Consider the following 260,454-nt stretch of genomic DNA (forward strand, 5'->3'; position numbering starts at 1 on the left):
CAGTCTTATTTAAAATATCTGGCATTTGTTGAATATTGTCTTCTTTTTATGCATTGAATTTCTTAATTGTAGAAAACAACTAATACTGAATGTATGCTTTCAGTCCAAGTCTGTAATCCATTCCATCTATTCATTTATATATACCCATGATCATTCTACATTATTTTAATTTAATATCTTCATAATAAGTCTTGGCATAATGGAATGTGACTCCTTCCATTTGCTGTACAATCATATTGTCCATTTATGCTAAAATGCCTTCGTGTTTTGATCAGGATTGTATTTGAACTACAGGTCAGTTTGGGAAGAACTGATATACTACTGACAAAATACCTACTGATCTATGAACATTTTATGTATGAATCTGTTAGAGTAAAAAAAATTATTTCAGTAATGTTTCTAGTTTTTAGTATAGAGTTCTTATGTATCTTTTATTAAATTTATTCAAAATTATTTTATATATTTTTGTTATGATTTAAAATTGTTTTCCAAAATGTATACATTACCTAAATTGTGGAAAAGTAACCCATCTGTACAACACCTTGTCTCAACCACGCACTACTTGTATTTGGAGCCATTCTTGAGAAGACTATTTTAATAGCCTCCCTCACCTGCTGCAAACTATTGAGAGTAGCATAAGCCTTCCTCCCAGAGTCATGAAAAATAAGTGGCTCCAGCCATTGCAAGTATCTCCTTCAGAGTAAATTATCCTACTATGAATCACTCTCCATTTGCATGCCCTGTGCCTCCAGTAACATCTTGGGTAGAAGCAATAAACATGGTTATCCTTACCTCTCTCCTGGTCTTAGGAAGAAAACATTTAGACTTCTGCCACTAGATATTATGTGAGCTGTTGGGTTTCCTGCAGATGGCCTTTATAGGATTGAGAGCATGTAATTATCTCCTTGCTTTGGTTATTTTTTTTACAGTTATATGAAAGGAGATGACATATGACTTTTCTCCTGTAACCTAATAACAGAAGTTAGTATGGTCAATTTCATTGATTGATTTTTGAATTTTAGGCCCACCTTGCATTTCTCTTGGTCAGGTTAAAGAATGCTTTTTAGCTATTGCTGGTTTTAAGGTGAAAAATTTTTATTTAGGATTCTTGCGTCCATTTCTTGAGAACTAATTAAGTGGGATTACTGGTAAGTATTCTGATAAGTTTAAGACTCAAGATATTGTATGAATTTTTGCAAAATGTCTCCATTTTATGAGAGAATTTGGATAAAATTGGTATTGTTATTTTTTTAAAGGTATAAGAGAACTCAGCAGTGAATCTATTTGAAGCATGATTCTTTTGTGTGGAAGAAGTTCCATTATGAAATTCAATTTCTTAAATAAATACAAGGTTATTAAGATTTTTCTACTGTGTTGGTTTTGGCAGCTGCTTTTCTATTTCTTGATTTCATTGGAATTGATTAGTTATTAAGTTGGTTCTTTATTACATCCATCTCAAAAATAACTTCGGCACAGGGGAATCTATCATATGAGTACTTCCATACATATCTAAAATACATGGAGATGTCAAACTTAATTAGATCATGCTAGAAAATTAGCCCTGGTTTTCTATCACTTACAAGAATGGTCAGTAAGTAGTCTAAACAAGGAAGCTAAGTTCTGTCTAGATTATTCTGGTTAATAATCTGTATCTATAGAGATAAGATATATAGCATGAAGAATCCAAGATGTGATTCAAGGGAATGTAATATTAGCTTCGGATGAAAGTACCAAGACAAAGTATAACTACTTTAAGATAAGGGAAGCTGTGAAGTCTTCAGGAGGCAGAAAGAATGAGACCGATACACACAGAGAACAGAGAAGAAAATAGCAGGAGCTTGGGAGGCTGAAGGAGAGACAGAGGCAATCATATGCCAGCAGTGCTCAGGACCCAGTAGCAGGGCCAGTGTGAAGGAATGGCCAATGGCTGTGGTTACATAACAACAGCCGTGTGGTTCTATAAAAAGACCAGAGTCTTGGAGGAGTTTCCAGAGGTCCAGAAATGCCTAAATTAGAAAGTTTAGATTTTCTTCCTTAGGCTTTTCCTATGTGTTCCTCCTGCAATACTTTTCTTTCTTATATTTTTCCCTAGCAAGCAGAGGTTGTTCTTCCAACTAAATAGTGCATGGCTGAGTAGAATTAATTGAAAAGAGAGGAAATCAAAGGCCCTTCATCAAAATGTGCCCTGCGAAGAAGAACTCTGGAAGCTGTCATACAAGCCTTCCCTCCCCTTAAGCTGGCTACTGGGAGATACCAGCGTAGGTTTCTATGAAATCTACACTAAAAACACAACTTGCGGAATTGGACGGGTTTTTTTTTTTGTTGTTATTAGTAGTAAGTAGTAGTAGTAGTAATATCATTCCCTTACATAAGAGGTCTTCCTCTGTGGCACAGGCTGGTCTGGAACTTCTGGCTCAAGTGCTTCTCTTCCCTCAGCCTTCTGTGTAGCTGGGCTTACAGATGAACAGCATTCTATAGGGCGAGTCAGTGGATTTTTAAGCTGGGAATGTAAGACTTTTGAACTTTGGGAGCCCGAACTTTGTTAGCCTCTCCAGAGCTCACTTTGTCCTTTGTAATATATGGATAATAATATCTTCCAGAGAGGTTTAATAATTTGAAACAAGCTGGCTCATGTTTATAATCCTAGCTACTCAAGAGGCAGAGATGTGAGGATCAAGATTCCAAGATAGGCCAGACAGGAAGGTCAATGAGACTCTTTCTGTTAATTAACCACCAAAAAAATAGAAGTAGATGTGGCTCAAGTGGGAGATGGCCAGTCTTGAGGATCAAAATTAAGGAACTGTGCTCAGATCTTGACTTCAAGTGCCAACACCAGCACAAGAAGAAAAGAAGGAAGGAAAGAAGGAGAAAGAAAAAGAAAAAAGGAAGGAAGAGAGAGAAGAGAGACAGAAAGGAAGAAGGTAAGGAAAGAAGAAATAAAAAAGGAAGGAAAGAAAGATGAAAGAAATAAAGATAGAAAGAAAGAAGACAGGAAGAAAGAGAAAGAGAGAGAAAGAAAGGGAGAAAGAAAGAAAGAAAGAAAGAAAGAAAGAGAAGGAAGGAAGGAAGGAAAGAAGGAAGGAAAGAAGGAAGGAAAGAAGGAAGGAAGGAGAGAAAAACAAAGCACTAGGCAAAGCACTAGGCATAGTTTCTGGTCTATAGATGTTCAAGTAAATGTAATCACAAAGTTAATGCACATGGTCATAATAATGGAAATCAAGTTGTCAGGCAGCAAATGCTAAATCACTAAATCACTCTGGGGAAAGTATCTAGTTATATTCTTTCCCCAGAGACTCCTCATATGTGGTTTTGTAGGTGAAATACATCAGAATGACATCCTTGCTATGAATGTTTCTGGCAAATAGTCACTTTTGCTGGAAAGGTGAATTTGTCACTCACCTGTTTATTGTTGCAACAAATAAGTGGACAGCCAAGTGTGTGCCCAGTACTGGGTTAGGGAGACTCAGAAAATACATTGCTCGCTCAGCATGCAAGCTGAGCATCATGGGAATGCTAGCAATGTGTATTTTTGTGTTTGTGCACATACATGTATGTGTCATGCACACACACACACACAGAGACACACACACACACATACACCGAAAGGGCATTTAACATGGAAAGTCAAAGTCAACTTCTAAATGTGTTTGTGTCTTTCCAGGCTGATTGTGTGGCATTGCCAAAGCCATCTGCTCTGCTCCTAATTAATAGGCAAGGGCAGCTGCCAGCCTGGGCCTCAATGTACTCTTTTAGTTCCCTCCAGGGTGACCTGGTGTGACCATCCTTTCTAGGTAAAGAGGATTTTATCTTCTTTGACAGTAAATCCTCAACCTGAGGAGAGAAGCGGTCATGTCAATCTGACTGGCTTAAATCACAGGAAGGGGGAATTTTATGACTTAGTATTCAAGACCAAGCAAAGCCAGGGTGCTGATCACCCAGGGGTGAATTCAGGCTAGTTTGGCTTGAGACCTGATTGTAATCTATGTTTCAAGTACCACAGATGGCACAATGTTTCTGTTTTGAGATGTAATAAAATAAAGTGGCTGATCTAATGGTTAAACTTTCAGGGAAGAAGGCAGACAAGGATTGGCAAAAAACAGAAAGAAGAAAAAAAATGAAATTATTGAGTTCAAGGTTTCCACTCTTGCAACACAAGGACTTGAAACCAAAAAGGACTCCACTATAGGATATACATTATAAATCCGTTTCTGGCGTACTTTCTGTGGTAGGATGAGAATTGTTATTGCCTTAATTTGGAACATTTCATCCAGATTGAGAGCAATCAGTCCAATGTTAACTGGTCTACCAGGCAACGTTAGCAAGTTTTTTCTTTCTTTCTTTTTTTTTTTTGGCAAGTTTTTTCTTAATGACAGAAAATACAAGGAAAGGTCATGGTAAGAAATCTGGAAAAGTACAAAATGCCTACAGGCTTCTTTCTCTTCTTCCTTCCTTTCTTCCTTTCTTCTTTCCTCCTTTCCTTTTTCTTTTTCTACCTATCTATCTATCTATCTATCTATCTATCTATCTATCTATCTATCTATCTATCTATCTTTGCTTCTTTCTTCTTTCTTTCTTTCTTTTTCTTTCCTTCCTGCCTTCTTTCTTTCTTTCGATTTTTCTTTCTTTCTTCTTTCTCCTTCCCTCCCTACCTTTCTTTCTTTCTTCCTTCCTTCCTTCCCTCCCTCCGTCCCTTCCCCCCCCCCTCTCTCTTTCTTTCTTTCTTCCTTCCTTCCTTCCTTCCTTCCTTTCTTTCTTTCTTTCTTTTTTCTTTCTGTCCTCCCTCCCTCCCTCCCTCCCTTCCCTCTCTCTCTCCCTTCCTTCCTTCCTTCCTTCCTTCCTTTTTTGTGTGCTGGTACTGGAGCAGTACCATGTGCACTCGATGTTGCACTCTGCTTGGCTCTTCCACCTAACGATGGCTCTCTACCTCTTGAGCCACATCTCCACTTCCAGCTTTTTGTTAGTTAATTGGAGATAAAAGTCTCACAAACTGGCTGGGAAGGTGGCTCAGTGGTAGAGTGCTTGCCTTGCATGCATGAGGCCCTGGGTTCGATTCCTCAGCAACACATAAGCAGAAAAAGCTGGAAGTGATGCTGTGGCTCCAGTGGTAGAGCTGAAGAGCTGAGGGGCAGTGACCAGGCCCAGAGTTCAGGTCCCATGGCTGGCAAAAAAACAAAAACAAAAACAAAAGTCTCACAAACTTTTCTGCTTGGGTTAGCTTTAAACCCCAATCCTCAAATCTCAGCCTTCTGAATGGCTACAGTTACAGGCATGAGCCCCCAGTGCCTGGTACAAACAATCGCTTCTAATATTTGTCTCATTTCCCATTCTCTCTTTGTCTAAAAAGCAATGAAAACAATCTGTCTATAAAATTAGTCTCCTGCATTTTTACAATAATCATTGCATAAATAAGACTTTATTGTGCACATTGTATTTCACTATAACATTCCATAATGAATATCTTATTGTACTATTAACACTTTAATGACATTAATTGTATTTTAAATTATTTTAAAATGCTTTTTCTTACAAAATTAACTCTTTTTTGGGGGGAGGTTTGGGTTCAGGTCGTGGGGCCTGAACTCTGGGCCTGGGCGCTGTCCCTCAGCTCTTCAGCTCAAGGCTAGTGCTCTACCACTTGAGCCGTTGCTCCACTTCCGGCTTTTTTCTTTTTTGCTTATGTGGTGCTGAGGAATCGAACCCAGGGCCTCAGGCATGCGAGGCAAGCACTCTACCACTGAGCCACCTTCCCAGCCCACAAAATTAACTCTTAATTATTGTAGAAGTCTAGAAAATAAAGTTTACAAAAGAGAATTTTTTCTTTAAAACGTTAACCTTAACTATCTAGAGTTAACCAATATGAATAGAGTAAGCCCTACCATGGAAAAATGTTTTTTTTTTTTTTATCATTCTAGCAGGGTACTAAGGCTATCCTGTGTTTTCCATACCTGTCCTGATTCAGGCAGTGGGCTATGTTCTTGAGAATTAGGGCCCAATTTGAAAGATGTTACTAGAAATCTTATTCTCATATCATCTTTTACTTGTCTTGTTGGTTTCCTAAATTTCACAATTGCTTTATGAAATTGACTCAACAATCTTTTCTGGCTGCCTGTCAGGTGATCTGCATGTGTCCAGCCTCTGGAAGTCCAGCATAGCATCTGACATGGTTCCCATAGCGTCTGGCCATGGGTACAGGTATTAGTCTACCTACTTCTCCCAATAGCCCAGTAATTGAAGGATCAATACTTCATCCTGCACATGAGTAATCTGTGGGATGGAAGGCTAAGACATGCCCAAGTCACATGGTCAGCATGTAATGGACCCTGTGTTCTAACCCAGGCACATGGTACAGCTTCAGTGCCAATGACCTTCTCTTGGAACTTCCTAATTCCCTCCTTGTGGGTAGAAGCTGGGTCGCATGACTCTATCCCCTCTAGCACTGCTCACTTGTCTCCTTTAATTTGAGAAACTCCATCCGGCTTACTCTCAGCATCCCTCCTCTCTCCAACTCAGCAAGCACAGTCCTGGATGAGGGGAAGAAAATCAATCAAGGAAATAACAAACCTCACGATGGCTTGACACCCTCTACCGCAGAAAAGACCGGCTTCCCCCACTTTCCTGACACCTTTGCTAGAGTGCTATACATTGCAGGAATCAGTTAGGGCTCGTGACGATGTTGGGGGACATTTTCTGGCATTGCTCAAGTTCTATCAAACGAGTTCTCATTCAGCCTGGAAGTTAATCATAAGTTCTACAGAAAGGGAAAATCTTATCATGGGCCGCCCTATTTCTACTTGTAGAGTAATTTCTAACCCTCAAATAATATGCCCTTCCCCAACCCTCAGATCTATTTTTACCTCTTGGACTGTCACCAATATTCAAAAGACAAAATAAAACAAAAAAAACCCTTCTATACTCTTATATTATCCTAAACTGTGAGTTAGCTAGCTAAATAAACTATGGCAAATACATAGAATTATATGTTATGGTACAATTTGAAAAATAAGTATAGGAATGGAGGGAGAAGGGATGAAGAAATTCAGTTATTGTATTCAAAATATACTGTATAAAAATGAACTATGTAACTTGTAGGTAGGGATGGGAGGGGGAGAGCAGAGGAGAACACAAAGAAGGGGTAACATTGACCAAGAATTCTTGCACTCATAATTTTTTAATTTATTTTTTGTACTCATAATTTTATTCATGGATTTGTAACCCTTTGTATAACTACATAATAATAATAATAATAAAGTACAGGAGAGTGATGTCAGCAATATGGTAGAATAGAGTTTCCTATGCTCATCCATTCATAGAAACATCACATAATCATTCTTGCAAAGATAATATACTCGTAAGAGCTGAAGAATCCAGGTGAGGGCTGACCATGCCAGGATGTAGCACTGAAATGAGAAAAGACATACTAAAGAGGATAGGAAGTACAGTTTGCAATTACCTGTGTCACTCCTTCTCAAAGTGGGAAGCACAGGGAGGAAGGAGTAATTTCCATTTAGGCAAAGGAGAAAACAATGAGCACCTGACTTCTTCACTAACCACAGTTTCAAGGATGCAATGGTACAGCCCAGCAATAAGCCCACCCCTACAGATGCAGGCAAAGGCCCACCTGAAGGTCAGATTGCACCAGTGGACACATGCTCAAGTCTTGTCTAGGCTTGTTCTTGCATACAGACTGTTGAGGCCTATGCTCATATGACCAGGCACACCCATCCCCAGGACCCGGGATCTAAGCTTGTCTCTGTGGATCAAAACACAACAGTATCAAGCCTCCCATTGCAGGAGGAGTTTGCCTGCTGGAGGCAGTTTATAAAGATTCTTAAGAGATGTCTTTAAATACACAGAAGCCAATGCAAAGCTACAAGGATCATGAACAACCAGGGAAACATAGCACCAAGAAAGGAACAACTGCAACAATTAATGGAGTCTATGGATATGAAGATTAAAAAGAATTGCCTTTGGGGCTGGGGGTTTAGCCCAGCGGAAGGGCGCCCACCCGGCGTGTGCAAGGCCCTGGGTTCGGTCCTCAGCCCTGGAAAAAAAAAAAAGAGCTACAAAAGACCAAAAAAGAATTGTCTTAAGAAGCTCAGGTGTTTGTAAGAAAACAAAGATAGACAATAAAGTCAAGTCAGGAAATGTTTTCTTTATTTTCAAGCTCAATGAGCTAAAAATATAAAACAAAACAAACTAAGAGAACCAAATAGAAAGTACGGAACGGAAGAACATAATGACTGAACTAAAAAAATTCCACAGAGCATTCCAACAGCAGCTTCAATCAAACAGAAGAAATAATCAATGAGCTAAAAAAAACACAAACAGGTTACTTGAACTTATCTAGTGAGAGAAACAAAAAGGAATAAGATGGAAGAAGATAGTGAAGGGGATTTATGTGACAAAATCAAACAAATCAATATGTGCATTATACTAATTTTGGAACAAGCACAGGAAGCAGTGGGGGTGGTATCCTATTTAAAGAAATGATGACAGAGAACTTACCAAATCTGGAGAGGGGAATACACATCCTGATCCATTAACCTTGACGATCACGAGAGAAATAAAGAGATCTTCACGGAGGTACATTATACTCTAATTCTGAAAAGGCAAACATGAAAGGAGAATTTCGAACGCAGCAAGAGAAAAATGACTGTTCGCATGCAAGGGCACCTGCATAGCACATCAGTGGATTTTCTTCCACAGAATTTTCATGGGCCAGAAATCCTCAGATGTTTTACTCAAAGTGTTGGTGACGAACATCTTCCAACTAAGAACATCATGCTCAGTACAGCTCTCCTTCAGAAATGAGGGTGAAAAGTCCTCTCCCAGACAAGCCCAAGGTGATGAAGTTCATTACCCTTAAACTAGCTTTACAACAATTGCTTCAGTGTGTATGTGAGGAGAGATGCTACTCCAAAATCTTGGTGCTATATGTCCAGCCTGTAGCCATAGCTGTCTATAAATGAGCGGTGATCCAGCGTGGCGAGATTAGAGAACCACTTCAGTGGTCAGTCAATGCCAGTTCAAGGATGGCAGGCCATGAGGAGGTAAAGTAGGGTAGGGCAGGCATGGTGACATGCTCAGCTATGAGTTCGACATCTGATTTACCTCCATGTAGAAAAAAGGTGACCTAGATCCTCTGGCCAGTACCATTGACCAGATGTGGCTGCCAGCGAGAAGCATATAGGGCTCAGACTGGCTTCAATAAGACAGAATCTTCTTGAAAATGTGGTTAGGCCCACGTAAAGACCCAAAAGTGCTCCTTCGATGTCCCATGTCCTCCAGTGTAGCAAATCATTCCTTCTACGGCAACATCAAAAAGGATCATAAGTATGAAGAACAGCTGGGCACAGTGGCTCACACCAATCCTAGCTACTCAGAAGGCTGAGATCTGAGGAGCATGGTTAGAAGCCAGCCTGGGCAGAAAACTCCCTGTGAGCCTCTTATCTCCAAGTAACCACCAAAAAATGGAAGTGGTACTGTGGCTCAAAGTGGTAGAGTGCTAGCCTTGAGCAAAAGAGCTCAGGGACAGTGCCCAGGTCCAGAGATCCAAACCTTATGACAAACAACAACAACAACAAAAGAAGTGTGAAGACTTGCTGACAACCAGCTCCCCTCCTTGGAAAGTCTGAAGACACACTGTGTGAGCTTTGTACTAATGAAGAATGAAGACATACTCTTCTTGATCAAGAATTGGAAATGGGCACTGATTGAAGCCATGGTGACAGCCTTGAAGACAATGTCAACCATCCAAAAGGTCTCTGCGAAGAGAACTGAACCAGCTATGTAGGATCCCCATTGTCTCTGAATTTGAAATTCTTCATTTGTTGTACTTTAATTCCAAGTCACAGATCCTTCTATCAAAATTAACGTATTAATCTTTCATGAAGTGTTTTATATACCAGGGACCTATAAACGATTTTCTGAATCTATCTTCTACCAAAGAACATAGCATATCTTCTACTCCACTGATGTGTTTCACTTGTTTAGCTGATGCCTGAGTAGTTGGTGTATCTCTACTGACCTCCAGCTATGCCAAGTTTGCTGTAAGCAGTAACAGCTATCTCTGAGAAAGATGGTATACAGGTGGGTTGGTGTCCTGACACTACCCAACAACAACAACAACAACAGCGAAAACAAGGTAGTGCATTCAGTGCGTGGTCTCAGAGAAAGCAGACTCAGTGTGTGTTTGTCACGTTGGCTTTGCCAAGCTGAGCGCTCTGGCCTTGCCAATGTCCTGGCCAGAGAGAGAGGATCCAGATCACAGATCACACCATTCACTCCACACCCCGGCTATCTTTCTTCTCTTCCATGACCATACTGCAGTCTCGGCTGAAATTTAAGAAAGACTTCAAATCGGGAGCACCTGTTGTAGTTGGAACCGACAGCATGGCTGTGTGATTGTAGCCATCAAGTCCAACAGCTGCACACATGTAAGGCCAGGCAAGGTTCACGTCTTCTCTGCCTGGGTAAAAATGCTCACAGAACCCGAGGACCGGGACTGCTGCGTGGGGGTCTATTTGTTTTTGTGGAAAGAATATTTTCTCAGCTGTTTCTCTCTCTCTCTCTCTCTCCACACACACACACACACACACACACACACACACACAACACACAAGAGATGAGTAGTAACTGAAAAAAATCAAAGTGGAAAAATCATAAAAATAATGTGTATAGACTAAAATATTCTATTTATTTATAAAACAGGCTTCTATTCTAATGCTTGGTGTCGACACTGTATAAGTGACATTTTTAATATAACGTACAGCTTCTCTATAGGATTTCTCTCCTTCCCCCCCCCCCCCCCCCCCCCCCCCGCCCGGCCCTCTCCTATGGCTCTTTCTTTTTTTAGTCCTGGCAATGGAACTACTCAGGGCTTTGCACTTGTTAAGCACGCACCCTATCTCTTAAGCCAGCATGCTAGGGCTCCTCTTTGCTTGGGTTATTTTTCAGATAGGCTCTTGCAATTTTTTTTTTTTTGCTAGGGCTGACTTCAAAATTTGATATCTTCTCTCTTCCTCCCACATACTTGGACAGGTGCCGCTGCACCTAGCTACCGGATTGAATTTTGTCGAGGTGAAATGAGAATGGTCATAAAACAATTGAGGAGAAGCTTACATGTATCTTTTTATCAAGTAAATTCACCCATACATAATTCTATAGCAGTATTTTAAGAACTTCTTTTCTACTACCAAGGCTTATTATTATTATTTATTGCCTCTCCATAACTGTACAAAATAATGGTTTCAAAATGATATTTTCTTCCCTATATAAAGTATTTCGATCATGTAGTACTCCTTAGTATTCATAGAAAGAGAACTCTCGTCACTGTATTTCACTGGCCTACATAATACATAATTAAATGAACGTTAAGACACACAGGAACAACTGTCATTGACTGGCATGGGGGGAGGGGCAAACATCACCTGATATCTGGACAGAAGAAGACACCTGGAGAAACACAGAGCAGGTGTATGAGAGAATAATGCCCTGACAGCTCTTGAGCAGATCTGTCAACAGGTCTTCTTTACCTCTGGGGGAAAAGTGTTGCTGGGCCAGTTCCTGGGCTGTTGTCTGTTTATTCCTATGCCTTAGGGCTTTTCATCCATTTTCAGTAGCATAGCGCTTGCTTCAGATGAAAGCACAGGACTTCCAGGAAGGTGGAAGTATTCTGCAGAACCTGTATGCATCCCCAATATTCCTCTGAAATGGTCTTTGAGAAACACCCAGGCCTCCAAAAACCACATAGAGCACAGAAGACAACCATGATAGAATCTAGTGCCTTCACATTCAAATAACGAACCAAAAAATCTACAGATATGATATACAGAACTGAGTGCTTCTGATTCCTGAGCTTAATTTTTTTTTCTGCTACATTTTATGTCTTGTCTTTCCTGTATACAAGTGCTTCTTGTGGGTCTTGTTGTCCTCTGATTATCCCTGGGTAATACCCAGAAGCATCCTCCTGACATCTGGCTAGCAGTTAAGAAGAAAGAAGCTGTATAAAGCAAGGCTCAACATCATCCTCACTAACTGATGTTGCCATAGAAGGAATCAGCGAGCCACACAGGAAGATGTCGGACATAAAGGAGCACCCACTCTCCACTGGGACCAACACGTGTGAATCGAGGATCTGCTGGGCCAGCTCTGACTTTCTTTCTAACCCTTTAAGACATGACTCTTTAATACTTTGTGGGCTTAAGAAATTTTTTCATTGCTTAATCCTTATGTCTTGATTTTGCTTTTAAATTGCTTCTAAAGGAGACAATGTCCAAGCTGGGCTTGATAAGGAAGCAGGCATTTAGGATAGAGGTAATAGTGCCTTGAGCAAACAAAAGCTAAGAACAGGGCTAATATCGGAAGGGTCTCCCATCCAAGTAGAGTAGTTGGGATTTTGTCCTGAAAGTGGAAGAATATCACTAATGGATTGAAAGCAGAGGGATGATAGGCTGAGGTTTAGAAGCTCACTAACTACATCAACACTGAAAAGATACCCAGGGACATGGAAGGAGACTGAAAGTGAAGAGACTAGATAGGACGTAGTGACCACAATTCAAGGAAAGATGATGGAGCCCTGAACTGAGAAACTGGGGAAAAGGGAAGGAGGAATTCAACATGTCTGTGCTAGACAGAAAACACTTTTCAATGTGTAGTGACTACAAAGTTAGATTAACATAGCTATAACAACTTGGGTAATTAGAAAGAGACTGTAGCTTTCACACATGATCAAGTTAGAGATTTGATATCAAGTTATATTCCAGAGTATCAAGTTTTCCCATTAGGACTGCACTATAAGAACACTGCAAAACTCTTGTATATGTTATGAATACATACTAGAAGGTGTTTGAGGTGCTTTTCAGTTAAGTAATCATCTAACCTTTCTCCCTATGGTTGGCCAAACAAAACTCTCTAGAGATAATCTATGTGGCTTCTTGAGAAATGGTATGTAAGGCTCATAAGGCCTAAGCTCTAATGTAAGACATATAGTTCTTACCCCACACATGTGCTGCGAGGGACCAGAGAAGATATGATTGGCAATGGGCTCTCAGGCAGCTGGGACCCTGCAAGAAGGACATGCAAAGTCCTCAGCACCAAAACAGATGGAGACAGAACCTCCATCTATGTAAGGTTGCTTAAGGATGCCAGAAACCAGCCCCAGTGGGGAGAGCCTGGAAAGGCACTCAATACAGGGGTTCAGTATATGGCCTGCAAGGGAATATGGATGTTCTCTCCAATGGCAAAGCCCTCAGTAGCATCGGCACTCACAGTCCAGGAGATAGTTGGCTTCCACTCTCTTTGGAAAGGCTGAGATGCATGGGGTACTTGCTTTTTCTTCATGTATTAAATAGTACATAGTAAGGGGCATCATTGCGACATTTCCATACATACATCTGATGTACTTTGATCATGTCCCCCCATCTTCTTTATCCCCTATTCTTTTTCTCCTCCACCACTCCAATAGTCAGCTTTGTTCATTTTTCTTCTTTCCCTTCCTTCTTCTCTCCCTCCCTCCCTTTCTCCATTCCTTCCTTCCTTCTTTCCCTCCTTCCCTCCCTCCCTCCCTCCCTCCCTTCCTTCCTTCCTTCCTTCCTTCTTCCCTTCCTTCTTTCCTTCCTTCCTTTCCCCCCCTCACTCTCTTTCTTTGTTTTTGTCAGTCATAAGGCTTGAACTCTTGAGTTCTTTTGCTCAAAGCTAGTGCTCTACCACTTTAAGCCACAGTACCACTTCTATTTGTGTGTGTGTGTGTGTGTGTTTTCTGGTGGTTAATGGAAGAATCTCACAGACTTTCTTGCCTGGGCTGGCTTCAAGCTGTGATCCTCAGATCTCAGCCTCCTGTGTAGCTAGGATTATAGGCATGAGCTACCAGACCTGTCTTTCTTTTCTTTCTTCCCCCCTCCCTTCCCCTCTTCTCCTCTTCTTTCCTCTCCTCTCCTCTGCTTTCCTTTTGTGGTTTATTAGAAGTGAGAGTCTCAGAGACTTTCCTACCTAGGCTGGCTTCAAATCGAGTTGTCAGATCTCAGCTTCCTGAGTAGCTGGGATTACAGGTGTGAGCCACCAGCACCTGGCTCCTCTCTTTTGTTCTCCTGTGAGTTCTATTTGTTATGACGGCCTCATTTTTAATTAGCATCCTATCATACCTGTTTATCTGTTCTATCTGCAGAAATAATTTTTTTCCTAAAGTTGTTACTAATTTGCTGGATCGATCTGATAAGCAAATAAAATAGAAATTGGGAAGGAACAAATAACCTCTCCAAATAACTTACTCATCAAATAGTACCTAGAGGGGAGTCTGAGGCTCCTGCCCGGTGGCTCAGAGCTCTTTTAGGGTGGGAAGCTGGGTCTGGGCCGCGCAGAACCACGCACTGACGCTGCGCACGGGCACTTGCTCTGCTGGCCAGCTGGGATTCAATCCAGCTTCAGTCATCACATCCTACCTCGGTGATCCCCAGCTCCTGCTGGAGATCATGTTCCTGGGGTCCAGTCCTGGATGGATGCTGAGTTGGTACACCTTCTCCCCTGATCTTTTTTTTGCGGGGGAGGGAGAGAGGGCCAGCAGAAGTCCTCTTTTCCTCTTCAGGAAAGTCAGACTTAAAGGTGAACATAAAGCAAAAGTAAGACCAGCAGACAGTCACCACCAGGGTGCTTTTAGATGGTAAAGCAGGCCACATCTTCCGAGTCCCCCAGGCACTGTTGGGGGACGTGGATCAAGCCAGGCACTGGCTTAGGTGGCTTGACCTAGGCCTTATTTGAGGTAAAAGGTGCACATCATGTGTACAAACCCGTCGATCTCAGCTGCCTGGTGTCAGGTGGCATTCTGCAAGAACCTTACTTTCATTCATTCAGCCTGCCTGGGTTGGATGTGTGTTTTTTTTTTTTTTTTCTCTTCAAATTAATTTCACAAAAGCACTGAGTGGAAACCGGCTGTCATTTTTTTTCCTTTAAATGAGAAGTGAGTTCGGCTTCAGTTGATTAAAAGAAAGCCCGCCAACCCATCAACCTAGGCATGCTTGCATAGAATCTTCGTGGAGGGGCCAGTGCACTTTCCAGCGAGCAAAGTTCAAGTTCACCACGGTGTTTACTGAAGTGCACTATATTTAGAAAAGACGAGTCTAATGGAGCCTGGCTTCCAGAGCTGGCTGAGACCCGTTTGATCCTCTCTTTCATCGCTCCGAGGTGGAGAGGTCTCTGACAAGCCCTCCCTATTAGGACTTCCACTGCACTCCACCTCCATGCGTGTAACCAAACATAGCCTTGCTGCAGGAAGGTCTGCATGGAAGGGATTGGTTTTCATGTGAGTTACCAAGGGACTTACAGAGCTAGCCTGGCGGAGAGGAAGAGAGGAAGTTGGTGGGGAAAGGGTACAATTCTCAGAGGGTCCTAGCCGGTTTCCAAATGCTTCAGTCCCACACTGCACAACTGCTCTAATCTACCTTTTGAGACCTGAAAACACACTGAAGTTTCAAGGCCATAGAGACTCTGGATTGAAATTTTCAATCTTTATCTGGGAAAAACAATCCCCCCCCCCCAAAAAAAAGGTACTGTGCTTGAATTTTTTTTGCACTGAAAAAAAATTAAATCATAAAAGTGATAATGCTTCATCTTTATGCAAAAATCATTTAAAAATTACAAAAGTAGCCTGGCGTCTGTGGCTCATGCCTGTAATCCTAGCTACTCAGGAGGCTGAGATAAGAGGATTGTGGTTCAAAGCCAGCCCAGATAGGAAAGTCTGTGAGACTCTTATCAGAAGTGGTGCTGTGGCTCAAGTGGTAGAGTGCTTGCCTTGAGCTGAAGAGCCCAGGGACAGTGTCCGGGCTCAGAGTTCAAGCCCCACTACAAAAAGAGAAGAAAAAAAGAAAAAGAAAAAAGTGCATTATTCCTTTAAGAAAGCATTATCTTCCATCTATTGTTATCATATGATTAAATTAAAATGGCTTATGACACAAACATATCCCTGTTTTGAAATGAAATTAGTTGAACCTGATATAAAATGACTGTATTTGGTGACCATTCATCATGGACAGGAATTAATTTCAGTTTAGATATTAAAAATGAAGATTAATAGCACATTGATTGAACCTAGAGGTCTCACAATCTAGCAGGAGTAACATAAATTCATTTCTATGTAGAGATCAGCATTCTAATTTCTGACACCACAGTGAACATTATATAAAACATGATCAAGATATTGTAAAACTAGGGAGTAGCAAAATGTAGCTTAAGATACATTTGAAATTAAGGATTTATAGAGAGATTAATTTTGTGTGTGTATGTGTGCTGGCACTGGGCCTTGAACTCAGTGCTGTGCACTCTGGCTTGACTTTCTTACTTGTACTTGGGCTTCTACCACCTGAGCCATGCCTCCAGCCCAGCTTTTTGCTGTTTAATTAGAATCTCTTAGACTTTTCTGCCTGGGCTGGCTTCAAATCAGGATTCTCCAGGTTTTAGCCTTCTATGTAGTTAGTAATACAAACATGAGCCACCAGTACCCAGTACAAATCATTCATTTCTTAACACATATTTATAGAGCACTTACTACATGTTTGATCCTCTGTGAGACATAGAATACATGAATAAACTAAAGACACAGAAACCCCTGTCCCTGTTGAGCTGACTCTCTAGCAGTAGGAGATAGTCTCAACATAAAACACAACAGTAAACAAGGCACTGGTGGCTCATATCTGTAATCCTAGCTACTCAGGAGGCTAAGATCTAAGTATCATGGATCGAAGCCAAGCAGGGTAGCAAACTCCCTGTGACATTCATGTTTCCAATTAACCACCAGAAAATCAGAAGTGGGGTTGTTGCTCAAAGTGGTAGAGCATTAGCCTTGAGTGCAAAAGCTTATGGACAGTGCTCAGGCTCTGAGTTCAAGCGTTATGACCATCAAAAAATAAAATTAAATTAAAAATTAAAAACACAATATAATAATAAATAACTAAACTTACAATATTAGAAAACAGAAAGTGCTATTGTAAAATTGAGCCTTCTTGAATTCAAGTGCATTTAGCTACTGTAAATTTAATCATTGGATTAAAAGACTAGAGACCAAAACATTGTAAAATATTATTTGCAAATGTGCTCTTTGCTGAATACTCTTGTGCATTTGTGCATTCAGTTATATTACCCGGGGTATATATTCAAAACTCTGAAACCAGACCTATGGGAAAGTGAAATTGTTTCCAAGAGTAATTTTGATCCTATTTCCTTTCATTGTTTATTAGTGCCTGTTCTGTGGCTTGAACTCAGGGCCTGGGCAAGCTGTCTGTAAGCTTTTTTGCTCAGTCTAGCACTTGAACCACACTTCCATTTCTGACTTTTTTGGTGATTACTTGGAGATAAGAGTCTCATGAACTTTCCTGCTTGAACTGAGAACCTCAGATCTCAGTCTCCTCAGTAGCTAGGATCTTAATTTCACTTCAAGCTATGTCACTGAAGCCCAACTATTGAGCAGCCTGTGACTCTGAAGGAATTAGTGAGTGAGAAGGCCTATTGAACCAGCCACCTCCTACCCCATGTCTGATTGTTAGTAAGGTGAGGTTTAACTCTTATGAGACAGGGAAAATCACCAGGAGAAGGGGAGGAAATAAGGAAGTGGGACCAGGAGTGTTTCAATCAGTCTGTTAGGTTTCATCCAGGGTCTGGCAGAGGGTGCTTTATAAAGTCACACAAAGATCTGGGAGAAACGCAGGCGAGAAGACCTTCTGAGTAGGAGAACATTTTCTACAGTCAGTACGGTGTATTTTTTGAGCTATCCTATTAAAAATGTGTTGGTAGGTTAACACAAGGAAAAAATAATGTCTTTCTTATCCATAAGTTTGTTTCCTTAGTAGCTAAGGCCATACAGAAATAACTAGAAAAATCTCCTGTACCTATTTCTATTCTTAGGGGCTGTGTGGATGGGAAATATACAGAGAGCCGCTCTAGCCTTATGGAAGGGAGCATATGTTTACAAGGACTAAAATAGGAGCACATTAAAAATCAGGCAGGTGTTTGGGGAATGTGAAACCCTCTTCTCAAAAGAGTCTCTGGAGGTTTTTATTTGAATGTTTTCAGCAAAATAAACTGTTACTAGGAAAACATGTTGTCATAAATATAAGAAGGGTCCGCTGGCCTGTGCTACCTCTGGCTGATTTCTCCTTCCTTTGTAATCTCACTAAGCCTAGATGCTCAACAGTGAAAGTCACATCTCCCTGAGCCCTTCATCACCCACGGCTGCTGGCAGAAAATGGCCAGTGATCTGAGCTTAAAGTCAACAGTCTTCCTTGATTAATGAACCTTATCCTTTCAAAGACGGTCTTCAGTGATCTCATTTGACCTGGGAAGCTCTTCCAGGATATATGGGTTGATCTACAGATGGCAAAGAAAATCTTATGGCAGGTAGTAGCTGGGTTCATGAGAAGTTAGAACATCCTTCAAAAAGGCCTGCTCTGAATTGGACTCATCAATTGTTGTATTGAAGTAAAAAATATTAGTGAGGATTATTAATTCTAAATTTAAATGAGTTGATGCAATGTTGTCAATATAGTTGGAATTCCATCTTTGCTTTATTTTTTCCAGTTTTTTTTTTAATTTTTAAAAAATATTATTTTTAAGTAGTTGTACAAAGGAGTGGCCACTCAACAAAGCAGTTCATGAAAAAAAAACATCCCTTCCAAAATCCTTTTCCTACCCTCCCCACACATCCCCTCTCTCATTTTTCTTAATTCTGTAGGATATGTGTTGAATTTTTTGGCCATTTAACAAAGCAGTTTATGTGTACAATGCATCTTGATCAGTGTCTTTGCTTTATTTAAAAAGTTTTTTTTATTTTTTACTATGTCAAATTAGAAGGTAAGCGAGATAATGGATACCCTATTGAGGATTAAGTGTTTCTAAGGACTTTGAATGTGGCTATTTATAAACCATGTATTAATACCACTCATAGATCATAAGGCTTTGAGGCCTTGTTTATAAATCATTCTTGGCTATTTAATTAACAAGGATTCTCCCTAAACATTTTTTCCAGCTTCTCTCCAGTTATCTAGAAGTTATAACTAAGCTACTTACTTACTGATTCAATTAGGGGGAGGGGGAACCTAGAATTTGCAGAGTCCCAATTGCCTAGTCATTTGAAGTTAACAACAAGTTGTTTTGTGCTTACTGTGTCCCTGGCCATTCTTTAGGTACTGTGGGCAATCTCAATGAATAAGAGAGGGGAAAAGTGAAGAAGAGAAAATGGAACGAAGCAAATCCCTGACTTTGCATGCTTGTAGCATCCTAGATGTTGGAATGACGGCAGTAGAGAAGCAAACAAGACTCTTTCCTGAAGGAAGTTCAAGTTCTGATGTGATTGGATAATAATATACCGAACAACGTGATGGGATATGATGGGAACATTTTGTTCCCATTTTAGATACAGTGGAGAGGAAAGAGCCTATGAGAAATGGACAATCAGATCAAAACATGAAGGATAAGGAGCTGGATATTACTGAGCACATACTTATGTCAGCATAGGAAATATTATGGAAGTATAGACAGACACCAACTAAACTCCTGCTAATTCTGAGTATGTGATAAGATTGAATAAAGGGAGATATTCTATTATTTTTTCCTTTAATAACTCAGTATTGTTTGCATTATTCCAAAAAATATTTTTTCTTTTCTTTTTTTTTCAGGTAAAGGGTAGGTTTATTCATCGTTTCTGGCTGGCACCAGGCCATGTATTTTTTCTTTTATAATAGAAACCAGAATCTTATTTTAGAAAAAAAAACCTTTTTTTTCTATAAACTTTCCATAAATTAGGCCCATTTAGCTTAAAGTTGAAGCAAAGACAACTAGTAATGAAGTTAACAGAAAGGCTTTTAGCTCAGCCTCCTTATGGATCAATATGGAAACTGGAAAGTTGGAAATTAAAAGACTTACTCAAAATGATACTGCTATGAGTAGTAAGGAGAGCTACAATCATTTTTCCTGACACCAAAGCAGTGTTTGTCCCCATATTGCTCAAAGTTTGCCATCTAAGTGACCAGAGAACAAAGGAGACAAATATGAATCCTTAAAAAAAAATCAGAGGTTACCTTGTCCCTGGTGGCGTCTACCTATAATCCTAGCCACTCAAGAGGCTGAAGATCGCTGTTCAAAGCCATCCAAAGCAGGAAAATCTTCCAGACTCTTATCTCCAATTAACCATCAAAAGGCTGGAAGTGGGTCTGTGGCAGAAGGCGTAGAACACTAGCCTTGAGCAAAAAAAGCTCAGAGACAGTGCCCCAGGCCCTGATTCCAAGCCCAGGACCTGTATTTTTTTTTAAAAAAATGGGCATCTGTTTCCTTAAAAAAGCAAAGAATTCATTGTGGCATTATACTTACCTTAAAAAACGACAAATAAAAAGGTGCTTTGTTCCACTTCTGGTCTCTGTATGCAGACTGCAGTGTTTATTAGTAAGGTTTTTATTTCGAGTGGGGAATTGATTTTCCTATCCTTGTAAGTTCTAAGGGCATACCTAAAAGGTTGCACCTACAGTGTGTGTGGCAGGATTTTTATCACAATGTAGTCTTCTTTGCTCAGGAAGATAGCTCTGCTTATTCATTCCTCATGGATGAATAAGTTTTCTATTCACATGGATAGTTTATACTGATCCTGTCACTTTGTTTCTTTGTATACTATGGTGACAGCTGGGTAGTGTAGGCAGCTGGTTGTGGCTGAAGAAGAATTTAATTGGCCAGCTGTGAGCCTGACCCTATGACCTCCACTCATAGACCATCAGTATTCGATTAGCAACTGGTCGTGGGCTGGACTCACTCAGAGCTTGGCTTATTCACACAACCTCAGCCAGTTCTTAGTAGTTGCAAGAAATCCTATATGGGACACATTTTCATGCTGCTTCAATTCTGAATCACTAAAATGGGAATAATAATTGCTTCTATGCGACATGATTGAAAAGATTGATGAACAGAACTTTATAATTTGCCTCAATTAAATCAGTAGACCCTCTTTGACACTCTCAGCAAAGAAAATAATGTGTACCTTCAGAACTTCAGGTATTAAAGGGAGAAGCTGTTCATAGGCTTATATGTTATGCGATGTCTAGCAGAAATAATTCCATTCCATCAGGGTGCAAGAACAGCTGTGCAAATTTTTGTAAAAACAAAACAAAACAAAGCAAATCTCATACAAGTTTAAGACAATCAGAGAAATCACCATTCCCTTGTGTCCTAGAGGAAGAGAGAATGAGCTGAGTGAAATCCTTTGACCGCCCCCCCCCCCCACTTGGAGTCTGAGTTTAATTAATCTTTTCATGTCAAGTGGCTTACCTTCAGTCTTTTCTTTCAAATAACATATTTGTTTTTCATATTATGTTACTGTCCAAGACCCCAAATATAATCAAATCCTGTTTCCCACTGGTAGATGATTTGGACTTCATTCTTAGTTTCCTTAATCATGTTAAAGTTTTCTCTACGATGATCCATCTCCAAAGACTTTCAGAGGATGTTAAGAAAGTTTCTCTACAGTGATAAAAATAATAATGCTGAGTCATTTCTTTTGTTCCTCTTTGAATTTCCATATAAAGTTATTAACTGAGTATACTTTGCCTGATCTACCAAGTGGGCCTGCTTACCATAGGTTCAGGCTGGTGACATTAGTCATTGTTAATTGCTCAAGAGTTGACATCAGGTAGGCAATTACTGAGTTCATCCATTTAAAAAAATGACTGTAGTCATATAAAGATATAAAATGTTCCATGGCCCCCACTGACTGAAAGCAGAATCGAGAGCCTCCATTTGCACAGCCACATAAACTGATTCAGAACACTGAAATGATAGAAGGCAAGTTGGGAGTTCTTAATTGTTTTCTTTGTCAAGATTAGCCAAAAGTCCATTCATGGTTTTCCATTTATGGTTTTTTTTCTTTTAACAGATATAGTCTGTCCTGCTCCAAATTTTCTACTTATTAGATTTTTCAGAGGACTTGTGATTTGAGTTAAACCCAACTGTTAGGATCGAACTTTGAGAACATTTTCCCTTTAAGTTCTTGCCTATCCTGACATTTATGTAGATAGAAGAAAAGGAACCACCCAGATTTTGGAGGTAAGTACCTGTTTGCTTCTTGGGGAGCTTAAAAGAGGACTGTTCTTGCTATGGGAAGCAGATTCTGGAGAAAAATTTCCACAACTTTATTTAAGTAGTTATGATTTAACCTAAATCCAGGGCATCTGACCTTCCAATTTCTTAATTTTCCAAGCTCAAGAAGAAACAATGTTGAACTCTATTGTGTTCTCACAACAGACAGGGCCATATGGAAAGGGCTGGAAAAAATTCCTCTTTCAATTCTAATTGTCTCCAGGGGTAGAAGCTCATTCAGCTCCAGAGCATCAGTACCTCACAGTACTTAACACTGTCTTCAAGGATTACCAGCCAAGGCACGACCAGACTCTCAGAAGTTAAAATGGGAAGCTGAAAATACTCAGCTTTCCTGAAGGAGCCATTATATTTTGTTTCATTTTGTTTGTAGGATCATGTTTCTTAATCTCTATGTACATGATATGTATACTGGCTGATTATGTGAAGAAAAAAAACAATCCCTCAGTTATATGCTTTATTTGTGGTCATTTGCCTAATGGTTGTTTTTTTCCAGTTGCTCATCTGGAGGCCCTGTGGGTTAAGCCTGATGGTTAAGATCTGAGCTCTGGAGCTAGACTCCTTGGGTTTGAATTCTGACCCATAATTTCTTAATCACTCTGTGCCTTCCCATCTGTAAAACCAACCTGATAATTATGCCTAGCTCATCAGGGTTTTGGCAGGATTAACGAAACAAATATATGCACATTTTAAAGTGCTTCAGGTAGTTCCTGGCACCATACTATAAATATCTTAGATATTATTATTATTGTAATTAAGAAATGAATATCTGATTATTTCTTTGTCTTTTCACCCTCTTCATTGGCTTCATGTGACATCCATGTTGTCACTGTCAATAGTTCGTGTCTCTCCATGGGTGTCCTATTTTTCTTTCCTTCTTTTTTTGTTGTGCCAGTCCTGGGGCTTCAACTTATTTGCCTGGGTGCTATCCCTGAGCTTTTTGTTTTTGCTCAATGCTAGCATTCTACCACTTGAGCCATAACCCTACTTCTAGCTTTTTGGTGGTTAATGGAGAGAAAAGTCTCGTGGTCTTTCCTGTCCAGGTTGGCTTTGAACTGAGATCCTCAGATCTCAGCCTCCTGAGTAGCTAGGATTATAGGGGCAAGCCACCAGTGCCTGACTTATGTAGTGTTTTTAATGGTAGGGCAGTAGACAGGGAGAGTTGCCCTAGGGAGAATGGCAGGGTTGGGCTGTTTGTGTCCCAATCAAGAGAAGGTAGAGCTTGGTTGTTAGGGGCTCCCACTTCTTACCTACCCACATGCCTATTCAGAGGAAGGAAGTTTTGTTTTTTGGTTTTTTTTTGTTTTGTCTTTTAGTGTGGGGGAGGCATTCACGTTGGAAGAGGATGGTTGATGCTGTTATTTTTGTCCCCCACAAATGTGAATGTTTAAAATAGGGCTTTATTCAATCGGCATAAATGACACATAGACTATGTATAGTGGGAGAATTGAGCTTGGCAGGTGACAAGGTCCAGATCTCACCAAAATCATGTCATGGTTTCCCACCAGTAGTGCCCAGGGCACTGCTCTGATGATGGCCAGCAAAGACCCCCCCCTCATTTGGGGTAGCCTGGCAAACTTGTCACACAGCCCTTGACTTGTGTGGAATGGCGGGATCTCAGAGCCAGTGAGCTGGGGTTTGGCTGTGTTTCCCTGGGGTGTGCCAGCAGGTCAGATTTCCTCTCTGAACCTCCCTCCAAGCCGCACTGTACTCGGGTAAGCATATTCGTTGTTCTTTTCTGCTTTTTGATTTGGTGCCCTGCAGGCCTGGACTGCAGCCAGCATAATCACATCGTGAGACTAGGGCTCAGGCTATATTTAATTGGGGGCTTATTGCCTTGCTGTGGGTTTTTATAGTTAGGGATTTTTTTTTTTTTGAAACTGGTAAGATATTGTCAGGATTTGAAGTTGTGTCAATGTTGGCCTGAAGTCCTCCCCTTTTCTTAGCGATTATGATTGCACATTTATTTTGAAAGTTAACTATTTTAGGTCCTTGAAAATCGCCCTTTTATGCTTTGAGTTAACACCATAAGGACCCTAGAAGGGAGTCTCCCTATTTTGAGACACACAGATTATGTTTCACAAGGTCTTACTCTGGGGAAAGAAGGATGAAACATTCTTTTTTTTTTTCTTACGAAAACTTTGGTGACCAGAATTGTGAGGCAAATATAAAGCTGCCATATGTACAAGGGAGATTCTGAAGTATTTCTAGAGTCTCTTTAATTGTGTTGGAAGTACAGTGCAAAAATTGAGTTTGGTTTAAGAACAAGGGGTGCCAAAAAATACCCATTTAATCCCAGACTTGGGAAAGAAGAATAACAGGGAGTTAAGGAATCCACTTGCTAGACGACTCTGTAACAGATTACATGGAACATTTGGCTGAGTTGAATTAGAGCCCACCTGCCCCCGCCACCCCCAACCTCTTCTCTCTAGAGCTTCTACCCTGTGATTTCAATACGACCAGCAAAGGGACACTAAAAATATTTCCGGAATGACGTGACCCTCTCTTGCCCCATCCAGAAAAGGGACAAGGCTTCACAAGAAATAGCACATGCTTTCCTTTCATTTCGGGGAGACTCGGGGTCGACCAACAGATGCTTCTTCCTATGTGGTCCATGGCATTCAGAACCTCAGCTACCGGCGGCGCCAGGCGAACAACTGGACAGGACAGCTCAGCTTCTCTGCACTGGCCACAGTCCCGGCCAGAGCAGCAGCCCCCCAGCCACCAACCACCTCTGCTGCCCCCTCCCCTGCCAGCCCCCTCAGGCTTGCCACGACCCCGCCACTGGGGCTGAAGCACCTGAAAGTGGTGTCAGTACTGAGAGACTTGGTACCTAGAGCCTTGGGGCCAGCCCAGGCACGTGGGATCTTCCTTCGGGCAGCTTGGTGGCCCCTCCAGGACCCGAGAGGGACCCAGACCAGCTCTAGCACTCACCATCGCCTCTTGCTGTCTCTGAAACCGGGGCAAAGGCTCAGGATGGAAGTCACCACTCCTGATCGGACCTCGCAGGCCGCGCTGGTGGAAGTGGAGGACGAGGAGAGCCGGGCTCAGGACCGCCAGGAGTGCCCGCAGCAGCAGCAGCTGCAGCCCAGCCCCAAGCCTTTAGCCTCCACCCAGCCTGAAGCGAAATACGTGCAGATGTCTGCTTTGGGACCCGTCAGGAGGGAGAGCCCCCCAGCCAAGAAACTCACACTGGAGTCCCGTCTAGGGGATCAGAAGAGCCCGAAGAAAAACACCCCGGATGAGGCCAGCCGTGGGGAGGGAGACTGTGGTGCTCTGAAGAACTCTGCCTCCTCTGGAGGCAACAGCTCCCAGCTCTCCCTCCCCAAGGAGGCCACCGTCGGCTCCTCTTCCTCCTCCTCCCCGGTGGGCAAAGCAGAGGATGAAGGTGTTCCCAAAATGGATGATTCCACCCCATCCTCCGAGACTCTGGCCACCTCATCATCGTCCTTAGGCTTTGAGAGTGAGCCCGAAGCCAGCTGCCTGCCCAGGGGAGAAGAAGGAGGGGCAGGAGCAGAAGGAGAGGGAGAAGGGAGAGATGATGAAACAGCGTGCAGGGCCATGATTGTCAAATCTCAGGGCCACCGGGTCCCCCCGAAGAATGAAGAGGCGCACTACATCACCACGCACGAGATCCAGCTGAGTGAGGTGGAGCAGGACATGGATTTCGACGTGGGGCTGGCCTCCCGGTGGGACTTCGAGGATGACAACGTGATCTACTCGTTCGTGGACTATGCTTCCTTTGTTGGCAGTGACGAGACCCCAGGAGATGTCACCACCCCCACGGAAGAGGACGATGACAACAGCTGCTACCTTAGCACCAGTCCAAGCCCCACTATCACCCGGACACCCAGCCTAACTAGCAGTGACCTGGCTCGTCCCGACGCAGGCAGCAGTGACCGCGACACCGGCAGCACGGAGGTGGGCGGTGGCCCCTCTGACAGTGACCCCACTCCCCCGCTCACGGGGCCTGGCTCTGAGCCCTTGCTGGAGCTCCGAGAGATAGGATCAGTGGCAGCCGCCACCACCGCCACCATCGTCACCACCACCACCACCACTACCACCACCACCACCACCACGGCAGCCACTGCTGCCACCACCACTAGGAGCTGTGGGAGTGCAGCAAGCCAGATCCTCCTATCAATCAAACCAACTTCCCGGACTATAAATGAGCCTAGCAACGTGCATGCAAAGCAACACATTCTCTACGCTGCCAAGCATGAAGGCGACATGAGCCTCCGCGTCTCTGCAGCTGCTGAACCCAATTCAAGTTCTCTGAAGCACACCTCGGCTGCAGCTGTGGCTCAGGACCATGCAAAGAAATTCATTGCTGTCCCTGCGCGCCTGCAAACCAGGTGCGGGGCCATCCGGGCAAAGGAGCTGGTGGACTACTCCAGCGGGGCCTCCAGTGTGGTGAGCGAGCTGGACGATGCAGACAAAGAGGTGCGGAACCTGACCTCCAGGGCTTTCCGGAGCCTCGCGTATCCCTACTTCGAAGCCCTAAACATCAGCTCTCGAGAGTCCTCCACCACCCTCTCCGAAGTGGGCTTTGGACGCTGGTCCACCTTCCTGGACTTAAAATGTGGAGGTGTGGGAGCTAGGGTGGAGCAGAGCCTCCTGCGGAGCAGCGCGGCCTCGGTGGCCGCAGGCCTGAGGAAGGGTGGCCCGGCCAGGGGCACGGCAGATCAGCTGTACATCCAGTCCAAGAAGTCCCAGACCAAGGCCTTGGAGTTCGTGGTCAGCAAAGTCGAAGGGGAAATCAAACATGTGGAGACACCCTTGTGTTTCCAGAAACAGATTCAGACGGGCTCCCGCGTTGTCACCCTCCTGGAGCCCCTGAATTTACGCAGCGACAGCAAAGCCAGCTCGGCGACTGGACCTTGCAAGGCCACCAAAGGCCCCTCCAAGGGTCCGGGCTCGGTGTGCACGGATGACAGCTCAGAGGCCTCCGAGAGCACCAAGCCCGCCTCCCGGGCCGCCGATGGTTCCCAGAAGAAGTCCAAGTTTGCATCCAGCCTGCTCAAAAATGTCATTTCCAAGAAGATGCAGCGGGAACACGAGTTCAAAATGGAGAGGGGAGAAGTCACAGACACCTCCCACCATCACCCCCCATCGGCTGCCTCCCGGGACGCCGAGGGTCCTGCAGGGGCTGAGAAGCAGCGGGACCGGGGTCTGCAGAGGCAGAATTCCCACCTCTCCGAAGCCGGCTCTGAGTACACGGTGGTCAGCGTGTCTGATGCAGGAGGAGAGGGATCTGTGGCCGGCTCTGTGGCTGGCTCTAAATCCCCCATTTTCAAAGCCAGCACTCCTCGGGAGAGCAATGCAGCTTCTGGCCGGAATCTCCCAGATGGCCACATAGAAGTATGTGAAATTAAAAAGAGTGCATCGGAGACCGTGAAGGGTATCTTCCTTCGTAGCCAAAACAGTGCTTTCCGCTCTTGGAAGGAGAAAGAGGCTGAAAAACAGGAAGAGCAGGTACCCCTCGGGAAGCTGAAGCTCCTTAAAGGGGGAGACTGGAAGGCTGATCTCGGGGAGATCTCTGCCAGCAAGGCCACCATCATGTCTCGCCTGTTTGTCCCCAACATCCAGCAGATTCCCAAAGACAATCAGCCAGGAAAGCAAGCCACCAAGTATTGTGCGGCCCAGGCCACCTCCACGGCGGTGATCAGGCCCAAGGCTCCCGAAATCAAGATCCGTCTGGGAAGTGTACAACAGCCCAGCTCTGACTTCAACATTGCCAAACTGCTCACACCCAAACTGGCCGCTGGCACCGCCTCTAATCTCTTTAAGACCATTGAGGACAACAGCAGAGCACAGCAGAAACTCTTCCGCGGGGACAGTCTGGAGAAAGTGCCCCAGTTCCAGGTGAGAGATGTCAGAGAGAAATCTAAGCCTCAAGGGCCACTCCACCAGGTGAGAGATGTCAGGAAACTAATCAAAGGGTCAGGGGACAGCAGTGACAAGGGCAGCGTGACCCCAGAGCAGGGGCTGATGGGACCTAAACCCAGGCAACTGGCTACTTCAGCCAGCGGGTCCAGATCTTTATCCCCTATGGTGATTACATGCCAGGCAGTGGTGAACCAAAGAGAAGACAGCATGGATCGGGAGTCCAGGGAAAACGTGGGCAAAGGGGGTGGCGGCAGCAGGGTTCTGAATTCCTCTTCCCCTGAAGGGACAGTGTTGGTTCACAGGGCATCTGGAAGATTGCCCGTGGCCACGATCGCCCCCAATAAACCCGAGCAGGGCTCATATCTGCCTGTGCTCAAGATTGTCTCCAAGGCTTCTGCTCAGAAGACCCCGGAAAAACCCAAGGATGAGGATGTCAAGGAGGAAGGGAAAACCCCAAAGCCTGCGCGGAATGCTCTGGAAAAGCTGACTGCTGCCGTGAGGTCCATGGAGGAGCTGTACAGCTTCAACAGGAATGAGTGGAAACGCAAAAGTGACCCTTTGCCTGTGATGGTAGACAGCCACGTCCTGTCGCTCATTGCCAGTGAGGAGAGAGAGGGTGGTGCAGGGCCCGAGGGAGACCCGGAGAAGCTGGCCAAACGCTTGGCTGATGTGGAAGAACGGCCCCCGGGCAGCAAAGGAGGTGTGGTTCTGCGAGCAGCCCCCCTAGAACGTCTCCAGAGGAGGAACTCCAACCCCAGCACCGAGAGCGTGTCTGCCCGGGCAGCTGCCTTCGAGAACATGGCCAGGGAAAGACCTCGATCCCTCTATATTCCCCCTGTCCGCAAGGACTCAGACAGAGCCCCACCCTTCCAGCCGCTCCCACCCCTCCCTGGCAACAGGAACGTGTTCACGGTCAGTGCCAGCAGCACCCAGAAGACTGGGGGTGTGGCAGGCAAGTTCCCACAGGGGCTTTCTCCGGAGAGCCCTCCAGCTGCTAAGGGCATCAAATCGCAGGGACTGCGCTCCCTAAAGATTTCTCCTGCCACCAGGGCACCCCCCGACGAGGCCACCCCCAGGAAAAGTGGCCTCGGTTTGGAGAAGAGCAACAGTGACTGTGAGAATTACCTTACCATCCCTCTTAAAGGAAGCTCTGCTGTGGGAGAACTGCAGGGCAGGCCTGGGGTTGCAAGAGAAGGGCCCCCCATCTCCTCGGCTGCCACTCTGTGCAGCTTACCCCCCCTGAGTGCCCGCAGTCAGGTCCCCAACACCCCCAAAGGGTCTCAGGTCAGTGGAACCAGCAGGCCAGCTTGGCGTACCAAACCCGACACCGCCCGGGAGGCAGTAGCTGCTCCCACGGGGCCCCAAAGCCCCGAGCATCCCCCCACTGCTATCTACCACCAGCAGCAGCTCCCCTTTACCCTCCAGGGGGCCCAGCCACAGGTCCTTTGCTTCTCTCCACCTGGCATGCCTGCCCCAGCACCTACAGGCCCCGCTGCAGTCCCCGCCGACCCCTTCCAGCAGCCACAGCCACCACAGACTCAGCGTAAGATGCTGCTGGATGTCACCACTGGCCAGTACTATCTGGTGGACACCCCCATTCAGCCCATGACCCGGAGGTTGTTCGACCCTGAGACAGGCCAGTATGTGGATGTCCCCATGACGTCACAGCAGCAGGCTGTGGCCCCCATGTCCCTCCCCGTGCCCCCTCTGGCCCTGAGCCCTGGGGCCTACGGACCCACCTATATGATCTACCCTGGCTTTCTGCCCACGGTGCTGCCCACCAACGCCATGCAGCCCACTCCGATTGCTCACACTCCAGGGAGCGGGGAGCTCTCCATGGCCACGGAGCACCCCAACAAAGAGGCAGCTGCGACGTTCTCCGAGGCCCCCTATTTCATGGCCTCTGGTCAGTCTCCGGCCTCCTCTTCCTCCTCAACCCCAGCAGCTACATCCCAGCTCGTGGGGGCCAAGGGCTTTGCCCAGCTGCACGGCAAACCTGTCATCAGCATCACTTCGCAGCCCCTGGGGCCACGGATCATCGCGCCCCCTTCCTTCGATGGCACCACCATGAGCTTTGTGGTAGAGCACAGATGACCCGGAGCAGTCACCCGAAAGCAGAACGAAGCAGCCGCCACTGGTGAGTGAACTGCATGTGGCTAATCAGATTAAGAGCGTGAGAGCAAGGCTGTTTCGGGGCGTTGGAAGTGGGAGAGCTTTACGGCAGAAAGGGGGTGCCTCTAGAAGCAGGCATGTTCCTGGAATAGAATTTGAGAAGGAGCGCATTTTCTTTCCTCTGCTTTCCTCCCCTCCCCGCTCCTCACTCCCTACAGGCTTTCTATTCCGACCTTTGCAAATTGCCAGACTTCCCTCTCCCAGCAGAGAATCCCACGGGATCGGGAGTCTTCTTTTATCCTGCTTTTCAGCCTTCAGGAAAGAGGATGGCAGTCAGGAGAAAGAGACAAAAGAGCTCCTCTTTGTACCTGACTGCCCTGCCCACACAGGCACCTGCATCGTCCATCACCAGGAACACCTTTCACTGTTTGCTCCCCAAGAATCAAAGATCGGTGTATACTTGTTAAGGGAGGTTTCTTAAATCAACAGAAATACTCCTTTTCTTTCTCCCTTCATGCCTCCCTCTTGAAATTCCCTCTGTAAAGAACTGTATTTTTTAAGGTTCTTATTTTTTAGCTTTCAAATGAGCAGAACAGTTTTTCTCTCATTTTGTATTAGTGTATATCTACTGTACAAAATAATGTTTTATTGTGACATTTGAATACTCAAAATGTGCCTTTCCTTAGCACCAGTCTAAGGTCTTCAATGTAAATTTTACACATACACACACACATGCACACACACGCATGCACACATTCTTTCTCTTTTTCCCTTCCTTCCTTCTTTCCTTCCCCCCCCTCTCATACATACTCAGATATGTACACACACATATACATTCTCTCTCCCTCCCTCCCTTTTCTCCCTCCTTCCCTTCCCTCCCTTCCTTTCTTTCCTCCCTTCCTTCCTTCCTCCCTTCCTTCCTTCCTTTCTTGCTTCCTCCCTTCCTTCCTTCCTTCCTTCCTTCCTTGCTTCCTTCCTTGCTTCCTTCCTTCCTTCCTTGCTTCCTTTCTTGCTTCCTTGCTTCCTTGCTTTCCTTTCCTTCTTTGTTTTCCTCCTCCCTCCCTCCCTCACCCACTGTCTCTCACACTCACACAGTTTGGCCTCCAGAGACTGCATGGGAGGGTGAGATTCTGGAGTTGCTCCCTGGATGGAGTTGCAGTGTTTGGTCTGATTGGCTCAGACTGAACTCTCATCATCCTCACAAAGTGCATTTCCGCGTGTTCCTCCTCTCCTTTCAGCAAAGAATCAGCTTCCGTGTTTACCACAAAGGAAAACAGAGGAAATAGACTCCTGATACCTAGGTTAATCCAGGCATAGAAACAGACATAGACATAGACTCATAGACAGGCATCCTTGCTGGAAATACACTCATGGAACTTGATAGAAAGAATGAGGTCGGCTGGTCTAAACTATGACACTAAAGGTCCCAAACAGGAGGCAGGTCAAAAACACCTAAGAGCCGGGTGCTGGTGGCTCATGCCTATAATCCTAGCTACTCAGGAGGCTGTATTCTGAGGATCACAGTTCAAAACCAGCTTGGACAGGAAAGTCTATGAGACTTTTATCTCCAATAAACCACTAGAAAACCGGAAGTGGTGCTGTGGCTCAAGTGGTAGAGCGCTCACCTTGAGCTGAAGAGCGCAGGGACAGCTCCCAGGCCCAGAGTTCAAGCCCCATGACGGACAAACAAACAAATAAACAAGAAACCTCAGAGCAGCACAAAGGTGTCAGAGTTGTGGCACAAACTTGTCCCCTGTGCCTGGGCAGTCTTCAGAGTGGAAAAGGTTAAGATTATGTATGCATTTGTACCTTCACTCTTTGGTAAAAATCACACTGCATGAAAAAAAGGGAGATGGAGATAAGGAAAAACTTTTTGTTTAGTCTGTCGTTGGGCTTGAACTCAGGGCCTGAGCATTGTCCCTGAGCTTTTGTACTCAAGGCTAGTGCTCTACCATGTTAAGCCACAGCTTCACTTTTGGTTTTTCAGTGGTTAATTGGAGATAAAAGTCTCATGGGGACTTTTCTTCCTGGGCTGGCTTTGAACCACGATCCTCAGATCTTAGCCTCCTGAGTAGCTAGGATTAGAGGTGTGAGCCATCAGTGCCTGGCTTATTTATGTTTTTATAATAGAAACAGACCATTGTTACATTTCTTCACTTACTGAAAAGTAAAAGAGGAATGTTCTTCCTTGGTTCCATCAAAAAAAGCTTTGAATTAAGGAACTAAGATCATTAGATTTGAGTCACAGAGCTTTTCATCAGCTGTGTGATCTTGAGCACGGCAAATTCTCTAGCATGTCTGTGTCATCCTGAATGGGGACAATAATATCTGTCTCTCAACATGTATTGGAATGTCAAATGCTAGACTAGTGTGTTGCAGACTGTAAAACCTTCTCCAGATTACGGAGCTGTCATTCAGCATTATCACATATATGAGCCTATAAGACACTAGACACTGTTCAACATTCCTTGGGATTTCTAGGAATTCTGGTAAAAGCACAGGACTTGTTATCATTGCCCTTCAGACCTAGACGATTTGAATGGTGCCTCATCTGCACCAGGCATTGTGTAATGACCACAAACAGGAAGGGAAGGAATCAGAGATAGAGACCTCATTGTTAGTTTGATGAAGAAAATAAAGAAAAGCATTCAGTATGTACGTGAAGGAGATTCAGAATTAGTTTTTGTAGAAGGAAAAGACTGGCCTATAGGCAAATGTGTTTCAATCTGCTGGACAGAGGTGTGTTTACTTAGGGCTATTTTGAAGCAGTTAATCCTGCAGGGCATTTATAAAGCAGTGGAGGTACAGCAGCAAGACAAGGGGAGGAACACAAGCCATCGCGTGCTAATTAGCATGCGCGCGCACGCGCACACACACACACACACACACACACAAACACACACACACACACACACACACACACCCCATGACTTTGTAGCAGCTGCTTTTGGCCTTTGTCCTGCTGAATCTGGAGAGATTAAGTTCGAGATTGTTTCCATTGGACACAGATATAAATCAGAATTTTGCTGATTTGAAGTGGAAACAGCAAGTTCTGAACACTTTTCCTCTCAAGTACGACCTTGATTTTAGTAAATAGCAAAGGCTATTTTTAGATAAAAAGGCAAATAGTGGCTTCTTAATTTAAATGGACCTGTCTAAAAGTAAGGTTTAGGTTTTTTGTTTATTTGTTTTTTGTAAATAGGCAAAAAAATCTTGGTTGGCGAAACTCAGATATGAATTGAAATCCTTTGGAACATTGTCCTGAAAGTTCTATACTGCTTTCCAAAGAAAAGTCAGCTAGATTTTTTTTAAAATGAAGTGTATTGTTGCTTTTCTGTGTGCAACAATTTTTCAAACATTGTTCAAGTATTTCAAAACACAACCCCATGCTCATAGGATGGCGGTATGAAAGACCTTAAGAGGTTTTAGTTCACTATTTACTTCGAAAACCAGACTGTTATCAGAGATTTCCCCTTCCCCCCACCCCAGGACAAAGTTTTATGTCCACCTTTCAGCTAAGAAGCCACCTAAATTATTTGATCCAATCGTAGAATTTCACAAAGGAGCCAGAGGTGGTTTGGTTTAGCTCCTGGGAGCGTGAGAGACGCACAGCCATGGAGCCTGCTCTCCGCTCTCAGGCCATGCCATGCTTCCCAGGCGAGACTCCTGGGTAGCAAATCACAGAGTGAAGGAAAATTGGCAGAAGATAGCCCTGACCTGCCAGCAAGGACATCTGGGATCTATTCCCTAGTGACATTTAGACATTGACCATCTGTTTCCATTTGCCTTCTGGACACTTGTAACGTGGATTTGAAGGAAATGCACCAATATTCTCATTCAGTCAAGGAATATGAATTTTATGCCTTTATTCTGCCAGTCACACAGACTCTGCAGTGGGGCTGTGGTCCACATGTGACCCTCTAGGGTGCCACAGATCAGAAGGTGAGTCTTCGGCAGGAGGAAGCAGACTGCACAACACACAAAACTGCAAACTGGTATGCGAGAGCTGACCTAACCTTTAAGACTCCTTCCCTGTTCAGAGAATAAGCATTTTGTCATCTATTTTTAACACTACACTGTAATAGGGAGCTTTCTCTTTTTCCTTTTTGTATATATTTGGGTCTAACCAGCTGCTGCTAGTTCTTTCTGACTTATGAATTTGCCTTTAGCTTTCTGGTTGCAGTGGAGTTTTCTCACTTGGTTCTGTAGTTAACATTCAGCCCTTTCCCAGTCTTAACTCTGCCTTGACACTGACAAAGATAATGAGTAATATTGCAGGACACCAGTGGCTCATGCTTGTACTCCTGATTATTCAGGAGGTTGAGTTCTGAGCGTCATTATTCAAAGCCCCTGAAGGAAAGTCTGTGTGACTTATTCCCAGGTAATCAACAAAAAGCTAGAAGTGGGGTGTGGATCAAGTAGTAGAAAACATCCTTGAGTGAAAATCTCAGAGGCAGTACCTAAAGATCTGAGTTCAAGCCTTGGTACCTGCACACACACACACACACACACACACACACACACCAGATAACTTGCAATACCTGTTTTATTATTGTTTAGCAATGCCGCTAACATCTGTGGCCCCAAAGCCAGATATCCAGGCAACTAATTTGCAGGATACCAGTTGACAAAGTTCTCCACTTTTTGTTCTGGTTAGGCCTTTAATGTTTGTGTGTTTGGGCTTTGAAAGTCCCTTTGCTTCTGGATCTTTGATGACCTTCTGTGGAGACTGGTTCTATTCTGATTTTCTGTCCTATGTAGTATGTAGCTGTGTTTTTTCCTTCCTTGACATATCTACTTTCATACCTTCTCCTGCTCTCCTACTTTGATTTTGTATTTTGGGTTAAAATGTTAAATTATGATGCTACAAAATTCCACTAGCATAGGGGCATACTGAATAAATAAAGATATAACACTAATAAAAGAAACACCACCAGCACTGTGCAGGTTAATGGAACCCACAGAAGAGAACTGCAGTCATTTTGTGTATTTGAGTGTTTCTTGGCTTTTTGTTTGTTGTTTTGTTTAATGTTGTGCCTACATTCCTGATCTTTCTTTTCTTCTTATTCCTTGAGTTATTTCTACCTGGTCAATAGAGCCCTACAGGTCAGCAAGCAATGGAAGTGGTGGAGAAAGCTGGAGTCAGGGAAAGCTGTTTTTTCTAGGGTTCTGAGGGGCCTTAGACAAGTCTTTAGATGTCAAACCCAGTCTCTTTGTGTTAAATTTGCAGGAAGAAATTGAGTTTCAAAGAAGTTAAGTTATCCTTCTTTATAGTGTCCCTTTACAGGTAGAACTGGGACTCAAATCGGAATATTCCAAACCAGGGGTTCGGTGTGTTTCTTTCTGCTTCTCATTCTAAGGCCGCTCTTCTTTGAGGGTCTTCCTTCTTATTTCTGTCCCATTAGTGTCCCTTCCTGATTTTTCCTTCAAACTAATTGAGAAATTAGTTTTAGCTTTCTGATGGACGGATCTGCATTATCTCTCTTATTATCTCCCTTTCTTCAACTTGACTAGCTTCCATGTTATACCTTGGATTTTCCTTTTCCTCACTTTTTATAGTTGGTCTCTGTTACTGGGCAGGGCGGAATAGGCCATGCCGTTCCCTCATCTGGACACCTTTTGAAGCTATGAGCTGTCCTGATGGGTCATCAGAGGGACAGAAATCTGGCCTCTCTTTCTGGCCTGCCGGGCAGGGATGAGATAGCTGAGCTGCAGGCTGCAAAAGCCACTTTTCCATCCATTTCATTTCAGGAAAAGGCACATTTCATTTTCAGTTCAACCCAGAATTGCACTCGAGAATCAATAGCTTATTTCTATCTTCCCCTCTAACTTGACGATGGCTTCCTCTCTTTGCTTTTATATGTAGCTGCTATTATATTTTTAATGTCCTTGTTTTGGCCTTTTCTTTCTGTCCTTGTTTTGGCCTTTTCTTTCTTTCCTCCCCCTTTTATTAGGAGGTTGACTCTGCCTCCTAGCTTATCTGGTGTGCCTTTCTCCACCATACTACGGCCTTTATACTTTCTTCTTTATCTTAAGATAAATCAAAATGAAAAGTATAGATAATATGTATTATTGATTGCATACTAAGGCACAATGTCATTCCCTTGGATGCTTTAAACAAGTAAGTACTACTTTTAGTTCCTATTAGACAAATGAAGAAAACTCATCTTCATCAACAGTTGTTGCAGTCCAGGCCCTTAGAACCCTTGGTCCAGGACCTTTAAGTACTTCCAGTTCATTTCTCTTACTCTCTGTTTTCCTTTCTCCTTGCTGTAAATTGTCCTTGCTCCTCTATCTCTCCTTTTTTGTAGCCAGTCTAACTCTCTGAAGGTTTCAGCCATTGCCTCTTGGCCAATCAGCCTGATAAAGGAGTAAAACTAATTATATGATATATTTAAGTCTTGTGGGATTGGCTGCTGCTAGTTTCCTAACTTTAGTTTTATTCAAGGGAGAATAAAAGTTCTACCCAAGAGGAAATAATCTCTTAGTCCCTGCTGGTTGTGTGTGTGTGTGTGTGTGTGTAGTCTCTTAGTCCCTGCTGGTTGTGTGTGTGATGTGTGAGTATGTGTGTGTGTGAGTGTGTGTGTGTGTGTGAGTGTGTGTGTGTGTGTGTGTGTGTGTGTGTGTGTGACACTTGGGAGAAGAAGCAGGAAAGGAGGGGAAGGGAATACATTTGTAAAGAATCTGGCTCGGAATTGGACAATGTCCAGTATATACTATGCTTCTATATGTATTTTCCTTTTGATTAAAAAATGGGCCATTCTTTAGTCAGAACATTGTGAGACCCAAAGAGAAATTAGAGGCAGTTTCAGAATTCCTAGAGCCGGCATGGCCTAGTGATGCAGTAATTCCATGCACATGTGCGGAAAAGAAGTACTAGAATGCACAGGTGGGAGTAGGAGGTCCCTGGAGGCCAATGAGGTGAAGCTTTTTAGGAGATGGGCCTGTGTGCCTTTTCCTGACGTGCTAGTCCATGTGCCTTGAAGTCAGCCAGCCCTGACTCAGTCTCTGTGACTCACTAGCCTCGGAAAAGAATTTGCACTTTCCTGTGAAGTGAGGATTCCGTTCAGGAGCGTTGTGAAAATTCAGTTACAAAAGCACAGCACAGTGCATGGCGTGCAGTAAGTGTTCAGTCTCACTTAAAGACTAGAACCTCATGAACACCAAAAAGTACCTCCAGCATCTTAAGGCTCACCCTCAGAGTTGACAATCAGCCCTACTTTTGCAGATTCACAGGACAGTGGCAGGGGTCCATGCCCAGAATTGCTCTGCATTTCCTCAAACTAGAGACAGTGCCCATGGCTCCACAGTCCCCTTGGTGTTGGCTGTCCTCTGGGAAGGCCAATTGGCCAAGAGTCAAGGTACGCTACTATCTCTCGTGGCTTTCCTGAATGTTATACAACTCTTGACCTCGCTTGCCAGCTGCGGGTAGTGATTTTCCTCTCTGACTGGACACAGGACTATGTGAAGCAAGGGAAACGCTGACCCAGCATGCCCGCTGAACCCTGTCAATGCCCTGGTTCTAAAAGTCACCCAGTCACACTCGCTGGAAACCAAATGTACTCATCCTTCATCGCTACTGACTTCTTCATGATATATGATATCACAGAGCGGGTTCACTAGGCCCCTGCTAAGCTTTACTGGCAATTGTTATTATTTGATATTTAATAGGAATTGGAGGGACTTTTATTACTTTCAAGATTTCAAACAAAATTCTTTGAAGTTAATGGACACAGAAACAATACCTCACAAACATTCAAAGAGGGAAAGTCTGCACTGTTGATTCCTAAATATGAGTGTAGTTGATTGTATAAACAAATATGGCTTTCCTGGCTCAGATAGCGATCACCATCCAGTAGGTGCACTGTCTGTCTGTCTGTCTGTCTGTCTCTCTCCCTCTCTCTCTCTGGTGTGTTTTTATTCTGTTTATTTGGATGTCTTTGCTAGCTTTGCCTTGTGATAGGACCCAGCTAGAGTTATCATCAAATCTCTGACTCATGTAGACATTAGTTTTTCTCAGCCTCATCGTTTCTTCTCCCTCATAATTATATTTTCTTTCCCTTCTGCCATCCTCCATATCCTAAGATGGAAAGAGAAGTTAAGCAAGTGAAAAAGCAGCCAGCTGCAAGAGCTGCTGAGCCAGGGTGTTGCATGCTCCAAATAAGCATTGGTTTCTTTCATCCTGAAGACAATCTCTCAAATACGAGCTAAATGAAGTACGTTCATTTCAGCTCTCAGGCTATTGTTATTCTTCTAGACTTTGTTTTTCTGAGATGTGTGTTTGTACAGTTCTTTTTCTGGATGTCAGGACTGAAATATCCGTTGCCTTGCTTCTCTGATTGCATATAACTGGTTAGACAGCTGTTATTTAATACTGCTAGGAGGTTATTTTTCACACCATGAAGTCTTCTTAATCTCTAGAATGTATTACCTGTAGTCCACTCTATTTCTGTCTTGATAATATTGTGATCGAATATCAACTTGCTAGTGTTAACAAACATTCCCTAGGGAAAATTCTAGAAGATATACTAAAACATGGCAATAAAAGAAAGGGCTAATTTTCAATACATTTTTGATTACGTCAGTTTTGTCTTAGAATGAATTTAATGAAGTTATAGATTCTAGGCAATGTATCTCATTTAAAGGAAAACACACTGTGAAATTCCACAAAGTCTACTTAATGAATCTTTACTAAGACTCTTTACTGTTGAGTTTATTCCTTCACCTAATTAGATTATTGACCCATGGTAGGTTTCAAATGTCATTTAGTTCAAATATCAGTTTGGGGGAGCAAAGTAGATGAATGAAGAGAGGAAGGAAGGAAATGCCATTATAAAAAAACCAATGCATGGGCTGGGAAGGTGGCTCAGTGGTAGAGCGCTTGCCTTGCATGCCTGAGGCCCTGGGTTCGATTCCTCAGCACCACATAAGCAAAAAGAAAAAAGCCGGAAGTGGCGCTGTGGCTCAAGTGGTAGAGTGCTAGCCTTGAGCTGAAGAGCTGAGGGACAGCGCCCAGGCCCAGAGTTCAGGCCCCACAACCGGACCCAAAAAAAAAACAAACAATGCAGGGCTGGAAAGGTAGTTCAGTGGTTGAGTGCTTGCCTTTCATACATGAGGCCCTGGGTTCGATTCCTTAACACCACATAAGCAGAAAAACCTGGAAGTGGCATGTGGTTCAAGTGGTAGAGCACTAGTCTTGAGCTGAGCTGAGAGACAGCGCACAGGCCCAGAGTTCAAGCCCCATGACTGACACCCCCACCCCAAATAAAACAAACCGATGCATAGTCTACAAAATTTTAAAAATTAAAGGAAGGAGTGAGGTTAAGAGGGATGGGGAAAAATGATGAAATGGCATGATTTAGATTAATTGAATTTATATACTACTTTGTGGAATAGCAACTCCTTTGCATGACTACTTACAGAGAAAAATAAAATTAAGAAAACATTAAAAATACTTGCAACACAAAAAAGTAAACAAATATGAATTCTGCATGCCAACTTTAAGAGCACATATATTGTTTTCCCTTGCTTTCAATAATTTCAATATTTAAACCATTTCTGAATAATTTCCTGCAGCCCATAAAATCTCTTGTAGGTTCACAAACACATTCACAGAAGACATTTTTAAATTATGAACTTCAAATTAGTCTTAATGAAATTAGCCAGCTAGCTAAATAGTATGTTTTTTTGTTAATTTTTCTTTTGCTTCTCTAAAAAATGAATGTGCCTTCAAGTAAAGGTTGTTACCTTTACTTTGACTATTATTTTCCTTCTTTTTCTTTTGCAGGAGCAAGACAGAAATATGGACTGTACTTCTTCAATCTGAAAGTTGCATTCTAGTGCTAAAAGTTCATCTGAAAAGCCTTTCCACATGTGTTCCTATTCAGTTTTGCTTTTTATAAGCCACGTGTGCAAGTTTCTATATTTTCCTGAACAACTCTTTCAAGGCAGTTTTGTTATTTCAGTTTTACTAAGATGATTGAATGGTTGCATTTCCCCCCCACCCCTTGAAAAACAAAACAATTGTTTATACTTAATACAGGATATATGTTTTCTATTCACCTCCTACCCTCTTGCACTTGTGACCAGGCAAACAATCCATCAAGCTCGGCATGGTTCATTCAAAACATACAATAGAATGGGATTGGTGTTGTGTAAATCAAGTCAACAAGTCAATAATTTGAACAACACATTACTTTATAGGTTCTCATATTCTATCCAAGGTAGCTAGCAGAGCAGTAGTGTGTATTTAGGTTTTCAATAGATGTGTCTGCGTTTTGAGTTCTAGATAAGCTAAACCTCATCATTCTTTGGGTTGGGTTCTCTAGGTTCTTTTATTGGGTCTGGCATAATATCAAATGGGATTGTGAAAAAAAAAGTGTTTATGTCTTTTGTTTTAGTACTTTTGTTTGCCATTTGTGCAAGGCCATGACACTTTGTTGCCTTAAAACAGAAGAGCTGGAAATAGAGTGGGTGCATTTAACATGAGTTCTAAGTCTCTGAGGGGTATACAATATCCACTTCTCTTGAAGCAATCAACTTCTGCTAGGAACAGGCAGCATTTGCTTCTTCAGTGATCCCTTACAGCTGTGTCTTCCTGCTCACAAACATTGTTTAGAGTCCGAGGAGCTCTCTGTCACCGGAAGAAGATGAACTCTGATTCATCTATCCCTAATCATCCCCAGAGCCATAACCTTGAACAGCAGCTTTTTCTCCTGAAGTGGGTTTGAAGAGATGTACTTGCATTCATATTCCAGGCAGTCTGGATAGTAACCCACTGGGAAGGCTGTTGGAGTGTGTGTTCACAGTGAGTCTGGAAGGGTTGACAGATCAGATACATATTCAACTTGCCGTAGCTAAAACTGTGTCAGGAGACACTCAGCAAGTATTACAGTGAAATAGTCATTATTTTCTAAAGCAATGTCCCTGTAAAAGCTTGAACATTCTCTCAGACTTTAAGGAATCTCCTTCCATTTCCTTCTCTATATAAATCTAAAACATTCTGCTAATTTTGCTTGTGTGTGTGTGCTGGATCTGAAGCTTGAGATCAGGGCTTGGGCATTGTCCCTGGGCTTTTTTGCTCAAGGCTAGTGCTCTACCACTTGAGCCACAGCTCTACTTCTATACCCTTCCTTTCTCAACCAAAATAAAGTAAGGATCTATGAAGTCTTCCAACCCTTAGAACTATTACCAGATAGCTTATGAGCCCCAATTTATTACCCTAACCAATGTCTTTCACTACTGAACTACTCTTTTATGCTTTATGTTCATATAGTCATTAGCTATGTATTTCCCAAATAGACCTCTAATCTTGACTCTAATCAGAATTGTGGAGTCTGGCTTTTGCAATTTCTTCCCAGTGTTATACATGTAGCTTAGCTTTCCAGGTGAACCACAAAAAAATTGTGGAGAGACTGTGACCCATTTTCATTTTTTTTTTCTCTCTTGGTAAAAAGGGCATATTGAACAAGGTCACCTTTGACTTGTTTCTGGAAAAATGAACATATTTGTAAACAGCGTGAGTTGTTTTCAAATTGAATTTTCAATTTGCAAGGCTTTCTGAGAACAATCACTAAAATTCGTTCTCAGGATTAAACAAATCCTAGGATTAAAACAACTTCGTATATAAGCTCACTGTATGTCTATCATTGAATAAATAATCTAACACAAAGTCCGTTTAGACAACTTTATGATAAATCTCAAGTATTATTATGCATTTCAATTTTATTTCAATATCACTAGGTTATGGCTAGAGAGATAAAGCTACTTTTTCTTAATTTCAGATTTGATTTTATCATCCTTGCTTCTCTAAAAGGTTGAATGCCTTTTATTGTCTTCCTCCTTTGTAGAAATGAAAGTCTGTGTCTGCTACCTATTGGACTGCTCATATTACCTGAAATAATGCTTTGAACTGCAGGACAGTATTGATTCCTATAGATTGACTATGATCTCACGATACATATGTTGATGTATATGGGAAGCCAACATTCAATAATAGTCTTTGTATTTAAAACTATCATGGTATACATTTTCCTATGTGGTGCTTGAGGAGTTTTATTCTACAGTTTACAAGGTGTAGGTTTGCACCCTAAATTCTCAGGGTATGTTATTTTACCCAAATACTTGAAAGAAAAAAGGTGCCCTGTATTTTATCTGTACTGTTGAGGGGAAAAATTGTGTGAGTTTGTTTGATAAAACTGCTTATAAAAATTAAATCCATAAACTATGTTGAGGTTTTTACATAATTTCTAAGGAGATATATACATGAATAAGATTTTTTTCAAGAGACTGCTTATATATTCTTTAAATTCTAGGTCCTAAGTAGACCTCACAGGTGCATAAAATCATTAACAAAACATGTAACATTTGCTGAATGGTGCCTTGCATTTGAATCTAATCACAACTACAGACTTTGGTCCTCTGGAAAGAAACCATGTCTGTCTATGACATGTGTGGACACTTAGTCCAGAGGAGAATTCTGGCAGTTGGACTCTTTTGTATATGCTGTGTCTCAGAACAGAACTGAATGTTAAAAGTATCATTTATAAGCTATTAACAACCAGTGTCTCATATCACAACTGGAGTTTATTGTAGATTTATTCCTGTCTAATTCATAATGGTGCAGAATCAAACACACTCATCTCCAGTTTGATTATTTTTTTAAGTTTCAGAATTTTTTTTTTTTAGGGTTGATGGCATAAAGTCCTTCCTAGGGTATCCTGAGTTATACATCAGATCTGTAACCATTTTCAAGCAGATGTGACTCTTTCTCTCCTTATAATGAAGATGTGTGTTTCTCTATTTGCATATAAGTCATATTCTTGTCTAGTACGGACAGTGGTGGTTGAAAAGAATGTGAAGGCTGTAGAAGTTATGTATGAATTGAAAAAAATTCACGGGTAATAAAGAAGAAAGGACGTTGATAATGTAGGATTGTACTCCTGATATTGGACAAAGCCAGTGGTTTGTGGAAAGAATGTGAAATTTCAAACTTCAATCAAATCTAAAGATCTTGATGGAAAACTTCCTACCAGAGGCTTGATGTGATTGGATGGTAGAATGTTGTGAGCCTGGCGAAGGAGACTTTGAATCCAGCCCAAGTATGACAAGAATGACCTTTTCAGTACATTGCATATGGAGAAGATGACTTGGGCTTGGACTCTGTGAGAAAAGCCTGCTAAATTGCCAGCATTTGTAAATGATTGTGCAATCGTGTGTGTGTGTGTGTGTGTGTGTGTGTGTGTGTGTGTGTTCAAATTTTGACTGTTTTGGAAAAATGGGATTTATTTTCCAGTAAAAGCACTATAAAATATATTGTTGTTCTTTATTTTAACTCACAAAATATGCTTTGGACATTGTCATTTTCTCCTGGTTTCTGGCTAAAATCATTCACTGAACTTAATCTATTAACATTACATATCCAGATTTTTTTTTTTTGCTGTGAGAATAAATGTCTAAAAATTTATTGATTTAGTTTAACACTTAATTCTCATCTTACAGTTCTGGAGGTTGGAAGGCTCATATTGATTTTTTTTCCCCAGTGACCCAGCTGGTCAATCTAAGTGTGGCTTACATGTCTCCTATGAAGTAACACTGTAAAGAGCACTTACCTAGGTGTGTGAGATGTCTTATTCACACCAAAGAGCTACCAAGACAACAAGAGTCTACCCAGAAGCCCAAGAAAGTAGTGGTACCTATACCTCTCAAAAACTACAAATCAGAAGAGTATGCAAATCACTTCAGACACCTGCTGCCCAGCATGGCTGAATAGGGAAACATTTTCCTTAAATCACCCCACTGGTCAACTGAAACCCAGACAATTGGTGCCATAAGAAGAACATTCAGGGTGCCTCACTTATACCCAGGGGCTGGAGAGTGAAGAGCACTTAAGAAAACTGAGAGTACTTCCAGTCCTCTTTTCTAGTCATCCTTGATTTTCAGTTCTTGTTTCCGGTGCATTTCCAACCATGTTGTCTCACTGTTTTTCTCAGCATCGCATTACCTTGCTAACCTTCCTTGCAGAACAACACCCAACACTAAGTGCTCCAGAATCAAGGGCTATATATATGGCAGGATTTTCCTGAAAGTTTAGACAAACTGGATGGAGATGAGCAAATAGCCTATCCCATGACAACAGCTGTATCGCGGACACCTCAGGCACTGCATTCCTATGCTTAAACACCTCAGGCCATCAGTGGCAGGAGGTAAGTTCACTGGTTGTTGAGTTCGTTTGTGTTCTAGCCACTGTCCTTATTACGAGAGCCTTCTCTCTCATTTTACCCTCTGATACCTCTGACCCCCAGCTTGTTGCTCTTCACCCTCCAACTCTTTGCCATTTTCTCTTCACCCTCCAATTCTTTGCCATTTCTTCGCAAGAACAATTTAGCCACCTAAATGAAGCTCTACTACTGCAAAGCCACTGCCCTACGTAGGTGGGTCATGCTGTGACCTAAATGTTCATGCAGCTATCTTGATTCATGCATCCAACAAGAGAAGATTACAGGGAAATGGAGTAAAAATCTAGTTGATTGTTATTAGGTTAGAAGTAAGTGTGAGGGGTTAGGAATGTGGCTTAGTGGTAGAGTGCTTGCCTAGCATGCGTGAAGCCCTGGGTTTGACTCTATTACAACATAAACAGAAAAATCTAGAAGTAGTACTATGGCTCAACTAGTAGAGCACTAGCCTTGAGTACAGAAAGGCTCAGGGACAAGGACAGGCACTGAGTTCAAGTACAGGACCAGCAAAAAAAAAAAAGTATATTTGAATCATCTTACAGAGGTAGATAACAACCATTACATTCTCCCTGGTACAGACTTTTGTTGAGGTTTTAGGGTCCTGCAGCATCAAGTCCTGCCCCCAAACCTGTCCACATGGAGTGACTGACATAAAAGTTGTGAGAGAATTCTAAGATGTCTCAGGAATCACTATGCAGAGGGCAAATAGAGCAAGGGTGATTGCAATAATAATATGCAATAATATGCATAATAATATGTAATAATAATATGCAAAAATGGAACCAGAGAAATTGAGGGATGGGTAGAATTGGAAAAAATGTGGGAGAATGATAAAAAGGGTAACACTGATCAAGATATGTTGTACTCACAAATTGATACATGGAACTGAAACCCCTTTGTATGATGACTTAGTGGTAGTATACATAAATAAACAGCTCACACACACAGAAGAAAAGTTTAGATTGAAATGTGTAAGAAAATAAGCTGGGAAGGGTATGTGGGGGAGGACATGTCACTGAAGGAATCTCCATATTTCTCCATTTTATCATTCCATTTGCATATCCCCATCACTTGTATTTAAATGCTTCCCATCAATACCTTATGTCCAGAAGATTTACCTTCAGAACCAAGCACACCCACTGTTCTAGTTATATTTTGCTGAGCAACTGTCTACCTAAAACGGTAGTGGCTTAAAAACAACAACAAAAAATCATTTGTTTGATTCACACATCTGCAGTTGAAATTGGGCTGGACATGGGAGGTTAGTTTCTGCTTCACCCAAAGGCAGACAAGGAAAAGGAGAGTGCACTTCCATCACAGATCAGTGACATGTCAGCCGAGTTGATGTCAGCTGTCACCAGCTAAGCTGAGCCTGAAGAGTCAGTGGTTAACATCTCTTCATTTGAGCCCCTTGCTGCTTGGGCTTCCTGAAAACATGGCTTCCTGAAAAACATATTCCAACTTTGAGCATCCCAAGAAGCAAGAAACAGATGCTGCCAGTTGCTTAAGGCCTATCCTAGAAATGAATATAGCATTCCCTTCATTATCTCTGATGAGCAATCAGAGAGCCAAGATTTAATATTCTGGGACATAAATTCCATTTCTTAGTGGGGAGAGAGCCAAAGAATTTTGGTAAAATATTTTAGAGCCACAATTTTCACTCTAGGGTATTTTAAAAAACATATGTATAAAAAGAGTTCTAGATTCTGTTCTGAAGTCTGTGTAGGCTCAAAACACTCTAGGGGAAAAAGCTAGAACCAAGAGCAGTCTAGAAAAGGTTTTGTGGGCATGTGTTTCTTTGTGTGTGTTGGAATATGCTAGAATCTGGAAGGGCAGACACCAGCTTTCTTTGATTTAAAAAAATAAATGTTACTACATACCAAATGCTCTGATTCATGAAGAGGTTAGGATTTCAGGAAGTCTTTAAATATGGAGAGAATGCTTGATATGTTGATAAAGCTTCTAGTCTAAGCCTGGTCAAAGAGTTTGAAAGAGGAAGCTGGCCAACAGCTACAGAGAGAGAGACCATGTCAATGACCAATGATGGAGCATGGGGCAGGCAAGGGGAAAAGACAGCACTCTACTTGATCAGGACCAGGAAAAACAGATCAAGGCAAGAGACCAAAGGCAAAGAGGTTATTCAGTTGTTCAGGGGTGAAGTAGCTACTGAAGGACAGTAAGAGAGCAGGGTGTGAAAAAGTAGCATGTTCAAGGCCTTAGACAGCACTCTATCCAACAGAAGAGGTGTGAAGAGATAGTCACAGCAGATAGGCATAGCAGAAACTAATATTTTTTTCTCTAATCCTTGAATCTACAACCTAATCAACAGGCCAGTCCCTGAGTATAGGCTTTCTTGCAGATGTGTATGCTTTTAGTTCAGCTGGAGAGAGGGTAAAAACAGGCTTCTTCAAATCAGAAATGCCTTCAAAATTTAATTTTACTGCTTACCATCAAGTTACTTTGATTCCTAAGCTTCTAGCATATTCCTACGATACTAGCATAATCATAGAAATTGCAAGATAACATCTATGCATACACAGCAAAGTACTGCATATTTATTGTGTGTAATATGTGACATATTAGAAATAATTATTATGCAAATTAAGAGAGCATGCATATTGCCTTCACTCTGTACTTATCATTAAGGGAATATTAACAACTGTGACTAACTGCTCTGATTTTGCACTCCTGCCTGTGAAAAATTCCAATCTGCTATTACACAGACAATTCAAAACACTTGAAACTTTTGGGTGGCTTCTTCTATTTACAAAAGCTATATGAATTTATTGAAGGAAATATGGAAAATATCATCTAAAAGGTGAAAAATAGGGAGAAATATTTTGAGACAGAAATGTTTTTGAGACTATGATCTTCCTGACTCAGTCTGGAATTATAGTAGTACATAAGCATATTTAGGCTGGGGAAAAATTTGTAATCTAGAGAGACTCATAATTAGCTTCTAGAAAATATATATTGTAAGTATAGTTGATACTTTTATGTTCTTTTTTTCTACTCTCCCTATATATATAAGTATACACACACACATTACACACACACACACACACACACACACACACACACACACACACACACACACGGTTTTGTAACTTTGAAAACCTGTCTCTTAGGGCTAAGCTGCCTAGCAAGTGTAAGGCTCTGAATTCAGACCCCAATATTCTAAGGGAAACAAAATAAAAATAAATCTACCTCTATTTTTCGGTACTCTTGGAGGAATGACTTTTAATGGTGATATCTTTTTTCTTGGTATGGCTATATCCTGGTATGATTAAGCTCTCATTTGAAGTGTTTCATTTGTATAATTTGAGGCTATGAAAATAAGCTTCAACAAATATCTTTAAACATCTTTAAATATCTTTGCATACATCTCTTTCCCCTCATTTCCATGCAACAAACCCCCTAATTAGAATTACTGAGTAAAAAATACCAGCTTTTTTTTTTTTTTGTCAGTTGTGGGGCTTGAACTCTTGGCCTGGGCACTTGCTGTTCCTGAGCTCTTCAGCTCAAGGCTAGTACTCTGCCACTTGAGCCGCAGCGCCACTTCTGGCTTTCTGGTGGTTAATTGGAGATAAGAGCTTCCTGCCCGGGCTGGCTTTGAACCACGTTCCTCAGATCTCAGCCTCCTGCATAGCTAGAATTCCAGACGTGAGCCACTGGTGCCTGGCACATTTTTAAAACTTTCAACACACAAGACTTTGAGACCTCTCTCTCTCTCTTTCCATGTCCTAATACCACTAACCTCAACATACCTAAACTATCAGTTCTTAGTTGTTATTTGAGACAGGCAGGGGTTTGCTGCCATTAAACTCAAAGTCCTCCTACTTCAGCTTCCCCAGTGCTGGGATTATAGCCATGCACCACTACACCAGGCATCTTATTCTTTAGAAACATTCTATTTGAATGAAGAGCTGTCCTGAAAATATCCCAGTTAAAAACATCTCCCTTAACATTTCAGTTGTCCTGGAAATGAGGTCTCCTTGCACAATGCACGTTGCAAAAGCTCATCACAAAAGCTACAAGCGCTTACTTTCATATGGTTTCTCTTCTTGGCCTTTTAGTTGTTTCTTTTGTAGGACACGAACAAACAATTCCTTCTGATGTGAGGGCAGAGTACGTCCCTTAACCTTGGAGGTAGGTATGTCAGAAATTTGCCCTCCTCACATAGCATCTTGGCCATCCTGAAGGGTAAAGCAAGTTAGAATGCCCAGGCAGCCTTAGGGAGTAAGCTTAGTATCTACTGAACGTGCGCGCCATGTTGCCAGAGGACACTACAGGCTATATGCATGGTCCTAGCTTGAGAAGCTGACCGTGTACTTAGGAAGATCTTTACATTATTTTTTTTAAGAAAAAGGACAATGACAGGAGACAATAGAGTAGGCCAGGCATCCAAGTTGGTGTGGTTAATTGCCAAGTGAAAACCAGCGGGACTAAGTGAGGAAATGTGGTAGGAATTAGGCATGTAAAATCCACAGGGGCATGGGACAAGGGCAGGAGGAGGTGTTATTCAGAAGAATTGTGCTTATGCAGTGGAGACAAGAGACCTATCAAGTGCCCAGCATAGTACACAGCACTGTTTGCTAAGTAACAGAGGTGGAGGTAGAAGGAAGTTTTTGTTAAGCATAGGTCATTTTCATGTCTGAGACTTGTCTGATTATCCAAGTGCTTTGTATTTAGCATGCTTAGAGCACCCATTTTCTTTTCTAGTTAGAGAATATATGAGAACATGTCTGGCTTTGAGCGTATCTGTATACCTCAATACTTCTCACACTGACCTCTTGCTCAGAAACTCTGTTGACGCGGTTAATCTCCAGACAAACACAGTGGGAGATGGTAAGAAAAAAAGTGGGGAGAAGTACCCCAAAGCAGAATGGAGCTTACTGACTTCCACTAACAAAAGGAATCAGGTAATTTAAAACATAAGCGTGCTCTGGAAAGAGAACATCCACACTTTTCCATGTAATCCTAGAAGATTATGGCAGGAATCTTTCTAGTAAAAATAGAAGGGTGAAAATAGTTTATAGGTGTAGGTGATGTTCCAAGTCAACTGTGAATAAATTACATTTTTATTAATAGGAGGGTAGCAAAGGATTAGTGCTGTCATTCTAGACTAACTCTAATCCCCGTGATGGAAGGTCAATATTAGCCAATGTAGGCTTCTCTGAACATACAAGTTGGTTGTCCATTCAAGGCTGAGGACAGGGCATCTGACCCCACTCTGGGGGTCTCAAACTCACAGACAGCAAAGGAGGCTGATAAATGTCCAAAACAAGAAGGCAATTCTAGGTGCTAATGGGAATTGGTATAAAAACCAGAGTTAGTCTTGCTTTGGAACTCCCAGGTCGTGAGGAGGTTTGGCTGTGATGGTTTTCAGTGGCTTATTTTCCCAAAGACTGAACTCCCATCTAGATACCAAGACTGATGTGTTTTGCTTTGAAGGTTCTGCTCTGTGAATGATGCTCAGGAAGAAAGGAAGCATGGACGTCAGAGCAATGAAAGACAAAATAACTCAAGGAGATGTCCACATATTTATTTCATCATGTTTCATTTTTAGTTGACAGCTATTAGAGGGCTAGCAGAACTTTCACCTGTGTGTGTGTGTGTGTGTGTGTGTGTGTGTGTGTGTGTGTGTGTGTGTGTGTGTGTGTGTGTGTGTGTGTGTGTGTGTGTGTGTGTTTCATGGATAAATGACCCTAAAGTTCTGGGGAGAGTTTATTGCAATAAAACTTATCTATTTTGCTAATAAATATTTAAAATGATCTGACATGACTTGTATAATGCATACAAATAAAGACTTTATTTGATCTCATCATGTTGAAATTCAAATCCATCAGTTTCTTGAAGTAATGTTCTCTCTGTCATTGTGGCTACTGTGTACCTCGCAGTTGTATAGACTGTACTGTGTCACACCACACAAGAGAGGAAGAGGTTAAGAGATGGCTATACCAGTCTGTCTTACAAAGAATAGAATTCTACATGACAGCCTCAGAAAAACACACATAGGGTTATTCATTTTTGTTTTTGTTTTTTGTATGTGCAGATCCTGGGGCTTTGAACTCAGGGCCTGGGCACTGTACCTGAGTTTGTTTGTTTGTTTTTTAACTAAGACTAGCACTCTACCACTTGAGCCACAGCTCCCTTTCTGGCTTTTTGGTAGTTTATTGGAGATAAGAGTCCCATGGGCTTTCCTGCCTTGTCTGGCTTTGAGCCTCAAATCTTAGCCTCTTGAGTTCAAATGGTATTTCTGAAACAATTTTATTTCTTATTCTTAAATGCTCATTCTAGATATTTGAGGGCTGAAGGCAGAGGTCTGATGGATATCAGCTAGCTCACTGGATGGTCAACAAAAATGGTTTGCTTGAATTCTATGGGTCTTCAACCCTAATGCTTAGCACCCTAGAAGGCATAAACAGTCATTCTTATAGTTGACTAACAAAATTCCTTTAAAAGTCTTGTACCTACTCTCTCATTGAAACCTGTACCCCACCAAGAGATAAAAGAAAAAGAACATAGCCTGTCCTCATTTTCTGATTAGGCAGTGTGGTTCACAGAAAGTGAGCCTGGCTTAGAGCTTTCCCTTCAGATACCCTGGGTGAAAACTGTTGAAACAAAATTGGATTTCCTTGAATATTTGGAGATTTTATTTTTAACAAATAGTCATTTCTTCTTAGAGCAGAAACTAGTCCTACTCTGTGTGCAACATGAGACTTGAGAGAAGTACAGAAAAGTACAAATGTTGTTGAAAGTGTCACATGATGACTTAATGGGACACTATGGGTAGGTGTACTGAGTAGGCCTAAATTTAATCAACTGAAGTTTTCCCATTGCTTTTTACAAAAATCTTAAATATATGTAAATATGTAAACACTGCTCTCAGAGAGCAAGCACTTCATCCGGCAGCCCACGTCTCATTGTATCCCTTCCCGGAAGACAAATTCACGTGAAATATCACCGATTAGTTCTTAAAACCATCCACTGGAAGAACTCTCTGCTGGAGGGGCGAATACCACCTTACACATCTCAGAGTTCTCTTGATGGAGTGGGAATTCACATCCTGCTAGGAGCCTTTCTTTGCTTCTCCGAGAGACGTAGCCTCTGCCTGTGGACAGCCTTTCATATTTTGTCTCAGATTGCCTGTAGAACAAAGGGAGCAACCGCAGAATTACACACCTCAACGTCACACCTGTCCACATCCAATTGCATATGCAACCACATTCTGGTTGCACTGGGAGTTTCTCAACCCTAAGCAGTGTGAGAAAGGAGTTGAGTAACTGTACTCTCCTAAGTACAGAGGATATGTCTTCCCCTTCAGACGCACTGAAAATGCCCCGGATATAGGAATCCTGCCATCTATTGTTCTGTAATGAAGGACTGAATTCTTTTCATAGTTTGGAGGATGTGAAGTTTCCCAGATCTAGCTATGTCTCCCACCCTTCATTCCAGAGCCCCAACCTGGGGGCCTCTCCCCTTAAGAATAAACTGTAAGATGAGAACACAGACTTAAAAACTTTCCCCCAGCTCTGGTCCAAGTGAAATGTCAAGCCAAACATCCATGTGGCTGACTGAGTGGGTGGTCATTACCTTCTTACCACTAGAAGGCTGATTTAAAAAAAAAATTTTAGTGCACTTATGGAGGACTATTCTAGACATAAGTTAATGTAAGCAGCGACAGCTTGATAGTCTGAGTGTAAGTCACTATCATGTATGCTATGAAAATGTAATCTATTCATATTTGCACTTAAATTATTGATGGATTCCTTATATGGGTTGGGAAATGTCAGAAAATAAGGGGCTCTATTTTTATTTGGTTATCAAAGAAGATAATGGAAATGATGACTTGATATATATAGCCAGTCATGGGGCCTGTACTCTGGGCCTGGGCGCTGTCCCTCAGCTCTTCAGCTCAAGGCTAGCACTCTACCACTTGAGCTACAGTGCCACTTCCAGCTTTTTCTGCTTCTGTAGTGCTGAGGAAACAAACCCAGGGTCTTATGCATGCAAGGCAAACACTCTACCACTGAACCACCTTCCCAGCCCGTGACTTGATATTTTTTTTTTTTTTTTGTGACTTGATATTTTGAGTGTACAAATTGCCTTATGGTCAGAGAATATGTCAAGGAGACCTTGAAAACAACTACAGAAGAGTCGGTGCTATCTAAGCTCAAAGGACTCCAGCTTGACCACAGGGGACTACTATAGAGCACCATGGCTATAAGATGTAAGGACACGGTGTTAATGGAAGAAATACTAGGCAGTTCATGGACAACTATATATTTGATTTGAAGGGCAGTAGGCATTCTACTAATAGATTTTTTTTCAAACATGCAGGATCCTGACTCTCAAATTTAAGTCCAAATTTAACGCCACATTGCTGCTGTATAGAGTTACTTGTGCACTTATTTGGGCCCTTAACTCATGGGAAGTGAATTTCCCTATTTTGAACTCTCTACCTGGGAGACAAGTAGGAAGACATCTGGTATTTCTGTTGAAATTCTGAGACAACTCCTGTGACAAATTAAATGCCAGGGTAGTTTCCTTGAAAAGTTGTTGCTGGATCAAATATGATTTGACTTAATGTCAGAAAAAGTAATCATTAGAATTGCTCAGCCTCCTCCGAGCTGTGTTTTCTTAGTTTTATTAATTGTTCTTTAAGTCCTTGAAAGAAAACTAACCTTTTTTTGGTCAGTCATGGGGCTTGAACTCTGGGCTTGGGTGCTGTCCTTGAGCTCTTCAGCTCAAGGTGAGTGCTCTGCCGCTTGAGCCACAGTGCCACTTCTAGTTTTCTAGTGTTTTATTGGAGATAAGAGTCTCACGGACTTTCCTGCCTGGGCTGGCTTTGAACCACGATCCTCAGATCTCAGCCTCCTGAGTAGCTGGGATTACAGGCGTGAGCCACCTGGCCCAGTGAAAACTAACTTTTTACTTGGTTTCTAATGCTTTTTTTTTTTTCATCCTGGAGCTGTATGCTAAAACACTGAATGCAAGTTTCTGGTGAACTGGAGGTGGTTCTAGAACATTCCAGGAATACTCATCTTACCTAAAGGGAGCTTCAGACTTGTCCATCTGCATGCAGATTAAGAATGGGTACTGAGAAAACTGCACTGTGGAGATGAACTCCAGGCCTGCCTCTGTCTCAGCCCTGGTTTCCAAGCCGGCTTTCACAAAAGAGGAGTCCACGGTAAGCTCACCAGTCAGGACCACAGCCACCCTAAAATGGAGAAAAGAGAAAAAGAACTTGTTCGCATCACATTGAACTAAGAATTTCACAGGGTCTGAACTCATGGCATGGAAAACTAGAAGAAAACACTTAGAAATTAAGAAATGGACCCCAATACACTTAGAACCCCGTTGGAATAAGGGCCTGTTTGGTGCCGGAGATTGGCTATGGAAGGTTTGCTCTACATCTCAACTTCCTTGGCTTCTCATTCTAGACATGGGAACTAAGAGTGATCAGGTATGATACTGCTGGTACACCAAGGACCAAGATAAAAGAATGCCGGAATCCAGTCTTCTCAGAAGGACATAATTACCTAAGTTATCTTAGAAAGAACTATAAGCTTACCAAGAGGACAGCTGGTGGTTTGTAGTGGTTTTCTTTCTACCATCTCTGTTGTCTCTGAGACAGCTACTTCAATTCCATTTCATTACTCTTTCTCAAAAGACATAGGTCTACGGTTACCAAGATATTTAAAAGAATGTTCTGTTCCAAACAGCCATTCTTAGCCAGGCATCGGTGGCTCCACCTTTAATCCTAGCTACTCAGGAGGCTGAAATCTGAAGATTTTGGTTTGAAGCCCACCCAAGCAAGAAAATCTGTGAGACTCTTATCTCCAATTAATCACCAGAAAACTATAAGTGGTGTTGTGGCTCAAAGTGGTAGAGCCCTAGCCTTGATGAAGAGCTCAAGGACAGTGTCAGGCCCTGAGTTCAAGCCCCATGACTGACAAGAAGGGAGGAGGAAGAAAAGGAGGAGGAGGAGGAGGGGGAGGAGGAGAAGGAGGAGGAGGAGGAGGAGGAGGAGGGGGAGGGGGAGGAAGAACTATTCCTACAGTGTAGTATGTGGAGGGACTAGGTAGGGTAGGTACAACAGTCATCAGTGATGGACGGTTGGACAGGTTAAGGTTACTATAAATTACAATAGTCCTCAATCAAACTTAGGAAATTACTTCCATAATTAAATCAGAGTCACAAATCCACACTTAAAAAAAAGTACTAATTTTTGGGTAGGCAAATGAAAACTCCTGCTTCTGTTGTCAGTATAAAAGTAGGTCAGAGGTGGTTTTAATGCTTGAATCCTTTGAAGGACTTTCTAATGTCTTATACTGAGCAAAGGATTAAGAGATTTTTTTTAATGGATGAATGAATTAGCAGATGAAAGAAGAAAGATTAGTTACAATGTGGATACTGGCACTACTTAAGGATATTGCATCCTATTAAAAAAAATCTAGATTTTTTTTGTGGTGGTTGATTTCTCTCTGCAAGGAATCTAATTCAGTTTAATCTGGAGAAATGTCTATCTTAAAAAATACTTTAATATGTATATGACAGCATTAGTCACCATAGCTAAGATATGGAACCAACCCAGATGCCCCTCAGTAGATGAATGGATCAAGAAAATGTGGTATATATACACAATGGAATACTACACCTCCATCAGAAAGAATGACATTGCCCCATTTGTTAGGAAATGGAAAGACTTGGAAAAAATTATATTAAGTGAAGTAAGCCAGGCCCAAAGAAACATAGGTCCCATGGTTTCCCTTATTTGCAATAATTAGTACACGTCTAGGATAACCTTATCAGATGAACAGAAAAGCTCAAAAGCTATGTACATATGACCATATAAGATGATGCTGAATAAAATGAACCCCAAGATATGGACACAAGAGGTGGTTTTTCTTTGTCAAAGTTGTTGTCAATGTACTATGTGATTTTTCTTTTGTTTCTTTTGTATGTTCTTCCCCCATGGTCTATCCCCTGTTGTCACTCTATTTGATTTTGGTACTCTGCATCTTGTATATATATTTATCTAATTTGGGGAGGGGAAAGGAAATAACAAAATGCTGAAACAAGAACACAGGATGACCCATTGCAACAATGATTCTCACAAGACACTATGTTGGAAACGAACTTCACAACTTCTGGTTGGGGGAGTAGTAAGGGAGGTGGAGGAAGGAAGGAATAGTAGGAGAAACACAAAGGAAGAGGTAACAATGTCTGACAAGAAATCCAGTCATTACCTTACTCAAGTAACTGTAAGCCCTCTGTACAGCATTTTCACAATAAAATAAATTTTTAAAAAATACTTTGAAAAAGCCAGGTGCCAGTGGCTCATGCCTGTAATCCTACCTACTCAGGAAGCTGTGATCTGGAATCATGGTTCAAAGCCAGCCTGGGCAGGAAATTCTGTGAGACTCTTATCTGCAATAAACCACTAGAAAACCGGAAGTGATGCTGTGGCTCAAGTGGTAGAGCGTTAGCCTTGAACTGAAGAGCTCAGCAACAGTGTCCAGGCCCAATGTTCAAGCCCCACAACGGACAAAAAAACTACTTTGAAAGGAAAAAGGAGATGAATGATGCAGTTGGGAGCCTCAGATTGGATCGCTGGACTCTGATATGCCACCTGTCAGATTTCCTCGGGTGCATCACCCACAGTTAGTTCAAAATGAATGAAAAACCTAATCATCACTTCTGTTACCACAACTTACCCTATTTTTAAATATCCAAAAGAGTAAAATCAAATCCTATTTCTATTTTATTTTCTGCAATTTGATAGCAAACAAAAGAATAATTATGTTGGCTATTATCACTCTTTTCGGAGACATTTTCATGGGAGCTCACAGATTGATTAGAACAACAAATATTGCTGAGCAAACTAAGGAATGACAGTGCTTAAGACTTTTTGTTGTTGTTGTTGGTTGTGGGGCTTGAACTCTGGGGTTGGGCGCTGTCCTTGCGCTCTTCAGCTCAAGGTGAGCACTCTACCTACCGCTTGAGCCACAGCACCACTTCCGATTTTCTAGTGGTTTAATGGAGGTGAGAGTCTCATGGACTTTCCTGCCTGGGCTGGTTTTGAACCAAGATCCTCAGATCTAAGCCTCCTGAGTAGCTAGGATTACAGGCAGGAGCCACCAGCACCCGGCTATTATTTAAGACTTTGAGTCTTAAATATTGGGTGTAGTAGTTCATGTTTGTCACCTCTCGGCTACATGGTGAGATCCTGTCTCAACCTGCACCAATAGATCCTGTGTAGAAGGGAACAACTTCTTACTACAATCCACAGATGACAGAGGAAGAGAGAGATGTTTAAACATTCATCTTTACTTTGAACAACTGTTCCAAGTAAAATTTCCTAACAGTATCATTAACTATTAAAATGAAATAATAAGAAAAGACAATGCCCTTTATCTATGAGGGCACTGCTGTAGTAAGTACTAACCAGCTTCTAAAATGCTACAGACAGAGTAACTTCCCATAATCCCTTCCAAATCTATGATTTAACAATTAATTGTAAGCGGGAAGCACAGCTTTTGAAAAGTCTGAGGGCTACCAATTCACAAAGATATGTGTAGTCCTTTGCATAAAGCATTAAATATATTATGCTTACCTATTTGTCACTCGGGTTTTAGACTCGCGATACCACAGACTAAACTCCATGGCACCTGAAATATCGATAGCAAGACCACCCTGCACCTCCATGTTGGCCTTTAGTCCAGATTGCAACTGAAGCTCCTAGTGAGGAAAAAGAAAAGAAAGGGACATAATAATAAGCAAAATGTAGTTAACCCCTTCCAAGGTAGATAGTGCTGTTTGACTTGTCTTTGTGGAAGAGTCTTTCTCATCAAGGCCTTCTGATTATCTGGCTCAGTGCTGAGGATGTATGCTGGGCAAGCGCTCTGCCACTGAGAGGAGGTAGGCCCCAGTGGAGGAGTGTTTCTCTAGGCCTGGAAGCCTATTGCTCACACAAAGGTTACTGGGTGATTTACAAAATTAAGTAGTCAGTTAAAATACAGGAGAAGTGGTATACCAATGAGGAGGGTGTTGGCTTTCACTCACTGACCTACTGAGTGGCAAATGATTCTCAGCGTGGAGCTCTCAGGAACAGCTCCAGCAACACCTCTGAATTTGTTCAAAAAAATGCAGGTTCTCAGGTCCCCAACTTTCTAAATTAGAACTCTGAAGGTAGGCTCCAGCAATCTATGTGTAATAAGCCCCACGTGATTCTGATACACTAAAATCTGCACATCAGCTGGGTGGTGGCCCATAATCCTTACCAGTCAAGAGGCTGAGATCTGAGGACCACAGTTTGAAGCCAGCCCAGACACGAAAGTCTGTGAGATTCTTATTTCCCATTAACCACCCCCAAACCAGAAGTGGAGCTGTGGCTCAAAGTAGTAGAGCACTGGCCTTGAGCCAAAAAAACTCAAGGGAGAGCTCCTAGGCCCTGAGTTCTAGCCCCACTACAGACCTAAAAAATTTGTTTTGAGAACCACTGAAGAATGGGCAAATGGAGGAACTTGCATCAGATATCCAGAGGAAGCTTTTAGGGAGATGGGAAAGGTAAACAAGATGACTTCTTGGGGTCTTTTAAGCAATTCTCTGGGGACATGCTGTATTAAATAAAGGCAAAGGCATACTTCTGACAAATGAAAAAAATAGGATTAAAAATTCCTAGTGCATCATTCAAGTGCTAGGAATTACCTGAATCACTTAAAAAAAGAAAAAAAAACACTCAAAAATGAAGAAGGAAGACAAGGTGATTTAAATAAGCCTTATCCCGAACTCATAGGTAAGTCCAACATGAACTCAAGGGTATTTTTCAGAGACATGGTAATTATTTACAAACAGTCCATCCTGAGTAATTGTATTGTTGTGTCAAACCTGTTTTGTGCTGTTTACCTGTATGTAGGCTTTAAGTTTTTCATTTCCCATGTACATTATATGGAGTGATACTGTGAGAATGGTTTCACTAGATAGGGATCAAATCTCCTGAAGAAGGGTTAAACGTAATAATGATTTTGAGAAGAAAAGAACTTGATTTAAAGATCTTAAGTACTTAGCAAGCAGCAATATGACTGAACTCTTTATGCAACTGCTCTACTCAGACCAAACAAGCCAGCATTGGCCAACTCTAAATGCAATGCTTTCACTTTCTAGCAAGGATCACGTTGAGCTCCTTGAATTACAAAAATCGTGGCAGGGAGGCTCAAAGTATTGGTTGATGACCAGCTCTACTATGAATGTATGGTCATGACAGGAAAATAACTTTCATTCTGAAGGCTGCTCCTTATGAAAGCATGGGATGCCAGAGTGATTAGAAGACATGTCTAGAGATACACAAAGCTATATTCAGTCTAGAACAAAAATTTGGTTATCATAGGGGGGCCATATAACACATTGTAACTAGTGAGAAGGAAGACAATTTCCATGTTTGCTACAGGCACTATAATTGTCACTGTTGTCAAACAAACCCTATTACATCCCCTGCTATAGACGTAGTCTTTTCCTTCTATCTTCTTCTCCATTCCCAATGGGAAATTCATGTTCTTGTTAATCCATTCAGTCAACAGAGGCTTGTGATATGGGCCTTGACCTTCTCAATAACTATATGGTAAGCAGATGGATGCAAGCTACATCAGACAAGTGTTTCATGGTGTATTTCAAACAACCCATCATTAGTGAGAAGAGAACAACTGTATCCTGTATCACAAGGGAGACTTTCTCTCTCTCTCTCTCTTAACACGTACTAGTTATATAAAGGGATTATATTGTAACATTTTCACACAAGCAAGGTAGCTTATTTGCCTTTGCTGTTCTTTTGTTTCATGCTAGGGGACCAGGGAAGAACTCTTCCATGAAGTTACAAAGACTTTTTGTGGACCCCCTTATGAAGACAGACCACTTACCACCACAGAAAAAGAGCATTCTGTGAAAGGGACTAAGCACATGGTGTAGTGATTCTAATTACTGAGGGGTCTGGAGTAAATGGCATATCAGTCTGTGAGCACTCACAGTGTACCCAGAGTTCTATATTTGGTAACTCACTCAATCCTGAGACCCATCTGCCACAAACATAGGTTTATGTCCTTGATTGGCCCCCAATGCACATTTCTGTATTTGTCTGTGAATTAGAGGAACAAGAAACAGGAGAACAGATTTTTGCATTTGTAGTTCATGTGACTCTTGTTCTCTCTGGTCCCAAAGGAGTTTCTTATAGCTCACATACCGACACTTTGACAACTTGCCCCAAGGAACTATATTCTTTCCTGGCTTAAGAAAATTCCCTCATTAAACTGACTTTATCAGAAATCCTTTTCTGAAGTGCCCAGTTAGAGAGTGAGAGAGAGAGAGAGAGAGAAAGAAAGAGAGGAAGGAGAGAAAGCATGGTACTGAGTAATTCCATCGGTCCCTGTGGCTAGGAGAGGCCACTCTGCCAAAATTTCCTTCAATGTCAGCACTTGACCTAGAGCGGTACGTGCTCTGAAGCTAGGATGATGTTACTGGAGTGCTTTACAGAGCCAGAGGGCCTCAGACAGCTTATTTGGATAACCCCAGATCTGCCAAACACTCTAGCGTGACACACACAGACACAGACATGCACAAAGACACACAGACACAGACAAACACACACACACACACACACACACACACACACACACACACACTCACACAAAGTTATGCTTAATAGCTAGGGGACTATATTTTGCCTAAGTTACCCTGGCCTAATGTATAGAAAAATCATACAAGACCATGCAATCCAACCTTGGCAACGTGTATGACCTGTAGGCAGGTCTCCACCACTAGCTGTTCTCATAAATAAAATTTTATTGGAACAGAGCCCTTCTCATTTGTTACTATATTGCTCATGGCTGTTTTCACACTACAACAACAGAGCCAAGAAGCTGTGCCCTACGCTGTCTGGCCCTCCAGGCACAAACTATTCACTTCCTGTTCTTCACTAGACAAGTTGGCCAACCTAGATCTAGACTGCTTCTTATATTGACATCAAGTTTGTCCTTCTGATTCATATGATCAGACATTGTTAGTGGCTAATTGAGCACATGAAACTGTGTTAGGATGTGGTCCTGTGTCTTTTTTTTTTTTTTGATCCTGTGTCTTGAAAAGGTGTGTGTTGTTCTGTATCCTTGATTTTCTGATCTGCATTTTGAAGTTTCTTCCACTAAAAGCATGATGGAATTGTGCAATGTACAACTTTGATACGGTTTAATAAGTGTTTTCCATGTGTGACGAAGTTTTGTTGTAGTTAAGATATAGCATAGCCATAGTTTCTATCGACAGCATTTTAGACAACTTTTTTTAAAAGGTCGAGTCTATAGCCTAGGTCTCATACTTTTGTTTGTCTTGCCTGAGCCTCCTTCATGCTGAGATTATAGATATGCATCACCACTCTTACTACCAAGAAAACTCTTTAAAAGAAAGCTGGGAACTGGTAGCTCACACTTGTATTCCTAACTACTCTGGAGGTTGAGATCTGAGGGCCTAAGCAAAGCCTGTGAGACTTTTATCTCCAAATAATTACCCAAAAGGCTGGAAGTAGAACTGTGGCTCAAGTGGTAGAGTGCTAGCCTTGAGCAAAAGAAGCTCAAGGAATGTACCAGGGCCCTGAGTTAAAGTCTCAAGACTCTCTCTCTCTCTCTCCTCTCTCTCTCTCTCTCTCTCTCTCTCTCTCTCTCTCTCACACACACACACACACACACACACACACCAGGATTCTCTCCTTCCTGGAACGAAGAGGTAGAGCTGGAAATGTAGTGGCCAACTGGTAATCACGCAAACTGGTGACATGCAAAAGCCATAAATAAACAGGGGGCTGATGACTCATACCTGTAATCCTAGCTAATTAGGAGCCTAAGGTCTAGAGGTTCAAGGTTCAAAGCTAGCCAGAGCAGAATCTGTCTCCAAAGTAATCAGCAAAAAGCTTGGCTGGAGGTGTATATCAACTGACCAGGCAAGCCAAGCAAGCTCAAAGCCCTGAGCTTCAAACCCCAGTATTAGTGGGGAAAAAAATCACCCTACAAATAAGGATGGCTAAACTGAAGAATAGTTTGTATTCTAACGCTATAAGGTTTCCATGATAACCCTAGACTACCTACTTTCAAGTGTATTACGTAGTTTTAACAAAAATCTAAATTTTTCCTTTGTTTTTATTACAATATGACCATCATAGGGCATGATAAATCTAAAAAATTAATATTTAGTTCTAGCTATTGATGCTTTGGAAGAGGTTTTGTTGTTGCATACCAGTGCTGAGACTTGAATTTAGAGTTTGGGCGCTATCCCTTAGTTTTTTGTTTTTGTTTGTGGGATTTTTTGCTCAAGGTTAGTTCTCTACCACTTGAGAGATAGGTCTACTTCTGGCTTTCTGGTATTTAATTGGGGATAGGAGCCTCACAGACTTTCCTGCCAGAGCTAATTTGAACAGTGATCCTCAGATCTCAGCCATAGTCACTAATGCCTGGCTTTGTAAGAGTTTTATAGAATCTGATACCTAAAGACACTCCAGCTCTTAAAACCTATTACTGAGTAACCAAAACTTCACAGAGCTGCATTCCAAAATTATTTGATCTAAAGATCAATAAAGCTGAGCAGCTGTCCAAATGTTTCCATTGGTTATCGGGAAATCATGGTTTCAAGTTATCAAGTCAGTTCCCAACCAGGAAGTTATGGAGACAATACTTAAATTTAGGCTGCGACCTGTGAATTTACTAAAGCAAACTTTGGGTAAATCCTACAGTCTGTAAACTTTAAATTCTTATGTATCTCCAATAGAATAAGTCTTAGAGTACATAATGATCCCCCTATAGGATCCTTGTTTAGGGAACACTTTCCTTTTAAAATAGTACCTTATTTCCTGAAACTGGACATGAATCAGGCCATTAAAAACAATTTTAAATACCAAACATTCAAACTCAAAAATGAATTAAGATGCATATTAATCCTCTTCTGTTTCTCAGGAAATGTAATTGGGCACACATCTTGGTAAGCTGGCCCCATGAGTCTTACTGTATGGAAGATATTACTATCAGACTTTGGTATGGTATGATAAGGTTTGTGGTCAAGGAAAACTGGACAACATTCTGAAGACTGAGGTTCAAGTGAATGAAAGTTGAGCTTCTGTTCCTAAGGAGTGAGCAAACTTTTCTAAGATGCTACCAACATGCTAGTTGAGGACAGAGTACCTATGAACATGTGGTTGGTGTCAGTGGTGAAAATGACACGTTAATTGGATTTTCATCATCTCTGTCAATGCAAATGTAACCAGTAACTCAGCACTCCATGAAGGGGAGCTCCTGCATCTTGGATAAGCATCATCTAAGCCCCTGTGTTTAAGAAAACAAGTGAGAAGGCAATGAAGGCCTGGCCCCTTTGTATCCTAGCTGGGCCTCAAACAGTAGTTTCTCTGTGTTTGTTAGTAGCTTTTGCTTCTCTTTCTTTCTTTCTTTCTTTCTTTCTTTCTTTCTTTCTTTCTTTCTTTCTTTCTTTCTTTCTTTCTTTCTTTCTTCCCTTCCTTCCTTCCTTCCTTCCTTCCTTCCTTCCTTCCTTCCTTCCTTCCTTCCTTCCTTCCTTCCTTCCTTCCTTCCTTTCTATCTGTCATAGGGCTTGAACTCAAGGCCTGGGAGCAGTCTCTCAGCTTTGTAGCTCAAGGTGAGCACTCTACCACTTGAGCCACAACACCACTTCCCATTTTCTGGTGGCTTTTTGGAGATAAGAGTTTCACAGCCTTTCATGTCCGAGCAGGCTTTGAACCGAGATCCTCAGATCTCAGCCTCCTGAGTAGCTAGGATTACAGGTGTGAGCCACCTGGTGCCTGGCTTTTTTTTTTTTTTTTTTTTGCCTCACTGTCTATTTGCTTCAAAGTAAGGAGAATCTTTAAGCAGCCAATAAATGCAAAAGAAAATGCTACTTATCTACAGCAAAGGAGAAACAGCAACAATATCTACAGGACCAAATGCTTAGCAGGTGAACACCAAGATGAGCAAAACTTTGTCTTGGATGTATCAGGCACAGAAAGCAGTTAAACTATGTCAGGCAAGTTTAGAGACTTGCTGGATACTTGCAGATTGAAGGAATTACCTGGGAATGGTCTATTAGCAGAATAAGTCCTTTTACCACACTGACAGGGTCGCTAGATGCTGACAGCATCTTGGACATCAGGTCACTGTATCCATTGAAAAAGGTGACAGGCCTGAGCTGAACATCGAAGAGGATGGGTGACATGCCAGCATAGGAGTCCAGGTTCTCCTCTCCCTCATCAGGAGTGGCTGCAATTAAGCCTTCCATCCCTTGGGCTTCAAGGACCACCTAGAGAAAAAAAACAAAACAAATACACCTTTTGTGGCAGAATTCGCTCCTGCTCTGGAAGGCGTCTGAGATTCACCTTAAAATTATGATAGGAAAAAAAAAAAAAAAAAAAAAAAAAAATTATGATAGGGGTCAAAGCCTCAACTGCAAATGGTAACTAGGGAAAGAAAAACCCAAGAACACTCAACACACACAAAACATTGTGCCTGGACATAAAGTGAATTAATTCTCTCCATGTAATGGATGATTTTTATCCATTTTGTAGATAAGGCCAAAACAAAAAAGGTTCAAGTTCACCAGCTGGTACAGGATAGGGGAAGGATTTGAACCCACCCTGGATGACTACAAAGGCCATGAACTTTCCACTTCATGATCTCATCCTAAAGAATGTGCTTCTCCCAGGCTATCACATTGAACGGATCCGCCATCTTGGATAAACTATGAAAGGAAAGGGAGCCATGCTGGCACAATTGTCCCTAGGTTCCTACTGTGACAGGGCATAGAACTCTCTCAGCCAGACTCATATTTTTCCATATCAAACATTGCTCCCTCACCAGAAAAGATGAGGAAAGCCATGTCCTGATTTCTAGCACACACAGGAATTCTAGGTATTTTCTCTCCCACATTCCCAGCCCCTTCGCCATTTGGCATTTGGCATTTCAGACTGTACAGCAGGAAACAGATGGCAATGCCTCGGGACCAGGCACAGTACTGTGACCGTGGCACTGTCCCAGGGTGTGGCAATGTCATATTGACCAGAGCTCATGTTTCTGTAGCACTAGATCACTTTTTAGTGCTTAAATGACTTCAGTTTGAAGATTATAGTTTGTTATTCATAACAACTAAAATGAAGTATATTTTATAACGAGGAAGCCTTTATGGATCGTCACCTAATTTGGGTAACAGTAACAGAGAAAAAACCAACCTGTGGTCAAATGCCCATACTTTATACTTTTATTGCCCACTAAGATTGGAGAAATGTAGGTTGAGTCCTTAAAGAATCATATTCTATTATAGGGAATCCACCCCTATGTAGTGATACTATAATGAGATAATTATAAATTTTAAAACTTAGGAGGAGATCCTAAGGAATATATATTTTTTTCTTTTTTTATTGTGAAGATACTGTACAGAGGGTTTACAATTACATGGGCAAGATAATGAAAGGAATATATTTTTAAGTTTTTTTTTTTTTTTTTTTAAGTGGAGGGGCTAGGAAGGTGGCTCAGTGGTAGCGTGCTTGTCTCGCATGCATGAGGCCCTGGGTTCAATTCCTCAGCGCCACATAAGAAGAAAAAAGTTGGAAGTGGCACTATGGCTCATGTGATAGAGTGCTAGCCTTGAGCTGAAGAGCTGAGGGACAGTGCCCAGCCCAGAGTCCAGGCCCCATGACCAACACCCCCCCCAAAAAAAGATTTAAGTGGAAAATGCAGGCACAATTTTAATTTTGTGACTATCCATCTTTGAAACTCAAAGATTATTCAGATTAACCCTCTTCTGTTTCTCAGAATATCCAAAAGACGCATGGATACTTGATGAATCAAGCAAATCAGATTCTATCAGTTTTGAGCTCCATTTACACTTACTTTTCAATTTATACCATGTGGCCTCTTGCAGGTGAGGGAGTCTCAGGCAGCATACAGCAGAGAACACCACTGGCTTACACACTGTGTGATGGACCAGTTTCTTATATACTGTGTTAAGCAAAAATGACTGGGAAATAAGTTACCTGACTACCATGCAGATGAGCCTTCCCAACATACTGGAAGATGTTCAGGTTACTTCTCCTCAGAATGCCAGAGCCCGAGTAAAGAATGTCAAGACTGTAAGTGGACGACGCATGCGGACTACCTAATGACAAAACACCACGCAACTTAGGAATATTTCCAGCAATGCAGTTGGGGTGGGGTGTGGAGGAGAAGCCCGTGTGGGGGTTACCTACGTTCTATGTAGCCAGTGTATGCAGAAGAGGAGCCAGTCTTGGAGAAACGATCGTAATTGTGAGCTACCATTTCCTTGAGAACTTGGCGGACCACTTTGCTACAACATAAAAAAAGGAAATACTGCAAATCACTTTTTTCCCCCGAAGAAAATTAGGAAACGAAATCCTCAGTGGAGAAAGAAGGGGCCAAGTTTTTCTCATGCCACTCCAAGACTGAAGGAGGTATCAGCTAAATGCCAGCATAGAGATGAAGGCTCCCCCTCCATTCCTCAGATAATTGAAATTAAATTTGATATCAAAATGATAGCAAGGCAAGGATGCCCAGCTTGGAAATAGCATCAGCTGACTGATGCGACACAACTCTGGAGCAGAAAAGCACCCAGTCTTGGGATCATTATCGTGCCCCTGTTGAATTCCGTGCATGCTTAAGGGAAGCTATATTCAACTGAGGAGATGGAACCATTTTTCTTTAAACATTTCTTTCTAACACCTCTTCTGCTAATCATCGGCAAATGATATATAACAATACATTTCCAAGATTTCTTCTATATCCATGTAGGTTCGAATTAAAGAAACATAATTAAAGAAACAACCCTATAAAACCCGTAAACAATTATCTCCTCTAAAGTTGGTTTGAATTCTTACTCCATGCCTGTGACTTGTAATTAGCATTGAGAGATTTGTGTTTCTTGGTATGTAATCCTATAGATCATAATAAAATTACTACAACACAGCAAATTATCACAACAATCAATCATAGTAAACTGGACCTACATGAGGTATAAAATTTGTGAGAGGAGTGCCATCCAATACCACTAAGTTGTAAGACTTAGAGAAGAAGAGAGTATCTCCTAGAGACAGGTCATGACAGATCTCCTCAAATATTTAAAGGATGTTCATGCGTATGAGTAATTAGTCACTTTTTTGCACCCTAGATAAGACTAGGGTCAATAAGATTTCAGTTTATATGAAGATATAACGGTGAAACAATAGTTTGTGTTTCCTCAGATGGCAGTGCCATCAGAAAGGAGCAAATGAAGCCTAGATACCATCCACAAACAGGCAAGTCCCTTCTAGTGGAAAGGGACAAGCAAGTTGGCCTTTATTGTTTCTGCCAACTCTAAAGTAGTTGGATATGAGAATCTGGCCCTGTAATATTGGTGCTGACTTCCTCTCATGTCCTAGGCTGGTCTTTCCAAAGCCCCAGTTTCACAAGGCAAAGGTAGGAAATGCAGCCAGGGCCTCCTCAGGGAGCTTCATGAAAGCAATGAAGAACTGGAAGGTGTGAGCTCACCTGGAGTCACTGGGAGCAAAGATGTCTACTGTTACCACTATTTAATCTTGACTTGTCCTAAAATGGGGGCCATGCCTAAGGTTTGTAAACTTAGATGGTAAACTCACTAACTTTAGCCGTGATAAATCAGGCTTTAACTATTCCTAACATTTGGAAAATTAAAATAAAAGACTGTTTGGTAAGAATGTACATCCTCGTGTTGTGCCATTTCTAAAAACAGTGCTATTGAAAGTACAATTTGATTTTTAAAACATTCAACGATATGCATATTTACCAGACAGGGCAAGCATTCCAAATTGTAAATGGCCACATTGCAACTGACTTACCAGCCTCACTAAACAGCCCTCTTTGGGAAAACTGAGTTTGTATTACATAGCCCAAGGTAGTGGCCATACCATTGTTACTAGCTGCATGTATAATGTATCAATATAGAAATAAGTTTGAATGCATAGACACAAGAGAAGGATCATACCTGGACGGCATTTCAAAACGTAGAATGTCTTGAACAACGGAGAGCATGTATTTATTCATTTCTTTGGGAAGTTCCCCAATAGACAGCAGGATGTTTTTCACCTCCATGTAGGATGGGTTGCTATTTAAAATGACAGCAGCAGCAGCAGTGCGCACCGTCTTCTCATGAACTTTACGATTCTGGTGGTATATCCTGTTCAAGGTCTTCTTTACCTGTACAAAAGATACTCAAACTTAGCACACAGCTCGATTTAAAAAAATGATATTATAATATGCAGAAGCTAGATCCAATATACACTGGAACCTCCTGGTGAATTATACAGGACTCTGGCCATTCACACAGTGAGACCAAAGGAGGATACGCTTGGAAGCCAAAGGCATCGCGATGCCTATGCACCTCTGACCATATAAAATAATATTTATTGACATGAACTCCAGGAAATGGAAACAAGAGGCTTTTCCTTTGTTGCTGTTTTTGTTTTCTTTTTGTCTTGTCTGTTTATCTGTCTTTAGGAGGGTAAGGAAGGGCACAGAAATGGGGAGACAGAGAATGAACAAATGTAGCAGTGGTACTCACTAGACACTATGTTGAAAATGAACTATACTCCGATTAACCACCAAAAAGTTAGAGGTGGAGCTGTGGTTCAAGTGGCAGAATGCTAGCCTTGAGTAAAAAAGCTTAGGGAGGACTGGGAATGTGGCTTAGTAGTGGAGTCCTTGCCTAGCATACATGAAGCCCCGGGTTCAATTTCTCAGAACCACATGAACAGAAAAAGCCAGTGGCTTAAGTGATAGAGTGCTAGCCTTGAGCAAAAGAAGCTCAGTGACCATGCCCAGGCCCTGAGTTCAAGCTCCAGGATTCGCAAAACACACACACACACACACACACACACACACACACACACACACACACAGAGACACACACACACACACACAAGCTCAGGGACAGTGTGCCCAGGCCCTGAGTTCAGGCCCTAGGACTGGCACACTTTTTTTTTTAATGGCCTGCATGAAATCCTTTTGGGAGCATGGAACCTCTTTGAAGCCGTATGAATCACTGACCATTTTTGAACGTACTTCTGCACATCTGCACATCTGCTCTCTCTCAAGGAAGCTGGTAAATTTCAGAGTCATGCTCTTGGACCTTCAAAACTGTGAACTAAAAACTTCTTTAGTAAGTCTTCAGCCTTGGATATTTTGTTATGGCAACTGCAAACTGACTTACAAAATTGGTATTTTTGATGAACCTACGGTACATTGTGATCTTTTATCCTAAACGGCACATTTAAATCAACACTATTTTGCCATAATAATGGCACCCTGTGCCAGGAACTAGTTTTCTGGTAACAAATGTTGCTTGACAAGGTATAATATGTGGGTTCTATCCCAGACCTCTTTTCTCAGTTCTACTTTCCCCTGACTTTTTCTATTTCCTTCAGATCTTCACGGTGCTCTCAGATATGGAGGAGTTCAATAACTCACTCCCAAACAAACAAGCAGGAAAAGATGAAGGCAAAGTTTATACCTCTTTCTGTCTAAGGCACATACTGCTAACTATCATGCTAGTCAGCTTTCATACAAAACTGTTTGGAAGGCACTTGCCTGCAATCTCCAAATACAATGTTTGGTGTTAAATATCTCTCACAGGAAGTTTATATTGAAGTTTCTAAACCATTGCCACCTAACAAAATTTTAATTTAGATAGCTTCTTGAAAATGTAATTATAACTACATAACTTACACCAGGATATTTCAGTGTAGAAAGATTGAAGAGCATTTAAAAGCATGCAAGAGTAAAGACATTTCTGAAGAGTCTGTTTCTTAAATAAGAAAATGTATTTGACTCTATTGTGCTCTCTTAAATGAAACTTAAGGAGTTGTTCCTAAGCAGAAGAAAGAGACCATTTGGAAAAACAGAGATGCTTTAAGAGAAGTTTGCATTTGATTTATATTGAGACGTGGAATATTTTTTCTTCTTCTGTCACGTTGTGAGTATTCTCAAGTCTTTACCTCCTGGGTGATGAGGGGGACATCGTATCTCTGCAGAGTGGTAATGGCGAGGTGGCTGATAGGTCCTTCTCCTGACTCTGCAAACTTCAGCAGGAGCGGAATGGCTTCTGGAAGAAGGGCGTTCTTCAGGGCCAGCAGGTACATCATTGTGTCCTCTTTCTTCTCTGGCTTCTCAAGTCCTCCCAGGATTAACTTCTTGGCTTCTACTACTGCCTAAAAACAGCAAAAACAAAAGCAAACACACACACACTCAGACATATGCCCGAAACGTGGCCAATTAAACAATCAAAACTTTTAGAAATATTCACATTGGCTGCCTGACTGAGACACTCAAGGGATGCAAACAAGGAAAGCTTGAGAAAAGTTTCTTTCGAAAAAAAATCTATATAGACCTCTAATAAGCAGTGAAGTATGATATAAATATGGGTATATGTAGTTCTGGAGGCATAAAGCCATTTTTAATTCCCTTGTGATTTTTTAAAAAATCTATTTATTGAATTCATAAAACCACAATGAGATGGAGCCCACATTATCACCACGCTCCTAATGTCACTTTTCTGAAGAGCTGATTTTAGTAAAAAGTGCTTAGAGCTTGATCTCTAGAGCTTGCTTTGGAATGTCTTCTTTTACTTGACCCTGAGTTCAGTTAGTGCTGCTTATAATCCTAGCTACATAGGAGGCAGAGATCTGAGGATCATAGTTCGAAGCCAGCCTGGGCAGAAGAGTCCATGAGTCTCTTATCTCCAATAAACTACTCAGAAAAAGCTGGAAGTGGCATTGTGGTTCAAGTGGTAGAGCGCTAGCCTTGAGCAAAAGAAGCTCAGGGACAGTGCCCAAGCCCAGAGTTCAAGCCCAGGACTGGCAAAAAATAAATAAATAAAATAAAGATTCTTGATCTAGCTTCAGGATTTGTGAACTCTGCACTTAAATTCTATGTACACACACACACACACACACACACACGCACGCACGCACGCACGCGCACACACACACACACACACACACACACACACACACACACACCCTACAAGGGGAAGAGTGGGAGTGGGGAAGAAAACAGGAAAAGTCCAAATAAAAGAAATGATCCTGAATTTCACACAGACTCCAAGAAGTGACATTTGTCCACTAGATTTGTAAAAATTTCTAGCTTGATGGAATAATTTGTTGACCAGGCTATAGGGAAATAAGTATGCTTATATTTTGCTAATATTAGTATAAAATAGTACACTATTGTGGAAGATATGTTGACCAAAGCTAATAAAACTCCATTTTGACCCTGTAGTCCTAGTCCTGAAATTATATATCCAAGAAGAAAAACAAGTGTCTAGGACCATTAAATAGTGGAACCACTGACATGATGGTATTTAGTAGATATGGGATAAACTGTAGCTTGTTGACTCCGTGGAGTACTAAGCAATTGTACAAGGGAATGAAGAAGATCTCTCTTTAGTAATATGGAATATTTCTGAAACATATCAAACAGAAAAGATAACCTTTGAAAGAGTTTACATGGAAGAGGCTATATTTTACAATACAATACAATAACGTAAATAAATATGGTAGAAATTTTCTTAATGTTGAAAAAAGAAATATAGGAAGAAGATGAGAGGTGGAAAGAGGTTGGTTTAAAACCAGCTCAGGTAAAAGTTAATAAGGCTTTTTCTAAAAAATAAACTGGGCATAGTAGCACACATCTGTAATCTCAGTACACAGGAGATCACTGTCCAATGCTGGCTGAACAAAAGCCCAGCAAATACATTAAATTTGTACTTAAAAAAACCTCATTTACCTTCTTTCATATATTTGATTTGGAGAAGAGGTAAATGAGTGTTTCACAGAAGACAGAAAATTTGAACCCTGGTAGCCAAAGCTCATTATTTTTTTTAAAAGATTCTTTAAAATTAAGATTGTCCAAAAACATTAACAAAACTGAATGAGAATGACATAATAGATGTTTTTCACTACTTAAAAGACACCTTTAAAGGTGTGATAAGAACTAAGCTGTCCTGTCATCAGAAGAACTTTAATTGGATCATCACTCAGCATCCCTTTTATGGGACAAGCCTTGGAAAGGCAAGGAAGAAGGAACCATAATAAACAATAATAAACAGTAGGTCGGGGACTGGGAGAGCCAGCAGAGGGCAGTGCGTCGAGGATTAAGGAGATGGGCTGGAAATGTAGCCAGCCGAGATTTGATCTGACTTACCTTGAGTTTACAGCCTTCATTTTCACACAGCTTCCTGACTAGGGCTCCGATGATGATCATAACAGTCTCTCTGATGTCGTTGCTTCCAAAGGAACCTTTGAACTTACCCTATCAACCATACAGGGATAAAATAGGTTACCAAGACATAATTCCCAAGGGACAATTTTAATTATGGGAAACAAGTAACCAATATCTGATGGAACTGTTTTTATGGTCCTAGCAAACAAACTCAATATTTTGCTTTGAGATACTCAGAAATTCGCTGTCTGGTTTTGAATGGAGAGCTAAGGGAAGACCTTCCTAATCATGGTCTATGAACTCTTTAAAGATTTAAGGGATTGGGTTCTTTGGGCTTTCAGAAAGCCACAAAGGAAAATGTTTGTTAACTTTTATATGCGAAAGCCGAGGCAGACATTGCTTTGATTAGATTCTCAAATATGCTTTTTTTCCAAAAAGATTATCAATTATTCCAATAGATCATAAGCAGGTATGCATACTCGGAAAAAATCTTGGAGTCAAAACAGTCTAGATTTGTTTCCAATATATATTTTTATAATGCAATGATTGTGTCTGTTCAATGTATATATATACCATAGTTTTGATGTCAAAACATTTTTTCAAAAATTGCTTTTTGCAGTATAATCTAGATGACCTCTCCCTCTTGACATCTATCCGATGCCACGAGGTATGATGGACAAACTCAAGCTTTAAGTTTCCGCAAAGTCTTGTTTAGGCTAATTAGCGGGACTGTGAGGGCAAACACTAAATGGAGGTTTTACTATATGGTTAGTAATTAATGGACATAACATAATCCAATAGACTTTGAATGTGAAAGTTAAGAAGCTCTTTTGTAGCTTTTGTTCTACATACAGGTGTTCTATATATTGTTTAATTACTGCTTATATTCTTCATAGGTTTTTATTTTTGTCTTTTAGCCCCTGAGGGTTATTTTCCCAGTGTCCTTTCGGCTTACCACAAGGGTTCTCAGGAGATCTTCATCTGGGTGAGAGGCAAATCCACAGGCATACAGAAACCTCTCCTGAAGGATAATGCTACTGTCACTTTTGAAGTCCAGAAAGTCCAGGATGGCTTCCAATGAGTCTGAGGTCTGAGCAGAAGTGACAGCATCGACCAGCTGTGGTCTGTAAAAAAAAAAAAGACATCAGTGTGAGCAAGCTGTTATTGAACACTTCTGTCACTCCCAGACTCTTCATCCATTTCAGTTTCCTACAGAAGTGATCTTTTTAAAGCAAAGGCAACAAATATATAACTTTCTTTTAAAAAAATCCTTTCTCCGGAGGAGGCAACAATGCTTGATAAGAAATGGACTCATTACCTTGCTCATGTAACTGTAACCCTTCTGTACAGTATTTTCACAATAAAAAAAACTTATAAAAATAAATAAAATCCTTTCTTCATTTTATCTAAACCTCTCGCTTTACTTTTCTCTTTCTCTCATAAGAAACTTTTATTCAGAATATACCAACTAACTCTCCAATACTAACATATACAGTGTACCAGATTATCACCGAGTCGTAAGGACGAATCACTTATCATTGTATTTCTGGACAGGTGTCCCTTGAGTTACTGCATTGTGGCATAATGGTTAGATATAAATATGGAAATGCAGAACAATTGATTCGAAAGTGGGGCAGTTGGTTTAATAAGAAATAACCTGAAAAAGATTTGGGGGACAGACAACCCCACCCAAAGTCTGGGGAACTTACAGGACTTCCTTCTTCTCTGCCTTGAGGATCTGGAGGATCTCTTCTCTCTTGGCGGTCCTGAGGTGCTGAATGAAGGCCAGGAAGCTTCGGACGGAATCGGCGCTGGAGAGGTTGTCGGGCTCCAGCTGCTTCCTGATGGACTGCCAATGCTCGGAGAGCTGCAAGACACGGCCACAGGCTCATGAGCATCCCCACTGACCAAGGCTCAAAGCTGCGGGCGTATCTGCCAATTAGAAGCCCTTCTGTCTCTTATTCAATAGACCACCTATCTCCCTGCCTCTCTCATAACCCACCGGAAATCCAGAAGCAAATAGAGGCGTGATGACCCTGCGTGCCAGTCCTCAGTGGAAGGTCCATGGTGGTCTATTACTATTGACCTTGAAGGCCCTTGGGCAACAATTTACTGCCATCTAGGCATATAGATCATTCCATGACTACCCCAAGGAAATCATATCTGAGGCCGGCCAAGTTTAACTACCCTGCAGAAACTGTGCAGAATTTTAATTAACAGCAGGGAATCTGAGAGGACTAAAAATCAGAACTACTAGAAAACTGCATCCCATTTCCAGATTACCACAATGTACTGAAAATCAATTTTTATGACAGTCTGAGCTTCTTAGCTTCTCTTTACCATTTTGCATGAAATTCAATGCTTTACTATTATTGAGGTAGGACTTGTTTATTGCTCCTATCTACGTCAAATAGAGCCGTAGTTAGATATAGCAGTGTGGTTATTGAACTATGGTTTTAAAAATAGCTAATCTAATTGATGATATCACTTGGCTTTGAAACAACCAAATGATTTATTTTTTATTCTTTACTACTTTCCCCCTAGTTATACAGAATATGTTAAAATCTCATGGTGGCCTCCAGTTTTCTCACACTAACTAGTGGCAACATGCTGCAGCTTTTAAATTATTGACTCCTTCTAAGCAATAGACCCTGTTTTTCTCTTTTGAAAATCTCTTTTATTGAAGGCTAGGAATGGGGCTTAGTGGTGGAGTGCTTGCCTAGCATGCATGAAGCTCTGGGTTCAATTCCTCAGTACCACATAAGCAGAAAAAGCTGGAAGTAATGCTGTGGCTCAAGTGGTAAAGTGCTAGCTCTGAGTAGAAACTAAGCTCAGGGACAGTGCCCAGGCCCTGAGTTCAACCCCTAGGACTGGAAAAAAAAAAAACCCAAACCCTCTTTTTATCTATCCAATCTTAAGAATATAAAATCTCAGATTTATTTAGCTCACTATTTTCTAGGTCATTTCTGAGGGAAGAGTGTATCAATATTAATTCAGACTATCTGTCATTAAAAGAGTTCCCATCATGAAAATATAGTGACACTGGGAAAGCCACAATGACATAAACATTCAATAATTAAGAAAAAATTATTTAAAAAATCACAGGGGCCGAGCATGGAATGAGTTATAAAAGGCTTCGTGTAAGTCACAGTGTTATTTATTTACTTATTTATTTATATGTGTGTGTGTATGTGTGTGTGTGTGTGTGTGTGTGAATATATGTGTGTGTGCTAGTCCTGGGCCTTGAACTCAGGGCCCGAGTGCTGTCCCTGAACTTTTGTGCTCAAGGCTTGCACTCTACCACTTGAGTTATAGTTCTCTATACAGGTTTTTGGTGGTTAATTGGGGTTGAATCATACAGGCTGACTTTGAAGCACAATCCTCAGATCTTAGCCTGAGTAGTTGGGACTATAGGCATGAGCCACTGGCACCTGGCTAGCATCTTGTTTTCTCTTTATAAGACATGAAAGCAATATGTTTTCTTAACTACTTTTGTTTTATGCTTTCATCTTGAGTATGGATTGCTAGGCTTAGTCACCCTAACTGTATGGTGGCTGGTAATCCTTTAGTAACTCTCTGTAGTTGACGCTTTCACTGGAGACAGAAAAACAGCACGTATGCCACTGCTGGCCCCACCTTTGCTCACACTTACAGAAAGGCATCCTTTGCATGCGCTCTGGAAGACCTGCCCCACGATGGGGATGGCTGTGTACTTTGCATCAACGGCTTTAATTACAGAGGCCAGCTGCTTTCCAGGTATCAGTCTTGGGCCTGCTTCTGTTGTCTTCAGCTCCAGTTTCTGCCTGCACAACATCACAGAGGAATATCACGTTCTAAACAGTGCTCTGAGTGAACAAGATATTAATTGCTATTCTTTAGCAAAGATGTATACCCATGTGTTCAAGTCAAAGAAGTTCAGCCGTTGCTATCTTCAAAGCTGTAGAAACCTCAAGATAGTTATACAGTCATTCAGGAGGGGGGTGAGGACAACTTTATTCCAAGAGTTGACATCTTAAGTCTTTTAAATATGATGATAAGAAAATACAAGAAAGAAAATTTTTCTAGATATGGGATGTCAACTCTTTTGACCTAAGCCCAGTTTTCTTAAAATGAGATTTGAATACAATCACACCAGTTATTAACCAAAACAGTTTAGAATGCTTATCTTCCAGAAATGGTCTCAACAATCTATTTGGAAAAACAATTTTAAAAAGAAAGAAAGAAGCAATCCTTTCGGGTTGGAAGCATAGCTCAGTGGGTAGAGCACTAGCCAATGAGTGAAAGTGTCAAGGGCCAGGTTCGAATCCCAGTATTGGCTCTAAAAGACTTTGCAGAGCTAGTTATTAATTTAAGTACCTGTTTTCTTTGAGAATATGTGAAAATAATATATACAAAGAAAAATGCAATATTCTACTTCAGATGGGACGTCAATAAACTTTCAAGGTTTTATGATGCAAGACATCCATTTCTCCAATCGTTTCATCTGCTGGTTCTAACATGAGGGCAACTTCAGAGGAAATTTTTTGAGACGTAAGGACATAAGGTACAATTGATTTATTGCTGGAAATATGTTCGTTTTGAAATAAAATCTGATAATAAATTAGATTTGAAATCTAGTTCTTCATCCCGATACAACTACTCTGACCAGATAGAATGGTCTCAATTCACGTAATAGGTTAAATGCTAAAATGTAAGTCTCCTGAAAAACCTTTTCATGTCTCTTTACTATGGAACTTTGTATTTAAACAATGATAATTTAAAAAAAAACTGGAAGAGAAAATCTGAATGCAACCACTTTTTAATTTTCCTATTAAAAAATTTGACCAAAGGGCTGGGAAGATGGCTCAGGGTAGAGCGTTTGCCTTGCATGCCTGAGTCCCTGGTTCTATTCCTCAGCACCACATAAGCAAAAAGAAAAAAGCCGGAAGTGGCGCTGTGGCTCAAGTGGTAGAGCACTAGCTTTGAGCTGAAGGGCTGAGGGACAGTGCCCAGGCCCAGAGTTCAGGCCCCATGACTAGACGCAAAAAAAAAAAAATTAATTGACCAAGGAATTAGAAAAACAACTAGAATAAAAACAAATCAAGTAGATTGTCAATTATGTTTTAAATTCTGCTCAAGTAACAATTGATAATAGTTAAATTTCATTCAAATAGGATTTGTCTATTATTATGGATAATGTGGAAAATAAAGAACAAGATGTTGTTGATGCTTTCAAGGGGAAAGCAGTATACACACACTGAACACTACTACACACATTGTTCACATGCACACATCCCCTACACACATGTATATACACACATACACACACTACACACAAACACCACAAACATATACACACCACACAGATAACACATACACACTATACATATACTACACATACATATACACCTCTACTAACAGATCAACTACAATAATAAATCAGAGAAACACAATGAATGTAAAGTTTCAACATTGTCTTACTTTGAGGTTATTTTCCCCGTAATTGTTTGTAAGAAATTCAGCCTGAAAGCATGACTCTCTTCTGCTTGCACCGCTGTGACAAAACTGTCTTCTATCTTATAGGTAGTGACAGATGTGGCTTTCACTCTGACACCCAAGACCTAAGTAAATAAGTAAATGAATCAATCCATCAGCCCATTAATATCTGGTAACTCACAAGTAATCAGCTTTCGAACTAAGTCAAACAACAGACTCTCTTTTAACTTTATAAAGATGTCCATCCTTTACTTGCCACACTCACAATGACAACACTTGTTAAAAAAAATTCAGTGGAGCTATGGCTCAAGTGGCAGAGCGCTTGCTTTGAGCTGAAATGCTCAGAGACAGCACCCAGGCCCAGAGTTCAAGCCCCAGGACCAACAAAAATAAATTAAAAATTTTTTTTAAAAGTCTACTCATTTGACACGTGTACAACTGTTACCTAATTATAAATACTTCCAAATTATATTGTTTCCTTATGTTCTATTTTGATATATTTCTACAAAATGAAGTTCTCAAAGAAAAAAATTAATATTGATTATACCTGATTTGCAGTTGTAAAACCAGACCTCTCTATTTTGCATGAATCCAAGGCTTTAATTTTGACCACTTTGTCTTGCTGAGCCTGGTAGGTCACTTGACAATTTCCAGAGATATCTTCCTGGATAGAAAAGCAAGAACATAATGGCTTTTAATTTGCTGTGGACCCATTGAATTTTAATGGAAAGTGCCATGAAAATTAAGGTCTCTAATCATGCCATTAAGAATTGCTCCCCCTCAACTCCCACCACCCACCTCCAAGAATAACAAGAGAAAAAGATTGAAAGAACTCTGAGTCTCCAATAGTCTCTCTCTTCTATGGGTTTAGTCTTGCAGCTCCTTCTCAATTGCTCAGCAGTGACACAAGATATCCTACTTCTCTTTGATCCCAATAAGCATTGGAAAAACTAGTACATATGTACCAAATTTTCTTTCTCCATTAACTGGTTGTTTGGTACTTGGGCTGATGGCACAGCTTGGGTATTGTTAACAAAACTGCAAATAAAAATGACTATGTGGGTGTAGCTCTTGTATATTTATTTGGACTCCTTTGGATATATGTCTAGGAATGGTATGCTGGGGTCATACGGTAGATCTACTTTTAGTTTATTGAGGGACCTCCATACTTATATTCATAGTGATTACATTAGTGTATATTTCCACCAATATTGTGAGGGTTCCTTTTTCCTCACTAGCATTTATTGTTTTCTTGGAGTAGGATAGACTCTGTAGTTTTGATTAGCATTTTGCTTATGGCTAAAGGCACTGAATGTTATTTCTTCATGTATCTATTAGCCATTTATATTTCTTCTGTGAATTGTAGTATACTCACATGTGAATTGTCCTGGTGAAAACCCTTTGTACAATAAAGATTGGTAGGAGGGATCGGGGGCTGTGGCTCATACCTAGCTCATATCCTATGTGGCTCATATCCTGGCTACTCAGGAGGCTGAGATCTGAGGATTGCAGTTCAAAGCCAGACCAGGCAGGAAAGTCCATGAGATTTTTATCTCCAAAAAACCACCAGAAAACAAGAAGTGGTGCTGTGGCTCAAGTGGTAGAGCACTCACCTTGAGCTGAAGCGCTCAGGGACAGTGCCCAGGCCCAGAGTTCAAACCCCAAGACCAACAACAACAACAACAAAAAGAGGGTAGATGAAGCTGGACACCGGCTACTTAGGAGGGTGAGATCTGAGGATGACAGCTAACCCAGCCAGAAAGTCTGAGACTCTTATCTCCAATAAACTACCCCCTAAAAGCTGGAAGTGGAGTTATGGGTCATGTGGTAGAGTGCTAACCTTGAGCAAAAGAAACTCAAGGGACAGCACCCAGGTCCTGGAGTTCAAGCCCCAGGAACAGCACAACAATAACAAAAAAAGAGTAGATGAGGGTGAATATGATCAAAGTGCTTTTTATGCATGTATGAAAACAGAGATTGTTTTAAGAAATAAGGAGAGAGGCTGAGGGAAAGAGCTAAAGGGAGTGAATTTGATCAGGGTGCATTGTATATATACGTATAGGAATGTCACAGTGAAACTATCCTTATATATCACATATATGCTAATAAGTTTTTTAAAATCTAGCTGAATAGATTAAGCCTCAGCTAATTGATTGTCTGGACAGAAGTGATTTCTAAAGCTGTATCTGGACTGTGTGTATATGTGTATGAGAAAAATATTGGTTTAACTAATTATTAGTCACATTAGTGATTTTTGTTTTCAAAACCTGTATATCTATATAGACTTTATTTGACTTCTCTGAGCTTTTCTGCAGGCCTCTGCCAGCATTGTATATTTGCTTCTATTCTACCTTTCCTTAAAACCCGGTCATGATATGACATTTTACACTCATTCATTTGTTCACTCATAGTCTGGCTGAGTTCAGATTAGGAAAGTTGGACTTCAGCCATCACTCCACATGTGATCCTGGAAAATACACTTCATTTTTCTCATTAAACTTGCTTTCATCATTTGTAAGGAGTTGGAGCAGTGATTCCCATACTTACAATGCATCCCAATTACCATGGTTGTTAAAATATTAACCTTCTGGCCTCTTTTATCTACAAAATCAGAATTTGTAGGGATAAATACAGATAGTCTATATTTTTAATGAACTACCCATTGGATAGTGGATGGCAGAGGCATCTGGGATGTTAATCCCCAATGCTTTCTCCATATCTAACCATCACCCTAACTCTCCTTAGTATAATGGATTCTAATTTCCTTATTAAGTAATAAATGCTGGATTTCTGGCAATTGTGTCATATATAAAGGAGATGTGACCAACTCACCTTTTCTGAATATTATCATAGTAGTAACTTTCTTCTACAAGTGCAAGCTCTTATCTTATTACCTTATTGTCAAATAAGATGCTGAATCCTTAGTACTGTTAGTAAGTACCTCATTGACGGTTCCAGAGCTTAACTGCATCTGAAACAAACTAGCCAAGCCTCTCTTGAGATTCTCAATGGCCTCTGGCTCATTTGGATATGAGTAGAACTCTTTGACCTGTGGAGAGAATAAGGGCAATACAAATGAAGCAAAGATGCACCATTAATCAGATTTGGTTAAATAAATGGCCGAACAGCTCAGATTCTCACCCATACTAATCCTCACTCATGTTAACAGAAATCAATCTGTTATGAAGCTTCAACTTCTTTGTTTCCTAAAGAAGCTATTTACATTTCTATGAAACCAGATCATTTGGGTACAAAATTTAGAGTGGCTGATCATGAAGATTCTGAACATGTTGGGCATTACATAAAGAAGGAAACAAAGGAAAGAACATCAGTGTACATACACTAAAATTTCTGTGATGGAAACTTATCCAAGGAAGAAAACTTAGGAACATTCTGAACAAATCGCTATGACCTTAACCTATAAATCTGACTGAAACAAAAACTAACCAGGGCTTAAAATAAAATCAGCGAATGATGAGGTTGTTGAGGAGAATGATCATTACCACATCCAATATACCTAAGCCTGGCACAGCCTTGGATGACAGGGATTCAAGTGTGGCCATAATGATCACAGACAAAATCCATAGTGATGATTTTCAGGGCATTCATGTTGATCATGGTAAAAGCAATGTAGATGGTTGGAAGATTTGAAGTTAAGACTGTACATTTGTACAACTTGCCTTCTGCTTTGGGGTTTCCTTTAGAAGATAGGGAAGGGGCTGAAATGGGAAAGGTTCATGTGATTGGCAGTAGTAGTAAGTAATTTTTTTACTACTTATACCCTTGACCCTTACATTTATGGGCCTGGTGTCTTTCATCATTCTGCTAAATTGACTCATTCAAAAGAAACAGGGTTAGCCAGGTGCCAGGGCTCACACCTGTAATCCTACCTACTCAGGAGGCTGACATCTGAGGATCATGGGTTCAAAGCCAGCCTACGCAGAAAAGTCCCCCTGAGACTCTTATCCCCAATTAATCAAAAGAAAATCAAGAGTGGTGCTGTGGCTCAAAATGGTAGAGCACTAGATTAAGCCCCATGACCAACAAAAAACAAAAACAAAAAAGGAAAAGAAAAGAAACAGGGTAATTATCTGGAGAGAAACCTGTGTTGTTTTCATCCTGATTTTACTCCAAAAGCCTCACATGGTTTGGAATTCAAGGACAGATATGTCTTCTCTATACATTTCCACAGGGTTTATGATAATTATAGCTCAGTATTTATGTCAAAAATATGCTGAGTATCTTCTATTTCTTTTTAGAAACAAGCATAGTTTTTCAAATAAAATAAAATAGAAAATTCAATAGTTATGTAATGATTCAGTTAATGTCCCACCTGAATAATTCAGCACAAATCGAAAACTCTCATGATAAGAAAGGAATATTGTACTTGAAATATCCACACAAGTGTTTCAAATCTATATGTTTACTTCTTACACATACTATTCCTAGAAATAGATTTACTAGATACTTTATCTGAAAATCAATTTCAGTCATTGTACAGTACAATCCTATAAACGTTAAAAAAGAGTTTGTCCCCATGAAGGTCAGAATAGAGTTGTTTGTCCCAGTTAAAAAGGAACCGGAATAATGACCTCAGTGTCTGAAAATCCATGCTATCATATTCTCAAACAAATCACTGGCAATTTCTCAGCCCCAAGCTGAGTTTCTGACATTCTGTGGTATAAGCTGGGTCTTGTTTCCTTTAGTAGTGATAGCATACTTGGCTTTGTGAATACATTGGGATGTGGTACTTTCAGATGCCATCTTCTTAGAGGCTTATAACCGCATAGCTTGGGCCCAAGGCAGTCAGAAGTGCTGATCTAGTGGCCAAGTGCATGAGACTGTGGCTGGTAACGCTGAAATACTTTAGAAAGCAAAGGGATCCATTAAGTGGGGGAAAATCCTACACTATCATCATTTTTGATATGCTTCCAGGATACAAAGTGTGTCTATTTATAGAATTATTTAGAAAGTTTTATCTACCAATTCAAGACTTAATCTTTGGTCTATGCATAAGGTCAAGTGCTCTTTGATTACTGATGCACTTCTATGGATCAAGTTTTGGTTTTGGTGTCTAGACCCCTAAGAAAATAAATTTATAGAGTTCTTTTTTCTTCTCAGGCTGAAGAACATAAACTAGCAAACATGAAGAAAAAATTGGAAATTCCTTCTATTACTTTTGATTGTTTCCATAGAACTAGCGGAGAAAAAGTTGAGAAAGTTATTTTTTTTCTTTTGTGTGACTACTATCTCTGAAGCCAAAACTTTATTCCTTTAGAGCAAACCAGTGAGATACAAACAGAAGATAGTTATCTATATTAGCCAAATGTCAAAATTATTTACGAATCATCACAATAACTCAGATGCTTACAGGGCAATCCATGTGCTGCCACAGCAATAATTTAAAATTCATTATTTCACAACACTAACTGAATAAGTTTTATTATATTCAAGCCATAAAGCTGATTACTTCAGCACGGAAATGAATTCTGAACATGCTAGAACATAGGCTCTTATCTAAATTCATAGGCGCCAGATATTCCAGTGAGCATTAGCAGGCACAGTGTCTTTACAAACGAATCTTTAACTCAAGAAAACTAAATCTAGAGTGCAACTGAACAGGTTGTTAAGCAAGAAAGGCAGAATCTCTCCTGGTTAAATTCTGGGTGGGAGGGAGGGAGAAGTCCATTGGAATCAGTAGTCATTCATCATATTTTTTTCCTTAGGAAGGAGATAACTCTTTGAATATAGTCACTTACATAGTCTTCACTTACATAGTCTTCAAGAATAAGAAAAGATAAAACACTAAAAATAAACTGGAAAGATCCTGGCACACAGAGATGAGTCATATTATCTTTGTTGTCTATGACAGAGCATAGCTGGGAAATGGCAAACTAGAAAACAAATTAATGAAGAAATAAATGGCCAATTTGAAAAGCTTTCAAGGTGAATTTGAAAGGAATTACAGCTCTTCTGGGAGGTTGGCATGTGTCACCATGGTACCAGATTCAGAAAGAAGATCTGTGCCTAGAAACAGCACAAAATAATAGGCCAACTCAGCAACCCTGTGGTTGATTTAATCAAGATGAATGGCCAAAACCAGAAACAGAAATCTAGAAATTATCTACCTAATTACATTAACATATCAGGCCAAGGAAGAATTTGTGCTTTAACTGGAGACACTTTTTGATTGCCAGTATTAATTAACCTTAGCCAGATAACTGTGTCATTTCCATGCTAGTTTATGATTTGTAAACAAAACTAGAGTCATGCTCAAATATTTATGTAAGGAAAAGGATGGTCATGGAAAAGAGAAAATGTGCCAAGAATATATATTTAAGTATTGGTTCTCTTTTATCATGTAAACATGGAAGTTTCAAATAGGGGAGGGGAGAAAAGGGGTTCTCAGGAAAGACAAAAATACATGCCTATGAGTATCTTTGAAATCACAGACATTTCTAGTAAAACTGAATATCAAACTGGGGTAGAAAAACACACTCCCTGGAAAATTTCTCCTCAGCAGTTTCCCCTGTTTTTGCATAAGTTCTTTTATAATAATCTGCAATGACAGTGAATGATCTCACAGTAATGTGAGCAAATCTTCCACTTGACAGCTTGGTCTCTAGGGACAAGTTACTTCCCTTCCCCTCCCAGTGAGTACTTTATCATATAGCTGAGAGATATGATAATGTACTTTACCCTGTGGCTGCACAAATCATAGCTCTTCTAGAAATGGCCTGTGAGTGTCATCGAAATAATGATGTGGCAGCTCCAGGTCAGCCTTTGAACAGTGAGAGCACCGAGTGCACTCCTGTGTGTAACAAAAGACTTTGCACTCAGGTGCCAGTGAAGGAGTTATAAAATGATTGACTGACATTAAGATTATAAGAGCAATTAATATGTTATGAACTCAAGTGTCTTGCCACACTGGAGGTTCTGAGAAGAAAAGACTAGTATATCCTACCTATCACAAAAATGAGCCAGGTTCAAATTATTCCTCACACAGATGGTAAAGAATGGAATACAGAATATGACACACCAGCCAAAAAGGGGGCCATCGCCCCTGAGTACTTCAATGACAAGGCATAGAGTATGAGAACGTGATCACAGACCCTGTCTCAAATTCCAACTCCACGACTTTCCAGTCATAGACTCTTAGGGCAAGTCTCTTTAACTCCTCTTAACTTGGACTTGCATGTCACAAGAGGATTGATACGACAGCACCTGCTTCCTGGGCTGTCACTGGGCTAAGAGACAATAAATGTAATGTCTTAAAACACAGCCTTCAAACACATTAACTGTAAGTACCTTTTATCAATTAACTAAACAATTTGCCAGACATGTGATTCCTTCCTTCTTCCTTCCTTCCTTCTTTCCTCCCTTACTTGCTTGCCAGCACTGGGGCTTGGCACTGTCGCTTCACTTTTTTTCTACCACTCAAGTCACAGCTCCACTCCTAGCTTTTTGGATGATTGAAGATAAGAATCTCTTGGACTTTCCTGCCTGATCCTTAGAACTCAGCCTCCTGAGTAGCTAGGATTACAGCCAGCACTGGGCTAAGACATTGCTCAAAGTATGACTTACTTGGCTCCACATAACCTTATAGATAATTCCTTTATTTTGTAAGTACCTACAGAGTTCCTACATTGAGTAAGGTGCTGAATACACAGAGATAAAGTACGTACCCGCAAGAAGCTGTACTCAGAATAAGGATAAGAAGAAAGGATTGCAACACACTGTACGAAGTGCTTGGATAGAAATCTCTTTGAGTCGTCATACATTTTGGGAGGCTATTGAGAAAAACTTGATGGAATACCAAGTCAATGAGTACAAGACAATTTGGGGAGGGAGGGAGCAAAAGGGTCGTGGAGACTGGAAGCCACAATCTAGTAATGAATATACAAAGCCAAAAGGAAAGTGATAAGGGGCATAAACGGAGTCCAAAGTGCCAAGAGCTTTCTAAATGGAATGGCTATCCTCAGTGAGCTAGAAGGGTATGAACTTAAGAGGATCTGTAAGCAAACATGAATTATGTAAAGTATTTTGACAAGAAGGAAAAGAAAATATTGCTAAAGACAATGATCCATGTTTGGTTGCATGAGAGAGTGATGATTTAAAACAGGCACTGTTGGCTCACACCTATAATCCTAGTTATTCAGGAGGCTGAGATTTAAGGAACATGGTTCCAAGCCAGCCAGGGTAGGAAAGTCCATGAGACTCTTATCTCCATTCAACCACCAAAAGACTGGAAGTGGAACTGTCAGTCAAATGGTAGAGTGCTAGCCTTGAGCAAAATGAAGCTCAGGGACAATGCCCAGGTGCTGAGTTCAAGCTCCATGACTGAGAGAGAGAGAGAAAGAGAGAGAGAGATTCCTTCTCATAACTCCCTTTTTAATACACATATTGGTTAAAAAATAGATGGGTGAAATTTCTTTTTTTTTGGGGGGGGGGGGGTGGTCCAGTCATGGGGCCTGAACTCTGGGCCTGGGCGCTGTCCCTCAGCTCTTGAGCTACAGCGCCACTTCCAGCTTTTTTCTTTTTGCTTACGTGGTGCTGAGGAATTGAACCCAGGGCCTCATGCATGCAAGGCAAGCGCTCTACCACTGAGCCACCTTCCCAGCCCAGATGTGTGAAATTTCTATGATAAAGCATTTGTTTTTATCTTTATTTTGAATCTAAAATTATTAACTTTAAAGTTGTGTAAAGTTAAAAGTATGGCATTTCCTTTATGTCTTTCTTTAGTGACTGAGGTTAATCTCTCATCTTCACTAATATATTTTTCCTATATCAGTAAAATATCTGTAATTTTCATAAACTCCCACAGGCAATGCCTACTAATTCATTAGTCACAATTGCTTTCTATTCCAAATATAGTAAGACCATTTTAAATAGGTTAAATTCAAACCATACAGAATGCACACATGGAATTTCTAAATACTTAGCATTCATCATTGTAATATATTTAATGCTTTTCCAAGTCACAGTTTTTCAATATTGTCTAAACATTTTTCATAAACAAACTGTACCTTAGACATGTCATGTCTTTTCAATACTTCAGCTTTATGATTTGGGCCAGATATTGATATCTTTGTAACAACTTAATACCACTTATCTAAGCTTTTCAGTCTAATTTGTTTAATTTTCTGACTTTTATACAAGCATGCTCTGATGACTTGCAATGCTAGTAATGTAATAAGGAATGCATTTTTAAAATGTACACCTCTCATAAAAAAAAACAAATACTTATTCTACTATAAAGAGTTCCATAGAAACTGAATAAACTGATCAGAAAATATGCAAATTTGGGGTATTGACTTATTCTGGAAATATTTAATTTGCAACTTCTGTTTAGTTCTTTATTTCTTGAAACAATTGCACTCACCATAAAAATATTGACAACACAATTACCTCAAAATGCTCCCTATTTAAGGTAAGAAAAAAAAAGGGAAGTTGGGGGGGGCCAAAGATGTGGAACCACCTAGCCCCCTTACCTTTCCATGGATTAGATGAAGGAGCATCGGTCTTTTCAGAGCTTCCAAGTTTTCCTTTCCTATGATTTTGGGTTGGCTTTTTCCTTTGAAGATGCTCTTCTCTCCTCTCTGTGGATTCACATTCTGCACATTTACATCCGTTATCTAGAGTCAAATAAAGACACTACTAGAACAACTTTCTCTGTCTGTCTTCACCAGTTTCTTAGAAAGTAAAAAGGTAAAGGAATCAACCATTTTCCAGTCTATGTATATACATATATTTTACATATATATGCATGCATGTATGTATGTATGTATGCATATATATATATATATATCTTTGTCACTCATTTGAAATGAATAAAGTACTGAAATAATAAATCGTTTGAATTAGGAAAAAATATCAATACCTCAAGAACACCATACTTTAGGTTATAGTAACTGACATGCAACTTGTGGGTGGGGATGGGAGGGAAAAACTGGGGAAGAGAGAAGGAAGGGGTGACGCACACACACTCATTACTGTGAAATGGTAACCCCTCTGTACACCTTTATAATACAATAAAAAGATACACAAAAAACTGACATGCATCTGGTTCTTCCATGCCACCATCAATCACTTCTCTTGCTGTCTGCCTCATCACTTCACTTTCTGTAGTATTTATCCGACAGGGCTCCTCCACTTTGCCTCATCTGAATAGATAAAATTAAAGATAAACAGCCTAACTGCTGGACACAGATCTATATAATATTTTGTGCCGAATGGTGTGTCATTCTACTGAAAAATAACTCAAGGATGTGGATTAGGATGCTTTGCTCCAATCTGGAAAATCTAACAACCATTTCATCCAATATATTATATATACTATATAGTACATATAGTATATATGATATACATATATGATATACATATACATGAATATATACATATATTATATATGTATATATAACATATTATAAAGTATTATACATAGATATATATTATATTATATATTGGATATAATGGTTGTTAGATATATACAGATATATCCAACAAACAATATAACCAAAGAAACAGATCACTTGGTAAATGCACTGCAATGAGCTTTATTATAAGTCTCCTTAAACTATTGTTCCCAGTATTTGATTCTGTGTCCCTATTTCACGCTAACATGGAAGAGAAGGACTGTAAATAGAACACATTGCCTCTAAGTTCTTGAAAAACAAATACAGAATCACCACATGTTAAAACTGGAAACAGACATCTGGGTCATTTAATTTGGCCTCTGTTTTCATTGCATGGATCTATATCATCATAACTGTACAAACATTGCCATTCGTGGGAGTCCTTGATTTATTCAAAGTTGGGTTTACCCTCTCATTGGTAGTCTACCCATTAAATTAGGCACTCAGGCACCTTGTAACTTATCTCCCTTTCCAGTTATTTTCAGTTGCTTTTCACAAGACATGGACTGCAGATCCTTCATTCTTAGGACATTTTGAACGAATTCCAGTTTAAGTTCCCATTAATACGACATGTGGAATTATATTAATACGATATGATATGATTTATAGAATTATCATATTAATAGGGACATTAATAGGGGCATCAGACTACAGCTACTTATCATCATAAATCTTGCAGTTGCCTGCTTCAACAATGTGACAAAACTAAATCGTTTTTGACCAATGAAAAACTGTGGAGTACTTATTTTAGTGAAAGATAACCAACAACTTATAGAACCAAGAGCACAGAACATGTATTGTCGAATGGCTTATTTCTCAAAGACTTCAGAGTCATCTAATCTCCTTGTGTTGTGGGGCGGGGCTTGTGTGTGTCTGGTAGAAAATGCCCACCGTAATTTGGATCAGTTGATCGTCATCACCGTCAGGATTCCTCCACAGTAAGACAACATCCACACTGGATGAAATCCGGTAGCCCACGCTGTCTTGAAGTTTTCCTTTGCCTCCATCAACCAACACTTCGGTGGTGTATGTCAGCTTGTAAAGCCGGTCGTTATTTAATGAGAGACCAGTTGTGTGACCTGCAGGAAAGGGTGGCAAAAGTTCGGTTTTAATCATAAGACACCTGCCAGGCCAGGACATATGCTGTCTGCCCACTAGACCAGCCTTAGCTGGTGGGGACTTAGCAAGTGTCCACTGAAAGAGAAGGGTTTGTACCCTTCACCTGTGGCTGAAAAACGTACATTAACCAAGCAGGTAACCATTAAACAAATAAGATTTCATTTCAGAAAACTTCAGTTTTGTATTTCTAATTAATAATAATCTCTAATTAATAAAATTCAGCAATATGGCATTTTTAAAGTAATTCCATTGTATTGCTTTTAATTGTGTGAATATGAGTTAAGTACAGGTCTTCATAAGAATTGCCTTATGAGCAACCATGTAATTAACAATAAACCACTTATACAATTAACAAGAATCATTTATAATGAGCATATTTTAATTGCAGCAGTTGAATGCAAAAATAGTAGAAGAGCAGTTCCTTTGTTTGATTTTTTATATTTAAGAAACATCCCTCCAATGTTATTATACTAATTTAATTAGTAAATGTTTAGTACGAAAGAACATTTCAGCCGGGCACTGGTGGTTCACATCTGCAATCTTAGCTACTCAGGAGGCTGAGATCTGAGGATCATGATTCAAAGCTAGCCCAGGCAAGAAAGTCCATAAGTCTCTTATCTCCAGTTAACTACCAGAAAACCAGAAGTGGGGTAGTGGTCAAGTGGTAGAGTTTTACTTTGAGCAAAAGAAGCTCAGTGAATAAAATTATGTGTTAAATACATAAAATATTAACATAGGTTACACTTGGCCAGGGTTAGTTTAACAGTAAATATTATTCAACTCAATATTGTGCACTAAGAAAATTCACACAATTTCCAATTCAACTTAGCATATTTTCCCTCAACATAAACAGGTAGGATCAAGACTTTCATAGTGAGAACTTGGTATTTTTGATTACATAAAGTCTTTTTATAGATGTTCTATGAATGGCTCTCAGGAGATACTCAAGAAAAATTCATTGTGTATGTTTTTCCTCAGATATAATGCCACTAACTGCCTCGTTCACTGCAATAGGCAATCATAACATTATTCCATCAAGAAGTGTGTTCTTGGAGAGACACAGGAAAGGGAGAGCCTATACCAGAAGTCGAGCAACTGAAACAGGAAACAGAACTACCTTTACAAAACAACCTCCTGCCTCAGCGCTAGTAGCTCACACCTGTAATCCTAGTTACTCAGGAGGCTAAGATCTGAGCATTGAGGTTCAAAACCAGCCTGGGTAGGAAAGTCACATGAGACTCTTATCTGCAATTAACCACCAGAAAACTGAAAGTAGAGCTGTGGCTCAAAGTAGTAGAGCGCTAGCCTTGAGCAAGAAAGCTCAGAGACAGCACCCAGGCCCTGAGTTCAAATCCCATGACTGGCAAAACAAACAAACAAACAAACAAAAAATCTCCCCCCAAAAAACTTTAGTAAACCTTTGAAAAATTGTTACTATCTCCTCAGTAACAAACTGTTCCACTGGCTGTGTCAACCTTAACATCTGCTTTCCAAAGGAAACAAGTGTCAAAATATATTACATTAGTTCATGTGTGCTGTTATTCACAAAAATCTATTATGGGTGTGATATTTTGTTTCCCTGGTCTTCCCTGGTCTTCACCGGTCTTTCCATGGTCTTTCTATGTAGCTAAGGCTAGCCTAACGTGACTCAAGGCCAGCCTGAAAAATGATCCTCCTACCTCAGCCTCCTGAGTGCTGAGATTACAAGCATGCACCACCACATTCAGCCCTGAGGTAGACACACCTATTTAAAGTTGATAAAGAAAGGGAGAGACATAGAGAGTGTACAATTTACCCAAGGGCATTCAGGTAATTAGTGTTGGAGCTATACTTTGAACCCAGATCCTGTAGTCCTAGGGACCATATACTTCCTTATGCTATATACCTTAAAATGTTAAATTCTTTAATATTCCCAGGGAGTGATCTAGGAATTGATTTATTTGTTCGACAAGGATATACTGAACTACTATTGTGTGGTCGGCACTCTTCAGACACTGATGCTCTGTCCAAATGGAGTTTATATTTAACTGAGGGTAGATGAGTAATAGAAATAAAAACATACACGCAAATCATGTAACATGGTAGAACTGCTAAGGGAAAACAAACAAACACTGGGCACTGGTGGCTCACACCTATAAGCCTGGCTACCCAGGAGGCTGAGATCTAAGGATTATGGCTCAAAGCCAACCCAGACAGGAAAGTCCATGAGATTCCTACCTCCAATTAACCACCAAAAAGCCAGAAATGGAGCTGTGGCTCAAGTGGTAGAGTGTTAACCTTGTGCAAAAAAAGCTCAGGGGCAGTGGCTAGGCCCTCAGTTCAATCTCAGGGCCCAGCCAACCCCGCCCCCCCCCCAAAAAAAAAAGGAAAGAAAGGAAAATGAAAACAAGAAAGGAAACAGGGACACAGAGGGAAAGACCCCTGAGAAAATGTGAAGGCTTTACGCAAGCCAGGTAGAATTGGTACTCTCCTACACCCACGGTCCCTACTCCCCTTACTCCTCATAGATGATGTAGTAAGTAGAAAGGCCCTGTGAAGGGCTCATGCACGTATAAGTAGGGAGGCCAAAGGGATTGAAACAGTAAGTAAAAGACATGTCAGAAAGAGTAAATCTAATGTATGCCTCTGAGGGTCTAGGTGTTTGGGGTGACACTTAGAGACTTTGGAGTTTGACTCAAAGACAGATAGATGCTGCTAGAGAGCTCAGGGTGTGACCTAGTTTTAGGTGTGTAGCTGTTCCATGCTCTAACAAGCTTCAAATGGAAAGGAAAGGAATTTACTTAGGAATGGAGAAGAGGCAATTGAAGGAAGAGCCAGGATCAGGTTCTTAGTGCAAGTGACTGTCCAGACATGAAGTTAGGTAGAGCTGGGCGGGGTGTAAGGCGCAGGAGGTGGAATCCAGAGAGCCCTAGGTAGAGATGAAGGCCCTGGCTCTCTCCAGCCTCCTCCATACCCAGGCATCCTTTGTTCTGATGGGGCATTCTGCCAGGAAAAGTATTTTGTTCAGGAAGGCCTTTTTTACGGCCTCTATTCAATTCCACATAGGTCCCCAAAGAGATCCATGTTGTCTTATTTAATCCTCACAGCAATTCTGAAAGATAAGCATGATAGGAGAGCTGACATAAGCCAACTCCAGGTTCAACTCAACAGAATTGGTACAATACAGAATTTGATATTTAAGTCGATTGAAAATCCAAGTTTGTGGACTACATGAAGTCTTGGGCTTGAACTCTGGGCCTGGTCGCTGTCCCTGAGCTCATCAGCTCAAGGCGAGCACTCTAGTCCTTGAGCCCCACTGCCATTTTTCTGGTGGTTAATTGGAGATTAACCCCCTGCCTGGGGCAGGCTTTGAACCTGGATTCTCAGATCTCAGCCTCCTGAGTAGCTAAGATTACAGGTGTGAGCCACCAGTGCCCAGCTGGGATGCACAATTTGATTGTTGTTTGTTTTTGCCTTTTCAGAACACAGTCTCACTTTGTAGCTCTATTTTCCTGAATGCTGGGATTACAGTTGTTTACTATGATACCCAGCTAAAGATGTATTCTGATTAAAATAGCTATGATGATTTTGTAGGCAGGTATCCTATTTTTTAATGTCCAAAGTTATCAATATTACCAAGCTGTTACTTTTCCTTTGATCTTACTTTTACTTTATTGGCAAAGAGAACGTGAAAAAGAAATATCATAGATGAGTTCTTGACGATAACTTAGAGGGAATGAAGATCAGGAAAGAAAGGGTTTTGTTCTCCTAAAGCTTTCCTATCTTGCTCAATAGACCTAAAATAGCTGCTCTTTTAACTAATGTTATAAGAGTCTAAAATGGTTCAAATAAATAGACTATCCTACATTTACTACTATGCTACTTACTACCCTTTTTCCTGTTCAATAAGCATGTTTCTATTTGTTATCCAGAGATCTGGCAAACACAGTGCCTGGGCAACAGGAGTCACATTTATATTCCTCACTTTATTTCTATTTTAGGCTATTGCTCTTCAAAGTGTACATAATGGTATTTATGTTTTGGGATAGATATTTACACATATTAAGAAATAAGAAAGAAAAATTAACTTTAGCGGGAAAAAAAGAGTCATCTGGGTACCAGTGGCTCACACCTGTAATCCTAGCTACTCAGAAGGCTGAGATCTGAGGATCACAGGTCAAAGCCAGCCCAGGAAGGGAAGTCCATAAGACTCTTATCTCCAATTAACCACCAGAAGGCCAGAAATTGAGTTGTGGCTCAAGTGAGAGCACTAGATGTGAGCATAAAAGCTCAGGGACAGCACCTAGGCCCTGATTTCAAACCCCAGGACCAGCATAAACACACACACACACACACACACACACACACACACACACACACACACTACTTCATTTTCTTCCTTCAAGTATATCTAGAATGTTTAAGTAACTGAAATTATTTAAGTTTTAAATACTGTACTCATTTACAAAATATCAGATGAGCATAGTGAACCTGCTAAATGTCAGGGAGACAAGCCAGAGGGAAGTCAAAGTAAAGCCTGAAAATGTACAGTAATGATAAGGGAGTGTAAGAATCCAAGAGAGAGCTACATAGTTAGCAGGTACAGCGAAAGAGAGAGAGGAGGAAGGAAGGAAGGATGGAAGGAAGGAAGGAAGGAAGGAAGGAAGGAAGGAAGGAAGGAAGGAAGGAAGGAAGGAAGGAAGGAAGGAAGGAAGGAAGGAAAGAAGGAAGGAAGGAAGGAAGGAAAGAGATAGGAGGGGAGGGGAAGGAAGGACAGGAGAGGGGTGGAGAGGAGAGGGAAGGGAAGGAAGAGGAGGGAAGGAATCAAAAGGAAGAGAAGAGAACAGAAGAGAATGATAATTAAGAAGATTAGAAGTGAAGAGACCATTAGAGTTGACAAATTAGAGAGCAAAAGCACTATATAAAGAAAACTCTTCAGCGCTAAAAGTAGCCCCACTATTATATCAAAGCTAAGAAAAAGTTGGGAAATTTGTGACTTCAGAAAGCTTACACTCAGAAAATCAGAGACCCTATTCTGTCTTAATCTTACTCCCATCCAATTTTCCCTTCTCTAGCTATCCAGCAGTTCTTAGAATTCACTGCACCGTTTCATCAGTAATTTAAATTAGAGCTGAGTTTGAGATGATGTATGGGTCCCAAGATTTAGAAACGACTGACACTGGATAGTTCCTACATGCAGCTTTTGATGTTTTAATGTTAATCATTAGGAGGGCAAAGAATCTATCACCCAATCCTTGTGCTTAATACTGAAGGCTATCCCCTCTGGAGGGGGAAAGCTAAGTCTTTTATTTATAATATTTGGCAGAAGAAATTAATCCTGTGAAGCTAAAGAAGTTTCAGCTTCAAGCTGTCTTACTTGACTGGGTTCCTTCTAAGACCTTGGAAGGGGCTCATAGCAATGTGTACACATACCTTATCTTTTCCCAGTAACTTTGTAAGTGTAAGATATTTCTGTAATCTTTTCTCAAAGACAGTCTCTAAATTGCATAAGCTTCAGGTTCTAAAATCTGAATTTGCCACTGACCTTGTACACAGCCCTGTCATGTTCTCAGCCACATTTCTCCTACGTGCAATTGCTTGTATTAGTGCCCAAGTGGGTGTGTGCACTGAAATACTTCATAAGTACATTGGTAATTTTCTGATTGATCAAATGCGGGGGGGGGGGGGAGAATCCCACAGTGACTTCTGTGTCTCAGCTATTTTTGGAAAAATAATCATGGTATTAGATTTGATATTATAGTATGTACATCGCCAAGATTTCAAATATTCCACAATCTATTTGACAGTTACAAAATAGTATATCATAGTATAACAATTCTCCGGTAGACATGAGTTATATAAATCTGGACTTCTTTCTCATTCTTTGTTTTCCAACTAACTAATGTCTATATCCTTAAATACTAACCATTTTAAAAAACTAGTGAAATAATGATCCTTAATTCAAGAACCTAAAGTGTGATTGGCTTAGGTGAAATAATTTAAGTTTAGCCCTCTACTTATTGCTCTGATTTTTTAAAAGTTTGCCCTTTTTCTTTATGTGGGAATTTTCAATGCAAAAAATCTTGAAAATTTTCTACTTTATGATAAAAAATCATGTTTATCCCAAATAGGTCTTGAAAGTTTATGAATGAGTCATCATATATTAAGAAAAGTATATAGTTCTAAAGATCAACCCCAATCAGGTGAAGTTGTTTATTAGATCTACAGTCTTACAAATCTGGATTTTATGAAACACAGGGAGTTCATATCTAGCTAATTTAAAATTAGATTCTATATTGATACATTACATATAGCCCATACTATTCTTTATGGAACACATTTTTCTTCTGTCTTTTTCTGAAGATATCAATTTGTATGTTTGTTAAAAAAAATCTATTTTCTCTTAAAAATAGAAACTACCAAGGCTATTTTTAAATTTTTAAAATTATTTTTAAGTGGTTGTATCAATGCTAGTGTATCGATGCTAGTTTTCCAATGATAATAAATTCTTATTTTTAATCTACATCATTTTTATATTTTCTTTAATTTAGCATAGATTCTACCACTTTTGAGTGGCAATAGAATAATGTATGTACTTTACCATTTCACTCCTAATTCTATGGCAAATCATATGCCTTTTTTCATTGGGTGTAATTCTTCTTGATGTCACATTGCTAGCAACTAGAAAGAAATTGAAGAACTGGAATTTCTCATTTTGTTTCATTTTTTTACAATGCAAGGGAAGGAGTTGCATTCAGCATGGTCAACAGCAGCAGGTAACACTAGCTGCACCTTCTTTCCCTTTGAAAATCCACCCTGAATGAGAAATTGAAGCAAAAAAAAACCCACATTGATCTGAAGGGCTGAACTAAAGAGGGTTTTCTATTTTCATGAGATAGAGATTAAAATTTAGGTTTTCATTTCCACCTACTGATACTTTCACAAACATTCCAAAGTTGCACAGTTTCGAAGATGGTTTAGTTAAGAGCTTCTCCATTTCTCTCTCTGTCACTCAGAAAGGACAACACTTACCTCTAACAGAAGCAGAATACGAGGAAATGAAACAGAGAAAAAGCACAGCAAGAAGAATCATCCTGACTAGCTGCCCTCTGCTGCATCCAGCTCCGAGGCTCTGAGATGTGGACTCTTCTGATGGCAGCCAGCTAGGAAGTGACCCTCCTCAGAACCTGCGACAATAATGTTTATCTCTGGGGAAGAGGTCAGATTCCAAACTCCAAAATCAGGACCTAAGTTCACCAAAGGGCTCATTATTAATGATTAAACATCGGTGGGCTGTAGTTTTCAGTTTCCTATTCTTTTTAATATTTCTTCACTCTATAAGAAAGAAAAATCAAGAAAGTTTCACTTTGGACAGCTAAACCAAATCCGTCTTGCCTTCCTTTCTTTCAATATAGGTGAATGGAGGAAGATTCTAAGGAAGTTGGAAGTGATCCTTCTCTGTTCAATATGTAATACTCACCATGCCCATAGTTTTCGCCATGCCAATGTTTCTTTGCATTGCACCACTTTACATGACAGGTGGGCAGGCCTGTCAAATTCTGCTAAATCTGGTTGGATTTTATGTCTTCTATAATCTTTTTTTTGCATTTTCATATGGAATTGCAACAATAACTCTGCATTTCAGAATATACATCTCAATCCCTACCACTAACTTACTACTTCACAATAATATTTCTTAGAACTTCCATTCCTGAAATGTGGATGATTCTTTCTGTGTGTGAAACTATAGTGAGCTGAAGTAAACCAGCCTGGTCCATCATTAATGTGCTAGTAGTGTAGAGAAGGCCAATTGAGCAGATCAAAGTAGAGCTGCATTTGTGTCTGTGACAGGAAGCAGTCTGAGTTCTCAGATGGGCTAGCTGGAGTCCTGTGCTTTCTGAGTTCCATTTCTAGGAAGAGTCAGAGAGTCTATCTCAGTTCTCACCACTTTTGGTACAGAATATTAATTAGGAAACTTCTCTAGACATAAGGGAACAACTTAGTATAGCTAATACCATGCTGAATGAACCCTTGTCCAAGAAACTTGGAAAAAAGCCTACACAAATGGGGTGGCCTGGGGTGGGCGGGTGGGGAGGTGAATGGCAGAAAAGTTTTGTCAAGAAGAGGAAAAGTGCTGGTGAGGATTTATTGGAATGTACTTGAAATAGACCATACTTCAGTACAAAATGTGTATTTAAATTTGCCCTGGTTCCTCTCAAAACGTGTTTACATCCCTAACATTGAGCTTTTATCTTGTAGACAACTCAAGTAAAAAGGTAACAGACTAAGGTCACAAAATGAAATACAACATGGAAAAAAAATCTCCAGTATCAAGTTTGTTTTCTCTTGAAGTATATATATATATATATATATCTTTTTTGGGGGGGGGTTCCGGTCGTGGGGCCTGAACTCTGGGCCTGGGCGCTGTCCCTCAGCTCTTAAGCTCAAGGCTAGCGCTCTACCACTTGAGCCACAGCACCACTTCCGGCTTTTTTCTTTTTGCTTATGTGGTGCTGGGGAATCGAACCCAGGGCCTCATGCATGCAAGGCAAGCGCTCTACCACTGAGCCACCTTCCCAGCCCCTTGAAGTATATTTTTATATCAACAATTGAAAGATGAAAATGGTTTCCTTTTTCTTTTTTGTCCTTTTCATTATCTTTAAGTAGTTGTACAGTTGTCTTGATCAATATTGTTCCTTTCATCATTCTCCATCTTCCCTCCTAATCACACCCATCCCCTCAATTTTCCCAGTTTCACAGGATATGCATTCTTATTCAAAGTAGAACTTCATTAGTTTTTCTAGAGTTAAACAAAAAAGACCACTCTTAGGAAAATTAACTTTAAATTTTTTGAAGATTTATGAGTAAAACAAGGTCACATGAAAGTGCTCTTTCCTTTCCATTTGAATGAGTTTCTATTCCATTCAATACCACATACCTAGGGTTAAGAGGCCATTGGAGTCACTTGAACTTTACATAGATTCTTACTTAAGGGAACTGGTTTACATCTTATTTGAATGTATAAGAACTGCCTTTTGCATTTTCATTTGAGACTCACAGTTCCATAGATTTTCAAGTTTGTGGTGTAGGCTATGTGGTACATGATACGTGTCTCTTTGGGTAAAGTACTGTTCGTTGTCAGGTGTTTTCCAGAGTCCAACCAATAAAAGGCATATCACTATTGCCTAATAAAGTGCTGTTTTATTTGAACATTTGATTTCCCCTAGAAAGCTCTTATGAGTCACTGTACTACGTAGTCATTTCAACATAGAATGTTCAAGGAAGGCTGTTTGGAGTAGTTATGAATAACATTCTTTTATATTTTGCACTTGACGTTTTCTTTTAGCATTTGAGGAAAGACTTCTTAGGATTGTTTCACTGAGATGAAGTAAGAATGACATTCTACATATTCAGAGAACTCCATGTAGTACCGAAGTATTTGCCTTTGTTGCTCTTTTGACCAAACACAGCAAAGACTACATGTGTGGGAGATTCCTCCTAAACTCACCAGATGCTTCACATGGCATAAGCAACATATGTCAAGGGCTCCCACAGATGAAATATTATGCGCAGCGTTCTGCGTCAAGTGACTAACATTTTTTGAAGTATATCATCACAATGATCATTTTATATATTAGAAAAACCAGGTTCAGATTAACTTTGCAAACTGCTTTAAGGTATGTATAAAGCTTATATTCATTATGCCTCTCTGTTTAAGAATATTAAAGGTGAGAAATGGGAAAAAATAGATTCTTATGCATGACACAAAACTGTTATTAGTTGGGAGTGTCTATTTTTAGTAATGGCATTCCAATTGGATATGGAAGCTAGTAGAGCGTTTGGTTTTTATAGTAGATATTCGAGGATGAAAATACAGAGGGGAAATTGATTTGTGCTATAATCAGGACAAAATTGAATGGTACATTTCCAAACAATACTATATGGCCAGGGTGCCCTTTTAGTGGGCACGATAATGAAATATTATTTTTTACTATCACTTTGTCTTAAGACACTCTGAAACAAGGGTAGATGACTAATTCCAAAGTACTTTGTGTTTCTGTTGAGTATCATAGGTTGTTAGGAGTTAACTTATTTTCTGAGATTAGAAGATAAATGAACTTTACCCCACTAAAGGTCGAAAGGAAATGTATTACCCTCTTAGATATAGATACAATAAGTGAGATGTATGATAGCTATATGAGAAGAAAAAAGTCAATTTGTAACATCAAAGACTTTTGTCTGTTTTTACAAAGAAGTGTGAAATTGTTTTTTTAAAAAATTCTAGCACATTTCAAGTTATCCCTGAAAGATCAGTCTAATGATATTTTCAATTTAATAATGGGCTTCACATTTTGAAGGAACTCTGAAAAACATTTTTTGTTTGGTTAATAAACCTTATAACTTTGGGCTGGGAAGGTGGCTCAGTGGTAGAGTGCTTGCCTTGCATGCATGAGGCCCTGGGTTCGATTCCTTAGCACCACATAAGCAGGAAAAAAAAAGCCGGAAGTGGCGCTGTGGCTCAAGTGGTAGAGTGCTAGCCTTGAGCTGAAGAGCTGAGGGACAGCGCCCAGGCCAAGAGTTCAGGCCCCACGACCGGACCAAAAAAAAATAAACCTTATAACTTGATGACCTTTAAACAGGCATTAAGAATTTCTCTGAGAAAGTAACGATACTCTAAAATCCTTCTCTTAACAAAAGTAAATTTGAGACTTAGGTCTGAGACATTTAGAATCAAAGACAGCCACTTTTTCAAAATAGAATTAGGAAAACTTTACCCCCTCACAGAAACAACCAAAACATCCTTAAACATCTAGTCAACCTAAGAGGATTCTAACCTAATATTATCTTTGGCCACTCAAAACTGAGTAGTATTTAAACAAGAGAATTGCTAGACCAGTCAGTTGATTACTCCAAAGGAAATAAAGTAAAATGTTTATAAAAATAATTTTGAGGTTATTAAAATCAGAGCTTAATGTAAAATACTCAGTATTAAAATTTTATTTTAAATGTAACCTAATTACACTTGCAGACTAATCATTGAGATATAGGTTCAGTTATGAACATAGAGTTCAAATATGAACTCCTTTGAAATAGAATCATAAGCCAAATAAGAAAACATAAAATATTTAAGAGATATCAAAAGATTTGATGGTTAGGGTATAAGTGAGGAAAAGGTAATATTTGGGGAGACTCTGAAGAATTTCTCCAAAAGCAGAGACCAGTGGCTCACATTTGAAATGGGAGACTGAGCTTGTAACCAAGGTGAGGAGAATCATGTTGGAGGCTAGCTCAAGTAAAAAGCTAGCAAGACCCTATCTTTAAAAAAGGTAGACATGATGCTTTGAGCCTGTCATTCCGTATGAAGTAGGTCTAAGTAGGAGGGTAGTAGTCCAGGCCCACTGAGGAAAAACAGTGCAGGCCTTACCTGAAAAATCATCAAAGCAAAAGATTAGAGGTGTGGCTCCAGGGGTACTCTGCAGTTGTCATAACAACTTACTAAAAACATTACTTGCTTTAAAAGAAGTAAGTGATTTATGAAATGGTAGCCCATCTAAACAATAGCTTAATAATAACAATTAAATTATTTAGGAAAGAAGTCAGGGCACTCAGAAGTCAATTGTCTCACAAATTGGCAGGGTACATACTTTAAAAAAAACACACATTGAGAATTCTTTCAGTGTGGCTCTTGTGTTCCTTTGACATATCCCATTATCAGTGAGTTTGTAGTAGTTTGGGTTTAGATTTTTATTTCTTTTTTTCCCCTTAGTATTCCTATACTACCAATATTTCTTGTGTACTCCAATCCTAAATTCAGTCATTCCTCCGCGGATTTTGGAGTCCTTTAGTAAAAATGGCATTAGAAACCAAGGTCTGGGTACTATTTGTGCTCTAGGTATGTATCCATGCTGTTCTCATCACATTTTTAATCCATGAACAAAGAGTACCACTTAATTTACTTAGGTCTTGCCGATTTAAGATTTTCCTCAGGTTTCCTTAAATATAGCAATTCTTTTAATCTTTCATTTTAAATGTTACTTTTCAAGTCCTACTTGAACACGGATGGTATTAAGAAACAAATTGACTGTTGCATGTTAATTTGTATCTATTAAATTTGCAATACTTGCTTTCTAGTTTCATGAAGATTTGGGGGATTACCTAGATTGTCATGCGCTCTGCCAAGTGTTGTTACTTTTTTTCTTTCCTTTATTCATGTTCTACAAAATAGGACTTTCAGTATTATCAATGTGTGTGTGTGTGTGTATGTTTGTTATACCTTTAAATTTTTTTCTTTTCTTGAATCATGCTATTTCTGAGTGTTATTTTCATATTTTCTATCATTAAAAAATGTTTCCAAATTTGTGTTGAAATAGTAGGTGATAGTTTAACCTATTTTTTCCAGCTTCAACCTTTTCTAGCAAGCTTAAATGAATTTCAATCATCCAATAATCCTTTCCTGAAGTGCATTTTTATTAAGAATATATTAATTGTACCAAATGAGGGGCTCAGTGATACTTCCATGCATACATTTTATATTCTTTGACCATATTCTGTGGTGTAGTTCTAACTAAGTTATTCTGTGCTTTTAAGAAGGAGTGAGTTGAATAGCTTTTCTAGCCTTCTGACTAGGGTACTTTTTCTGATGTTTTCATAAAATGACACATGTATTTCCTGTTCTCTATCTTCACTCTCCTCTTTCACCTTTCTCTGGACATACTTTTTGATCTGCCTCTGCTGTTCCTTTCCTGTTAAATTTGGACTCTAATCCTCGTGATTTCTCCTTAATGTGGTCTTTGCAGCAGATTAGAGTTACAGTTTGATGTTTTTGTTTTCCTAGAATTCACATCACTCTGGCAAGTTTAGAACTTCCTGCTGGTTCCTTTATACCAACCTTGAACTTGCTGGATCCCTGCCAGTTGTGTTACTAATCCCTTTGGGTTTTTAGTAATTATTTGAGAGTTTGAAGTAACCCGCCCCCCTTTCTCAGAATGTTCAGATGTGTCCTTATATATTTCAAAATATGAGCTGGTAGAAACAATCCAACTCCAGTATGTTTCGTGTCTTAAAATTCTGGTTCTGTCTGTAGCCTCCTATCACTCTGCAATATGCAGTCTTGGCTACTGGGATTAGTACTACAATGCCCATAGATGCTGCTGTCTGTATGAATAATGATTTCATGTCTTACACATATATATCCAGAAGAGGGAATGCTGCAGATTTCTCCGCCTCCATCTATTGAAAGCCAAAGTTACTATTATTTTCTGACACTTGGCTTCTCTTGTTCCATAAATGACCTAGTGCATAGGATTACATTGTATAGCAGTCCAAATTAGAAAAATTCTTAGAATTATCCCTTTGCCTTCTTCCTCATTCTACCCACAGCTTTTCAGTCATATTCAAAACCATGACACACACACATACTTGCTTTCACGGTCACCACTATTTCAAGTTCCTTTCTTTCCTGACATTTGGACAATTTACTTTCCAAGATGGTGCAAAATTACTAAATCTTTGAAACTATGACCTTGGCCTCAAGAAACACTGAGCTGTTCCTTCCCATCATCAGCATCTCCAGTGCAGTATACATGGTATTCACTTCCTTCTGGATCTCCTAGTACACTGGGATTGCAGGAGGACACAGATGATACTTTAATCACTACTGTATCACCAGTGTTAAGACAAAATACACAGAACTCTTTTTTTTTTTTTTTTTTGGTCAGTTATGGGGCTAGAACTCTAGGCCTGGGCACTGTCCCTGAGCTCTTCAGCTCAAGGCAAGCGCTCTACCACTTGAGCCACAGCACTACTTCAGGCCTTTTCTGTTTATGTGATGCTGAGGAATCGAACCCATGGCCTTATGCATGTGAGGCAAGCACTCTACCACTGAGCCACTTTTCCAGCCCCAAAACACAGAACTCTTAAATGTAATAAACATGAATTTTATAAATCAATGATTATTTCATATCACACAACTTCACCTAAAACGTTTTATATACTTCAGTCTTTAAACTGAACTTTCTTGTTGAACTTTGTTGGCATTTTCTTTGGATTTTGACCATATGACTACAAAGTTAAATGTTTGAGTTTAAATATTTATGACATAATTAAAGTGAGAATTTTTTGGCAATGTAAAAAACTGTTTTAAATCTCTAAGGACATCATGTATTACCTCTAAAAATGTATAATTATTTATAAGACAGATCCCATAGGAGCAACTGAACAGCTGTTGAGAGATTTGGCAAATCACTATGCCAGCCTGAATTTAATGACCTACATGTGAAGAGCTACATATCCAATTACTAATCCTCCCTCAGCTACTTTCTGCCCTGATATGGAGGTGGCTGAAAAAAGATGCCCTACTAACAGATCAGAAATGGATCCAGACTTCATTGCCAGTGCTCACTCAAGAGAGATCTTCTTTTAAATTTATTTTTATTTTTTTATTGTGAAAATACTGTACAGAGGAGTTACAATTACATGGGCAAAATATCGAGTACATTTCTTATCAAACACTGTTGCCTCCTCTTTGTTTCCCCTTCCCAACCCTTCCCATACTCCCCCACGCCCAAAGATGTAAAGTTCGTTTTTCAACATAATGACTTGTACATCTCATTGTTGTAATGGGTCCACCTGTATCCCTAGTTAAACGATTTGTTTGTGCCCTTTCCCTCCACAAATTATACCAACATCAAATATAGTGAAAGTAGGGGTTATACCGTGGGGGAGGGACATGCAAAGCAACATAGAAATCATCTTATAAATATGTTTGAAACAATTGCATGAAAGAAAAAAAAAACATTTGAATACTTATCTTAGGGTTCATTCCCCTAACATCAACTTATCTGACCTACTCAAAAGAGATCTCTTAATCAGAGTTCAGTTAAGAAAGAAGCAGAGAGGGACTCACAAGTGTCAGCATAGTTTTCAAATAAAATTTGGGAGTTTAAAGCAAGAGTGACTTTGATTTTGTGATTAAATTCAGAGAAATTTCCAGTCTTTTGAAGAATCTCAAGTCATAAATTGAATTTTCTATTCACTGAAACCTTTTAGCATGTCCAAATGTCTTCAGGCACCAAGAAAAATTCATTTTAGGGCTGGGATGTGGTTCAGAGAAAAAGCTTTTGCCTAGCAAAATTCAACGTTCTGGGATCGATCTCTAGTACAAAAAAAAAGTTAAAAGAGAAGGAAAAATAATTCACTCCAGGGTTCTTTCCAAACAAAGGTGGACTTTCATTCAAAGATTCAACGCTAGTTTTTAATCTTCAAATTCTATAATAATCACCTATTGAAAGTAGGGCCAAATAAAAACGCCGAAGACAAAAACGACAAAATATATTACTGTTGCATTTCTTCTTCATGTATTACAATGAAATGTCACCTGGTGTTTTTGCAAAACAGCCTAGGCATATCTCAGGAATATCTCAGCACAGGGTTTAAGCACGTGTGTTAAAGCCATATAAAGTGAGGAATTCTCAAATTCATTTTCTTTGCGGACTTCACTCGCATTTCTAATTCTCCATTTGAACTGTAAAGCCTTGATGTCCAGGCAACCCTTTCCCAAATTGGAAATACACTAGGCAGGATTTTCCTCCGGTCCTCAACACTGAGGACATTAGGAGGCTTTGTCAGGTTTCGCATGTTCATTCTGGGGAGTGGAACTCTGAATCTCCTAATATACAAGCGAATTAAATGCATGCAGGTGCATAGCTTTTATTCTTTCAAGTTTTGGCAAGGATTTATTTTAGTATAAGAGGATTAAAGTAGGAAGAAATAGCAAAGGAGAAACGCTCCCAGCTCCCTAGCAGGGAGTTAACGATTCCCATCTCCAGGTCCTGGGAGGAAAGAGCCCAGGACACAAACAGTCCTTCCCGCTCCCTAACCCCCCAGCCGTAAGCCCCGCCCCGCTTAAGCCCCACCTCTTTCCGCCCCGCAGAGGGTTAGGAATTGGCTCTGTTTGATGACGCAAAAGCGTAAGCGACGGAGACGCCACCGTGCAACTACCGCCTCTGACTCTGGGAGTTGAAGTTTCCGAAGGAGACCGCGCACGCGGTAACGCGACTACTCCAGAAAGGCTTTCTGAGAGATCGCTCACATCCCCACCTGCTCCTGGGCTCGGTAAGTCTGGCACTATGGCTGGCGCTTGCTTGTGGATGGGTATCTTTTCGGATCAAAAAGGGTGCGTTGCCATGCCGCCCGGCACTGGCAACAAGGGCTTCCGGAGGAAGAGAGGAGCAGGCCCGCGTAACTACCTGCGGCCTTGCAGTTCCTAAAGGAAATGACGTCAGACAGGGCGCGTACCCGCTTGCCGACTCACCCCTCTAATTCGTCGGCTGCAGCTTAGTCCCGCCTCCGGGCCCCGATGGCAGCGAATAGCGTGAAGGGAGAGTGGGCGCGGTTCTCGCGGCCGGGGTGGGGTGTTTTCTTGCTGGTGTTCTTTGTCGGGTGGATTCCCGGTTTACAAAGAGGCTGAAGAGGGCTCTGAGCTTTGAAAGATCGGAAGACTATTAGCGGCAGTGCCACTTGGTGGCTAAAAACTGGCCCAGGCGCTTTACCCCGCCTTGGCCTGATTTGCCCTGGGAGGGAATGACCTGTCAGCCCTGGGATGTGGAGAACCCGAGGGGAGGTTGGGGCAGAAGCTGCCAGGCCTCGTGGCGGTCAGCCCGCCCTGGACGGTTTTCAGAAGATCTAAGTGTTGCTTGATTTCACTGGAATGCTTTTTAAGCCCTTCAGGTTTGGGGATTTCTCCGGAGATGTTAAGAGGATAAGGACAGCTTTTTTTTTACTTTGAAAACTTAATTCTCTCTCGTTCCATGCTGGCCTTCCCCGCCACAGCTTTGATAGCTAAGCAGAGCTAGGGACTTCTGCTCCTGCAGATTTGGTCAACATTCTAAAGCCTCTGTCAGTTTGGTTCTTTGTGATTTTTGTTTTTATTTTCGTGCAAGTGCTGGGACCTGAGCAATCAGGGCCTGGACACAGCTCTTAGCATTTTCACTCAAGGCTGGCCCTTGACCACTTGAGCCACACTTCTGTTTTCCTGGTTTGGCACTTTCCGAAATGAATAAGTGCCATAAATGATAAGAACTTTTTTATTTTAGTCAGTTTGATAATACTCTCGAAAATTGTTTTAGTTGTTCTTATTGACCACGGATTAATGTGTGTTCTTCCCACACCAAGAGGTCCCGTCGTCTTCATCCAGTTCTTAGTTTTATAAGCCCGCCAATCTCTGTGAATAAACTCAAATTTTTTAAAAAGCCAAAATAAAATTTCACACAAATATTTATATAATTACTTAAAATATCGTTCTTACATATTTTCTGTGCTTGCGAAATGTCTTGTGAGCATTCCTGCATGTTAAGAACCCATAACTATTGAGATTTTATGTCATGACCCAAATTGAAATAATTAGAAAACAAGTTAGTAGTCATGTTTTACATAATGGGTAATTGGAACAAGCTAACACATAGCGAAATGTTTACACATAAGAGTTGGAAGTTATCTTTGTACAGTTCATCTTGAGGATAGTTTTTTTTTTTTAATTATGTTCACTCAGTTGTGACCTTTGCTTGTATTTGATAGGCTGATTTAAAACCTTAGTAGGTTATGATAGGTTGAGTTCAATTTAACTTGAGACTTCTCCCATATGCAAGGCAAACACTCCCCCTGGTGTACATCAGTTAGAACATTGCTTTCAGCCGCTTTTAAATTCTCACTGTATAGCAATCACTTGGAATTTTTGATCATTATAGAAAACTAGCCAAATATTTTGCCACTAATGAACTGAAATGCATTGCCTTGGTAAAGTATTATTTCATAAAACACATTCCTTTAAACTTTAATTATGCTTTCAGGTTTGCTTTGAATACATGCATTGCTTGATTTAATGTGCTGAATGTCGAAAGAAATTAAAAGTAATCACAATACATATATTTTAAATTTTTCCTTCTAATTTTTTTAGAATTTGCCTCCAGTTTCTGATTACAGAATCAAATTTGATGTTTTGGTTTTTAACCATGACTGAAACATAATATTTACATGAAAGTACATTGGACAGGGCAGCCAAACCTGTTGCTAAAACTGGCTGAAGTTTTAAATGTTGAAAACACACGTTTCTACATATGCTTTTTAAAATAATTCAATATAATTGATCTATTGGGAGAGGGTTGATTTTTTTTTTTTTTTTACCTTAAAATATAGCCATAAAATATAGCTGGGGGGTGGGGGCTCATGCCTGTAAGCCTAGCTACTCAGGAGGCTGAGATCTTAGGATTGCAGTTTGAAGCTAGCCCAGGTAGGAAAGTTCATGGGGGTCTCATCTTCAATAAACTACTAAAAAGCTGGATGTTGTGCTATGGCTCAATTGGTAGAGCACTAACCTTAAGCAGAAGAAGCTCAGGGACAACACCCAGGTTCTGAGTTCAAGCTCTAGGACTGGCAAAAAATAACATTATTAAATAATGTTATAAATATTTTTACTGATATTCAAGTAGTTTCTAACAGTGCTTATGCTCTAAGGCAACTTTTTGTGTACATTTATTGTAAGAAAATGTGTTACTAGATCAATAGCTCTTGGTGTATTAAAACATTATTTAAGACTATGACGCCTTCTAAAATTTTGTATGATACATCCAGTGAATGATATACTGAAATGATACTGAAATGATCCTTGCTAGTAAATGACATTTAACTACCTAAATTTTTTTCCTTTTTATTTATTCCTGACATAGTTTAACATTAATCATATGTTTTGGTAAATTACTGCATTGTACTTTTTTGTGGGTTTGTAAATTATTCATATCGAGTTGCTTTTCAGTTTTTCCAAGGCATCAAACAATGTCCTCAGAAATATTGTCAGCATTTACTGACACATCTAATGTGGAAAGAAAGCAAGATGTAAGTGAAAGTCAAGAGGAGAAGCAGAAGCCATGCTCCAATGAAGTGACTGAGCCAGTGTCTAAACGGCAAATGAAGAAGTTAATGAAACAGAAGCAATGGGAGGAGCAGCGGGAACTCCGCAAGTAGGTGTTTCAGTATGGGATTACTTCTATGCAGAAGAACCAAGAGTTAGACCTGCTTAGTCCTTGCACATAGGAAAAGGAATTATGATGGCCTGACCTGCTTCCTGCTTGCTAATACCACCACTTGGAGTAAAACTGAATGCACTTTGAATTGAGGTTACTGGTTTTCATTAGTAGTGGTGAATTTGCATGCGATCCTTGTCCTCACCCAGAACCTACTGTAGAGAGCAGCACCATTTCAGAAACACTTAACTTCAGTAGGGGATATAGTTAGTTTCTGTGTCCTAGATAGGGAAGAAAAGTAACTCAGATCAGTTTGACCTAACATGAATTTGGCTAGAATAGGTTCTTCTGAGAGCAGTTCTACTGTAGCGGGTATGGTTCAATGCCAAAATTTACAAGAGGAAATAAACTATAGCTAATACAGGTTAGAGAAAAAGTATGAATATTCCTTGAAAACCACACTGGGGAATGACTAATGAAAGTAACATTCATCAAGATTCCAATTTAGTAGGTTTTCCTAGTGAACATGCAATGCTACTAAGGAGACTATTGATCAGAATCGTTAGGAATTAAATAGGTAGCTTTAGATTGTTTTGAAAAGTGATTTTCTACTTGTATAAAGCTGCTAGATGAACTAAAACTTCATATAGTTTACCTTGATTGTAAACTATATTTTGAAGAGTCTGGGGAATATCTAGATACACAAATAATAATAAAACATAATTTCAATTACTAATTTTAGACAAAAGCGGAAAGAAAAACGCAAGAGGAAGAAATTAGAGCGCCAGGGTCAGCTGGACTCCAACTCTGATGGAAATGAGCGAAAACGTGTGCGAAGACATACTGCACAGAGCAATCTCCGCCTTATCATTGACTGTAGCTTTGATGATTTGATGGCATTAAAGGTATCATGAATGATTGTTAGAAAACTATAGGGTTGCCTTGTTGGTGGGAATGCAAACTTGTTCAACCAATTTAAAAAACAGTATGGAGGTTCCTCAAAAGACTACACATAGAGCTCCCCTATGACCCAGCAATCCCACTTTTAGGTATTTACCCAAACAATCACAAGGCTATACAAAAGCTACCAGCACAACTATGTTTATTGCAGCATTATTCACCATAGCTAAGATATAGAACCAACCCAGATGCCCCTAGGTAGATGAATGGATCAAGAAAATGAGTTGTGTGTTTATATACCCACAGACACACACACACACACACACACACACACACACACACACAATGGAATTCTATGCCTCCATCAGAAAGAATGACACCACCTCTATTTGTTAGGAAATGGAAAGACTTGGAAAAAATTATAGTAAGTGAAGTAAGCCACACTCAAAGAAACATAGGTCCCATGGTTTCCCTTATCTACAACTAGTATATGTCTAGGACAAGCAGAAGAGGTCAAAAGCTATGTACATATGACCATATAACCTGATGCTAAGCGAAATGAACCCCAGGACAGGGACACAAGAGATTTTATATTTCTTGTTGCTTTTTTAAAATGTACTTACAGTGTACTATGTGGTTTTTGTTTGTTTGTTTCTTTGTATGTTCTTCACCCATGGTACAACCCTATTGTCACTGTATGTGATTCTGGTGTCTTGCATCTTGTATATACATTTTTCTAATTTGAGGGGAAGGGAAATAACAAAATGCTGAAATAAGTATGTAAGATGACCCATTCTAACAATGAGATGTACAAGACAGTATGTTAAAAAAGAACTTTACAATGTTGTGGGGGTGGAAGGAAAGGAGAAGGAGGAGTTGGGGAGGAAAGGGATAGTAGGGGAAAAATAAGGGAGAGGGTAACAGTGCTCAATAGGAAGTGGACTCATTACCTTGCTTATGTAACTGTAACCCCTCTATACAGTATCTTTACAATAAAAAATATATATTTAGAACAAAAAAAAACCTGTAGGTAAACTAAGTCCAAGTTATTTTAATTTTAATATGTATAATGTTGCTAATAAATTTATGTATTAAAGTACATCTTAAGGGACCAGATGTAGTGGCATATGCTTGCAATCCCAGTTATGAGAGAGAGGCAGAGATGAGAGGATCATGGTTTAAGTCCAGCTGGATAAAAAAGTTACTGAGACCCTGTCTTGAAAAACAAGCTACGTATGGTGGGCACAGTTGTAATCCAGCTACGAGAGGCAGTGGTAGGAGGATTAAAGGCTGAGGCTGGTCCATGACAAAAACAAGAGACTCTATCTGAAAACCAAACCAATAAAAGGCTGGGAGTATGGCTCAAGTTATAGAGCACTTGCCTACCAAATGTCACACCTTGAGTTCAAACCCCCAAATTGCCAAAAAAAAAAAAAAAAAACCAGAAGAAGTAGTACATTTTGACTGAAGATTTTCAAAATTTCTGCCCCATAAGTTAGTTAATAAATCACTTTGATATCTGTATTTATGTATAGACAAAGACATATCCTCCATAATTTAAAGAGAAATTTTAGTACCCTGCATATTAGCCATAAAGCCATTGAGAAAACATGAAAATAGTAATAGTATGGCTTTAAAGGAATTTTTTGCTGCCTCTTAAGAGTAGCTATTTCTCGAGAACTCAAATTTTAAGTGGATATGAAAATATGAAAGGATGGGACATTTACTGAACTACTGGCTTTCCTTACAGTAATGTTATTACTGTGGAAGGAAATCAGTCACAATGATGAGACCTTTGCCTATCCAGCCGTCCCTTGTGCTAATTCTGTTCCCTTAACATCTTGGAATGGCCATAGGTTGTTTTGATAACTTTTAAAAATGACACTCTCTTTATAGGACATTAAGAAACTTCATAAGCAGATTCAGCGCTGCTACGCAGAAAACAGGCGAGCACTTCATCCTGTGCAGGTATGTTGAAAGGACCGAAGAAATAGATGATTCTAGTTGCTTGTGCATGAGTCTTAAGGCATCCTATTTTTTGTTTTCTTTTTTTGTTGTTACAAAAGTAAAATATTATGTTTTTAATATCTTAAGAGGTTTCAATTCAACATGCCAGTTATGAGTACAATGCTTCTTGATTAGTGTCATTCCCCTTTCATCATTCACATAAAGTATTTTAAATATAGTTTCTCACATGTGGTTCTCACATGTGGCCGGATATCATTGTAAGGTGGGTACTTTGTCACACTACCTCTCAGCCTTCACTTGCAGCCAGATCTGGGAGATGGGAAGGGGGGATGGGGGAGGCTGCCCAGGACCCACATAAGCGGTAGTACCTGTTAGCCAGGTCTTGACTACGTAAGTGTTATAAATATGCTCTCCAAGAAACATTGGAATGACGATAAACCTGATAATAAAGAATTACCTCACCAAGGCAAAATTTACTTCTGCAAAGGGTGTGCCATCAGCCAAAAATCTGGTAAGCAAACACACAGCAGGCAGGCTGTCCCACTATTTATCCCTAATACAGCAGATCCTGCTCCTCTGCTCTGATTGGTTGAGCTTAGGTTCACAATATGCTTGCATATTGTGAATGTATTTATATAGGGTGATTTTGAAATAAGATTAATAGTTCACAAGTAATTTCAAAATGTATCCATACTCTACTATTTCTTGAACTGTCTGGGATCTGGGATGTGTTGTAATTCCATCTTGAAACCAGTTTAACACAAACACCTTGTGTTTTACAAATACTTTTTTTTTTTGGTCAGTCATAGTGCTTGAACTCTGGGCCTGGGCACTGTCCCTCAGCTCTTCAGCTCAAGGCTAGCACTCTACCATTTGAGCCACAGCACCATTTCCGGCTTCTTCTGCTTATGTGGTGCTGAGGAATTGAACCCAGGGCCTCATGCATGCAAGGCAAGCACTCTACCACTGAGCCACCTTCCCAGCCCTACAAATACTTTATGCCAAGGCAGTTCATCCTTTCCTTAACAAGAGCCAAGCCATCAAGCCAAAGCAGGAACTTTTAAGCAATTCACTTTGATAGAAAAGACAGTCTTCCTCAGGTTAAAGGATATTCCTTTCTTTTTTAGTAACTGATAGGATTGAAGAAGAATTTCATAAGTTTGGATTAAGATATTGTTAAGAGTACTTCTAGTTACATATTTTGATTTTTACCAAGTAATCGTAGCTTTAGGTTTTCATAATTTTATATTTTATGATTTTATGATGTCTCACTTCCATGATTCTCCTTCATTCCTCTTCTTTGTCCACAATGAGCTCTCGTCACCCATGATTCTGATGTTACATAGGTATTCAGATTTGGAATCAAAGAAAATTGGGAGGACTTTCAAGTGGCAAAAAATAACAAAAGTGGTGAAAGGAACAGGAGATGGTAAGCTCCCAATGATCCAGGCAGTCTGCAGAGGTCGATTTTCATGGAGAGCAGAGTGCTTGTGCTATAAAGAAAATGGGGTGGGGCTGGGAAGGTGGCTCAGTGGTAGAGCGCTTGCCTTGCATGCATGAGGCCCTAGGTTCGATTCCTCAGTACCACATAAGCAGAAAAAGCCAGAAGGGCGCTGTGGCTCAAGTGGTAGAATGCTAGCCTTGAGCTGAAATGCTTAGGGACAGGGCTCAGGCCCAGAGTTCAGGCCTCACGACTGACAACAACAACAAAAATAGAAAACAGGATGGAAGTATGGAAGGAACACTGAAGCTAGTGGGTTCTGATGTCCCTCTTCACACATGTCATTTCTACCAGGAATTCTTTGTACGTGCAGTGTTCATCACAAATCACTTTTTCCTGGTCACTGGGAATATATTTTGTATCTGCTTGATGATTAGATGAGTATATGAGAGAAATAAATACTAAGCTTAAATGATCATTTTCCTTCTCTTCCGGTGCCTGCCAATCCATCAACAGTTTTACTTGACCAGCCATGGTGGCCAGCTGAAAAAGAACATGGATGAGAATGACAGAGGCTGGGTCAACTGGAAGGTAATCAAGAAAGATCCACTCGCATAATCACACGTGTTTGTGCTTTGAACCTTCTACACTTTTGGCCTAAATCCCCTAAAATGCTGCTCTTCAAACCTGCATGCCACAGGGTGAAGTCACTGTAAAATTGACAAGTATGCCTGTATGCCATTTCTTCTAAATCTACGCTTTCCAGAGTGGGCCACTGGCCACATGTGACTGTGGAACTGTGAACTGTGGTGTGAACTGTGAATGGGAAATAGAGTTGATTTCTAAAACTTAGTGACAGTTTAGTAATTGGGACCAGGGAGGAGAGAGTAAAAGAGAAAGGGAGAGAGTAAAAGAAAAAGATCTGTGTGTGTGTGTGTGTGTGTGTGTGTGTGTGTGTGTGTGTGTGTGTGTGTTGGTCCTAGGGCTTGAACTCAGAGCCTGAATGCTATCCCTGAGCTTTTTTACTCAAGGTTAAGGTTAATTGCTACCACTTGAGCCATACCTCCATTTCCAGCTTTGTGCTGGTTGATTGGAGACAAGAGTGCCTAGGCTGGCTTCAAACTGTGATCCTTCATCTCCTGAGTAGCTAAGATTACATGTGTGAGCCACTGGCACCTGGCAAGATCCATGTAATTTTTAAGTACTTATTATATATTATAATGACAGCATGCCTTATATTAGTAAACGATAATGTTAAAATCAATTGTTTAGTTTACCTATTCACTTCTTTTTTTTTTAAATTTAATTTAATTTTATTTGTGAACATACTGTACAGAGGAGTTACAGTTACATGGGCAGGATAATACGTACATTTCTTACCAAGCATTGCAGCCTCCTCCTTTGTTTACCCTTCACATCCCTTCCCAGCCTCCCCCCTCCCCCCCTAATCCCAATCCTTCTCCTTCACCCCCCCGCACCAACGTTGTAAAGCTCGTTTTGGACATGACAACTTGTACTTCTCATTGTTGCAACAGGTCCACCTGTATCCTTAAACAACTGGTTTTTCCCCATCTCCTCCACAAGTTATACTGACATCAAATATAGTGAAAGCAGGGGTTATACTGTGGGGGAGGGACATACAAAGCAACAAAGAGATAATCTTATAAATGTGTTAGAAACACATGCATGAAAGAAAAAAACATTAAAATACACATCTAAGGGTTCATTTTCCTGACATCACATTATCTGACCTTTTCCGCTTGACTCATACATATACTAGATATTACAAATAAGGGAAACCATGGGACCTATGTTTCTTTGGGCCTGGCTTACTTCACTTAATATAATTTTTTCCAAGTTTTTCCATTTCCTAACAAATGGGGCAATGTCATTCTTTCTGATGGAGGCATAGAATTCCATTGTGTATATATACCACATTTTCTTGATCCATTCATCTACTGAGGGGCATCTGGGTTGGTTCCATATCTTAGCTATGGTAAATAATGCTGCAATAAACATAGTTGTGCTGGTAGCTTTAGTGTGGTCTTGTTTGTAAACATTTGGGTAAATGCCCAAAAGTGGGATTGCTGGGTCATAGGGGAGCTCTATGTGAAGTCTTTTGAGGAACCTCCATACTGCTTTCCAAAGTGGTTGAACAAGTTTACATTCCCACCAACAATGAAGTAAGGTTCCTTTCTGTCCACATCCCCTCCAGCATCTGTTGTTGTTAGAGTTCTTGATTTTTGCCGTTCTAACTGGAGTGAGGTGATATCTCAATGTTGTTTTGATTTGCATTTCTTTTATGGCTAGGGATGTTGAACATTTCTTCATGTGTCTATTGGCCGTCCTTCTACCTATTCACTTCTTAAAATATGACAGGAGATTTAAAGTTTTATGTGTGTGTGTGTGTGTGTGTGTGTGTGTGTGTGTGTGTGTATGTATGTGTGTGTGTGTGTGTGTATATATGAGGCTCATAGTTTTCTCTATTGTGCCAACTGACTGTTGAGTCCCAGATATCAATAGGCTTCAGACCCGGTCCCTGTGGAGTACATCTCAGAGAAACACTGGGTAATTTGTATACTTTATTGTTTATTTTTCACAATGACCAGTTTTCCTTCTCTCACTAATAATCCTGTAATAGCTACATTTATTACCAGCTTATAATGTGAACACTTGCAAACACAGTGTATTTATTACATCTTTGTATCTACTTTCCTCTCATGCTGTTTTAGAATGGACATACTTCTAATTATTTTGTGTCTTGCTGGATTTTGTATATCATCAGTTTTCCAGAGGGATAGGAGACTCACTGGTCTTTAATTAGGTCCATTTTGTGGCTTTTGGGGGATTGATCTCAGGGCCCCATGCTTGCTGGGCAGTTTTTTTCCTCTACCTTTTGCCATACCTCAGGCCCTTGAGGCCCTTGTAATTATGTATAGGACAAATTTATGATGTATGATTTCCCAGAAAAGTGACTCTGTATTGATATATAATTTAGGTGTCTGCTTCATTTTTGGTTTTCTTTTCTTTTTTTTTTCTTCTTTTTTTGGTTGGTCATGGGGCTTGAATTCTGGGCCTGGGCACTGTCTCTCAGCTCAAGGCTAGTGCTTTACCACTTGAGCCACAGCGCCACTTCCGGCTTTTTCTGCTTATGTGGTGCTGAGGGCCACATGCATGCAAGGCAAGCACTCTACCACTAAGCCACCTGTCCAGCCCCATTCTTGGTTTTCTTAAAATTATCAGACAATGATATCTGAGCCTTATGACTTATTTTCTTTTTTAAAAATTATCTTTAGGTAGTAGTAGAAAGGAGCAGCCATTTAACAGGCAGTTTTTGAGTACGATATATCTTGATCAATGTCACCCCTCCCAACATTCTCACCCATCGCTCCCCTGCTCACTCTTCTCACTTTTCTTAATTTCATAAAACATACATTGAATTCTTGTCTGCATTCTCCCCACTTCTTCATTCGTTTGTTTCTTTCCCCTCTACCCCACCTCACCCCTTTGAGTACCTGCTTCCTGGTGTTTCATTTTGCTGAACTTTTTTTTATTACTTATTTATTTATTTATTTTTAATTTAATTTTATTTTATTTGAGAACATACTGTATAGAGGGGTTACAATTACATGGGCAGGAAAATGCATACATTTCTTACCAAGCATTGCAGCCTCCTCCTTTGTTTACCCTTCACCTCCCTTCCCAGCCTCCCCCCTCCTCCCCACCCAATCATACCCCCCTCCCCCCCCACACCGACATTGTAGAGCTGGTTTTTGACATGACATTTTGTACTTCTCATTGTTGCAACAGGTCCACCTGAATCCTTAAACGACTTGTTTGTCCCCATCTCCTCCACATGTTATACTGACATCAAATATAGTGAAAGCGGGGGTTACACTGTGGGGGAGGGACATACAAAGCAACAAAGAAATAATCTTATAAATGCGTTAGAAACACATGCATGAAAGAAACAAAAACATTAAAATACATATTTGAGGGCTTGTTTTCCTAACATCACATTCTCTGACTTTTTCTGCTTGACTCATACCTATACTAGATATTTATTTTGCTGAACATTGATTTTTGACTTTCTAAGGTATTATTCTACTTGAGATCTTCCTTTCCTCTACCATATTTCAGTTAATACATTTGTATACACTAGCACACCACCCAGCACATTTACTTAGGAGTTTGTAAGCTACATCTAACTTCCACAGAGAAGGGAAAACATGGGATTTTTGCCTCTCTGGGCCTGACCTGCTTTATTTAACATATGTCCCATTATGCACCTAAGGAGGTTTCCAGAATCCTGGCTGCCAAATGTTCTTTCTTGTACTTTTCATCTGATAATTTTGGTCAAGCTTTCAAATTTGTATCTTTGTAGAAAAAAAAACATATAAAATTATATTAATGGGCAATTTTATTGGATCATTTATGTAAATGGAGAGAAAGTATCTGGAGAAGACATTTCTTAGCTGGACAACTGATTAAGAGCACAATAAAAAAATTATTTGTTTTTACTGAAAAAGCGGTGGAGAAGTTGGTTAGTGCCATAGTTAGGAAGGAGTTCATGGATTAAAAAGTTTGGACTTTGCCAGGAGTCAGTGGCTCACACTGGTAATCCTAGCTACTCAGGAGGCTGAGATCTGAGAATCATGGTTCAAAGCCAGCCCAGGCAGGAATGTCCATGAGACTCTTATCTCCAATAAACTACCAGAAAACCAGAAGTGATGCTGTGGCTTAAGGGGTAGAGTGCTAGCCTTGAGCTGAAGAGCTGAGGGACAGTGCCCTGGCCCAGAGTTCAGGCCCCACCACAGACACACACAAAAAAGTTTGGATTTTATCCTTCCAGAAAAGGTAGAGCATAGAAAGTAATGCTATTAGAAAATTAACTCCCTATCAGTGTGTGAACTAGAACCGAAGGGCCTAAGGGACAATAAAATTAGAAGGCTATTTATATAATTAAGGCATGTGATAAGGAATTAAAGAAGAGATTTTCAATGATTGTATTGGTAGTCTTTCAAACTTCATGCAGATGCTTTTATATGAGTTTGTTCAACTTTCACAACCTTCCACCTTTTGCTTTTGAAGGATATCCACATCAAACCAGAGCACTACAGTGAATTCATAAAAAAAGAAGACCTGGTTTATCTTACATCAGATTCACCTAATGTTCTGAAGGAGTTAGATGAATCAAAGGCCTATGTGATTGGAGGCTTAGTGGATCACAACCATCACAAGGTACTATTACACGTGTTTGGGGATTTACTCATACTTAAAATCCTATCTCAGAGTCTGTAGAATGCTGTGATGTATTAGACCTGTCCAGCTAAGCAAAGGCTTCCCCCCCATGGAGTTCACTTCACTTGGAGAGGTCAGCACAGTTACCATCTGTATCTCACCCAAGAGGAGTCTGAGGCACTAAGAAATTAAATCTAAAACCAGTAGTACTCGGTGGGCAAAGCCAATGCCTAGAAATGAGCCCACAGACTTAGGTGCTATGCTGTTCTGATAAGGAGAGGCTGCTATTAACCAAGTAGTCAAGCTTCCTTCAGTTTTACATAGACAATTTTCATGAGATTTTTTTTTTTCCTATTCTATTTATACTTTGCTATTTTACTCCATACCCGCACTTAGATGAAAAGTGATAGAATTGCACTTTCTAAAAGAAAATAGCATTTTGTACTTGACAGCAGGCTAAACCCAAACCAGCTTTCTGAGGAAAATGATGCTTATTCCCTGTCTGAGGAAATACTGTTAGCAGAATGTATGAAGTGATTCTTTCTTCACAAGCAGAGTTGTACAGGTTGAAGGTCATTTGTGCTTTGTTTGAAAGTAAGTACTGTACCACTTGAATCATGCCCCCATGTCTCCAGTCCCTTTTGCATTTATTTTTCTGATGGGATCTCACATTTTTACCTGGGATGGCTTCGACTGTGATCCTCTTAATTGGGCTTCCCTTATAACTGGGATAACAAACATTAACTACCACACCCTACTTATTGGTTGCTAGGGTCTTGCTAACTTTTTGCTCTACCTGGCCTTGAACTTCAATCCTCCTGATCTTTGCTTCCCAAGTAGGTGGGATTACAGGTTTGTTCCACCAAACTTTGTGGGGGTTTTGGTTGTTTTTTTGTTTTGTTTTGTTTTTAACATTCACTGTAAAAGTGTTTGCATTTCTCTCAGAATTTGGCTTGAATATTTTTAACTGAGAGAAAAGCTATAGGGCATGGTGAGAAGATACCTTAGTCAGAAGACAAGTGTAACTGCATATCCTTGGAGGAGCTTTGTAAATGGGCTGGGATGATCATTTCTTTTGTGTCCTGTTAGTAAATTGAAGTTAAAACAAATGCTATGAATTAACATTCTAGTTAATTGTCAAGAAAATGTTCCCACATTAAGAGTAACTAACACACACACACACATACTACCCTCTTCAGATAATCATTCCTAAACTAACTCTTCTTTAAAAATTATCTTCTACTGTCATAGACATTAAAAATAATTTGGTGCTGTACTCTAAGTCTGAGTGCATTTGTTTTAGGGATTCACATACAAACAAGCATCAGATTATGGGATTGACCATGCACAGCTCCCCCTTGGACATTTTGTGAAGATGAACAGTCGGAAGGTTTTGGCAGTCAATCATGGTAAGCTAGACAGATGCTCCAAAAATCCCGAACCTCGGGAAACATGGTGGGAAAGAACATCAAGTTTATCACTTGAACAAATAGAAAATATTATACCTTCCTGGAGAAACAGATTTATATAAAAAGTAATCATTTATATTCTGTTTAAACACTAGAAATAATAATGCATACTTTAAAACACTTTGAAAATGTTTAGAAGAATAAAAACAATTAATCTCACGACTCCTAGATACTTTGCATTAACTCTTTGGTGTGCTTCCTTCCATTTCTTTCTTGTGCTAATATATTTGTATTCTCAGTTTTGACCACTATTATTAATCTAGTATATTGCCCCACTTCCCTGCTTATATTTTTCCATATCATTGAATACTTTTTAGTTGCTTTGTAATATTCCATTATATGAATGTATAATAATTTAACCACTCTTCTATTGCTGAATTTATTTTTCTTTTTGCTGTCATGAATAACCTTATGATCACTTTGTTTTTGTTTACCAGGAGTTTTAAGGCGAATTTAGTCAATTCACAGCTACTTATTGAAACCTAAATACTTCCTATTGCAAATTTTAGGGAATTCTAGAAATGATAATTTTTTATTATTAAGTAGTTATACACAGAGGTTACAATTCCATAAGTCAGGTTATGAGTCCAGTGCTCTTGAAGAACTTATAAAACTTTTGATATATAATGAAAATTACTTTGCTATGAAGTAATCCAAAATCTCTTTCAGTAGTGTGTTAAGTGACAGAACAGCATTGATCATCTTTGCTCCTAATGTATAAAGAACCAAAAATAAGCAGGAGGAAGCTTTGGAGCAAGAAGCTCCGAAGAGTGAGTGGAAAGCAGGAAATTTAGATGGATGCTATTTATTCTGTAGTTATCTATCAGTACTTAAAGAAATGGAAGGGATAAAATAGGAAGGAAAGTAAAGCAGTCCCCTGTTTATTGGTTGTATTTGATAAAGGATGCAGGTAAGTTTCTGTGTGTTTCAGAGGGGATGGAGGAGAAGCTGGGGAGGAGGGGACCTGCTTCAGAACCTTGGGACACATTGCCCTGGTAGCCAATGGGAGGGAGGGAGGGCATATAGCTACCATGACAGACTTATACTCTTAGTACAAAGAATGTATTATAAGAGTATGTGACATTGAGATGAACTTGAAGTTTGTCTTTGACGCAGTATTTGAAATTATTCTGGAATACCTGGAAACAAGAGACTGGCAAGAAGCCTTTTTCACCATCTTACCTCAACGAAAAGGAGCTGTTCCCACAGATCAAGCCTGTGAACATTCTTCCCATGGCAAGCAGTCTCCTGGGGCCGAAGGCGGAGCCAACAGTGATTCCAATGAGGGGGTCAATAGCAGACTTGAGCCCAGCTCTGAGCACCCGGAAGCAAAGCAGGACAAGGAGAAGAGCACGGAGTCTTGAGTGGCCGCGGCGCACACTAATATTCCAGGTTCTCTCCTGACCTACGGGAAAGCTAGGAAGTAAAATACTCAGATTGAAAGAAAGCTTTGTTTTCTCTCATTTCCTTTGTTAAGTTAAAAAGAAAACAATTCAAGGTAAACGGCAACATAAATTTTTGCTTTTGCATAACATTTTGAAGGTGATTTTTTAAATTGAATTTTAAGCTTTCAGTAAGAGTGTGAGTTTATTTTATTAATATACCCTCAAATCTTTCATTTGCTGGAATTAATCTTCAAGATGTGCCTTCTGACTTTTTGGGTTTTATTGTTTTATGTTCATGTCAGTGTCTTTCTGATCTGTCACCTAGTTATTGGTGGAGGCAGACATCTGTGTTGTCAGTCCACTAGCATGTTAATATGGGAGGTCATCTACCCTGTATTTTCAGCTTTGCTATTCATTTGAGTTACTTCAAAGGTATATAGTAGTTCTAGAAGAAATAATAGTTCATTAGAGTCTGTTGTTTACCTCTTTGGACTATAGAGCCCAACCCTGTTCCCCTTTGAGATGGCATATTCATGGATCTGCAGCAATCATGAAAGCATGGAAAACCTTTTATCTGTTTTCCTCATTTTCATAATAGTAATTCATGGCCAGGCACACTTGGCTCATACCTATAATCCTAACTATTCAAGAGGCTGAGATCTAAGGATTGAAGTTTGAAGCCAGCTCAGGCAAGAAAACTCCATGAGACTTTTATCTCCAATTAACCACCAATGGAACTATGGCTTAAGTGGTAGAGTACTAGCTTTGAGCAGAAATGCTCAGGAACTGTCAGGCCCTGAATCCAAACCCCATGACAAAAAAAAGGAAATTAAAAATACACACACACACATACACACACACACACACACACACACACACACGCACAAACATATTCACTTTTCAGTTACAAAATTAAATTTTTGCAGGCTAAATTATTTCAGAAGCTGGCTACTTTTGAAGAGTCAATTTTTCCTTTACCTTAATTTAAACAGAACATTTCTAACAGTATTTATTTCCATGTTTTTTAAATAAAACATGTATTGGTTTTAAGATGAATATTGTACATCTGCCTCCTTTAATAACATTAAGCTAAAGTATATGTTCCGTTAAGGATTAATATGCATGCATGAAAATGGTACATGTAACTATTTACATCTATCTGTCCACATCATGTGTGGTTCTCGGTTGTTAATGTATGGGAATAGAAATGATCACCCTTTTTTGTGTAATGGTTATATTGAATCCAGTGAGAGCAATTTGATTTTTATTAAGTAAAAAATCTATAACCAAACTGTTCTTTGGCATGTTGGTGAAGGAGAATGGGGTGAAAGGGACCAGGTGGTCTTTTCTAAATAGCAATCATAGAAAAGTGACGTGTATGTGGTATGATTGTTCTTTGGCTAAAGTTCAGGGGCCTTTGCTGAGTTTTCACAGCATAAGTTTCTGTTCTTTTCTGTTCATTTTTTAATATGTGAAAATTCTATGTAAGCAATTATGTAACATGCATTATATATATTGTATAGGAACTCATTTATGTGTGGTTGAATTTCATGTGGACTCTCAAGATCTCTTTTGTTGCTTTATTCTTAATAATTATGTGGTCCTCCATATTAAAGCCTATACACAAGGCATGTAAATAAAGAAAAGCCTTACAACTGGGAAAAAAAAAACAGTTATCCGGAAGTCATAATTTTCAAGGTTCAGCTGTTTCAAATTAATCTGGTTTACTGTATGAAATAACCTTTTACTTAAATGATCTGCCATAGCATAGCACAGTTTTAATTATGAAAGGTAAACAAAAATTACAGGTACAAACCATGTCGTTTAGCTTTCCTTAATTATAAAAGCCCTATGTTAGTTTTGTCGGTGTGCTGTAAAGCCCACCACAAAGTGGGTGGATTAAAGCAACAAACTCATTCTCCCAGTCCTAGTTGAAGGTCCAGAACTGAGGGTTGGTAAGGCCTTGCCCCCTCCCAGTGCTGGGGAAGGGCCCCTCCCACCTTTTAGTACTAGGCATTACCAGCAATCCTGGCATGCCTTGGCTTTCTATTGGATCACCCAAATCTCTGTTGTCACATTTCTCCTGTGTTGTGCCCCCCAAATTTCCCTTCATTAGGAAAGCAGCATCGAGCTAGGTTTACCATAATTCAGTGTGATCTATGCTTGACTACATCCACAAAGCCTCTATTCTCAAAGAATGTCAAGTTTCATGGCTACCAGATGCTAGGACTCCATGTATCTTTCATGGAAGAACCCAACTCTATATCCACTACCAGCCCATACCTTATCTAGGATACTGGCGGTAATTACCACTTTGTTTGAAAATAACTTATTTTCTGAAGTATTTAATAATTGTTTTTTTAAAAACAATATGCTTTTTTCTTATTTTAATGTTATTTTTCACAACTTGTTTATTTAACATTATTAAAACAAGTTAATATTAACTCACTTGTATTAGAATATAATAAAGCTAAGGAATACTTTCCATGCAGCAAAAGATTATCTGTATGCCAGGTACTAGTGCCTCACACCTGTAATCTTAGCTCCTTAAGAGACTGACATCCAGCCTAGGCAGGAAAGTCCATGAGACTTATCTCCAATTGACTTATCTCCAATTAACCACCATAAAGCCAAAGTGAAGCCATGGTTCAAGTAATAGAATGGTAGCCTTGAGCAAAAAGCTTGGAGGCAGTGCCCAGGACTGATAAAATAAAGAATATGCATTTTCTGAAATACTAGGACTCCTTTCATCATTTAATTTATTCCTTCTTTCTCTCACTTCTCTTTATCTTTCTACCCATCCTTCCTTCCCTTATTTCTTCTTTCCACCTTCCTCCCCTCCCTCCCTCCCTTCCTTTCCATTAAGGTTTGAACTCCGGGTTTTTTTTGCTTTCTAGGCATATGCTCTACCACTGATGGAGGCACACTTCCAGCCCTTTTTCCTTTGGTTGTTTTTGAGATTGGGTCTCACTTTTTGCTCAGGGCCAGCCTGGACTATGGTTCTCCTATTTACATTTCTCTCTGTAGCCAAGATGACAAGCATTGCCACCATGACCAACTTTTTCTTTTGAGAGAGATTCTTATGAACATTTTTGCCTGGGCAGGCATGCAGCCATGATCCTCGCAATCTCAGCCTCACAAGTAGCTAGAGTTATAAATGTTTCTTATGGGTGCCCAGCTTCCCCGTTTAATTTCTTTAACAGCTCTCACTGGCCTTTATAAACCAAGCTTATTCCTGAGAAGCAAGTTTCATTCTGATTCCCTAGAGATCAGTGAAAACATTCATAATGAACAAAAAGGCCGGGGAGGGCAATTCTACAGAATTAAGAGGCAAAGGCAGGGGATAGGTGAGAACTTTTCTACAATAGCTCAGCAAAACACTGAGTTGCAAAAATCAGCTCAAAGCAACATATTCCAATAATGGGTTATCTGTCCAGTATCAAAGCTTGGTGTGTTTGTGTTAATACTCACTGTTCCAGATAGACAACAGTATTTGAACAAACCTACTTCTCTTACACATAGTATTAAAATTGATGACAAATAGAAATATTGTCTCCATTAACATTTATTTGTAGCATTGTATTCAGGTGTTTTGAGATTTACATGCGCCACTATTAAGAAGACCAGACCATTTGAATCTTTCAGAAATTAACCTGAAGTTGCAAACATTGTGAAAAGGTTAGCCTGGTGTACAACAACTTCTACCTCTGGCTTACAAAAGGATAAAAACCTCTCTGAGAACAGAAAGTGTTATCTTGCTGTGTACCCCTTGCTTTTCCTGTTTGGCTTTCCTGAGTATTGGACCTGAGAGGAGAATTTGACTGGTTGAAATATTCTGTCACGGGGATTTTCGTCGTGTTTCTTCTTAAAAATAATGGCTGCTTGTGCTCAGCTCCTAAAACAAAAATAAGTCTGAATAAGACCATAATTGGACATTAAATAAATTTGCCTTATTTTAGTAACAAATGATACCGAAAAGGCTATGTGAAATTTAGGTAATCAGAAACACTCAAAATTCGTAAAATAATTATTCTTGTCTTTATTTCTTACTATGGGCTCGTCTTTAATGCATTTTTTGTTCGCTAACATGCAGGTTCTTTCACTTAGAAGCAGACTTGATTTTGGTAAAGGCGATTTACACTTGATGACAAGTACAAGTATAGTGGTTGGGCAAAGAGTTGATCAGTAAGAGAAAGGAGAGAGATGCCGTCAGTTCTGACTGATAAAACCAGCACATAGGCAAAAAGGCTAAAACAAATTATTGTCCTAAAAGACGTTTTCTGAAGCCTGCATAGGTGCTCTCAAATAGAAATATTGGAATAGGATTGCAGAAGATGCTGAAGATCAACAGTGGGGAGAAAAGGAATGTGATTTGGAGGAATACTATACAATTTCCAGGTATGCAGTCAGAGAACAATATATATGGAGCCTACAGGTAAAATCTAAAATTGAATAGAAACTATCACTATCATAGTGTTATAGTCCTGAGATAAGGAGTATGGCAGAGGAGGCAATAAACTATCCTTGAAGTCAGAGAAAAGCTGTGCTTTCAAACTTCTCTACTGCACTTACTAATGGCTGTTAGCTGCTTTTTGTTTAGTTTTAGTTTGATATCCTGCAGTGGAAACTGCTCAGGCCCAGAGTGAGCCCACGGAGCTCTGATGACCATATAATAGCTAGTGTAAAGGCAACCTGGAGAAACAGGACTGAGCTTTATTTGAGGCTTGTAGACACACTTGTTGCCCTTTCATCATTATTGCTGTGTTTGTTTTAAAACTAGACGCTAGGATTCTTCACTTATGCCATTTGGAACCAATGGAGTACCTTCCACCTCTGTTGACTCTGATCTAAACTGTAGGCCTTTCGTGGGGGGGCACACAAGGCAGTTTTCTATTTCAGCTGTCTCCCAGGGCACCTGCTTATAGCAGACTGCCATTTTACTCTTCTCTCAGATCAATTTTGTTTCCAGGGAAATCATGCAACTCGGGACCATTAAGCTGTGAAGGACCAAATTTCTTCAACCATTCCCCTTTGGAAGGCCAGTGCAGAGGTTTCCTTTCCATTGACTTTGTGTATCTATCCTGTAGTTCCCACTGTCCTCCTGTCTTGCTTCTCCAAGAGTCTTTTGTCTGTGTTGAGGTACCTTACCATTCCAAAGAATAGTAAAGTATGTTACATTCATCTCTATGAGAAATTTGTCCATTTCCATCCTTGATTAGCTGAGCGATGAATTGCTATCACATTTTACTGTTTTTCTTCTAAAACCTCAGTTCTTTGCCCTTAAAGAGTTACTTACTGGATTCCTTATACTGACTCAGTAATTATCACAAACTGTACTTAACCTTTCATAACTTCCTTATTTTCTTCAGATCCTTGACTTGACACTCTAAACCAATTGGAGAAAGGAAAATATGAATTTCACAGATAGAAATTAGATTACAAGCTCAGTGTATGTTTATCATAAATATGCTGATTCAACTGTTTCTTAATGCAGTCAGTATTAAGTTTACTTCCTAGTGAGAAGTTCCTTTCTATACTTATCCTTTGAAAAAAATATCTACTAGTTGTATCATATATTGGTCACAGAGATAGAAAAACTAACCCTTACTATCCTACTTTTTGGCTTTATGGAAACACAAATTACAACATGAAATCCTTCTTTGTCTTAATTATTTTTGAAGAGGCATGGTTTTTTAATATTCATTTTCTCTGACATATTTTATCCAACTTTTAATTTTAGATGATACATTTTCTCCCCCAGCTTACAACACATTGTCTTAATGTGATCTTACATGTAAATATACATGCTGCTTCTAGAATTACAATGACATGATTTAAAACATTTTCATTCTGAAATAATTTTCATGTCCCTAATAGTTACGTTCTCTGCTAGAAGCTCTCCCCAAATTAAAGCAATTTACTTTTATCTCTGTTGTTCCAAGGGGGAAAAAAGTCATAGTGTTGTGATATGCACTTAACAAAATATACTTCATGACAACAATGTAGATTCCATTTCCTATATGGTTTCTATTCTAAGTTAAACTAAAACAATGCCTGTATACATTTTTTTTTTCAAATTTCTAGGCATTTACTCTTACTTTGCCCTTAGTGGAAAGAGAACTTTCCTCAAAGGAAGTTATTGAATTTTAAAAAAATTGCTCCTGACAACATGTTCTGAACAGTAGAACTGAGAACAGTGATTATATTTAGGAAAAAGAAAACATATGCATAATAGAATCATTGACTGAGTAGAGTTCAGACTTAAAACCTAGTGTTTTAGGTTTTGTTGTTTTTTTTTTCAATTCCAGTCTTTGTGTACTAGTGGGCTCTAGATGGCAGGTGCATGCAATTACCTAGGTGTTTGATGGCTTTCCTCAACTCCCATGGGTGTTGTAGATTTTGCAGGTGAATTCTGCAGTGATTTGACACTGGCGGTTGCTTTAGCAACTGCAGGTGACTTCTCCCGATCTGCTACTGGTTCTGCTGAGGCACTTCTTCTGTGACCATCAGTCAAGAAGTTTATCTCAGCCAGCTCAGAGTGAACCAAAGCAGACACCCACTCTTTTTCTGATTAGAAAAGAAAAGAAGAGTTGGTGGTTACAATGACCATGTGGGCTGGAACACACAGGATTCGTTTTTTTATCTGGTATGGTTAATATGAAAGGCTGGCAGTCTGGTTTCTGGGTAAGCATTTCTGTGTGAGTACATATTTCTGTAGAAAAGTTGTTTCATTCCAGCCTGCTTTCTGTGAACCTGTGGCACAGCAGTGTTCAGGTCAGGTGAATCACTGAAATACTTGACCTTGAATGCCAGTGAGATCATTTAAAAGTACTGAGTACAAAAGCCAAATATAAAGCTAGTTATACCACATACGGGTATGTGTATAAACTATCCCATTAAAATTGACTTCATTGTTAAATAAATACAGGGAGAAGAGAGGGGGGTCTAAAAAAAGTAGTAGAGGGGATAAATTTGATCAAAGTGCATTTCATATGAGCAAGCATAGAAATACTAATGCAAACCCTTTGTACAATAAATTTATACTAAGATATTAAAAAGAACCCACAGTGACAAATATGTCTAGAAATATCTAGAAATCCCAGCTACTCAGGAGCTTGAGATCTAGAGGATTACAGATAAAAGGTAGCATGAGCAGAAAAGTCTATGAGACTCCATTTTTAATTGACCAGCCAAAAGGCAAATGGCTCAAGTGGTAGAGCACCAGCTGTGAGCAAGCAGGCTGAACTGGAGTCAGCCACCCTGTGTTCAAGCCCTAACAACAAGAGAGAAGGAAGGAGGAAAGAAGGAAGGAGGGAAAGAAGGAAGGAAAGAAAGAAGGAAGGAAGGAAAGAAGGGAGAGAGGGAGGGAGGGTGGGGGGGAGGACCAATGAACTGAAATGGTGTCTATAGTAGTTTGGTGATTATTCCTATTTTTTCTTGTCATTTATTGTTTCCGGTTCACCTGTCCTTTTCTCCCAATAAACTGTGTGTGTGTGTGTGTGTGCGCGCGCGCGCACGCACGTGCACACGTGCACAAACATACACACACGTAATGGGATTTAACTCAGAGCCACACTTACTGACTTGCTCATGGCTGGTGCTCTACTACTGAGCTACACCCCTAATCTGGCTTTCTTCTGGTTACTGTGGAGATGGAATCTTGTCATCTCTTTTTGGGGGTGGGGGGCCTGGGATTTAAACTATAGTCTTCCTAGTATCAGCCTCTTGAGTAGCTAAGATTACAAGGCATGAGCCACAGTGCCTAGGTCCAACAATAAGCATTTCTTTCTTGTGTGGTTTATTGAATGTAATATTCTTACAAAAAGAAAAATATTAAGAAGATTATTTATATATAATATATAGTATAATATTAAAAAGATTAAAGAGATCCTGGGATAAGGTACTATTTCAAAATTCTCCCTATTTTAAAACATTAACCTATTCCTAACACACTGGTACTTATGCTGATTACTGCAAAGATTCTCAGACCAGCATTAATCATCAACAGCATCTGGGAGCCCATTAGGAATGTAAGTTCTCAGAGGGGTTCCCTCAGTGTGATGATCAGTTAGACTGGCGTAAGTTCCACTTATAGTTGCCCTGCTTTAGAATAGTAGTCATTTTTATGGGACCAACAGGGACCCAAAGGAAGCTATGGAATGACTGAGGTGATTTAGTTAAAATTGTAGAGCTGCCAAGATCTGAAACTTGCTGAGTGTTGATGGCTCATTGCCTGTGATCCTAGCTACTCAAAAGGCTGAGAGCTGAGGATCACGGTTGGAAAACATGGGCAGGCAAGTCTATGAGACTCATTTCCAATTAACACTCCCCCTCCCCAAAAAAAAAAAACGCCCGAAGTGGAGTTGCTGTTCAAGTGGTAGAGCACTAGCTTTGAGCACAAAAGCTCAGGGTCAGCACCCAGGCCCTGAGCCCGAGCCCCAGGCCTGGCCCAAAAGGATTCAGGGTTCACAGCAGGCCAGAGGACCTACACAGTGAGACCTCTTGAGTGTGTGCATCGTGAAGTAGATGCACAGACCAGCCGAGTTCAGTTTGAGGCATGTTCTGTTTTGTGTCCTCTGCATGAGGAGCATTTACGTAGATGGATATATACAAGGCTGCAATGATTCTGGTACTGACAGGCAAACTTCCAGTATGGGACTATTCCCATATGGGGACAATAACTTGAGCACAGGACTTGCAAAGGCATATTGTAACTCACCTTTTGTACTTGCATGAAGCAGCCACTCCAGAACTTCTCCTAGAGAGTCAGTATGTAAAATTTCACAGAGCTTTGCCAGGATCTGACAGAGAGCACATGAGGGTTCCATAGTGAGAAAACAATGTTAGAAGATTTCCTTTGTCTTCATCCAGGACCTCACCTCCCCCAAATGGCATTCTAGTCCATCCTCAATGCTCCATTATGTCCACTGGGATTTCACTTTGTGAGCCAGATTTCTAACAGTACACAGTGAAGAGGCAGAAGTATAGTGCAGGTTAGGCAATGCTGTGCTTCTTCTGTGTCTATTAAATCTCAGAATCTTCTGGAACAAATGATTCACTTGTTTTAGGGAAATGGATCTTTTATGGCTGCACTGTGGAGTTGTAATGGGAATCTGCTAATCACAGAACTGGCCCAGAGAACTGGGTATTTTCATTGTACGTTTGTAATGGTTAAATCTCTTTAGTCCTCAGGGTTTTTTTTTAAAAATCTGGAGCTGTGGGCTAAAGTGTGACAGAAGAGCTAAGAATACAATAGAGTTATTCCTTAAAAAAAAAAAAAAAAAGACTGTGAAATAGATGTGGTGGTGCATGCCTGTAATTCTAGCACCTAGAAGAACGGGATAAGAGAATAGTGAGTTCAAGGCCAGTCTGGCCTACAGAAAGAGACTCTGTCTCCAAAAGCATCAACAGTACCCAAGCTATTAAATAAGCACAGGTAAAGAAGTTTCTGGTTTGAGCTCTCATTGTGTCTGTTGTTTGAATGCATAGCTACCCTTTATATCTAGCTACATACTTCTACTTAATTATATTATGCATACTTTGACCTTGAACTAAAACTGAAAAAATAATATTTGTTTTGGATTCCCCATATCATCATAGTTAGCAAAAATTCATAGCAGTCTACCAAGGAGACTTGTAGAACTGAACCTGTTTTCAATCTCAAACAAAGGGTTATCAGCAAAGATTTTGAGGATGCTACCTTTGGTACCTACCATAAACTTTATCCTCCTGTCATTTTTCTCTTGGTAGGACTTTTCTGTGTATACCCAAATCCCTCAGAATAGTTACTGAACATGAATTCTGAGTGGTTTTCCTGAAGTTAGTTAATAAGGGGTCAGAATAAGGGGTCACTGTCAATCTCTAGTTTTATTGGTATAATTCTATAATGACAAGCGAGTGTGCTCTAGGGACAATGCCAATTTTAACAGATACGAGAACTGAGGTTCCAATGACACACGTATTAGAATGCCAGTATATTTTCACAGATCATTAAGGGTTTTAAAAATAGTGTGGTCTATTTACCTTGCATAGTTTTTATCGCTCTGCCTTTTAATTTACTCACTAGCATTTCTGCAGGGTGAAATTTGCTGCTGAGCACTATTATAACTATTCTGTGAATGTTCTGTTTTTCAAATCTAGTATTTCCTTTAGGTCCTCTTTTTTTAACAATTTTATTTGTCTTACGAGATTTCCCATCTGTTTACTCATGCTCATTTTTTAAAGTATTTTTCAGCAGGCTTTCCTGCTAATTTCAACCTGCATGTCATGTCAATGTCTGTTAATGTTAATTCATTTGTTTTCTCCTCTTCTTGGTTAGAGAGTCCTATTTCTTACATGTCTAGTGACTTTTAGGAATGTGCTTTGTTTATGCACATTGTAGAGTGTATGTTTTCCTTTTTTCCTTTATACAGTGTTAAATTCTGGAAAGTGGTTAATATGTTAGCAAGTGAGTTTTATTTGTTTAAAGTTTACCTTAAGTTTTAGGAGCCTGAATTTAGAATAGTACCAACAATAGGGTTTACTAACACTGTTTTTGAGTTGAGTCTTTTCTAGTTTCCTGTTGTGTTAAGCAGGTCTCTTTCCTGGCATGTATGAATTCCAGCACCCCTGAGCTTTGTTGTCATTGTCTTCCACTAACTTTCTCTTGTCAGGTATCAGAATCTCACCTTGTTGACATAAATCTTAATCCTGGGCCTGAGTCTCAATGGGCTCCTACTCAGATCCCTTGAGCTCATTATCCACATCAGTTACTCTTCTTTAGTATCCTTGCAAATTTCAGTCACTTCAGCACCCTCAAACTCTAAACTCTTGACTCTGCATCTAGGAAAGTTACTGTTGTGTGTTTGGGCTCCATTTCCCTGCAATATGATTAGAAGCGCACCCCAGACCTGCATGTGAGTTGAATATGAAAATTACCCCAATTGTTCCTCAGCTCCCAATGATCATGAGTCTCTGTTATCTGCTGCACAATAAAAGTTAATATCTGTTTCCCATTTATATAATCTATTATTTTGTGACGAGAATCACTCATCATTCTTTCTTCCCCCCACCCCCAAATATACCTAGTGATATGCTTATTTATTGTTGCATTCTATGGGGTTTTGTTGGTGTGTTTGTGCTGTCCCCAAGTTATAGCTTTAGTAAACCTTGCCTCTTACTTTTATCTCCTGATCCAGATAGTTTGGTATGCAAACAGTGTTCTCCTTGACGTGAGCTTTGGTTCTCGGAACCTCTGAAAAGCAAGATCCAGCAGTAGAGGATGCCTTTGAAGGTGTCTTTTTGGCCTTAATTTCTGCCTGAATCAAAGATATAATATAATCAGTATGTAGTTTTCAATGTAGCCATTTAATAAGGGAGATCATATAAGCCCATGACCTTGCCACCCTAAATGTACCGGATCTCATCTGATCTCATCCTGGTTATTACCAGGATGAAGAGATCCAGAGAAGAAAAAAAGAAATCATGTAAAGCCCTTGCATTAAACATCAAGATAATAATTTTGAAATATGTAACGTGCAACATTTATTTATATTACAGTTCTAGTCAACAACCAACTCCTAAAATGTAAGATTTGCTGTTGCGTGGGGAAGATTTCTTTCAGATGGCCAGTAAAAGACAATGGAGAGATTTTGTGCTTTTTTTTCTGTAAAGAGAACTGCTGCTTCCTTGCTCCGTGGCAGCTAAGAAAGTTAGGAAGACAAACTAAACTCCCTTAATTAGCTTAGAGAAGGAACTAGAAAAGCTATGTTCTTGTTCTGATGGTAAATGTACTGTTTGCAATTTAAACAACAACAGCAAAGCAGACTGTGGGATCTTTGAATCCAGGAAGAATTATAAAAGCCTTATATCTGTGTCTGTTCCAGACAAGGCTCTTTAATAACCTTTAAATGTGACTGATAAAGACACACATAAGCTAGTGATTTAAGCAGTCAACAGCTTGGGACTATGGTGGCTAGAGTTGATAGAATGTTTGACTGTTGATATTTCTTAAAAATAGAGTAGGATTGTATTAAGAAGCATTCTGATTTTTAAAGGTTATTATGCTGATTTATGCAAATGATAGTAGTATATGATTTTTAAAGTTTATTATGCTGATTTTTGCAAGGGACAGTAATGTATATTCAGCCTTCTGAGTAGCTCGGATTGCAGGCATGAGTCTTCAGTACCCAGTGGCATGAACTGTTGATACTCAGGGATATGTTTTTAAATAATCCTGCTAAATTGAAGAAATAAACATTTAAAAGGAAACTCACTATACAATTTCGTTTGGATAAATTTTGTTTTTGTCTTTGTTTTTTGCCAGTCCTGGAGCTTGAACTCAGGGACTGGACATTATTCCTGAGCTTCTTTTGCTCAAGGCTAGCACTCTACCAAACTCAGGGCCTGGACATTATTCCTGAGCTTCATTTGCTCAAGGCTAGCACTCTACCATTTGAGCCACGGTACCACCTCTGGCTTTTTTTGTTTATGTGGTACTGCAGAATCAAACCCAGGGCTTCATACATGCTGGGCAAACACTCTACCACTAAGCCACATTCCTAGCTAATCATTAAAGCTATAAAGAAGGGGAACATTTGCCTTTGAGAGGACCAGAGCCAAGAGGAAACTTTTGAAGCTGATTAATGTGTGCTTTTTCTGGCTTTGAGTGTCAGGGTGAGTATGTATTTATCAAAACCCCTTAAATCATGTATTTTGTATCATTTTAATTAATTGTAATAAAGCCATAAAATATTGTGAGATATGGTGACTTTTCAGAAACATATGCAAAAGAGGGGAAACGATAGATGTTGAACTAAATATGTACATGCCATATCTTTACCTTTTTAATTACTAATGGATTCATACTGGAAGTCATGAAGCACTCATTGGTTTTTCTACAAGGCTCTGAAATGAAATTGGAGAGAAAGATGCTTACATTGAACTGAAAAAGAATTTCGATCATGTGATATATGTTCCAGTTGCTGAAACAGTTTAAACTAAGGTCAACTTGGGGATGTGCTTTATTAACAGCACATTTAATTCATTTAATTAAATTTTAAGTACTTATTTTAATCCACCTTCTTTTTTGTTAAACTGATCGAGTGTCAACCTTGAGTGAAAAATCTAAGCAAGAATGTGACTGATGCAAGAAAATGATGCAAATAATAAAAAAGAAAACGCAAAAACAAGAGTCTCATGGGGAATATGTAAACATTCATTTTCCTCTCTGTCAGATGTAGTTCAATTTTAGCTAAACTTTAATCTGATATCTCTTAATTCGTTTTTACATGAATTAGAAACTACTATCATAGCCAATATATCTTGGACACAACAATGACGGTAATAATATTTATTGATATTTAATATATTTAAGGATATTAAATATGTTAAGTATAAATTAATAAATTAAAATTTAATGATATTACCCTACTGAATTATGAGTAGAAGAGTGAAACTTTTCTGTGGAGGATAACATATTACATGCTGAGAAAAATGTCACAGCTATTTAACGATTGCTGCCACTATTTTAGCAATCACATCCATTTTGACCCCTTAGGAACAGAGGAAGTCTAAGGAAATGGACCATCCAGAGAGAAGCACTCACCAGAATGAGGCCGGGGGGGCAGTTTGACACTGTGTGGGGTTGGTGTCATTCTTCGGACAAAACTCTGGGCACTCCTGTTGCTGGAACACTCCCCTGTGGGGCTGGGTGGGTAAATGCATTTGGAGGTCGGTATCTCGTTTTTCTCTAAGTTGTTATTCTGGCCAGTATAGCACAGTGTTCTGAACATGCTCTCGTCATCATTCACAGTACAGATTGGAATGTTATTCAAACCTAGATGGGTTAGGATGAAAAGGATCAAATAGCTAGCTTGTTTTTAGTAGGCTTTCTTGGAATGATCAACAATTTCCCAACCAAATATTGTTAAGTGGCATAAAATGTTGAACTTCAAATTGTGTGAATCAGGACTAAAGTTGGACATTCTTTGGAAAGCAGTGTAGCAGTATATGGACCCTTAAAGTCTTGAGCTGTTTTGTCAGCCTTGAAATCCAGACCCACAGCTTTGATCCTGGTCTGCAAGTCAAACCAAGTAGATGCTCCTGAATCCCAGGTAGACATCTCACTGCTCAAGTCTTGATAGTGACAAATGGACTCCAGGTTTAGATTTTTGAAAACATTTAAAATGCTACCATGTTATAAGATCTTATAAGAGAGGTACCCTGAATCTTTGTTTTTGTGAACAGACAATAAAAGGCTATTTGAGGTAGGATTGGAAAGAAGAAAAACGAAAGAGAAGGAGGAAGGGAGGGAAGGAGACTAGGGAGGAATAGGGGAAGGGAAAGGGATGAAAGGGAAGAGAGGGAGGAAGGGAAGAGAAGAAGGAAGGAAGGAAGGAAGGGCCACTTCCAGTTAATTGAAGATTAAGAGTTTCATGGCCTTTTGTGCTCAGGCAGGATTTGAACCACAATCTTCATGAGCTACCCAGCACCTGGCTACTTTTTTCATTCTTCTTGTTTTCTGTATGTACTTCAGAGCCTTCAGAAATCTACTTTTGAAAACATCACTCTCTATTTCCCTCTAGAACCCAATATAGATAGACATATGCATACTTTTAAATTCTGATCTAAAAGGAGATATTGTCACTTCATGATGCACAAAGTGAAGGAAGGGAAGGAAGCAGAGAGAAGAAGAAAGAAGGAAGATGAGGAGGATAAAATATATGCTCCTTCAGAGGAATTTTATACAGCCATTAGAAAGAATATTATGTCATCTGCAGGGAAATGAATGGACCTAGAACAAATCATTGTTAAATGAGGAAAGTCAAACTCAGAGACACAAACGACTCATGTTTTCTCATATGCAGAAGAAGTTAGATCTAAAATACACCAGGACATGATCAATTATACAGGACTCTAGGCATTCACTCACAGTGAGACCAAAGGAGGATGCTCTGAGGAGAGGAGCACAAAGGTGCAATGCCTATGTGCATCTGATCATACAAAGTAATATTTATAGGAATGAACTCCAGGAAATGGAAACAAAGGTCCTTTCTTTGTTTGTTTGTTTTTTTTTTTTTTTGTCTTTTTTGTTGGTTTATCTGTCCTTGGAAGGGTAAGCCGGGAGGCGCAGAGAAAGGAGAGACAAATAGTGAACAAATACAGCTGTGACACTAGACACCATGTTGAAAATGAACAATGTAACTTGTGGGTGGGGATGGGAGGGGAAAATGGGAGAGAGCAAAGGGAAGGGGCGACATGGTCCCCCCCCCCCAAATATGTACTCATTACCTGAGTTTTGTGACTATAACCCCTCTGTACCATTATAATACCAAAGTTTTAAAAAAAAAAGTTTTTCTGCGGTTGCTACTTGGTCTGAAGCTGCTGGTGTGGCTATGCAGACAGTTCAAACACTGATACACTTAAACCCAGTGGGTCCGTTCTGCCCCCATGGCTCTACCTACTTTGACCCCTCCCCAGGCCCCTGTCCTAATAAGACCTCCATGGGCTAAGGTCTGCAAAGAAAGGGCCTGCAGATCTCCTCTTTAGCTCCTGCTCTGGCTTATGGTCCCAGCAGTAAGGGCTATGCCTTACCAATGATTAAACACTTTGAGGACACTAGTGTGTAACCATCTGGTAGCTCACTGGGGTGGGGGAGAATCGGGGGCCAGGAAGAGGATGAGACACATCCTAGGACCTGAAGCTCCTTACCTTTGATGTGACATACTCTTCTGGGATGGGGAGTGTGCCTGACCAGAAAGCAGTTTTCACTTCTAGGCGAACTGCGGCTGCCTCTGTACTCGAACTGAGGAGCAGACGTGGAGGACTTGAGGTTTGAAGTCATGGCGCGATGGTTCTCCCCCCTCCACTGCTGCCAAGGACGCTCTCAGGATCTAACTGGGCTAACCTCGCTTTCAGATGGGCTCAGGACCTGAAAGCACAACATGGCAAGTGTTCTCAGCTTCTTCTATGGCACTGAGTTGTTTCTCTTGTCAAAGCCACAGGAGGCTATTTTGCTTTCAGACTAAAATTGTGTAAACAGTATAAAAAAACATTCTCCTGTAAAACAAGGTATTTGTAGTCAGGTGACAGTGGCTCATTCACGCCTATAATCCTGACTACGAAAGAGGCTGAGATCTGTGGATCACGGTTCAAAGCCAGCCCATGCAGAAAAAAAGCCATGAAACTCTTTTCTCCAATGAACCAGCAGAAAGTCACAAGTATAGCTCAAATGAGAGAGCACTAGCCTTGAGCAAAAAGTGCAGAAACTGTGCTCAGGCCCTGAGTTCAGGCCCCAGGATTGGCGCATGCACGTGCGCGCGCGCACACACACACACACACACACACACACACACACACACACACACGATACCATAACTTTTATTTTTAATTGCACTTATGGTATTTTGGTGCCTTTTATCAACCAAAAATAAATTTATTATTTTCAATTTTGATATGACAAGTTAACATTATTGCTTTAAAATATAATAACTACAAACATGCTTTACATGAACTTAACTTTCAATGAGGATCTTTCGCATTGTATGTGAAGAAAACCAGCACCAATGCAACACAGTTGTTGACTTGCGTGTTCTTAGGGCCCACAGCACAACCTGCCCCATAATCAGTACTCAAAAGTTACTTACTATTTTCTACAGTATAAATACCTTTCACAAATAGCATCTTTTATTTATAAGATCACCTCCAAATTAGGCTGCTTACTTTTAAAGATAACCCATTTGAAAAACACGGTATTTAGCCAAGCACCAGTTGATCACGTCTTTCATGCTAGCTACTCAGGAGGCTGAGCTCAGAGATTTGCAGCTGGAAGCCATCCCAAGCAGCAATGCCCATGAGACTCTACTCTTCAATTAACTACCCAAAACTCCAGAAGTGGAGTTGTAGTCAAGTGGTAGAGAGCACTAGCCTTAAGCAAAAAACAAAAACAAAAATTAAAAAAACAACCATCAGGGACAACACCCAGGCCCTGAGTTCAAGCTCCAGCACACACACACACACACACACACACACACACACACACACACACACACACACACACACACACACCCCACACACACATACACACTTAGACTTCGACAGAAGAGGAGGAAATTGAATTTACCATACCTAAAGTGTTGGGAAGTTATTTAATGATGAATTTAAACTTGTACCTGAGGACAGTTTGAAAAGCAGATGATTTGGCTGCCAGGAACTCAAATCTGTTGATACTCTTCCAGCCTCATCATGGGGCTAGACTGAGATTTTTGTTCATTAACAATTTGCTGAGAATTTTCAGTTGGCAAAACTAGACTGATGCCGCCACCAAAAGAAACCAGTTAGCTCCCTCCAGATCCTCTGACTCTCCAAGGAGCCTCTATGTCTCCCTGGTTGTTAAGATACACTCACAGCTTAGCAATGCACTAACATTCCTTGGGAAGGTCTGAGTTCTAGAACTTCTGTACCCTCTCTCCTCACAGACCTCTGGTTATTCACAGCTTGACACAATGATGTAGCAGCAAGTGGCCTTGCTCAGTGTGGAACATGTAATGAATAGTAAAGAAAGAAAAGAAAGCGATACAAATCGTATTGACAATTCTTCCCCACTTCTGCTTAACAAACATGTGACTTAAACCAATGTTGCTCAAGGGGAAACTTGTGGGGGAAATGTTGCAAATTACTTTGATGAGCTGATCTTTATGGTTTTTTCTATTTGTTTGTTTTTTTAAGATTGACTCTCATTTCCTGCTCAGAATTGTGCCTAGACCGCAATCCACCTATTTGGGGCTTGCTGTGTTGATAGGTATGCATCACCATATCTGTTTTTCCTCCGTTAAGGACTTTTCTGCCCAGGCTGGTCTAAAACAATAATCCTCCTCATCTTAAGCCTCCCATACCACTGAACCCAGTTATAGGCAGAGAAAGGGGTCTGGTAGACGTGTCTGCCCAGACGGGCCTCAAACTGCAATCCTCCCAACCTCAGCTTCCCAAATAGGATTGCAAGCACAAATCACAAGGGTACGTGGCTCATCATTTTTTCTTTTCAGAATAAACATGCTTCTGAACTTCTAGAAGCACTGTAGGTCATTTTTGTTTTCTTCATACTGCTGGAGGTTGAACACATATAAGGTGTGAGGTGCTGTACTGATACATTGTATAAAATAATTAATATGAAATTATCCCATCTTATCCGGGTAAGCCCTAAATCCAAGGATGAGAATCTTAATAATACACACAGTAGCTCAAGTGGTAGAACACCTGCTTAACAAGTGCAAGGCCCTGAGTTCAAACCTTAGAACCACCAAGAAAAAGGGAGAGAGATACACAGAGAAACAGAGACAAAGCCCAAGCTCTCAGAACTCCAACCTCCCAAAACTTCACATAATCCATTTCAGTTGGCTTAAGCCACTGCATTAAGTTAATTTGTTATAACAGCCATGAGAGACAAAGACATGCCTCTTCTTGAATTTCCCTAAGCTGCTTCGGCATTGGGTTAAAATATTTAAATTTGTGAATGTTTTTACTCCTGAGAGGTGATGGTTTAAGTGCCACATCTGTCACTAGATGGAAGCAGCGTGCTGTAAGACACCTTGGTCCCAGGCTGGGACAGAAGAGGCAGACACTGATGTAGTTGGCCACTTGGTGCTGTCAACTAAGACATTTCAGAAGATAAAAATCCATGAAAGCATATGCCCGGCCCTTTCAGTTAGAGACAGCTGATGACCTGCAACCCTGCCCTGGATTGTGCCACTAGGGGAAGAGATCTTTGAATACAATTTACATGGAGGATCTTCGGTTTTCTCTTTATTTAAGCTTAGCTATAAATACATATATAGTGTGTCTTAGGGTGTCAGAGTGAACGTTTTATATCTACAAAAATGCCTTACAGACTTAGAAGTGCTCCCTTCCATTCTTATAACAGGATAGCAATGTTTAAAAGAGCAATTATCATCCTGGTTCTCCCAAAGGATTACTTAGGGACTTGCTTTCTAGATGACATTCAGGATTTATGGGTAGCTTTGCCCTCGGTGTTAGCTTCATACATCTTTGTGGAGTGAGTGAATGAGTGATCGAGTGGATGAATAAATCAATGAAGCAATACCCTGAACCGGGGTGGGACTGATAAAATGAGGGTAACTTGCCTGAGAGTTAGACTCTTCTAATTGGATAGTGAGGGAGGCGGCCAAGAGCTCAGGCTGTGATTCTGAAGGGGGGTGGGAGCCCCAAAGTCGCAAGTAGGCAGGTCACGATGAGACCTTGGCTCCACTCAGACCTCCCAGCCGACTCTGAGACTAGACCTCAGGCCTTGCCAGTCTATTAGCCTTCTCAGGGTGCAGAGGATCAAGGAGAGGGGAACCTTGTAGTCCCAATGTTACTAGCAGTTGCACAGATGACAATCTCAGATTCCTGGTGTCTCCAGTGAAGAACTGAATGAAAACACATACATGCCTTGGGCAAAGCCAGGAGTTTAACAGTGAGAGCAAAAGAAAGTGCACAGTGAAGAGAAACAAAGGACTCAACTAGGTGACTCAAGAGCAGACACAATGGCTAAACATTTCAGTTTGTACGAGTGTGGGCAGTGGTCATGAGGACAGTGGGCTGATCTTAGGGAAAAGGGGAACTCATGAGATTCCTCTTGAGTTCTGGGAGGGACCACGTAGGTTCAAGGTTGCTATCCCAAGCTAAAGATGGCCTGAAGCACTGTCTCCCCAGGGTGCTACATGATTAATCTCTTTTCTCTGCCCTTCACCTTGTCTCTTACTTGGCATATGAGGGGAAATGACCAGATCTAATATGTGGAACTTCGAGAGTTTGAGCCTGCAGTCTAAAAACTCTGATTTCCTAACAGCATACTGAATCCTTTCGTCGCAGAGATCTTATTCTCAAGAGTTTGGGTCTGACAGTGACTGTTGGGTTGAAGAAGATATCCTGATGGACTGGCAAGTACATGTAAGCAGACATCATGGTACACAGTGTCCGGTGTAAGTCACTAATGATTAGAAGTGTTGGTCTGAAGGCAGGTCTGGGTTCAAGTTCCACTTGTGCCAACCTGTGTAATATTGCAGTAGTTCTTTATCAATGCCTTGATTGAGGCATCTATAACATGAGGATAATAAAAAACACTTTCTAAAGTTATTTAGCTAGCATAAAATTACGTAAGGCATGTAAAGCACTTAGCACTGAATCTGGCACATGATAAAACATTTAGCACACATTAACTAGCATTCATGTAATGATATCTATTAACAGCTTGGATAGGTTTTTTATTTACTTTATTTATTTTGTCTGTCATGGGGCTTGAACTCAGAACCTGGTTGCTCTACCTGAACCTTTTTACTCAAGGCTAGTGTTCTACCACTTTCAGCCACAGCGTCACTTCTGGTTTTCTGAGTGGTTTATTGGAGATAAGAGTCTCACGGACTTTCCTGCCCAGGAAACAACTTCAACTGACCCACGATCCTCAGATCTCAGCCTGCTGAATAGCTAGGATTACAGACATGCACCACTGGCACCCAGCTTTATACTTCTTTTTTAAAATGTTGGGCAGCAGCAGAAATTACCTTGTAATCATTCAGGCCTTAAGTCCACCACCAACATCTTAACACCTTTGCCCACAGTGGATACACCTCGAGGAATAAGTGACTAGTTAACTGACTGGGGAAATACATGGTCATTTACACTTAACAGGTTTGTGACTTTTAGGAAATCCAGTTACACTGATTTTCTCAGGCTATGGTTTGGCTCAGTTCTTTGCTTTCTGGTGACCCAGACAACCTTCTCCAAGCCAGGTGACCCTCCACACTGGACGGCCAGTCTGCAGATGCTGGAGGAAAATCACACTCTCACTGTGACTTGACAGTTTAGCTCTTTTAATTGTTTAATGCTGTTTGTTGATCTATCCACTGGAGTTTGGCAAGAAACAGGGCTGAAAAGAAATGTTGACAATGATTCACCTAGATATTTAAAGCCAAAATCCACATCACAGAGGGAAGAGAAGGGCTGGGCAGGGCAGGGCAGGACAAAAACATGCATAATGGGATATCCTTTGATTAAAATTATAAGCAGTTGATGTTTGTTTTGTGCCAGAGTTCACCGGGCCTGAACTCTGGGCCTGGGTATTGTCCCTCAGCTCTTCAGCTCAAGGCTAGCACTCTACCACTTGAGCCACAGCGCCACTTCCAGCTTTTTCTGCTTATGTGACATTGAGGAATCTACTGAGCCATTTCCCAGCCCTCTCCACTTTTTTTAAAAAATAAACAGTTGATTTTTAAACTGGCTGTTCCAACTCTCATTTACTACACTAGCTTCAATGCCAGTATTACTGTTGTCTTTGAAATAGAAGGTAGTCAGCTTTTGCTATAGAAGTTAATGTTTCCTGGGATACCTAGCCCCTGAATCTGATTGGTGAGTTGCTCTTAAAGTACTTGGGAGCCCAGTTTCTAAATATTTGGTCCTTTTCAATGCAATTATTCTCTTTCCCTTTCATTCCAGGTCATCGGCTCCTAACATTTCTCATAAAGTGTCTCTTGGAGCCCATTTTCCTGAGGTCTTGTGTTTGTCTGGTACATTCAATACCCTTGCATGCATATTTCTTCCCCCTTCCCTTGCCCACGCTTCCTGGAGAGGAGAAAGGGGGGTGGGATTTGTCATACTTCCTTTTGGCTGGACATCTCTCATCTACTTGCTCTCAGAGTGCCCGGACAAGGTACACAAACTTGGCAGTTTAATATGACAGATACTTATTCTCTTATATTTCTAGAAGCCAGAAATCCAAACTCAGTGTGAGCAGGGTCAGTTCCTCTGGACCCTCAGAGGCAGCGACTAGCCCATGATTCTCCAGCTTTGGGTGGTGGACAATGATCCTTGACTGCCACCGTTTATCTGTCTATAAGTCCTTGGCTTATACTCACCACAGTCTAATCCATTTCCAGTCATCAAGGGATTGTGGTAGCTTTCTGAGAAATAACCTCCCAAAACAGTTATACATTTCTATATTAACATGCAGTCCTAATATTACTCAAATATTAAATTTCACTCCTATATCCAACAGGAATGGCATTTACCCAATGTGAGCCAGCTGGTGTTTATTATGCTGGGCTATGGATCCATTCTGATTGATAGTTGCCCAGACCTTTAAGGTTACTAAATGTTTTCAATAGTTTAAAGCAGCCCATCATGCAGACTCTGTTTGAAAGGTATAGTGCAGCCGAGTGCCGGTGGCTCACACCTGTAATCCTAGCGACTCAGGAGGCTGAGATGTGAGGATTATTGTTCAGAGCCTGCATAAGCAAAAATGTCTGTGAGACCCTTATCTCCACACTTTTAGCCACTCAAAAACTGGAAGTGGTGCTGTGGCTCAAATGATAGAACATTAGCCTTGAGCACAAAGAAGCTCAGGGACAGCGCCCAGGCCCTGAGTTCAAGCTCCATAAACGGGGAAAAAAGGGATAATGCTAGGATTTCCATGACAAAAATTCTAAATAAATTGGTACTTGCGTATCACAGTCCAAACTCTAATCACAACAGGAAACACCAGGAGTGCCGGGGCGGAGCCACAGAGCAGAAAGAGCTAGTCAGCATGCAGCTGTGCTCCTGCTATCCTGGGAAGACACAGCTGGTAATCATTCACCTTGGGTCAGTGACGGAAGAAAACAGTCACGACGTGAGTGACACTTCATGAAATTGTATCAAATTGTCGTTGGTTGTCTCTTCATCCTCTCTGCCACCCTTGCAAACACTCCTACAATTCACCATTCATAAGATGGTCTGGTGATTTTAGACGATTCCAATCGTCTAAGTTGATCCAAGTTTGGCATTTGGGGCGTCTCAAGGCAGTCAGAAGAGGTTGCACCCTACAGTGCATGAAGTAAGTCATGGAGACTGTAGGATCAAGCCCAGAGGGAAAGGGTCGTTGCTGCCTCTCACATTTCCAGCCATCCACTTTCTTGTTTCACAGGTAGAAAACTCTCTAATAGTTAAGAGTTCCGTCTATGTGGCTAGTTGTCATTTTCTATATGGCCATTTAAGTTGAGGAGCAGCTCAGAGCGCTCATACTTGGCCGCTTAAATTAAATTTTGATCCATTCCTGGATCAAGGTGATATACAGCTGTAATCCTAGCACTTGGAAGGCAAAATCAGGAGAATCAAGAGCTGAAGGCCAGCTGGCCTACAACACAAAAACAAGCTCTTCTCAGGGCTGGAGACGACAGCTCGGTGGTAGAGTGCTACCTAGAATGGTCAAGGCGCTAGGTTCAATTCTTCAGCATTGTGAAAAATAAGAAAATCTCTTTCTTATACACGGGCCAAATTGATCTTCAGAGTTTCATTTCTAGGTCCATGCTTCCGGAAACACCATACGTTCAAGTTTCTTTTCTAAATCAACTCAGAAGACCCTCTTTGAAAGCAAAGGTTGGTCCATGTAAAACAGATGAAAGCAGAAGTGTGGTGCTGTGCAGAGACAGAAGAGGGGGTGAGGGCTTTGCTCCTCCTCCCGGCTGGGAACAAGCTCTTTGAGAGTCCCACCCTCTCCCCCGGGAATATGATGTGGCCTCTGTAACACAGCGGGGTCTACAGTCACATCTGGAATCCTACTCCATGTTTCCACAGAGAGGAACCCCCCAGGAGAGCTCTGGAAATTGGTATCAAGAGCTGATCCCTTCTGGACTTGACTGAATAACAGAAAGAGTTCCTTTTAGAGCCACATCAGCCTTCAGAGGCTAAGTCCCCTGCCTTCCAGTATGTACACACACACACACACACACACTCCCAGCTGCTCTGTGCTGTTCACCTGCCCTCTGTTCTCTGCATGGTGAAGCTTCCAGGCTCAATCCCAGCACAGAGTAACTGTTGGGTCGTGGTGTCTTGAAGTCTTGATCAGCTTGTCCTCAGCCAGACAAAAGGAAAACATTGATTTTTGTTTCTGTTTTTGCTTTGGCTTTTTTTTTTTTAAAGGAATATGCATGGGGATAAATCAACTTTGGAACCAGGTGCTGCTGGCTCACACCTGTAATCCTGACTACTCAGGAAGCTGAGATCTGAGGATTAAGGTTCAAAGCCTGGCAGGAAAGCTCGTGAGACACTTATCTCCAATAAACCACAAAATCAGAAATGGCGCTGTGGTTCAAGTGGTAGAGCGCTAGCCTTGAGCTGAAGAGCTCAGGGACAGCTCCCAGGCCCAGAGTTCAAGCCCCGCAACCGACAAAAAAAAAAAAATCAACCTTGGCTTATTTTGTTTTTCACACTTCTTAACCTCCTTGAGTTGCAATTCTCATCCACCAGCACAGTCAAGTTGGTAAGATGTGGTAAGAGGTAGATGTGAACGCTTCCCTGATTATGAAAACTCTGCTTAGGTTCTTTTCTTCAGCAAGCTTTGCATGCCAAAGATTTGCTGAAAGCGCCAGGCACAATCTCACATGAAAATCCCTAAGGGTTGGCCTAGTGCACGAAGAAAAGGATTAGCAGGAGCCTCTCCCACCCGGGCAACACTGCAGACCCGACTCTGCCCGGCCGTGCCCTGCCCCAGCCCCTGCACTGCTTGGCGCCGCTGAAGAAAGCAAAGGATGCGTTTCAGCTTGAATCGGGATGGGTAGATTTCCACCTGAGTTTTCAGGGTTGGAAAGAAGACAGTTTAAAAACAAAGGCTGGAATAAAGTCTCCCCCTCTAGGCTTTGGTGTTTGCTAGGCAGAATGAAATTTTCCACATTCATTGTGATTCTGGGTGACTAGCAGCTGTGTGCCATGTAGTGACTAAAGTTGCATAACTCTATCTGCTATGCAGAATCATTCAGCAGTAAATCGAGTTCCATTCCCATTATAGGTATGGGCACTTTTCTTCCCCTCTTGATCTTAGGAATATTACCCTAATCATTTCTACTTTTCTTTTTGTCAGTCATGGGGTCTGAACTCTGGGCCTGGGCGCTGTCCCTCAGCTCTTCAGTTCAAGGCTAGGGCTCTACTACTTGAGCCACAGCGCCACTTCTGGCTTTTTCTGCTTATGTGGTGCTGAGGAATTGAACCCAGAGTCTCATGCATGCAAGGCAAGCACTCTACCACTGAGCCACCTTCCCAGCCCCATTTCCACTTTTTTAAACCAGGTATGATGATGTCAGCCTCTAATCCTAGCTATGCAGGAAGCACAAGTAGGAAGATCTCAGTCCCTGAACTCCTTGTGCAAAAGGGAAAGCCCCTACCCAGAAATATAACTAGACCCAGGGGATGTGTCTCAAGTAGCAGAGCACCTGCATAGCAAGAGTAAGGCTCTGCATTCAGAATCCAATACTACCAAATAATAATTTCCCTGGACTGAGTTCGACAATTTAATAAGTACTTTCATACACATCCATACACTTTGCCTCCCTTAGTGATTCATAATAAGCCACAAAATGGGAATCAATAATAATAATAATAATAATAATAATAATTTAATTGGTACTAATCTCAAACCAAGCAGTTTGGTGTGTGCTTGAGGGTCCTCAACCACTGGTCTTCAGGACACCCATGCAATGCACCTAATATAGGTCCTGTTTTATAGATGTGGTGACTAAAGTCCACACAATAAGCTTCAAGCAAGAAGTCAGATCCAGAATCAAGTGGATCAATTCCCAAGTCTGCTTTCCCATAGCGTACTTCCCAAGCTTCTCCTAGAATCTCCTGAACTCTGATCCCAGCAAACTGGAATTGCACACTTACTTTGAGATAAGCCCTTCACCTCAGATGCCCTTTTGTGGTATAAACAGGCTCACCATAATTAGGAGATTGCTACTCTTGGCCTTACTATTTTATAGAAATACGATATTAGGGAAAGTTCATCTGATAAGTTCCTCAACTTAAATTTATAATCTACATGCTATAATAGCCAACATGACTATGAGTTTAAACTCTTTTTATTTTTTTTCCTGATGGTATTATGGATTGAACTCAGGGCTTTGTACTTGCTGGGCAAGTACTCTACTCCTGGACTTAAATTTCCAGCACTATTTTGCATTGATTATGTTTAAGATAGAGTCGTACTTTATACCCAGCCTGTGATCTGGACTGTGATCTTCCTGTTTGTGTTTACCCTTGTTTCAAGGGACCGCAGGCCCATGCCGCTGTTCCTAGCCACTGCTCTGTCCCCATAGCTCCAATAGCAGGAGTAGCACATCACCCAGCCATTGGTTGAGATGGAGTCTTTCAACTTCTTTTTGCCTGGGCTGGCCTTAAATGACATTCTTTGGATCTCTGCCCTCCACCCCCATCCCAAGTAACTAGGATCACTGTTTTGAGATACCACACCTTGCTTTAGCTCAGTTTTTCCTTGGCTGCTTTTCAAGTTTCAGCTTTTTTTTTTTTTTATCATCCAATCAGTTTTCACAGAGATGGATTAAGATCATAATGACTTAACTCTCACTTCCTTCACAGGGAGCTGGAAATGCTGCTCTCTCTTTTCCAGGTCTCTCTACCTTAATCCTTTCATACTAAGAATAAGTCCTTGCAAAAACTTCTAACAAAAGATTTATTCAGATACATTAATTTTGGAAAAAACTACATTTTCTTTGTTGATATCCTCTAAGGCATTGCCAATCCCTTAAGAGGGATTTTTATCAACCAAGTGACTGCCGATGCGCTGGCATGCGGCCATATGGCTGGGTTTTCACATCAATTCACAAGCAAACAAAGTTTATGTTGCTGATGAACTTTGGTTTATTTGATTTGAAGGCTGAGCGTATACCTTGTCTAAACCTGTTTAATTCTATGACAAAGACTGCAAGGAGTGCTAGGTCTTCAGCACCTAATGCTAAACCAATGGCATTTATGTACTGCCTTGATCAATTAGCAATGCTTTTACCAGGTACCTTTCATTTGACTATTAGAATTCTTAATTATAAAGATGAATTCTGAATTTGATGTGGATGTATTTTTAATCAGATCTACAGCACTTACTACATTCCTTGTCAAGGAAAATTTTATTTATATATAACGGTAAACCTTACTAAATCTTCCCCTGTGGGTTGGAAAGACTTTATTTTCTGGATTTTCCGGTCTGAACAGCTCTGTCCAAAGACTTGACTGGATCACTCCACAGGGTGACATTTCCTTTACTGGAGATGGAGTGTGATGATGTAAACATGACTGCTGCCCAGGGTAAGAGCCAGCTTGGATCATCGCTTACTAAAAGAAAGACTAGATTCAAGAGATCCTAGGATCGTGTCCTATATGAGGAGACAGTGGTAAGAAATGGCTGGACAGTTGATTCTGAGGAGCTAAGAACTTGCCAAATAAATGAAAGCCCTTTAGAATTCGAGTGTTTATGTGTAATTCCTTTGAAGCCCTTACTCTGGGAACCTGTGTGTGTGTAAACTGCATAGCCTGTTGATATTATGCCCTTGTTCCATGGATAATGTAATCTGGGGTCAGATGATAATTTCTCTAGGCATAAGTTTTCCTTAACTTTCTAGCTCTCACATACCTAGAAACCACAGCAGTTCATTTCTATGTCCTGTATACTCCCAATCTCTTTTTTCCCCCTCAACTTTGACCTTCTATTCCAATACTTTTTACATCTCATTGGCTCTGTCTTTCTTGATATTTATTTGCACATTTTCTATAAACTACATCAAGTCTTTGAAGACTGAAGTCGTGTCTACACACACGTCTCTAAAATGAGTTGCCTCACAGCACACGCAAGGAACACATAAACAAAGGTGTTTTTAAATATATATTATTAATATTATTAATAAAATGACTAAGGATGCTTTCTTTCCTTTCAATGGGTTTGGTTATTTCCTGCTCTTGGATTAATCATCATAGCTAGTAGAATTCTCTTCACTACTCATTTGTAAAGAGGCAGGGCTTCTGGGGAAAGCTATGAATCAGATTGTTGGAGGCGGAACTTAGGAACTGACTATTTATTGGGAAGCAGAAGGTACTGTTATGCACAGCAGAGTGATAACTTTTCAATCAGAAAAATCCCCCTTTCCTGAAGTTCAGAATCAAGAGGAAGCTAGGATGAGCACGGCTGGAAAAGTAAGCAGAGTGGGTGTGGTTATTGTTATGCTCTAGTAATGTAGGGTTGGCATTTAAAACTTTGAATCTAGTCAAATAATTAAAGCTTTGAGGATATCCCTTGAGGAATGGAATGCCCTTTGAGCAGGCATACAGTACAGGCAAAGTTAAATTAATGAAAACTACACATGGAAGAGTTTTCTGTAACCTACTAGAGAACAATAGAGAATTATGGTTGACAGTATACTGGTGTTATTCACAATTTTCTTTCAGGAAAGATGAGTATTTGCTCTGATGAGCAGAGTATTTCCAGAAGGAGATTTTTATATTTTTTTTATCAATATTCTCAGTAGTATGCACTGTATTCATTTTTCAGTAGGTTTGGGAGTCTAAGAAATGCTAATTCTGAAAGGCAGGTGGACAACAAGTATGCTTTGAAGGTTTCTCAGATGCATTAAAAAAATTAAAACATAAGTTTTAAACTTCCATAAAAATAAGGCTATGTTGTAGATAATTAGGTTTGCTCCTGTTTTTTAAAAATGTCAGAATTAATTTTAACTTTAGAAATCACTGAGTTTTTCTCACTTTCAAGAAGATGAGTACAAGCACTTGCTTTAGATGGGCACACAATTGCAAAATGTTTTTTTTTAATTTAATTTAATTTTATTTGTGAACATACTGTACAGAGGGGTTACAATTACATGGGCAGGATAATGCATACATTTCTTACCAAGCATTGCAGCCTCCTCCTTTGGTTTACCCTTCACATCCCTTCCCAGCCTGCAAAATGTTTTTGATGCTTCTTGTTAGTTTGCTGTGTTCTTAGCATATGCTGTACTTACACTGTCTCAAGTTTTGGGGAAGAACAGAAATGGCATTTGAAGTCTTAGGTTGAGTGATGAGAGAGCGAATACTCTCATGTTAGAATTTGAAACTCCGCCCACCCCCCCCCCCCGAATTAAGTACAACTGGAATAAAAATACCTGCATCTGGGTCAGAAATCCAAGAAGACTAGCTGATCTGGATGATCCATTTTTTTCACTGAGAAGCCAGTGACTCTAGCCATTGAAATGAACGAACCACAGATTTACAGGGGGTCTTAAACATGGCCAGCCAACCAGGGGCTCAGACACCAATGCTGCTCTCTTCAAGAGGCAATCCAGACACTGCCAGCACACATCCAGTAATGGAGACATTCGGTGGCCCCAGACATTACACTGTCATGATCGGATGTATACTACAGCTGGAGTAGTTGCTATATCAGTTCATTTGGAGATAACTGCACAGTGCTGTGGTTTGCAGAAGAGATATGTAGTTCCTAAGTTGTTCTAACTTTTCAGTGTGGCTCAGGAAAGAAGAGGTGCCCTTTCCATAATGGATTGCTTTTTCCCTTCCTTGTATTTTTTTTCATTTTCATTAAAAACTAAAAGATAAATGAATTGGTTTGCTTAAGGTTATCATAACCAAGTGCCATGCACGAAATGACTTAAAGAGTGAGACTTTACTTAGTCTAGAGCCATCGTGTTTGATTCTAGAACCTAAGCAGGGTCATATATGATTATTACTTGAATGGGAGACATTTATCTTCTCTTACGTCTAAAATCTGGAATTCTAAGAACAAGCCACTGACACCATTGGTTTCTTCTGAGATCTTTCTCTTTAGCTTGAATGTCCTTGTTCTCCATTTTCATTACCTTTGTGTGTGTGTGTGTGTGTGTCTGTGTCTGTGTCTTAGTCTCTTTTTCTTATAAAATGACTAGCTCTACAAGTTAAGACTAACTTTAATGATATCACTTTAGCTCAATTGCCTCTTCAAACACCCTACCTCCAAATACTATCATCATATTCTGGGAAATTGAAGGTTAGGACTCAATTTTGAGAATTTTGAATTTTGGAAAAACATAATTCAATTATAATGGTCATTCCAGACAATTTGAATCACCAGTAACTATAAGGGGAAAAATACAGCAGAAGCTTACATCCTCACATTGCATGATTCCAGTTTCGTTCCGTTCCCTCATCATTTTTGTACCCATATTTTATATAGCCATACCAACACAGCACTCGAACGTTTTTATTCTATCTTTCCAACTTTTTAGTAACATTTTCCCAGTTTACTACAACTTATAAATAAATAGTCTTAAGTGCCTGAGATAGGTTTCTAGATTTACTACAATTTATTTCCCCATTCCTTGGTTTTTATTTGCATTTTTCTTTTTATAAAGTCCTATTATGTTCTCTAGCCTATATTAAGATTTTCCAAATGGGATTGCATGAAATTGCAGAGCTTCTGCATGGCAAAGGACATAGCTAGCAATATCAATAGAAAGCCCACGGATTGGGAGATGATCTTCACTAGCCATACAACAGACAAGGGTCTCATATCTAAAATATACCTGGAACTCAAAAAATTAAATCCCCAACAACAAATCTTCAAAGAAACAACTGCCCAATAAATCAGTGGACTAAAGACTTAAAGAGAAACTTCTCTGAAGAGGAAAGAAGGATGGCCAATAGACACATGAAGAAATAAATGCTCAATCTCCCTAGCCATAAAAGAAATGCAAATCAAAACAACATTGAGATACCACCTCACCCCAGTTAGAATGGCTAGAATCAAGAACTCTAATAACAACAGATGCTGGAGGGGATGTGGACAGAAGGGAACCTTACTGCATTGTTGGTGGGAGTATAAACTTGTTCAACCACTTTGGAAAGCAGTATGGAGTTTCCTCAAAAGACTCTACATAGAGCTCCCCTATGGCCCAGCAATCCCACTTTTGGGCATTTACCCAAATGATCACAAACAAGACCATACTAAAGCTACCAGCACAACTGTATTTATTGCAGCATTATTTCCCATAGCTAAGATATGGACCAACCCAGATGCCCCTCAGTAGATGAATGGATCAAGAAAATGTGGTATATATACACAATGGAATTCTCTGCCTCCATCAGAAAGAATGACATTGCCCCATTTGTTAGGAAATGGAAAGACTTGGAAAAAATTATATTAAGTGAAGTAAGCCAGGCTCAAAGAAACATAGGTCCCATGGTTTCCCTTATTTGCAATACCTAGTATATGTCTGAGTCAAGCAGAAAAGGTCAGATAAGTTGATGTTAGGGAAATGAACCCTAAGATATGTATTCAAATGTTTTTTTTCTTTCATGCGATTGTTCCTAACTTATTTATAAGATGATTTCTTTGCTGCTTTGTATGTCCCTCCCCCACAGTATAAGCTCTGCTTTCACTGTATTTGATGTTGGTATAATTTGTGGAGGGGAAGGGCAAAAACAAATCATTTAAATAAGGATACAGGTGGACCCATTGCAACAATGAGATGTACAAGTCGTTATGTCGAAAAACGAACTTTACAACTTTGGCAGGGGGTGGGATGGGGGATAAGGGGGATGGGGGGGAGATGGGAAGGGATGGGAAGGGGAAACAAAGGAGGAGGCAACAATGCTTGATAAGAAATGCACTCATTATCTTGCCCATGTAATTGTAACCCCTCTGTACAGTATTTTTGTAATAAAAAACAATTTTCCAGCAGGGCTTCAGTGGTTCACACCTGTAATCCTAGCTACTCAGCAGGTTACTCAAAGCCAGCCCAGGCAGGAAAGTCTGTGAGACTCTTATCTCCAACTAACCACCAGAAAACCAGAAGTGGTGCTGTGGCTCAAGTGGTAGAAAGCTCGCCTTGAACTGAAGAGCTCAGGGACAGCTCCCAGGCCCAGAGTTCAAACCCCATGACTGACAAAACAACAACAAAAAGATTTCCTGCAGTTAACATTTCCCTAAGGCGTAGTTTTAAGTTTTTTTATTGTTACTCTAAAGGTGATGTGCAGAGGGTTACAGTTACATGTCCAGTAAAGTGTACATTGCTTTGCTTTACATTTCTTTTTCCTCTTCGCTCACACTCTCTCAGTTTTTCCCTCCATCCCACCCACCAGTTGTATAGTTCATTTCCAACATAGTGTCTAATCAGTGGTATTGCTGCATTTGTTCACCCTTTGTCCCTCCGTTTCTGTCCCTCTCCCTTGCCCTCCCCAAAAAACAGACAAACAAACAAGACAAAAAGACAACAAAAACAGCAACAAAGAAAAAAACTCATTTCCATTTCCAGAAATTTATTTTGATAAATATTATTTTGTATGATCAAATGTACATAGTCCTTGTGCCTTTGTGTTCAAAGTTTCCTCCTTTGGTCTCACTGGGTGTGAATGCCTAGAACCCTGTAAAATTTGTCCTGTCCCCGTGTATTTTAGATCTAGCTTCCACAGATGAGAGAAAACAGGCACCATTTGTCACTCTGAGTTTGGCTAAGGCAGATTTTGTAACGGAATTAAGAGAGGAAAATGTGTCTTGATGTACACTGTGGATTACCTTCCAAAGAGGTTAATCTGAGCAACAAAGTCCATTTTCTTTCCTTCAGGCAATATGTATGTTCCCACTAAGTGAAAAGTAATCGGCTTGACAATCTGAGAATTACATTTCATTGTTTTTTCTTAAAAATACTTCTTATGATGGCTTTTTAAATATTCAGCCATTTCAAAGAATAAAATTATGTTTGCTGGAAAAAATACTTCTTATGATTGCATGGAACAATATTTTACAGGCTAGCTTGTTATATTTGCCTTGGAAGTTGTCACCCCTGGGGTATAAGAATATCTGGAAATACAGGGTAATCTTGTCTGAATGCTTTTCTTATGAATGCTTTCTTCAACTAGTTAAGCCTATGTACGTCCAACAAGGCAACTTAGATCACTTTAGCTTTCAATATTTTATCAGAGGCCTACTTGTTTGATCATTTCTCAAAAATAAAATAAAAGAACTAGGGAAGTGGCTCAAATGGTAGAGCACTTGACTAGAAAGTACAAGGCCTGGGTTCTACCCCCAGCATCACAAACAAATAAAAACAGCTAACTGGATGGAACTAGAACAAACCATGTTAAGTGAACTAAGTCAAGCTCAGAGTGACAAATGGTGATGTTTTCTCTCATATGTGGAAACTAGATCTAATATACACCAGATCTAATATACACCATCTAATATATACTAATATACACATGATAAAGTATACAGAACTCTAGACATTCACACACAGTAAGACCAAAGGATACTCTTAGAAGAATTCATCTGATCATATAAAATAATATTTATCAAAATGAAGCCCAGAATGCTTTGTTGCTGTTGTTGTTATCTTTCTGTCTTGTTTATCTATCTTTGGGAGGGTACTGGCAAGCAAATGCAGCAATGGTACGCACTAGATGCTACATTGGAAGTGAATTATACACCTTGTGGGTGGGGATGGGAGAAAGAAACTGGGAGAGAAAGAGGAAAAGAGCAACATTGTCCAGAAAGTGTACTCTCTACCTGACATATGTACCTGTAACCCCTCTGTACATCACCTTTATAAGAGCAATAAAAAACAAAATGAAAACAGCTAACGGACTGAAAGCTAGCCACAGACGATCCCTCAGTGTGAGAATCTTTAACTTGCCTAACTCAGTTGTGCTAAGTGGCAAAAAAGGAGGTACATTGGCAAAGACACAGATTCATCCTTCTCAGGAAATCTAGTCTCAGGCAGTGTAGTTCTTCCACATTTCCTCCATGCTCTAGTTTCTTCATATCGCTACATGGTTATAGGCATCAAAGGAATAGAGTCTTCTGCTCTTGCAAGCACATTAGCAGCATGTTATGTCTGCCAGATTTGTCTTTTGTGAATAATCAATGCCCAGGTAATGGCTCAGTTCATCCCTTGCTTTTGAAATTGTAACAAAAGAAGCTCATTTGCTGGAATATTATGTGAACACGGGGTTTTCTAAAGCAATGGGTGGCAGACAGGAGAGCTCACATTTAATACAGCTTACATGTCATGTGCTATGTGGTCCTAGACTGAGTATTTTGTCCTTCTGGATGGCATTTCCAAACATCAGATGATGTGGAAGACACCAGTATTGGGTGAAAATCATTCCAGAAAATATACAGTATTACATCTATCATCTGTTTACATTGGTCATTTCTAGTATCTATAAAGGCGATGGGGGCCCATTACAACACTTGTCCATTTCTTAGGTTATTAAGTGTAAAGCTGCGGTACTGTGGGAACCAAATACTCCCTTCTCCATTGAGGAAATAGAAGTCTCTCCACCGAAGGCTAAAGAAGTTCGCATTAAGGTAATGAAAGGGCCTTTCATTTGATGAAAAAATGGTGAATAGGCATGCCTAATGACTGCTTTGAAAATCTTCCTGAAGTCCGGGTATACTGAGATTACCTTTCACAGGAAAGAGGAAGTCATTTGTGCCTGAGAAATGGCATGACAACTTCTGGATCATTCCCTTCCCCCTCCCATTCCAGTGGACAGAGTCTGACCATTGGTTTGGGGACCAGTTGCTGAGAGGTCACTGCTGCCAGCCTTCTTTCGATCCTCTCCTTTGGTCACAGTGAGATACAGCTCCTTCCTTACCACCTTGGCCACCATTCCCTCCACCCTTTATTAAGACAGTCTTTGAAGAACCTGACTGCAAAAATCTACACATTGCCTTGGTAACATCTGCATCCAGTTCCTTCAAGTTCCCCACAGAAAGGCCCCAGCAATATTTAAAATATTATAGTTCCTTTGAAAAGAAAGAATTCATCTGGTTATTGATTTTAGGTTTCAGAGTCTTGTCAGAGTCTCATATCAGAAAATGATGGAGAAGAAACAATGATAATCTCTTCAAGACCTAACTCAATGTTCTCTCAATTGGTAAATGACCGGTTTGCTGTTGGGTTCACAAGGGTTTTGTTTGCTTGCTTTTGAGCCCAGATTTTGGCTTCAGGAATCTGTCGCACAGACGACCATGTGATAAAAAAAGCAATGGCGTCGAAATTCCCAGTGATCGTTGGACACGAAGCAACTGGAGTGGTAGAGAGCATTGGAGAAGGTGTTCGGACGGTAAAACCAGGTCTGCACACATGTCAGTATGTAGATGTTCACTATTCCAGAAAAAAAATAATAATAGTACCTGCCAGGAGTCATTTGAGCCTTAACCCAACTCAGAAAGATGCAGTAAGCAATTGTACCAAGTTGTACTTACCATGGCAAAATCTCCATCATTAGCTAGTAACATTTACAGTGCATGTAACCTTTGAATCTTTTCAATGAACTTTCCTGTGTAGTTATGGGTTCAGCTTGTATTCATTTATCTCATTGTTAACACACAGTAGCTTATATCATGATGTTTTTCTTTTAGGTGACAAAGTCATCCCCCTCTTTTTGCCACAGTGTGGAGAGTGTGCTGCCTGCCGTAACCCACAGGGCAATGTTTGCATCAGGAGTGAGTAGGTGTCAGGCATTGTGTCACTCCAATGACAGTTGAGTTTCTTGTGCTTTTTGAATTGAATAATAACTATCGGCCTCTGATGTTTCATATAGTTTAACTGGTCTTGGGGTCCTGGCTGATGGCACTACCAGGTTTACATGCAAGGGTAAAACTGTCTACCACTTCATGAACACCAGTACGTTCACTGAGTACACAGTAGTGGAGGAAATTTGTGTAGCCAAGATTGATGACGCTGCTCCTCCTGAGAAAGTCTGCTTAATCGGGTGTGGATTTTCCACTGGATATGGGGCTGCTATGAAAACTGGCAAGGTAAGAAACAGGGTAGGGTAGACTAACATCTCCCTCCTTCCTTCCCTCCCTCCCTCCTTTTCCTTCTCCTCCTCCTCCTCTAGCTCTCCCTCTCTCTCTCTCCCTCTCTTCCTCCTCCACCTCCTCCTCCTCTTCCTCCTCCTTCTTCTTTTTCTCTTCCTCTTCCTCTTTTTTCTTCTTCCTACCTCCCTGCCTCCCTCCCTCCCTTCCTTCTTTTATCTTCCTTTATCTTTCTTTTTTTCCTTCATTCCTCTCTCCCTTCTTTTCTTTCTTTTTTCTTCCTCTCTCCCTCCCTCCCTTCCTTCTTCTTTATTTCTTCCTTCCTCTTTCCCTTCCTTTCTTCTCTTTCTTTCTTTCTTTCTTCCTTCCTTCCTTCCTTCTTTCTTTCTTTCTTTTCTCCTTCTTCTTCCTTCCTCCCTTTCTCCCTGCCTTCCTCCCTCCCTGCCTCCCTCCCTCCCTTCCTTCCTTCTTTTTCTGCTTCCTTCCTTTTCTCCTTCCTTCCTTCTTTCCTTCCTTCCTTCCTTCCTTCTTTGCTTCCTTCCTTCCTTCCATCCTTCTTTCCCTCTTTTCCTTTCTTATATTCTTTTCTTAGCATCCCAAAGACACTTGCAAATGAACAAACAAAATGTTTTAAAAACATTTACTTCTCAGCTTAATGCCCAATCAACTGGGAAAAAAACAGAAAAATTGAGGATAGAAATTTTATTAAATTTTGGGTATTTACTCTTGATTTCCTCCCATCTCCTTCAGGTTCGATTTCTAAAATTCTAATTCACTTCTAAAATTCATCATTCTTCATAGCATGCAGATATATTAGCCTGCTAGAGCTGCTTTCATAGAATACTATACACTGGGTGACTTTCGCAACTAAAATTTATCTCATGGTTCTGGGGACCAGAATCTAAAATCCAAGTGTTGGCGTGGTTGGTTCTTTCTTGGGGTTTGAGGCCAAGGATCTGCTCTAGGCCATTCCTCTTGGCTTAGAGATGGCCTTCTTCTCCCAGTGTGTCTTTTCGTCATCATCCCTAGATATATGTCTTTATAGCCAACTTCCCTTTTTATTTGGGTGAGGTTAGTTTTGTGTTGCTGTAACAAAACACAAAGCACCTGAGGATTTATAAAGAAGTTTACTCAACTTCCAGTTTAGGGGTTGAAAACCTGATGGCCCTATCTTTCCAGCCTCTGATGAGAGCATCCTTGAATGTGCCACCCCATCGCATGACTATGAGCAGGCAAGCAGCAGTCTGTAAAAGCCAACAGTGCAGAAGTACAGGGGCGGCCTCATCTCCATCTTTCTTGGCAGATTTAACTGAGATTCTCAGAGCAAGGATTAATCCTAAATCCTTCTAGGTGATTACCCCAGTGACCCATTTCCTACTAGACGTCAACTCTTGAAGTTCCAAGCCTCCAGTCCATGAATTCCCAGGGGACAGAGCAAACATATCCAAACAAGTCCAAGCCATAGAAGGGTCTACCTGAATGACATCACTGTAGCTTGACTGCTTGTGCAAAGACCGTCTCTCCAAATGAGGTTCTGGAGATGAGGATTTCAGCATATGAGTGGGAGAAGATCATACACTCCCTAACAGCTGGCATATAACTTATGAAAGTATTCATAAGTTTTCAAAACTCATGAATGAGTTTTTATTTGTACCTAGTTATCCTTATTAAGTCAAAGAAGTTAAGTAGAATTATGTACAATTCAGAAACAGGAAAAACCATTCTAACAAGCTAGTCAAGAATCACCACATAGCGGTGATCTCATCCAACTCGAAAGCCTTAAAACCTCGGAAGCAAAATCAACATGAGTTGATTCCAAACTGTATTTGGAGGACTCACTCTGAGTCCTGAATTTCTTTTATGTAACTCCGATATGCTTGATGCCTCCATTTAGATGAGCCACAGATATCTCGCATTTATGTACAAAGCTAAATTATGAATTTTGTCTTCCTCTTGCTCCTCAAATATGTTTGCTCCTACTTCTTTGCTAGCCATCCCCTTACAGCCAATCCAAACAGCATGTTCTGTTCACTGTATCTATATGATATGATTTAAATCTCACCGTTTTCTGCAACTCATCACCAACATTAGAGCTTCACTAGCTTGATGTGCTGGACTTCATACTGTTTCCCCCATTGCTCTTCTTGACTGTCCTCAATAATTCTTCACTTACAAGGCAGAGTAATGGTCATAAAATACTCTGATGGTCTAGCACAGTCGCTCAGCATATGTCTGAGTAACATCACTCTCTGTCTTTAAACAGAGAAGTGCCTAAGCAGAGAAGTTCTCATTTTTCTTGGCCTATTTCAACTAAGTAGCAGTCCATCTCAATTATTTAAGAAAACTATGATCGCTTCTTCAATAAAATGTATACTAAGTCTTAACTCATTATATTTTAATCTTCTCCATTAGAATAAAAGTTTGAGAGACATGGACCAAGTTTTTACTTACTGCATTTTTTAAGCAAATAGCCTGGCAATAGTAATCACTTAAATATTAGTAGGAACTGGATACTGATGGCTTATATCTATAATCCTAGCTACTCTGGTGGCTGAGATCTGAGAATTGCAGTTTGAAGCCAGCAAAAGCAAACAAATCGGAGAGAGTCTTATCTTCAGTTAACCAGCAAAAAACTGAAAGGAATGGCTCAGATGGTAGAAATCCAGCCATAAATGAAGAACCTGAGCAAGAGTATGAGGCCCTGAATTCAAGCCCCAGTAACAGCACAAAAAATTGCAAACATTAACAGGAAAGAGATGAGTGAATAAAAGAGGAGACTATACAAAATGTGCAGAAAAATGAAAATGATTAAGCAACTTAAAAGAAACACACACACACATACATATGGACGTTGAGAATGGAATATTTGTTCTAGCGATAGTTCAAATAGGCTTGAGTTCTATGAATATAGAGCATTAGCATTCGTGCCCATACAATAGCTCATGTTAATGATCATTTGTGTTTAGCCAAACCTTGGGAATGTTCATTTCCATGGGTCTCCTAGAAATCATACACCAAGAATTCTCTGCCAATATAGATATAAAAGAAAGGACACTGAATATAGCTTTACATTATTCTTTGTAATAATTTTTTTACTGTACTTGGTGTACTGGTACCATATTAGCACTTGCTAAATATATTATTTATCGAGACACTTGATACTTTGAAATAAAATAATTTTTCCTGGTAGCTGTATCTTAAGACAAATCACTTAAAGAAACATGCAGGCTTGTGTTTGCCTGTGTGAAAATTGGCCAAACTGTCAATGTTGGGGTATACCAGAAGTCCTTCCCCGGCTTCTAAGCTATGATCAAGAAATCAGAGAAGTTGTTAGGCTCATGGTCATGATTTATTAGGGTGAAAGAATCAGCAAAAGAAATAGAACTGCAGCATTTGGAGCAGAGGGGATCTGGTGTTCTCTCCAAGCGTAGCACTTACTTCTTTCAACAGTGATGGGAGAGAATTCCTGTGAAGCGTGGCCAGGGAGGCAAGTACACCAGGCCCTGAGTTTTCCTAGGAGCCAGACATGAAAGCATCAACAACTACATTAACCTCACCTGCTCAGCCCATTCCCAGAGACTAACTTAATGGCCCAAAGCCCCAGATGCACAAAAATAGACACCATCAACCTTATTGTTACGATAAGCTAAGACTCTAAGGTTTGTACCTAAATCTAGAACCTGAAATTCAACTATCAACAAGATTTCCTCTGAAGTCTCAACAATTCAAGTGGCAGAACAGACAGTGAGAAAAGGCAAGGAATTTCCAGTTGGGTCTGAAATGAGTGAATGGATGAATCAACAATGACTGAATCTGGATGATCCTTGAGAGAATAGCTACTTTGACTCAAAAGCTCCAACCTCAAGACTGAATGAAGAATTCGGATGCCATAGCCCATCACTAAAATTAAATGACAATGAGACAGACAGACAGACCGTAGGGGGCGCCCAAACCTGCAGCTTACAGGTACAGGTGCTTCGAAACACATGCTGCCATATGCACCCAGACTAGTTCTTGGATGCAGTTATTGCAAGGGAGGCAGAGCCAGAAAGCCAAGAGATCTGCAAAAAGCCCCAGTTTGTCCTTAGACCTTTGTATTTAACGGAGGGGGGGGGGGAGGGGGGGGAAGGGGGGGAGGAAAGAAACAACCACAACAAAGCTTATTGCCCATGGGTTTACCCATATTAGGTTCTCTGCTTGATGTAAAACTAGGGTAGAGTTCTTCGGGCAGGAAAATGACCTCGTGAATGCAGCATAGTACTGTGCAAAACTCCCCGAAGTGATTTAACTGCATTCCCTTCCCAGAGCTATACAGGAATCATCTAATTGCTCCAGGAGATGGGATTCTGTTGGGGAAAAAAAAGAAATCTATTTCTTTACAAATGACTCAGAATCATGATTAGTCAGAAAATGTTATTCAGAACAAACATAAAAGAGATCTTGGATGGCTTTGTGGAGGAGAGTCAATGGAGGTCTTCTTGTTGTCGAATCCTGCCGGGAGGGTGAGGGTCTGAATGCTAGCCAAGTAGACTAAAATAACCTCCTGGGCAAAGTGTAGCCATTCAGGATGGGTTTTCATTTATCTGGCAAATTCTGTTTTTGTTTTGTTACATAATCCCTTTCTCAAACATTCTACCTCTTCTAATCCTCTGTGTGGCTTTCTCACGGGAGTCATCCAGTCCTAGCAGACATACTAAAGATGTTTTACCCACTGGTAACGTGTAGGGCAACTTTTCTCTCCACAGGTCACCCCTGGGTCTACGTGTGCTGTCTTCGGCCTGGGAGGGGTTGGCCTGTCCGTCATCATGGGCTGCAAGTCAGCCGGTGCCTCCAGAATCATTGGCATTGACCTCAACAAAGACAAGTTTGAAAAGGCCTTGATAGTAGGAGCTACTGAGTGCATCAGTCCCAAGGACTCTGCCAAGCCCATCAGCGAGGTGCTGGCGGAGATGACGGGCAACTCTGTGGACTACACTTTTGAGGTCGTTGGACGTCATGAGACTATGGTAAGAGCTAAGATTCCAAAGCCACAAAGTGTCCAAGCTGTTCGATATTCACAAGGCAAAGTTCATTTTCTGTTATCAGCTATTAAAAAAGGCTCTCATTCAAGCACACAAACAATGGCTGATAATCAGATATTTTGCCTTAAAAATCACATGATAATCACCTAGTATTTTTTTTTTTTTGGCTGAACTAGTCACACTCTTAAGAGCAGTTCTACCTGACCAGATTTAAGCATCCTGCCATACCCCTGTCCTGCGACTAGAGGACAAGGAGACGAACCTTCTAGATAAAATTGTAGGCACTATCTTTCTTGCATAAGTGGAATTCTTCAAAAGGTGATTGCGTCTCTTGAATTTTATTTTGCAATCCAAGCACCACAAACACCACAAACAAACATCAGAAGGTGACTCCCAAGGGGAGATGGGGAGATACAGGGAATAGGAGATCTATTCTGCTTTTTAAAATGGTTTACATTTACGTAGTTGAATGAAGTTATTTTAATTCAGTATGTCAATTATTGGCACAGTACATCTTGATCAGTATTACCCGTTCTATCATTCTTCCTCCCCACATCTACATTAATCCTTTCTGTCCTTCAAGTTATATGGCTCCATTTTCACAAATGGGCCTTCAGTACTCTTCTGCTACCGACTTTAGGGCAGGGCAGCTGGCAATGCCAGACCCTTGTGTAGATCTGTGAAACTCAAGAACTCAGGAAATCAGAAAGCCCTGGCCTAGAATGGGTCAGGAGATTTAGAAAATGGGACAAAGTCAGTTCTACTCACGATCAAGCAGTAATTTTCTTTAAAAGTTTTGTTTTTATTTTGTTCGTTTGGTTGGTTGTTTTTGTAGCTTAGGAGCAAGGTACCTTTTACATACCATTGTTACATATCCCTTTCCTAACATCACTTAAAATTCACTTTGCAGTAACAAATGATACTCTAGGTCATATATTCATAGGGCAGTGTCCAATGTTACCTAAGTTATTAGGGCCTACTGATTTTTAGATGATACTCTAGGGAACATTGGCATCTGAAAAGCAGCAATAACTGCAGTTACAATCTAACAAGTATTTGAAAAATATCATTAATAGATAGCCAAACGGCTGAATGAGTTCAAAGGGGGGAATTAGCCTCGAAGATATTACCAAGAAGACTTCCTGGCCTCTTATTTAATATTTAATTTAACTAGAAATAAATATTTAATCTTCATACTAAATGTAAGAAAGCCATATTAATTTAGTACTTCAATTTCATTTACGTCTTCGGGCTTATCTGAAATGATGACATTGCTATAAAAACACTCCAAGGATTTCCTCTGATTTTAGTTCATGGTACACTGGAAATCTGATCGCCCTATAAGTCATTTTGTGTCTTAAAGGGCAGACAGTGTGTAGTAGTTTAAGAACCAAAGCTGTATTGTGAATCAATTAAACAAAAGATTTGTAAGTCTAATTTGACTTCCTGACTTGGAAACTGAGCTAACTACTAGAACTGAGATGATTGTTCTCAGGGCATTTCTGAGCCTTTGTTTCTTATCATAAGACACAATAGGAAAAAGTCCTTATTTTCTTTCTTTTTTTTTTTTTATTGTTATCATACAGGTGGTATACAGAGGGGTTACAGTTACATAAGTTAGCTAAAGAGTACATTTCTCTTTGGACAATGTTACCCCTCCCCTCCCTCTCTCCCAGTTTTTCCCTCCCGTCCCCACCCACACGTTGGACTCCCAAAGACATATAAACAAACAGAACAAAAAGAAAAGAAAACAAAAACAGGTTTTTTCTTTTAAAAAACCCTTTTGTTTCCATTTCCTGGAGCTTGTTTCAATAAATACCGTTTCATATGATCAGATGCACATAGGCGTTGCGCCTTTGTGTTCCTCTCCTAAGAGTCCATCTTCTTGTTTTAAACACAGATTGATGCCCTGGCCTCCTGCCATATGAACTATGGGACCAGCGTGGTGGTAGGCGCGCCTCCCACAGCCAAGCTGCTCAGCTATGACCCGATGCTGCTTTTCACGGGACGCACGTGGAAGGGGTGTGTCTTTGGAGGTGAGAGCCACCAAGATCTCTGGGCAGTAGGTGGTGGCTTTACCTTCTGCCTGGCAAGGGACAGAAGCCTCTGGCTCATCACATCTTCCTTAAAGATCTTTCTTCCAAGGATGAGTATAAAGTGAGCTAAAGTACTCTAAACAAGAGTACCCCCAAAGACAATTGTCCAGTTCTCTCCTTGATTCAGTGCCAGTATTAGTGCACACAATTTCCTATTACTGTCTGCGACTAAAGTTCAGGCCTGAATGAAAAGACACCAGCAGTATGTGTCTTGGGTGTAAATTACGTGGCAGGAAAATTGTAATGGATTGTAGTATTCTTCGTACACCACCATGGGTAGGAAATATCAAATTTATTAAATACATAGAAGCACCAGCCAAAATCTGGATCCAAAGCCAAAATAAATAAGCAAAAAGGATGATCAGATTTTGTAGACATTTGCTGTTTACATAGAGAAAGTAATATACAAGGGGCCATGGGGAATCTTTCTATTCTCCTTCCCCATGGGGGTCTCATTTTCTAGTGCCCTCATATCAAAGGCCACTTCACCCTCTGAAGGCACAAAAGAGGTGAGTGAAAACCATTCAAGTACTTGTTGAGACAAAGAGATCTTATTCTTGCTTTAGAGAGGTATATAATTTGGTGGAAAATGCAAATATTCATGGTAAGCAAATGATATAAAAATAAATGTGGCTTTTGCTTTCCAAAACAAATTATGAGAGGACTTATTTAGCATATGCAAAACTGCTAACAGTCTTACGTAAATGTGTTGGCCTCTTTTATTTCTCTGTGACTATCTGCTCACGAATAATAAAACTTGGAACTGTTAAGTCCCTGCCCCACTAGTTGAGTTGACAAACTGGAGCTGGTGTTTAAAGCTGGCTAGAGTTTGCTCTCTTTCTTGTTCTCCCCTTGAGACACACAATCAGAGACCAGCTGGTTTGAGACACACACACTTAGATACCAGCTGGTTTGAAACACACAATCAGAGAGCAGCTGGTTTGGATGAGACTCCTCAGAAACACTCCTTGGGGGAAAGAAGACTGCAAGTGAGAAACACAACAGAATCCTGAGTTGAACTTCTGCCTTTTTGACTATTTGTGTGAGGTGGGGAGATTATGGATAATTCAGGGATAGTAGACATAAAAACTAGTTAATTCATCAAATCTCAAGCATGTAGTAAGTGCAAGACACGTTTCCAGATGGTGGAAATACTGCACACGCAAAAACACAAAGCCTCCACGGCTAGTGAGTGACAACTCTTCTCATTGTGATGCAGAGAGGCTGACAATAAGTAAGCAAATGCACAATGCATCTTACCGTGATAAGCACAAAGGAGAAAAATAGGGGATGGGCGTCAGGTGGTACCAGAGGATGGGAAGATGGGAATGCTCTGTTATAAAACTCGGAGATGTCGGGGCTGGGAAGGTAGCTCAGCGGTAGAGTGCATGCCTTGCAAGCATGAGGCCCTGGGTTCAATTCCTCAGCACCACATAAACAGAAAAAGACAGAAGTAGCGCTGTGGCTCCAGTGGTAGAGGGCTTTCCTTGAGCTGAAGAGCTGAGGGACAGCGCCCAGGCCCAGAGTTCAGGCTCCATGTCCGGCAAAAAAATAAAAAATAAAAAATTCAGAGATGTCTCTCAGTAAGATAAGCAAAAACCTAATGGAAATGAGCTTGGAAGACTATTCTAGGAGAGGGCATAGTAAGTAGATAAAGTGGCAGGAAGAGTGAAGTTAGCATGACCAGTGCAGAAGAGGGCAGGGGAGTGGAGTTATTCCTGTCCTTTCTCCCTGCTTTTCAGGGAAGTAAGGCCAGTTCTGACTTCCAGTTTACTGTTTTGCTTCTGCCTGCTCTGAGGGGGAAGGCCCATAAGAGGCAAAGGAATGAGTAGAGAGAACACTTCACATGGTATTTTAATGCAGGGAAGAGATGATGGTGGCTTGGGAAAGTGATGATTCTGGCAAGAAGTATTCAGATCCTAGACATATTTTTCAGAGAGCACCTATAGGATTATATATATATATATATATATATATATATTTTCATTGAGGGAAAAAAAGAACAGAATTCAAGATCTGGGGCTTGAGCAACAGGCAATGATGAACTCATTGTCACGTATTGAGATGAAAGACTGCAGAAGAAGCCAGTTGAGGACTAGTGGGAAGGGAATAAAGATCAGGACTAAGTAGGGCTGAGCAAAGTGTAAATGCCTATCAGACCTCTGAACACAGTTTAGAGATGAGTCTGTAGAGGTAGAGATCTAGATTGGAGATAAAACTCTTAAATGTTTTGAGCTCAGCACCATTGTCTCACACCTATGATCCTAACAACCCAGGACGCTGAGATCTGAGGATTCAAGTTCAAAGCCAGCATAAGCAGGAAAATCTGTGAGACTCTTATTCCTAATTAACCACCAAAAGTTGGGAGCAGAGGAGTGACCCAGTGATACAACACCACCGGTGCATGTGTGCACACTCACTCATAATTGTTTTTTGTTTGTTTGTTTGTTTGTTTGTTTTTTCAGTGTGGGGCTTGAACTCAGGGCTTGGGTGCTGTCCTTCAGCTCTTCAGCGCTGAAGAGTAGGCGAGCGCTCTACTGCTTGAGCCACAGCGCCACTTCAGTTTTCTAGTGCTTTATTGGAGATAAGAGTCTCACTGACTTTCCTGCCCGGGCTGGCTTTGAACCGTGATCCTCAGACCTCAGCCTCTTGAGTAGCTAGGATTACAGGCATGAGCCACCAGTGCCGGGCTTCGTAATTGTTTTAAATATAGCTTATTAAAGTCCATGAGATTAGAGGGAATTACTTTTAGGGTAGATATAAAGAGGAGTACAGGTATGAGGACCAAGCCCTAGAGCATATTAGAAGTCTGGAGGCCATAAAGAATTTACAAAAACCTCCATATTCTACTTGAGGTAATTGGACAATGATGATGATGATGATGATGTGTTGGCTGACAGCAAGTGTATGTCACTTCAGCACTCATAGTTGACCAATGGGTCAAAATGAAGGTCAAAGATGGCCTTGATAGAAGCTGTTCCATCAATGTGCTTGAAGCAAGGGCCTAATTGGTGAAAGAACTGTAACCAATGAATTGGCGAAATCTTGAGGGGAAAAAACAACAACCGCAATGCATTGGAGTCGATTCTTTCCATGGTTTACACCTGGCATGGAAATGTGTGACTGCTGGATTTGCCACCTTTGTTTCTTAGATCAGAGAAATAATGCTCATTTGTATGTCATGGGGAATGATCCCATGCAGGAAAGAATAATAATGCAAAACCGAAAAGCCACAGTGTACCGCAACAAAATAGACTAATTTATGAAGTATAAAGAAAACTGTGTTTTTGTTTACAGGTTGGAAAAGCAGAGATGATGTACCTAAATTAGTGACTGATTTTCTAGCAAAGAAATTTGACCTGGACCAGTTGATAACCCATGTTCTACCTTTTAAAAAAATCAATGAAGGGTTTGAACTACTCTACTCTGGGCAAAGGTAACTATTATTTTATGGTGTTTGTGTCTCCGCAAGCTATTTGTCTATGTTACTTTTTAAACCTATCAGTTTGTTTCATGTTTTATTTCGATTATATAAACAAGCCATGTTGATAATAGTTGCCTACTTCTGTCAACTCGCAGAAGGTCACTGTCCTGTATTCATTTTTTGAAGTCCTCTAAAATTTGAAAACTTTCCAGTTTTCAAATATGCTTCCTTCTGAACCTTGAAGATTAAATATTATTCTTACCAGATGATGAATCTAAGGTTATGAGGAAAATAAACAGTATGTCTACATGATCATGCTGGTGCTGGGTGAAACTGTATTATAAAGCCTATGTTCTCTGTAGCACCTGTCCAACTTCTCTAATAGGTTAGGTAAGCCCCAGGGATCATGAGTGTTCATGTTCTAGACTTTGACAATTGGGCAAAGGTAATGTTGCAATAGAGAGAATTCAAGCAAATGTCAGATGCAGCTGTCTTTGCTATAGATATCTATAACAATAACTAAAGAGCCTGCCTAGGAGACAATAGTTGATTTCATTCATTGTGCCCATAAATATTTATTGAGCATTCACAAAATATTTGGATTCCATTAGTAAAAGGAACTACGCTGCAGCCTGAGATCAAAGTTTTCACTCACTCTTCAAGTTTGGGACTATCTCCACATCTGGTCGCACCTACAGGGTCACTGTATTGTGAACGTATCATTACTAGTTCACCAAGTAAATAACAGATTTCTCAGAAAAACTGTCAGAAAAACCAAATACTGCTTTATTCAGAAGAGCACAAGTAATCATTTAATATGAGTGCTAAGTATAAGCAGTAGTTGTTTCCCAAAGAAACAAATTCTCCCTTCAGAAATTTTGTTTTAAATACCACCCTAATGCAATAACCTCCAAACTGCTGTGTATAAGCCAAAGCCCTTTCCCTCTCATTTTCTTTCATAGTTCTGGAGACCGGAGTCTCACTTATTATCACCAACTTTTCCCAAATAGTTCTTTCACCAGCCTGTCTGATCTCATACATAATGTCACTCACTCTACTTCTACCAACCAGAAACCACAGAACTATGACTAACTTCTGTCCTCTGTTGCTTTCCTTGGACAAAGCAGTGCTCATCTCTGCAGGTGCAATCTCGACATTCCTCCTCCATCCCCCCTTCCGCTTTCCTAGACAGCATCATTGCCTTCGTTCAGAGTGATCGAGGCTCAGTCTGCACGTATTGACTGACGCTGGAACTTGATAACAGGCCTCCTGCTTCTGATTTTTCCCATACAAACCTTCACCATGCTTCCTCAACTCAGTTACCCTCAAATCGTCAGTGCCTTTGCTTTACAAGCCATCATTTATTAATATGATCTAGTTATTCAATAACTAAGAATTTTGCACAGACTTTACGCCAGCCTCTAGGCTAAGTTGTTTGGGCATCAAAAAGACTAAGCACCCCGAATCATCCTTCCAGTTCTCAGCTCCTTAGCCTCATTTGAGTTTTGCTCCAGCTGGAAGAACCTTTTTCTTTTGTCAGTCAATTACAGGTATAGTGATGGTTCCAAACTCAGCTCCAATGCTCTTATCAGAGATATACAGGAGGAAATTAATTAGTCGGGGTTCATCTCAGACCCTAATGGTTTTTCAGTAACAATTTGCTTAGTTTTTATGACAGACAGGAAGGATTATTGTTGGAAAAAAATCCAGAAACAAATCACTAATATCACTCTTCTGACATTTCAGCATTCGAACTATCCTCATATTTTGAGAGTGACAGGAATTCTGTGCTGGGTGCTGGTGACCTGGAACTTTCCTCATTCCACTTCCCTCCCTTGAAGCATGGATCTATTTCACAGAAACAAGCAGAAATAGATTTGGGAACATCCCAATCCTTTATATGGGCTTATGGAATCTCAATAAAAATGTAGCCTTATGAGCATCAGTGAATTGGCGGGGGGCTTCATAATAAAACTAATTTTAGTTCACGTGTTCAAAGGCTGTACTTATATGTGTGAAAAATGCACAATTGGATTTCTATGTTGGAATGAAGATAGTTTTCTAGGAGTTTAAACCAGTTGCTATGATTTAAAAGAGACACAGCAGATAAGAATGTGGTAAAAGTATTTCCTGAACAAATATTCATTGCACACTGTACACAATGTAAAAGCATTGCTATTTTCACATAAATAGTTCTTAAAATATTTGTTATAAATTAACTTAAATAACATTATGAGCCAGGTGCCGTGGGATCACAACTGTAATCCTAGCTACTCAAGAGGCTGAGATTTGAGGGTTGCGGTTCAAAGCCAGCCCAGACAGGAAAGTCCATGAGACTCTTATCTCCAACTAACCACCAGAAAACTGGAAGTGGTGCTGTGGCTCAAGTGGTAGAGCACTTGCCTTGAGATGAAGAGCTGAGGAACAGCACCCAGGCCCAGAGTTCAAGCCCTACAACTGACAAAAAAAAAAAGATTATGAAATAAACTTGTTACTTTGGGCATATTATTTGGTTGGATTAAGAAGAAAATTGGGAAATTTAAGGGAAGGATGCATTTTTCAACGATTAACTTAAAGAGCTACCAATTGACACAATTGGAGAAGTATATTGTCGAGGCACAATTGGGCTATTTGTCAGTTTCTATTAATACTTTATAGAATATTACCTTTATAATACTCAAAAATACAGCTACAAACACATTATACCACTTATCATAGTGTTCAGTTTAATAAGGTCTCTAAGTTTAATACAGGTCTCTGTCTATTAATATTTATTTAATAATGATTCCATTTAACAAAAAAGAGTTGTTGTTTTAGTTTGATATTAGCATGTGTGTATGTGAGTGTGTGTGCACATAGAATATGTGTTAAAAATTCTTAATAAAATTGCCGAGTGCCAATGGTTCATGCCTGTAATCCCAGCTACTTAGGAGGCTGAGATCTGACCATCACAGTTCAAGCCAACCAAGGTAAGAAAGTCCCTGAGTTCCTTTGTTGTTGTTGTTGTAATCTTATTTTTTTTATTGTGAAAATACTGTACAGAGGGGCTACAATTACATGAATAAGGTAATTAGTACATTTCTTATCAAGCATTGTTGCCTCCTCCTTTGTTTCCCCTTTGTTTCCTCCTTTGTTTCCCCTTCCTATCCTTTCCCTTTCACAACGACAAAGTTGTGAAGTTTGTTTTTCGGCATAACGTCTTGTATATCTCATTGTTGCAATGGGTCCACCTGTATCTTTATTTAAACATTTTGTTTTTTCCCTTCCCCTCCACAAATTATACCAACATCAAATACAGTGAAAACAGGGGTTATACCATGGGGGAGGGACATACAAAGCAACAAAGAAATCATCTTATAAATATGTTAGAAACAATACAAGAAAGAAAAAAACATTTGAGTCCTTATTTTGGGGTTCATTTCACCTAACATCAACTTATCTGACCGTTTCTGACTCAGACATATACTAGTTATTGCAAATAAGGGAAACCATGGGACCTATGTTTCTTTGGGCCTGGCTTACTTCACTTAGTATAAATTTTTCCAAGTCTTTCCATTTCCTAACAAATGGGGCAATGTCATTCTTTCTGATGGAGGCATAGAATTCCATTGTGTATATATACCACATTTTCTTGATCCATTCATCTACTGAGGGGCATCTGGGTTGGTTCCATATCTTAGCTATGGTAAATAATGCTGCAATAAACATAGTTGTGCTGGTAGCTTTAGTATGGTCTTGTTTGTGATCATTTGGGTAAATGCCCAAAAGTGGGATTGCTGGGCCATAGGGGAGCTCTATGTGGAGTCTTTTGAGGAAACTCCATACTGCTTTCCAAAGTGGTTGAACAAGTTTATACTCCCACCAACAATGCAGTAGGGTTCCCTTCTGTCCACATCCCCTCCAGCATCTGTTGTTATTAGAGTTCTTGATTCTAGCCATTCTAACTGGGGTGAGGTGGTATCTCAATGTTTTTTTGATTTGCATTTCTTTTATGGCTAGAGAGGTTGAGCATTTCTTCGTGTGTCTATTGGCCATCCTTCTTTCCTTTTCAGAGAAGTTTCTCTTTAAGTCTTTAGCCCACTGATTTATTGGGCATTTGTTTCTTTGAGGATTTGTTGTTATGGGATTTAATTTTTTTAGTTCCAGGTATATTTTAGATATGAGACCCTTGGCTAGTGAAGATCATCTCCCAATCTGTGGGCTTTCTATTGATCTTGCTAGCTATGTCTTTTGCCATGCAGAAGTTCTGCAATTTTATGTAATCCCATTTGTCCAACCTTTCTTTGATTTGTTGTGTTTCTGGGTCTCTATTAAGAAAATTTGGGCCGGGCGCTGGTGGCTCATGCCTGTAATCCTAGCTACTCAGGAGGCTGAGATCTGAAGATCGCGGTTCAAAGCCAGGCCAGGCAGGAGAGACCATGAGAATCCTATCTCCAATAAAACCACCAGAAAACCGGAAGTGGGGCTGTAGCTCAAGTGGTAGAGGGCTTGCCTTGAGCTGAAGAGCTGAGGGACAACGCCCAGGCCCAGAGTTCAAGCCCCACGACCGAACAAAAAAAAAAAAAAGAAAGAAAGAAAATTTGAGCCTGTGACAAGGAGACCTAGGGTTTCTCCTATTCCATCCTGTAATGTTTTCAGAGTGTCTGCTTTGACTCTGAAGTCTTTGATCCATTTGGAGTTGATTCTGGTGCAGGGTGATATATAAGGATCTAGCTTTAGTTTAGTACAAGTAGTTAACCAATTTTGCCAGTACCATTTACTGAAGAGGCTTTCTTCCATCTATTTTTTTAGCTCCCTTATCGAAGATTAGGTGGCTATAGATCTGCAGGTTCATTTCTGGGTTTTCAATTCTATTCCATTGGTCCTGAGGTCTGTTCTTGTGCCAGTACCAAGCTGTTTTGATTACTATGGCTTTGTAGTAGAGTTTGAAATTTGGTATTGATATTCCTCCAGCACTGTCCTTTCTGTTAAGGATCGTTTTTGCTATTCGGGGTCTTTTATTGTTCCATATTAATTTTTGGATTGCCTCTTCGATTTCCTTGAAGAATCAGGTTGGAATATTGATAGATATCGCATTGAATTTGTAGACAGCCTTGGGAAGTATTGCCATTTTCACTATATTGATCCTTCCAATCCAGGATAATGAGAGGTTTTTCCACTTTCTAAGTTCTGTTCCCTGAGTTTCTTATCACCAAAAAGCTAGAAGTGGACTAGCTCAAGTGCTGGAGTGTCAGCCTTCAGCAAAAAAGCTCAAGAACAGCTGCCAGGCCCTGAGCTCAGGCCCAGAATTAACACACACACACACACACACACACACACACACACACACCTTAATTTGGAACTGATTTTCATATAGTGTGAGAGATAAGGGTCTATACAGGATCTCTGGGAGATCTGTGTGAATATCTACTTTTCCAACACCATTTGTTGAAGAGACAATCTAATCTTTTTTGGCTGCTTTTATAAAATTCACATGCTATACTAATTGTTGGATCTTCTAATCCATTTCAAGGACTTACATGCCTGTTTTTGTACCCATACTATGCTGATTTTTTTTATTAGATATGGCTCTGTAGTATAATTTGAAGTCTAATATTGTGATGTCTCCAGTATTGCTCTTTTAGCTCAGGATTGCTTCGGGTATTTGAAGACATTTGTGCTTCCAAATGAACATTAGGGTTAAACTTTCCATTTGGAGGAAAAAATGACATTTTTAGAATTTGATGGGTATTGTACTGAATGTGTATGTTTTTTGATAGTAAGGAAATGTTCATAATATGCATTCTGTTGACCTCCATGAAGATGGAAGTCTTTCTATATTCCAGTGTTTATCAATATCTTTCCTCAGTGTTTTATAGCTTTCATTGTAGAGCTCTTCCATCTCCTTTGTTACATTTCCTCCTATTTATTTAAGGCTATGCCAATGGGATTGTTCTAATTTTTTCTCATCCTCTTTATTATTGGCAGGTAGAAAAGCTATTGATTTTTAAAATATTGATTTTTCTGTTTGCTAACACTAAATCTAAAGTTTTTCTATTTGCTAAATCTCAGATCTAAGACTTTTTTTTTCTTTTTTGGGGTCCAGTCATGGGGCCTGAACTCTGGGCCTGGGTGCTGTCCCTCAGCTCTTAAGCTCAAGGCTAGCGCTCTACCACTTGAGCCACAGCACCACTTCCGGCTTTTTTCTTTTTGCTTATGTGGTGCTGAGGAATTGAACCCAGGGCCTCATGCATGCAAGGCAAGAACTCTACCACTGAGCCACCTTCCCAGCCCCTCTAAGACTTTTTTGTGGACTCTTTAGGCCAGAAACTTCAAAACTGCTAGAGGATATCATAAAGTAATACCTTTTCTTAACCGAATCCCAACTAATCTAAAAGTAAGAGCAAGAGTTGAAAAATTAGATTCTGTCAAATTTAAAAATCTTCTGTACAGTGAAAGAAACAATTTACAGAAACAAAAGAAAACCTACAAAATGGAAGACAATATTGCCAGTTATTCACATGATAAATGATTAACATCTAGAATACAAGAAAAGTGGGAAGAATACAAGAATACAAGAAAAGCTGGGAAGGTGGCTCAGTGGTAGAGCGCTCGCCTTGCATGCATGAGGCCCTGGGTTCAATTCCTCAGCACCACATAAGCAAAAAGAAAAAAAGCCAGAAGTGGCGCTGTGGCTCAAGTGATAGAGCGCTAACCTTGAGCTGAAGAGCTGAGGGACAGTGCCCAGGCCCAGAGTTCAGGCCCCACGACCAGACCCAAAAAAAAAAAAAAAGAAAAAGAAAAAAAAGAAAAGTGAATAAAAGATCAAACACCCAAAGAATAAATAATATGGGCTAATAAATTGGCACATGAACCAACAGTTTTTCAAAGAAGTACAAATGGCTAGAAATACTCAACATCCTTACCCATAAAGGAAATGAAAATCAAAACTTCATTGAGATTCCATATTATCACAGTCAGAATTTACTGTTACCAAAAAGACAACAACAAATGAGAATGTGGGGGAAAACAAGACCCTCACACACTTTTGTAGGAATATTAGTGCAACTACTATGGAAATCAGTCTAGAGTCCCTACTAAAACCATAGATGGAGCTAGCACATGATCCTGTTACACCATTCCTAGGCATATATGTAAAGGAATAGAAGTCAACATACATTTAAAACACTGGCACAGTCATGTTTATAACATTGTTATTCAAATTAGCAAAAACATGGATCAGTATAGATGCCCATCAACCACTGAATGGATAAAGAACACAACAGTATTGTTAAGCAGTAGAGAAGAATGAAATTGTATCATTTACAGAAAAATACTGAAACTAGAAATCATCACATTTAGTCAAACAAACCAGATTAAGACAGTGAAACAGCATATGTTTTCTCTTATATACAGATCTAGTCTTAGTCTTTAAAAATAAATGACAGAGCTGGGCACCTGTGGCTCACATCTGTCATCCTCTCTACTCAGGATTGTAGTTTGAAGCCAGCCAGGCAGGACAGGAAACACTTGGAGATTCTTATCTGATTAACCACAAAAAAAAAAGCCAGAAGTGGAGCTGTGGCTCAAGCGGTAGAGCACTTAGCCTTGAGCAAAAAAAGCTCAGAGATAGCATCCAGGCAGTGAGTTCAAGCACTAGGACAGGCCCACAAAAAGATAAAATTAAATAAATGAGTAGCTGGAATATAAAGTAGGTTCTTTTGGGGGGTAGGACCAGGTGGAAGGGGTAGGAGTAAAAGAGGAAGATGAGAGGTAAATATGGGTAAAGTATTTTATATACATGTATGGAAACAGAACCATGGAGCCTGTTGAAATTGTCCTAAGAAGGGAGAAAGGGAATCCTGAGACTAGAAGAAATACGGGGATAAGCTTGCATGAGGTGCATTGTATGCATATATAGAAACATTAGGAAGAAACCTCTGTACAACTAATATATGCTAACAAAAATGGGGCGAGATGGAAAGCCTGTCTATCCAACTTTCAAAAAGAAAGTTTAAGAGCATGTGGTAATATTTCATCTCTGGAAGGGGCAGTGCAAAGGGTAGTTTGGGTGCCTTACTGAGATTTTATTGGCTATTGATAAAATGCAGAAGTACCTGAGAATATAATGATTTATAAGGAATATAAGAAGTTGGATAGACAGAAGAAATTGGGAGCTTCCATATTGGGACATAACATAGGTTAAACAATTCTTTCCATAGATTGCAACATGTCCTGTTAACTATGACCCATTTTTACGTAAGAAATATTTCCCAATGAAAAGGGACTTTAATTCAAAAGATCAAGTGACTCTTCCAAATTCATCTTGTGAAGTTATTTCAAAACAATATTAGTTTTCAGGTTTATGATGCTGAAAACTGCTAATTCCCGATGGACATTATTATAAATTATTTTGTCAATAATCAGCTTCCTCCTATAGTTACCTAAAAATGATGTCCTTTAATTAATACAAATGCTGATATGAAATGATTTAAACTCAAAAGGCAGAAAATACTTATTTATAGACTCATTTCCTGGAACACCCTTGTTACCTGTAACTTTACCTCCAGTCAGTACCCAGCATTTTCTTTCCTGATTCTTTTTATATCTAAAATTGTTCATACTCCTATATAATATCTAAGAGAGGCCTCCTAAACCAGTATTCATCTGCCTCTTGCATTTATGTTTGCTGATCCATTTGTCCCTCAATCCCTGCTAGAGTTGAATTCACTTCATTAAGGACAATAAAAATCTAGATTCAGGATATTCAGGTAACCAACCTTAAGCCTAAGACTCTTCTTATTCCTTCAACATTGCCAGAGGTTACAAGAAGCAACTGCTGCTCTGAGCATTTCTCCCATTATGCAGGTAATTAGAGGATACAGCCTTTCAAGCTCTGTATTGAAACGGTACTTAGTAGAACATTCTGTGCCCAGTGAAGGTTATATAAAAATGTATGCTGATTAAACAGCTGGATTGAAAGGAGTATTTGTTTCTCACTGTGTCATGCATCCAACTCATTTAATGTAACTTGAGGACAGGCAAAGAGTTGAATGACATCACAAAGCATGTTCTTGGCAAGCACTCTTTTCGATAGTCAAATGTTTTATTTTAACATTTGTTTTTACTTTGCTGTGAATGAACAAGAATCTTGTTTAAGATTTAACTCTGTATGTTACTTAAAAAATAATATGTTCTTGAATTTGCGGTTGCACACTTGAAAAAAACAAAATAGATACGGTGTCTTAACTTTCTAACATTTTATAGTGCTTAATGCAAGTTTTGACAAACAACCACATAATTACATAACTACTCAGCAAGCATTAAATTCTGCACTATTCACCTATCAGGATGTGTTATAAAACAAACTCTCTTATCTAAAAGAAAGTGCAGATATTTTACTCCATGGATTACAGCTTCAGTGGCCGCATGGTATGGTTGTCTGATGCAACAAGCCTGGGTTTGATCCCAGCTCCATCTTTACCTCAAACCCTCAGTACTTGTTTCCTGAGACTCACAGGGCTACAACTTCCTTCCAAAGGCTTTAATCAGAAGGAAGACTTTCAAGTGGTCATAAACTTGATTTCTCTTCACTTTACAAAATGTACTGAGGAGAAATAGCTCCTCAGTATACACAATTTTAATAGGCTTTAAATTCAGTACTTCAAACTGGGAGATTCATCTAGCACACTATTTCTGCCAAATTGAGAATCCTAGACACAGGGTCTCTAAGGAAGTCACTGAAAGTTCTGGAAAGCACTGGTTAATTGCGAAAGAAATGCTTAAGTAAGTCAGCTTGATCAAGTAGCACATTTCTCATAGAAACAAGAGGCTTGAGTTCTAGGATCTTGACCCTAGTCATAGCAGGCTAGCAGACCCTGTTTTAACTCCACTTGCCCATAAGATACCTCTCATAGCACAATTCAAATCTTATGTGGACTCTTACCCCTTTAAAATGTACAAAAACATTACCACATTTTAAAGCTGACTTTCCCCACAACTTGAGGTCTGTTTAGTTTGAAGAAAACAATGTCATCCTTTTTCCCAAGTTTTTTCAAGCAATGAAATCATGAAAATGGTCCTGTGAATTTCTTACTCTGATCATCCTAAGGGTACAATGAAGAACCTGGCGACTTCCCAACAGCAAGCCATTGTACTAGAAATCAATTAGCTCATGCTCACCAGGCTGAGGACTTTTGTGGAGGAGGTTAAAGGTGTTTCTTTGGTGTCTGTACATTAGGCAATGTTTATGGGAGCATACGTACGAGTCTCAAAAAGAGAAAATGAATAATTCTCTGAAGTCTCCCCACTCCACTTCAGGAGACCTCTAACACAAGCTCTTGCCACCTTGTAATCAGGAAACTTTTTCTCCTTGACCACGTTTTCATAATGGAAATATCACCAAGAGTCTAGTCTTAGTATTTTGCCTTGAAGGTATGTCAGCTCTTTGACCACAGATATGTGAATAAACTCCTAGCCCTTCTTGAGTAACTCAAACTGGCACCATGAAACTACAATGAGCCCCAAATGGGTATACTTGCTTTTCTGATTTGTGACCACACTGTCCCCTAAAAGCTTAAACTAGAAACCAGAGAACCATACCAGGGTCTTCATTCTGCATGAGTCTCCACAGTCAAGACCTCCTGGTGTTACTCCCTACATATAAATTAGTCTCCTCCTTATTTTCCTTACTAGTATGTTGATGTGGCTCAACCCTGCCTGTTTTGCCAAGATTTCTCCAATAACCACTGAATGCAACACCTCTGCCTGGTGTAGAATGGCTTCACCCATGTCCATCATTTTATCTCTTCTTTAAATGTCCAAGAGACATTTAGAGAGCAAAGGATAGAGTCATGCCAACCTCTGTCCACCATATTCTCTTGTCTTGAGCTCCACAGTATATAGCATAGACAAGATGTGTCGCTGGGGTGAAAAGAGCCTGTTCATTGTGGACCAGTCCCACTTGAACCTTTGTCATTTTATTTGAGAATGAGAGGGCCTGCAACTACTAGAAAGGGTGGAGGTAATGCCAAGCATGGATGTGCTCAGTGGCTAGGGCTCAGACTATACCTCTACCTGTCCTTCCTTCCATCAGGTAGGAACTCTGCTGAAACTTTCCTAGCCATTTCTTTCCTGTGAGAAGAAGAAGGTACATTTTTCATTCATATTTCCACCTCAAATCCAAGTCAGAAGATTGAGGGTCTAATTACTATGAGCCTAACTGCTTTACCATTCATTGGCAATAAGCTTAGTAGTACTTTGGGGATCATGATATTCTTACAGATTTGCCGAGTTAGTAAAAACACGTTGGTTTCCTCCCATGTAGTTACCAAGAGAACTTTGGGAAATCCTGTACACTTCGTCCCTTATGGGTCTTTCTCTATGTTTTCCTCACAGTCTCCAGGTAAAGCATCCAAATTGCAAATCGGACTGTGCCGCTCCTTGGCTCAACAGTCAGTCAGGGACTTTACTTTGCCTCCAGGACTCTTCACAGGCTTCAAAGCATCTTCTGATGGTCTGGGTGACTCCATTGTACCCTGCAGAAGTCCCCATGCTCAGGCAGCATTGAAATGCTTGCCCTCACCGCACTAGCCATGCTCAAGGGTTTTTCTTCCTTGCATTCTGTCTTACAAGGCCTCTTCCTGCAGTCTGCTCCCTTCGTGCCACTTCCGTCTTAGTAAATTCTTGCTCATCCTTGAGAATCCAGTTGGTTCCTCGGGTAGCTCTTCTGACCTCTGTGCTTCTCTGTGCTTTCTATCGCTTGGGTACCATCTTGTCCTTGTGTGTTGCATGTCAATATTCTAATGTATCTATTGTTTCACAGGTCTATTTATCTATCTACAGCTGCTGGCAGAGGTATCAAGAGTAGATATCAAATTGTGTTTCTGAACTACATGTATGAAATGAAGGAAATTCCTTTGTTTGTCTCTTCAGGGCTTTGAAAAAAATGACCAAATAGGACAAAGAAAAAAAAGCAAAGAGCAAATTCATTTTCCAGCTGTCTTGTTTATTTTTTTCTTCTATAGCAGAATTCAGGAAAATAAAGCCCCAGCAGAAAATTTTGTACTCGACAGAAACATAAAATCCAGAAACACAGGGCCAGCTGAACAACTTACATAATGCACCTACGCCCACTTTGGTCACACAGGACTTGGGAACTGCCTGAAAAAGAATCTCAAGCAAATTTACAGATTAGGGGGCGTTGCTGGAAAAATTGCTTAACTCCCTGCTGTGACTCCAAGTCCTTCTCTTTAGACATCAGCTAGATTTATTCACGGTTAAACAATTCCTTGCTCCTTCTATGGGTACTCCAGGTCTTCTCCGCAACTCCTCATCTGCAGGTTCTAAATAAGGGTACATTGAAAGGAAGATGTACTTCAATGACCTGAGAACGCTTGCTTTGGTGGTTGCTATCAGCTTCATTGTCTCTATTTTCTCTTCCCCTGGTGCCACTGAGCTTCTCACAGAGTAAGTCAGAAACTTGAATCTTACTGTATATTCATTCTTGAGTTCTCTGGTAAACAATTCCAGGGCAAAACCTCTACCAGTCAGTATTATAGCAAGGAGCAGTCAACATAATGGAATTAGAGTTTCAATAAAGATAGTTTAGTTGTGTTTTTCTTTTTCCAAAGGTGTAGGCAATATTAACCACGCCACCCAAGGATAATAAGATATTCAGGATCTTGTAGAGTGAGAAACTGTTACTGTCCATAAGTCTGAAGGTTAAGGCCAGGGAACAAAGTAGTGAGAACACAGTAAGAGCTGGAGTTATGACTTCCTGGCAGAAAGTGGCCAAAGTAAGGGTAAATTGGTGTGAAATGATTCACCAAGCAAAGGCAGAGGCTAACTCATCAACCTTGATTGGAATTCCTCTAGATCCTTCATGAACTTCAGGCTTTAAAATCATTTGTCTACCAAACAAAATTGTAAAGCAATAACTATGATTTCATTGCCATTAGTAGAATACAACGAGTCACTGGCTGGTTTATCAGCATAGAATTACTAAGATTACCAGATTGGGTTCACATAGCCCAGCTGAAAGAAAAACAACAATTTGACCTTTTCACGGATTTCTGAATCTTATCAGGGGGAAAAAAATAAAGCTTGCTTAATACATAAACTAGGTCATTGTCCTTGGTATTGTTTTCTCAAAGCACATGAAGGAAGCATGAATATGGCCAAAATACTCCATGTCTATGTGTGAAAAGACAGCAGGGAAACTTGCTGAGATTAGTTTGGGGAGTAGGAAAAGGTGAATCCGTTTTATATCAGTCTTGATATAATCATTTTATAGGCTACTTTGCTAGGATCAATAAATTTGCCTTCAACTGTCCTAAGTTTCAGCTCTTACAAGTCCAATGTTAGGTAGTATAGAATCCGAAGTCATTTTCAGAACTAGCATGAGCTGATTTCTCTTTTGATAATTTGCTGTTAGGGAGAATACTTTTTGATACTAACCATTAACTTTTAAACTATAATCAACACTGTGTATGATTAGCTCAGCTTTCAGAAAGAAATTGCCAAGGCAAACTTTAGAAATCACCAAAACAAACTTTGTTTAGTTTTAACAGAACTAAAACATCCAAGCCTATGAGCTCTCCCTGGGGAAGTGGGTGGATGAGGGATTTCAGAAACCCTCCTGAGCTTCTTTACAACTTTAGAGAACAAAAGCCAGCTTGCCGCTCAGGGGCAGTGAAAGGCGCATTTGCACAATCTGGAGCAGTTAGAGCGATTCTCACATTCAGGAAGAGTGAAAGGAGCATGCGCATAGTTCTCAGCAGACTTGGTGCTGGTCTCCGCGGGAGCACACGGGTGCCCCTTGCCTTAGTTATGGTGCAGTATTTTTCCTAACTCTACTGTTTTGCACTATTACCCATCCAGGAGGTCAGGTATGTCGTATGTCGGTCACCCTTCAGAAGATGAGGAGTCTGCCCTTGCTTCTTCTGTTCTCCAGACACATTACTGTTGTGGCCTACCCATCCTGCCCATCTGTGTGCACAGAAGCATCCTAAATGCTCAGACTAAAGGTTCTCTGAGCTGGTGGGATTTCAGGCAGAGAAGCTACACCCAGGATCATCTACTATGAATGGATCCTAGGTAGTCAGAGAGGTCCTGAAGGCGTTGAGATGCTATGGTAGCCTCTAACTCAAGAGAGGGGGGAATAGGTTACCCCAGGGGTTGGCAGCCAGGGGAAAGATCCCCTACTAGACTATCCTGACACCTCTAAAAGCTTTCTTCTCCCAGGATGCAGCATCAAGCTCACATGCAGGCTGAGATGTGTGGGGTGGTTGTCCAGATATCTCAGTCTGTTAAGTTACCATAATAAAACAACAGAGATGCATGACTTATAAACAACCAGAATTTATTTCTCATAGTCCCAGAGTGGGAAGTCTAAAAGCAAAGGGCTGGCAGACTGAGTGTGTGGGGACAGCTTCCTTCAGGCACATCATGGCTGAGTTATCACTTGATGAAAGGGTAAGGGAAGGAAGGGTGATACTCACATTGCTAAGATATCTGTCCGTCTGACCTAATCACACCCTCAAATCCTCACCCCCCCAAAACCATCTCCTTGGGGACTAGGATTTCAAGTAGTAATTATGGGTGAGGGACACAAACACACTGACTATGGAAGGCCTCTTAGGCCTCTTTGCAAGGATGATAGTTCTGCTAATAAAGTGTCTGACCATGGACCCTTATCGCTGCCTCCAGTCTTCACCTTCTAAAACTATCTCCTTGGGTGTTAGTGTTGCAAGATAGGAATTCTGGATGGGGAGCACAAACATTCCAACTATAGCAAAGAATTCATCAGTAAAACTACAATAAACATTTATTGAATCTTTATACTACTTTCTGAATCATAGCAAGGGAAAAATACATACTTGCTAGTATATAATCTAGGTCTTTGTCCTTGATATTGTGTTCACAAAACACATGCCCAACCCTTACCCCTATTATGTCCCAAGGACAGGGATTATCACTCTTACAAAGAGTCTGTCTGCTTATCCTTTTACCATGAGATAACTCAGCCATAAAGTGACTGAAAGGAGCTGTCCCCAGACATTCAACCAGCCAGTGTGATGTGAGAAATGTTAGATTAGAAATACGCCATTTGTCTTGAAACTACTTTCCTTTCTATAAACTATTTTGTAATGGTTAAATACTAATAGAAAAAGATGTGTGTCTCTTTAAACAAATTTTACATTTGCATCTATATAAGAAAATATGTACACAATCTAAAAATAAAGGAAAGTATAAAATGATAGTAAAAATAACATATTTAGAGACTATTATTGTTGATATTTTCTTGAACTTTTATCACTGTATTCAGACACTGGAAATTTAGCATCAAATTATATAAATAAGGTTGATTCTCTACTTTATGAATCTAAAATAACATCATGTAAAATTTCCAGTATAGTATAGAATCATTTTTGAAATGGCTTCAGTGACTTTTAATATGACTGATATTTAACTAAGTTTAATTTAGGCTTTTATGTTGCTTCTTATTTCTTACTTACAGGTAACAGATAAATATGTCTATACATATATAAATATGTTTACATATTTATTTCTGCATAAGAGGCATTAAGAAATAGAACCAGTAGGATAAAACATCTGTTTTTTTTTAAGATTTCTGATGTTACATATTGCCAAAATTTCCAAATTGCTTTTCCAAAAAAGTAAAACAAGTAATATTCCTATAAGCAGATTGTAAAAGAGCCTTCATCATTGTAATTGCTGACCATTGTAATTTTGAATCTCTGCTTATTCATCAGGTTAATTTGGTTTAAATATTTATACTCATTAGAGCATTCTTATGAAAAGAATTCTGGCATGGTTACTGACCTATGGTTTTGTCACCTTTATATTTGCCATCAACTGTGATATAGACTCTGGTTGTTTGGTGGTTAATTGGAGAGAAGGTCTTGTGAACTTTCCTACTCTGGCTGGCTTTGAACTATTATCCTCAAATCTCAGCCTCCTGAAGTTTAATCTTCTATAGTCAGCATACAATGTAGGTAAAATAACGCTGTTCCAATAATCTCATTTCCTTAAGGGTGTCTATTCACTTATTCCTCCAGAAAATGTTATAACATCACTTTCTACCTCACTTAGAAAAATACATGACTTGTGATTGTAATTTAAAAATGACAGGCATTATGTATTATAGTTTTTGATTCAACAGGAGAATTGAGAAAGATAATCTATGTTCACACTACTCAGCTATGAAAATTTAGATTATATTTTTGTTTTTCAGTTTCAGAAAACTGTGGGATTTTCAATATTTTGGGGAAGAAGATGTGTTAGGGAAGCATAAAGCATTCTTTCAGAAGTGTGTGTGTGTATGTGTATGTAAGAGAGTTCATGACAAGGAAGAAGACCTAACAATATGAACAGAATAGACACATGCTCTGAAGTGACCCTAATCCTGAGCGGGGTAACCAGAGGCCTTTGCCCCTCAATCAATGCATATACGTGGCTGCTTCAGAACCTAATAGCACCTATAGCGACTATTGTACATGTAGCTGTTCTATGACTGCAGAATGAACAAGGGACAGATTGAAGGACCAGTCATAAAATATGGTAATTGCATAAAGAGAAAATGCAGAAGAACAATTACTGAAAATGAAATTCTTTTTTCTTAGTGCCAGTACTGGGGCTTGAATCCAGGTACTGGACACTGTCGCTTAATCTTGTTCTTTTAGTTTTTTTGGGTGGGGGGGGGTTGTTTTTTGTTTGTTTTTTTGTTTTTTTGTTTTTTTTTGCTGACTACTAGCACTTTAGCTAGCATTCGAGATTGAAATGCAAAGATGGAAAATAACATGGATTAAAAAGATTATTGCCATTGGATTGATTTATTTTTATTGCACAACCTGATTTCTCCTGGGGGCTCTGCACATACATTACACTTAATCCTTAGTTAAACCCAATCATCATGAGAATAGGATGTGTGTGTGTGTGTGTGTGTGTGTGTGTGTGTGTGTGTGTGTGTGTGTGTGTGTATTAGTTACAAGCAAGCTGTTGTAGTTCTGCTTAGTCATTGGAGAAATCTGGTATTTTGTGTAATTAAATGAAAACCAAAATAATGAACAAAATAAATATTTTTGCAATAAAAATAAAGCTGATTTTGGTAATTAATTGCTTAAAATAAAAATGAGACATTTCATAACCAATTTTTTGGTTTTTCAAAATGATGAGGCTTATCTTATTATGATGTGAATTAAAGAAAGTATTTTATTGTTATCATTAAATTGTATTGTTATTATTAAGGTGTTGCACAGAGGGGCTACCATTTCATAGGTCAAGTAATGATCGGTTTCTTTTGGGGAGACATTATCGCTCCTTCCTTGGCTTCCCTCCAGTGTTCCTCTCCTGTTCCTGTCCATAAGTTACACAGGTCATTTTCCACATAGGTTATACTGAACAGCATGGTTGCATTTTTTTGTTCATCCTTCTTTCTTCCCTCCCTTTCTGCTCCCCACCCTTTACCTCCCTAAAAGAAAAATCCCAAAGCAAAAAGATAAATAAATACCACCACCATCACCACCACCACCAACAACAACAAAAATCCATGTTATCTACTTTATAGTTTAAGATAAACCATCAACATTCCTGCTAAGATGGAGTCATTTTGGTTCTCACCATCTTTTTTCACTTTTCCTCTTTGTCTTGTTTTTCCCAAGGACCATGGTTCTGTTAGGAAATCTTTTACAAGTTTTCTGTGCAATTCTAGATCTGTCTTCTTTTCTGTCTTTGATCTCTTGGCACTTTGAGATCTGTTCTCCTATGCTAGATGAGTTGTTTCAGAATATATATACATATAGGCTATTTGAGAACTTTTTGAAATTATTATCTATTTTTCAAATTTGTACTTTTTTATTGTGAAAATACTGTGCAGAGGGGTTACAATTACATGGGCAAGATAATGAGTACATTTGTTATCAAGTATTGTAGCCTCCTCCTTTGTTTCCCCTTCCCATCCCTTCCCATCCTCCCCCACCCCCCCCACCCAATCCTCCTCCTCCCCCCCAACCAAAGTTGTAAAGTTCGTTTTCAACATAACGACATGTACATCTCATTGTTGGAATGGGTCCACCTGTATCCCTATTTAAATGATTTGTTTTTGCCCTTCCCCTCCACAAATTATACCAACATCAAATACTGTGAAAGCAGGGGTTATACCATGGGGGAGGGACATACAAAGCAACAAAGAAATCATCTTATAAATGTGTTAGAAACAATCGCATGAAAGAAAAAAACATTTGAATACATGTCTTAGGGTTCATTTCCCTAACATCAACTTATCTGATCTTTTCTGCTTGACTCAGACATATACTAGTTATTGCAAATAAGGGAAACCATGGGACCTATGTTTCTTTGGGCCTGGCTTACTTCACTGAATATAATTTTTTTCCAAGTCTTTCCATTTCCTAGCAAATGGGGCGATGTCATTCTTTCTGATGGAGGCATAGAATTCTATTGTGTGTACATACCACATCAAATTTGTACTTTTTGAGACTGTCTCTTTCATCCAAATTATTAAATTGATTGATGTTATATTATTAATAATATCTTTTTGCCTTTTTAACATATGCAGTCTCCAAGATTAATGTTAGTCTTCTTGTTATGTTTTCTTAGAAAGGTCTCCTCATGAGAGTGGACATAAATGAAGACAATTTCCCCCAAGGAGACACCTGATTGGAAGAACCTAACTAGGTCAGCATTGACCAGTGTGTCAAGATTACTCAACTGAAAAATGTTGTTAAAAAATACTGGATAGTCATGCAAAAGAATGAATTGGGGGAGCATGTAGGGTGGCATACATCTGTAGTCTTAGCTTTTTGGAGATCAGGAGGATCATAGTTCAAAGCCAGTCTGGACACAAATTTAGTGAGCTCTTGTTTCAACCAAGCCAGGCATGATAGTCCAAACCTGTAATCTCAGGTTTGTACTGTCATATTACTATAAAGATCTAATAGAATATATTGAAAATTTTCTGCAACTCAACACAAAACATCATACAAATGAATGAAGGTAACAAATAGATACGGATCTAATGGGGATACTACTAATAAGAGAAATGCCAATGAAAACCACAGTATACCATCATCTCAGACCCATTAAGATGTCCCCTCAGAAATAAACCAGAAAGTAATACATATTGGAGGGCATGTAGAGAAATTGGAATCCTTTCTGTACCATTATTTGGCTTGTAAAACACTATGTCCTCCAAATTAAAAAAAAAAAAATAGAACAACCATACCATTCTGGAATCCCCGTGTACTCGATGGACATCCAAATGATCTGAAGGTCATGTCTCCAAGAGAAATTTGCATATGCATGTTTGGAGCCACACCATTCATCATACATAATTTAAGTTGAACTTGCATACCCGTGACTAGGGTGAGCTTCATAACAGATTAGATTTTGCAATGGAAAAGAATAGTGAGTTGAAAGAAAAACACAGAAACTATCCCAAATTCAACCCAGAAGAAAGCACGAATGATAGGTGAGACGGCTTCTAAGGACTAATATGCTTAACTGTAATTCTAGAGATGTAAAGTATATTCGGTAACATCATGGTTGACAAAAATTGTTGAAGGAAATAGATATTATTCTGTAGAGGAAGCAGCTTGATGTGAAGAAGACCGTTAACAGCCATCTTTAGTCATGTGAGAGGGAGAAAAAGATCAGACTTGTTTTCTGGGTGTTTAAGATGGAGCCAGAGCAAAGCTAGGAGCTGGAAAGAGGCAGCTGAATATCAGGGGTTGAACAACTGATCAAGAGCAGCTGCTCAGCAGTAGAGTATGGGTGGCACTGATGGCTTTCCAGGTTTGGAAATGCTTTAGAAGAAATTACACAACTCTTTGGTAGAGCACAGTGGGGGAGAAGTCTAATAACAGATGAGAGAAATAACTTCTAAAGCAATTCTTAACCAGAGACTAGAATTTTCAGTGCGATGGGCTGGGATAGGCATTGTTCCCTGACCTTTTCTTCTGTACCAAAGATTAATAATGAAAAGTTACACTCCCTTTATGCAAGAACAGAAAAAAAGGACATTAAGAAGAAAATGTGGCTTCCTATCTTGGCTTTGAACTGACCCATCTCTTGGCTTTATTCGTTGGCTTTATTCTACAAAATGAAGGGGTTTGACTTTATTGAATAAATATCAGGTGATCTCCAGCTCCCCATTAGCTTAAAACTGAATTTCAACATGTTTTCTTTAGCCATTGCTTACATTCTGCTCACCATCCATGATCAGATCCATTTTCCTTCCTGTTCAACTGTGTATTCTAATCTTGCTTAGTTTGATTTCTTTTCAGATTGAGGAACATGGACAAACATTCAACCTTGTCACCCAAGGTGGCTGGCCAGATATTTTGTATGTAAGTGATACCCCAGAGGAGACTAGAGATTAGAGGAACATGACCTGGGATTATTAGAGGATGTAGAGAGATGAAGATGAGAGGGGAAACTGGATCTTTCACATAAATTAAAGACACAGAGAGTTTTCCTGTGTAAAATAAGTGCGAGCAGGGACTGGTGACAGCAAGCATTCATCTGTGGAAATGGGAACTATCTTGATGGTGAACATCCCAGTGCGTACACCTAACCACAGTGTCACATGCTATCCCATAAACACGTGCAACTATAATAATTAAGGAATAAACAGATAAGCATTCACATCAGCATCACCGCTTTCCTTCGGTCCTGCCATCTCAGTGGTTCTTGTGAAGACTTTAATTATTGTCACTAACTTCACCCTTTAGGGACTCAACCTCAAGTTGAGCTTGGAATGAACCCAAGGTGATTTTATTGGACTCATTATGAGATCATTGATTTTTATTGGATTGATGATGAGATTCCCCAGAGCTTTGAAGGCTCTGACACCAGAGACAGAGGAACCTATCACCTTGTAGCTCCTGGTCCTCACTTCCCTGCAGTACTCCTTTTTAGCTTCTCAGGCAGAGGAACCACTGTCTGGCTTTTCCCGTGGAGTGCAGGAGTGCACCAATGCCACCAAGAGCCTGGTTACTTTTGCTAAGTCCACTGTCTTGCACTATTACCCTAGCTAGGAGATCAGGTATGTCACTCACCCTTCAGAAGATGAGGAGTCTGCCCTTGCTTCTTCTGTTCTCCAGACACATTACTGTTGTGGCCTACCCATCCTGCCCATCTGTGTGCACAGAAGCATCCTAAATGCTCAGACTAAAGGTTCTCTGAGCTGGTGGGATTTCAGGCAGAGAAGCTACACCCAGGATCATCGCCTATGAATGGATCCTAGGTAGTCAGAGAGGTCTTGAAGGCGTTGAGATGTTATGGTAGCCTCTAACTCAAGTGAGGGGAGAATAGGTTACCCCAGGGGTTAGCATCCAGGGGAAAGATCCCCTACTAGACTATCCTGACATCTCTAAAAGCTTCCTTCTCCCAGAATGCAGCATCAAGCTCATGCAAGCTGAGATGTGTGGGGTGGTTGTCCAAATATTATCTCAGTCTGTTAGGTTACTATAATAAAATACCAGAGATGGATGACTTATAAACAACAAGAATTTATTCCTCATAGTCCCAGAGTGGGAAGTCTAAAAGCAAAATGCTGGCAGGCTGAGTGTGTGGGGACAGCTTCCTTCAGCCACTTCGTGGCTGAGTTCTGTAACCTAATCACTTTCTCTAGTGCTCACCTCCTAAAACCATATCCTTGAGGGTTAGGCCTTTAAGGTAGGAATCTGGGGGTAGGGACACAAGCATTCTAACTGTGGGAAGTCTCTCGGGCCTCTTTGTAAGGGCAATAGTCCTATTGATCGGGTGTCTGTCCATGAGACCTTATCACTTCATCAAGTCCGCACCTCCTATTACTACCTTGAGGGTTAGGATTTCAACCTAGGAATTCTGGGTGGAGAAAGCATACATTCTGGCTGTGGAAGGTCTCCTGGGCCGCATTGGTGGGGTGATAGTTTCATTGATAAGGTGTGAGCCATGTGATCTTCATCAAATCCTCACCTCCTCAAACCATCCCTTTGGGTGTTAGGATTTCAACCCAGGAATTCTGGATGGAGGACATATGCTTTGAAAAAAACACTACCGAGGGCAAAGGCCTAGTTTACATACTAAGCAAACATGTAGATTTGCCTTGATAAGAGTCAGGAAGCAGTAAGAAAATCAAATTGTTTTTCTTTCGATGGGGCTATATGAACCCAGTCTGGGGCTTCCTCTTCGGTGGCCTTAGCTGCCTCACCACATAGCAAAAGGGACTGTGGTAGGAATCCCGGGTGGATGGACATTTTTATGGCCAAGTGACAGCAAGACAACTTAACCTCCTTGCCCTGGCTGTGGACAGGGAAGAGGGTCGTGAGCTGGTGGAGATCAGATCATTACCTTTCTGAGAGCTCAGGAACATGCAGGACCTATACCAACGACTCTCTATCAGGGTGAAGGGCGATTTCTCCTGGTCTTTGGGCTTTCGGCTCCTCAGGACTTTGCTACACTGGCGAGGGAGAAAAAGATCGTCTCCTGTAGTCTCCCTCCAACTTGTCCAGGGCATTGGGTGAGGGATGAGACTTTGTGCGATCCTGAGGCTGATGATGAAGCAGATGGGAGAATCAGGGATTATAACGAGAGTCAGTCTTACAACCTCTACGCTCCAGGCCTGGTGCAATGCCTTGTCTTTGACTTCTTTCCCTCATCCTCACCTACCAGCTGTCCCACTGCTGCTCAGATAACAGTTGGGTCAAGTTCTAAATGTCATAGCACTGTCTTATGAATAGCCCATGAGGCAATGACCCTAAAAAACTTCCTTTGGGTAAATAAAGATTTCAGTACGTCTTTATTACAGTTCTACTTATGAAATCTTCACTATGGTTGGAAGGTCTATTCCCACCTTGAAATCCTATCCCCCAAGGAGATAGTTTTTGGAGGTAAGGACTTGAGGAAATGATACACTCACAGAGATAGAGACATCCATAACCTAATAAAAACGAATGTTTGCAATTGGCACATCACAGAATCAGGGTTTGACAGGACAGTTCAGTGACCTTTGCCTTCTACTTAATCTGTTGAAAGCACATGTAGAAGTGTGTGGCTTATAGACCCTGGTCACGTGTGGAATCATCTGATTGTCAAGCAAACAAAACCCGTGTGCAGCGCTGGGTGTGTGCCCAGAACTGTGGAGGAACTCACAGGCACTCAGCAGGCTCCTGGTTTGTAGAGAAGACAGAAGCAAAATGAGCACAGCAGGAAAAGTAAGTGAGAAGAGTGTACTGTTGAAAGACATGCTATATATGTATTATATATACAAATATACAAACAAAGGCTTTATGCTATCTAAAGTAGGGCTGAAACATGCTGAACTATAATATACAATCTAAGCTATAATATCTAACATGCTGAACCATAATGGAAACAAACTGTTTCCAAACATCTTTAACAAGAATGTATAAAATCTAGATACCTTAAAGTGTTCAGATTATATTAAATTGGCACTGGAGTGATAGTTTATTCCAAGCTAATTGTGACTACTTTGTGCAACTAAAATTAAAAAGGTCTTTCATCCAAAAAGTGTGCTATTCTTTGTAATCCTATTCTTATGAACACAGGAATATTAAAACTGATAAGTTAGTCTTAAGAGGAATTTAATTCAGAGGACTTAGACATAGCTTCTTAACCTTTTTATGAAAATCATATTGATAAGAATTAGTTGTCAAAGTTAAAGGACAATATTAATATGCAAATTCTGATTGAGAAGGGTCCATTATGACATAATTTGTAACGTTTCCACAGTAATTTAATGCAACAGTATTTTCTCCACACAAAAATGAATGAGATATTGCAGAATATTAATATTAACAAAATTAATATTAATACATGTTTGTTTCTAAATCTGAAACTCATACTTATTCATGTGTTTATGGTTCAGAGAAATGCATGCAGTAGTTTAATATAAGTAACTCTTCATTGCAAAAGTCTATGCCTTTGTTTCTAGTGAATATTTGCTGGAAATATTGTATTTGGGTTGGATCCCTTCGGGCTGGGAAGGTGGCTCAGTGGTAGAGTGTTTGCCTTGCATGCATGAGGCCCTGGGTTCAATTCCTCAGTATCACATAAGCAGAAAAAGCTGGAAGGGGTGCTGTGGCTCAAGTGGTAGAGCATGAGCCTCAAGCTGAAGGGCTCAGGGACAGCCCCCCCCCCCCGGCCCAGAGTTTAAGCCCCACAAAGTAAAAAAATAAAAGCCCATTGGGTTGGGTCCCACAGTATAGTATCTCATTATGGTAACTGTATGGAAAGTTCCTGATGTTTCTCCATGCATGGAGTGACACAGTAATCCCATTTCAATAAAATGCGGTAGCAGTCACAGAATAGCCCATTGCTAGAGCTCTTATTTGATCTCTTTTCATTTTTCTTTCATTGCTTACTGGAACTTATAATGGCATGCTACATTTCCAAAGAGAAGCAGTTAGGAAAAAGGAAAATTAAACTTACTACAATTCAATAGAAGGAAATAGCAAATTCATAGACAAAATAATGTAAAGCAATCCTGTTAATGAAAGTAAAAATAGATGCAATACGCAATAAATCCCCATGTGTGTGAAATCAACAACTCTGCTCTACAATAAACCTTCTTTTATGTGTATACTTTTCTTGCCAGCAAATAATAACTTCACCAGGCATGATGGTACATGCCTGTAATCCCAGCACTCAGGAGGCTCAAGCAAGAGAATCCTGGCTTTGAAGCCAGACTGGGCTATATACCTAGACTCTGTCTCAAAAAATCTAAGGGCTGGAGGTATAGATCCGTGGTAGTGTACTTGACTAATATGTGCAAGGCTCTGGATTCTACTGCCAGCACAACTAAAGGGAATAATAAATGTGACACTTCACATATAAGCCAATAGCCAATAACTAACTTGAAGACAGCTTTAGAAATTTCAGGAATAAATACCTTTAGAGGAGACAATAAATACACATAGGATGGCCCAAACGAGTATGTTTGGCTTTCATCTCAGTGACTTACATTCATGTTATTACCTTATACATTTTAAAAAGGCCTTTTTTGTATTCTCTTTGCAAAGCAGAAAGGTTCATTTCTGCAACATGTGTGTAGATAGCAGATGTGGGCCTGGAGGTGGTGTGTATACAGGAGGAACGAGACAGGCTCTGGCTTCAGGAGTAAGATCCTTCTGTCTGACTTTCCAGGTGATAAAGTGCAAAGCAGCTGTGTTGTGGGACCTTAACAAACCCTTCTCCATTGAGGAGGTGGAAGTTGCGCCTCCAAAAGCCCATGAAGTCCGTATTAAGGTAAAACTGCCTTTTATCGAATTTTTTGTTGATTTGTAGAAAATTGAAAATAGAAACAACCAAGAATCTGTTCAGAGGAACTTCCTATATGGTTATCCAGACAACGAATAATATTTGTTTCTCAAGCAAACTACAAATATATTAATTATTTTTAAAGTGACCTAATAGTATATATTGTATAATCCCAGTAAATGCCTAAAAAATTATATATATATGGAGCTGGGTATCAGTGGCTCACACCTGTAATCCTAGCTACTTAGGAAGCTAGATCCAAAGATTGCAGTTTGAAGTGAGCCCAGGAAAATACTTATCTAAGACTGTTATCTCCAATTAACTAACAAAAAGCCAGAAAATAGGGCATAGTTCAAGTGGTAGAGGCCCAGCCCTAGTGGGAAAATCTGAGTGAAAGCTAGAGACCCTGAGTTTAAGCCCCAGAACTGGCACCAATAAATAAATAATAAATAAATATGTGTTTGTACAAGATTGTAAAAGGCTATATAACATTTTCTTAGTGTTAATCTGCAATCTTTACTTCCATAAAAAAGCAGGAATTCTTTTTTTATTTTTGTACTGTATTCATTGTTTTATTATCATTATTATTAAGTAGTTGTACAAAGGGGTTATAGTGCCATCAGCTTTCTAGTATATACCTAAAACAAGTATTTCAGAACCAGTTCTTTCTCAGGATCAAATAGTCCAAAATGTTAAATTCAGGAAAGGAAGATTATGGATACTCTTGAGAGTAAACTGAATCTTTTGCATTTGAAACAGGTAGGGATAGTCATCAAAAACTCTATAAATGCCTTTCCTAAAATTTGGTATGTTAAATCCGGTCCAGAGTCATAATCTTCTGAGAGCCACAACTTTTCCTTTTTTTTTTTTTTTTTTACTTTTTTTTAATTTTTTTCTTCTCTTTCTTTCTCTATTCTTTACTAATGTATTCCCTCAATTCAATCTGGGCTACCACAAAGACAGACAGAAAGTACAGGGATTATTTGCTTTTGCTTCCTCGTGCAAACCAAAAGAACAACAGCCAGTTGTTCAAGGTCTATCAGAAGATGCAGGCCACGACTTCTCTGGGTGTCATAATCTTCTCTTTAACTGGCAGATCGTGGCCACGGGAATCTGTCGCTCTGATGACCATGTGGTGAGCGGCAGCTTGCACACGCCTCTTCCTGCGATTCTAGGCCACGAGGCAGCTGGCATCGTGGAGAGCATTGGAGAAGGAGTGACTACAGTAAAACCAGGTGCAGAATTCACACCCAGCCTTTATGCTTTTTGATTCAGCATTCTAAGATCATCCAGCTCTGATGAGGGTACTGAGGCAAGGAGACATGCAGAAGTTTGTAGAAGGTCCTGGACAAGCTGAGACTAGAGGCTTCCCTCCTTCCCTTTTCTCCCTGCCTGGCTCCCTGTCTGACTCTCAAGTTGCTGTTTTCCTTTCAAAGCTATTTGTAGCAATGCTAGGCATCAGGTTAGAGACCTAGTACCTGCCAGAGTGGAGTCTATCATGTAATGACTCACAAGATGGTGCACATAGAACCACAAAAGGGTCAGGGGAGAAGATGGAATTCAAAGTCCCCCAGTGTCTAGATCAGAGCAGGGAAACCTGCAGCCAGTTCACAAAAATCAGGCCTGTGAAGCTATGACTAAGTCAACAGGAGCTTTTCTTAGATGAGAATTGAAGCCTCTCCACCGATTTCCTCTGCCAAGAAAGCTTTCCCTCTTAAACAGAAGAGAAATTAAAAAAACTTCATGGAATGAACAGCAGAAAGTATCCAGACCTAAGCAATGCCATTTTTACTGCCTTTAGTTATGACCACAGATGACAAGTTATAAATTTTCTTTTTAACATTTATCTCTCGTTTATTGCATTTTAATATGCTTTCAGTACTGAGAGGTGAATAAGTAGAAGTTTTCCATGCCATCACTCCCTCACAAACTTTATTTATAAGAAGTGATGAGCCAAACATTTTTCTTGTAAGAAAGGAAGCATAAATGATTACAAACAAAAATCATGCTTAACTGTATAAAGATGAATTGGCCAATGGTCAATCTCTCCCCTTTCCAAAGAATTAAACTGTGAACAGAAAATAGAAAAACAGTCTAGTAAGAGTTTCAGCACTTAGTATTTCCTTTTGTTGGTAATAAATAATAAAACACCAGGATTACTTTTAAATTTTACTCTCTATATAGCAGAGAAAGTAAATAACTAACAAATTATCATATAAAGACATTTGGAATTCAGTTCTTATTCTAAGAGCAAACATTATTATGAGGAGTTAAAAGTTTCAAAAGAATTTTATGAATTGTTGACCCACTATTATTAGTTTTCCTTTAAAAAAAAACTCACTCATGCTGGCCTGTAATCCTAGCTACTCTGGAGGCTGAGAACTGAGGATCGCCGTTCAAAGCCAGCCCAGGTAGGAAATTCTGTGAGACTCTTACCTCCAATAAGCCACTAGAAAACCAGAAGTGGAGCTGTGTCTCAAGTGGTAGAGCACTTGCCTTGAGCTAAAGAGCCTGAGGGACAGCGCCCAGGCCCAGAGTTTAAGCCCTAGGACGGACAAAAAACAAACACCTCATATCTTTATTTTAAAAAGCCAAAAATTGGTTATCAAAATTCTCATTTTTATTTTTATCCCTTGGCCAAAGTAGCTTTATTTTTATTGTTAAAAAATGTGTATTACGATTTTTTTCTTTTAGTTTTCATTTAATTGCACAAGATACCAGATTTCTCCCATAGCTAAGTGTAACTACAGCAACTTGCTTGCAACTACTATATATAATATATATACACTACATACGCATATATATGTACTATATATACATTTATACTATATATATACTATATATGGATGGAGAGGATATATATGTGTGTGTGTTATAGATAGCTAGGTAGGTAGGTACATAGGTAGGTAGATAGATGAAAGATAGATGATAGATAGGTAGATAGACAGATAGATGATAGATAGGTAGATAGACAGATAGGTAGACAGACAGACAGACAGACAGACAGACAGACAGACAGACAGACAGACAGACAGACAGATAGATAGATAGATAGATAGATAGATAGATAGATAGATAGATAGATAGATAGATAGATAGATAGATCCTCTTCTCGCCATGAGGTTTAAGGATTAAGTGGAGCGCGTGAGAGCCCCAGGAGAAATCAGGGTGCGCAATAAAAAGGCGTCAATCCAGTGGAAACAAGCTTTCCGATGCGTGTTAGTTTCCGTCTCTGCGTCGCGTCTTTGGGACAGTGGCAGCAGCGCGCCTGCGGAGCGGCCGGCGCGGCTGGGCCGAGCGAGCGAGCGGCTGCTGCGCGAGGCCTGTGCCGCGTAAGCTTTGAAGTTGCTGTTCCCCAACTCCGGGCTGCAAACAGAAGTGTGTTCCGCTCCCCCTGCAGGTGACAAGGTCATCCCGCTCTTCATTCCCCAGTGCGGATCGTGCAGGGTGTGTAAACACCCGGAGAGCAACTTCTGCCAGGTGGCCGAGTAGGTGTCCTGTCTCGGGCGGGGCCGGCCCGGGGCCGGGGGGGGCGGGGGCCGGGACGGGGGACGCGGGGCCGGGACGGGGGACGCGGGGCCGGGACGGGGGACGCGGGGCCGGGACGGGGGACGCGGGGACCGGACGGGGGACGCGGGGCCGGGACGGGGGACGCGGGGCCGGGACGGGGGACGCGGGGACCGGACGGGGGACGCGGGGCCGGGACGGGGGACGCGGGGACCGGACGGGGGCCGGGACGGGGGGGGGGGGGACGCGGGGACGGGACGGGGGACGCGGGGACCGGACGGGGGACGCGGGGCCGGGGGGGCGGGGGCCGGGACGGGGGGGGGGGGACGCGGGGACGGGACGGGGGGCGGGGGCCGGGACGGGGGACGCGGGGACCGGACGGGGGACGCGGGGCCGGGACGGGGGACGCGGGGCCGGGACGGGGGACGCGGGGCCGGGACGGGGGACGCGGGGCCGGGACGGGGGACGCGGGGCCGGGGGGGGGGGGGGGGAGACGCGGGGCCGGGACGGGGGACGCGGGGCCGGGATGGGGGACGCGGGGACGGGGGGGGGGGCCGGGACGGGGGACGCGGGGACAGGGGTGGGGGGGACGCGGGGCCGGGACGGGGGACGCGGGGACGGGGGGGGTGCCGGGACGGGGGACGCGGGGCCGGGACGGGGTACAGGGGCCGGGGGGGGGGGATGCGGGGACGGGGCGCGGGCCAGCGGCCGGTCACGTCCTCGGCATCCTTTCCCTGTCCAGTCTGAGTGAGCCGCGGGGGACCCTGGTGGAAGGCACCTGCAGATTCACCTGCCGGGGGAAGCCGATCCACCACTTCCTGGGCACCAGCACCTTCTCCGAGTACACGGTGGTGGACGAGATCTCGGTGGCGGCGATCGACGCCGCCTCGCCGCTGGAGAAGGTCTGCCTCATCGGCTGCGGGTTCTCCACGGGCTACGGCTCCGCAGTGAACGTCGGCAAGGTAGGGTGACCACGCCACGCGGGACCCCGGAGCCAGCCGGCTCTAAGAGGAGTCGGAGATTGCGTTCACAGGGTCCGCTGGGAATCGAAAAGCCGCCCCAGGCAGCATTCCAGAAAACTCACCTGTGGGTGACCTATGAAAGAACTGTGGAAAGGTAGCTAGGAGTTTGTTCCAGAGGCTAAGATCTGAGGATCACAGTTCAAAGCCAGGCCCACACAGGACCATCCATGAGATTCGTCTCTCCAATTAACTACCCAAAAAGCCAGATGTGGAGCTGTGACTCACGTATAGAGCAGCTGCCCGGAGCGAAAAAGCTAAGGGGCAGCACCCGAGTCCTGGGTTCAAGCCCCACTAGAGGCCCACATGAATGTAAAAAGCAAAAACAAAAACAAAATAAAACCCAGCCACTAGGACTGAACTCATTAAACAGCCTCTCTCCAATAGAAAGCACACGGAACATGTCTCTTTCAATTTCTGTGAGGTTAGCCCAAAATGCAGTTAATCTTTGTGCAGTTTTATCTGTTTTGACAGGTAGTCTGAATAAACCTACTTACAAACAAGTAGCCAAGAGTACTCAGAATGGCTTTATTTATTATTATAATACAGATCAACTTTTGGTTGCAACACTCTTCAATTGTTCATTTTAAAAATCAGGGATAAACTGGATGTAGTAACACATACCTGTTATTGCAGTGCTTGGATCTGAGGTGAGAGGATCACAAGGCCAACTTGGATTTCAAAAGGTATCAGGGCTGAAAAAACATACAAAGACCTCATTGGTCCTGTTTCATTATCTTTGTTTCATGCTGAATTTCCCCCATCTTTCCGGCTTTGCATGAAGTAAATGGTAACTCCTGGATGCTTCACAGATAATTTCTGTACTGCTCGTGACTGCTAAAAGTCGTGACTGCTAAAACTTAGAATGTAATTACTAATAACGTGATTGAATTACTTTTCAGTATCCTGGATTGGCTTTGAACAGTGATCCTCAGATCTCAGCCTCCTGAGTAGCTGGAATTATAGGTCTGTGCCATCCATGCCAGACCAAAAGCAATTTTTGAGACATGAAATAACTGGACAAAGCCACTCAAAATGAGGAAAACCCTCAAAATGCTCCCTAATTAACCACCAAAAAAGAAGAAGAAAAGAAGAAGAGAAGAAGAAGAAGAGAGAAAAGGCAGAAGTTGAGCAGAGACTGAAGTAGTAGAGTGCTAGGCTTGAGCAAAACAGCTCAGGTACAGCACCCAGGTTCTAAGTTCAAACCCCCAGACTGGCAAAATTGCTTTTCATATGTATATGACACCAAAGCAATTTGTACAAGATATTAAAGCTTAAATAAACCTACAGAAAATGTCATCAAGATTAGAGTTGCCCATATTTAGAGCTCAAAGATAACCCAGTGATTCTCACATCAGAAGGCCCTGGAAACTGTATTCTTCTTGCAAAGATTCTGATTTAATTGATGTGAGCTGTGACCTGACATGAGCTTTGTAATCATAAGCCTTAAAAAAATGGAAGTAAGTATAGCTAAAAGAGGTTTGAATTAGCCCCTAGTAGCACACTTAATCATGGTATTAAGTAGACACTTTGTACCTCCTGGGCATTTTCTAGCAATCACTGTTTGGTCTATTTTTTGCATTTTGTGAAAACACAGGTCGCTCGGGGGTCCATCTGTGCTGTGTTTGGCCTGGGAGGGGTTGGTCTGTCTGTTGTCATTGGCTGTAAAGCAGCGGGCGCAGCCAGGATCATTGCAGTAGACATCAACAAGGACAAGTTTGCAAAGGCCAAAGAGTTAGGTGCCACTGAGTGCATCAACCCCCAAGACTATGACAAACCCATCCATGAAGTGCTACACGAAATGACTGACGGAGGTGTGGATTTCTCCTTTGAAGTCATCGGTCGGCTTGACACCATGGTACGTCCTCCGACATCCTTGAGATTTCTGCTTCTTCTATCTAGGTGGTAGGGGACAAAAAGCTTATGTATAAACATTTTTCTTAGAATGGCAACTTTCCATCTCCTGTTTGTTATTTAGATTGTTTAATATATTGCTATGAGAAATCTTTCGCTTTATCAGGTAACAAACCTGTCTCAAGTAGTATTTTTTCCCTTGATGGGGAAAGGATTGCTTTTTATTCAGCCATTAAAAATCAGTTTTCAGTTAAAATAATTCAAGTTAAACTATAAGTAATGCAAACTCTGTCCTTAAATTGGCCTGTTTGACTTTCCTCAACACCCTTAAATACTTAAACAAGTTTTCATGTTTTCTTCACATTGTTTTCTCACATATCACCATCTCTCCAAAAGATAAAATATTGAGCAATCTAGAGCTAAATGTAATTTTATTAACAGAAAATGTGCCCTAAACAGTGGCTGCTTTGCTTTAGTGTATCACTGTACATTACCACAACGGTTCAACTCCAGACACATAGCAGTCACCCAGTGCCTATGTATTGAAGTGAATACTGTAAAAACTAAAAAGTCAACAGATTGTGCTCCTCATATATCTCCTGTATACCTCATGCACTCTTTATGGATTACATGAGATAATGCATGTGACATTCTTACCACAGTGTCACCTGTCATGTAGTAAGCTCTCAATGAATGCCAGCTGGTGTTAATGATGTAAAAAATACAACTCCCAAGCTTTCATCGCTTGCATTTTTTTAAATATACAAGATACTACTTTCTAGTAAATACAAATGTTATTCATTATCTCTTAGCCATATTTTACTTCACCTGAGTTCCCTAGCATTTGCTGAAAATTGTCCCCAGAGCCAACACATTCCCTGCCAATAAATCTTGGCAATGTTGTAACAGGGAACTCTAATCTGAGAGCAAAGTTCTCTCAGTGTTAACGTGGAAAATTGTGCCACACAGGTGAGGACCTTCCAAGAGAATCCAACTTGTTCCAAAGCTACAGCTTTTCTCATTCGCTATCTTCCCTGTTCCCTCATGTAGAACTGGACTGTCACTTTATTTGAAAATGCCAAGAGTCTGATAGCTACATATGCTGAGGATAGCTGATCTTCTAAGTGTAATACTTCAAAATTAGAAGGCTTATCACTATATATTCTAGAAAATTCGGAGCCATTTTCACCATAAACTATGTCCAAAAATGACTGGAGCAAAAAGCTTTCTGGGCTATTTTGTGACAGGATGATAGGTAAGGTTAAAGTAAAACCAATGCACATTTTGGCTAGTGGATAAGGTAACTTGAAACACATGCATCTTAGACATGGACAGTAGAACAAAGATCTCTTAAGAGATGTATTACCAATTGGATGAAAGACCAGTTCTCATGATGTAATCATCACGTTATGTTCACTACCAAAATACTTGGTTCCAACCGAGTACTGGGTTCAAATTACCTACTTAAATAGATAAATGAAAAATCAAATGAACCAACTTATAGATGCCTTGCTACGCATGAAAAACAGTATCCTTTGCGGAGGATAGGGACTGCATGCATCTATAATGATACTGACCTCTTTGTCAGTTTCTACAGAAGAATTAGATACACAAAAATTCATTCTATGGTTTTTCATTGAAAAAAAAATGCTCTGGGGGCATTTCTTAAAGCCACAGAAGTTTCCTAGGCACAATGAAGAAGGAAGAATAATGTGCTTCCTTCCACACAGTTAAAATCAATATGACATGATGCTTTATGTTATGGGTAGGAGCTAAGAGAATCTACTTCAAGAATGCTAAAAGCTACTTTGACTCCAGGTTGCTGCTCTGCTCTGCTGTCAAAATTCACATGGTGTGAGTGTCATTGTAGGGGTGCCTCCTAATGCCCAAAGCCTCTCAATGAACCCCATGGCGCTGCTCGGTGGACGCACCTGGAAGGGAGCTCTATTTGGTGGTAAGTAGTCAGACCTGAGACCCAAATTTCTGTTCACCGCAGCATTTCTTCCCTTTTTTTTTCTTTTGTTAAATGGTTCCTGACACAGGTAGTAGGTATATTTTATTCCTAGTTCCCATGAGTGGTATGCACACATTTACCTGTTTCTGGAATATATGGAGTCTAGTAGAAACAGCTTTCCAGGCCCCAAACAGGAGGTGGCAGCATACACCCTGCTTTCCACTATGGCACCTGCAGAATCCTCCCTGCGCACTCAGTGCCAGTAATGCGTGATTCCTTTCTCTTCACACCCATTCAGAAGCTGTGGCGCTGTGGCTCAAGCGGTAGAGCGCTTGCCTTGAGCTGAAGAGCTGAGGGACAGTGCCCAGGCCCAAAGTTCAAGCCCCACAACTGACCCCCCCCCAAAAAAAGAGTTCTCCTCATTTCTTCCCTTTTACAAGAAATAAGATCAGACAGAATTTGAAAAGCAATGGTCAGAAAATAAATAAAACTTCCTGTTGGACTTTAAGGTCCAAATCAGCTAAATGTAGGGAGAAAATGCAGAGAGAAAGTCCCAAGACAGACTTCCTTGCTTCCCCATAAACAAACCAGGATCTTATGGTATCAGCTGGTTTTCCCTGCCGGCTACAGAAGGTACCAGAATTCCTAGTAGGACAGTAAGTCATGTCTACAGCAGTAATTCACAAGGACACTAGTTTATTGGAGTTGACTAGTTTGTAGTTTATAGTTGACTAAAGTCAAAAGACTGCAAAAGGCTTTTGAAGCACTCTCTGGTTGATCGTGATAATAGCAGTCTATGGAATGATGTAATTTCTATAAACTATCTTTTTTATTTTATTGGAGATTCTCTTGTCTGATTCTCCTGCTTCCTCCTGCAGGAATCTAACAATGATCTCATCTTCTTTTCAGGTTATAAGAGTAAAGATGCTGTCCCCAAACTTGTGGCTGATTTCATGGCTAAGAAGTTTCCATTGGAACCATTAATAACCAACGTTTTTCCTTTTGCAAAAATAAACGAAGGATTTGACCTCCTTCGCGCTGGAAAGAGGTAAGTTTTGAGTTTCTTTTTGTGATCAACGATTGACTAACAGAATGGAAAAGGAGACAGTTGAGGGAGGGGAAATTAAATGTCCTGGTTTTCCATTGCCAGTTCAGTCTGTACATGAAGACCATTCAGAAATCACATTGTGAGAGATAAGAATAGTCAATTTATATTTCCTCTCCTGCTGAACTACATTGCTTACAGCAAACATGAATAATCAGAGCTATTTAGCATGCCTTATAAGAGAGTACCTTTGCCAGAGAAGGCATCAGAGTTCTACAACCATAATTAAGATATGTAGTTATGGAAGCCTCTTCCATGACACTGAAGGCTGACTGTTAATGACTGTAGATTAAATTATATGTAGAAAATACCCAATATTTTTTTTATTATAGAAGCAGGTACAACTTCATGCAAGATTAATTTCTATATAGATACCACGAAACTTTCTTTTAAAATACTATTCTTATTTCTTTCCACAGTTGACAAAGACCTTTTCTTAAATAAAAGTTATGGTAAAGAAGAAGGATGCAAAATGCTAGTTAAAATGTTTACATGTGTGGGCTGGGAATGTGGCTTAGTGTTAGAGTGCTTGCCTAGCATGCATGAAGCTCTTGAATCAATTCCTCAGGACCACATAAATAGAAAAAGGCAGAAGTGGTATTGTAACTGAAGTACTAGCTTTGAGCCAAAGAAGCTCAGGGACAGTGCCCAGCCCCTAAGTTCAAGTCCCAGGACTGGCAAAAAACAATAAAATGTTTACATTTATATTTTTACAAATATTAGAAAAGGAAAGTCAATCCATTTCTCACCCCCTAACAAGCACCTAACAGGGTGATTGTTGATCGGTCACATCTAGAACAGACACAACTATTGACTTCTTTCTAATTCTGTTGTTGCATTTTCTGTTACCCCACATTTCTTCTCATAGGTTTTCAACTTTAAATATTATTTCTTACAGACTCACATGTAAAATATGGCATTAGATACTTCACTGACAAATAGTCTTGCGGAAGAAAAGAAAGCAGCATCCACACAGCACCTGCTGTTCTGCTCATCCAGAGCATTGTGCCTTCCCTAATGCAATTCTGAATCTGTGCTGCCAGGCAGGGCCCAGTTTCACATCCTCTGACTTTGAGAAATGAAGGCCCTTACTCCCTTCTTTACCCCATAGCCGGCAGGGAGTAACCAGACAAGCCCTTTCTCTTGTTTCTTATGCTTTGCCAGAGTCAGGAATGATGGAAAGTGACAACTGAAAGCACTCAGCTTGCCCCTTTCTGCTCTTCCGTTTTTCTAGCATGTAGCAAATGAGTGTGAATTGTGTCAAAGTTAACACCACATCTCTTATCTCCTCTTTCAGTATTCGCACAGTTCTGACATTCTGAAACCATTCAGATGCTTTCCCTGGAAGCCAGCCTCTGACTCCTCCTTCTCAGCGCACCTGGAGCACCGGCCTGCCACGGGGCATCATCAGTTCTGTTCCTTAGAGGTGCCATCAGTAAATCACTTGCACAAGCTTTCCAAAAGAAACCAAAATTCCTCTCAAGTTGATTTTCAATTAAGTGCTTAGAATCCAAGCAAGAGCTAATGAAGAGCAGCTGAAAACAAATGAACCTACTTAAGTTTTCCCTCTTACTTGCTGTACTTACACAGCCTATCCTTTTCCTTATGCACAAGAAAAGATACTTCTTGTGCCTTCCTGCAAGTTTATTTTATTTCATTATCTTTTAAGCCATCAATCATTGAAACCCAGGGAAGGGGATCTTCTTTCCTGGATTTACCCATTCCAGGGCTTGAAGTGCTACCTCTGTCTCTGTCTCCACTGTCCCTCTTCGTCTCTTCTGTCACTGTGTGTGTCTCCCTTTCTCTCTCACCCCCATGGTGCTAGTGTTTGAACTCAGGGCCTTGTATTTGCTAGGCACTATATTTTCCTTTTTATAAGCTGTGGAAGATAAATTTAGCTTATAAACTTACAAGTAACTAAGTCGGGTCGTATGCAATTGTATACAAATACCTTAACCAAAATATAGTAGACACAAAAAAGAACTCAAATAGTGTAGTTTCTTAGAAAAGTAAAAATCAAAGTTCAGCACAATAAAACACCAGGAAATGGGTGCTCAAAAGGGGTGGGAACAGTGGGTGGATACATTCATATTTAATGTATGTATATGAAAAAGGAAGTGAGAAAGTTGATGTGACTGACAGGTGGGAGAGGGGGAAATGGCGGAAGCAGTGATTCCAGTCGAGATGCGCTGGACACAGAACTGGACACGTTAAATTGTAACTCCTTGTATAACCATTTCAAGATTCTTAAAAAACATTTCAAAAAACAAATTAAAAAAAAAGAAGTTGAAAGAAATAGTCCGTGAAATGGACTATTGCAGGAGCTGTTATTAATATGCCCAGAGGGAAAAGATGATATTATGTGCATGAATAAGAACATGATGTCATCTTTTAAAAATGTTTTTGGGAGTTAAAAATGATCATTTCCAGAATGGAACTGCAATAAACACATAAAAGATCGGAATAAATCTACCTCCCTTGAAGTACCACAGAAACTGACCAATTAAGTTAAAGGACCCTATGGGGGTAGAGAAAGGCTATGGTCTTTCTCTGGACAGAATGAAGGAGTTCTCTAGGACGAGGATGGAAACGCTCCAGGATGACAGGGTGACCACCTGCAAGGCACATGCTGTCACACTGGAGAAACGCAAACTAAAATTCCAATATCTGTACCAACTCTTAGCTGAACACATGCTGTGTCTTCACCACCTTAGCTGGGGGAAAATGACATGCTGTAGAAAATGTGTTACAAAATTTGAAAAGTAAGAGATGTGACAGACTTACTTCTTTTTTTTTCTTTTCTTATTTTTTATTGTGAACATACTGTACAGAGGGGTTACAATTACATGGGCAAGATAATGAGTACATTTCTTATCAAGCATTGTAGCCTCCTACTTTGTTTCCCCTTCCCATCCCATCCTCCCCCTGTCCCCCCCACCCAACCCTCCCCCCCCCCACCAAAGTTGTAAAGTTCGTTTTCGACATACGACTTGTATGTCTCATTGTTGCAATGGGTCCACCTGTATCCCTATTTAAACGATTTGTTTTTTTCCCTTCCCCTCCACAAATTATAACAACATCAAATACAGTGAGTCAAGCAGAAAAGGTCAGATAAGTTGATGTTAGGGAAATGAACCCTAAGATATGTATTCAATGCTATTGTTTCTAACACATTTATAAGATTATTTCTTTGTTGCTTTGTATATCCCTCTCCCATGGTATAACCCCTGCTTTCACTGACAGACTTACTTCTAAAAAATGGGGATAACGAGAGGGCCTACATCATGTAGTTTTTTGTGAGGTTTAAGTAAATTGTTAAGTGGAAAGTTATAATAGGATCTGGCACAGATGAAGAAACCAGACTCTTAGTTGTCATGATTAATATTAGTATTTGAATAAACCAGCTTTCTGTTGCTATAGCAAACATCTGAGCTAAGCAATATACAAAGAAATGGTTCAGGGGCTGGGAAGGTGGCTCAGTGGTAGAGCTTTTGCCTTGCATGCACGAGGCCCTGGGTTCGATTCCTCAGCACCACATAAGCAAAAAGAAAAAAGCCGGAAGTGGTGCTGTGGCTCGAGTGGTAGAGCACTAGCCTTGAGCTGAAGAGCTGAGGGACAGCGCCCAGGCCGAGTTCAGGCCCCACGACCGGACCCCCCCCCCAAAAAAAAGAAATGGTTCATTGAGGCTCGTCATGATCCATTGGCCATGATCATGGCAGAAGGTTGTGGTGAGAAATCTGAAGAGAGAGAGAGACAGAGAGGTACGAGGGAGGGAGAGGGAAGAGGAATAGAGAGAGACAAGCAGAAGGAGGAAAGGATAAAGTCTTATAATCCTCTACAGGCACACTCTCAATGACTTAAAGTTTTCTCCTTACGCCCCACCTCTCAAAGTTTCCGCCATCTTCCAGTTTTGCCAAGCTGGAAGCAATGCCTTTAATGCATAAGCACATTTCAGATCCAAATTATAACATTATTTATCAGGTAGGTTATTAAACTCTAGACTTATGCTTCTTGAGGAATTGGCTCCATCATTCGATGTGTAACCTTGGGAAATTCACCTAAGTAAAGCAAAGATTGCATAAACCTAACAAAGCCAGAACCCCCTAAGTGTTAGATATGAATTTATAGGGTTGCAAAAGTAACAATGCATTGACATACATTCTTAGAGTATATTCGTTGTACAAATTGGTTTCTTAATGCTATTTCCACATGTGTATAAAATATACATTGATCGTATTTATCCCTTCTGTGACTCCTTATTATTTCCCCCTCCGTTTTCCTTACAATTTTAATGGGTAAAAATTGTATTTAAAATTTTTTTTTGTCGGTCATGAAGCTGGAACTCTGGGCCTGGGCACTGTTCCTCAGCTATTCAGCTAAAGGCTAGCATTCTACCACTTGAGCCACAGCACCACTTCTGGCTTTTTCTGCTTATGTGGTACCGAGGAATTGAACCAGGGCCTCAGGCATGCAAGGCAAGCGCTCTACCACTGAGCCAGCTTCCCAGCCCCATATTTTAAAATTTTTGAAAAGAAGAAAACAATAGCTCAAAATTTCTTTTAGCTTTCATTTGTTTGAATATTATGCCAACTGTGGCATTTGAATTACTTTCTATATTTGGAGGCACTCTAAACATTTAGTTTTTCCACATCGTTTTGGTAATTAAGTTTTAGAGCATATGCCAAGCATATTGACTGAACAATTTAAAATAAATCACCAAAATATTTGTGGAACATTTTGATGATTTATAGTTTGGCTGTCAGGAAACAATGGAATGAACATCTTCTTTGGCTTTGGATTTCAACTTCCATGATTTCCTCTGACCCTTCTCTGGGGAATGTAAGCAAACGTTCTGTTCGTTTGCTCATAATCTTCCTGGCAAGGTTGCAGCTCCAAGGCTACAGCAAGGTCAACAAGGACCTAGCATCCTCAAATCAGAATGAAAGACTGATTGAATAACCATGCTGCAGGAACTTAAAACCTCAGTCCAGAGCTCTATTTACAATCACTGAATTATTCTAAAATCTGCACCTTATCCTTCAAAGTGCTCCAAAGTTCTCAGACCATGCACAAATAAGAAATGATGCCATCTTCCATGTTAGCAAGTTTTAAATTACTAATCTCATTCATTTCCAATTAATTTAATCCCCAAAATGAAGGATTTGAATGGAAGATGACTTCTGTAGGTCACAATAATACTTCTCTGGTCCTTGTAGATCATGAGGCCCTGGGAGAAAAGCAAGCAGCCATGTCTCTTGACTTGGTTTTGCCTTCGGAGGCTTTGGAGTCAAATCTCAAACCTGTTTGTTGTTAGTTGCATAATTATATTTGCGATGCCAATTCTTGGCTTCCTGCTAGTCTTTGCATACTTTTTTATATCATCAATTAAAAAACTAATACATCTTATATGCAAAAATCATCAAATAAGGGCTATAGGCATTCTGACCTCCATGTCTGAACGCAGCATGGAAAGTTCCTTTAATTCTATGAACCAGAGTGATTAAATTGGGCCCAAGGTAGTCTCCCCATCTCAAGATTTTTGGCTTAACCACATCTCCTTTGTCATAAAAGCAACACACTAACAGGTTCCATGGATTAGGAATGAATATTACCCTGCCTACCACAGTAGTGATCTCTGACCCAAAACGAGCCAATCATATCTTCTCTTTGGATCATGTGAATATAGAAGGTATTCTTGAATATAGATGCTACATACAATTGCATTGACTTTCACAGAAAGACAGACACAGAGAACCAGGCTCAGAGAATGGTTATTGGGGAGTGATGCCAATGACCCTTAAAAATTAATAAGGTTACCTTTGGGCATTGAAGATTTTGTGGTTGTCATGGTCTTCTGATTCTGTAATGTTAACACGTTGCCATGTGTTTCCTGCTTATTCTTCTGTTTCATCTAAACTTCTAAAAGGTGGGACATGGAACAAGAGAAGTGAACTTGTCAAAGAGTATATAGAAAGACCAACTAGTTCTTGAATTTGTCCAAATTGTTATACTGTTCAGGGAACCAGGTGCTTTGTTGAGTGGTTGAAAATTCCTAAGTACCAGGGTTCCAAACTCTTCTTCTGGAACTTGAAAACCAAGTGATGGTGGCTGCAGTTCCTCAAATTACTTCTTCAGGAATGGAAGAAGAGTAATAAACAGAAAAAAAAAAAAACATGAAAGAGTATCAAGACCAAGAATTTACTCAAGATGCTTTTTCCATGCTGTGGTTTTAGCTATATCTCTCCATTCCAGCTCATCTTTTTCAATACCTCCTAATAAAATATCTTCCCTTCAGGGTTTTTTTTTTCTTCTGACTCTCAGAGAAGCCTTTCCTTCAATTTGAAATAAGAAGACTGGGTCACTTTGTTTTCACAGTCATCCTGGTGCCTTGCTGGGTGGATGTAGAGAATGTAGTTGGGAGGGGCAGTGAGACCTTCAGTCCACAGTGAAAATGTAAAAGATTTTATTGAGCAAAAGTGCTGACATGCCAGGACCACACCTGGAGTCGAGATTCCAGGAAATGGCCCCAAGTGCCAGCCAACAGCAGCTTTTAAGCATTTTGGGCTAGGGTGGGGAAAGGGGGAGGTTGGGTGTTGGTTTTAGTCAATGATTGTTACAAGAAATTTGCACTTTAAATTTCCCGCCAAGGTTTTGCTGGCAGGAAGCAGGGGAATAGAACGAAGGATGGTGATGGTTCAGCTGGCTTAGGGCTCACATTGTTCAGAAAACAGCAGAAGCAGAGTTACAGAGTTACAGGGTTACAGAGTTACACTTACAGTTACTAGCTAAAATAGCTAATTACCAGGGAAGTCTTATCTACAGCACACTTACATTTATATCTTAAAATCATTCATTACCCATTTTACACGATCCAAGTCAAATATTATATTCCATCTTTACCTCTTCCACCATATCAAGAACTCTGGAGCCCAGCTGTGAGACCTGGAAAGGGCTAAAAGGTGGGAATACCATCTCCACAAAGCATTCAGAAGGACCACCCCTCCCTTCCCCACTCCCCTGAAAAGATCAAACAGTCTAGGCTCAAGTTTCTACCCTAAGTGTGGGCTGCTCTGGCACCAAAAGTCTGAGACCCTGGGGGTAAGACAAAAGTCTGTGCTAATGTTGAAGTGTTTACTCCTTCCTTCCACTTCCTAAGATAAGGAAGTCAGTTATCTCTTGTATACAAAACCATGTCATATGTTGGTGATTGTAACTTCAAAGATACTGATACCCTTATTTCCTGCACAGGTGTAGTCACCTCCCCTGTACTGAAATGATTTTAAAACAAACTTGTTAACGGATCTCAGGACTCAAGCCGCCGGAGATGAGCTTTGGGTCTCCTGGTGCCCTCCATTTCCTATCTCCTCTTATATCCCAGTATCCCATCATCTCTGTTGCTCCTGGTGCTGTTGTCCTGATAACAGGTGTAGGGGGCTTTTCACCCAGCTCTGAAAGGCCTAGAGGTGAGAGGCCATTCATTGACTTGCACCTGTCATGCTGCTTAGGCCCAGGAGAGCTTTGCTACAGAGAACATTTGCCTCTGACCGTTTCCCTAAATGGCTTGATTTGCTCCTCACTCAGTGTTGCTCTAATATGGAAACAGACCCCTGAGATACTTCTCTAGGTGTGATTTTTGTCTTTAAAAGCTTTGTGCAAGCTCCGTTCTTAGATGTAGTATCCTGGCTCCTACAAATATATCCACTGATTCAGATAAAAAAAGGCAAGGAGTCTTTATAAGCCTCAGTAACTATGTCCTACTCACGGGTAGTGAAGCATAGCAATCACACTCCCTCACATCGTGACTTATATAGCCAAGAGGCCATGTGCTGGTGGGAATGTACAGAAAATGCCACACCCAGGTGGCCTGTGTACATGACAAATAGCAGTTTCCAATAAAACAAAAGGCAGCCCAAAACATCCTGCTTACTATAACACCTTTCACACCTCCCAAGCTTCCTGGTTACCATAACACCTTTCACACCTCCCAAAAAACATCCTATTTTTTTTTAAATCCTATTTACTAAGTCTAAGGCCAAAGTTTCCTATTTACTAAGACACCTTTCACACCTCCCAAGTTCCCTAATTACCAAGTCTAAGGCCAAACAACCTGCTGGGTTTCTGGGCTTTTTCTGAGTTCTGCTACATTTCAGTAACCTGATGTTTAACTTGTTTATTATTTCATTCTTTACTTGGGTCTTTACCTCTGGAATTTCCCTTTAATGTCCTGTCCTATTTTGTAATAATTAATAATTTTGTTCCATCTCTGATTTCACATTTTACAGCAGGTCTTTGAGACAGGAGTCCACCTACAGCTGCCGACTTTCTAGTAATGACTCCCAATTCGGCCTCTCAAGATGTAGCTTCTCTGTTTCTCACAACTGAATTTCCATACAACAAATTTAGCCAAAACTATCTGATCCCTAACTCTGGGTCCGGCCCTGAGTGAAGTGCTGGGAATGCACCAGGACAGTACAGGGAACATCATCTCCTTTGGTGTTAGACTCTATATGCTCCAACTGTCCCTTAGCACTGGCCACTTCCTACCTCATGTGAAGGGCCTCTGTCTTTCCTTCTGACCACTGTCAACCCATGCTGACCAACAGCTCTTTGAAGAGGAGATAATGCTGTACCTGCTGGATGATAAGATTCCCGTTGCACAGTGACTGTCCTAACATAATGGAGCACAAGAAGTCAACTATTACTCACTAAACACCTGTTGTATACCTGATACTAGGTACAGGTGAGACTGAAATAGTAATGAAACTTAAGAAGACCTTCCCCAGCCAGAAATTTCCTGTCAAGTTTAAGAGAGAATGATCTCCTCATATATACAAAGGCCAACAAGAGAAACTAAATTTTAAATATCACAAGAAGAAAAGCAAAATAGTGTGAACCAAAGTACATTTTTTCTCTTGTATTTCTTTTCAACAGAGTGAGATAACATCAGATAAAAGTCAACCTTGACTGAACCTCACACTATACAAAAATAAACCTGAAACACATACACACACACACACACACACACACACACACACACACACACACACACACAAATACAGATGATGAAGTTTCTTTAAAAAAGCATTGAGAAATATATTTATGATCATGATAGGAAGTTCTAGAGTATTTAGATAGGACTACTAGGTAAATAGAAAATATGGTCATCTCTGGGGTTAAACACTTCTAATCTCCAAAAGAAAAATGAAATAGAGTTCTGGGGCCGGGCTTCCCAGAGTGGCATTCGGTTCCCAGGTTGGGGTCCAGGTGTCCTACTGAACTAGGCCCTGAGAGGAGACTGGAGCTGGGACTGCTTCCTTACAGGTTTTGTTTTTGTTTTAGGGATTATAGAAAAAAAACAAAAACCTTGGCTCCAACCAGCCCAGTTCTTGGAATGAAAAGAATGCCTCTAGGTCCCCCTGTCCTTAACGACTTGACCCACCTTCATTGTTCTGTTAAGGACTGACCAACTAAACAGTTAGCCGGTAATCCAGCTCATGCTGGCCTGCTGGCCACATCCTGAGTTTACTATAAACTCCGCCTTTTCACATGTATATGTTAAACTCCACTAAACTCCTTTGTGTATGTTTACCTTAAGACCACTTTACCACTGAATTTGTGAGTCATTTAAACCCAAAATGATAGGCTGGTTTAAACAGCCATTATGTGACAAAGTGTAACCTCGCTGGCCACCTGGGTGTGGTCTGGTATGACTGTGCAATCTTTTGGGTGTGTGACAATCTCATTGGTCGCCTACGTGACCAGGCTTCACCTTGTGATTTTTGCCAATAAAAACCTAAGCATGTGGGCTGCTTGGGGGTCGCAGTATCAGCTCCCGAGCCTGTGCTGCGGCCCTGGCCGGTCAGTGTAGGAACCTTCTCAATAAAGTTGCTTCTTTAATATCAACTTTGTTGCCGTGGGCTCTGTCACTCCGGACGACTAGGTGGGCTTGCCTGCCTGAGTAGGAGTCTTCCTACTACACTACATCCACGGCCAGCCGGTCACCGCCATGGTGCAACGAGTTGAAATTCACAAGCTATGCCAAGGTGAGAACTTAATCCTTGGCTTCAGCATCAGAGGTGGGATTAACCAGGATCCCTCCCAGAATCCCTCCTCAGAAGATAAGACAGACAAGGGCATTTATGTCACACGTGTATCTGAGGGAGGTCCTGGGGAAATTGCTGGGTTACAGATTGGAGACAAGATCATCCAGGGAAATGGCTGGGACATGACCATGGTGACACATGACCAGGCCCAGAAGCGGCTCACCAAGCGCTCAGAAGAAGTGGTGTGTCTGCTGGTGACAAGGCAGTCGTTGCAGAAGGCCGTGCAGCAGTCCATGTGTCCTAGCAGCTTGCCCTGACTCATACCTGTCTGCCTATTTGTACAGTGACCACTACCATGCTCTGCCTACTTCCTGGCTTCTGTATGCTGGGCCTCAGCTCAGAAGGGTGACAGCTGATCCCAGGCTGAGCCAGCCTCCCTTCCCCTCTTACCCCAAGTCTGAGGCCTGGTAGCAGCAGTATCCCTTGGAAACTGAGGATTGGAAACCAGGGCCTGAAGTTGAGTAGTTGTGGGTCTGCAGTGACTAGATTCAGTCCTCAGCCCTGCTGCCTGCCCACAGCAGTGCCCAGGTGAACAGGAACACCTGACAGTTGCCAAAGCTAGGAAATGCCAGGTGTGGCCACTTTTCTGTTTGTTCTGGGTACAGAACTTGGCCCTGCCTTGTTACTACCACAATGTCTGTGCTGCATGTTTCCTGGGCACCACACTGCTCCCCACATGCCCAGCTAGGGTCTAAACTCACACAGAACCAGAGCTACTTAACCTCCTCTCCTGTAGGTGCTGGCCTGGGGTGGGGTCTGCTCACAGGACTGCCACAGGATTGCCACGTTTCTCTTCACCTGTGGGTTTAACTTTTGCATTTTTTAAATACAAAGTGTTTTTATCTTACCATTTGGAAAATGCCAGTTTCACTTTTGAATGTAGCTTAATAATTCACATCTGGGAGCAACTCCTCTTAGCACACAGGAACAAGCCTTCACTTGGTTGATGTGGAAATGGGGCAATATGATGCTGTCCCACACTTGACATCTTGTGCTCAATAAAGGATGAAATTTTTTAAAAAATGAAATAGAAATATTAGGTTGAGAGTCAAAAATCATAATTTAGATGCTTAAAGACCTGTAATTTGAAAATGTAACTATATTAGTAGTGTAGAATCCCGGCTCCTACAATTATATTTCCAGCAAATATATCCACTGACTCAGATAAAAAGGGCAAGGAGTCTTTATTAGCAGCACAACAACAGATCCCAATCATCAGGTAGTGAAGCATAGTGGTCAAGCTTTCTCACAGCATGGCTTATAAAGGAAAGAGGCCACACACAGATGGCAGTATGTGTGACAGAGCCACACGTAGGTGGCAATGTACATGACAGAAACAGTCAATAATCACAAATGGAAATTTCTTGTAAACAAAGCAATAAGTCAGAAGCAAAGACCACATTCCAGATTTTTCCTTTGTTAGGGGTTTAACTGTTATTTAACAAAACACATCCCAAGCTTCCTATTTACAGAAAAAAATACATTTCAAACGTATTTCACACATCCTAAACTTCTTGTTTACTAAAACACATTTACCACATCCTAAGCTTCTTATTTACCAAGTCTAAGGCCAAATCATCTTCCATGTTTCCAAGTTTTTCCTGAATTCTGCTGTTATTTACTATATTTCAGTAAGTTGATGTTTAACTTGTTTAACTTACAGTTTCTCTCTACAAAGAGGTTCTGCCTTCAATTCTTTGTCCCATTTTTAATAATCAATGATTTTGTTCTGTCTCTGATTTTGCATTTTACAATCAGTACAATTTAAAGTTAGGTAATTCATAAGGAAATGGAAAAACCTGAAAAAAATATATTAAGCAAAGTAAGCAATACCAAAGAAACATAGGGTTCATGATCTCCCTATTTGTAACAACTAGAATATCTGTAGATTATTCTAGGCAGAGGATCACGATAGCTCAATAACTATGTGCATATGACCATATAAAATGATGCTTATAAGAAATGAACTCCAAGAATGGAAACAAGAGGGTTGTTTTTAGTGTACTGTTTGCAGTCATTTCTCTTTTTCTTTCTTTTATTCTTTGGTTTACTCCCTGTTGTCATTGTTTTTTATTTCTGTGCCCTTTGTCTTGTATATAAGCTTATCTGATTCAGGGAAGCATAGTAGGGGAGTCACAGAAATGAAGGGACAAAGGATGAATCAATACGACAGTAATACTCACTAGACACTATGTTGGGAATGAATTTTACAACTTGGGGAGGAGGAGAGGGAAGGAGGAGAGTGGGAAAAAATGAGAGAGGGGGTAACACTGTTCAAAAAGAAATGTACTTATTACCTTACTTTAACCCTAACCCCTCTGTACATCACCTTTACAATAAGAAAGGGGGGGAAATAAAGTTAGGCAATGGGCTTAATAAGAACTTCGCCAAAGAAGATATATGTGATTGGCTAAAAGATCCAGGGAAAAGTGGTCACTCTCATTTATTCTGGAAGAAATGCAAATACAATGAAACAACTTTCTGTACTCAGGACTTGCCACACAATACTATAAGACCAGCCATGTTCAGTGAGGTTGACAAGGGTGTGGAGCATCTGAACTGCACACCACTGCTAGTTGGTATGGGAGTGGTATTGTATTAAATTGTATTGTAATAAATTGTTTGGCAGTTTCTTATAGTTAAACTTCTTGTGACCCAGTAATTCCACCCCTAGGATTTTATCCAAGAGAATTATAACATATGTGTACACACACACAAAATCTTCTTTGGAATAGATGAATAATTCCTTGCTCAGCAATAAAAAAGAAATAGACCAGTGATTCATACACATAAAGCTATATGGCTGATCTTAGAGAAACAGAGAAGGAGGGAGCTATCCCAAACTCATTCTACGATGCCAATATCACACTCATCCCCAAACCAGGCAAAGACCCAACCAAAAAAGAGAATTACAGACCAATTTCCTTGATGAACACAGAAGCAAAGATCCTTAACAAAATTCCAGCTAACAGAATCCAGAAACACATAAAAAAATCATACATTATGACCAGGTAGGATTCATCCCAGAGCTGCAGGGATGGTTTAACATATGTAAGTCAATAAATGTAATCCAGCATATCAACAGAGCCAAGGTCAAGAATCACATGATTATCGCCACAGATGCAGAAAAGGCCTTTGATAAAATTCAACATTCATTCATGCTAAAAGCTCTGGAGAAAATAGGAATAGAAGGAACATTTCTAAAAACAATAAAAGCCATTTATGACAGACCAATAGCCAATATTATACTTAATGGGGAAAAGCTACAACCAATTCTCCTAAAATCAGGAACAAGGTAAGGATGCCCACTGTCTCCACTACTCTTCATTATAGTCCTGGAACCCTTAGCCAGGGCAATAAGGCAAGAAAAAGACATTAAAGGGATCTGCATAGGGAAAGAAGAAGTTAAACTATCCCTTTTTGCAGATGACATGATACTATACCTTCACGATCCCAAAACCTCATCCCCAAACTCTTAGACCTTATAAACCTCTCAAAGTAGAGGATACAAAAATCAACCCACAAAAATCAGTAGCCTTCCTGTACACTGACAATGTACAAGCAGAGAGAGAAATAAAGGAAGCAACCCCATTCACAATAACCTCCCAAAAAATAAAATATTTAGGAAGTAACCTAACCAAAGATGTAAAAGAACTTATTTAATGAAAACTATAAAAAGTTAAAGAAAGAAATTACAGAAGACACTAGGAAATGGAAAGACCTCCCATGCTCTTGGATAGGCAGACTTAATATAGTGAAAATGGCAATACTGCCAAAATTAATATATAAATTCAGTGCAATTCCTATTAAAATCATCTCTGAAAATACATCTCTGAAATACAGAAAACAGTCCAAAAATTCATATGGAACAACAAAAGACCTAGAATAGCCAAAACAATTCTAGGGAATAAAGACAACATGGGAGGGATCTCGATGCCAAACTTCAAACTCTACTATAGAGCCATAATAACAAAGACAGCATGGTACTGGCACAAAAACAGACCCAAAGACCAATGGAATAGAATAGAAGATCCAGAAATAAATCCACATGTCTACAGTCAGCTGATATTTGACCAAGGAGCCAAAGACATACAATGGAAGAAACACAGCCTCTTCAACCACCGGTGCTGGGAAAACTGGGAGGCCACATGCAGAAGACTAAAAGTGGACCCCAGCCTATCACCATGCACCAACATCAACTCAAAATGGATTAAAGACCTTAACATTAAACCTGAATCTCTGAAACTACTGCAGGACAGAGTAGGAGAGACACTTTAACTTATAGGCACAGGAAGGAACTTCCTGAACAGAGTCCCAGGGTCACAACAAATTGGAGAGAGACTCAACAAATGGGACTACCTTAAAATAAAAAGCTTCTGCACAGCTAAAGCTATAGCAACCAAGCTAGAAAGACAACCAACTAATTGGGGAAAATATTGACCAGCAATATATCAGACAAGGGGTTAATATCCAGTATATACAGGGAACTCAAGAAACTAACTCTCCCAAATCTAACAAAACAATTACTAAATGGGCAAGGGAACTAAAAAGAAACTTCTCAGATGAAGAGATAAAAATGGCAAAGCAACACATGAGGAAATGTTCACCATCCCTGGTTGTGAAGGAAATGCAAATAAAGACAACCCTGAGATACCACCTTACCCCAGTCAGAATGTCCCACATCCTCAAGTCAGCCAAAGACAAATGCTGGAGGGGATGCAGAGAAAGAAGAACCCTATTACACTGCTGGTGGGAATGTACACTTATACAACCACTTTGGAAAGCCGTCTGGAGGGCCTCAGAAAGCTAAATATTGACTTTCCTTATGACCCAGTCATACCACTTCTAGGCATCTATCCTGAACAACAGAAACCAGTATACAAGGACACATGCACCTCCATGTTTATGGCAGCACTGTTCACAATAGCCAGGATATGGAAACAACCCAGATGTCCCACCACAGATGAATGGATCCAAAAATTGTGGTATCTATACACAATGGAATATTATGCAGACATTGGAAATGACAAAATAATGGAATTTGCAGGGAAATGGATGGAGCTAGAAGAAATCATGTTGAGTGAAGTAAGCCAAGAGCAAAGAGACAAAAGGTACATGGTCTCCCTGATAAGTGGATGTTAAATCCAAAATGTTAGGTGATACAACAAAATTAACAGGATTTAGGAAACAAAAGACTTCCACTCATCTGGTCAAATCACTATTAAATAACCTCATGCTGCTGATCACATGTATGGTATATAGGTGCACACCGGAGGGAAACCAGGAGGACGACACAGAACTAGAGGGAATCAGGGAAAAACATACAACAGCGGGACGCATCAGCTGCACTGAACATTGACCAAAATGAACTAAGCAACTCAATGGCAGCGATGGGAGGGAGGTAACAAGTGGGAAAGAGGGAACAGCTGATGCTATGCAAAACAAAAGAAATGTACATATCACCCAATGTGGAAGAAATAACTGTATCGCAAAGCTCATAGAACTCATAACTGTTATAGACCCCCCCGTGATAGACAATTTGCTCCAGGAAAGTTAGAATGTGTTTGTGACTTTAACTGAGCAACACGATCCCACAATACTGTGAAACGGGAAATTATGTAACCACTTAATCACAATAAAAAATTTGAAACAACAACAATAACAAAAAACTATATGGCTGAACCCTGAAGACATCATGCTGAGAGAAAGAAGCTTTATGACTGTGAAGCCACCTGAACCACATTTGCTTTCTTGGGTTGCTGGTGGGAGTTGGAAGGGGGCTCTAGGCAGCTTTCTGGGAGCAGAAATGTTGTGAATTATAATGTATTGAGTTGCACACGCGAATGCATTCTTCATAACTCATCAAAGTGGACATTTAAGGTCTATGAATTTCTTAAAGTTATATTTTAATAAAAAGCAACATATAGTTTCCACTGGGGGGTGGGGAGGGAAGCAGAGGAAAAAAGTACTCACAGATTTCTTTGAGTCTAGGTCTCAGCACATCCTAAAAAGAAGTACAAGACTCAACAAATTGTTCACCTCATGGCTAAGAATGTAAAAGAGGGTCCAAGACTGGGTGGTGTCCCACAGTTCAGATCCAGCCCCTCCAGTGATGTAAGACCTCCCATTAGACCCTGCCCCTTAATACCACCACAATCTCCCAACAGTACCAAGATGGAGACCAAACCTTTAGCACACAGCTTTTAAGGAATATTCCCAGATCCAAACATAGATCAGCCCTTGGAGTCTCATCTATAGATAAGAAACCAAGGCAAAAGGCCACTAGATGTTAAGTTGAAGAGCACATAGTTAGGGGAAAAAATGCCACAACCACTGTCCCATGCTGCCTGTCAGCACAGACAGAGATCATCTCTTCTCATCACTGCCACTACCTGGACCTAGACTCATGCCTGGCACAAGTCCTCTGTCGGTACTGACTGATGGAATGTCTGCTCCTCAGCCTAAAGAAGAGTGAGCATGCAGAGCAAGCACACGTCTCTCCAGTTGCTCTGTCTGTACTTCTTCCTTTGTGCTCCCCATGGGGATTCAAAGTTGGAGTTTATTAAAGGATAACAACTCTGCATGACAGTTAACTCCAGTGAGGTCATTCAGAGTTGTTTTTCTTTTAATTCCTCCTTCCTTCCTGGAGGAGGAATATGAGTCTTAAAAGACGGAGATAAAATTTTGATTGTTGGGTAATAGTTAACCTAATGAAATCCAGATGTGACCTGCAATTGGTATGTTGCAACCCATGTCAAGGTTGTCTAGTTCAGTGTCCTTTTCAGAGTGAAATGATGTTGTGGTGATGGGGTTGAGGACTCCATTACATCCTGCCTCTTAACGCCACCACGTGCTTAGAATTGAGTAGTAGTTCTGCTCTGAAATCTCTAGTAGTTCAGAGAGGACAGGGCTCAGCTAAGTACAGCAAGGAACATGCACAGAATAGTGGAATTAGGTAATCTGTAAGTGCACTGGGTAAAGAAATAAAAATTAGAGAATGTAACAACTAAGAAAGAATAACAATGCTGACTCACAATGGAAATGGTATATACACATATCTCAAAATGTATAGGATTCCAAGGAGATGTTTCTCCTGTATATGGAAATCATTTTATTGAGGATTTATTAAAAACAAAATATAACTGACTTAGCAAATATACAATTAGAGAATCTATGAAGTTATCTTTATGTGAAGTCAAATTGACAAAAACTCCACTCTGAAATCTTGTTCACTGACCAATGGTTTTATGTAAAGAGTTAGAATTGGAAGACATTGATCCAGGAAATGGAAACAAGAGACTTTTTCTTTATTGTTATTTTAGGATTTTTTTTGTCTTGTTTGTTACTTTATCTGTCTTTGGGAGGGTAAGGAGGATACAAGAAATAGAGGGCCAAAGGGTAAACAAATGCAGCAGTGGTACTCACTAAACACTATGTTGAAAATGAACTGTGCAACTTGTGGGTGGCGATAAGAGGGAAAAACTAGGAGAGAGCAAGAGAAGGAGTGATATTGTTCAAAAAGAAACAAATTTGTTACCTGACTCATGTAACTTTAACCCCTCTGAACACCACCTTTATAATAACATTTTTTAAAGAAAGAAAAATTAGAAATAAAATAAAAAGAGCGATTTCTCTGAAATATCATGTAAAATCAGTAAAGCAAATCAGGTCAAAGTATTTGAAGAGCCTTAAATGCACAGGCCAAATAATATAAGTATAAAATTGGAGGGGTTAGGAGGGCAACTCAGAGCCTTAAGCTTGCTTTGCTGGTGAGCACTTGAGCTATGCCTCCAGCCTGGATTTTTGCTACTGAATTTGGAAATGGAATCTTAGAGACTTTTCTGCCCAGGCAGAAAATTGTGTGCTCCTGGATCTCAGGTACAAGCCACTAGAACTACTGTTTTTCCACATTTTATAACACCATGCAGAAAATTTCCATAGCTTCTGAATAAAACAATGTCTCCATCCTAAAACATCTGCATGATCCTTACAATAACTGGACATTCATGTAGTTTTGACAGTTCATTAAAAACATAATCCATTATGCATGAATTGACATAATTAACAATCATATATATATACATATATTCAATGCATAAACGATGTTTTACCCCACACCAAAAGAGCCCTGCAATGGTTTTCAGTTTATTTTACATGCTTGCAATTGATCACCTAGCAATGACAATTTAAGTCAGAGCTGTTATGGTATTTAAAAAAATATAAAAACAGAGCATGTTGGTTAAGACCAAATAATAAATGACTAGCTCTCGGTTGTTTTATTTTAACCCTTCTCAACTTAAATATTCAGTTCTGAGTTTCACAGACAGTTGCCTAGTGAATTCCAAATGAGCCAGAAAAACTACTGACATAAAGATGAATGAGAATGCAGAATGAGAATGTCTAGAATCACCGATCCTTGGGAGGTATAAATAGAAGGCCATAACAACAGTGTGCCAAAATCTCTTTCTCCCCCTAATCTTTGCCAACATTTGTCTTTTCTTTTCTTTTTTATTTCCTTGATAATAGCCATTCTGAATTGAGATGAAATACGTGTTGCTTTTATTTTCCTTTCCTTTACAGCTAAAGATGCTGAATATTTCTTCATGCACTTATTGGTCATTTTCACTTGCTTTGAAAACTATTCACTTTTTTCCATTTAATAAATGGATGATGGTGGGTTTTTTGTCCATTTTTTGAGTTTTTAAAAAATATATTCTGGATATATAAAGTCTGGTGAATACCTGGTAAAGATTTTTCTGCTTTTCTGTACGCTATCCCTTCAATCTGGTAATTGTTTCCTTTGTTGGGCAGAAGCATTTGAATTGTATGTAATCCCGTCTTTCAGTTCTTGTTCTTATTTCCTAAGCTGTTTGAGTCCTTTTCCATTTCAACTGTTTTCCCACAATGGTTTCAAAGTTTCTGGCCTTATATTATTTTTTTGTGCCGGTCGTGGGGCCTGAACTCTGGGCCTGGGTGCTGTCCCTCAGCTCTTCAGCTCAAGGCTAGCACTCTACCACTTGAGCCACAGCACCACTTCTTTCTGCTTATGTGGTGCTAATGAATCGAATCCAGGGCCTCATGCATGCAAGGCAAGCGCTCTACCAATGAACCACCTTCCCAGTCCCTTGAATTGATTTTTTTTTGGAGGGGGTCCGGTCGTAGGATCTGAACTCAGGGCCTGGGTGCTGTCCCTCAGCACTTCAGCTCAAGGTTAGCGCTCTACCACTTGAGCCACAGCACCACTTCCAGCTTTTTTCTGCTTGTGTGGTGCTGAAGAATCGAACCCAGGGCCTCATGCATTCGAGGCAAGCACTCTACCACTGAGCCAACTTCCCAGCCCCTTGAATTTTGTACAGGGTAACTTTCAGTCTTCCATGTGGATGTCCAGTCAGCTTCCCTTCTTTTCCTCCTCTCTCTGGCTCCTTCAGAATACAATAGTCTCAAGAGCCTTATTGGTGTTCTGTGTGTGTCAAGGGCGTACACCACACTACCGCACCTAGGGTTCTCCACAGATTTTTCTAGGTTTAGGTGGTCCATAAATCACACAGCTAATCTCTGCCAGAGAATTTTTCCTTCCAGATCCTCAGCCCTGTTTTCAAAGCACCCTGCCTGTACTGTTAAGATCTGGTTCCCTTTTATTTAGCAGCTTCTCCTTTTGTTTAATGTTTTTTTTCTTTTATTTACTCTAGACAACACATCTGCACTTTGCTTTTAAACATCTCCTGGCTGCAAACCTAAGTTCATTGTTTACATTTTCCACGCAACACTAGAACACAATTCTGTCAAGTTTTTCTCCAGTGCCCTACAACACCTCATTAGAAGCACTTACAACACTGTCATTCCTGAATTGCATTAGGGTAATTTACACCCTCTGAGACAAAGCCTCTCTTCCATGCTCCACCCCAACACCTGAGGCACACTTTGGTCTCTAGCTTTGTTTTGAGATAAGGTCTCTCTAACTGCCCTAGGCTGGCCTCTGCCTCCCTACTAGCTTAGCTCTTTACTTTCCCTCAGAGTTCATATCAGACCCAGCTTTTAGCATCCATATTTCTGCCAATGCTTTCTTCAGAGCAATCTAGATTTTATTTATTTATTTATTTTGTCAGTCGTGGGGCTTGAACTCTGGGCCTGGGCACTGGGCCTCAGCTCTTCAGCTCGAGGCTAGCGCTCTACCACTTGAGCCATGGTGTCACTTCCAGTTTTCTGGTGGTTAATTGGAGATAAGGGCCTCACAGACTTTCCTATGCAGTCTACTTTGAACCGCGATCCTCAGATCTCAGCCTCCTGAGTAGCTAGGAGTACAGGAGTGAGCCACCTGTGCCTGGCTCTAGATTTCTTTTCTATGCTTCTGTCTCAGAACACTTCCCCATCTACATCTACTCTTCGCCTCATTGCACAACCATTTCTATTTATTTGTTTAGGTATTTTCCACAGCAACAGCATAGTTTTCCATTCCAAAAATCTGCCTTTGTTTCCTGTGGTTGCTGTTGCTATACATGACCACAGATCGGAATATGCTCTTTCAGGTGCCTGGAGGCTAGAAGCTGCTGCTATGGTATGAGTTCCTTCAGAAGGGCCTGAAATACAATCTATCCTATGCCTTTCCACCCAGGTCCTGGTGGCTTTCAATGATCATTGGCATTCCTGAGCTTATAACTATTATTCTAATATCTAGTATCATCTTGTTGTTGAGCAAAAGTAGGCACAGAATAAAATTGTGTGCTCCTATTTATAATAAAGTACAAAAGTGAGCAGGATGCTTCTGTGATAATAAAAACAGGGCAGTCCTTACCCTTGAAGGTGCTGGCTGAGTAGGGAGATGCAAAGCCTCATGGAACACAAAGATAAACAAAAAAGGAAAACTTCACTGGAGCTATACACTTGAGCCTTTCTTTGTTTCATATGTGTGAATGCATATGTGTATATTCTTAAAGGTCATGTTCTTTGATCAATCTTGAATCTTTGCATAATGAATGATTTTCATGACATAGACTCCTTAATTTTAAGATTAATTTCTTTTTTAATATATTTATTGTAAAGATACTATACAGAGGGGTTACAATTACATGAGTAAGGTAATGAACAAATTTCCTATCAAGCATTGTTATTCCTTCCTTTGGTTTTCCCCTACCATCCCTTCCCTCTCCACCTCCCAAACTCGTCCCTCCCCATCCCAAGTTGTAAAGTTCATTTTCAACATAGTGTCTTGTACATCGCATTGTTACAATGGGTCAACCTGTATCCTTGTTTCAGCATTTTGTTATTTCCCTTCTCCTCCCAAAGTAGAAAAATGTATATACAAGATGCAGGGCATCAGAATCAAATACAGTGAAAACAGGGGTTATACCATGGGGGAAGAACATACAAAACAAACAAACAAACAAAACCCACATAGTACATTAAAAACAACAGCGACAAAGAAAAAAACCTCTTGTGTTCATAAAAGATTACTTAATTTCTTATTACATCAAAAAGTTGAAAGTACCCCAAAACCACAATAAAGGTGTATTTAAATTATAGGATATAATATGGATAAGATATGCTACTAATGGGTGTATTTCCAATGAGTATTTAACAGCACAGAAATGCTCATAATGTAACATTAGGCTTTTTAAATGCAAAACAGAAACCCTGGCCATAATGGTGTACACCTGTAATCCCAGCAATTAGAAAGCATACACAGGAGGATTATAAACTCAATTCCAATCTTGATTATATAATAAGACCCAGGCTGGAAAGGTGGCTCAGTAGTAGAGCGCTTGCCTTGCATAATAAGGCCCTATTTCAGAAATTCAAAAATAAAAAACATTAAAATGCAATATACAAATTGTATATTTGAAAGAAAGATTCTGAAAAAAAATCATACATTTTTTAATTTTTACATATATACATACAGAATTTATAAATATGTAGGAAACATTGTAAAATCCAACTAAATGAGTGTAAGAATTTTTATTTTCTCCTTTTTTGTGTTTTGTATTTGCTAAATTTTCTTTTCTTGAAGGGGGTAGTGGTACTAGGGTTCAAACTAAATTGTCTTTCCCCATCTCCTCCACAAGTTATACCGACATCAAATATAGTGAAAGCAGGGGTTGCAACAATGAGAAGTACAAGTTGTCATGTCGAAAACGAGCTTTACAATGTTGGTGTGGGGGGGGGGAGGATTGGGGGGGTAGGGGGGAAGGCTGGGAAAGGATGTGAAGGGTAAACAAAGGAGGAGGCTACAATGCTTGATAAGAAATGTAAGCATGATCCTGCCCATGTAATTGTAACCCTTCTGTACAGTATGTTCACAAAAATAAAATAAAATGAAAAAACAAGACTTGGAAAAGTAGAATTAAATGAAATATTCCTTTGGGGAAAATAAACTAAATTGTCTTGCTCTTGCTAGGCATATGCACTTTCACTTGAGCCAGACCTCCAGTCATTTTTTGCTTTGGTTATTTTTCAAATAGTCTTAAGCTTTTACTCAGAGCTGGCTACTTCCATTTCCTAACTAGATGGCATTACAGACAAGTAATCCGTCTTGTTAATTGAGATGGAGTCTTGCTAATATTTTGCCTAGGGTGGGCCCAAACTGTGTGTGATTCTTCAGATCGCTCCCTCCGAAGTAAATTAAATTACCAGAAGTGAACCACTATGCCCAAATTGCACTTAAAACTTTTTCTAAGACAAGCATTACTTTTGTTTTTATGCCAGTACTGGGGCCTTCAACTCAGGGCCTCTTGCTCTCTCTAGACATTTTCACAGAAGGCTGGAGCTTCCACTTGAGCTACATCCCATTTTCTGCTTTTTGCTAGTTAATTGTAGATTACTGTCTCCCAGACTTTTCTGCCAGGGCTAGATTCAAACCTTGATCCTCAGATCTCAGTCTCTTGAGTAGCTAGAATTATAGGCATAAGCCACCAGTGCCCAGCCATCTAACATTTTTAATTGAAAAAATAAAATAAAAACCTACTATTAAAAAGAGGCATGAGGGGGCTGGGAAGGTGGCTCAGTGGTAGAGTGCTTGCCTTGCATGCATAAGGCCCACATAAGCAGAAAAAGCCGGAAGTGGTGCTGTGGCCCAAGTGATAGAGCACTAGCCTTGAGCTGAAGAGCTGAGGGACAGCGCTCAGGCCCAGAGTTCAGGCCTCACGATAGAACCAAAAAAAAAAGGCATGAGAAGTATCCTGTCCAGAAGTTATACATCTATATTAAAGATAATAGTTTGGGGGAAAGACAAAGGATAAAAGAATAATTAGAATGACTGTACTATTCCTAGCATGAATGAAACACTTGAGATAGAGAAAAACAAGAGATTCAAGATCTTTACTCTCCTTGCAATTGGCTTCTAAAGAAGGATTTAGACACAAAGCATTAACAGGTCTGGAGAATACTTTAGTAGCAAAGCTGCTAGTTCAAAAAAGCAAAAGCTGAGCATTTCATTTAGGACTCAATTACAAATTCTCGTGTTACAGTTCATACATTTAAGAATTAAACATTTTGTTGAGCAGACATTTTACAACAATGTGGCAAGAGCAATCAATAGTGAAAATGATGAAGCTAATATACTGAGAGATGCCATAAGAACTGTGGGAAATACTTACAGTTAGGTTCTGTTGCATGCTGGGCAAAATAGTAACCTGTGAGGTAGATACTCCGTAACTTCCTCACCTTGTTAGTAGGGAAACTAGGGCACAGAAAAGCTGTATTTCTTGCTTCTGCTAGAGCATGGAAGAAGTGAAGCTATGGTCTATTAATGCTGGCATTCCTGTTCTTGCTTACTGAGCCTAATGGCTTTTCACAGGACAGAGGGAAAAGTCCTGTCAATGAACTGACTGGAAGTTTGCTTCCAGTTGCATTCCTGACCTTTATTTTCTTTATTTACTACTTTCCCCCTTTCTCTAGGCTTGTTTGTGTCAGAATTTAGTAGCTAGATTGGGTTCTTTCTCTTTCTGTTGTAACAGAAACTGGGTCCCAGAAGTCACTTGTGTCACTGATGACACACTTCTACCATACTTCACTTGGAAATTATTCTTGTAATAAAGCAATAATTTAACCTGCCATCTCTTAGGATTTGACCATATGCCTATTAAAACTGTAATCTTCAGCAACTTGGCCATACAAATTAATTAAAGTGCTATTATAGCCTGCAACAATATGCCATTGGTGCTGAGAAAAAGCTCACGATGACTTTCTAAGCATATCAGAACATTTCTTCACTTTATCATACTCCTTATCAGTTTGTTAGGCTTAACATATACGCCAAACAGATTTCTCTGTCAGTGTGTGGATGTAGAAATCATAAGAAGCAGAACATTGCAGAACGGGTTATCTCATGAACAGGTGTAAGTCCCTCCACCCCCAACCAGCTACTTCCTTTCTCACCAAAGGTGATGGTTCTCTGTGTAAAACAGTGATCAGGGATGCCTTCGGTGAACATGCTATTGGTCAGGTTTCAGGGTACAAACTGGATTTTCTCCACCCTAATCCAAATTCTGTTCCAAGTTAAGGCAAAAGCCTTAACAAAAGAAAGGTCCCCAATTACCCTAAGAGATTTTTGAGTTGTTCAAAGATACAAAAATCCTACAAATGAAACTTATAAATGGCATAGGCAATTAAGGGAAAACCTGTGATTGCTGGCCTTTGGTCACGTTACTGTCTCCCCCTATTCCTACCCAGATTATACTAGCTGTGAACAGATTTTCAGTAGAGACTCTGTTACACTGTCCTCACTAAAAGATGGTCTGAAGGAGTCTGGGAAATAGTATGGAAGAGCAATAAATGAGGGGCAGATAAAGCCAACTGCCAAGAGGTCATATCACACCCTTAACGTCTTTTAACCTCTTGTTAACTTGGGTGAGCACCCTTATGCAATAAAAGTAGACTCTCAGTATGTAAGGCCCACATTTAAAAACTTAACAATTTCCCATGGCTTCTAACATTGAGAAACAGGGCATTGAAGAGTCTTCTTCCTCCATCTCTCCCATCCCCATCATCATTACCCTAATGCCAAGTATGCATCACTTCACCTTGAGGGACTGCGTCCCCTATTTAGAAACTGCTGCCCATTCCTTTGTCTTACATAAATACCACCTTTCTCCAGGATGGAATGAGATTCCACTTGTCTATTACTCTAACCATTCTCGGTTGGCTTTACATCAACTTCAGCACTTATCGCCTTTGTGATTAATTAACATCTCAGCTTTTTTCTATTATGATTGCATCTTTTTAGTGGCTTTTTCATCTGCCTGACAACTAGAGACTGTCGTATCTGTCATCATCATCAATTTAGCAATGCCTTTCATGTAACTGATAGCCCAGAAGGATTAGCTGTTGAGAAAGTGATGTTTTCAACTTATCCTTCTATTCCTCGTCAGCTTTCTTGTCACGTATTGCCTTTCCCCCACAGCCTCTTCTTCAAACTGCTTTTCTCCCCACTTTGCACTGTCCTCATCTCTATCCCTTGCCTTGCTTTCCTGCTCTGCCACATTCCTTGCCCTCCTTTACTTTCAAGTTGATTGTAACCACTTCTCTCTCTGGGGTTGTCCCCAGCTTGATGTGCAATTATGTAATGATTTTTAATGATGTGTGCCTTGCAAACGCTATAAATACTCAGTCCGGTTTGCCAAGTTGCAGAATCAAAGTCCTGTCAGCTATACCCATAAGCCTCAAAGGAAACCAGAGAATTCACCATGGATACCCAAGGAAAAGTAAGTATGTTACCTTTCGCATAGCCCTCTGTCATCCTCACTAGTAGGTATCAAATATGCACATTGAAATGAAGATCTTGTTTTCTCCAATCAGGTTACCAGCAATTTTTAGGGACAATACCCAAGGTTTCCGGAAACATAGGCACCACGCTAAGAGAATCATGTCTTAGGAGCTGTGATAATTTGACAATTTTGTCTTGAAAGCCTTAAAAAATATGTCTATCATTTGACTTGTAAATTTGTTTCATGAAAATACTTGCATAATTTTGTATACATAAATGAACAGTGCTGTTATGATAAAGAGTGTGACCCTGAAACAATAGATGTCAAATATAATGAAAGTGATTCCATAAATTATGGTACATTTATGTGAATTAGGGCTTTGGGTTGTGTACTATGTTTGAAATTAGGAAACTATTTTCATAAAGTATTTCTTTCCTATAAGCTTGGCAGTTGAATGCAACATTAATACAGTGAATTATTTTGTTCTCAGAAAGAAGTAATGCTTTCCATATCATTATATTGGCATGGTGTAACATGTGATCCTTTTACTTATACTATAACAACATGCAGTCTTCTCCATTGGAATCTAAATTTCTTGAAGGCACATAGGTTTACGTGGCTCAGTATACTTTAAAATTACTATGCCTAGTAGCTAGGACTGCAAACAGAACTCACATACAACGTAAGTGCTTAGATCAGAAGTTAAGCTACTGAAATCACTGAAGTGCTGCAACAAGTAAAGACAAAAAGGACTAGAGGTAGAGTTTACTAGTAGAGTGCTCATCTAGAATGTGCAAGGTCATGGGTTCAATTCCCAGTACCATAACAAGACACAGCCCCCAAAGAGAAACTTGTAAGAACTTGTTCTCTAAGGAAAAAGTTAATTTAGGCAGAAAAGGCAAAACAATACATTACCAGCTCAATCTGAAACAATCTGTTTAGAGTCTAGCTTTAGTTTACATCATTCTGCAAAATAATGTTCAGTTCAACTTTAGAAGTGAAATTATAAAATAGATTATAATTCTAGAAGAGATTATTATACAAAGAGGATTTCCAGAATGTCAATGTGGAATAAATAAAAAGGAAGAGATATTTTTATTTTCCAAATATGCCCAATTCCTCACAAAAATTAAAGGACAAAAATCATCAGGGAAAAACATATGCGACAAGTTAGCTGTCAAGTCACTTCTTTAATATATAAAGAACTCAACTGCATCAACAAGAAACAAAGATACCATAAGTTTCATAAATCTATGAACAGTCTACATAAAAGAAAATTCAAAGGACACTCATAAACGTAGAAAATATCCAACATCACTAGCAGTGAAAGATATACTAATGAAAAGAAATAAAATAATGAGCTATTGCTGCCAGTCAGATAATATTTAGAAGTACAAAGAATTTTGAAGTCATTTCGTGCTAGTACTGTTTGAACTTGGGACCTCGCGTTATGCAGCAGATTTTTCTGTCTGGGATGGCTTTGGACCACAATCCTAAGATCTCAACATCCTAACTAGCTAGGATTTCACGCATGAGCTACCAGCACCCAGCAAGAAAATTCTTACATCAAGTGAACAGATATTGTTCCATGATGGCGGATGTTATTGAGGGAGGGTGGGGGAAAGAGGAGGAGAGTACAAAACTGCTTCTGGGGTTTGATCTCAAAATAATTATTTTGAAACAGAGAGAACATGTTAAAATTTCAGCAGTTTGCACTTGAAATGCAGATGCTCTTTTCTTTTTTAAAAAAAGGCTTTAAAAAGTTTACAAGTTGTAACAATTTGTTACAATCTCGTGTATAATCAGAAACGAACTGCATGTTATCATTAAATGTTTCTTGTTTTTCCCCTCTGTGTACAGACAATCACATGTCGGGCAGCCATTGCCTGGGGAAAAAATTCCATTTCAATTCAAGAAGTGCAAGTGGAACCACCAAAGACTGGAGAAGTTCGTATTAAGGTAAGTTGAGTTCTTTCGAGCTTTTTCTTTTTAACCTTTGAAGACAAATAAAAGGAAATAATGTTTTGTTTTAAAAGTTAGCTATAATGAGCCAGGTGGCTCATACCTGTAATTCAGGTATTTGCGGGGAGGAGATTAGGAAATTCTAGGACAGCCTGAGCAAAAAGTTCATGGGGCTCCCATCGCAACTAATAAAGCAAGGTGGAGTGGTGTGAGCCCATCAACTCAGCTAGTTGGGATGTGTATACAGCAAGTTCATGAGGCACACTAGTCCAGACTAAACTCCAGACAATGTCATAACAATAAAATGTTGTCCCTTCCCCTAAAGATATGGAAAATGAGCCATTGTGTTTCTCTGGCAGTATTCTGAGGAGGGCTAGAGTAGATGAAATGTTGCATTTCAAATATCCAATGCAGTTCAGTTGGACTCACCACTAAAAAGTTTTCAAACTTTTCAAGGACAGTTATGTTTTACAGCAGTTATCTCACTTAAAACATTTTCAATATTAAAATAAAGATTCTTTTCAGCTGAGCGCCAGTGGCTCAGGCCTGTATTCCCAGATACTCGGGAGGCTGAGATCTGAGGATCATGGTTCAAAGTTAGCCCAGGCAGAAAAGTCCATGAAACTCTTATTTCCGATTAAACACCAAAAGACTGGAAGTAGAGCGGTGGCTCAAAACAGTAGAGTGCTAACCTTGAACAAAAGAGCTAAGAAACAGCACCCAGACCCCATGACCAACAGGAACAACAACAAAACAAAAGAATATTTTCAATGCACAGATTATAGTTTTGAAAAGCAATTTATCCAAAGCATTGGACAAATACTTCTTAAGACTGTCTTAAAATTCTGTGTTTCTCAGTGCTGTTACTGTTGATATTTGTCCCCCTCCCCCCAAAAAATGTCATATAAGAACTACCCTTGGTTTTTGAAGATCTTGATAATATTGTATATACAAACTAGATGTGGAAAGACTGAACATGAGTCATATGACTGTGGGTAAGTCACGCTAAGGTCTTTAAATTACCTTTACCTATCTCCAAGATGGTTGGACATGCAAAGATTCTCCCTGTGCTTCTCTGAGTGCTGTTCTGGAGATCGCGATAATTCAAACAAAAATGTTAATATTTAGTTGCATATAAAATGCCAAAAAAATATCCCAAAGCACTTAATTGGCCACTTGATTCCCCTGTAGTTGATATCTTCGGGGATCTGTGGTTCTGATGATCACGTGCTGAAAGGAGAACTCCCAATGAAGTTCCCTTTAGTTCCAGGCCATGAAGGAGCTGGGATTGTGGAGAGTATCGGTAATGGAGTGAGCTCTGTAAAACCAGGTAAGAAAAGCCAAATCAAGAATTTCAACACAAAAAAATAATAATTTTACCACAGCAGTATGCAGCATCTCCTGCATAAGGGTGGACTTCAAATGCATTAGCATATGCACCAGAAATACAAATTGGGTTGCTCTATGTTATCCCAACTAATAATATGTCACAGATTTTCTTTTAGTGTCTACTAATTAACAACATATTGTGATATTGCATATAGCCAGGTTTCTAAGAATCACACCATTGTCCCTTCCATCTGCTTCTCTCTGCAATAGTCCAAGGAGGTATCATCTGCGCAAACGCTATATCCACAGCCAGGTAGAAGTAGCGAACATCAACATTGACAGAAAGGTCCTCAGGCCTAGGGACTGCTTCATTTTTTATTTGTTTACTTATTTACTTATTATTTTATTAGCTTTTTATTATTATTGTATGTATCTGCCCCAGAATGCGTATTGCAATGCCTGTCTCAGAATTGGAATGATCAAATGTTTGATGAATGAATGAACCAAAACGTAGAGTTTGAATTTTCAGTTGACAGGATGATAGTGACACTGCAAAGAATCAACAGAATAATTGTATTCTTTCCCCCCAGTCAGATCAAAAAGGATCTTGACTTTGACTATTCTTAGCAAGCCTGAAATGATTGTTGTGAATAAGAGCAATCACATAGATTAAGGTACTAAAGGATTCCCACAGCTTTTGGAGCTAGCTACAGAAAGATATATAAGTGTGTAGTCAGCCATCATCCATATATTCATTTAGCAAGCAATTATGGAATGCCTACCATGTACCTGACACCAGGCACAGGGAAAAGAACAAAAACACAAAGGTCTGGCCTTTAAACCAGAGAGATGCATACATTCTAACTCCTCTTTAGATGGAAACATTCTGGTGGGAGTTTTGTGGGAAATGATAAGAGGAAGAACAGATAAGAGACAAGAGAACCTGAGATCTGATATCTCTGGAAATTTTTAGTGCTCAGTCTAAACTTACTAGAGATTTAGATACCATCTCAAAGAGTTGTTCTGTGTATAAACACGTATAAGGACTGGTATAAAGGCAGTGTTGAAGACCTCACAAAGGATCTTCAGAAATCCATAGTGATTGCAAAGATTAACTCTTCCAAGACCCTATTCAGACTGTCATCCTAGTGCTCAGGGGCACAAGCGAATAATGTGATCTCTCTTAAGCTCTGTAAAAGTGCCCTAGAAAGAGCCTCTTTCTGGAGACTCACTGGAAACAGTTCTACCATGACCCAGCTGTTGAAGCAGGTGACAATCAACATCAGAGTAAATCCTTCAAATAGAAGGAAAAGGTTAAACTACATGACTGATTTCTAAGGTTCATTCCTGGCTTTATTATTCTATTTGCAGAGTAAGGACAAGTAGGCCTACAACTCCAGCCAGCAAGGAACATCCCCACATTCTCACTATTTGCCCAAAATAAAAATGGGATTTTTGTAAACAGGAGAAATGTTTTCCTCTTTTTAATAACTACGGATGGTACGCTGGTTGTCATGATGCATTAACAGCATGTTCTAAATCCATCGAAATGTGTGTAAATATGAATTGCATGTTTACTTCATTAATATTTTCAAATCATTGATGACACATCTTTTTTCCTCTATGTAGGAGACAAAGTCCTCACCCTGATTATTCCACAGTGTGGCGAATGCAGCTCCTGTTTGCACCCCAAAGGAAACTTCTGTGATAAGCAAGAGTTAGTAGATTCGTCCTTCACTCTTTTGTTACGTTGTTTATGTTGTACAAGCATTGATAGAGCTAATCAGAACCATTTCTCTCTTTGTAACTCCCTGTGGCTGTGCTGGTTCCTGTCCCTGTGTCTATGACACTGTGAAACAGTGTTCTGCCTTGTTCTGGGTTGATGCTGGACGGGACCAGCAGATTCAGCTGCAAAGGAGAGAAGATTTATCACTCTTTCCGAGTAAGCACATTCACTGAATATACTGTGGTGCCTGAGATCGCAGTGGCAAAAATTGATGCTGCTTCACCTATGGATAAAGTTTGTCTCATAAGCTGTGGAGTACCAACAGGCTACGGAGCTGCTGTTCAGTCAGCCAAGGTGAGGACGGTACTTGCATGTTAGCATGTCTTTGTAATTTGCCTGAAAAAAAATATCAGAGGTGTGGGGCAACACCGGGGAGAACAATGGAGGGGATGATAATGATCAAGATGAATTGTACTCATAATCTAACTTGATGAATTGAAACTTTCTTGAACAATTACTTTATATACATGTATGAACATACACACACATATATATGGCTGACTATATATATATGTATAGATGGTCAAGTGTATGTATATTTATATTTATAACATATATATGGCCAAATCTGTCCAAAGAGATAAATACAGATAAGATAAATTCATATTTATATATTTCCAGAAGGCTCATGGGTTGTGTTTTTATTTAGTTTCTTATTTATTTTCTTAACATTCTACATGCTCAACTTTAGATACTATCTAATAAAAGTATGCTTTATTAATTTTCAGGTCACCCCTGGGTCCACCTGTGTGGTGTATGGACTTGGAGGGGTTGGCTCAGCCATTGTCATGGGCTGCAAAGCCTCTGGTGCATCTAGGATCATCGGCGTGGACATCAATGAAGAGAAGTTTCCCCGGGCAAGAGCCTTAGGGGTCACTGATTGTCTCAACCCACGGGCCCTCCAGAAACCTGTCCATGAGGTAGTGATGGAAATGACCGGCATTGGTGCTGATTTTGCCTTTGAAGCCATCGGACATATTGAAACCATGGTATGTGGGCGTAGGTCAGGGTAAGGAGGTACTGCATGTCAACATGTAGGTACAAGTTAAGTAGTCTCACAAACACAAACTCTCCTGGAAGTATGTGTTAGTCTTGAGCACCCTATGTGAAAATTAAGAGTGCAAATTCACCCCAAAACATTCATTTTTAAAAATAAAACAATATAAGCTGAAAGATATGTCTTTAGGACTTACAAAATTTAAGCATACAAAAAAAAGGTATATAGCAGACTTTCCTTTTGGCTATTCTAGCTCATCATATCTGTGAATATACTTGGGTATGAGCACTGTTGGGTTCACATATGATATTTATTTGTGTCTTCCATCAGAACCCTTCATTCCATTGAAAATGTCTGCTTAGTTCTCATGCTTCACAGTGAGTCAGGTCCTATGGGCACAGAAGTGAAGGAAGTGGGCCTCATCCTCTTGAATCACAGTTTAAAGAGAAGACAGATAATTCATACACTGAAACATGTACCTAATGTACTTGGTCAAAGACTGGGGAGAGTAAACACGGGGATACAGGTGACAAGGAAGAGGCAAATAAGGTAAAGTAAAGGAAAAGAAGAAGAAAACGGGATTATAAACCAGAAACAAAAGTAAGACAGATAGGATATGAAGACATATACTGTAGATCCTTAGAAGTTGAACTTTTTTAAAATGAAGTTTCACCCACACAGTATATATATATATATATATATATATATATATATATATATATATATATATATATATATTGGTTTCGTTTGGTTTTACTAGAAATGAATTGGACAGAAAACACAGCAAATGAAAAGATCAGGCAAAGGATGCTCTATATGACCTTTGAGGCATGGGTAATATTATTCAATAAAATTTACCAGGTACCTGATCATTTCCTAAGAATAATAAATCCTAACAATGCTATGCAGCAAATACCATTCTTCTTTCTGCAAACAAGGAAACTAAGCCAAAAGGACATTAAGTAACTTGCCTAAGGTCACATAAAGTGCACAATCTTTGCTTTTTATGACGGTTTGCTAATAAATTTCCCATTATTTGCAGCATTGAAGGAAAGTTAAAGTAGCATCTACCCAAGAGCAGGCTGAAAAATCTAGAGTCTTCAAGATTCTTCCTACCTCAGGGGGTAGCTGGTATTTATGCATGGCCATTATTTTATTATTAGACAGCTGCTTGGAACTCCTGCAACAACAGCTATGGTGTCTGTCTGATCATTGGGATGGTCTCACCAGATTCCAAGCTTTGCCTGGAGGCAATCAAGATTATCACTGGAAAAACACTGAAAGGTGTCTGCTTAGGAGGTAGGTATTGAATGGAAGGGCTCAGTCTGTTCTGGAGATCACTTTCAATTTTTCAGAACCATGGTAGACAAAGCTCTTCCTCTCAGGGAAGCAGACAGTGAAGGTGAAAAAGACTCCTTCTCTAATGAGTTGGTATACTTTGTAAATTAATATCTTTTTTTCCTTTTAAATGTCTATACTGTGGCTTGAGCTCAGAGCCTGGTACTCTAGGCTTTCTCATTCACACTTGACACTCTACAACTTGAATCATGTTGAATCATGCATCTACTTCCAGGTTGTTGGGGTTTTTTTTGCTAATTAACTAGAGTTAGAGTCTCTTGAATTTGTCTGCTAGGGCTGGCTTCCCACTGTAATCCTTGATCTCAGTCTCCTGAGTAGCACAAGGACCTGGATTGCAAATCAATTTTAATTAACTTAGTAAATAGTGGAGAAGGTGTTAGGTCTGCATTCATGGATTCAAACTTAGTCATGCTATTTGTAATGCCTTTGGATTATTATATATTTTGACATTGGTTTTGAGCTTTCCAAAGAACTTCTATTTCTAAACAACAATGATTAACAGCCTTAGTAAATTAACACTTCCATTTCTAAACATTCTCCTGGTGTCAGCTCCCATTCTATCTCCATGTATGTAGACAGAGAAGGGAGGAAACAGAAGATGGATTGATATGGATACAGGGGTCATTTTTAAAACTCAGTAATATCAATAGTGACCCAGTTTTTCTCCAGAACAGTGATAAGTAACAGAGATGTCAGTGATCGCCGCACTTAGCAATCAGTCAACAATTTCTGAGATACAAATAAGTTGTCCTTCATGTTCAATAGCAAATTTTCAGATAATATCTTACCATCTCCATGACTTGATTTTTTTTAATCTTTTAGTTGGTGATCTTCTCACATCTTATTACAATTAGCCTTTTTGTCTTACAGATTATAAAACCAGAGACTGTATTCCTCAAATAGTGTCTGACTACCTGCAAAATAAAATTAATATAGATCCTCTGGTAACTCATCAGCTGCCTTTTAACCAGCTCCACAAAGCCTTGGAGTTGTACCACGCTGGAAAAACGTGAGTGTTTTGTTTGGTTGATGATCTTATACTCATAACACAGAAAACTCTTCAAACAATTTTAGGTGTTTTATGAGGAAAGCTACTTGGACTCTGATGTCATTTATACATACAACCTTGTTTCCTATTGTCACTAACATTAAGAAGTGGTTTTACCTACAAGTCTCTTTTTTTTGAAAGGCCCAATCAACTTCAGAAATATTCAAGAATTCAGTATAACAAGGAAAACCACTCTACACCACACTGACCAGTGTTGTATCATTTTTCTGGTTGGAGACATTTTTCTAAAATAATGGGTTGACATGTCTGGAATCAAATCCATACAAGAAATTTTTGAGATTTAAACTCCTTCCGGGGTGACAAATCCTCTGTACATTATTTCTGAAAAGATGGTCAGCCTACTCTGTAGCACAACTTCAGGACTGAAGCATTCTCCTATCAGGAGCTCATTTATTTGCATATTCTGTCTAAGTAGATGGACTGATGGCACACTGCCAGAAATGTCATAGTTAGTAGGAAACAAGCAGAACAATGAACACATAATCACAGAGGTGATTTTTTTTTCCATTTTGTCTCCTATAAGACTCCCTTTCTTCTCTCCTCCAATTCTACTTACATAGTTTACTTAATTTGTGACTCTTGTATCTATATCTTAGCTTTTTACCCTATTATTTCCTGTCAGATTCAACCTAGTATGGCAAATCAGCAAGAGTTTAAATTACTATGTTTAAGTCAGGAAGGAAAAGTAAAGAAAACCTAAAAAGCTTAACAAAGAAATATTAGAAAGACAACCAAGTTTGGGGGCAGGCATCCGAAAGCAGTAGACATACTGTGAAAGAGACAAGTCTCCAGGAGAATCCATTATGTTCTTCCCCATCCAGGCACTGAGACTGAATGAGGCTGACCAGAAGCGGCAGCAGAGGTTTTTGCTGTCTTTATGTTCTGGCAGCCAGAGGGTGCTCAAAGCTGAGGCCTCCCTCCTGGGGTAGAAGTTGGATTCAGACAACAGTCAGATGATGGAATTTTACATGGGTGAACTAGAGGGAAGTGGGGGAGGGGTGTCAGGGGTGGGACAGATGAGCAGTGCCATATCCCAAAATACGATGCATAATTTGTTTTCCTGAAATGGGTTTTCCAGGCAATTCAGTCATTTCGTATCTCACGTTTATGTTTCAGGATCCGCTGTGTTCTCCTTTTCTGAGACTTTGATCATAAACGATGCAAGGGCATCCTTCAAAATCAGAGGAAAAGATCTAAAACTAAATTACAACAAGAAACAAAAGGAATAACAGGGAACAATACAGGCTATCAGACACACAACTAGGAAGAACTCTGAAGACAAGAAGAAGCAAATCAAGAAAATATCAAAGAAATAAGATTTCCTTCATCTTCAGATTTAGGACAATTCCCTACATCCCTCCCTCATTAAAAAAAAAGTACTCAAAATACTTGAACAAAAATATACCCACACGTGAGACATAATTATTACATTTAAGAATGGCAAGGCAAGAATAAAACATTTTTATTTGCTTATATTAATAGGACTGGGAGGTATAAGAGATTTCAAGGAAAACAAAAGAAAGATGGGGGCTAGGAACGGTGGCTCACATTTGAAATTCCAACTACTTGAGAAGCAGATATGGGAAGATCATGGTCCAAAACTGGCTTGGGAAAAAGCATAAGATCCTATCAGGGAAAAATAAAAAGTAAAACAAAAGGGCTAGGGATATGGTTCAAGTGGTAAGAACCTGTGTTCAATCCTCACTACTGAAAAAAGAAAGAAAGAAAAATGCAGTAGGGAATGACATCAGGAAAATACCCAACTAGAAACACCTAGGACCATTCACACACACACACACACACACACACACACACACACACAATGAATAACACTCATGTAATGGTATTGCATCTCACATCTGACTCCAGATGAGGTTTCATGTAGGAACAAAGCATTCCAGGCCTAAAAATGAGTGCTGAGGAAACAACTATATTAAGCAAGATCAGGAGATGTAACCCACGTAGCTCTACTGGAGTTTTGATAAAGAGATAAGCTATTGCTGACAGGTTTGCAAAGAAAGTAGAACATTTATGTTCAACCTGCAGCAGTAAAAACACTGACCTACACCATAGCTAAGATATGGAACCAACCCAGATGCCTCTCAGTAGATGAATGAAGCAAGAATGGTACCTAGTATATCAAGTTGCTCAAGTCACTGATGCTGTAATCTACCTATACTTACTGTAATTACTGATACAGTTGATCTTATTCCTTCATTATTTTGAGGCTTCCATTCTATATTGTCTTTCTTACATCTTTTTCTTTTCCTTTGTCTTTTGGATTACAGTACCTTACATTATAACACCTTTACCTGTCTATTGCTTTTATAATGTGTGCTAAAATTGTTCATATGCACACTTGCAAACTATATTTACTGTTCTTTGAACAATAATAGAATGTTATATCATTTTAGTTATCTAGTTTCTCCACTTCCAACCTATGTGATTAAGAAAAATATGATAATCTATATAATTGTATCATGTCTGACTCCAGAAGAAAAGCATGCATGTTCAAGTTATGTCAGGCCTAAGAACTAGTGCAGAGGAAGCAATTACATACAACAAATTTATGGCACAGACATGTATCAAGAGCTTAGTGTGCATCTGATGGGGCATTTTGGCAATAGTATAGAAAGTTCTTGACCATGTGCCACACTGACTAGAAGGAGCAAGTTGAAATGACAGACCGACTTTTCTTGTGGTAAAAGGATAGAGCTTACTGGAAGAGTTCACAGGCTGGGACTTGTATTCTTAGAATTTCTAACCAACGTCAAAAACAAGAGTTTGCAGATTTTCTTATCAACCTGCCCAGACGTGATGCAATAATGGAAGAGACAAAGGGAGGCTTGGAACTTGAAAGTTGTTATAATCAGACATCAAAAATGCAATCAAGAGCCAGGCTTGATGGCTCTCACCTGTCATCCTTTACTACTTCAAAGGTAAAGGCAGGAGGATTTCAAGCTAGAGGCCAGCCTCCTGAAAAAGTCATGGTAAGACTGCCTCAAAAACAAATTAATCCCAAAATGTTTGAGGGCTTAAATGCAAGTTGTGAAGCATTTACCTAGCACGTTTAGGACCCTGGGTTTAATCCTCTCCAAGTATAGCTAGAGCAATTGATAGATGATAGATGGATAGATAGATAGATAGATAGATAGATAGATAGATAGATAGATAGATAGATAGGGGTCTATATATGTATATATACTTCATTACAATTCATGTCTAATGTTTAATGACTTTAATGTGGCAAGTATCATAATTGGCCTTTGAATTTTAAAATAAGTAAATTCTGCACAAGTAAATGAAATCCTCAGTCTGAGGCAACTAAGAGGTAAAAATCAATTGAATTCTCACTTAAAAGCATTTTGAGAAGCGGAATAAGTGACTTGCTCATTATCGCCAATGTCTGTAACTCTGGTGGAGACATAGGGAGTCCTGGTGAGGCCTTTGTATTGTGAGATTCAGAATTCATAAAACTCCATATTGATTCATAAATACATATAAGTTTTACTTGTCACTTTAAAAATCAATTTGAAACAAAATGAGTATCTTAAGCTAAAAGGAACATGACACTGATTTAAGATGAAACTCATGCTGTGGAGAAAGTTAAACACTTTCTGGCAAAGATCATATTCAATCACATCACTAATGAGTTGATCTGTGGGTAGTCAGGAAAATGGGTGTTACATCCTTTTGAAGATGAAGACAAATTACAGCTATGTAGCTATTGAAGGAGATTGTGAGCAAAACATACTGGACAACACTCTAGTATCAAAATGACTACTAACAATATTGGAAATGATCATTAATGTCAATGATGCTGGATGTAGATACCTTAATAAATATGACCAAAAACACCTTTCCTCTACTTGTAATATTTCTCAGATTATATTTATGAATTTTCTATGCTAAGCAAGTCTTCAATTCCCTGTGCATAACAATCTGGTGTCCTATAATTAACTTCCATTCTGATAACTACCTACTCTGACTTATTCATAGGTTTACAGCTCATTCTCACTCTACTCTTCCCAGTTCACAGGACAACATGAGTGGATCCCCAGGTGGCACTCTGGCTTACCTACAAAGAGGGATTTCCTATGACTTCTTCTTGAGTTTAATCATTGACTCTAACAGCTCACAAAACTCAGGGAAGCATTTTATTTATTTTAACCAGCTCATTATAAAAGATATCATAAGGGACAAAGGAGGAGGCTATAATGCTTGATAAGAAATGTACTCATTATCTTGCCCATGTAATTGTAACCCCTCTGTACAGTATTTTCACAATAAAAAAATAGAAAAAGATATCATAAGAGGGACTAAGGGGAAGAAAATGTGGGAGAAAAATGAGGGAGGAGGTAACTGTTTCAATAAGAAATGTATTCACTGGGGCTGGGAAGGTGGGGCTGGGAAGGTGGCTCAGTGGTAGAATGCTTGCCTTACATGCATGAGGCCCTGGGTTTGATTCCTCAGCACCACATAAGCAAAATAGGCCGGAAGTTGCATTGTAGCTCAAGTGGTAGAGCGCTAGCCATGAGCTAAAGAGCTGAGGGACAGTGCCCAGGCAGAGTTCAGGCCCCACAACCGACAAAAAAGAAAAAAGAAAAAAAGAAAAAGAAATGTACTCACACTGGGCACCAGTGGCTCATGCCTATAATCCTAGCTACTTAGGAAGCTGAGATCTGAGGATCAAGGTTCAAAGCCAACCCAGGCAGGAAAGTCCATGAGACTCTTGTCTCCAATAAACCACAAGAAAACCGGAAGTGGCACTGTGACTCAAGTGGTAGAGCACTAGCCTTGAGCTGAAGAGCTGAGGGACAGTGCCCAGGCCCAGAGTTCAAGACCCACAACTGATGAAAAGGAAAGAAAGAAAGAAAGAAGGAAGGAAAGAAAGAAGGAAAGAAAGAAAGAAAGAAAGAAGGAAAGAAAGAAGGAAAGAAAGAAGGAAAGAAAGAAAGAAAGAAGTGTACTCAGTACCTTATGTATGTAACAATAATCTTGACAATAAAATTAAATTAAGCAAAAAGAAGTTATTATTTTAAAAAAAACACAAATAAGGACCTCTAAGAAAACCTCCAAATCTAGGTGGGGAAAGAAAAAAGCTGATAATGTTATTCTAATTAAAATATAGTATGGGCACATCTGAAAAACCATTTGAAACCCCTTGATACAATGAATATGCACAAATAAATAAAAAGGAAAGCAAAATTAACACAAAAGAACTTAGATGAACGGTATCTGGAACTAGGTGTAGACCGGGAGTCATCCTGGGAGGAAAAGAATCTCTGTCCTTGCTGAGCTGGAGGGCTCCATGTTCCCAGGAGATGGCTGTGTCTGGAGGGCTCCGTGTCCGCAGGAGATGGCTGTGTCTGGAGGGCTCCGTGTCCGCAGGAGATGGCTGTGTCTGGAGGGCTCCGTGTCCGCAGGAGATGGCTGTGTCTGGAGGGCTCCGTGTCCGCAGGAGATGGCTGTGTCTGGAGGGCTCCGTGTCCCCAGGAGATGGCTGTGTCTGGAGGGCTCCGTGTTCGCAGGAGATGGCTGTGTCTCCAGAAAGCTTCACAGCACAGGTGTGATAGATCATGACTGAATCTCCAGCCTTTCTCTGCAACCTGCTGACTAGGCGGTGAAGAGTTTCAAGCCGCTAGTCATGGCTTAGTCTCTGGTCACCAAACCTCATCCTGCGACTACCCAGGACCTTTTCTAAGAATCTTACTAGAGCAACAACAACAACAAAAAAATTGCCCCTGACACTCAGGAACTTCTTAGGGAGTTAGTAACTCCTACCACTCCTACTCCTACCACTCAGGAGTTTCAGGAGCTCTATCTCAGGAACCAGAGACAGAGACGAAATAACCATCAATTATGTCACAAGTCACAGTATTTAGATTATGGTATTTCACCATCAGTTGCCATGCATTTTTTTCCAGGCCAAAATTGGGCCATTAAGGAAAAATAATGGAAATGACTATCCCTTTTATAAAGTTTTTGTATAGTGGGTTACAAGTAGTTGCTTTAATGTATATTGTGTTACATTAACATGTTGACCAGTCCATGGGCTTGAACTCAGGGCCTGGGCACTGTCCCTGAGCTTCTTTTGCTCAAGGCTAGCACTCTACCACTTGAGCTACAGTGCCGCTTCCTATTAACAATTTTAACTAAGGATAAAAATAGGGAAAGGAGTTTTGTGGTCAATCAGTTGTAAGCACCAACAAAAAATAATTTTAGCTCATTACACTTGCTATCTCCAAGAACTCAAGGCCATATTGAGTTATCTTCAGGAAAGGATTTAATCAAGGCAATAGCTCCACAGGTAAGGCTGACTCTAATTATGGTTAAGGTTAACTCCTATTTAAATCCTAGTATTAGAAAGTTTGCCAACTAATACAACTCAGCAGTGTTAAAGATAATTTAGAAACCAACCTAATTTACAGAAATGCAAAATCCATTTGATGCTCTTTTATTTTGCTGAGGGATAATGTTTTAAGTAAACTTTGGATTTCCAACAGGGTCAAAAGGCTATTTTATTTTGTGGAGTTACTGGATGGACTTGGGAAGGATACATTCTATATACTCTGTTTATAGTTGTGGGGTTTTTTTTTTCTAGTCTCAAATTGGTATTACCGGGCTTGAGCCTTCCCTTGGCAATGGTTACTCCATAAGGTTTAAGGACCTTGTGGGTAAAATTAGGCTTAATTTCCTATTTATGCCAAGGGATTATCACAAACATGTTTTGCCCTTTACTCTTGAGAAACAGGATTTTATTGGTGACAGTGGTCTCAGTGGCAGCAGTAGCACTGAGTTTTTAGGGTCCTACTGAGTGATGCTATAGGGAACATGGACCCCATCATTCTGTTTTTCTTTCACACAAATGACTGAATAGTGGATATGTCTACTGAACAAAAGATCAGTCTTTCTTCCGAGTTCACTACAGAACTGGGTCAGTCATGCAATCAATGGTCACAGAATTAGTCCTTTACTATGCTCTGGCTTGTGTGTTTTGGTCCATACCTAGCTATGTGAGTTAGCTTGAGCATGTCTCGATACTAGAATCTATTGCAGAAGCTTCCTAGGGCTCAGCATAGGCAGCAGTAAGCAGTGGTGTTCAAAATACAAGGCAGCCTGTAGGAAGGCCATGTGAGCATGGCAGAAGGCCCCAGCTCAAAGTACAAGTTTACGAGCAGGCAGCAGTGCCAATTAGCACTCTAAACAAGAAGAGCCCCCTGGTGGTAGTAATTAATACTGAAACACACAGCTAGCAAACACCAATGGTCATTGTCCACTTTTAGTGGGGGCACTTTTCACCCCACATTGGTTCAAATGTGGACTGATGGCGCCATACGCGTGCCAGGAGGGTACGAGATGGTTCATTACTCACAGGATGCTTTCTGGAGAGAAGAGGGTAGGCTCTCAACCAGGCCCAGACAGTGGCTTACAAGATCAAAGAGAGGCTTCGGCCTTTGTTCTGCTTTAGAAGTAGGTCAAGGTAAAGGCAGGCAAGGATACGTAATTAGAAATTCCCAGAGACATTAGGAAGAGGTTGCACAAGGTTCCTTGTTTGCTTGGTCAGATGGGTGACATAAAATGAGTAGGAACGGGTGGGAATTGGAGAGCTGTTACAAACATTATACATGAAATAGGATTAAAAACGGAATTACCTTTCCATCTCTCACTAATGGCTTGCCAATATATAATATGTTTGATTTTTTTTAAGGCTCTAGATTTTTTTCACCTGTACTAATTCTTGATTTCTTCCCATTTCAAAAAGCATTAAAACCATTGATTCAATTATTACATGATGATTGATTACTTATGGGAGAAAAAAATCAACAACATAAACCCACTAACAGAGCATAGATTGTCTTTAGGTGGAACCAAAAATATATCTACAAACTTTGGGATGAAAAATATCGAAGATATTGATCTCTGATCCCCTAAATGCTTCCACTTAAAGAATGTATCATTTGGAGTTTTCTAAGTAGTTACCAAGTCAGGGTTACCAAGTGCTGGGTGTGTTGAAGAAGTACCTATGAAAGATAAAGTGGAAAGGAACAAGAGAAGGTAAAAAGAGCCTCCAGATGCATCACTCGCCTGCTAAAGGAGGACAGGAAAGAAGGATTGCGTGGAAGAATGTCATACCTGATAGAAAATAAACTGAAAGCACTCCCCTTCCCCCTAACAGCCATTTCTGAGAACTGTCCTTGCTGCTGACCCACTGCATTACCTCCTCTCCCCTTACTCCCTTACCCAGTGGCCTTGGAATAGAGCCTGATACCAAGACCACATACATCTGCACTGACACCCTTAGCGGACACAGATGCTGTTGAGACCTTGAAACCCCTCAGTCAAAATAACATTGCTCACCCACTCCGCCTTCATCTCACCCCACTTCCATCTGTCCTGCCTGACTTTGCTCTTTCTGCCTAATATCTAAAGACACCCTAGTTGTAAAAGGGTTAGGGGTACGTCATTTCCCCTTCTGCTGCGTTGAGGGAAGCCCTTTCCACGCTTTTCTCCCAAATAAAACCTGTTGGACTGTTGGGTTTGCCCTTTCTGCTGTTTTTCCCACTACCTCACTGCAGTTTTAAGAAAATTCCAGGCATGCAATCACAAGCTTCCATTGGATAGGGGCTAATAAACAATGACATGTTATGTCCTATCTCCTGGTATCACAAAAGACAGACTTATTTGAAAATAGAGTTACAGATATGATTGATTAACTTTTGATGAAGTTATGATCCAGGACAATGGGTGCCTAATCCAATACATCTCAGACCCTTGGAGGAAGCCAGGCCTTCAAAGGCAGAGAAACATGTTCGAACATTACAGTTATAGAGATGCACTTCAAGGAACTTAATAAGCCAAGTTGGCAAGCATGGCCAGAAAGCCATCAGAAGCTAGGAAGAGGCAAGCATGGAATTCCTCTATGGTCGTCAGAAGGGAATGAGGCTGATGGCAGCTTGACCTTGGGCTTCTAGATCCAGTACTGAAGCAACAAATTTCTGTGACACTATTTTGTGACACTATTACAGTATTAGTAGCCAAATAGTAAGTATAGCTTTCAACGTCATAAGGTATCTGGGGTCTGGATGCTTATAGCTCCTAAATACATGTGCTGAAATTCTAAACTCCCAGGTGGAAGGACTAAGATCTTGGGGCCTCTGGGACTGAGTCATTCGGTATGCTTTCATGAATAGAATTAATATCCTTTAGGAAAGAAACAAAGGAGCTCTTATGGCCCTCTCTAATGCATGAAGATACAAGGAGACAGTGTCGTGTATGTATCAGAAGAAGCCTTCACCTTTTTTAGCTGACAGATAAATAGAGAGAGGGAGAGATATTCTTATACATAGTCACTTGTATCAGTCGGTCTTCCCCTCAGAATGTAAGTCCCATGAAGACAAGTGTTTTGTCCACTACCAAATTCATGGTGGCCTTAGATAAATATAGGTTATATGCACAAATAGTGGGGGAAGAACGTAGCCCGATATACTCCTGCTGATAAACATCAATTGCCATTTCTAGTACAGTGGCATTCCCATACCTGTTAAATTCTGAAATGCAGACCTCTGAGGTGCTCAACTGAGAGTCACATTGTGCAGTTCATGAGGACTTTTATTGTGACTCCTGACAAAAGTATGTGCTCTTTGGAGACCAGGGCCTTTGTAGGGACCCAGAATTTTGGAAACAAAAAAAAAACCCACAAAACTCCAAGTGAGTATAAGGAATGATAGTATATGCTTCTTCTTCATGGTCCCCAGACCCAAGCAGATATACTTGGGAAGCTAGCAACTTGTCATGCATGTACTACCTCATGAAGAATGGCACTTTATCCTCTAAGAATGTTGCCCGTGAGGGAAACTGGTGCTCCATCTTATGCCTTTAGTAGGCCCTTCCAGCACACTGTAAATTTAGCTGTTCTAGATTCTGTGGAGCATGGAGTCCATGATCATGAGTTCCTCTACACTATTGCCCCAAAATAAATTTCCTTATCAGAGGCTAGGCTATATAGAAGTCTGGGTCTGTGGATCCAACATTCCATAGCCCCAGATAGTAGTACTGGCTATCTGTGAGCTGGAAAGACAAACTCCCATCTGAAATAGGAATCTACCCTTTCCCATGTCGAAGAGACTAATGTAGTTGATTTACCACAAAATGAAATGGCCACCTGGTCTTGATGAATAGTAAGTATCCCATAGGGCGTTGTACAACTTTAAGACAACTTTAAAACTATCTGCACACCTACAGATCTACCATGGGGGAAATGAAGAATTCTTTACACAAAGAACACAACTAATTGGTAAGAAGCAGAGAGAAACATTATTGAGAACTAAGAACTTTGGGTCAAACAGGTAAAGGTCTGGTCTGTCTTTATTTTGCATTGGATAGGTAAACTAAAGGTCTTACTTCTTGGACTTTCACTACTTCAGTTCCTCACATATAAAGTTGAGCTAATGATATTTCAACTTCTCAGGATCTGGTGAAGAATAGTTATAGCTGCCTAAGTGTCCATTACGATTACATCAATTATTCTCTTCTTGAGAATAATTGGCTACTTAATTCAGAATTGTCTACTTAATTCAGAATTTTGATTACCTTTACAGGGAATTAACACAGGATACAATCAGGGAAGGGTTCTTGAGGATTTCAGCTGAATGTGAAAACACTTTATATAATACCCAGACTAGCTGGGTGCTGGTGGCTTATGCTTATAATCCTAGCTACTCAGGAGGCTGAGATCTGAGGATCACAGTTCAAAGCCAGCTTGGGCAGGAAAGTCTGTGAGACTCTTACCTCCAATAAGCCACCAGAAAAATTGGAAGTGGTGCTGTGGCTTAAAATGGTAGAGCACTAACCTTGAGCAAAAGAGCTCAGAGCCAGCACCTGGGCTCCAAGTTCAAGCCCCCGTGATCTATCAAAAATAAAAAATAAAAGAACCCCAGACTCGGTAGAAAAATACCTCAGATTCAGTAGAAAATAGACTAAAGAAAGCTATTGTTGTACGCATATATTTATCTCTGTAATGTGTATCTCCTGAAGATACCAGTCCTTTCACATTCCTTTTCAAATAAAGTTAGCCCCATTAGCACTGCTGCAGAAGGGAGAAGTCTCCTTCCTTGTCTCTTCCTATGGTTAGAACTTCTGCACTGCTGCAACAGTACTGAGGGGGAGGGTGTCTTGTTCCCTTCAAGTGACGCCCCTGCCCTGTGAGTTGGGAAAAGGTATCTTCAACTAATTACAGACAACTATTTACCCCACTCATATATTGAAATCCTAGCCACCAGTGTCAGGGTACCCAGATAAGAAGATTTCAGGAAGTAACTAGATTCAGATAAAGTCACAAGGGCAAGACCCACAAGGTGAGGTGACTATCTTGATGAGAAGAGATACCAGAGAGCTTGCTTGTTCTCACTCCTGCTACGTGAGGACACAGCAAGATGTGCTTCTGCAAGTCAGAAAGAGAGACCTTACCATAATCCAACCATTCTGGCACCTTGATCTTGGAACTTTCTAGCCTCCAGAACTGTGAGAAAACACATTTAGTTTTTCAAACCAACTAATCTATGGTATTCTATTCTATCATACTGAGTAGACTAACACAGTTCTTGTCTTGCCTTGACTGATGTGAACTTTTTGTCTACTGGTAAAGAAGATGAGTGATTTGCTCCCAGGATTCTAGATTGGCCCAGGACTGACGTGGCAGAATGTGGTGTGGGAAGGCAGCCCTGCTTCTCAGTCTTTCCTATTGGACTAGTGTGTCTCGTCTTACTTAATTTTCTGCTGTTATAAGTCATAAACCATAGAAATACACTCGGTTCAGTCGTGGAGGTTGTAAGTCTAACAGCATGGCATCTTATCATCTGGCTAGGATTCCTTCCTGTGTCAGAATATTCTGGAAGAAAAGATAAGCATCTGGGATACAAAAAGAGAGGTGTGGGTGCGGGACTTGTGCTTTCTAATAGGAGCTCACTTTCATAATACTTAACCTACTCCCACAATAACCACCTTAGTCCATTCATGAGGGTCATGATCTCATGTCCTCATCACTTCTTAAAGGTATCACCTCTCGTATGAGAGGTGATAATTAAATTTCAACATGGGCTTTGGAAGGTACAATCAAGCTGTAGCAATTACATAACTATTTCACAGATTAACAGTTGTCTGTGCTGGTTTTCAAGTTTTTAAAAACTATGGTGTATTTGAAATATTACAACATTTCATAGCTTATGTTTGTAATATTTAACAACATGTTAAGTAGTCTCACTATTACATATGTTAACATAGATCTGGTCTAAATCATAGGAGGTCTTGATGACCTTCAAATGTAAAATGCCCTTTTCCCCTGCCCCCCCCCCCCACCTAAAATTATAAAAGGCAACAATGCTTGATAAGAAATACTCGTTATCTTGCCCATGTAATTGTAACTCCTTTGTATGGTATTCTCACAATAAAAAAAACTTAATTAATAAAAAAACATAAAATTACCCTAATTTTGATGGGTTTGGTTTGCGAGGATGAGCATTTACAGTGCTAGATGGGTTTGGTTTGCGAGGATGAGCATTTACAGTGCTAGAAGCTGAACCCAGGGTGTCACATGTGCTAAGCACTCTATTACTGAGCTATTCCTTTAGCCCTGTGAAATTCTGTAATTCTTTCTGGTAGCCTATTTGGAAACACCTACCAACAAATTTTATCCCACTTAAATTTTATATCATTCTTAATACTTAAATAGTATCACTGCCTTGATCTGAAAGATCAACAAAGTTAATCATAATGAATTTAACCTTTTTTTCTCAAGATCTTATAGTAAGCATACTACATACTAGTTTCTCTGTTATTTCCCTCATCTAGCTTTCCTGAGAATGTATGCTAGAATTATGAGTATGGAAATGGGAAATGACTGGGAAACTAATTGGCTTATCTCTGGAATTAGGTCGACGCTCTGGAATCGTGCCATGGGGGCTATGGAGTTTGTATAATTATTGGAGCAGCACCCTCAAATGCAAAACTCTCCTCTGACCCAATCTTGCTACTCCCTGGGAGAACCTTGAAGGGTAACATTATGGGAGGTACGATTTTTCATTTTCTTTTTGCCTTTTCCAGAAACTAGATATCGATCATATTTTTTAGCAAGAATTAAAGGATGGGTAGTTAGGAAGAGAAAAAAAAAACATGTATGGAAGGAAATAGAAGGCAGAGTATCAAAAATAGGAAAGCACACCTTTTCTTCCCACACAGGTATTTATCACATGTAGGAGCAAAAAGAGATGAAGAGTTTGACATTATTGATAGGACAGAGGAGGTTGACAGATTAGTACACTCTTCAGAACAGAATAAACTTGAAGGAAGTTCACTGTATTAACCCATAATTCTAACAAATGAAGTTCATTGAAACTTAATTTGCTATGTTACAACAAAACAACAAGCTAGGCATTGGTGTCTTATACCTGTAATCCTAGCTACTTAGGAGGCTGAAATCTGAGGATTGTGGGTCAAAGCCAGCCTAGGCAGGGAAGTCCATGAGAGTTTTATCTCCAATTAACCACCAGAAAACCAGAAGTGAAGCTGTGACTCAAAATGGTAGAACACTAGCCTTAAGTAAAAGAGCTCAGGGTCTGCACCCAGGTCATGAGTTCAAGCACAATGATCAACCAAAAAAGAACAAAAAAGGCAACTCTCATGTCAGGACATAGTAGAATCTCTCTTCCCTGGACTGGCCCACACGAAAGATGAGGTATGCATATTGTAAACAATAACAGAAAGGGTGAGGTTTTTTGCTGCTTTGAAATATCTAGGTGGGTTCTCTTTCACTTATTTTTCAGTACAACTTTGTATAAGTTGGTTGTGTACAATTAAAAAAATTTTTTTGGTCCGGTCGTGGGGCCTGAACTCTGGGCCTGGGTGCTGTCCCTCAGCTCTTCAGCTCAAGTCTAGCGCTCTACCACTTGAGCCACAGCACCTCTTCCGGCTTTTTTCTTTTTGCTTATGTGGTGCTGAGGAATCGAACCCAGGGCTTCATGCATGCAAGGCAAGCACTCTACCACTGAGCCACCTTCCCAGCCCCTACAATTAAAATTTTATTAGTACCAAGTTACCAGCACTAGGAAAAAGCCTGTCATTGGCCAAACTTCCATGATTAAAGCTTGTTCTTTCAGAAATACAAGCTGTCTAAATTTTTCAATCAGAGTAAAGTTCAATTTAACAACTAAACACCATTTAAGAATTAAGCTGGAATGGGTCCAAGGGGGATGAGATTCTTGAAGGGGTGGCACTTGATCAGGATTCATTGTATTCATATACTGCTTTGTTCAATAAAACCTCCCTTGTACAACTACTTAAACTTAATTTTTTGAAAAGAATTAAGCTGGTACTGACAAAGACTTCTACGACTGACACTGAATTTTCTTTAGAGCTAACCATCTATAGTGGTCTGTTTTCTTCTACCATCAAAAAAGAAACAAATTGAATAGCTTATAAAGGAGGGTTTTGGGGTTTTTTTGGCTCATTGTTCTGGTCCAAAGTTGAAAACTTCCATCAACCTAGTGATGGAGTTCGCGTGGCAAGGAACAGAGAGCATGTATATATACATGTCTTCTCATATTTTCCCTATTTTTTATTGTAAAGGTGATGTACAGAGGGATTACAGTCACATAGGTCAGGCAATGAGGACATTTCTTTTTGAACAGTGTCACTCCCTCCGTCATTTCCCTTCCGACTCCCCCTCTCCCCAAGTTGTATAGTTCACTTCCAGCATGGTGTCTAATGAGTATCATTGCTGTTAGTTCACCCTTTGTCCACCATTTCTGTGCTTCCCCTTCCCTTCCCCCAAATCAGATAAACTTACATACAAGACAAAGAGTACAGAAATCAAACAGTGACAAAAAGGAAAAAAGAAGAAAAAAAAAAGAATTGCATGCAGTACAAAAAAATCTTGTTTCCATTTCTTGGAGTTCATTTCTATAAGTATCATTTTATAGGATCGTATGCACATAGCTAATGAGGTTTTGTGATCCTCTCCTAAGAATATCTTCCTTTGGTCTCACTGTGTGAATGTTTAGAGTTCTGTTTAATTTATCATGTCCATAGTGCAAATAAGGGAAACCATGGGACCTATGTTTCTTTGGGCCTGGCTTACTTCACCTGGTGATATTTTAAAACACTAATGTGCATCTAGAAATTGGTGAAGAAGAGTCTAGAGCTCAGAGTTCTTTATAGCTATTTAAATTTTTGGCCACTCCAAAAGGTTGAGATGGTTAAAAAGACTAAGTGGAGGGTGGAGGATTTTTTTTTTTTTTGTCTTAAATAGTGGTATCTAGTACTCTTATCAGATCTCTATTTGCAAATATTTTATGTTGCTTAGGAAGTGTCCTAATCAGTTTCCTGTTGGGGTTTCAAAATATCTGAAATAATTAACTAATCAAAAATGTTTGTTTTAGCTTTCATTTCTGAAGTCTCCAATCAGCATGTTTCTATAGAGTGAGGAGGAAGGAGACAAGGCAAACAAGTGATCAAGGTGTTAGTAAACCTAAATCAATTCCTTCAGCAGAGCCAATGATGTTACTATGGCTTGCATATGGTTTAAATGTGTCTTTCAAGGGATCATGTGAAAATTTAATCCACAGTGTGGGGTATTGAGAGAGTAGCTACTTTGTCTACAGGTGGGCCTTTAGCAGGAGGTTGGGATTAGATACGGTCATGGGGTCCAGGTCCTCATAACTATATTCTGGTAGTTTTATAAGAATAGGGAAACTTGGGCTGGGAAGGTGGCTCAGTGGTAGAGTGCTTGCCTTGCATGCCTGAGGCCCTGGGTTCGATTCCTCAGCACCACATAAACAAAAAGAAAAAAGCCGGAAGTGGCGCTATGGCTCAAGTGGTAGAGTGCTAGCCTTGAGCTGAAGAGCTGAGGGACAGCGCCCAGGCCCAGAGTTCAGGCCCCACGACCGGACCCCCAAAAAAAAAAAGAATAGGGAAACTCAAAGAAACAGGTTGTATGGTTTCCCTCATTTGTAAGAATTAGAATGTGCCTATAAAATAAATCTACAAGTAAACCCAGTGGATGGTAAAAGACAAAAAAATTACACTTGGACACGATAAATTAAACAGAACTCTAAACATTCACACAGTGAGACCAAAGGAAGATATTCTTAGGAGAGGATCACAAAACCTCATTAGCTATGTGTATATGATCCTATAAAATGTGTGAAAGTGGGTAATTGTGAGAAACAGTTTAGGGAACTGTCTCAAAAGACATCTGAGTTCATTGAGAGAAGCTCTCAATCCCCTACTTAGCCTACTTAGTCATTCAGTAACATGCTCCATGTCATTATTCTTGTTTAAAATGAGGATTCTTGACCCACTTAAGAAACTGCTATGCAAATCAGATTTTTTAGACTACTGAAGAACAAATGATATGAATATTTTATAATAGAGCTTTCATTGTTATCTGCTCAAGTTCTAATATAGATGACTAGGCATTTGAATTATGGTTTAATTATCAGCCAGAAAAGAGTAACACAGATTTGAAATTATCTGAGTTCCATCAGAAACACAAGGGTTGATATCGGAAGAATATAGTGATTGTCTTCATGCAGCCATTTCATGCAGCCATTTCTGCTGTGTGTGTGTGTGTGTGTGTGTGTGTGTGTGTGTGTGTGTGTGTGTGTGTGTGTGTTTAGTACTGGGCTTGAACTCAGGGCCTCTTCCCTTTGCTTTTTGCCACTTGAGCTATACCTCCATTTTTTCAGCAGACCAGTGAGTGGCTGTCTGAGCAGATGTGGCACAGGGAAGAGGGCTCTGTCACTACTCAGGGAACTTTCTCCCCTTATTGTATCTGCTTCTCATTGCTGAAATCCGATCCCACAGTTACTAGTTTCCTGCTGTATTTTATCCCAGAGACTTTTTCTGGTGTCTAGAAGGGAAGGGGCAGAAATGAAAATGGAGACAAGACATGCATGAAAATGTTACCATGCAATCCCTTCTCCCCATATAACTGATATAAGTCGATAGAAATGATTTTAATTGAAGAGTGGGGAAAAAAAGTAGAGACAAGATATGGGGGGTGGATAATTCTCTCTTATAATCATGTTGTAATTATTCTACAGTCTGCATCTGACCAACAAATGGCTGCTTCAATATTGAGGGCTTTTGTGCTTCAGCTTCTGCTGCGTCCTGGTGTTCTGATCCAGCTGCTGAGGGTGGGGCACAAGCCTCCTGAGCTCCCCTGAGCTTCTTCACCTCCCAGAAGACTCCACTGCTATCAGTGAGGTCAACGTTGGAAGGAGGATACTGTGGAATCTTCAGAAGGAAAACTATTATGAAACTAACTCTTTGGGGCACAATATTTACTGATGAAATGAGTTTTGTATCAATGCTAATAATCACACTTTAAATTTGTTTTATCTTAGGCTTCAACTTGTATTTATCTTAACCATATGTATTGTGTGAAATGCTTCCCTTCCATCTTGCTTCAGAAGTACTCTTACCAGTATTCTGAGGGGGAAGATGGGTGAGAAGAGGGTTGACTGATTTAACTCGGAGCTTGACATGCATTGAGTTAAATTGTTCAATTGTTGTAGAGTTTTTGATTATTAATCCTGCTTCAAAAAGAACTATTCGACAGTCACTTTTACAATCCTTCTACAAACAACTGCATCTTTTCTTTTTATCTTAACATGCTAGATACATTTACAGATTTGGAGCTGAGCTTGGACTTGAGCCATTTCCTTTCTCTGTCCAATCTATTTAAGTTTAAATAAATGAAGAATTTGGGGTAGAGGGTTAGAGGTTTGCATAATTATTAAACAATTCTGGTAAGAGGTGTATTCTGGTGGATCATTCTCCCAGACAGGAGCTTGTGTCTGTGCCTGGAAAATGTCCTGAAGTGTTTATTTTGCCTCTTTCCATGGCGATGCTTACATTATGAAATCATACCTGGGAGTAAAAAGAACAAACAGAATCTCAAACAAATGTGGAATCTTTTTTATTCTAATTTTTCTTTTTTTTCTTTCTTTCTTTTTCTTATTGTGAGAATAGCGTACAGAGGAGTTACAATTACATGGGCAAGATAACGAGTACATTTCTTAGCAAGCATTGTTGCCTCCTCATTGTTTCCCTTTCCAATCCCTTCCCATACTCCTCCCTTCCCCTCACCCGATCCTTCCCCCACCCCACCAAAGTTGTTAAGTTCGCTTTTTGACATAAGGACTTTTACATCTCATTGTTGCAATGGGTCCTCCTGTATCCCTAATTAAATAATTTGTTTTTTTCCCTTCCTCTCCACAAATTATACTAACATCAAATACAGTGAAAGTATGGGTTATACTGTGGAGGAGGGACATACAAAGGAGCATAGAAATCATCTTATAAATATGATAGAAACAATTACATGAAAGGAAAAAAAAAAACAAAAAAAACATTCGAATACTTATCTTGGGGTTCATTCCACTAACATCAACTTATATGACCTTTTCTGCTTGACTCAGACATTATCTTAAATATACACATAATAGTGCCAGAATGAGAACAAAGAGAAAAGGGAGTAGAAAACAATGCTTAAAGAAGAAATAGATATAAATGGCAAAATGTTTTTCTTTATAAACACTAATATACATATCCTGGAAACCAAACAAATTCAAGGAGAGGATAAACACAAAGAGCTCTACAAATAGGCCACAGTATAAAAGAAAAAGCCTAAGGGACAAAAAATTTTAAGCAGCAAGACAAATGTGATTCCTCAATTACGTGGCAGTCTCTATAAGCTTAACAACTGGCTATACATCAGAAACAATAGAGACAGTGCATAACAAATAGTGGCTTAATATATACAAAGAATTCAAAGGACAACAATGCCAGTTATAATACTATCTTCAGTTTAACCATCTCCCACAGATTAAAGTGAAAATAAAGACATTTCAAGATTTTTTAAATGTTAGTGAAACTGATTAGAAGTCCAGCCTACATGAAGGAAAGTTATTGAATTCTTCTTAAACAGAAGAGGGAACACCTTAAACCTCCTTCTATGAGGCTAGTACCACCCTTGGATCAAAAACAGACACTACAAGAAAAGAAAAACAGGACTTGTATCCCTGAAGAAAAAAGATACAAAGAACTTCAATGAGAGATCAGCAAACTAGACAATTAAAAAGCATCAAAAGGGTTAGAAGGTGGCTCAGTGCTTGTCTTGCATTCATGAGGTCCTGAGTTTAATTCCTCAGCACCACATAAGCAGAAAAAGCCGGAAGTGGTGCTGTGGCTCAAGTGGTAGAGTGCTACCCTTGAGCTGAAGAGCTGAGGGACAGTGCCCAGGCCCAGAGTTCAGGCTCCACAACTGACCAAAAAAAAAAAGCATCATATACCCTAACCATATAGTATTTATCTTGATATGCAAGAATCATCATAGTTAGGACATGGTTAAGGATAATAAATGGTTACCAAAAATTCATGCATTGGAAGACTTGATCACCAGTTGGGGATGCTATTAGAAAGTGGTGGAAACTTCAGGAAGATGCCCTGATGGCTTCTCAGAAACAATTAAGACCTCACTCTTCACAGGCTCAAAAGTATAAAACTAAATTATTTTGAAAGATTTTGCTCTGAGAAGAGATTCATCAAGTCACCCAGGACTCCCTAGATAAGTATTCCCCCAGAACTTGTTTCTGCAGAATTTATTTCCCTATGTGCGTTCATGAAGAGGCCCAGCTACTGTTTCTGCAGGTGGCATACCTTGGCAATGTGTTACTGGTTTTGCACGCATTCAGAATGCAAGAGTTACAGGATAAAAGAGGTTTCCACTGGGGTTTCAAGGGAAAGCATGCGAGATCAGGCCATATAAGGCAGAGTTTTGAATCCTTACTACATGAAGCTGTAAGTGTACAGCCCAAGCTTCATGAATGCCCCAAGTAGTTGGACAGACTAGGAATATCAAATAACTGCTAAAGAAAGTTACAGACAGGGAGCAGATTCATAGCAAGAGATAGGCATGTGGGATTCTGTCAGCAAGGCTAGGGGTAGGAATGTTCAAGTTCATTAGAGCTCACATCATGTTTTCCAATAGGCAGAACAGTATGACTTTGAAAGAATTCTCACTAAATTACTTCATAATAAGAAGCAGCCAGATAACTGTCATTTTCAAGCCAGAAGATTTAAGTGAGATAAGACAGGAAACATTATCCCCCCAAAAAATGAACTTTCTACTTTCAGTGAAATCTTGCAGTTTGGATCTAAAATAAATTACCAAGAAAAATACAAATCCTGATAAAATGGGCTCATTTCAAAAAATGAAGAAAAACATTGGCTGTTTTTTTTAGCTGAACATGATTTATAGAAGAAAACTGAACTTTTGTGAGGAAATTATTTCGGAATGCCAAGGTTGCTTTCTTTAGGGCCTTGAAGAAATAGCGTATTGTTGGATTGCTTGGTTCTGTCTTCTAGTCAACTATATGGAATCTAAACTATATGGAATTCAAAATGCTTGCATTTTTCACTGTACAAGAACTCTCTGATTAGAAAAAAAAAGATACAGCAAAACCTTTCTCATTGTCTTGCTCTGAGAAGTAGCTTTTGACAATAACAAATGGGATGATGTCTATCACTCTGTTAATATGCCATAGTTTACAAACATCTAGCTGTCCCCTTTAATGTCCAATAGAATTCATACCAGGTGCCAATAGTTCGTGCCTGTAATTCTAGCTACTCAGGAAGCTAAGATATGAGGCTCACAGTTCCAAGCCAGTATGGGAATGTAAATCCATGAAATTTTTATTTCTAAGTGGAGCTGAGGCTCAAGTGGTAGAGCACTAGGCCTTGAGCAGACAGTCCCTAAGCCCTATGTTCAAACCCCAAGACTTGCACAGAAAGAAAGAAACAAACAAGATAAAAATGGTCCACAAGAAATGTACTCATTATCTTACTCATGTAACTGTAACCCCTCTGTACAGCATCTTTTCAATAAAATAAAATTTAAAATGAAGAAAAAAAAGAAACAAGAAAGAAAGAAGAAAAGAGAGAGGAAGAAAAGAGGGAAGGGAGGGAGCGAGAAATCTTTACAAAGTTTAACTACCTATGTCAGCAACAGTTCTTACAAAAGATGTTATTACCATTCCTATTGTTATTTTCACTGTATTTTTATTTGTTGAGTACTAAAGTGATAGGTACTATCCTAAGCAGCACATAATACCTTACCTTTGTTTCAAAACATCCTTGGAAGCTGGGAGCAATTGTTCAAGCCTGTAATTCTAGCTACTCTGGAGGTGAAGAACAAGGCCAGCAAAGGCAAAAAGAAAGTTAGGGAGACCCCATCCCAATCAATAACTACGCTGGTGACACAAGCCTGTCATGTGGCAGGAGGGTAGTGGTATGAGGCCAGCAGGAACAAAATCTTCAGCCCCCTACCACAAGAATAACTAACGCAATAAAGGAATAGGAGCATGGCTCAGGAGTTAAGAGTACATTCCTAGCTAGTGCAAAGCTCAGAGTTTAAAGACCAGGTAGCAAATAAACATCTTATAAGATAAATGTTATTTCAGATGAATTTGGGGTCCTGAAGGAGTCCTCTGATACTATAGAGAAGAATTGTTTAAAAAAAAAAGACAGGTCCCTTTTTAACACCTAATGAACATGCAGATGTCCAGGCATCCGGTGTATGTGCTACTAATGTTGATCATGCTCCATGAATTTGCAAGTGATAGCCATCAGCTCTTGTCTATTCACCTAGAATCTTTTCTATGGTTGTTGGCACAAGCTGCTGAGAATGATTTTTTAAAATTCTGTTTTCTTGTAAAGATGCTGTGCAGAGGGGTTACAGTTACATGAATAAGGTAATGAGTACATTTCTTGTGGAACATTGTTACCCCCTACTATCTCGCTCCTCCCCTTCCTCCTTCACTCCTCCCCCCCCCCCACCGAAGTTGTAAAGTTAATTTCCAACATAGTGTCTTGTGAATATTATTGTTGCAATAGGTCATCCTGTGTCCTTATTACAGCATTTTGTTATTCTCCTTCCCCTCCCCAAATCAGGTAAATGTATGTACAAGATGCAGGGCACCGAAGTCAAATACAGTGACAACAGGGAATATACTATAGGGGGAAGAACATACAAAAGAAACAAAAAAATCACATAATACATTAAAAGCAAACAAACAAAAAAACCCTCTGTGTCCATATCTTGGGGCTCATTTCTCTTAGCATCATTTTATATGGTCTTATGTACATAGCTTTTAAACTTTTCTGCTCATCTGATAAGATTATCCTAGACATATACTAATTGTTGCAAATAAGGGAAACCATGGGACCTATATTTCTTTGGGTCTGGCTTACTTCATTTAATATGGAATGTTTTAAGACTCTCAATTTCCTATGAGCTGTAAATTACACTAGGGTTCCCTCTATTGGTAAGATCTGACATTGACTTACACTATAACATCAAAATCGTTTTTTAAACCACTACTTCTCTTTAAAAGCATTCATAAACCCAGATAAACTATCACATAATGACTGGCATAATCCTGAAGAGTTTCATTGGTTTGTCTTTGTCTTTTTGATGAGCCTTGGCAGTCATTTAATCATTATTAATGCAAAACACATTTTTTAGTGTATGCAGAATTGGGGACTGGTCTAGCATGATATCTAAAGAGAGATATACAAATACTCAAAATTCAATATCAGAAGCTTCATGCCAGGATGAATATCCAACCAGTAAACAGGAGGCAAAAGATATTTCTGTAGAGGACAGATGAGAGAAAACTTCAGCAAGGAGGAGATAAGCCTCTGTGAGGACATCAGCTTTTGCCAATTAAGAAAACACTGAGAACCTTGGTAACAGCATGAGGAAAGTTCGAGGTGATGAAAGCGTTTGATCTGGGGATGGGGATGGGGCTCAGTGGTACAGCCTTCACCTCAGGTGACCAAAACCCTTGTCTCAATCCCTAGCAACACTAAAGCTAAAAGAGTGCAATCTGTCATCATGTACACGATGAGAGAGGTTTGGCTGAATCTAAGAGAAGAGAAGCAGAAGAATTCTATAGGTTAGGAATGGCCACATAAAGTTCTCAAGAATTTAATTCCATAGACTAATGACAATACCAAAAATGTTTCAAGGAAAATTTGGCATGTTCAAACCTGTACATCAGAAAATATGATTGGTAGCACTATGGAGAATAGTATAGAAAGCAGAGTGGGAATAAGAAATATAATTCAAAAGCTGTGTATATCAGTAGATTAGAAAAACAAATCTTCATCTGGGCATGGTGACTCATGCTTGTAATCCCAGCATGTAGGAGGCTGAGGCAGAAGGATACTAAGCCTAAGGTCACCCTTTACTACAATAGTGAATCCCAGGCCTCCCTGGACTACATACTGACATCCTGTCCCAAAGGAAAAAAGGAAGGGAAGAGGAAGGAACGGAAGGAGGGAGGAGGTAAGAAAGGAAAAAAGAATGAAGGCAGGAGGAAGGAAGGAGTGAAAGAAGAGAGGGAGGGAGGAAGGAAAAAGAAAAAAAATCTAGGAACTATAACTAGGCCATTTGAAGATGGTGACATGAAGCAAATCAATTTCACCTCCCATTCACTAACATCACAATGTTGGATTAATACCTTCAGGCCCTGAGCCAGGTGGGCACCGGTGGCTCATATGTGTAACCCTAGCTACTCAGGAAGCTGAGATATGAGGATTGCAATTTAAAGCCAGCCCAGGCAGGAAAGTCTGAGGACTCATCTCCAATTAATCAGCAAAAACTCAGAAGTGAAGCTATGGCTAAGAGCAGCAACCTTGAGTGAAAAAGCTGAAGAGTAGCACCCAGGCCCTATGTTCAAGCCTCAATACCTACACACAAAAGAAAAATAACAAAGAAAAAGACCCTCAAGTCCTGACAACTAACATACAGTTGGCCCCTTATCTAGCTGCTCACCTCTCCCTTGAAGTGTACTATTCTCATTAAGACAGTTGACTTTTAGCCAATTGCCTCTCATGCTTTGAGGTATACTTACGCTTTACTAGGAAATCACTCTTGAATATATATATAAAAGAGAGCCCAGAGTGGTGGTTCATACCTGTAACCCCAGCTACTTGGAAGGCAGAAACAAAAGGAGTACAGTTCAAAGCCAGCCTGGGCAAAAACGCAAGACTCTACCTCACAAAACCAAAACACAGCAAAAGGCAAAGAGGATTGTGCTCCCGTTCAGCACTTGCACATAGAAAGCACAAGGCCCTGAGTTCTAACCACAGTGGAGTTAGCAAGGACTAGGAGGGGAAGGGAGCTGGGAGTTAGTGTTTATGGGCATACAATGTCATTTGAAAAAGAAAGGATGGCAAGGATAGTTCCACAAACCTGAGTGTACCTAAAATGGCCAAGCTGTCAAGATGGTTAGAAATGGGTTGGATGGTAAACTTTATGCTATGTACTTTATCACAATACAAATGCACTCATTAATGGCATCGTTCACTTCCTTGTCCCACCTGCCCTCACGAGGCTACTAGAAATTGTTCCATTCACCCTGCGGACATTGCTATTAGAAATCATAATACCAAAAGTCTAATTTGGGGCTTCTAGGGGAGCCCAAACTAAGATAGTATTACCAGAAACAGGACTAGCAAACAGACCCTAAAGACAAGAGTCAGGACTCAGATCACTTTCCCGCAAGATAGCAAAGGGGTGTGAATGTGGGCTGGGTAAGATAGACTCCATTTCTGAGCAGGTCAGACTTGAAAGTAAACGTTAAATGGACTATGAAGGAAATACAAACATGGTTTGTAACCCAAAGGGCTCTGCCCCAGCCTGCAAGTCTTGAAGAAGTCATGTTTAACATGAAACCTGGAAATAAGGTCAAAGTGTATTTACCTGGTATCCAGCTGTACAAATAACTATTTACTAGTGTGAATAGTTATCTTAACAGACATTCCTCCTACAATGAAAGAAACCATCTTTTCCCCTGTATTCTAAGTTCTAGAGTACAAATGCCATAAAGCAATTATTAACAAAATTATAAACATAAATTGAACAATTATTAACTTACAATTATAAATGTAAACTGAATAATATTGCAGAGTTCAAAATTCTATTCTCAGATAATAATAGGACAACTAACTACACAGTCCAAATTTTATCAAACAACTGAAAACTTTCTAAAGTGGTGATAGCTTGACAACACATATGAACTTTGTAATCAAACAGACTTCAAATCTAACCCTAATCTAAACAATGGGGGTGATACCAGGCTGTGACTATGTTTTCTCATTTGACAGTAAAGAGAATAATATCTA

The 260,454-nt window shown here is 40.2% G+C and overlaps 8 protein-coding genes and 1 non-coding gene across 10 annotated transcripts; 6 read left to right on the forward strand and 3 right to left on the reverse strand.

Annotated features, from left to right (window-relative positions):
* Positions 1 to 24,669: 24,669 nt before the first annotated feature.
* Positions 24,670 to 30,102, forward strand: CUNH4orf54 (chromosome unknown C4orf54 homolog). 2 transcript variants are annotated; one of them, XM_042701577.1, is made up of 2 exons: positions 24,670 to 26,126; positions 26,199 to 30,102. In XM_042701577.1, the coding sequence occupies exons 1-2, from the start codon at positions 24,670 to 24,672 to the stop codon at positions 30,100 to 30,102; spliced, it is 5,361 nt and encodes a 1,786-aa protein (XP_042557511.1). The 2 variants fall into 2 exon arrangements, with proteins under 2 accessions (XP_042557511.1, XP_042557510.1); XM_042701576.1 differs by having other exon boundaries at positions 24,670 to 26,113; positions 26,174 to 30,102.
* Positions 30,103 to 51,190: 21,088 nt separating this feature from the next.
* Positions 51,191 to 95,725, reverse strand: LOC122127161 (microsomal triglyceride transfer protein). The gene is made up of 18 exons (XM_042701764.1): positions 95,653 to 95,725; positions 88,414 to 88,601; positions 86,599 to 86,742; positions 80,049 to 80,156; positions 77,655 to 77,771; positions 77,093 to 77,232; positions 75,285 to 75,435; positions 73,342 to 73,499; positions 72,588 to 72,756; positions 71,615 to 71,722; positions 69,409 to 69,621; positions 67,401 to 67,612; positions 65,635 to 65,732; positions 65,422 to 65,543; positions 63,465 to 63,692; positions 56,977 to 57,101; positions 53,407 to 53,577; positions 51,191 to 51,503 (listed from the first exon to the last, which is right to left on the reverse strand). The coding sequence occupies exons 1-18, from the start codon at positions 95,711 to 95,713 to the stop codon at positions 51,332 to 51,334; spliced, it is 2,685 nt and encodes an 894-aa protein (XP_042557698.1). The 5' UTR covers positions 95,714 to 95,725; the 3' UTR covers positions 51,191 to 51,331.
* Positions 95,726 to 104,562: 8,837 nt separating this feature from the next.
* Positions 104,563 to 120,688, forward strand: Trmt10a (tRNA methyltransferase 10A). The gene is made up of 8 exons (XM_042701771.1): positions 104,563 to 104,733; positions 107,429 to 107,633; positions 108,379 to 108,541; positions 110,433 to 110,504; positions 112,462 to 112,536; positions 117,037 to 117,186; positions 118,490 to 118,595; positions 119,772 to 120,688. The coding sequence occupies exons 2-8, from the start codon at positions 107,449 to 107,451 to the stop codon at positions 120,017 to 120,019; spliced, it is 999 nt and encodes a 332-aa protein (XP_042557705.1). The 5' UTR covers positions 104,563 to 104,733; positions 107,429 to 107,448; the 3' UTR covers positions 120,020 to 120,688.
* A 3,177-nt stretch (positions 120,689 to 123,865) lies between these two features.
* Positions 123,866 to 135,863, reverse strand: CUNH4orf17 (chromosome unknown C4orf17 homolog). Its single transcript, XM_042701594.1, has 7 exons — positions 135,731 to 135,863; positions 133,626 to 133,856; positions 132,861 to 132,925; positions 131,200 to 131,337; positions 128,760 to 128,841; positions 126,394 to 126,607; positions 123,866 to 123,935 (listed from the first exon to the last, which is right to left on the reverse strand). The coding sequence occupies exons 1-7, from the start codon at positions 135,861 to 135,863 to the stop codon at positions 123,929 to 123,931; spliced, it is 870 nt and encodes a 289-aa protein (XP_042557528.1). The 3' UTR covers positions 123,866 to 123,928.
* Positions 135,864 to 147,982: 12,119 nt separating this feature from the next.
* Positions 147,983 to 167,996, forward strand: LOC122127180 (all-trans-retinol dehydrogenase [NAD(+)] ADH7). The gene is made up of 9 exons (XM_042701787.1): positions 147,983 to 148,021; positions 154,080 to 154,181; positions 154,814 to 154,952; positions 155,241 to 155,328; positions 155,423 to 155,639; positions 160,385 to 160,645; positions 162,561 to 162,696; positions 166,054 to 166,192; positions 167,927 to 167,996. The coding sequence occupies exons 1-9, from the start codon at positions 148,004 to 148,006 to the stop codon at positions 167,949 to 167,951; spliced, it is 1,125 nt and encodes a 374-aa protein (XP_042557721.1). The 5' UTR covers positions 147,983 to 148,003; the 3' UTR covers positions 167,952 to 167,996.
* Positions 167,997 to 189,295: 21,299 nt separating this feature from the next.
* Positions 189,296 to 202,313, forward strand: Adh1c (alcohol dehydrogenase 1C (class I), gamma polypeptide). The gene is made up of 9 exons (XM_042701782.1): positions 189,296 to 189,396; positions 191,348 to 191,449; positions 192,558 to 192,696; positions 194,862 to 194,949; positions 195,711 to 195,930; positions 197,585 to 197,845; positions 199,660 to 199,795; positions 200,705 to 200,843; positions 202,198 to 202,313. The coding sequence occupies exons 1-9, from the start codon at positions 189,379 to 189,381 to the stop codon at positions 202,220 to 202,222; spliced, it is 1,128 nt and encodes a 375-aa protein (XP_042557716.1). The 5' UTR covers positions 189,296 to 189,378; the 3' UTR covers positions 202,223 to 202,313.
* On the reverse strand, positions 192,383 to 192,513 carry LOC122127269. Its single transcript, XR_006151107.1, has one exon. It is a non-coding gene; the product is annotated as a small nucleolar RNA SNORA31 (small nucleolar RNA).
* A 1,170-nt stretch (positions 202,314 to 203,483) lies between the features above and the next one.
* LOC122127083 (tax1-binding protein 3-like) lies at positions 203,484 to 211,450 on the forward strand. The gene is made up of 4 exons (XM_042701596.1): positions 203,484 to 203,662; positions 204,809 to 204,881; positions 208,279 to 208,363; positions 210,863 to 211,450. The coding sequence occupies exons 1-4, from the start codon at positions 203,484 to 203,486 to the stop codon at positions 211,258 to 211,260; spliced, it is 735 nt and encodes a 244-aa protein (XP_042557530.1). The 3' UTR covers positions 211,261 to 211,450.
* Positions 211,451 to 226,593: 15,143 nt separating this feature from the next.
* LOC122127178 (alcohol dehydrogenase 1-like) lies at positions 226,594 to 236,378 on the forward strand. The gene is made up of 9 exons (XM_042701784.1): positions 226,594 to 226,698; positions 228,562 to 228,660; positions 229,855 to 229,993; positions 231,622 to 231,709; positions 231,853 to 232,072; positions 232,507 to 232,767; positions 233,939 to 234,074; positions 235,005 to 235,143; positions 236,320 to 236,378. The coding sequence occupies exons 1-9, from the start codon at positions 226,681 to 226,683 to the stop codon at positions 236,342 to 236,344; spliced, it is 1,125 nt and encodes a 374-aa protein (XP_042557718.1). The 5' UTR covers positions 226,594 to 226,680; the 3' UTR covers positions 236,345 to 236,378.
* Positions 236,379 to 260,454: the final 24,076 nt, after the last annotated feature.

Source organism: Dipodomys spectabilis, unplaced genomic scaffold, assembly GCF_019054845.1.
Source record: "Dipodomys spectabilis isolate Male_0828 unplaced genomic scaffold, ASM1905484v1 ptg000297l, whole genome shotgun sequence".
NCBI lineage: Eukaryota > Metazoa > Chordata > Mammalia > Rodentia > Heteromyidae > Dipodomys > Dipodomys spectabilis.

Coding starts and splice junctions, on each gene's coding strand:
- CUNH4orf54 (XM_042701576.1), top strand. CDS start 24,670: ATGCTTTCCTTTCATTTCGGGGAGACTCGGGGTCGACCAACAGATGCT. Junction 26,114..26,173: donor CTCTGAGCCCTTGCTGGAGC/TCCGAGAGATAG, acceptor CCACCACCACCA/CCACTACCACCACCACCACC.
- LOC122127161 (XM_042701764.1), bottom strand. CDS start 95,713: ATGATTCTTCTTGCTGTGCTTTTTCTCTGTTTCATTTCCTCGTATTCT. Junction 77,772..80,048: donor GCTCTGGAACCGTCAATGAG/GTACTTACTAAC, acceptor TTTTCTATCCAG/GAAGATATCTCTGGAAATTG. Junction 73,500..75,284: donor CATGCAAAGGATGCCTTTCT/GTAAGTGTGAGC, acceptor CGTGTCTTGCAG/CTCTCCGAGCATTGGCAGTC.
- Trmt10a (XM_042701771.1), top strand. CDS start 107,449: ATGTCCTCAGAAATATTGTCAGCATTTACTGACACATCTAATGTGGAA. Junction 107,634..108,378: donor GAGCAGCGGGAACTCCGCAA/GTAGGTGTTTCA, acceptor TACTAATTTTAG/ACAAAAGCGGAAAGAAAAAC. Junction 118,596..119,771: donor GGTTTTGGCAGTCAATCATG/GTAAGCTAGACA, acceptor TCTTTGACGCAG/TATTTGAAATTATTCTGGAA.
- CUNH4orf17 (XM_042701594.1), bottom strand. CDS start 135,863: ATGACTTCAAACCTCAAGTCCTCCACGTCTGCTCCTCAGTTCGAGTAC. Junction 132,926..133,625: donor GCCCCCCCGGCCTCATTCTG/GTGAGTGCTTCT, acceptor ATTTCATTTCAG/AGCCTTGTAGAAAAACCAAT. Junction 131,338..132,860: donor ATCCATTAGTAATTAAAAAG/GTAAAGATATGG, acceptor TCTTTGATTCAG/GCAGAAATTAAGGCCAAAAA.
- LOC122127180 (XM_042701787.1), top strand. Junction 160,646..162,560: donor TTGGACGTCATGAGACTATG/GTAAGAGCTAAG, acceptor TTTTAAACACAG/ATTGATGCCCTGGCCTCCTG. Junction 162,697..166,053: donor GAAGGGGTGTGTCTTTGGAG/GTGAGAGCCACC, acceptor TTTTGTTTACAG/GTTGGAAAAGCAGAGATGAT.
- Adh1c (XM_042701782.1), top strand. Junction 192,697..194,861: donor AGTGACTACAGTAAAACCAG/GTGCAGAATTCA, acceptor CTCCCCCTGCAG/GTGACAAGGTCATCCCGCTC. Junction 199,796..200,704: donor GAAGGGAGCTCTATTTGGTG/GTAAGTAGTCAG, acceptor TCTTCTTTTCAG/GTTATAAGAGTAAAGATGCT.
- LOC122127083 (XM_042701596.1), top strand. CDS start 203,484: ATGGAAACGCTCCAGGATGACAGGGTGACCACCTGCAAGGCACATGCT. Junction 203,663..204,808: donor TGTGTTACAAAATTTGAAAA/GTAAGAGATGTG, acceptor GCCATCTTCCAG/TTTTGCCAAGCTGGAAGCAA. Junction 204,882..208,278: donor ATTATAACATTATTTATCAG/GTAGGTTATTAA, acceptor CTTATATCCCAG/TATCCCATCATCTCTGTTGC.
- LOC122127178 (XM_042701784.1), top strand. Junction 232,073..232,506: donor CTGCTGTTCAGTCAGCCAAG/GTGAGGACGGTA, acceptor ATTAATTTTCAG/GTCACCCCTGGGTCCACCTG. Junction 234,075..235,004: donor GAAAGGTGTCTGCTTAGGAG/GTAGGTATTGAA, acceptor TTTGTCTTACAG/ATTATAAAACCAGAGACTGT.